The sequence below is a fragment of the Trachurus trachurus genome, assembly GCF_905171665.1.
Source record: "Trachurus trachurus genome assembly, chromosome: 5".
Taxonomy (NCBI): domain Eukaryota; kingdom Metazoa; phylum Chordata; class Actinopteri; order Carangiformes; family Carangidae; genus Trachurus; species Trachurus trachurus.
The window spans coordinates 19,204,970-19,446,862 of record NC_139896.1 but is presented as its reverse complement, the minus strand read 5'-3'; the positions used below and the strand labels follow the sequence as shown (position 1 = coordinate 19,446,862).

Below are 241,893 nucleotides of genomic sequence, written 5' to 3'. Positions count from 1 at the left end.
CAAACCTGTCTCATGCACTGCCTGTCTGTATCCTGCTGCTGAGAGCCTCTCTGCATCTTGCTGCTCTGTGTGGACATCTCCATGTTTCTGCACCTCTTCCTGTATCAACAAGTCGTCCTTTCTAAGAATCAAAAAACCTTCACCTTCAATAACAGGAATAACAGGAAAATGTTAATATGAAAAGCATATTGAATTTACAAGAGGCTTCATTATTATTATTCAATCATGTCAATATTGATTCTATTAGTGAGGTATTGGCTGATCTGCGACACCCTCAGTCACCAGGTTAGGCCAGATTGGCAAATGCGCAGCTATTACCCTGATAGCAAATTTCCTTTGGCTTGGATGTGGCCCAAATGAACAGCAAAGATGTGGCTCATATCTGGCCCAAGTATATGAAAGCTATGCTTGAACCATAATATAGCCAGACCTCTACCAGAACTGTACCAACTACAAACTATTCATATGGCAGCATGCCTGTATGGCTGAGTTCTGGTGAAGTCTGATGGCTCCTGTGTGGTCCCCATAGATAGATAGATAGATAGATAGATAGATAGATAGATAGATAGATAGATAGATAGATAGATAGATATAGATAGATAGATAGATAGATAGATAGATAGATAGATAGATAGATAGATAGATAGATAGATAGATAGATAGATAGATGAGTTTATTTGTCCTTCCCAAGGAAAATTGTTTTCACCATTTCGTACAGAGCGGCCTCAAGAAGTGCAACTTACACAGACACATTACATACATTAACATACATTCCCACATTTCATACACCTCAATTACATAGAGATATAAGAACATAAAAACATGAGACATAAGACCCCGCACCCCACATGCGGCTGACAGACCAAAATCCAGACTTTACTAAGAACCTAAACCTTTGACCTGGCTCACTTTTGTAACTGGATGATGGATCACATCTGGCCCTATTATATTAGCCTTAACTGAACCATAACAAAACCAGACTTTACAATGAGTGAACTAAATACAAATTATTATATGGCTCATACTGGGCCAAATACGGGGTACATGTGTGGCTCAGCTCTGTTGAATCATTATGGCACTTTTGTGGTCACATAGTGTTGACAGAATGAAACTGGTACTTCACTCAAAGTATTACCTAATCTATACCACACCTTTCATCTGGCCCAGAAGTAAATGACAGGGCAAATCTCATGTGTTTTGCCAAATCACATTTGCCAGTATTACACAAAAGTATATTATCTGGGCCTATGGCAAAGCGTATTGGCCCGCATACATTTAGCCATGCCACAGCTAAATGCCACACATGGCCCAAAAGTCAATGTTAAACTCACTGTGCACAATGAACATGAAAAATAAGATTTTTGCTTCTGGGCTGTAGACGTGTGTCTGATGTGTGTGTGTGTGTGTGTGTGTGTGTGTGTGTGTGTGTGTGTGTGTGTGTGTGTGTGTGTGTGTGTGTGTGTGTGTGTGTGTGTGTGTGTGTGTGTGTGTGTGTGTGTGTGGGGAGGGGTGATTTGAATACTGGGCCAGACGCTGATGCAGGCTCAGCGTATGATGAGGAAGAGGACGAGCAACGACACAGGCTTGTTTACATATCTCATACTAAATTCAAATGACAGGGAAAGCACATAAAGTTATTACCCAACTGGTCACATGACTACTGTGCTGCAGCCTGAAGGCGCTCGACCTTTGTTCTCTCTGTGTTCATTTTTTAAACTGGAATAAATCTATGTGACATTTCCTGTGAGTGTAATGCTAATTTGCTCAGCTCTACCTCCCTCCTATCGGATTCCATCAGATCTCTGCTGATCCACCGTCGGCAGCTTTCACAAGCTTTTCATTGAGGCCTTTATGGATCATAAATGGGCGTAGATGTTAATGGTTTATGACTTTGAGGGTAACGTGTCACCAGCATTGATCTCTGTCCCACTAACTTACTTCATTTCAGCGTCTTATTTCCACCCTGGACTGGAGTGACTGCCACCTCCACTTGTGTGTCCATGTGGTGTCTGAGTGTAATCTTCTAGTGGATGTTGTGATTGTGAGACACAAAGGTGAGGAAATGCGGGTAATGACTGATAGACTGAGAAATCAGAAAGAAAATGAGTATAAAATCATCACCAGTGGAATTACAGTAAAAAGACAAGATCAATCATTAATAGTTAAAGTTAACAGTCATTAAATCAGAGTCTAATTCTTTAAAATGCAGGATTAAGAATCTCAAAAGAATGACCCAAATTTTGAGAACATTTTTCCAGGTACATTGGGTAGGGTTATACACAAACACACACACATAAACACATGCACCCAAAATGGAGGTTTATCTATTTAAGACAAATGGGAAGTACCCATGTGCTGCTGAAGTTAACTGAGAAGCTGGCACGAAGTCCTTCACTACTCAAAGCAGCCACGTGAAGATAAGGACACTTTTCTTGGCTTTGAGAAGACGTTTCGTTAGTTAGAGAGAGACCAGAGACACGAAACAAATGTTCAGCCTGATTAAAATGTTCTTTTTTGGAGTCAAGTGTGGTTTCGTTGAAATCACGTGACCAATCCTGAGCCTGCAGCAGGGGGTGGGGTCAGTGATGAACCCATTGACCTCTCTCAGTCTATCAACACGTTCGCACATTTATAGACATAACGCTGTACTAACATTGTGCGATTTTATATTGGTGTAAATGTCTTTATGGTTAAAAACATTAAATGACACAACAATCGGACTGACTGGTCTGAGAGTCAGCATTTTATTGTATTAAAGAGTCCGAATTAAAGGGATAGTTCAGCTTTTTTTTAGGTGGGGTTGTCTGAGGTACAAATGCCACTAAGTATAATATGCAGTATCACTCTTCCACACACACTGCTGTTTCAAACAGCTGATAGATGGAGTGATACCCCACGTCGCAGAGCCCGCCTGCATGGAGGAGTACTGAGTGAGTTGGTTAGTTCCAGATAAACAAACTTTCTTCCAACCAGCTGATGCATTGTGCATTTTTACTTTATATGGTACTCTTGAACTTGTGTATTATTTTGTAATAGTTTCTTGTAGGCGGTGAAAATATGCTTATTAATTTCCCTCTATTCACAACAGTGTACTGCCTGTGGAGGGAGCAGAGACCTTTCTACTGCAGATATTATGGCCATTTGTACCTCATACAACCCCACTTCAAAAAAAGCTGAACTATTCCTTTAAGTCAAAGTCAGAGTAGGAGGCTCACACTCGGAGAGTCTCTGTCAGTCATAGTCATGAACCACAGACACATGTTGGGATGTGTGGTACAGAGTAGAATATTGTATGTGTGTGTACACACATTCTTGATAGTATTGCTGATCAGTCTAAATGGGAATTTTGCTCCATGATTTTCATACTAACCACCTCTGCATAAACTAGAGTTTTTACAACAGTGAGTGTTGTATAATACCACATAGCAGTAACATCAAACTAAAAAAAAAAAAAAAAAAATTATATGAAATATTATCATTACAAATTTTTATTGATTATGTCCCGTGACTCACCTGTCCCTCTCCCACAATCCTCCCACAGCTTTTCAGGTGTTTGACATTTGACCTGGACTGTTCAACAAAGACTGGTTCGATTTTCCTCTGGCAGTCTGCCAGACGGAGTTGACCCACAAGATCTTGTGTTTTTCTTTTTCAAAAACTGATCATGTTTTAGTTAAAACTTTATTCTTGAAAAAAACTTCAAAGAATCAAACACGAATTAAGCTGAGGAGTAGTTGACTAATAATTATCTACTACATTTAGATGACTAATGTTTCACATTAATGCCAAATCAGCAGAGTAGAAGGAAAAGGGAAATATTCAAGTGCAGCAGAAGTAAGCCACGCACACACACACACGCACGCACGCACGCACGCACGCACACACACACACACACACACACACACACACACACACACACACACACACACACACACTTAGTTCTGTTCTCAAATTGTGGAAACACATTTAAATAAGTTTGATTCCTGAGTATGTGTATGTGTTGCTGTCACTAAGAACTGGAGACTTACACTTTTCTGAGCTGCCTCAGCTGAAACGAGAGTGTGACAGGTGAGTGAGGCCATTTAATTAAAAGGTAGAGAGGAGTTTCTCTGCATCTATCTCATACATATCTGCTCTGGGCTCTGTTTTAATAAATGACAGCTGCAACCACGGTTACCACACTTGTCAGTTGATGTAAATGGATCACTGCCATTTTTGAGTTCACACACACACACATGCAACACATAGACACACATAGTGACAAGCAGATGCATCGCCGCTGTTTCTCTGCCTGTTATATAATCAAACACAAACTGAGTGAAAAAAAAAAACTTTTCTCAAAAACCAACAACAGACACACACGCGCACACACATGCACACACACTGGTTCCTTGAGGCCACTTTGCATCATCTAAATGAGTCAGAATGAAGAGGGAGGAACCATGCACACTGGTGTGGATCACTGGGTAACAGTCTGCAGGTCCTCGTGTCCTCGTGTTGTGTCCTCATGTCCACTAGAGACATTATCAGTCACAACTCTGTAACCAGTTGTTTTCCACAGCTCTCTAACAACACACATATGCAGCTTGTTGTTGTTTGTGTGTGTGTATGTGCACTTTGCAGAGCACACGTGTGCACACTCAACAGGTAAAACCGACCTGGGTCAGGGGGGCAGACTCAGGTGAGTTCAGCACCTTTTACTGAATCAACCCTGTTAGTTTAATCTGTAACTGTTGTTAAAAGTGTTGTTAGTGGAAATCTCCACTAATGCACCTCTCTCTCTTTCTCAACACTGACTTACAGGAAGCTGTGAAGTCTGTGATCATCCATCATTAGTCACAATACAGTAAAGACACAGTTACTCAATAGATTGATCGAAATGCAGCTCATACGCAACCATGTTCCCGTCTGTCAGGGTTAGTGACAATGCTGAGCAGGTTGTAACTTGATCTTTGATCCTTAATTTTATTGTGGCACTGCAGAAAAGCCACTTCACTGTCGGCCAGGTGTGCAGCTTCTGGGGTCAGTGCGGACGCAGCCTAACCTCCGGCAAAACATGCAAATGATGGCTGATGATTGTTAGGCATTTAGTTTGATGCAAATGAAAGTGCTGCACCTTGTTTATTCTCTGCTCACATGCAAATCACATACAGTGAATTTCAGGCAACTTGAAAACCCCACAGGACCAAAAGGCACCATCACTCCTGATCCTGGGTCCAGTCCTAGTCCTGACTTGATCCTAATCCTGGTTCTGATCTTGGTCATGTCCCCAGTCTTAGTTTCAATCTCTGACTGACTCAGTCTCAGACTAACACGACAGCCGCTGTCAGTGTCGATGATCGAAAGAGAAGTCACGTGACAGGAAACGAGACAAACATCTCAATGGTCGACTTCCTGAAAAGAGGCAGAGAGAAAGAGGATAATTGCTCATATGTGTTTGATCTAGTCTGAGTCTGTTTCCTGTCGTTTTCATGCTGTTCTCCTTCTGAGCTGCATCTGATCACCTCTCAGCTACTGTGAGTACGAAACACGTGTCTCCACATGCTGGTGCTGTCTTTGTTGTATTGACAATAAAATCAGAGGAAATGAAAAGAGACAGAGAGAGCGAGAGAGAGATGATAGCAGACTGTTGACACAGGAAGGGGACGACACTTCATCTTGTGAAGCTGAAGCGTCTCGCTTCCTTGATGTCAAGTATTTCCTGTGAGAATGAGACACAGTGAAGAAAGGGGTTGTGGGTAAGAACCAATGAGATGGTTTGGTTGACAGGAGGATGTTTCAGTGTCTAGTGTCTGCTCACACTGTGACGGAGGACAAACAACAGTAACAGCAGCTTCCACTGACACATCCCCACAGTGTCCACAGGCTTCTCAAGCTCAGACTGAGCTGCTCCACAGCTGCCATCTTGGCGGTGACTGTCTCCACCCCTAACTCAGATTTGTCCTCCTACTTTTACGTTCTGTTGCTAGGCGACATCTAGTGGTCGTAGTGATTATGACAGGAGCAAAGCAACATTGTATAAAGAGACCATGTATAATACAATAAAATGCTAACCTAACCTCACTGCTCCTGTGAAATAGCGTCACCTCAGTGATGAAATGATGCCATGAAGGTTCCCAATGTTGTTGTTTTTTCAGTTTCTGCTGCTAAACAACAAACACATGACCTCAGACTGAAATGATCAAAGAAAGCATCACTGTTCAGATTATGATTGTTGCCATGCAACTTTGAAAACTGTTGCCATGGAGATAATCACTGCTGCTGAGCATGAGGCATAGAGTCGATGCGTTACCATGGCTAGGGGCTGTGTTTTGCAGAGCATTCTGGGAAAGGGTTGCCCCTGAGCCTGTCCATGCAAGAAACACCCTTACAGGTACTCTCTCTCTCTCTCTCTCTCTCTCTCTCTGTGTGTGTGTGTGTGTGGGGGGGGGGGGGGATGCAGGATATCTTAATTATCTTCATTACAGTGGCACACACCATAACAAATGTGCTGAGTGGGTATTGATCTGGTTTCTCCTGAGGACAAAAACAACCTTAAGTTAAGATTCTCCTTAAAGTCTCTCTCTTTTAGGTAATGGCAAAACTTTAAGTGTCAAACTGTGGGGCGTGCCTCCCCTGGGGGGCGCCAGAGATTTTAAGGTGGGGCGGGACGTGAGAAAAAAAACTGTAAAGTGAAGTGTCACTGAATGATTTACATTTTCAATTATATTGCAATCTGATCAAACGCGATGGTTGTAGCCTAGTTATGTGTCATGCAAACAAAGGCTGTCGGTGAAAAGAGAAGGCAACAATGCCACACTGTTGCACACGTGTTGTATGTTGGTCTCAGGCTCGGCTGAATGTAGCACTACGTTGTGGAACAATCCCGGTTTTAAAAAAAAGAGGAGTGTTAGGTATGCCGAATCGCATCAGGCACACAGCAGGACCAGTAGTACAGCGTCCCCTCGCATAAATTTTAGCCCCGTCACTAGACCAGTTTGTTTTTTTTAATGACTAGAGCACAAGCCTAGTTTTCTTCTACTTCAGCTGAATAGCTGACATGTGGTCAAGACGTACAGCGGAGACCGAGCAGGCTAGCACAGTCTCATCGGCGCATCAACTGTTTTTGTTTAGGGGGCTCACTCTCTCACACTTTGAAAACCCCTGGTTTAGGGGGTGCTCATGGTCGAGTGGTTAAGAGCACGTTGGAAATGCTCAATGCAGTGATCTCCAGATCAATTCCCAACTAAGATGATCTATTCTGCGTGTCATTCCCCCAGTCACTATACTGACAATTAAAGCCCCAGTACGGAGCTTTTAACTGGATACGCAAAAGTCTCTGGTTTCTGCTGATGTGTCTCTGTTACCTACAACAGCAAATGAGCCCATCAGTGTGAAGATACGCTATTTCTACGTAGTCTAATTCTATACCTCTGGAAGGCATGGTCGGGTCGGACCACTGACGAAACGATACAAATAGATACATTACGCTGCTAAAAAAAAAGAAGAAGCAAGTCCCGTCTTCTTTCCGATGTTTCCAAAACAAATCTACACGCGCCGGCCAGACAAACGTCTCTATGACAGTGGGAAATCCAGTCTTCATTCTGGCAAAACACCACCGCTTTCGTCTACAGGGGCCGCCAAAATCAACACTAAATGAAAAGTTAGTAAAGGGGCTTTAAAGGCAAAAATGCCCCCAAAATAGGGGCATTTCCACTGCAAGGGTTCCTGGTAAAGGGAGGGGCTAGGAACTTTTACAGGAACTGCCCTCTTACTCGGCCCTTGTCTCCACCCGCCAGGCTCTTGCAGCTTATTTCAGGGCTTTCTCTTGGTGTCACATCCCACTTTGAGTATGACCAGCTCAGAGTAAACCTCACACCCCACCTGGGAGTTTTTCAGGGCTGATCTGAGTACCTACCCCGAGGCAAGGACTCCTTTCGGCCCCAAAAGTTCATAGAAATGGCCCTTCGGTTCCTGCAGTGGAGACACGCACCAACGGTCCCGGCCCCATTAAATTACCCTGAAGTTCCTGCAGTGGAAAGTAGTATCTTTAAAAGAGACTGATTGGCTCGAGACCTTTTTTCATGACACTGTTGTTGACTCAGTTCAATTCAGTTTATTCCAAGTGTTAACAAAGTTATAGGTCAGAAGTCAGAGAGACATTGGAGGTAATAGGGGAAATACACGTGCATCTCAAACAAAATTGCAAACTCAAACCCTATTGAAAGTAACAGGGAATAGGTTTCTGTTCAGAAGCTTTTTTCACTTTATGTTTTCACTATGATAAATGAAGTAATTTATCATAGATTCGAGAGTTTAGTCACTTCTTTTCTCCTACAGATTTCAGTTCATGTGACCATAGTTGTAAATCATGTGGAGGTTTGACCCAAGGCTCCTACTAGGTATAACCTCTCACCACCAACGCTTGTGGCCTGGCTTCTTGTTGGTCTGCTGCTCACTGATGAACTTCTCCAATTCACCTGCAGGTGGTTTTACCTGGCATTTCATCACTGTGACGACAGACTCTTTATAATGGAAACATGTACATGTGCATTCAAAATAAACCTCTGCTTGGTCAATAAAGTATATAACATTTTCTTTTAAAATTTGGGATGTGTCATTTAGGCATGAATAAACCACACCTTCACAGACCACACCTTTAAAGACCGTACACCGACACCCTCTGAGGGTCATGAGGCTGAATCTCTCTGTTCCATGATGTGAACACGTTAAACCAGAAAGGTTTTTCTGTCTCTCAGCCAATTAGCTCCATGAAACTAATCAACACGCTGGATGTCCTCATGAAAACAGTGAACACTAGGTGTCATGTCTCAGATGTGTCCACTCGATCCCTCACTTGTTACTGAACAAGCGGCCTCATTACTTCCATGTGGCTTGTGGGGATTTATCCCACAGACCAATCAGCGTCTCCTTAACGAAGCTTTATCCGCTTGGCTGAGCTGTTGCACGATAAACGCTGCAGTCGCTGATTTCTGTCTCCGTGGAAACAGACACCACATCTCTCCATGCTGTGTTAGGGAAAAATACAGCCCCCCCCCCATAAAGACCCTCAGGAATTTGTTGATCCCTGTTTGTGGCTCCACTTCACCTCCTGGTTGTTGTTCTTTTTGCTTCACTGCCCCCACACACACGTACACGTACACCCCCTGTTTCATCTTCATCTTCAACTCTTAAAATGCCTGATAGAGTAAAATGATCATGTGATCACATTTCATATTCAAACCACTCAAGGGTCAACTTCACTGTGTTCATTACGTTCTAAGTCATAATTCAGTGCTATCACTGGATTGGTTGGTGGAGGAACATAACCCCGAGGTGATGTTTGGTCTCATGCACCCCCACCCACTCCAAACTCTCTGCTGTCCACTGTCTCCTCTCATCTATCATCTCTCACACATTACTCCCTCCATCCATGTTCACCCTTTCTCCCTCTTGTTCCTTTTTCTTTCTTCTAGTTTGGGCCCATGCTGTGAGTGTGCCACACGCTAGTGGAAAACAGACAAGTTAAGGCTGAACTCTTAATTAATCTTAGCAGCTAAAGCCTCTGAATCCTGGTCATGAGTTTCCGTTTGGTTGGAGCAGGTTTGTCATGAGAGTAACCAGCACTGTGTTATCTACAGTGCTAACATGCTGCAGAGCAATCTGTCCTCTGCTTTTCAGTAGGTGGATTTGAAGGTTTGAGTCTTACCAGTTAACCCTAACCTTGAACCAGTTAGCCCTAACCTTTAACCAGTTAACGCTAACCAATTAACCCTAACCTTTAAGCAGTTAACCCTGATAGACACTCATTCATTTAATTCACAGTTGTGCATAAACCTTATAGCCAGTGACCCCATTTTGTGAGGAACGTAATCAAAGAATTGGTTCTCTCACCCTCCAGCTCTGATCCTACACCTGAAACCCTTCTGGCTGATTTACCTGGTTTCTTGTGAGTTATATCTGGTCCAATGTCCTCCTTAACCATGGAGGATTATCAGTGTCTCTCTGCCTTCTGTCATAATTTTGCAGAACTGAAAGTCAGAAACAAAGAATTGGTGAAGGTATTGTGGCAAGGTGAAGAGGGCCCGGGCGGGGATTGAACCCACACCTCCCGGGTAATAGTCATGCGCGCTTGCCAGTCACCCAAAGGGACATCCCTTTGGCCAAGTAGCCAGGGCGCATGATCAATTGGAGGCATAGTGACAGGACCACCACTGTCACATCTCTCCCCCTCTTTTCACAAGCACGTCCTCGTGCTTCCACGCAGGCTGCCACACATTAGGAATCCATGGACCCACCCCTAGTGCTACATGGATCCTGCCAACAACGCCAGAATGTGGCAAGGTGAAGAGGGCCCGGGCGGGGATTGAACCCACACCTCCCGGGTAATAGTCATGCGCGCTTGCCAGTCACCCAAAGGGACATCCCTTTGGCCAAGTAGCCAGGGCGCATGATCAATTGGAGGCATAGTGACAGGACCACCACTGTCACAGTATCATGAAAATTTCCATAGGTGGGTCTATTGCTTGACAAGGATAACACTACTACTAAGCTATGCAGATTAGTGTGCTGTGCACAGTTGTGCTCAGTTGGTGGCTTTCTAAGTGGAGGGAAACCTCTAACTCTAACCTCTGACCTCTCAATGCCGATGAGTCAGCACCAATGTTTGTTAAAGGGATAGTTCACCCTAGAATGATATTTCGCTCATTATCTACTCACCCTCATGTTGACTAAGGGCTGGAAGAATTTTCAGAGTCCACCGTCCCTTCTCTGAGTTACAGGGGGTCTTGGCGTAGCAGTGCATTTCAATGCAACGGTTGCAAAGGGAGTCTTCTTCTGGGAAGACTGGAAACTATACTGAGTTGCTAAAGGAGAGTAATGTGACAAGGCCATGGCTGGATGTATAGCGTGCTAACTGTAGGAGAAAATATCGTAGAACCAAGAGTGAACACTGATGTTTGTCTCCATCTCTGCAGACAGATGTTGGAGTGACGTTGCTGAACTCAAAAAACTTCTTCAACCCCCTGCAAATGCTAACATTAGCTATGCAGCAATAGTAGCTACCACAAAAAAAGCATAAATCCAGTTTCCAGTGGTAGCATAAGCATAGTTAGTAGTTAGTATAGCTGCTGAACACAGAGGAGCAGCAGCCGGTAAGGTGGCCAAGACCAATAAGCTTATCACAATACAGCTTTAAAGCTGCTACTTATATTGGAGATTAAATGTGTGTAGGTGCAGCTGACTGTATTTGGGCTGTTCTGAACAGCTATGTGAATTTATTTCAATTTTTTGTAAAACAAATAAGTTCATAAAGAAATACTGCATGTTGTGATGTCAATGCAGGTTTAGAAAATGTTGCTTTGTGTCAAACAGAACCACAGTGACGCAGTTCTTTGCACTCGTCCTTGGCCTGCGTCCAGCATCAGCATGTTAATATATTATGACTCAAGGCTTAGGAGGAGATTAAAACAGTCTGAACATGAAAAGTTCATTGTAGGCCTACTGTGTTTGTAAAGTAAAGTAAAGAGCCTTCATTGTCATTGGAACATTCCTGTCACAATACACTTCTAGTGTAATCACTCAGTGGTGCAACATACAAAAAACTGCATTAAACAAAACAAGATAAAAGATGACAAAAATATGAAAAATTATAAAAGTATTCAACGTATTGAGATCTATTGCACAGCCCCATAGTATTGCATGGGTCTCATATTGCAGTCTATTTGAGTTTGTTCAGCTCCTTGATGGCACAAGGGTAGACGCTGTTTAGAGGAAGTGTGGGCCCTCAAGCATCTGTATTGCCTTCCAGAGGGCAACAGGGTGAAGAGCTGATTTCCTGGATGGGATGAGTCTTTTATTATGTTGTTAGCAGGTCGTAAGCATCGGGACCTGTAGATATCTTCAAGGGAGGTGTGTGTTCTTAATGTCCTGTGTTGTGTTGATGAATTGCTTAGTGCTCTCCTCCCAGCCTTGGTGCAGCTAACAAAATGTCGTACTCTCTACAGACTGTCTCTAAACAAATCCAATCCCAGTTGCTGTTTCTCATCTGTACTACTCTTTCTTAATCATGTAAATGCACCCAGGTGGCAGCAAATTAGGTAGGCTACACTTAGTTCAAACCAGGCTTAAATTTAGCTTTAGCCTTAAAGGAATAATGTGTAGAAATTCCCCCCATCTAGCGGTGCGGTTGCATATCGGAACGTATTCTTGATGTTGCATTCACGTGAAATCGGGCAGACGTCAGACAGACAACAGACGCTGCATGTAACAGGATAAACAAGTGGTCCGCTAGCACGAGGCAAAACAATACAGGCATGACAATATGTTGATATGGTGATGTCGTATTGTTTACCTGACCCACGTTTTACCGTCTTTCTCTCGTTGAGTAAAATGACATCCGGTTGTTTGCCGACGGTATCATTTAGGTACCTGACTGCACCTGAATGCAACATCAGTCCCTCTGTCCTTTACACAGTGGTGACATTTTTAACAGGCGCTACCTCGAAAACTTTCTATAGCTATAGCTACCTGATAGTACACCCTTTTATTTTCAGTGTTAACTTGTCATTTCATTACTAATATACTAGATAGAGAGAAACATGAGATCGGCCCCACAGTGAGAATACATTATGCTGTGATGATGTTGATGGGCAGAAGGAGTGTGAGATGGATTTACGGTGAGTGAGTTACAGTGAGAGCAACTCCCTCCTGCTGTTTGCAGACGTGAGACAGATATTGCGCCCAGACTGGTATTGATGGACAGTTAACTGGTAATGTCTGAGTTCCTGGAAGCTCTTCCTTACTCCCTCCTTACAGGAGCATTCACATCAGTCTGAATGCTTTTATCCAGGCAGCAAAAAACACACCATGACTGCACCGACTTCATTAATGTGCTATTTTAACTCTGAACCCCGTTGATGATCTACTCATGGACCCGATGGATGAATCAACAACTAATAGATTTAATGAGAGCTCAGACATCAGCATGCCCTTTGTATCATACATTAGCATGTTGCCAGGTCAACATGTTTACTAGTGTTAATTCTTTGTCTAAATTCAGGCTCTTCTCCTTCAGAGGCTGAACCCTTCTGCATACGCTGCACCTTTTGTTTTAATGGCTTCAATGAGAGGCTCTCTACAGTATATCCCAAGATTCACTGTGTCCAACTCAAAAATTAGTTAAGGAGGCAGAAACAGAAGCTTTTTGAATGTTTTTTTATATGACACCACAGGTCAAGTCATGTTAATAGCTGCTGTTGATGTTTATTACATGGAAAAGATACTGATACCAATGCTGACGGGGGGCAACCGCCATTCCGACATCCCACCAGTCAGACATAGGCCTCTAATTGTCTAAATGGCAACACTTAATTTTCTATCAAATGTCCCATCTTTCTGACAATTTTTGCCTTCTATGGTCGGAATGACGGTATTTTTTTTCTTGTTTTTTAAACATCCTGCCTTTCCGACAATTCCTTTGAGCGTATTTTTTTCCCCAAAAGGTTTTTCACACGGTTAGGCTTAGGCAATGAAGAAAGGAGTTGGTTAAGTTAAGTTTAGTAAAAAGACCAGGTAGTGGCTAGACAGACAGACTAGTCCCTGTCTGCACTCTGCTGCGTAATCACGCACAACCATGTGGGTATTCCTCTATCAGCATGTCTTAAAGAAGGGAATCACCTGTTGACTAACGCACATTTCCTTATATTGAATGCCTTGTCGGAATGGTGGGACGTTTGCATGTCGGAATAGCGGTATGTCGGAATGGTGGTATCTCTTAATGGTGGGATGTTGGAGTGGTGGGATGTTCAAATGACAGTATGTAACCCAATGCATCAGTTTCTTCTGCATCTCTGGGCTGTTGAAATCTAATTGAAGATTTTCCAGATGCTTCCTGAACCGATTGTGTTGGTTGTCTGGGACAGACGTCAGGTTAAACTACTCTCTTTAATTCGAAGACATAGCCTACTCTTCTTACATTAGCTCAATGTGCAGTAACTGCAGTAGTTCAACATGAAAATCAATAAATAATGAGTGCAGCTCAAGTTTAATCACTTTATAATGTCTCAATAGGAAACATCTCTGCATTAAGGTTCTGGTAAAGGAAGCTCTCCTTTTAACACCACAGAGGTACTAAAGTTGTCGAACATCAAGCTTCCTTAGCATCATCCGCATCATCCTTAGTAGGAGATCTTTGTTGTCATGGTTACAATATTACTAAACACCTAGTGATGGTAGAACTGTGGTTAGTTGCTGGGGCTAAAACTAAGAGACCTTAAAAAGAACATGCTAGTTTCGTTTTTGGAAATGGTGGGACCCGTTTTTTTGTTATGTAATCACCTTTTCTAGGAAACAGTGAAGGACAGAGGAGGCCTGGGACATAGGAGGACGAGGACAAAGGACATAAGTGGACAAGGACAGAGAGGAGGTCACTTATGGACAGAAGGACACAAGGAGCAGATGAGGAGGGAGGAGACAGGAAGGAAAGGAAATGAGAGAGGGAAATACTTGTTTTCTTGAACATTGGGATTTTAGGGTGTGGTTGGATGAACATGGTGAAAGGAGGGAGTGTGTGCCATTGTAAAGGGGAGGTAGAGTTGGGGCCATCATGATGAGACTTGTATGAAGAAAACAATTCGAAGCTGGAGATGTGTTCAAACTCGTGTCAAGGTCACGGAACAGTTGTGTTATTCAGGAAAGTTACAGGATGAGAATGAAGTGGCAAAAGACCAACTCAAACAAAACAACAACAAAAAACCCACCAGGTTTTATTAAAATAACAGTGCAGTGTTTAGATAGTTCAGCTATTTTCATATATCATGTTCAACTCTTCAGTCACTGTCTAACAGGACTCGACCTGTTCTTATGTAATGATGCTTACAGTTTTCAGCCGACAAGCAGGGGGGTATACAATAAAGCAAGATTAAAGAAAAGCCTGATTTATTATGATAAGTCTGGCTTATCTAAGTTGGAGATCTGTTCCATCAATGTGATAATAAATGAATCCTCACTGAGTTATTACCATGGTAACTTATGCTGGTGAACAAGTCTGATCTGACTGAATTGACCACCTTAACTATCAAGCTTAATTTACCTGTTGTTTTGAAAGGACATATAATGTGTAGAAACAGACCCTGAAAAGACCTTTCCAACAGGCTAATTTCTGTGCTAACATCAATCATGTTAAGTTAATAATAATTTAAAAAGCCCATGAAACTCATGTGTCAACACTTGAAATGTCTCCAAAACTAATAAAACATTAAAGCAGAAGTAAGCGATCCGGTCGTTTTGGCTAATGCTGCGTTCCAGGTAGGCTTTTGAAACCGTAAATTACAGCTTCAAGTCACAACTTACGACTTTGTAGCGTTCCAGGCAACCCACTCGTGTTTTTCCGACCTGTTTTACCTGTGAAAGTCACTATAACGGCCACTCGTAACTTCCGACCCGTGAACTCGTACCAGATCGAACTGGTACGACTTCACAGGTCGGAAAAACACGAGTTACGAGTTTCCTTGAACGCATCATAACAGTCCTCGTCCCGACGTCACCACATTCACGGCGTCCCTTGGCTGCACACACAGCCCTGCATGCCGTTCTCTCTCCTCATTGGATAAAAACTGTAGGATACGAGAAATGTTTTCTCCTCAGCTCAGAGCATAGCAGAGGGACTGGGAGACCCGTGTTTCAGACCAAACACTCTAGGTAAGTGATTGCTGTCGGAAGATATAACTATTTAAGACTTATATTAACACAAATATATCACTTACTTCTGCTTTAACCATATTACAAAAGAACTGTTGTTAAACTGTATAGTCAGCATCATCTTCTCAGACTTACAAGAAGCAAATGGGCAAGCAACAAATAGCCTATATTCCACTCAAAATATAAAATAAGAATCAGACATTAAGACACCAAAGATACAGTAGACACAGTACAGGGCAAACAATAAATCAAAGCAACAAGCAGTAATAAATGGGGCCTCATGCTTCTTTAGAGGGGCTCATAGCTCGCCAAATGAAGCATGCACATATCATAGCTGATAGCAAACGGCAAACTCTTTCTTCCAAGCTGACAGCACACCGCTGGGTCATCAAGATATTTGGGCAGCAGCTGAGAGTCCCTGCTGGAGAAACTGATAGGACAGCGCTCACATCTTTGAAAACACCCAAGCTAATTTCATAGAACTTGAATGAAATATGTTGCCAGTTGTGGATAAACTAGCGACACATTTGGAGTCTCAGTGGTTACTTTCTTGTTTGAAAAACCATCAAAACTATATGAAATGAGAGAGTTTTGCTGGAAAAATTGTGAGCCTGTGAAAAAACAAACTGGTTCTTAAAACGTTTTTAATACAGCTCCATCAGAATCGTTTGTCCAGCCACTGAAAATAACACTCTTACTTTTCCCTTTCTGTGACTCACTTGATTTTTTTTGGCATTCATCCATTTGTTTAGGCTTCTCATAATGCACAAAGCAAGACTATGCAAGTCTGTCTGAGTCCGCCTGGATTAGATAAATCAGAACTGCGTAGTGCCAGTGGTGGTGCTAGTTTAAACCTGGCTTTTTCAGGTGAGCATGGCTTTTGTTCTTTGAGTTTTTGGTTTCTCCGTCATCACACATGATCCTGTCCACGTGAGGCTGCTGCCAGCTTCCTATCCTCTCAGGTTTCCCTCTCACTCTTTTCCACGCTGTTCTTCTACCTGAAGGGATCGTTCACGTGGTGTCTGTTCTCCTTTCGTACCTGCTTGCTAGCCTGCTAGCCTCTTTGCCTTGTTTACTTGGTCAAACAACCTCCACTAGTCCTCCACTGCCTGAAGATGCACATTCATCAGTCTTCACCCCAAGTCACCCCAACTACAATGTCAGGGTCAGGTTTGGGGTCTGAAAGAACATTTATTACAGTATCGTATTTTGTTGTCACTGCATCAGAGAAGAAAACAGTTGAAATATATGAGTTTGATTTGGACACATTACAATAATAAAACTAGCCTACATATGATGTGACAGACCTTACCTGTAAGGTGCCCCTGACCAAAGGCACTGGCTCATAATCTGGAGTTGGTCCCCGGGCGCTGCACCGTGGCTGCCCACTGCTCCTCAGGGATGGGTTAAATGCAGAGAAAGAATTTCACTGTACTAGCTGTATATGTGACAAATAAAGTACCTTTACCTTTACCTTTACCTTTAACCCTGATTCGTCTCAAAGTGAAGTTTGGTTGGCTTACACCTACATGCCCTGACCATAACCCTCTACACACTAAAATCAAGCTATATAGTATTATAATTAGTGAATAGTATAGTAGAGTCAAAAGTTTAAGATACATTTTAGTTTATAAATTAATTCCAGGATTTATTTTTTCAACTTCAATTGTTAATTTCTTCTATGCCCTCATTTCATTCAGAGGACGATGAGACATCAAGCTGCATCATTTTCAATAAAAGACTGGGACAATTGGGGTGTTCTAAAACTTTTGACGGATAGTGTAGTTTTACAAACTGAGGGGTTAGCTAACTAAACCACGCATCCATTTTCTAAACTGAATCCATACATAGTGGGAGCCAATCCCAGCTGACACAGGGCGAATACACCTAAGAGCCAGTCTATCACGGGGCTGAGACAACCCACGCAGACACAGGGAGAACATGCAAACTCCTTCTAGAAAGGCCCCAGGCCTGGGAATCGAACCGTTAACAGGACTTTAGTAAATCACACAGACATGTCACCTAGGCCTGGGGGTGGGGGGTGGGGGTCCCATGCAGATCTAGCCTGGGTGCAGCTCCAGCTATTTTCATCCAGTCATTGCTCTGAGTAACGCCACAAGCACCACCCACACAGACACAGAGACACATACACACCGCCACGACCCCCCCACCTCCTATGCACTGCTGCTGCCATGTTTGCGTGCACTGAGAAAGGACAGGTGTCAGTGGGTAACTGTGATAATGACATCATCATGGAACATGTCTGGTCAGTTGAGCTGTGAGTCTGCATCATCTGACACATGTGTTGACCTGTCCTCATGTTCTCTCAGCACAACCGAAAAACGAACACACATTCAAATGGGGCGGGGCACAACTAGCTTCACTGACTAATGCATCTTGGCACACTCATTGGGCACGTTCACTGGACACGGGTACGCCCCTCAGGCATGCCCTACACTGCACCGATGCAACATTACATCTCTGTGTGCATTTACTGTGTTACATAACATGAAAAGACACACAACAGTTGAGCTTTTAGAGACTGCGTGATATATAGTCGGACCATACACAGTCTTGCTGATTGGCTGCTGTATAACCTGAGTGGCGCCATCGTGAGTGGACGTGGTCATTGACAGTTACAGATCACAATACTGATGCATTTCTCCGTTAAAACAAAGTAGCTTCTCTGGAAGTGTTTGATTTGTTTTACGACCAATGTAGACCACACACACACACACACACACACACACACACACACACACACACACACACACACACACACACACACACACACACACACACACACACACACACACACACACACACACACACTCTCTCTCTCTCTCTGTGCAGACTTGTCCTGTGGTGTGAACATGTTTCAGTTGTATGTTGTTTTAATAGAATAATAATAATAGAATAGAATAGAATTGTATTGCCTGTTGCACAAGTATGTCATGCTACAGGCACCATTCTTGTGCATGCGTCTCAGAGCTGTAAGAAACGTTTTAAAAAAGTAATACAATACAATAGAATTAAAAAAAACAAACACACATTTAAAACAAGTAAAAATAAATCAAAATAAAACTTTTTTTTTTTAAACACACAACTTATATGGTACTTTTATTGCACATGTTGTATGGGTGTCTGTGTGTATGTAGGTAGGATCTCCAACCCTACCTTTAAGGTAAAAATCTTGCATAGTTCCTCTTTAAACCCAGGGCATCACTGACAGACTGAGCCCGTCCCTCTTCTTTTCAGAGAGTAGGTGAAATGGACAGATTCAATTCTGCCTATGACTGAGTGAGGGGTATTATTGGACCAGACCACCAGAACTGAGCCCTGTCTCTTTCAACATTATCACATAATACCACACTTGTATGTTGTCTGTATGTATGTATGTTTTAAATCCCATAATAAACCTGATCACATATGAGCAGTATAGCCTACACTGTAGCCAACAGAGCGAATAGCTTTGTTTGACCTTCTGTAAGATCATTCTGCTGTGTGGTGAGTTTAAGGTCACTGCGTGATAAAACACTGATATTGTCATTTACTGTGGAATGTGACTGTATGTGCTGATGTGTGATTATGTTTTATGTGCTGCTTCTGTATGTTTTCATTATGTGTTGTCTTTGCATGATTGTACTGATGTTTCACTGTTCTCTCCTACCTTCATTGATTTATCTTGTCTCCTAGCTGTTCTAACGCTCTCTTTTAATCAATGTGCTGTAATATGTTGTTTTTGTTTTTTGTTTTGCTTTTTAGAATGCCTATTGTCATCTGGCCGGGGACTACAGCAGGATATTAGCCATGTTGGCTAAAGCTGCCCTTTTTACTGTTATTGATACAGTTGATTAATTGGTATTGTCTTCGACATAATAAACTAATAAACTAAAACAAAAAACAAAAAACTACTCCCATTGTGCTGCTTCTCTCAGGCTGTGCACACAGTCTGGTGAAAGAGTTACTACTGTATGGTTTAGCTGTGTGTCAGCCGCTCTGCAACTTTCTCATAAATTCAAGATAAGGTTTTGACATTAGAGTGCTTGAAGGTGGTTGAAACTTATTCGGTCGAAAAATCTGCCGCCCCTCTAATTTGGTTATGCAGCTAGGATCTTCTCCTCCCACAGCTACAGGTGTTGAGAGTCATGAGATGAGTGAGATGCAGTACGTCTTGCAGGCCGATCATACACATGGTGCCGTCTGTCATCGCCACGTTCCTCGGGAGATTTACAGTACCAGGATCAGCTGACCTGACCCACACGCCTCAGCTCTGAAGCAGCAGCAGCAGCGACGCCTGCCTACAATGCCCATTATTAACGGTGGAGTCGAATGTCTGTGACCCGGAGAGACTAATAATATTGGGCATGCCGCCCCCCCCCCAGCAACCTCCCTCCTTCAGACATGCTGTTTAGGGTGGAGTTTATCGTCAAAGTCCAAGAGGCTAAGTCTCTGTCCCCTTAGTCAGAGGTCAGAGGTCAGAGGAGACTGACACAGACGGGATCAGATCCAGTGACCCCCTGACCTCAGTGTCAGTCTGGTGTGTGACTTAGATTATAGTCTGAACTTTTCACAATGAGAAGAATTCACACATTTTATAATGAGGAGCTGTTTTGAAACTTTGATCTGCATTGTTTCACACAGCCACTGGATACTGATCTGGGAACAGCAGAACATTTGAGTGGAGGCTGTTGATGATGATGGTCAAACTCATTCACAGCAAAGGTTCTGTATGAGCTGATTCTTGGATAATTAAGCAATATCACACTCGAGGTCGTGCTGTTGTACTGTATATCAGCACGGCTGTGATTCGGTCGTAGGCACGAGGCCGCAGGCCGAGTGCCGCAGATAATCACACCGTGCTGATATACAGTACAACAGCACGACCTCGAGTGTGATATTGCTTTTATACAACAGTGCTACGAGCACATTTTTAGAACAGTAATAAACTACAAGAGATTATGATTTGTTTGTTTATTTAATCATTTATTTGGCTCCGCCAACAGAAATAGTTCCGCAACTGGAAGGGAGACAAGGCTGTTGCCAGGCAACACATAAACATTTCATAGCTTGCTACTAGCTACAAGCTTTTCCACCGAGCTGCTTCCAGTGCTGGTTCTGGTTCTGAGCCCGTGTCTGGTTAGCACCGCAGCAACAGGACCAGCGTGAAGACACAGAGACGTTATCGATACCGTATTTTACATTTGTTTATCATCTATGTAATCAATATAAACACAGTTGAAGCTAAGTAGCTGAGCTACGTGGCTAACAACAGCTAATGCTAATATCAAAACACATCACCGTCAAAACGGCGATTTTTTTTCCAGCCGGGTTTAGTACAGATTTATCTCCAATTAGACGGACCAGGTCAGGTCCAGGTTTTAATGTTCAGGTCCGTTTATAACTGCAGCAGCAGCAGCAGCAGCAGCAGCAGCAGAGATGGGGCAGCTCCTGTATGGGGAGCGTAGCTCTGACTTAGCTCCTGTCCAGAGCGATAGATATCTATCTGCTCCTGTCCAGCTGAACAGCGGAGTGATTATGTCTGTGAAAAGTCCCAGTGCTGTTATACTGTATATCAGCACTATGGAACGTCTCGTTGTCCAATCAAATTGCTCGGTTGGGACCGGTCGGAACTAACTGTTGTGCGCCGAGGTCCGCAAGCATCACCGAAGTGCTCAAATTACGTTTAAGCACACCCTCGAGGGTAATATTGCGATTATACAACAATTACCAACAAAATAAAGCGTTTAATTAAATAAATTTTCATGTTGATGGACGTTTTGCTCTCAAAATTTAAAGTTTTTTGCGAGTGTGCTTCCCGTTTCCATGGAAATAAATGGGGTCTGACTAATAACTGAAACAAAATCAGTCATGTCAGTAGACTCCTATGTGTAATGGAACCTAGTTCACCTCTACAGCAAATAGTCCGAACCTTAGTAACGACCTAGCAACAGAAATGATTTTCTAGTCCCAGATGAGTGAACTCTGAGCTGACGTTCATGTTTTAACCATAGACTGTAAAAAGAATGGACGTAGCGTCCGTGACGTCACCCATTGGTTTGGGGGAGTCTGTTTTGTGCCGCTACTACGGGGGTTTGAACCGCGCCATGTTGGATTCTACTTGCCATATTTGGAGCGGTGCGGCCGTTGGCCGGGCGAGAGCCCGCCCACTGGCCTCGTAGCAGCGGTCGCCGGACCTGTCACTCAACGGTTCTGCGCCCTGATTGGCCAGAACTTTAACCCTAATAATAGTAAAACGGTAGAGTTTTAAAAAAATTCACCCCCCTCAGAGTGTGTGCGGGGGTAGAAACTATCGATTGAGACCAAAAAAATAAAATGTACCAGGCTGTAAATATGTTTTTTTAAGCTGTAAAATCGGCTATTTTAACATGGGGCTCGATTGGAGTTGCTCCCTTCTGGAGCCAGCCCCCAGCGACAGCCGAGGGGATTGCAGCTTTTTGAATGCGGAAGTGAGCTTCACTTCTCAGACCGACAACTGCCCCCTTGGTTTTAACGCGGTCGCGGACTTTCCCGAACTAAATCAACACTGCACAAACTCGCCCAAGTTATAACAAAGATGCCGTTTTTTTCCTTTCACAGATGTAGCTTCTACAACCGCAAACTCTGCATGTAAATGAAGTTATAGCGCCGTGTCGCCGACACTGCTGATAGAGAAAGCCAAACGATTACTCCAGATTATTTAAAAGCCCAAAAGGCGCAAGCGAGAGAGAGAGGGAGAGAGAGAAACATACAGGTAATCACCTCCGTTTTATCCAATGAAATATTCAGCTCCAGGCCATATTTTTAAAAAACATATTCACCGCGATCACAACTCGTGTCTCTCCGACTTTGTAACGTTACACACATGGGAGGGAGACAACCTCTCGGCTGTAACGGGGAGGTTTACAATATATTAACAAAAAATAAAATAACATAATTGTTCTATAAATATGACTTTGGCAGCTGTCAGGAACAACCTACAGGAGGTCAGTGTAGTTTGTTATTTTCACGAGTAATAAACGTTTTTTAAAATAAAAGGGGGAAAAATCCATGTTGCCATGGAGATGTGTAAACAACATGACATGGCGAAGTAATATTTTCAGTGATGAGTCAGCCGTGCTGTAATGCTGATTTGAGCACGTTCTAAATGTCTTATTGACCAATCAGATTGCTTGGTCGGAACTACTTGTTGTATAATATGAGTTGAACACACACACGTAGGAGAGATATATCGGACTGGTCCGATGCGACCAGTCCCAGCCTGGTCAGATGCGTATGAACTGATGAAGCCTCTTGGATGAGAGGTGAAACGTCTTCCTGGACAAATAACCAAGTCCAGTTGCGTTTGATTTAAATTTCTTTGGGGATAGACCTGTCACTTTTGACGTAAGGGATATTATATATCTCTCTCACGTATGCATGCACACGTACAAACGCACGCGCACACAAACACACACACACAAATTCCATCTCTGTTGGACACTGTCTCTACCCCCAGCTGTGACCAGTGCAGATCAGTTACGCTAATATACGTGTGTGTGAGTGTGTGTGTGTGTGTGTGTGTGTGTGTGTGTGTGTTTGACTGTCTTCCTCATGGGGAAAAAGAATGGATCCCAATCTAGTACAAACACTGTAAAACATATTTTTAAATCCTAAACATAAATTAACCTTTTGCTAACCCTGCTGCGTCTGTGTGTATTTACAAGCACAGGTCTCTGTTGATTAACATGAATTTTTTTTCACATTTTTCTTGAGAGAGTGTGAGGGTCAGATCTCAATAAGATGACGTCCTGCTCTTTCTTTAACTGTTTCTTCCCCTTATTTCTCATATATTTGTATGTTACCATTTTTTATGGTTCCATCTCATTTTACATTAACATCTGTGTTTTACATCATCATACATTACATGGATTTGATTTGTTTTCATATGACACCGTTAATCCAGGACTTTATAATAATGATTTTATGTGTCTAATTCAACCTGTTACTATCAACATATTTTGCCATTGTGCCTGTGATTATTAATTGCATAATGACGGAAACAGAATACCTATCCCAGGGAAATAAAATAATGGATTATTGAATTTGAGAATAAAATGGAGCCTCAGTTCCTCAGCAGTATGACTGGTTTCACTGTGGATGCTTTATGTCTCCCTGAGGTTGTGAAACGAAGCTTTGATGAATAGCAAGATGCCACTAATACATGTGGGAAAGAGTGTGTGGACTCATGCTTCAGGGCTTTTACTGCTCCCTCTTAATGGAAGAAGAATCAAGTGCAACATCTTCTATAAACAGCTGAGCATCTGCAGAGTTTCACTGCAACATGAAACCACGAGGAGAGAGGGTGTGTGAACATGATCGTAAGTCAAGAGGATGAACAAAAACAGACAACTGGTCATGCAAATTCACAACTGCTGCACTTTGCCAACTTATGTCACAATTCTTCAGTATCACTTATGCAAGGTCACAGTTTAATGAGTAAACACCACTGAGTCTGGAGCTTCAGGTGCGGCTCAGGTCTCACATTACACCTTTACACCAACACCATCTCTGTGAACAGACACTCAACCCCAAAACCAGACAACACAACGACGTGACCTCAAAGATGAATTCACAGAGGAATTCAAACACTTGAAATGAATTCCACCATGCAGGTTTTGACCTTAACCCACAGGGCTGTCCCTGACCAAAATGGGGCCCTAAGTGAAAAAATTTCGTCGGGCCCTCCTATAATCGATTATAATGCAAACTACAACCACTAATACTGGCAGTTTAGCAGTTCTATACTTATACTAATATTAATAAAAAAACTATTGCTATTGCTATCTATTATTACTATTATTGTCATTATTATCATCATTATTATTAGTATATAGGCTACAACTACAATCCTAATAAAACATACTAATTCAGTACCGAAGAGACTGATATTTCAAAATGTAGCTAGTTCCTTGTGTCAACCAAAGTATCAAATACACTAATTTCTATCATCTCTAATATCTCCTCCAAAGCTGCCTGTCATAGATTAAATTCACCAACAGATCCTTGTGTCGAGATAAAATAGATTATAAAGTTTAGCCGAAAATACGACCAACAACTGATAAATTTACCACTGCCTTTCAACAGAGGTGAATGCATATGCAGACAAAGGTGTTAACAAGACATTTAATAAATGGTAAGGGCCGCTGGAAAATGACTTTCATCTCCAGACCACAGTCCACATCTACTGGAGGCTAGCAACTCTCCTCCTACATGCAGCAGCAGCAGCCGTGCTGAGCATGGAGGTTTAGTGCTTGCTTATGCCACAAAGTTTTACATTTTTACTAGTGCTGGCGTTAACACCATTAGCAGCGTTAACGGACATTAACGGCGGTAACAGCACCGTTAATACGGCCCAGCAGCACTAACTTCAACAAATGCCCACCTTCGAGAGAAGCACGAGTTTACTCTTTGTTTTGCTTTTTTCCCCCTCTTGCTTGCGCCTGAGTCGTAGGTTCTTTTCGAAGCCACGATCACGTCTTCACCTGCAGCTGCTTGACAAGTGCCTGCAGCGCATGCATCTGACCAGTGATTGGTCAGATCGACGCGTGACGGCGCGTGCGGTGTCAGATTACAAAAAAAGGGTCTCTTCTCCCTCTTCTCCTGCCTCGCGCTGACAGCTGATCTAGTAGCGCGCACCACGGCTGTGCATATGCGCATCCTTTGTGCAAAACGGGGCCCCTATTGGATCGCGGGGCCCTACTACGCACTGTGCGTGATCTGTGTGTAGGCAGGGGCGGCCCTAGAGACTCCAGTGTGCTACAGTGTTGTCTCTCTGTCAGTCACCTGTTGTCCTTCACCATGACTGGACGAGGTGGGACAGCGACAGAGGGGACCGCGCAGGGGAAAGTGATCCACCGCCACAGTGTAACTACATGAATAAGAGAATAACTGCCTCAGTCAGTGAAGTGTAAGGTTATATCTGCAGGGCCGGCCCACTGACAGGTGACAGGTGAAGGACCTGTACGACACAGACACTGACACCAGCGCCAACTGTGAGACATTCAATCTCCTGCAGAGAAAGAACTGTCTGGCGCAATTTGATTGAGTAGCTACTTGAGTAGTGACTTCACAGAGGTGGAAATGTTTAGTTTTTTTTTTGTCTATGAGATTCACTCCAACACAGAGGAGGAAAACAATTTAATTTAAAGCCTTAAAGAACATTTAACAATAGTGACCCTGGATGATCCACACCATGAGCACCACTGTAGAAAGGAGCTGTGACACTGGACATCATCTTGTGAAATAACCACCTTGGCCACAAGGAGCATCAGCATGTTTTACCCTGTAACATCTCAGCAGGTTTTAGTACTTAACTCATTGAGTGCCATTGACATATACGTAAATCCGACACTTGAGTGCCATTAGCTGGGTTTCCATCCAAGTCGTATCGAATTTAAAAGCGGATTTTGTGAAAATGCGCAAAAAGCAAAGCAAATTTAGGCCCATTTCCATTCGTTATTGTTTTGCGAATATTGGGAGAGGAGTGCGCCGTGAGATTACGTCATAAGAGAGCGTGAATGTATCATGACAACAGTTGACACTCAGCTGACACTCAACATCATGGACAATTTACGTACTTTCCGGACTATAGACGCACCTGTATAAGCCGCACCAGCTAAATTTTAAAAGAAAATACTGTACATAATAGGCCGCACTTGAATATAAGCCTCAAGTTTTCATGTTGTAACATGAGATATTTACACAGAAAGACAGTCGGGAACTGTGCAAGTCTGCTCGCTTTTCCGCTGTTTTGGTTATGCTCCTCTCGCCCATGTGCATCTGTTGACAACAAAGCCGGCGAAAAATCAATAAATGGAGCGGTGGATAACGTTACATAACGATGTTACGGCGTGTGATTGTGTAGTCTTAACCGTCATAAACAAAAGATTATGGGTTACGGAGCGCGTTTGTGTTGCGGTGTGCAGAGACGAGAGCTGGGAGACCGGGGCGTCGTTCTCCATTTGTTTGAACGTCGCTGGGTGAAGTTCAGCAGCACTTCACCCACAAACTCTGGCTCAATTCGCATAATCTGTTTCCATAACAAAAAGTCGCATCTTCATTTAATCGATACGCTGACAAATCCACCCCCCCAAAGCGTAAAAACTTTTATGCGCATTTACTGCCTTTTTTGGAATTTCTGGCGTTTCCATTCAAGTATTTATTCGCAATTTTTGAAAATGCGAATAAAAAAAGGTGGATGGAAACGCAACTATTGACGTATATATACGTCAAACGCAGTTTTTTGCCGTGAGTAATTTTGGGGCTTCTGGGATGCGTAGAACATAGAAGAATGTAGATCAAAGCAAGAAGTGAAGAAGAAGAAGACTCTCAACTGCAGCAGGAGAAGTAGGAGAGCGGGCATCACTCTGCAGAGTGGACTCCTACTTGTTGTATTTTAGTTTTTTTTTTTTTTTGTACAATGAAAAAACACGTGAAATGAACTTTTCAGATGTCTTACATGTTTTTGAAGCCAAAATTAAAAAGGAATAAATCACTGTTTTTCTTGAGAGAATCTCTTTCACAAAAATGCATTTTTCTCAGCTTTCTAGAAGAAAAGAGGTCTTTTTGGTGCAACCAGGCTCTATTCAACTTACGATAAATCAAGAATGGAACAAGGTACAAACAAATGTTTTTTTCCCCTAGTTAAATAGAGAGTCTCCTCTTTCCTTTGAGCCATTTGGTGTTTTCAGAGTCATAGTACAAAATATTCTGTGGCCTGGGTCTTGAAATATTACTCAAAATGCCCCGAAACGCTGGCACAAGGCACTGACCATTTTATAAAAGGGCTGGCAGTCAATGAGTTAAAAGGTATGGAGAACACAGCCCTCAAAACCGTATGTGGTAGTTCCTGCACCAGTTCAACCACATTCTCCCATGATCATAATAATAACCATCATAATAATGGACATAATGATACTATGACTGTACAGCACTTTTCGATTCCAGTGTATAACATCTAGCCTCGTAAACCAGCCGCTCCAAATTCATTTCATTTCTGAGGGAGAGTCTGGCCTCATCCCCGTTCTGAGCATTTGGCCTGAAACCCTCAGAAGGCCGAGCCAATCAGCGTTGCCGTTGTGATTGACACAGCACGTTGGCCAATCAGGGACAGACTGGTGCAAATCCCCGTCACTACACCAACTTGCTGATTAGGGATGTGAATCTTTGGGTGGCTCACGATTCGATTCAAAATCGATTTTCGATTCAACCGATTCGATTCAAAAATCGATTCGATTCAACCGATTCTTGATTTTATTTTTGCGATTTTTAGTTTGCTTTATTAACACCAGACCATGTGAAAAAGTTGAATGATGATGATGTCTACAGACTATTATATCAGAAGCCATATTTCCCCCCAAAAAATGCAAATCACATGTTTCAGATTTATTTAGCAGCAATATATTTGAACCATTTTAAAGTAAACTGATACATGAAGCTGATTTTATAGGCTACTCTCTTTTCAAAAGCCTGGACTGAAGGGATGTGAATATTTGGGTGTCTCTATTCGATTCAAGATCAGTTGGGTTGGTGGAAATCTGAAGCATGCAAGTACCCACACCTTGCCAAGCTGGCCCAGAGGTACCTGTGTGTGCCAGGGACTAGTGTGCCATCAGAAAGAATCTTTTCTACTGCTGGTGACATCATCTCTGCTCAGAGGTGTGCTCTTACTTCTGAGCATGCTGATCAGTTAGTGTTCCTCAAGAAGAATATGCCTTGATGTGTCCAGGTTAACATGAAGCGCTTTAATGTTCCCAGGTACTGGTGCACATAATTGGTTGCATACTGTCTGAAATGTGCTCAGGATTTCATAAAATTTTTATTTTCTTATGTTGTGTTAAGAAATAAGTGAAATGGGCCCAAGTTTACATACACTTTAATGTGTCCAACTTTATTTTATTTCCCTTTTTTAATGTCCAGGTTGACCCAAAGCACTTTTATCTTGTTTAGCTAATTTGTTAAACTAAAACGGGCCAGTTTTCTGTACCATAAAGCACTGTCCTGGTTTACATAACACATGTTCATGCACTTTACTGTCAAGCTGTACAGTGTTTATTTTGTACAGTGTTTATTTTGCATTGGAATAAATGCATAAGACGTTTTCCTTTTTGTGGGTATTTTTTCATGGGTATTTTTTCTTTTTCAGTCACATATCGTGATATATCATTGATGAAATTTCTTGCAATATATCGAATATCGCAGATATCGTGTATCGTGATATTATCATTATCGTGGGCCAAATATCGCCACAGTATCGAATCGTGAGTTACCCGTATCGTCCCACCCCTAGTTCTCATGCACATGCACCTGTAACAAAGACGCTGCTAAAAAAAAAAAAAAAAAGACGGCACTCCGCTCTCACGCCAGCTCACCTGCAGCCTGTCTGCAGCGCCACAGAGGAGCTGCTGCTGCTGGTCCTCTCTCTTCAGCCTGGTGTTTGGCTGCACTTTGTATGAGTTTAAAGAAGTGAAGGTCTAACGTCACCTGAGCATCGATCAGCTGATCCAGAGCGCAGTGGATGTGGCTGCTCAGCTGAAGCGTGCGTGTGTTTAACGGCAAAAAAAAACAAAAAAACAGTGATCGTCCTCTCTCCTCAATAGAGGGTCGGTTGCTGATGTACACAAGCCTAGTCACAGACATTCAATAGAGCATTTAAATCAGATCAGTTAACGTTTGTAGGCGGTTAACGAGCTGCAGCGCTGTGAGGGCGCGTATTGAGACCGAGGAAAATGAATTGATTGATTGATGATTTTTGAAGATTATGAATCGATTCAGAATCTTAGAGAATAAGAATCTCGATTCTTACATGAATCGATTTTCCCCCCCACCCCTATTACCCCTCTGTCTGTCAACGCTACTACTCCCGCCCAGCCCAAACGCTTACAGGGGGAATGAGGCCAGACTCTCCCGAGAAATGACATGAAATGTATTTCCGCGAGAGGCTGGTTTACGAGGCTATATAACATCAGTCATCAATTAAAAATTAAAAACATCAAAACAAATGAAATGAAAGGAGCGATATTGCACAATGAAAGCTTTTATGAATAGAAAAAGTGGAGGAGATGGAACTGGCCAAAAACGTGACCCAACAACTGTCTTCACCTTAGGTTCAAAAACAAAACTGTCTTACAGGTGAGACAACTTTTACCCCATTGTCTCAGCTGGTTGACGCCCTCCACGATCTGGTCACAGAGAGTCAGACTGAGCCTTGGATCATCATGCTGCATGCACAAACCAGTTAAGTTGTTTCTGTCTGCAGTTCCCGTCAGCACTGCACTGTTTTACAGCCCCAACTTTACTGTTACTGTGGATACCAAACCACAGCTAAAAGTAGAGCTGACACTGGACCTGTCAGGAGGAACAAGTGACTGACCGACAACAGTCTGCTAATACGCAACAAACTGACAAAACTAAAATACACAATTTAAAACTGGATTAAAGAAAAAGAAGCTAAATCTCCCCCCAGGATGCATAATAATCTTCACGTACTGTGTGTTTTATTCCTGAACTTCTCTGTCTCTCTGGACACCCTCACTACCCTTCCTGTTGAGAGCCAGATATCAAATGATTTGTTTAAACATCACACACAACAGGATGAAGAGGTCAGATCCACAAAGAGCTCTGCAGGGAAGGCCTGTCTTTATTCTGTGTGTGTGAGTGTCAGAGTGAATGTGAAAGAAAATCTTATCTCTTCAGTGACTGTAAATCTGTGCAGGTTTTTCTCAGCATATACGAGTTAATGGAGCCGTAAAGGTAACAAATAACATATATGTTATTTATTTAATGTCTATAAAGGGTTACTGAAATGTTTTTACACACAATAAACACACGTTGAGAATGATGATTTTGGTGAAGGTCGAGGGTCGTGCTAGTCCCGAAGTGATAGGGTGCAGTCTCAGGAGACTCGACAACGGCAGGTGGACGAGCAGAGACGACGACATGACTCAGTCACACAAGCTTCACAAAGCTAACACAGGCAGGTGATGGTGGGGGGACAGCAAACATAACACGTAGGCGTTGTGGAGGTGTCGCAGACAAACACCCTGCCCCGCCCTGTCCTCTGACTCAGATACTGATTTTAACCTGTTTCGTGCTTAGGGCTGAACCGAAACATATGGTGTTGTTGGAGCTATTTGTTAATTTTGTAATATCTAATCACTAATTATTTTGTTATTTTTTGTTATTTAGTTTTGAGTAATACATCTTTAGTTTGTACCGTATTTAGTATTGTTTGGGTTAATTTGGGTATTTATTAATGGTTTTATTTTGAAAGTACTGGGTAGCTAGGGCTGATGGTTTTTTACCAGGGCAAGAGAGGCGGCAAAGGCCATTATTCTGAAATTTCATTTTTTGCCTGGACAATGGACTCTGTTTTCCTGCGTAAATTGATTCCCTAGGTGTCTCAGTGGCCTTTGTTTGATTTTAGTTTTTTGATATTTTTTGAGTTCTTGATCAATGAACTGTTACAGGTGTCATTAACAAAGATATTTAAATTGCGCAATCACTGCAACGCATTGTTAGCATCCTTGCAATTTACATGAGAAAAGATGTGACAAACTTCCTGTAAGCCGGTTAGAAATTCGTGAGAAATGAGTTTGCATGTCACAACAAAGACTGCAAGGTGCGTCACTGCTGTTGTTATCGTCAAATCATCAAACACATCAGATAGTGGACACGCCAGTCAGTAAACACATCACAACTGAGTCAACACATCCTCAGGTCGTAAACAAATCAACCAATGAAAAACTGTCAGTAAAAACAACAGGCAATCAACAACACATTATCAGTCAGTAAACACATCATCAGTAAGAAAACACACCAGTCAGTAGACAGATCACGTTGTGTTGGAACAACAACAGGTTTGAACATTATGGTTGTCCAGTCATAACAATATCTTCAACTGAACTTTTTTGCAAATGGTGATAGTTGGTTTGGTGTTTTATGAACTTTAAGGACCACCCTCACAAAGCAGTGGAAAGTTGAGATGTCAGTGGTTTTAAGTCGGAATAGCATAAGGTCTTCAAGCTAAAACTGAATTTTCAAAACCCTTTATACAATTTTTTATTCATTTATTACAAAATAATATGTTTTACAGGGAAAATGTGTAATTTCTAGGAACACATCCTGCTGCAGCAAAAATCAGCTGCTGCAGCAAGAACCAGCTCAATCATTTAGTAGTTCAATCAGATGACGACGATGATGATGATGATGATTGGTGACTCACCCCAGATGACCCCAGGGCCATATATGACAGACTGTTAGTTGAATATAACATCATGTGACATTAACTGCTCGCTGTGTGCTTGGTTTAGAGGTGTAATTTAGTTGAAACATTACTTACGTGGTGGTGGTAAAATGGGGATATTAGTGTTTTTCATCCAGCTGTGAAAGTGCTTTTGGATGTGTGTGTTTCACTCCATGTTTACAGATGGAGATTTTAAAAACAGGCCACACCCAACTGAGGCCTCAGACAAACCAGGGAGTTTGATGTTGATCACGAACATCTCTTTCTTCTTATCTTCATCTTCGTCACCTCCTGCCTTCATCGCAACCTTGTCTTCCTTCCATCACTCTCCTCTCTCTTAGGATGACACTAAAACACAGTTTGAGGTAAACAGCCGAGAGATTGTTTACATCTGGTCTGTGGTGGACCACATCGTTAACTGCGGTCTGAGCTCAGTGACTCAGACCAAAGCCTCAAACCCTCTCAGTCAAAACAACTCCATCAACTTCATGTTCAGAAAATAGGATCAGGGTTAGAGGTTAGAAGATATGAATAAGAATATGAATATGAATACGTTACTACTGATAATGTCAGCTCATACCATTTGCAGAAGAATGAAAAAGTCTGATGGCAGTGGATATAAAAGATCTTCTGTATCACTGTCCTGCAACGAAGAAAGAGGAGCTGTCCACCACCGTTAGCCTACTTCTTTGGTCCATCAAGGTGTTATGAAGTGGATGATCCGTGTTGTTCAGGATAGCCTCCACCATCCTCATTGTGTATCTCTCCACCACTTCCCCCAGAGAGTCCATCCTTACTCTTACCACAGAGCCAGCCTTCTTGACAAGCTTATCCAGCCTCCTTGCCTGCTTTTTCTCCCAAACCTCCTCCCCAGCAGACAGCAGCATAAAATAAAACACTTGCCACCACAGACGGATAAAACATTGGCAGCATCTTACTACAGATGTTTAGGGATCTGAGTTTCCTTAGTAGAGTGCATCTTGTTATCCAGGTGTACACCTAGATATTTATAGGTTGTCACTCCACAAGGGTTCACTGGCTGAAGAGGGGGCTTGGACTTACGGAAATCCATGATCATTTCCTTTGTGGTGTTCAGGATGAGGAAGTTTTGTGATTTTGAGTCACTGAAGGCTTTTATCAAATCCCTGTATTCAGATTGCTGTCCATTCCTGATACATGCCACAATAGCAGTGTCATCCGAGTATTTCTCGATGTGGCAAGACTTATATTTAAAGTCCGCTCTATACAATATGAACAGGAATGGAGCCAGGACAGTCCCCTGTGGAGCCCCCGTGCTGCTCATTAAAGGACAATTCCGGGCAAATTCAACTCGGGGCTGTATTTTCCTAACATTTTCAGGTCTAAAAGAAGGAATCTGAAGATTTTCAGTTTAATTGCTCCTGTTTTGCGGTAGTTGTGTCTGTCCCCGCATCGCCACGGCAGCGATGAATGGGAGCGGATGCAAGTTCCGCTGCTTAGGCTGTTTACATCCCTCAAAGCCGCAATTTTTTTCCACAGACAGCGTCAGATGGCTACTCAAACATGCGCCGAGAAGTTTGTTTACTTAAAAAAAAAAAAAAAAGAATAGAATATGAATATAGAATGAATGCTTTTCTTTTACAGTGGCTGGTCACTGTGATGAGTTAAAGAAAGATGAAGGAAAGCTTTAAGTTGGACCACATCCTGCACTTGTTTCCTGTCTCGCTCTGAGGGTGGAGGTTGGAGGCCAAGCAAAACTCCACATCTGCACACAACCAGCTGCTGTCCAAAAAGCTCTGAGTCTGAATGTACATATTAAAATCATACAAAGAAATATAATGGCATAACAAATAAACATTCATAATTATAAATGATTCATGTTATTATAAATTATTTGGTTTGTTACAAACTGCAACTCTATCAGCCAGTGTGTGGGCACTTCAAATTGACTCATGTTTACTATGTTCAAAAGTAAAGTTCAAATAAATGCTCCAACTTTGAGAAGTGAGATTTGACTTGAAATGCAAATGAATGCAGCTTGTTGGAGTAGGGATTTGCTGAAGTTTTTGTTGTATATATAAAGAAATTATTGTCAAAACATTTGACAGTGAAAATATTTGTTAGCTAGCTGTAGCACCCCTTGTCGAAGGCAAAGCTACGGTCAGGCCAGACCAGGTCATGTGACATAGGAATTTTTCAGGAAGTCATGAACTGTGGACTCGTTGGTCAGAACACGTCTTAATCCCTAACCCTCACCCAGACACAGACCCACTTCTTCATTTGTTTTATTCTGTCTTATTGGCTGAGTATTACTGACTGTTTAACCCTGACTCCAACCCAGTGTCCATGTTGACTACCTCCTTTACTTCATACTAACAAATCCCCTGTGGGACATTAAAGTTTATTCTATTCTATTCTATTCTAATGAGACAGAACCACAGAGTTGTCGACCTCACATACAGTGACCTCCAATGACCTCTAGTGACCTCTGAGTGTTTTTTAGACCGTGTGATATGGTTGCAATACTTCAACCAGAGCTATCCTGATGATGTTTTTACACTCTGACAGTTAGAAAATGTCCACAGTCATTTGGGCGGAGTCAGCGGGACCACTGCTGAAAACACATTTCCTGATAATCTCAGCAGACGTGAATTGATCCTGCTCACTGTCCTGTGACAGAGACAAAAGCTCAGCAGCATCTAACGATCTCCTGCAGACCCACTGTTGTTCCTGTGACCTGTGTCCGTTAAACCTCCCACCGCACGCTGCCGTGGCGGCGTCAGACAGAGGCTGAAAACCCTGTAACAACATGTTGATGTGTAAGATTGATTCAAAGGGTGTGCTGCCTCCAAGCTATAAACAGGGAGCTACAAGGTTTTCAACTCACAAGTATGAGCAGAAAGGGTCAAGAGGACATTATTTTCTTCTCCTCAGTGTTTTGGGACGTCAGACTGAGGGAGAAACTACATTTTAGCTGCTGAGGAACAAACGTGGAGCGTGTTAGGGTCAGTGATGAAGACAAGAGCTGAGTCCATCAGCTCTCAGGATCCGCCTCGGTTATATATCATTTTAAGTAGTTTACTATTTACTATTTACTGTTTACATTAATCTAACCCACTGAAGGGCCCATCAGTCAGCAGGCTCCATCTCATGCCATGTGCCTTTATTTTAGAGTGTAGTGTGTGAGTGTGTTTACAGTTTACACAGATTGTTTACTTATTACATTAACCGTAACCCAGAGCAGAGCTGAACCACATCACAATAACAAATGTTTTACTTTCCATTTAAGTGTCTTCGATTGTTTGCGTAGACACATTGCGTAGTTCACTAATAGACTGTGTTGTTTGTGTTGAAGCGGCGTGATCTGCTTTTTCCTGCTCTTTTAAACCATGCTACGCTGCTTCTTAAACATCATTTAGTCAAACATCATTTGTAAGCGAGTTCAGCTCAGTATTAAACAAAATGTTGACCTGTGAAAATATTCATCTGTTTCTTGATCGTCTGTGTGTGTTTGGTTAATTTGCACATCACATGTTTCCTTTTCCTGACACGTGACCTTCTGTCTCTGAGGGCCGATGCTCCTCCTGTTGCTGTGACCTCAACACACACACACACACACACACACACACACACACGGGTCCATGTGTGATCTACAGAGAGAGATATTGTAGGCTATGAACTAGTTTTAAAATAATAAATTCAGTCTTTTTCTTTTAAGCTGTTTCTTAAAGGTGTTTTTGAGCCCACTGTGGGTCTTAACATTAGTGTAATAACTCATCTATCAGACGATATAGCCCAAACTTTGAAAAATTCAATTTTCGAGTAAATCCGGGATGAAATCAAATTAGTTTCCTTTACTCAGGTAAACTCGTACGGCAACTCGTGGAAACTCGTAGAAGGAGGCGCGACAAACAGGACATTTCTGAACACCTTTAATAAAACACTGATTTTAGAATTAATCCGCTTTGAACTTCACCACCTCCATCTCCTGCTGACATGGACTTTGTCTCGACGTTTTGCTCCTGTCATAATCATTACAACCACTAGATGTCGCCTAGCAACAGAATCTAAGGATGGGTCAACCTGCGAACTTGATTGTACAGAACCAATTAAAAATGTGAAACATGTTGTCAGTATTTCTTTTTAAAACATTTTTTCAATCTGAGCCATGAAGCCATGAAATCACAAGAGAGTTTTTCTTTAAGTCATTATTGGCTCATAGTGCAATGACATCATAGGAAAGCAGAGGTTAAAACAGTGATAACAATAGTAGACGCAGACAAAAATGTTTAAAGGATAATTACCGTTTTTTACAATCTGGACCTTATTTCTAGCATAAAATACGATAATTTACTCACCCAGATAACTTTGGTGTCATTACAAGTCGTTCCGCCGAAATTAGATCCAGCCGAGAACCGCGTAGCTATATCCGTATAATGCGAGAACACAGGGCACGCAATGCAGCCTCTAAATAACACATTATCCGCTGCGAAACTTGTTCATTTCACCAATATTTTGTTGTGATACACTAGTGCTATTCCCCTCCAAGCCCGTGGTGGCATATTATCAACATCCGGGGTCTGTAGGTTGACCTACTAACCTATGACCTGGATGATATCATCTCTGACCGCTACATTTTGGGGCTTCAATACAAGACGGACATTACATACGAGCACTATGGAGGTATTTGGATGTTTTTTGGTGTGTGTTTGGTGTGTTATGAAGAAAAGTGGTACCCATTTGCAACCGTTATATGGACATGCACTGCTACGCCGAGACCCCCTGTAACTCAGAGAAGCCACGGATAACTCTGAAACTTCTCCCAGCCCTTAGTCGACATGAGGGTGAGTAGATAATGAGTGCAATTTGAATTTTGGGTGAACTATTCTTTTAAGTGAAGTAGAAACTTAAATCGTTGAGCTCCGCCCTCCATTAGCTCCGCCCCTCTGCTCCTGTGTGTTTCTGCTGTGGAGAAACAAGCAATATGTTTATTCCTCATGTCATGTGATTATATAACAACTGTAACTCAAACTGCTGTGGCTGCTTCTGGTCCTGGTTCAGCTCAGTGCTGGTAGCGTGAGACCAGGAACCAGCAAAGAAACACTTACAGACACACACAGACACACACACACACACACACACACTCAGAAAGAGAGAGAGAGGGAGAGAGTTGGCATCATAAAACGATTGTGGCCTCGTGGTATTTTCTGCTGCTTGTGTAACAGATTCCTCTGGGCTGTTGTTGTTCTCAGCTTCTACAATGGGTCACTTGTTGGAGACACACACACACACAAATGATGTGTGTGTGTGTTTTTTTTTTGCATAGTAATTTTCTTGGGTTTCTTGGTTTTGTATGTTGGCATTATGCACGGTCCTGGGTGCTTGTGCATGCGCACTCTGTGTATGTTTACTGAGCTGCAGCAGGTTATAACCACATAAACACTGTGTTGGTGTCCAGCACATAAAACACTAAGACAACAGCCACAAAAATATTCTGTTTGTCCTCTGAAGCTGAAGGTCAGAGGTCACAGGATTTATTAGATTTGTTATAGCTCTAAATAGGTAAAAGGTAGATGTTTATATCAGGTAATGGTAGATGTTTATCTTTAAAGCAGAAGTAAGCGATCCGGTCGTTCTTGTCAGCCGATGGAGTTAGCAGCCCCCGCCCTCGTCATGGAGCTATTGGTCCTCGTCCCTACGTCACCACATTCACGCGCATCCCTTGGCTGCACACACAGCCCTTCATGCCGTTCTCTCTCCTCATTGGATAAAGGTTGTAGGATACAAGGAAGTATACAAGAGGTTTTCTCCTCGGCTTGCAGCGGAGCAGAGTGACTGACAGATCCGTGTTTCGGACCAAACACTCTATGTAAGTGATTGCTGTCGGAAGATATAACTATTTAAGACTTATATTAACACAAATATTCCGCTTACTTCTGCTTTAAAGCAGAAGTGAGTGATCCGGTCGTTTTCGCTAATGCTGCGTTCCAGGCAGGCTTTTGAAATCGTAAATTACAGCTTCAAGTCACAACTTACGACTTTGTAGCGTTCCAGGCAACCCACTCGTGTTTTTCCGACCTGTTTTACCGGTGAAAGTCACTATAACGGCCACTCGTAACTTCCGACCCGTGAACTCGTACCAGATCGAACTGGTACCACTTCACGGTCGGAAAAATACGAGTTTCCTTGAACGCACCATAACAGTCCTCGTCGCTACGTCACCACATTCACGGCGTTCCTTGGCTGCACACACAGCCCTGCATGCCGTTCTCTCTCCTCATTGGATAAAAACTGTAGGATACGATAAATGTTTTCTCTTCGGCTCAGAGCAGAGCAGAGGGACTGAGAGACCCGTGTTTCAGTCCAAACACTCTATGTAAGTGATTGCTGTCGGAAGATATAACTATTTAAGACTTATATTAACACAAATATATCACTCACTTCTGCTTTAAGCCCCATACAATGTTAAGGTAGATGTTTATATTGCAATTCCATAGAATATAAAGGTAGATGTTTAAAACACTGGCACAAATAGTGTTGTCATAGTAGTAAATTGTCATGCTTTGCTGAAGGACAAGCTACACATTTTATTTTGAAGTAACTTTCCTTGTGTGTCTCTTTTTCTTTCTTTTAACTTTTATTCTCTTTTGAGTTTCCTCATTATCTCGTGCTACTGTTAAATTCTTGTTGTTGTTCTCGGTATGGGAGTTTTTGTTTACTGTTTGTCAGTTTTGACATAGTCTAAATGTGAGTCTGTTTTTTTGTTGTTGTCAGAGTTTGGGTAAGGGTGTTGTTGTCTGGATTTGATCCAGAAATCCTAGAATGACTTAAGTTTGGAGGCGTGATGACAAACCAGCCCATCACTATCGGTCTTTCTTTCATTCATTCATTCATTCATTCATTCATTCATTCATTCATTCATTCATTCATTCATTCATTCCTATTTCACTTCTGTGAGCCAGTGAGAGATCACTCCTTAAGACACAAACCAATATCGACACAAACAACTTGACTGACTTGGTACTTCTAATAAAAGACACATTTAAGTATCACACGCACACGCACATGCACACTTCCTGTTACTGTTACTGAAAACAAGCAGTTGGAGCCAACGCTGCATTTAAGGACACTAGGAATTTAGGAAGAATTTAGTTTTTAGTCCAAACACACAGATGAATACATGAGTCAAATGTGACTACTGCAGGAACAGTGAAGTCCAGCATGAAATGGTTTTTCTCCACTGCCCAGTGTCAGATACAAAAATACAGAGACGGTGAAGTCAGTGGTGGTTCTGACACCTGCACGAGAGGAGTGTGTGTGTGTGTGTGTGTGTGTGTGTGTGTGTGTGTGTGTGTGTGTGTGTGTGTGTGTGTGTGTGTGTGTGTGTGTGTGTGTGTGTGTGTGTGTGCAAGTAGCCTAGCTGAGGTAACATTTGAAGGTGCCCATCCATCCAGTTGTCAGGCTGCTGCTAGAGCTAAACGTTACAAACTGGTGAAACCTGACACACTGACAGTGTTTTATTTACTGTCTCATCACCTCCAATCCCCTCAGACTGGACAAGAAGTGTCTGTTAACTGTCACCTTCCTGTCATCTCTCCACAGGTAGACCATGGGGGGCTGAGATTGGACCGCTTCAGGGACAGAGACCTGAGTGCTGAAGCTTCAGGTCTTTCACAAGCTGGTATAGGTCAAACAGGTCTCTTGGCTCTGGATCAGATTTTCTTCAGGAACCTCTTTGTGTTTGTTTTATTCTTCCTTTCTGAGATCTGACCAGTCCTCCTGCCCCTGCGGCTTATACTATTAGCCTATTATCATGCCTATTAGCATGATAAGTTAGCATTAGGAACCTCATTGAGTTCAGTGGTGATTTAGAGCAACATAACATCTGCTTTAATCAGATCTGATGCTACATTATTATTATTTTATCACAAAATCATAAACTACAATTATATGTATAAGACACGTTTTGGTGTGGTAAAGGTAGCATCATGTCACAGAGTGCCCTATCCTTCCCCTTTACACCATTTGGAGCCTTTGCAGTCGTTCACACTCAGTCACTGACCAGGTGAAAGGTAATTCACTCTGTGAGGAAGCGAGGAGGCTAATGTTCAGCAGCAGGTGTTATGTTGTCATCTTGTTTAAGTGTGTTAGCATGTGAATTTTGCTAATTAGAGGGGAATATGTTTATTATTGAACCTGATCAAAACCGAAAATTGAGAAATTTTGAGGGACGCTTCATTAAACATCACAAGATCATCTAAGATTTATCCATGGAGCAACAGACAGACATTTCCATTCTTCTTCACCATTCGCATTAAATTCCACTAAACCTAAACAGTTTTTTTCATAAGAGATAACATAAGCATAACAAGCAATCTAAATTATGTCTATCAACTCTGAAGACTCTGTACAAATTCTCATAAGGTATAAAAAATGTCAATAAATGTCGTACTTCAGTACTTTATTATTGACTTCTCGTATGCAGATTAATGTACTTCAGCTGCAAATAATACATCAGCAGCATATTATTCTTATGAAGACGGGCAGTCTATTCAGACTCAGTTCTGATCATCTATCACCTCCTCCGTTAAACAATTGGATGCTATATAGATAGTTTATTAATGGTACACTGACATCTAGTGTTAAAAACAGAGCACTACAAGAGGTTAAAACATTTCCTTTTTTTTTTTACACGAGTATAGTGTTGAGGTATTTATATCTTTACGTGACAAATTTACTGTCATGCTTCTACAGAAAACACACAGTGTGAATATTGTACAGTTGTACAGTATGATGTTACAAGACTGAAATCATTCTGGACCAGGTTTTCTCTGCCTGTCACCTGGAATCTGTGTTCTGTTTGGTCGGTGTCTCAGCAGTGCAACCTTAAACGAGTTTGCCAGAAGATGTTGTATTTTGGGCTCATCTGGTTTCAATAGCATGATAATGATTAAGAAATTACAAAAATAACCCTGAGGCTGCCGTTGATTTGATTCAGTTTTGTCTTGGTTTAGTAATAAAAAGATTGTGCATGTACACAGACATGGCCTCAACAGCATGATGGCAATAAAACTGCAGCCAAAAGTGCGGCTCAGGGCCTTGGCTATAGAGCCGTGGTTAAGGATCACTAATAGGCATTGCTAACCGCATGGGGCTGAGAGCTCAGCATAGAGAGAATTCAGTGAAGTATTCGAAAATTAAGAGTAAGCTAAGCTGAGCAAACTATGTTTCAGTGGTGATACCCTCTTCTCCTTTCCTATTCCTTTTGAAGAATTAGCCTAATTATCCATTTTGAACAAGTGACACGCTTTTGCAGGTTATAGGCCTACAGGTTCTAGGTTTTGCAGTTTGTACTAATTGTTTAGAGAAATGCACTAACTGTTGTGCAAATGTTAATAGTGATGTGAGAAATGCACCAAAGTGACTGAGAAAAACTGTATCCTTACCCATCCTCAAACTTTCACAGGCAAAGTTTCAGCCACTGTGAGAATAGGAAGTGCTTCATTTCGAAACAGACTGTTGATGAATGAATTTAAGACAAACTTCTCCAAAATGGAACATTAGATTAAAGAGTTCCTGTGGAGGATGTTGACTATCTAAAACACTTCTAGGTCAGTGAAATGGTTAAGCTTTAGAAGCTGTAGACATGGATTTAGATAGATAGATAGATAGATAGATAGATAGATAGATAGATAGATAGATAGATAGATAGATAGATAGATAGATAGATAGATAGATAGATAGATAGATAGATAATGTTGGAAGTACTTCTCATTATCTCAAAGAGTTTTAAACTTTAAAGCCTCCACAGGCTGCATCCATCATAACTAGAGTCTTTAAGGCCATCTAGTGGTGACTGCAGTGATACAGAGAAGCAGCGGTTCATTTGATTCCACTGTGAATCGATGAGTCTTTGATCAATGTTTGCTGTGTATTAAAGATCAGGTTACTTCGCCACACTGATGGTGTTCACCAACAACCAGGTGTTGTGAATCAGTTACTAAAACAAATCATGACACTAAATTAAGAGGCATAACAGACAAGACACAGGACAAATGCTCCTGCAGAAACACCAGCTGCCAGGTTCGAGGCCTCTGACTATCTTGATTTGTTCGAAAAAGTCTTTCAGAAGTCATGTGAACTAGTTCCAGCACTAGGAGCTTTGTTGCTTGATCCCGGATGTGGATTCATGCCTTGAATCCTCAGGTGCAGTCATTTAACAAGGTTTTTCTTCTTCTGATATTTTTGGAGGTGTTTGGGGGGCACAGCTTTTTAGCATCCAACCTTCTGGTTTTAGAGCACTTAACCTCAAGTTCAAGTTTCTTGGATATGGATACATTCAGTTTATTAAAACTTTCATTCACAACACTGGTGAAACAGCCTGTGAGTGTCAAACCCTGCACGGTCAAATATTCACCTGAAGTAACACATCATGTTTGTAATTCTTTTGTGTCTCATAGTAGCTACGATCAAATCAAAATTCACCAAGTGAGACTGACTCCAAAATTGGTGTAGGTTGGAGAACACTGGGGGACTTGAAGACACAGCAACAATCACAGAGCCACCACTACACTAATATGAAAGAATATAGTCATCATATTATATGTCAAATTAAACAGCAGAAGCTGGCCCACAACGTGTAAAAACCATGTTTAGCTATATGACCCAAACACAGCCCAAACACTACTCAATAAACAACTAAACATCAAACGTCATGAAGCACCTCTGTGTGGACCCAGTCGCCACATTTCTGGCTCTTATACTACTGTACATTTATGCAAAACACATCAGCTACCACATGAAAGAGCTGGCTACAAAGACTGGAACGATACACGTTAGCAGCTGCAGCTACACAGAAGCACGGCAGAGAGAGAAGCCAAAAACCAGCAATAGTCCAGCAAACACAGACACTGCTTGACCAAAACATGGTTGTAAATTTCCTCTTACCTTTGCTGTTTTGCCGTGAAAAGTTTGTTTTATGGGTAAATCCCATAGACTGTAGGCCTATATAAAAGATAAATCCAGTTTGAACTTTGACCGGTGTTACATTTAAATCGGTCCGGACGGGATTTAGGAGCGGCGGAACCTTTGTGAGCGCCGCACACATCAGCCTGCGCGATTCTGATTGGCTGCCAGTCAATCTCGTCAACGTGCCTCATTCTATTGGCTCTAACGGTTCGAATGAGCTGTCAATCACTCAAATCAACCAATCAGCTGCAGAGATAGAGCCATGCTAACTGCACCCAATAAGCAGGTCCAGGTTAGAGTGCCTATAGTCCAGAGGCCTGTACTGCGAAGGAGGCTCAACATACCTAGGCTTTGTGCTCAAGATGCAGCTCAACAAACCCTCAAGTCCGCAATCAGAGCTAAACGGTACTGTGACGGTGGTTATCAACTTAATTAGTCAAGTCCGGTTCTCAGCTTTGTGCTCTGCGCGCGTTCACATAAAAGGGGGCGTTTGACGTCATATTATTCTACTTCCGCACGAAATTGATCCACAACGGGCTGATTTCAGCCAAGACAAGTGCAATTGTTTTATGAGCGATATTTAAAAAAAGCACGATCACAGCCTGAAGCAACAGTGTTGCTGCAAATATGACGAGAGGAGGCTGCTTTTAATTTTTCTGACAGCTCTTGCGCTACTTTTAAATATGAAGCTTTATCCATATAAACTAGAGCAACATCAACTGTCATTTTAAATTGTGTTTTATATTGTTATATATTTCACTGATCGCAATTATAACGCGAGTGTGTGTTTTATTGGAAGCGAGGCTGGATAGGTTACAGTGAGGTTTTTTTTTAGGTGCTGTAGCTACAAGCAATCTCATAAACAAATACCTTTTTAAATGTGAAAACAGCGGAGACTTATTCAAGATTTGCGTTTGGGCAACACTGAAATAGCCTATAACAGGCGACACATCGGAATTAATTTATTCACGGCCACATTAAGTGAAATTATTAACTTTACCGATTATCCATCTGATTATCTGTCCTGCTGCGAGCGAACAACTTCTATCAGTGGTGACTGACTGTATATAAAAGTAAAATATAGGCTATAGTCTAATATATAATGAGCTCCTGACGCTCAGCTCAACGGGTGAGGAGGCGGAGACTCAGCGGAGACGCTCAGAGAAAGTCAACAGCAGCGATCAGCTGATCTCTCCCTCCGTACAAACGCTCCGTTCTGATCCAGCTCCACTGGACTTTCAAAGTAAAGGTGCCGCCAGCTGTAAATGAGTTAAAATAGTGAAACAGCGGTGCTTTTATAGCCGGTTTTATGATTAAACTCTAAACATAACCTGGTCGGGACCAGGTTATGAGCTAAGCATAAGTTACCATGGTGATCTAGCCTCGTTAAAAGACAGCCACCGTCGCAGTACAGGAGAGGCTGGCTTTACACTCAACATACCTCGCTAACCCACTAAACTGGCTTCGCAGTACAGGCCTCAGGTCAGGGCAGCTTTACGCAGAGGGACACAGAGCTGGGCCTAGAAAGTAGTTGTTATTTAGTCCCGGTTAATTCTTTTTCAGTTAATTTATGCAAATTGTGTGAAAATTAGATTAAACAATGGTTTGGTGGCAGCTGTTTCCAAGCTGTGCCAAAAATTGACATTTTGGAAAGCTTGCCTGAATTTGTAGTAAAATCTCAATAATTTTGTAGGCTACTGCTTCACGTTATCAGAATCAACCACTGCAGAGATAATGTTCATACATTGTACAATCATTTGATAGAAGTTTTGAGCTTTATTAACATCATTCTGAAGGACACTCATCTAAAATATGATTTTTTTTTTTTTTTTTTTGAGGGGGGGGTTTGGATATGCAATTTTCGAGAAAAGGCCTAGAAAATAGGCTTGGTGTGGTTCACATGCTATCAACACTTTATCAGGTTGTTAATGAAACATCAAACATTTTACTGTCATTAAGCTGTGGCACAGAATTTTTTTTCAGTTGAACAAACGGTAGGCTATCTCTTCCCAAACAATCTGTTTATTTCTCAGTTGTGTGTGAATGTGTCTTTGCACAAACACGTCACTGATCACTGTCGCTGAGTATTACACTGACACATGAGTCAAGTCATTAATTCATTCATTGGAGGTACTGGGCCTTCACTGACCCAGGAGATAAATTGCTTTGCCGTCATCTTTTTGGAGTTGCAGTTTGTCTCTTTGTAGTTATACTGGGTATCTTTTTTTTTGTCATTTTATTGTCTTTGTATGCCTGTTTATACACTGCTACGGCATTGTTTCGATAAGCTTCTGCAATGTCAGAACATTTCCATCCAGAGTTGCATTAATTTTTCAAGGTTCTCAATGGGGTTATGGTCTGGACTCTGTGGTCACATTAGACACATCCTTGAAGATGATGGTTCACCACTATCCGGTTTCTAACCCAGTTTTAGTAGTTTGAGTGATCTCCTTAGATGTTTTATTTGCTTGATGCATGCCAATAATTTGACCCTTCTGAAACAGATTAAACATGTTTTCCACGACCACAGGATGTGTCTACTGACATGGTTGTTTAAGAAATGAGACTGCATCAGTTAAGGTAAAATACGTTGTTGTCAGCTGAAACAAACATAATCATCCATGCAGTAATTATCCAATGGGAGGCTCTCTTACCTATTAGCTTTGTTAAATCCAGGAGCTGACTTTTTTTCCCCGGATGGGCAGTGTAGCTTCAATGTGTCTATTTGTAGTTGTCTTGTATCTGTTTGGTGACTTTCCAATGGGAAGAATTGACACTATTCAGGGTGAATGGGACACTTTTTGTAAATTCATTTTCTGAGCCAGTTTTTGTCATCAAGATGAATAAATAACCCAACAAATGAGATATGTCTGGATTCCTCTAGGTGTCTACATTCTTTATGTGAAACAATTATTTACTCATTTTCTTTTTGTGAGAGCATAGCACTCAATTTTAAAGGTTTTTTTTTTTTTTTTTTTTTTGCAAATTTGGTACATTGGGACAGTAGGTTTGGTAATTTGGGACACAGGCCTGTGAATGTAGGATATTGCATGGAGCTGCAATTACATTAAAAAAAAGACATTAATAGATTGCTTAATATAATGTAGGGGGCCTATAGCCTATTATGTTTATGTTATGTATCATATAATCTCGTGATTTGGTTACAATGTGAGCAGACTATTGACCTCATGTGAAGCAATGTTTTGTTTTGTTTTCAAAATATTTTTTTTTAAATATAAATATAAAATAAAGATAACTCATAACATAAATGGGGGTGCCAGAATCTGACCGATTTTTTAACTTCACTTCACATATTCTGACTGTTAGCAACATTACCCGCTGAGTTGATATTCTGAAATGTACAAAGTTTACCTGTTTTATGTGTGCAAATTCCTCACTTTTAAGCATGTAATATATGACTACATTGAAATATTTCAATATAAACCCAGAAACATTGTCCCAAATAACCTGAACATGCAAGAAAATGTCCAAATTAAGAAAATGTTAACATCATCACAAAACAATGTTTGTTTATTTTTGTAGGCTACACCATTGCATCACAAATCTTAATATAACTTACATACCGATAGTAAATTAGTCATACAAATTGAATGGCCTTATATTAAATTCCAACAAAAGCACATGCCGTTTTCCTATACCTCCAGATATTTGGGGTCAGCTTCCTGTTTGATGCTGACCACACACCCCTCTGTGATGTCACCCAAAATATGTCATCTGACTTTTAATGTAGCTAGACATCCAAAGAAATGTATCAGCACCTTTTACTTTGTCATAGCCCATTCAAGGCAAGTGGAAGCAGTGTTTTTCCTTATCTGTCCCAAATTACCTGATGTCCCAATATAGCCTACCTGAATTCACCCTGGGAGGGCACATAGCCCATACTGCAGTTACACACCTGTAGCCTATAACCACATCAAATAACAGCAAGCAATCATTTCACACTATGGGACAATTTAAAAATAAAATCAGCAAAAGGAAATTTCCTTTTGCTGATTTATTTGTCAGCAAAATCATTGCTGATGATTAATTGGCTGACTTGATTAGGCCTAGGCCTATTGATTTTGTGGGTGCTTGATCATGGTAGCTACTGACCCGCAATCATGGATGAATTAATATTTCATTTTACAAGTCTCTATTTTGTTGCTTGATTAATTTCATGACCAGCCAAAAGTTCACAGACATAAGGTCTGATTAATCTGATGAATAAATGAATGATTGTAGGCTATCTAAAAGTAGTTTTATTGGTTGACCGACACTTATTTAATGTCTCATGACTCCACAGCATTTCTATGAAGTAGGCTACCTGCTACTTTGAAGCATATGTTTTAGTCAGAGTAATTCATTTTCTTTTAATTTGAAAATTTGGTCACACACTGTCACATGGCTATGCGAAAAACCTCAGTTAGCTCCTTCATTGTCAGTCACATTTGAAGTTCAGTGTCGCTACATTAATTAAAGATGAGGCAGAAAATCTTCAAGCAGTTCCTTTACTATTAAATGTTCATTTAAGAATTTGTCACTATTTGCCATCCAACTTCAGCACATTGTGGTAGGCTAAGATTCAAGTAGCCTAATTGAAATGTGAACTTTGTCCAGATTACCAGGGCAACAGTCCCAAACACAGAGACCATTTAAACACTATAGGCTATCTAAACAAATATAAAATGATAAATGGTCACTAGCCTATGTCACTTTGACAAATTTAAGAGGGATTTTTTGCTCTAAATTTGAAACATTTCCAAAAACTTGTGGGCTGACTTTATTTGCAATTTGCTGTAGGCTAATTGTTTAACCTACTTTTTTGTTTAACTTCATGAGTGCTATCCTATAGAGAATGTGAAGTTACGTCACGCCGTGGGACGTTGGGCGCCATCTTTGGAGGATCGCGGATGTAAACACTTGCTCGTCTCCCTAAAAAAAGTTCCCCAAAGTCGCTTAAAAGTAATCATGGTGGGACAGTACTGCTGCGTAAAAAAATGCCACAGTAGTATGCACTAATACCAAAAACGAGATAGTTCACGATGTCTGGATAAGTCAGTGGAGGGAGTAAATCTGGGTCTTGAATCCAGTCCCCACTCTCTGTTTACGTTCCTCCAAAGATGGCGCCGACGTCCCACAACGCGAAGCGGCGTGACGTCAGCTTCACATTCTCTATTATGCATATTTACAGCAGTCTTGTAGGCTAAGTGTAAATAACATGTAGCTTAGCTTAGAGTAGGCTATGAATTCTATGAATAGCGCATGATTTGAAAAGGACGATATGTTTAAAAAAAAACGTTAAAACATTTAATTCATAGCCTAGGCTAATTGTTTACGCAATGCTACACTTAGCCTATTTTGGACATCCGCATCAATCACACTTCATAACCAGAGATGTTCCCTAGGCTTGTAGAGGACTAGAAGGGCTTTGTCATAATCTATCCGAGTGTCGACTGATATTGAGTGTTTATTATTAGGGAAATACTGAATAGAAAATGAAGAAGAGCACACCTCGGACACAGTGTCTGTCTGTTAGTGTCTTTTTATTGATAAAATTGGTTGCCTATAAAATATGTTCTGAGATAAGATGATGATTGCTGGAGGACTAGATTTTTACTGTCGGTGGTGGCTGTGTAGGTGTTATCAGACCTGTTTGTTATAAAGTATGAACGCTTGTAAAGAAAAAAGAAAAAAAAGAAAAGGGAAAGAAAAATCTGTGTAACCCCACATAAAGCTCTGTTAGCTGACATGATGGTAAACTCAGAAACGACGGCAGCGGCCTCATGGAGACAGTTGCCTCGGAGACCGACGTACGTCATCCTGTAGCGGTTGCCATGGTCCGCCTTGACGTCAAAGCCCCTCGCTTGATGCTTAGGAAACCCCCTGGCGCGGTCGTCATGGATACTGGCGGGGGGAGGGGTGGGGTTTAGAGGAAGCGGAAGTGTCAGAGCAGGCGGAAGTGGTACTGCCCTGAATACCCTGAGCAGCGAGCGGAGGACGGCTTGATAAACTCCCATCGTTCAGAGAATAAAATCGGGATTCCAAGTACACTCAAAATGTGAGTTCACTTGCATATCAGTCGATTATTGTCATGAATACGGGATAAAGGGAGTCTTTCGGGGGGAATAGTTACCCCTGCGGTGGCCCCATTCGCTGCATCTGCGGCGGAAGGTGCCTATTGTGGTTTGGGGCTGGGTGCGAGGATTTAGGCCGAGACTTGTGGCCAAATCGCGAGAAATAACCCTAAAATTGGCCCACATACGCGCGTATCTACCCTTTGTGTTGTCGAATATGCTACATATAATTGGTTTTCGTTTGATGTCCAGGCTCCGCTCCGTGCCATGCGTGGTGCGCGGTGCCCGTGAAGGGAGGGAGAAGAAGTATTCAAGTTTGGCCATTTTGACAGCTTAGCAGCAGCGGCGGCAGCCGTGCCCCGGCCGTCGTGAGAACAACCGAAGCATTTTAGCCGCAAGTGCTAATTACATTGCATATAATGTAAAGCAAGCACCGAGCCTAGCACGTATTAACACAAACAACCGACCTATCTGACCTCATTATTCGCACTAAAGCGAAATTGTCGATGTCTTAAGCCGAGGTCCGTCATGGCGTAGTGTAACGATATGGAAGCTAACACACCCTCCCTCCCCGTTACCCGGGAGTTTGCCCATTACAACGCGATTCCATTCTTATAAACGTTGCTTTTCGACATCTAACGACCGGGGGGGCAAACATGCGAAACGGAACATACGGTGCATTTTTTACCACTGTAGCCACCCGAGCTAATGGCTCGGTGTCGGCACGTATATCGTGTCGCCAATCAGACTGAACTGGGTCAGATCCTGTTAGCAGCTAAGCTAACCGTTAAAGTCATCGGCCGTGCCGTGACGTTCGGCTAGCATGCTAGCTAGCAGGCGGTAATCTATCTCTCCATCTTAAAATTCCGCAGGGGAATGCGACAAGGAGGGCGTAGCTGTTAGCAGGCCGACCGAACGCTACAACGGGGGCGTTAATAATTGTTGGCGTTCATTTAAATCGTTTATCGTTTAGATGTTTTAACGTCATTTAACGTTTATCGGTCTTCTATTTAAAGATTATATTTCCCCCTTTTGTCGTCGGTGCGCAATAGCCATTTAACCTTAATGGTGTGTTAAGAGGTTGGATAACAGCGTTGCTAATAATGTTGAGAGATGAGGAGGTGCGGTGCCGTGCCAGATGAGTGGAGGCGACCGAGGAGGCCAAGCTGGAGCAGTATTTACCGATGTGCGGATCACTGCTGCGGTTAACTAACGCTTCATTAATGCGCTTGTAACAGCGGCAGGCGACATTTCACCCGCTGCTAAATGCTAACTCAAGGATGCTAAAAGTTGCCTAGCGGACATGGACACGCTTACATACAACAGCCCGATGATTCACTTTCTGTTTAGCCATTGTTAAAGCCTTACGTTTCCCTGGTATTAAAACTGTACTCGGCTTGCTCGGAGACTGGGAGATTGTAACACTGCAAAGAGATGTGAGTGGAGAGAGCACCGCCCACGCCGAAACACGTCAATATAATGTATTTTTTGCATAGAAATGTAATTACATTCATTAACTTAATTTATCTATCTATCTATCTTTAATGTTTATCTATCTACATACACACACTCAAAATAAGATCATAGTATGGTCTCAATATTCTGAGTACTATAATCCATAACATTACTGTTACCCCTTTGCCATTAAATCATTATCTTTACTCCCAACCAGCACTAATGCATGCGTATGTCTCCCTTTAAAGAAATGAATGCACCAGTTGTAGTACACAAATCAATCAACCCCTGAAATATGGCAAGGCTCCAATTATTAGATATTTTCTTGGTCAAATTATACATTTTGTAGCATAAAATGACAATCAGTTCTGATTGTATAAGAATTTGATGTATTCCGATTGTTTTACCCAGGCCGAACCCAGGCAGGATATTTTATATACCACCATTATTCTGATGGTAATGATGATGGTGGTTGTAAGCACAATAATTTTGTTTATGCCGCCCATTTCAAAACGCAATTATAAATTAAGGCTTTACAGTCCAAAACAAAGCTTGAAAGCAATGAAATTAATCATAAACAAGCTAAATGAAGCATGGAAAATAATCAAGGCAATTGAGCATGGCAAATGATCAAGGTCATGCATTTTTTTTGGAAGTGACCTCAATTATTAACATTGTGTTCAATCAATTACTCCACATTTTTAAGTTTAAAATGTACATCATTTGGATGTTTAAAGTAATATTTAGCTCATTTTAATTGTTTATTTTAGGGTTGTAAAGTCTATGAATTAAATTTAGGTGAACTTCATGACCTGAGTTTGACAGAATAACTTCAATATCTCTCCATCTTCAGTAGTTTTTAATAATAGATTGAAATCTACTTGTATCCAGCAACATGAAGATACAGATGCATCTTGCATAAATTTGAGACGAGATAACTGAGCAGAAGCGCAGGTAGAGGACAGAGTATCAGGGCTGCAATAATAAATCCATCAACAGTAAATTGATGTGCAACCAAGTTTAGACAATGACATGATAATTTAAATAGTAAACATTTGATGAACTAAACATCTCAAATGTGAGAATCTCAGTCTTAGCACATGTCAGTGTGAAAAATGATATATTTGAGAACATCACAGTGGGATTCAGGAAATTCTTTTGGACATTTGGAGATCAAACTCTGAAGCCTGGTGCTGGCAGGTCACGCTGTGATGATGCTGCCTTTGAGCAGAGAGAGAGAGAGAGCCATCAATGCAATAAAACAGAATTCCTTGACTAAAACTTGGATTTAGGAGATTTATTTTTCAACAAGAAAACGACTCAAACGAAAATACAAAGCCACACAGGTATGGCTTAAAAACCAGTATTGATGTCCTGGGTTAGTTACGTCTACCTGACTCAAATCATCGGTCAGTGACACTGTTCAAATCAATACACTCAACCAATATCCTACATGAAATATGTTTAAGGTAAGATTGATTGTGAAAGTGAAGACAACTAAGTGTGAAGAATGATGTAAAAAAGAAGATGGATTCAAATCACACCTTCAAGTTAGGATTTAAGAATCTGAGAGCAGAAACAGAATATTGGATTGTGATTAAGATTGTGGATTCTAATCAGTATGATCTTTTGGCCAATTGCCCACCTCCTAAGAGCAATAATAATACTACTATCCTGATAATACTGTCCTGATTTAAAATGCTGATAAAAATGTATTCAGGAGACAAATGGCCAAAGGTACTTTTAACCTGAGGGGATCAAATACTTAAACAATCAGCTGTTTTGTCTCAAATTATATTTGGTTTGAATAAAACCAATATAGTCTATTTTTGACTAATGCAATGAGACAACACAGTTTTAAGATCCAGGATGTTGAAAGCAGTTTATAGGCTCTGCATTTATATTGTTTTTAATAAATGTCATGATATAGCCTATCTTTCGTCTCTCACCAATTGATGGTATGAAAAAAAAAGCTGGGTGGCTGTTTTATTTTCCTGACATGGTGTGATCATTGATTTTCTCTTGACCAAGTAATACTTAAAGGGATACTTCACCCAAAATTGATAATTCACCAATTTTCTACTCAATGTCATGCCAAGTCATCAAAACACTTTTGGACTTCCAAGGGGGGGGTCCGGCTGGCAATGGATTTTCATATAATGGCGGCAGATAGTGCTCAATTTTGAATCGTCCAAAACACACACTATGAAACATCCAAATACCTCCATACTGCTTGTCCGTACTGACCCAAGTGTCCTGAAGCCGCGACATGAAAAAGTTGTTTGGGAAAGATTAATTTGATCTCTGTTTTTAGCCTTGTCGTAGTACTAGCTCCCAGTGACTCTGTTGATGTTTGTGCTAATGCACAAGATTTGCTGTGAGATGTTCTCGCGTGTTTACATCATGCATCCAATGGTTCACAACAACGAATGAACATCTTTGGGCGTAGTTGGGCGAAAAGGACTCTGCGGACGTACACGTTGTGTCCGCCACAAGTACGCGCGGACGTCCGCCGGACACGTCTGCGCAAAGCTCAGTTTTTTATGACCATGCGGACTCCGCGTACTTGTTGTCACACATAGACTGCTCGACGGGAAGTCTTCACATGGACCTGTTTTAAATGTGACACCGTACATTCGACTATGAAACCTTAAACGTCCGCGGACAGTGCGCGCGGAGTCCGCACCACTCACAGTACACCCGACTCTATGGGGCCTTTAATGTATTTGCCCAGAACTTGGTATCTTCAGCGTTAAGCAACCATAGTCGTGTTCAGTGAAATACTTTGGTATCTAATGGCGCATTTCCACTAGCACGGCTCGGCTCGGCACGGCTCGGCTCGGTTTGGTTGTGTTTCCATTACAACTGAGTATCACTAATGCCGCCGTGACGTCATTTACACGGCGCCGAGCAACGCTCTAAACTCTGTAAATATATAGCTTTAGCAACATTTGAATCATTTTCAGGCGAGAAAGTAGTCGTTTAGATCCCCAACATGTTGAAAATCTGACAAAATACCAGCTGTTTACAATTTTGTTTCAATGAAGTCGGCGTTACTAAAGCTAGCCGTAGTGAGCAACGCACTTCCGGTTATTTTCACAAAATAAAATACCCGTTGCCTTTTATCATAAGGAAAGCCATTACGATAGAATTGGTGCTTTTACTTTGTAAACAGGAAGTGAACCTACCCTCGCTGTAGCTAGCTTTAAACCGCCGTTTTGACTGCTCTCGTCCCGTTAACGGCATTTAACCGTTCAATATGCCTTACCGGAGAGTCTTGCCAGCTCTGAGATCGACCTGGTTCATTGTAAAACATTTATTTATTGATGTAAATGTGGTGTTTTCTGTGCGTTCAGACCCCAAGGCAGTGCTGCTCTTCTTTCTAACCACAAACAAACTGCTGATTTCATCAATGAGACCAACATTTAAGAGTTTAACCAGCCGGTGGTAAACCTCTAAAAGCCATCGGGTAAGTTAATTAGCGGTCGTTTTCTCCTCGGGGTGACGGTGGTAGGCTGGCCGGCGGAGCACGTCAGGAGCCGGGCTGCTGCCTCTGTGATGTCGCGGTCGCTGCTCGGACCTGGAGCTTCACTTCTCCGAAAAACATCGGTGCAAACTTCTAAACAGCCGTCGTTTGGATAAACTAACCGCACATGGGGATCTAAACAGTTACTTTCTCGCATGAAAAAATATTAAACCTTAATAAAGTCACGTAATAACAGAGCCAGTCTCAATATTAGAAATTATCTGGTAATAACAGGCTTCAGCAGGAACATTTCTGTTGTCGGTCGTCGCTTCCAGTGACGACACTCATCGGCCAATCAGTGGAAGGCAGTCGGCTGACGTCACGTTTTAGTAACGCTTCGGCTCGCTTGGAACCAGGGCTGAGGTGATACCAAAAATGTACCCGGTTGCAGGTACTGCGTGCTAGTGGAAACACGCAATAGCGCGCCGAGCCGTGCCGTACTGAGCCGAACCGTGCTGGTGGAAATGCGCCATAAATCCCCTGGGGGAAAAAAATTAATTTGGTTTAAAATCTACATTTAATTGATGAAGATGCAAACCGATCGAGAAATTATAATATTGATTTGTTACAACTTCTTATGCCCATTTTATGCAATGCTCTTCCTCTTCACTCTGCTTCCACGGGGAGGTCAAGGGTCAGGAAATCTCCAAGGGGACATGAAACACAATGTAATGGTGTTTGAGTTTCCTTCAGGTGGATGGGTGACTACCATGTAAAGCACCCGGAACTGAAACATACAAAACCTGTTAAGTGAGAAGATATGAACAGTTTTCTATAGTGAATTTATTATCAAGGTATTGGTTGCCTGATTACATGTTTGTTAACTGTTCAGTTAAAAAAAAAGGGTATTTACAAGTCATTAAGATTGATTGGATATGCAGATGTCAGTGCCTGAAGCTGGTCACAGCCAACTGTGGAGGGTTTACAGAGTGATATGTGGATATGTACTATGTGAGGATAAAGGAGCTGAGATGAGGCTGTGGCCTACTTAGACCTACAGATTCATCTGGAGAGAAGAAAGCCCTGGGGATGAAATAACTGGGAGCAGCCATTTCACTGGAACTGAAAGGGTTTTTAACATTTTATGAAGTGCTGTTATGTCTCTGCCAGTGTGTTTGATGTGGTACTTTTTTGCATGGACAGCAACAGCAGGATTGGCCATATACTGCACAAAATGCATAACACAGTTGTCCATGATTGACTGACGGAGTGATAGATTTGAGTCATCGCGTTGCATAATTAGTCAGCGGAAAGTCATGTGACTAAGTCCTAAAAGTTGCACCAATGCTTGGATGAGCATTGTGTCTACTATTGGCTGTTGCTCTTTCAAATTCACCATACAGTTTGGTGGTATTGTAGTATGAAGATTTATTTTGCAACTTCCTGGGATAATTTCAAATTAAAAGACATCAAACATTTCAGTGGGTAGAGACTTGGAGACCATTTTTTGCAGTACTACAGGAAGTGTATTGGTTTCCTTTCCATTTTATTCTGTTGTTGCTTGCTCTTCAGATTGACTAGCACCTTTAGCTTAGCAGTTAATTAGCTTGTTTGGTGTGCCTTGTGTTTACTTATCCCTCTGCTTCCCTCAGTAGTGCCTATAATGTGAATTTAAAGAGTGACTGAGTGAGTGCCAATAACAATAGGCGTAGGTCTGATGCTGAAGTTCACATGGTCCAGTCATATATATGGTTTGTAATGATATTAGGAACCATTCCGTTTATCAATTAGCTTTACCATGTTTCAGCTTTTAAGCAATTAAACCCTTTTCGCATAGGACGTGGTGAGCGCAGGCTGCACACAGCTTACCACTCAATGTGTATGTTGCGCGGCGCAGACACGCACCACTCTTGCACAGAGGTTGAGCGCAGCGTTCTGTGACGACACCTCCATGCGTCCAATAGGACGGACTTCCTCAGTTTCCTGGTAGAAACCGATCATCGTTGGGGCGGCGTTTAGCTGTGAAAAGGGCTTATGACTCAATTTGACTCATGTAAGGCTGCACAATTAATTGCAGTGTAACACGACTCACATTATGGCCTAATTCAATTTCAAACTTGCAGAAACTGCAGTTTTGTTTAATCAAGGTAATATGTTTCACAACATTGTTAAGCATGGTTAGGATTGTAAATGTTGCATTGCTACAGAGGCACCCTGGCCAACAACTCATATTTTCACACATTGTGAAGGGTCATGTCATTTGGTACAAGATTCAACCAAAATCACATAAATTTTACATTATGAAAGGAAGAAACAACCTTTCTAACTTAAATTTCTTTTTTTTTTCAATTGCAGTATCTGACCATTAAGCACAATATGATGGTATTTATATATTGTTCTGCCCTAATGGATCCCTGACTCTTATTTCCCCCCTTCACATTTGCTTTATGGGGACCCACAGATCTTACACACATACTTTTCACACTTGTTCTTCAGTTTTTGTCATTGCCTCTTCGCTTTCCAGCATTGTCCTATTTTTTTTTTGCCTTTCCCAGCTGGTGGATGAAATGTCCAAATGCTGATTTCTGTCTCCCATTCTTCTCCTGTAGCTGAAAAGATGGATAAGAACGACCTCGTGCAGAAAGCCAAGCTGGCAGAGCAGGCCGAGCGCTATGACGACATGGCGGCTGCCATGAAGGCTGTGACGGAGCAGGGCCTGGAGCTCAGCAATGAGGAGCGCAACCTGCTCTCTGTCGCCTACAAGAACGTGGTAGGTATCGCCACAAATACCAACTGCGACAGGAATCATGATCGTTACAATGTAAATCGTTCAGTTCCAAATTGGTATTTTTAGAATCTTTTGCTGGCATGTCATGTTGGCAAACTCTGAGGGAACAAATAAATTTGTCTTTTTTGCAGTTTTGCCCCTGTACAAATATCAGCAATGGCTGGTTAGAGGACTAATGGTGACCGGTCGGAATTAACAATAACACATAGCTCCAATATCAGACAAACTAAGTGCATGAAAAAGGAAATGATGCAAACGATCACAGATAGTGTGGTCAAGACGACTCTACATCCATATATAATTGAATGTTTCAGCTTCAGTAACATTCTCTCTCTTACAAATATCCTTCGAGGGAATTGACCATCAACTTCACATGACAAAAAATGGACAGAAAATGTTTCCAAGGCAAAGTTCTTGCTGTTAAGTGTTAGTGGTGTCACAGGATGCACAGATTTAACAGCTACAGTGTTCACTTATGCACTTTGGACATAGGAACTCCCTATGCTGCAATTATTTTTGTTTTTTCCATGAAGACTTTATAGTTCTACTTTGAAGCACAAATTTTGTAAAAGCAGCCTCAGGTTTTCCAGCTCTGCTGCTCTATTTATCGTTGAGGTTTTACTTCATGTTTTTTTTTAGCTTGCCAGCATCAAGTACCAGTCAGTCCTTTTTTGTTGCATGTTTCAGTACTCACTGTAACCCAACCAGGAGAACAGTGAGTCACTGCTGTGGTATGTTTAGATGGGACATACAGTGGGAAAGAGCATAAGCTGTCTATGACTTGCACAATTGTGTCACATGATCTGGAAGCATTATGTGTTCTAAAGTTAGGATAGTTTGTATTTTGTTTATTCAGTTAATCTAATTCAGACTTAATCCTGAATTACTGTATATGCTTAGTGACAATCATGAATTATAATTTTCCTAAAATTCATAAAAATTTAAGATAAGATCTCTCTCTTTTACAACAGTAGAGAAAAACTGGATTTCCAACTTCTCCATCCGTCGTGGTTTGTTGTACTGTAGCACATCATGCTAACATTAAGCGAAAAGTGAGCAGTTATGAATAAATTGAAAGGAAAACTTAATGTCTTGCCTGCAGCTTAATTTAAAAACCTATTATTACAGCCGCAGCCTCCGGCACCTACAGCTCAGATGATCCCTGGGGACCTTTGTTTACTTCACTCAGCAAAACTCTATATGCATACCTCAGTATTTCTTTATCCCAAGTCACAATATTTCCCCTACAATTATTTATTTTTTGTCCTGGTGGCAGTCCCCTTTCAGTGGGCCAGGTCATTTGGCTCAGTTCACCAAGAACAGCCAGCTCTTTCGGCTCCCGAACGACTCTTAGTTTTACAACTTTTCGCCCTTTTTATAATTCATCCAAGTTTAGTGCTGTTTGTCTGGCATCACATGATTGGTTGCATGGCACACATGTCATTAACACAACATCCTGCCTTGGTTGGCATGAAAAACTCTCGGACAGGAGATGGTCAGAAGATGATCACTTTTTTAATTTGTGACCGAGACAGCACAAGTAGGCAGGAGGAGACTTTTGAATAGTTGATTGTTGAATTTGGAAAAAAATCAAGCTGTTTTTGCAACTATTATGTGGATTTAAAGATTGTAATTTTGCAATTTTTTTTAAGGTAGATGGTGTTTTGTTACAATGTTTTGTTATAATGAATAAAGGAACTGACACATTTCCCTGAAGTGTGTAAGTAAATAACACTGTCAAGAATCCATTTATCCATCAACTTGATCATATGTTGTGTATTTGTTGCCTTCAGGTGGGAGCCCGTCGTTCATCCTGGCGCGTCATCTCCAGTATTGAGCAGAAGACGGAGGGGAATGAGAAGAAACAGCAGATGGCCCGCGATTACCGTGTGAAGATTGAGTCTGAACTCCAAGAAATCTGCCACGACGTGCTGGTAAGGGGAGGGACTGGTAGAGGCAGGCATGGAGCAAGGCAGTGTGAAAATGGTGAGGCATGGGCAGGAGTAAATGGGAGGAGTAGGACAGAAGCTATAAAGAGGGAGCGATGAAGGAAGTCGGAGGAAAGAGCTGATCCCTCTTGGCTGAGGGAGGAAAAACAGTCACATGGCGTTTCTCATGGAGCCACTAATAATGTTGCTTGCAGCAGCACTGGCAGCTGTTGAAAGAGTTGTCAAACAAAGCTTTAATTTTCTTCTCAGTTTTTTGCATTGCTGCCCAACACAGGCATCTGGCTTCATGCTTCATTTTTTTTTTTTTATTTACCCGGTACAGAATCAAGAGATTCTTTGACTAAAGCGGCAACACAAGGAGTCATGAGAAAACACCTACAGTTGGTGTGAGCACAGATGAGGTGGTGGGAGGGATGGGTACCTTCCACATTTAAACCAATACCGGGTTCCTGGAAACTGGTCCCCGTATGCCTACGCTACCTGGCCTGACCTGACCTGACCTGGGCCCAAACCGCGGTTGTTGAAGCCTGGATCAGTGAGGTTTGACTCACTAGCATTAATTCTCAACCTGAAGCCGTGATGAACCTGGCCAAAAACAAAGATGAAGGCCAAGGCCAGGTCCAACCAGACCTGAGTCATTTGTATATTGTATATATTGTATACACATTTTGTGTCCCTGTCAGCCGACACTCCTCCAGTTCACAAGGGTGCGTTCAGGTACCGAAATGTGGTACCATTTGATTTTAAGTGAATCAATACGTGGGATTACTGTGGGAATTCTGCCAGTACCGAATTCAGTACTCATCCCGAGGTGGTGTGTATGTAGATGTGATAAGGTGTGTGGAGACATTTTATAACTAAACAACTTTATATTTGACCACAACAACCCTGACTGTGACAGAGAATTTCTGGTCAGTTTCTCTAGTTAAGAACATCACTTAACATGAGTTAAGTTGCCGATTTAATCAGCGTCAAGAGACTAAAGTCTCGTGAAATGTCGCTGAGACAAACATCTCTAGCTGTTCAGTTTAGGCCTCATAAACAACCCCCTGCTCTCTCAGGTCCCGAATAGGTTAGAACATAAATTTAATCAAGGTCAGAGCAGACTCAAGATTTTTCAACCCTGAGCAGACATCTAATAATATCTTCAAGGTCAAACTGGAAGCCTCTGCAGTGATGTGATGCGGTAGGAATGAAGGGAGGGAAGGACAGCTGTCTTCAGGCAGTGGGAAACTGGGAAGGGGAAAATATGTCAGACCTTGCATGTGTGTATATGTAAAATATTATATGTGTGTGTTTATGGTTGAATTTGTTCACATGCCACTGCCATATATTATTATAATAGTCAGCAGATCGAAACAGGCCTCTGTGTGGTTGAAAGATCTGAATGTAACCACCAGAGAGACAAAGCTGGTCTCAGTGAGGAGATGCTCTGTGGTAACATTGGTCCTTATCAGATGATCTGGGTAAAAGCCACTTAGCTATCAGATGAGGATAGGAGAGGACAAAGTGACACATGCTGTAAGTTAGTGATGCCCCATCACCCAGCAATTGTTATAAATTCATATAAATGAGCTGAATAATGCTTGTGTGTCATGTCTCAAAGTGACATTTATCTGTAGAACTGGATATGCAGGTAACAATGACACATGTGTTGTTAACGGCCTCACTAGGGGAGATGTTTTTTAGGAATAACCACTTTGCTCTACCAGCAGTTGGAGAAGCAAGCTACACATTTTCCTGGTCTTAAGACGTTGCAGCATTGCTAACCTTTTCTTTAAGGAATGCATGCATGATATGAATAATTTCAACCTATTCTGATAACCGATAATTAACTGCTTCTTATGGTTGATACGGGCCACAGTGGAAACACCCATAGAGAGGAGAAGCAGTGCAGGCAGAGGTCAGGCTAGGCTAACAGGCTAGGTAGCTGAGCTAGCTTTCATCTCCTGCTCCTCTCTGGAAGCAGCACAAGCTTTAGTGTAACAGACTGACTCTTGTCATGTTTCTGTGGAAAAACATCACAGACACAGAGACAAGAAGAATGGCAGGATGTTTTTTTTTTTTTTGTATTTTCATCATTACTATAACTGTCTGCAGCTCAGACTCAGGCTACCGGCAGCTGTGGTTTTCCTGCCTGTTTCACAATGCATGATTGATATTTGGAAATGAATCAATATGCATTCAATCTCAATGTCAACTTTGACCATTTGATCTATTTTTATAAGCTCTACATGACATGCAGTTTAGTGATCAGGTTGTAAACTGATTTCAACTGGATGTGATGAACCACAGATATTCTGATTCATCAGTTTCAAGGAGGGAAACTGACGTAGTGGCTACACTGACGTCCATATGACAAGATGTCAGATGGATCTTGGGATTAATAAAGTGATATTACCTTATTAAAATGAGTAACAAGATGGGGCAGGGTTTAGCTCACTTGGTAGAGCTGCTGCCCCATGTTGAGGCACTATTTCCTGTCTCTCTCTCTCCATTGTGCTATCAATTAAAGGCAATAAAAAGCCCCAAAAATATAGGCTAAAAAAAAAAGAGGAACAAGAATCATTTTAATCTCCCCGCACTCTTTGTCTGAGTGATTGTAAAGCCTTTCGGTGGTCTTCTCTGTTTCAGAATCTGCTCGACAAATTCCTCATTCCCAATGCATCTCAGGCGGAGAGCAAGGTGTTCTACCTCAAAATGAAAGGAGACTACTTCAGATACCTGTCAGAGGTGGCCTCTGGGGACTCAAAGAAGGGTAAGTATCTGGGATTCAGTCGTGAAATACAACTCTATTTTCTCATTGATCTTTCATTCTGTGACTTTTTCTACTTGATCCCGATTTAAGAACATGCTGATCTTATCAGTGTTAATCATAATTTAGTATGAGCCCTGGAGCTTAATGGGATTCAATCTGATGTTTGATTCAGGGCCTTGATCACAGTCAACAAGATGATTCTTTGCATACCGGTAGTTACTTGAGTCCGACTACAGATCCTCTGGTCAAAGAGAAAACTGTTTGTTTAGTACTGTCTAGTCTTTTATTTTGAAAAATTATATAAGATAAGTATCCTACCGCCATGAGCAGTTTCAAAGGTTTATCTGGAGTTTAATAAACATGCTCTCAAGTTGGATGGCAGATATTAGTGGGCTGTGATGAAGTTTGGTTTTACCAAACCCAGCAAACAGCAAACAAAAGGAACCTCTTTTAACCCTAATAACAGACCTCAGATCAGATCACGATCTCTGGTAAAGAATAATCTGCCTCATCTTTATCTGACGTAGCATCATTAGGACACTGAGAAGGTTCAATTATGACTGACAGTGGAAGGCTGTGATTGTGTTCTCTCATTTATATTCATTCGTTTGACTTTGATCATCGTAAATATCGTCCCCTGGCATAAACCAAGTAATGTTATCTGATCTGCCTCTTGGCTCTGAGGAAATCAGGAGAATAGATTTCTAATTTGTTCCAAAACTGGCACGACATGTGGTTGATGACAGGACTGACCAGGGTCATTGAGACTGATGTCGAGGATCAGAGTGCAGCAGAGTAAGTGACTGGTGATTGATTGTGTCGTGCAGATACAGTGGAGAACTCTCAGCAGGCCTACCAGAACGCTTTCGACATCAGCAAGAAGGACATGCAGCCAACACACCCCATCCGGCTGGGCCTGGCACTCAACTTCTCTGTCTTCTACTATGAAATCCTCAACTCCCCTGAGCAGGCCTGCTCCCTGGCCAAGCAGGTGGGTACATCACACTGTTCATGGATCTGGTACAGACAGAACAGACGCAATAACACGAAAACACCCCAAGTTTCTATTTAAGTGCGGTATGCTGCAGCAGTATTAGGCTGTCTCTACACTGCATGGTTCAAGTGGCCCAATTCCCATTTTTTCCTCTCAAGTGGCACAGATCGGATCTGTAACGTGAACACAGGGACAAATACACATGGAATCGGATGGCCCCCGTTATATGTGGAAATAAATCAGATACAAATATTGGATATCTGCCAATACGTCTGCAGTCTAAACAGACAGATCTGATCTTTCCTGGCAATGTGCGTTGTACGTCATTAATGACAATATTAATTCCCGTGCCCACACTTTTCGCTGAACCTCTGTAGACCGTGATTGACACGCAGGACTGACCTGGACTACCATGGCCAGCTGTGGCCAGCTGTCACGCGCCTGTTTTTTTCCTCACTAGTTCTTGTTTTCATATAACATTCATTTATATGTGGACCAAGGGCAAGCGAGGTAGTGTGAAAGAGAGCATGCGCAAGAGAAACACCAGATTTCATGTTTGCCTACCGGCAAAAACTGAAACGAGCCGATTAGAAATCAAGAGAGGAAAAACAATGTACACAGATGTGTCCAAGAGGCTTTGTCCCGTCCTCACTGAGCGATGGAGGATCGGATGGTGACACAACTGTCACCGTCACTGTCAGCTGCTCATCTCACAACAGGTCCACTCCACGCAGACACTTAACTAAAGACTAGGTGTTGACTTTGTAAACAGTGACGAGTGGGATATAAACTCTGAGCACCAGACTCGCCTTTGTTTATGACTATTATGGAATCATAACGTGACCTAATCAATCTCCCGTCTTTAAAAAAAATCACTACCGTATTTCCTATTCAGTGAGTTTGTTTCATGCAACCACAGCAGGTGTAAATACAGATATTAGATATGGGTCACTTCTGATAGAACATGTAAATGGACAGTAAGAGAAATCGGATATAGGCAAGAAGTCAGAATTGGGCATCAAGCCTGTAGTGTGGTTGAGCTACGTTTTGAATAAAGGCATTTTGCCCACAGTGGAGGGGGCAACCTCATAGCTGAATAGCAGGGGAGGTGGATTTTTAAGTAATAAGTGATGTGGGTCAATGAGGATCGCCTGCTGCTGTTTCATGTGACCTCCTTCTCTCCCGCAGGCTTTCGACGAGGCGATCGCTGAGCTCGACACCTTAAACGAAGACTCGTACAAAGACAGCACGCTGATCATGCAGCTACTAAGGGACAACCTCACTGTGAGTAAACCCTCAGTCACTCACTCATACACGAGTCGTGGGTTCACATTTGGGTAACTTGATCGGTTAATGATCTGCGGATAGAAACCACAGTGAACGCAGCAGGAGTTCATCAGTTTGGTTTGTTCTTTTCCTCTGCACAGATCAGATCTGATCAATCACTGAAACACATTTGGGTTTTAATGATCATATCACTACAATGAACATCTATGAACAAGCATGAAGGTTCTCACGCTTGGCTGCCAACAAATTTGCAAGTCATCCCATAAAAACCAATGCAAAAATGACATGACAATCAGGTCTCTAGATGATGATCTGAGAACAAGGCCTTTCCTGCTTTTGGTTTTCTCATTTCTAGATGAAAATGTTGTTAGTAGTAGGCCTACCCTGTAAGTTCTCGTGTCAACAGAACCCGGCGGTTTCACACTCAAGAGTCGCACAATCCTCAGTCAGTTGATTTACTACCACCACAACCACTTCTTTATTCTACTCAACTGGAAGAATCACAAGTCCTTTGTAGGGATAGATATCAAGATTTTAACTTGCTACTATTTTTTATCAATATTGATAAAGCACTTTAACAGTTCTATAATTGGTGCATTTTGTTAAATGCAAGAGAAAATAAACAAATAAACACAATTTAGATGGCTTTTTTTTTTCTTACATCCATTCAATTAATGTTCTTCAGTGGAAAAGGAGTCAATCTTAGGTTAACCCATGTTTAAAAAACAAAACAAAAGACACACCTGGTAATTTCAGTGGAAAAGAGGTTGATGATTCAGTGCAAGACTTTGTATTTCTACCTGGCAGCTGTTGCTTTTTAGAGATTGAATCACATCCATATCTATATTGGTATCATTTGGAGCTGATTACGTATCATTATCAGTGTTGTGCATAAAACAAACTGTATTTAAGGGGGTGGAAGAGTGAAAAGATCTGTGTTACTAATGGGTATCAGCTGTAGGTTGAGCCACATTGAGAAAAACGTTATGCAACAATAGTGGAGGAGTCCTCTCATCGTGATGAAGAGCATTTAGTAAGAAACTAGTTTGTCAGTCAACAGCTCAATTTCAGTACTTTGTTGTGTCACTCAAGTCTACCTGTTGTTTGTGTTCAATGTGTAGATCTAAACGTTCTACAAAGTCAAATGTGACAAACTAAATTATTTACATAAAAAATAAATAATAATAATTTAGTGTTGCCAGGTGTGTAAGAGTTTCCTAGCAGCAGAGGTCAGTGCCTCTGAGCAGAGCCTGTTGGCCCTGATTAAGGGAAAATACTGGATGTAACAATTTAGATTTCTTATTTACATTTATTGATCTTACTTTATAACTTTGTAACCTTCCTACCCGTTGTGTGACTCTGAGCTCCAGGAGGAGATGAACATAAATAAGAGAGAAAGAAACAGGACAGTGTGTGTGTAGATGGTGACAATGCAAGTGTCGGTCAAGGCATCAGTTAATAATTGAATCGGAGGCAGCGTTATTGTGTTTAAATGATCCGTAACAAAGCGTCATCTCCTCCATGACTGACAGCTCTCTCTTCTCTCTACCTCTAGCTTTGGACATCAGAAAACCAGGGAGACGAGGGTGAGACCGGCGATGGAGAGAACTAGAGCGCACTTCACTGTTGACCCATCCCCACTCTCTTCCTCTTCCTTTTATCTCTCTTCCTCTTTCTTCTCTTCTTCCTCTCTTCGTACATAAACAGCCCATTCATTCCCTCGAGCCACTTGTTCCAGCCTCGGACTTCCCTTCTGTATAACCAACAGCATGAATAGCACCTGACCCTCACAATGAATATTAAAACAGGAGGAGGGGGGGAGGCGGGGGGGGCACAGCAGAAAATACTCCATCATCCCTCCTCCCTCGATCATGGCACTCCACGGCTGAGACCAGCGGTCTCGCAGCAGCAGGGTGGATTTTATTCAGACCACCAGATGAATCCATGTTTTTAGATGCAAATCCCCCTGTTTTTATCCTCCTCCTCCTCTAATCTCTCCTCCGTTTCCCTCCTTCCTGACATCTCAGTGCATCCTCTCCTCCTTCTCCTCCTCCTCCTCCTCCTTCTTCTCCTCCTCCTCCTCCTCCTCCTCCTCCTCTCTAGTGAATTAATGCATTTCTATAGTTGTCCATCCATCCCTTCTCTTTTGGCTTTTCTTAGTGTAACCGGCTTCACGGCTGGTTTTATTCCACTTTAAACAAAACAAGAAAAGGTGATTAAACTGTCCATTTATTTTCAACAAACACTGTGATGCTTAGTTTTTCCTCCATCGGCTGGTAGGGGGCGTGTCTGAGCAGCAGTGCCTTTCTGCTGAGGCTTATACAGAAGGGTCCAACAAGGCTGCATATTATTAATTATTGTGACACTGACGAACCTAAAAACAAAGTGTTTCACCTGCTGCTGTTCAGTTTCTGAAAGGAGCCCACGTTTTATTCACAACGAACAAACGACAAACATTCCACCTTCGTGTTTGAGAGCCAAGACTCAGACAGGACCTGGATCCACCTCAGACCATCAGAGCTGAACTTAACCCCTTCACCTCTGTGTACATTCATCCGCCATTTGCTGTTCCTCTTCTCTTTTTTTTTAAACGTGTGTAAAAGAATTAAAACTCCTCCTTTCCATATTTTTTGAAAACTGTAAAATTGTAAAACATTTTTAGAGCTTAACTGTAAATCCATCTTTAGGAAAATGAAAACGGTTTGTCGATGTTGTTCGGCTCCTGGCGTATGCTTCGGCTTTTTAGTACTCTTCCTCGCCTCCCCGTCACCCCCCTCTGCCCGTTCACTGCTTGTACCGACGCGTCGAGAGAAGTCCTGAGTTTGCACTCGCTGCTGAACGCACGCCAGCATTTATCACCAAGTGAATCTACCACAGGCTTCATGTGGGGAGCTGCACTCTGTTGAGCATGAACAGACTCAGTGGATCTGGATCTGAGGTGAAACAGGATCAGACTCAGAACAGTGGTGACATGGTCTCAGACATCTGGAGTTTGAGTTGAGAAAGCATAAAGGGTTAGATTGAAGAAATAATTAGTGATTAGTGATTTTGAGTGTGTTGAAGGAGCCAAAAATCCCAGCAGCCGATCAGCCAATCATCTGTTTGTGGAAGTGAGATCACGGTTTCTGTTTTCAGGCCGGAGAGGAAACAGTCAGCAGCTCTTGGTACATTTAGCTCACCGTTTTTTCCCAGACGACAAAATCCTGAACCTGATCCCAGACCCATCTCCAGTCCTAAACTCTGAGAAGCGTTTTAATTACGAGTCAGCCAACGGTCGAAGCTCTTCTCAGTGTCACAATAACCTTGTCATGAACCATCTCGACATTCCACTCTGTAGGTGTAGAGAAGTCATGTCTCTGTTTTTTTTCTTTTGCCGGGGACAAATGTTTTCATGCACTGACGTTACAAAGGTTAAAAAAGAGAAAAAAAAAACAAAAAAAAAGCAAAGTTTCCTCCCTGCCACTCTTTTCTCGTTAGCTGAACAGACGAAAGTTTATCAGTTATCTCTGCTCTCTAAGGAAAAAAATGATCCCATGCAGTAGTGAATGTGGCACCGAGCCTGTCTGTATATCTGGTATCTCAAATCATTTTGTTTTTACTGACCAGTATTCTGCTTAAAATAAAAAAGGAAAAAAAAAACTACCCAAAAAAAACCAACAAAAAAAAAAAAGTTTTGCTTCTGTGACGGTTTTATTGCTTAGCGCATGTGGTTGTGAAAACTTTAGACTTTAGCTTCGGGACCCCGATAAAAAAGAGAAAATGACAAAAAAAGAAAAAAAAAAACCCTCGTCACCTCCCTCCCCCCACCACACATTGACGTAATACTAGATTTGTGTATGTCTTTAAAAAAAATTCCAACTCTAGTTTCACTTTACATGTCATAAACAGGACAAAATGTAAAAGACAATTTAAAATGAAATAAAGGTTTTATCAGTTCTGAACCAGCCCTGTTCTGTTTCTGTTTCACACTGAGCTCTGTGGGTGAACGTGGACGCTGAAGAGGACCGACAGGAGAACACACAACACGACAGGTGTTGGGAGATGGGTTGAACTTCCCATAGTTCATGGGCAAGTTTAGTTCTACAGTTAAGACAAATGCAAATGTTCATCAGGTGAGAGGAAAGATTAGCATCCCTCTGCATTTGCATACGGAGTTATCCACAGTTATCCAGCTGTGCGAAGGAGGAGGACTCCAGACCAGCTGAGTCCTGCGTCTGGACCTGGGTCAGTGTCACAAAGACAGACTTGAACTATTGCTTTGAAAGAAGAGTCAGATTCAGGCCGTCTAAATCTATCCGTTGGCACCAAGTGCTTCAGCTGTTGACTATCTTATACTAGACGAGGTACAATGAATTCTGGGTAAATCGATAAAAAGAAAAGCTTTGTTTATTTCACCAGCAAATGGTCTACTACTCTAATTCAGTAGTGACAAACAAATGTCACTTAAAGCTGAATTTTAAAGAAAAAATCTGGTTTGGTCAAGACCACACTTATCGTTATTGCCTAAACCTCAATGAACCACAGGCAAACTGACCCCCCAAAAAAGAAGAAACTGTAAATCAGTGGTGATTTAGCATTGCTGGTGCAAACATGGTCTGCAGTACTACAACAATCAACAATATTAACTTCTTATCAGAGTCATCAGCTCCTAAACACCTTCTAGTTAATGGAGAGATCACTCTAACACCAGTGTACGCAGCACTGACATCGTTCAGTCTCAATGTCGATCAGTTTTTACATCAGTAATTTCCACTGTGCTCCTGACACATGAGGTAATCACAGGAAGACAGGACACTGAACTTCAAAATAAAACAGGAACTGCACAGGGGAGGAGAGACAGATGATGACAACCTAAGTCACTTGATGTGAATTTTTTTGCATGCATTATAAAGTTAACTTTGACAGCCCTAATACATATACAGAGGTCATGACCTCTGTGTCCTTAATGGTAGTTGCAGTCATGCAATCAGTCATGTTTCCTGTAATTCTATAATAACATAATTGTAATGTGAGTGAAATTTTACACAATAATTTTCACAAATGTGAAAGAAGGGCCACATTAAGGCGGTGGGCTGCCTTCTTAAGCTTTACTCCCAAGAAATGCAATATGCAGTGTAATATTCCCCAATTTTACTTTTATTTTTGTATTGTAAGGATTGTTATTTTTATATATTAGCAACTAAGACGTATCATCTTTACATATTGACATAGATATTTCTTACAAATGCTGCTAAATGGATGGATTGTTGCCAAATCTAAATTTTGTTGTCTTGCTACGTTGTAGTGCAAAGACAAGTGAGTGTCTCAAATCTTGAAATGAAGAGGGGAAAAGTGACATTAACTCATTCAGTCGTACTGTCTTCTAGACAATGGAAAATATTTAAATGTTAATTCAAATTTTTTATGGTCTGACAATAAAATACTATACATGAAGCAGCTTCATTTACATTTACATCACCTTGCTACTTGCCAACATGAAAATGAAAATGCAAACTGCCAGTCCTCTTTTCTTCATTAGTATTGATTGATCATGGCCAGACCTCTCCTCAAGGTAAGTCACCTTGTCGCCTGTTTGTCCCCCCAAAAAAACAAAAACACAAATCCTTCTATTTATTATGGTTTATTTTAAGTGAAAACAGAAGCAGGTTGACACAAATAAAACAAGAAAAATGTGAGAAGCTGAGTCTTCAGCTGTGGTCGGTCACTCTGCAACTTCATGATGGCTCTAACTTTGCAAACATGAACACATGTTCCCTACATGATGATCCCAGAGATTTCAAAACATGAACAGGTGATTTGACACGCAGAACAAATTAATGTGAGCAGGCACTTAGAGCAGGTGGAGACAGAGCAGAGCTGCAGTCATGGTTTCACAGTCACAAAGAAATAAAGAAAAGGACAACATAATCAATGAAGGGAAAAAAAAGAAAGAAAAAGTTTTGACCCAAAAGGTTTTAAAACGCTTTTTAACTTGTCAGCAGAAACAACAACAAACATAAAACAAGGTGAGAGCGCATCCTGTTGTAGCCAACAGACTCCAGGTCGGATGCTGCATACAGGTCACGTCGGAGTTTCTGAGTTGTAAATCACGGGGGGAAACATTTCTACTCTCTGATGTGTCCTCACTTTTTCTTCTGCACTTCCTGCAGCAGTTTCAGGGCGGCTGTGTTCTTTGGTTCCACTTTGAGGAGGCGGTTCAGGTCGTCCACGCAGGTTGTGAAGTCCTGTGGTACAAAGCCAGAACACGAGAACAGTCAAGACCTGAACCTAGAAACTGAATGGCCACACATGGAGTCATGGAAGAGCTAATTGAAAAATAAATCAAAATGACCCATTTGTGATTATTTTGGTTTTAAAGCTGACACCTCCAGCGAGTGATGGGATATGAACAAAACCAGAGCTAAACTCCAAACTAAGATGATGAAGTTCTGGTCAAATCAAACAGCAAACACTGTTATAATAGCACTGACGCTCAGTTGGCAGTGTGTGTTTGGATAGAGGATGAGGATGGGGGACACATTGTGAAGTCATAACAAATGTGAATTATGAATTTACGTTGCTTTCCTGCACAAATTGATCGGACAGCAACCTGTAAGGATGGCTCCAATATCATTTAGTCACTGTTCAGACTGTCAAAGAGGGAAAATCAGAGCTACAACAACATGCATAATGTGTCCCAAGTCTGACTCCTGATTTTTCATTAAATATCAATCACATTCAATTATCAGTGGTTAATCAGAATGTATCGTATGAACAATATTTATCATACATTTGGTATAACCCAAACAGGGGATCACATCATGTTTAGGGGCTGAACAATTTATCAAAGTATTATTTTTCAACCCAAGTCAAAGGGAAGGCAAATACAATGGTCTGAAACCCTAATGCTAAAAAGAAAGAAAAGAGCAGCACACCACCTGACACAGTGCTGAGGGCAGGTAAAGCTTCACAATAAACCCGTAATCCTGGATACAATCCCATTTCATCAGTGTAATTATGACAAGAAACTGATATGGATGCTTCTGGCAGCAGGTTTGACAGCTTACATAAGGACATGGATAAAACCAGCACTGCCCACCACTGGTGAATGGATAGGAATACCGTAATACACTAAATCTATATTATGGATTATGGCTGTTATTTTCCCTCAGGGTCTAAACGAAATGTGCAGCATAAGAATAAGCACCTGATATTTGCTCACAACTCTACTGAACTCATTAAACTGGATTTCCCCAAGCAAATATGAGATGTTAAAGATCGAATGCTGATATATGATTAAACAACTTTGTTGACTCTGGAGATCTTCTTTGAGTTTCTTTTCTTCCTGGTTTTCAGTTGGAGAAAGGTGTCTCTAAACCACAGTTTAGCATGCGTGTGCATGGCATACTAATGAGGAGAGGCTGCCAGGGGAAACAACAGCAATTATTTTGAAGACAGGAAATGCTTGAATTCTGTCATCCGCCCTGAAAGCCTGCAGACAGATAGACTGAAGCTGGTGTGTAACGTGTGATTGCTCTGTGTGGGGAAACGGTGATGAGGATTCACCTTGAGTTCCTTCTGAGCCTGAGCCCTCCTGTAGAGAGCCTTGATGTTGCTGCTGTCAATCATCAGAGCCGCATCACAGTCTCTGATGGCATCTGTGTACTGCTTCACTGACAGGTAACACAGCGCTCTGCACACACACGCACATATGCATACACAAACACACAGACGCACACACAGAGAGAGATCAAATTCAAACATCAGGAACCTCACTCGGACTGGACTGAAAAAATTGGTTCTCCAATCTTCATTTATATAACATAATATCTTCTCATAAAGCCAAGGGTGATGTATTTAATTTGTCTGTGTGAATCTGACACAGTAAGATCTGGTTGGGTCGGTGTAGGTGTGGAGCTGCTGGAGAACAAAGCTCTAATCATAGAGTGATTAAATAAAATATATACGGTTCACAGAATCCAGTTGAAATGTGTAAACATTTTTAAACTCCCGAAGATCTGGTAATATAGAGATAATTAACACCAACAAAATGTATACAAACATACATCCACTGATGGAAACAATAGTCTGCAGCTGGAGCATTAATTCAGTTTCAGTCCTATTTTCAGATCTACAAAACACTAATAACTGAATCACTAATCAATGGCTCCATCTATTCTCTTTGAAAATGCCATTTTCATTTTCCATTTATCTGAATTGAATTCATTCATATAAAAGTTAGTTACTCCAGCTAACCAAATCTGGAGGAGGACTCTGATTGGCTGATGCCTCTTAAAACAGCTGTAGGTGCAATAGGGTTAGGCCCACCTGTTGGTGTAGGTCGTGACCTCAGAGGGGTTGTATTTCAGGCTCTGGCTGTACTTCTCTATAGCCTCCTTATATTGTCCTTTCTTCACCAGGGCATTGCCTTCTTCTTTCAGGGCCTGGCCTTTTTTTATGTCTTTATCACTGGGAGCTGGCAAGAGGAGAGGACGATGGGAAAGACAAGTCAGATGGTAAAATTAGTTCAGAGGGGCACAGAGGACGTAATGCAACGTAACGTAATGTTGATACTCAGCAACTTAATTAAATCTGCTGAAACAAACAAGTTGGTTTTAGTAAAATAAAATTCACCCATCCAGCTCTCTGAGCAGGAACCACGAGTCTTCTCACCTGGTTTGTTTGTTTGCGTGGTGCCGTTGTGTTGCGGCACTGGGTTTTGTTGAGCAGTGTTTGCTGTGGTTCGCTGGTTGAGTTTCTCTCTGACAGACAAAGGAACTGTGGGGATGGGAGGAAGCTTCTCTCTCCACGAGGGACCCTCTGCCTCTGTGAGCGCCTTTGTCATCCTGAGAAACAGGTGTTACAGATGTTTTCTCTGTGCTCCCATCACCACAGATGTGAATCTGCTGCTGGAGTCACTTTTTAACATACAGGAGCTTTTGTTTTCTCTCAGAAAGTACTGTTGAGATAATAAACGTTTGTCTAGATTAAACTTTTATGACAATATAAATCCAGCTGCAGATTCCCACTTGAGTTGGCCAATATCGTCTTCAAGTAATAAATCGCAATATCTTTAGGATTAACCGTACAGAAGAGGATTACGGCTATATGTGATAAATGTGTGTTATAAACAAGAACTAAGGATTCTGGTTTTGGTTTCATGGTTCTTGTCTAAAAATCGATGTTGTTTTCTTTTTGTCTGGTACCTGTACATGAATTGTTTGACCTCTACCTGTTGGTGCCGTCCTGAGCAGATGTGATGCTGCAGTCAATCTGCAGAGCGGTCTTGTAGTCCACGTAGGCCAGTCTGTACCGCTCCAGAGCTTCATAGGCAGCAGCACGGCGCAGCAGAGACTTCACATTGAACGGATACAACTCCAAAGACCTGGCAAATGAAAGGTCAAAGATCAGACTGGTTCTGTGCTGCAGCTAACGCTCCCACAGTCTCTGAAAATCATTTAAAAAGGGGACTCTTAAACCTCAAAAACTTTAATTAACACAAACACATAGCTGAGAACCATGAACTAAATAATAAAACACTTACATGTTGCAGTCTTTGACGCATTCCCCACAGTTTCCATCCTTCAAGTAGCTAGCTGCTCTGTTTGAGTACAAGATTCCCAGATCCTCTGGACTCTTTTTACCTTCACAGGAAACATACGCGTTTGTTCAGACACGTAGAGGACAGAACAGACCGACAGAAGAGAGAGACACTCAAAGGGACAGAAAACAGTCTACAGGGTTAACGACAGACTAGCTGTGTCTCTGGTCAGGGGCCTACAGAGGAGAGACTGCTGTGTTTCCAGGCCTACTGGAGCGCGGCTCCCGTTCCCTAGCAACCTTAACAGCTGCCACTCATTCAGCTGATTACTCACTGGGAATTTTCCCCAGACTAAAGCGTTGCATTTATAAACAACTTAAAGGTGATAGCTACAAGTTTAATTCCTCCTGGCCAGTAGGTGTAGAGCTCACACTGCCTGCTCTCGCTCCAACCTTCCGTTTTACTGGTTGCCAGTTACAGCAGTAGTGTAAAGCTGCAGTACCGGAGTAACCGTAGCTCTAGGACCGCAGGTCTAGGACCGCAGGTCTAGGACCCGTTCGATTTACGTCACAGCGCCCCGACACCCCCAACGTTCGGAAGTTGCTGCGTTACTATGGAAACGGTCACCGCTTTGACCGTTATATTATTCCGCTTTGAATTTTATATTACAAGTTCACATTTTGAGTTTGAGTGGTTAGGCAACGAAGAAAGGAGTTGGTTAAGTTTAGTAAAAAGATCAGGTAGGCTAGAGTGTAGACAGGCCAGATCAGTTTGAGTGAGAAGTGTAATTATTGTGCCATATTAGGTTTAGGCAATGAATAAAGGAGCTGATTAAACAACAGAAAAATAATTCCAGCAGTCGATTTCCAGACCGTTGCTAGGGAAGCCGCTCTGATCAGAGGACAGCAGAGGAGGAGAACTATGGATATTTACCTTATGTTTCATATTTACCGTCATTTAACAGCATAATAAATGACTTGTAGCTTGTTACAGGGACAGTGGAGGCTATCTGCCATCTTCCACACCGCTGCTGAAAACCAAACCTGCTCAGAGCCTCCCCTGTCACTGCTTGTCTCGTTGAAAAAAAAAAAAAGGAGCTTGGTGGAAGTCTGCGACAGTAAACGTGTTTATGACAGATAAGACTACACAAATATACCCATCCTAACATATATGATAATATATATAATATTATTTTTGAAAATATATAGCTTTTAATAAATATTCTACATTATTCAAGCTTTAATTTTAGTAAAAAGACCAGTAGAGTGTAGAATAGAGAGAGTCCAATGTCCAGAAAGTAGTTAGGAGCACGTTTGAGGTGATTTGTAGTCGATAAATCTGACAGCAGTAACTTCAGACGAGATTAAAAATTATCAGCAGGTAACGGCAGTCTCCACTTGGTAGGAAGCGCTGTGACGTAAATCGAACGGGTCCTAGAGCTGCGGTCCTAGAGCTGCGGTCCTAGAGCTGCGGTCGGTCCTAGAGCTACGGTTACTCCGGTACTGCAGCTTCACCCTACTCAGTTACAGCATTAGACACATGACATCAACGTTCTAATGCTGTTGCCACAGAGATCATTTCATGCCGACGTTGCCAAAGTAACCAGATGTAAATATTTATATATTTTCGGACCCGCCAAAATTTATTAAACAATTATTTATACTATTTTTTTAAAAATTCTGTAAAATTAATACTTTTATTCTGCACCCCTCTAGACATTCTGTGGATGCATTATTTTTTTTAAATTAATCCTTTTGATGAAAAAGTTGTAGCTATAACCTTTAAATTAATACATCTACACCGCTGCCATCTCCAGGCTGCATCTGTAGGGGCCCTCAAAGTGGGACAGCCTTGGTTGCTGCTATTAAAAAACATTTTTTAAATTTCAGTGAATCTACTTCTGATCTGTCCTCTGAGTCTTTTCGTCAGCTGTTATTTCAACATCGTCTTCTACACAACGCTGAGGCTGCAACTGTCAAACTGAAAAATACATGTAGATTTAACAAGGTGTTGTAAACTGTGTATTCAGGTGCAGACTAAACCCTGCAACACGAACCAACATAGCTTGTCTCGCCACTGTCAGTCGTCAGGATGATGCAGGTGATACTCACTGGACTTCTCCAGCTCTTTGATGGCCTGGCTGTACATGTTGGTGGCCTCTCCGTACTGACCCTTCTTGAAACATTCATTTCCAGCCTGTTTCAAATCAGCCCAGGACTGAGAATGAGACTGAGATTTCTTTTTCTGAGGCATTTTTAAGCTTCTTTGTTGATTATCTGAAAAGAGGAAATACTGAATTAGCAGATGTTCATTAAGACAACATGGATGCAGATTTTCACCCAATATAGTAGGACAGTGACTGGATGAGGTGCCATGTATCATAACAAAAATTGTAGTAAGGCTGATTAATTTGTCGATTGTTTTGTTTTTCTTTCTAATTTTGATTATGATTTTGAATCCCAGTGATAAGGAGAAAAAGCTGATTTCAAATTTCATCCCCCCTACAACTTCCTGGGTTATGTTTTCGGATATGTTAGTGTCATACATAGGCACGGTTTTCTTCTTTTTGTGCAGTTTTCCAGTTGAGAGACAATCACTATGTTTTAGTGGATCCAGTGGATTTAATTTTCTTGAATTGAGTAAGTGAGCAAACTATGACATGTTTATGAAAATATGTTGGATATATTATAAGTGTTGACTGTGTTCAGTAGCACTTCAACTATCTGATTTATTTTGGTCCAGTTTATTAATGATTAAGTCATAGTAATAACACCAGTCCACACTGAAATAACTTAAGAGAGAAATACTTCACTGATACAGTTTTGCTGAGTGAAGAAATAAAAAAAAACACTGTAGATCCTGACAAGTCATCTCCATCCTCTACTCTGTGCTGCAGGAAACACTGTGAGGTGGGTGGAGGTGAGGGGGCTGCTGTCTCCGGATGGAGCTGTCATCCTACCAATGTTTATGGCAAATGAAGCTGCAGTCTACACACTGACAGTTTTTCCTTTTATCTTATTTATAACAGTTCAAATACAATAGATACACACTGCTTTGCATGCCTGGTCCCCAGCCCTGAGCTTGGACCCCTAAATATGGTTATGCTACGTTCAGGATCTACTCAGTGGTTGGTGTATTGCCTCTGTGATATTTTTAGCGCCTGTTATTTGAACTGTATTAGATGTGTCTAGAATATTTATTAAACACTCTATAATCTAATATTACAATAAACACAACATTTAACAACAAAAAAACGACCTTCACAACATCCCTAATCAAAAGCAGGATGGTTTCAGGGCTGTCATTAGGTGTTTTCGTCATTAAGTCGTAGGTGTCAAGAGGACAAATTACGTATCATGTTTATAAATGTGTTCATTCACATAATTTACCGGTGTCTCGTTACATATCATCACACCTGCTCATCCACAGTATGTGAACGCTAGCTTACCTACTCCTCTAGCCGGGTGACCCAGCAGCTAACAGTTTTTCCCCCAGCCGGCTCTTTTATCATTAACAGAAACTATAACCTGTTAACTTTTAAAAGGCGAGAGAAAACAACAGCAGTACATTTCCACCATGTCTTGTTTCGTTAAAATTATAATTCACTGTTAATTCCACCTCTGCTGCTTTTATCTTTTGCTAGCGGAGTTAGCTCGCTGGCTAAAATTGTGCTAATCCGACTGGTGTTTCAACCTGAGCTACGTTAGCAGGAGGCTAAACTAAGCTAGCAGCAGCTGAAGTTATGAGGCTGCACTTCTCGTCGCCGGTGTGAAGGAGCCACACGGCGGAAGATGTGCTCCTCTTTACGGCACTCACTGACTGACGGTGGTGTGGAAACGCCTGTGGACAACTACCGGCTACGGAACTCGTCTGTGACTACTGTGTCCCGTCGTTAACACTGGCATTTCTCTGTGGGAGAGTTCACGCTGTCCCCTCTCGGACCCACGACACTCTCCACTCTCCTCTCCTCTCTTCTGCCTGCGGAGGAACAGCTAAGGGACTTACCGACCGGTCGGCTCCAGTAACTTCTGCGAGGGCTCCACCAGAGACGAAGGAGAGTATTTTGAGCTCTACTATATCGGTTTCGCTTCGTTTGTACGCTGCGTTCAAGGACTGAGTAAAAGTGCAGGATTTTTTTTTTTTTTTTTTAATAAATTAGCACATTACGCTTTCTGGCAGCTAAAAGTGTGTAGTACGAGGCAGAGATAGACTCAGACGTGGAAATTATGATCCATATCCTTTATCTAAGTTAAAAAAAAAAAAAAAAAAAAAAAAAAAAAGCCACAGCATTGGAAGTATTGAGTGCAAAATGCTATAAAAGCCAAGGCAAAAGTGTTTCTTTAATGCTTCCTTTTTCTATTTTCTGAGAAGGAAGCATATAATTTAGGACAGATTGTTGCATTTGGTAATGAGAGATATAATAGGGAACAGTGTCATTAGTTGATACACTTGAGTTAACACCAAAAACTGACAACTCATGTGTAACAACTTAAGTAACCATTTAATACAGTTACTTTCCTTCTGCTATTTTTTCTTTACATTTGAATATTTTGATTTTTTCTATTTAAAAAAAATTAAGTAGGCCTATTTGATAGGCCTACTTGTTTTCATAATTTGTTCTTGTACTGAAAGACTGACTGACTTAGATGACAATGGAAGAGGGATCACCTCTGAAGTTTCTGTATTTCATTTTATTTTATTGTTTTGAGTGACTCTGTCACAGAGCAGCAAGTAGAAGTAAATCTTTTTAGATTTACCACCTAAAACCTGCCGATAAAAGGGAATATTCCTCTTTAAATTTGTGAGCAAGAATGTGTTTTCTACCAAGTTTTCTACAGTCTTGAAGGCATCATCAATCAGAAAGCAGCAATTGTTCGGTTTCTATTTTGGGGAATCTGTAACAAACAGGTGGTCAAACTAGGTTTTGTTTGGAAGAAAATCTTGTGTTGTTTTGGGTTTTCTCAATTGTTTGATCTGCAGCTGTTTCTTGGATTCAGTTACTGAGGTGAATAAATAACTACTAACTAGCCTAACTATCACATAACTATGTAGTAGGCCTAATAATAATGATAATGATAATAGGAACAAAACTGAGAGAATTCAAAGACAAATAAATAGATAAGTATTGTATGATATTGTATGTGTATTGTATTATTTGAACTAAGATGAAGTGTGATGATTATGATTTAATTGACATGCCCGAAATAAATAAAGTAGGCCCCAGTACATTATAAATAAATTATTTGTCATATATGTCATTAGCCTACTCACATTGGAAATGAAAGGTTTCCTGCTTTTCTGGTTTGTGACCCCATGAAATAAATCTTCATGTGGACATGAGAGGTGAAAGACTCATTTCTCGTCCTTGAACAGTCAAAGGTTTATTGATGCACTTTCCGGGTAAAGGTGTGGTGTCTCATATTTTACAAAACATGCATAAAAAATGAAAAAGTCCCTTTGACATATTATCCCTTTAATATTCCACCATAGACATGGCCTTTTCTTGAGATTAATCACATCATTACCAATAGAGACAGAGATAAAACAGGATTTTCAATAAATATTTCATCAATACCTCAACAAGAGATTAATTAAAAGCAGAAATCAATGTAGCCTACACTACAGGACACATCATGTAGTCCTTTTTTTTTTAACCATGTGGAGGCACCATAACACCAGCTAACTTAATCTTTCAACAGGAAACTACTTGTACCACTCCACTGTGGAGCTACATACATAACTGGAAACCTGCCAGCTGAGTCTGTTACTCTAGAGATTTGACAGATGTTTTTGTTTTGAGTGTCACAAAGAGTTCACATTAAAACACCTGAGGAAATTTAGGGAAGAGTCTGGTGCTACAGGCAGATTACAGTGGTAACACTATGTCACAGTGTAATGGATGTAGGATGCAACAACAGCACAGCCACTTCCTATGATTCAGGTTAATTTCTTATCCCATTAGGATGAGACCTTTCTCGAGTACAACAACAGTAATAGCAACGTGTTGCTCAGCTAATAGTGTCTTAACATTGCAAAACATAGATTGATAACAAAAAAAATAATGGTCTCTCTAAATTAAGTCAAAGTAAAGTCATAATTTGCAGTTTAAGTGGGTTTTTTTTCTTTTTTAACATACATAAACAAAAGATAAATTATATTTTTTGCCTCTGAGTAAAGCTGATGACTCTTGTTCAGTGGTCCTGAAGACTCAGGGCAGGACAAGGACGGGGCAGCTGGCTTTGATGTTGCTGAAGGCGGAGCAGTCGAAGTCCACCACCATAGTCCTCACTCCGGTCTTGTAGGGAACAAAGCTGAACTTAACACGTAATTGTTGGTTTTTGCGCAGATTTGGAAGCCTGTGGACGGCACAGACACAGAGGGTTATCAGAGACTCCACATTTGCAACATCGACTTTCAAAGTCAAATGCCACAGTTATCATCATGGTCTTATAATTGTCTGAACAGCTTTAGGATGGGTGTGATGAACCCTCTGGGAGAGGGACATCAAATTATAAATCAAGTCCAAATATTGTTTCACTGATGCTGTACGGCAAACAGAGACATCACTGCTGGTAACCTTTGTTTTGATTGTCACATGAAACAGGTTCACTTTACAAATCGGATTCACTAAGTAAAAACTTCATACCTTGGTACTTTGATACAACCTGATAACCTCTAACCCTAACCTGTACATATGTGAATTCATTCAGATTTTTTTTACTATTTCTGCTTTCTGTTTTTATTTTCTGTTTTCATTCACATAGTGTATTATGAATTGTACTGTCTTTCTATTGTCTTTTTTCATCGTCCTTTTATTTGTTATTTGGTAAAGCACAGCTACATCCCTTTAGTGAAAATTGCTCTATAAATTAAGCCACTATGCCATTGCTATTATTGTGTGCATAACAGAAACCAGACAGAAATTTATATTTAACACATTTTAATTTAATTTGATTTGATTCTTTTATCAAGATTTTTTCTGCTGGTGGCAGCAGTACAGATTTTAAACTGTTGAGGCCTCAATAAAAAAAAAACTGCCTAGGGGTTTCTCAATCTCTGTTTATCACTATTATGTAATAAAAAGTCCAACAGCATTGCTAATGTAAGAATTCCAAACATTTTTTAAAATTTCAAATGTTCACTAGAAATAAAAAGAACTAAAAAACAAAACAAAATAAATGAGAAATAATCTCAATCTTTGCACACAGTTGTAAATGATCCATATTTTCCCCTTTATCTTTAGCCTACCAAGCAGTTACCCATATGCAGATGTATCATGAATGGAATTTCAATATATGAAATTTCTGTAGGCCAATACACACACACACACCTGAATTGAGGGTCCTCTCTTATCAGTCCACTTCCAGTCAGAGTCGCTGTGCAGCCCGTCAGTGTCTCATCAACCGGGTTCCTGAAAACCACTTCTGCGACTGCCTCCTGGTTCACTCTGATCTGACTGGCCATCTGGAACAGTAACACACACAGTTTAACACAATCAACCTGCAGAAAACTACATTACCCATCAATGCAACAATGTTCTCTCTCGTCCCATGACTGTCAACACAAAGACTTCATGTGTAACCAACAGATACATCACCTTTAAAATATACAGTTTCAAACATACAATAGAAATATTAATGCACATCAGGTGACAGGTGAGTATCTAACAACTGATTATTTCTACTGACGGTGAGGGAAATGGGAGGGTCCAGCAGCACGACGTCGTCCTCTGCAAGGTATGTGTTGTCCGGGTTGTTTTTGTCTGTGACCATAGCTGAGATCTTCATGCTGTCACGCAGCAGCATGTGCCTGTGGTAGACCGAGTATGGGACCAGGACTGGGATGACCAGAGCTGTAGGAGGAGGAGGAGGAGGAGGAGGAGGAGGAGGAGAAGGAATGAGAGAAGAGGTTTAAAAAAGGGTTCACCCTGTTTTGATGATAACAGGGTTTAAAAACTTGTGGCATTTGTTCAGCCTGAGGCAGACTCACGTTTCCCAGGCAGGAGCGTCTCTTCTTTCACCTCTTTCAGGATATTGACGGCTGGTCTGCCGTTGTACTTCATGGCCTGGACACTGATGTTGATGGACAGTGGCCTGGCGTCAAGGCTCTTACTGGTCAGCACCAGTTTCATGCTCACGTCCTTACCGTTCACCGGCGTGGACACCTGCAACATCACAGAAGACATGGTTGGAGGGGTGACCTATGATATCTTACATACAATGATATGAGCTGGTTCAATTCAGTTCAATTCAATTTTTATCTACAGTATATAGCTAACACCAAATCATCATAGGCTATACAAACATGTTTTCTCGCATTACATGCGAGAAAACATTCCACCATAAAATTGTCTGGTAGTTTTTGGTAGGTCCTACTGCACAGTGATTTGCATGGTTAATTAGTAAAGGTAAAGGGACAGAAAACATCCCTTCATTCATCCTTCTCTCTCCTGACAGTCTGTATCTGTGATGCGTTGGTTTACACAGAAACAGTCAGTTCAACACTTTAACCTGTGCTGCTTCACCAGAGCTGCTGGACAAAAAAGCTAGCTTATGTTTTCATAGCCCAGCCTGTTAGCTAAGCTCTTGACCTCTTCCTCTGCTGCTTCTCCTCTGTATGTTTTTTTTTATATTATTATTAGCTGTGGCTTCATTTGCTCAACATTAGTCACTGAATGAAATTGTTCAAAAATACACACTTCATTCATTCATTCAATTACAACCTGCTACATCCATGGTTTTGGCTAATATTACTGAGCTGGATGTTTGTCTGATGCTGTGTCATGTTCTTAGGCTAACCGTAGTAAAAGTTCAATGATCTGCAGCTCTCTAAACCAAAAGATGTGAGACTCATTTTCTCAATGTGGCAATTAAGTTAACAAGTAGCACCTGATGTATGTTTTGTAGCACAAGTTGCTGCCCCCAAATGATTTAATAATAAAAGCAATGAAACGCATGATCCATTGTTGTAAAGGGAAGCTCTGGGGACATACCTCCTCAAACCTCATGATCACTGGCGGCACTGGGAGGATTTCTTCATCAGTGGATTCCCCACTCTCATCCACACCGTTGCTTCCATTGTGAAGATTATCCACAGCGTTGCCAAAGACGGTCCTCTCCTTCTTTGTACCTGTAAATGACGTGAACTTGTTTTAAGTCAACCAGAAGAGGCACTAGAGGAGTTTACTACCATCTGGATTTTCACATGTGGTATTTGCTGCCTCCTGTGTACCCCAACTGGTACATTGTGTTTTCAGGTGTTAGAGTCTGGATGGGGATTTTTTAAATTTGAAAACATTTTGATATAAAAACATCATCATGCGGGTGTAGCTTCAGGGCCGATCAGCTAGGGCGTGTGTAAGTGATGGACCTACCCTCTTTGTGCTTGTAGAGGTGGGTGATGTCCTGCCTCTTGTTGGAGTTCAAAGCCTTGGTGGAGGTATTCTGGCCCACTCTCTTTGTGTCAGAGTAGATTTTCACCTTTGAGCCATTAGCTCTAATCTGGAGACCACAGGAGACAACGTGATGAGACAAAACAGGGAACACAATGATGTTTAACCAGCTGTAGCATACAGCTGACTTTTTACTGTGGCTGTCCCACTGTGTGATGGTTTTATGTGCTCACTGACCAGCCAGTCCACACAGTCAGCATTGACCTCAGCGAAAACGAACGGGATGTCATATTTGAGGTCGGTGTCTCCTTTCAGGATGGCATCGACGGGGGCTGGACCGCAGCAGTAAACACCTGCACAGGGTCAAACACCACATGTTAGCTATGCAACAGAACAACATCGGTTTACACAGAGTGTTGCAGAAACCTGCTGCACTGATACACTTTTCTTTTGTATTCTTGTAATGAGGAAACCTGTGACCTAATTTCTTTTCTTTTTTTCTCTTTTGTTCTTCCTTTTTTTTTTTTTACTGTGGTTTTGTTGAAGATTCAACATTTCCATAATAACAAGATACTCATGTTCCTAGAGGATGAACCCTTCTGCCAGTTGTACCATGAGGTTGATATCGGAACATGTCTATATTGTCAGGGAAGTTCAGTAAGCCTATTGCTCCCCAGAGGATGAACTTTCCTGTTGAGTTTTCACCAAATTTGACATGTTTAAAACCAGGGGTGCAGATCCGATGCCAGGATTGGGGGGGACACAAAAGTGTTTTTTTTGTTGTTTTTTTTGCCCATATGCAGCTCATACCATGCCGCCATAAATCACAACTCTGCAGAGTCTCGGCATATCATTCAAAACGTACTGCACAGTCCTAAACAGCCAACAGCACATATCACTGCTGTTATATTAGTAAATTATAATTTTAAGGGTCTCGGACATGTAATGTCTACTCACGTTCTTATCTTTCGCCTCCCACCGACCCTCCCAGATCCCCAATTCTTCTCACCATCTTCATTTTCTCCCAGTGTATGGAACTTTATACATGATTCATTGATATGGATGAAAATCAAATATTAAGCCCTAAGATTGAGGGGGTCGTTTTTTTAAAGCCTGCTGATGTCATCAGCGTCTGTGTAAGAAACTGTTCATTTGCATCGTAGTGGAGGAGACCAGAGATGGGATGTGGAGTCAGAAATATTTTTGTCAAACATTATTTGTTCCACCATTTTAATCATTTCTTTTTAGATGTGAAGAATGTGAAGTCTGAAAATACATTTGTTAAATTTTGAATAGTTTGGGGTATTGTTATTGGGGGGGACAATTCATGTTTTTCAAAAATTGGGGGGGACATGTCCCCCCCGTCCCCCCCGGGATCTGCACCCATGTTTAAAACCACTCCAAACCAAAACTAAATCTCTCATCTGATAAACATTTTTTGGCATCGCTGTCTACAATAAGTTCATGTTCAGTAGATGGTTCATTCTCAGACTCCACAGTACAAATGCATTTTAAATAATCTGAAACTCAAATTCCCTCCTCATAGTGACATGCCTCCTCCATAATAACATATAGTGTTGAAATCATGACCATGATTTGTGAAGTCATGACCATGACCTTGCCCTTTGAATACCAAACTCTACCATACCATCTCGTCCCTGAGTCCGAGTGAACATTTGTGCAAAATCTTCAAATGTTACTGAGATATTGTGTATGTTTGAGGCTTATGTACAGAAAACCAGAAAACAATATGGCTCCTGTTCTGACTGTCCCTGTCACAGAGGAATAAAAAGGAGTTGAAGATCAGAAGCTGTTTAGAGCAGAGATAGAGATATTTTCCAAAATCCCTGCTGGTCTGACACTGAAATTGCTGATCAGAGGTCAGTGTGTGATAATCATGCTCCTCAGGTGAGACCCTCAATCCTTACCGTCGCTCGTCTCCTGAGGGGTCGGATCCAGAACTTGCCACCCATCGTATTTCCCTTCAGCTGACAGGTCTGGACGTCTCATCCATCCCTCCACCCACACATGGTAGTTCCTACAACACAGAACAACATTCACAGTCTGAGTTAAACACTACAGAACCGATTCTGAAGAACGCCAATATCTTTAAATAGAGCACAGATGCAGACACAACTAAAATGATAAAGGACAATAATACAATAATTTTGTTTGTTTGTTGAGATGCCTCCTACAAAATGGATCACTTTTACAGCGTGTCAGTCCTTTAGCCTCGAGATTCATTGTTTCTCTGTCTGTGCCTTGTAAAACTCTGAACACACCAGTGCAATAAAACCAGCTGTGACAGTAATGATAGGGTAAAATGTACCTGTTAAAAACTAACAAAAACTGTTAACAGAATAAAACGAAATTACTTTATTTTGATGTTATTTTTTATGAATAATTATGAAAACCTGCCGGTGCACCTGTCTACGAATTTGTGAAATGTCTGTGCACAACTTTAATTTGAAAGCAAACATATGCAGTGCTATATGCAGTGTATTTAATATACAGTAATAACACATGGCTCTGGTGTATTTGGTACATTCTTAAAAAGCAGCAATACACTGACAAGTTCACCAACACTAAATGGTCAGGAAGTCCTCAGAAGAAATCTAGTCGATGAATGGAGATTTCTTTCTCTGGTGGAGAAAAACCTGTTCATGATGATGGCTGCAGGCTTCTGTCGTTCAGGAACACTTGACATTGTAGCAGAAATTATCTAAAGCATCTGGAGACTGCGCTGCACCCAAGCTATGCTGAAGGTGATGAACTAAAACGCTGGAGGCATGCTGACATGATTTATGACCTTGACTGTCATCACACCACACCTTTGATCTGACATATCAATGTGTGTTTTAATGCCAGGAAAATAATTATTTACTTGTTTTAAGTGTGAAGACAGTAACACTTGGCACTGACTGATAATAAGCAGAATCAGATATTCAATATGTTTAAATGAGATGTTTCACAAGGGAAAATGGTGTGTGCGTGTGTGTAGTGTCTTACCAGATACTGTCCCTGGAAGGCTTCTCTGTGACTCCATAGTCAGCATGGTATACGTCGATAAGCAGGTTCTCGTTGTTGTCGTGGGCCGATTGGAAGTTGCTGATAACACGGCAGGGGATACCCAGCAGACGCATCACTGCACCCAGACACACAGATTGAAGAGTATTTAGAGTGGTGAGTTCTTACTGTTTTTAAGGCAAGTCTCACAACATATATTATGTGATGTTCATCTTAAATGTAGGGACTACAGGCGGAAATTAGCAATTGTTGCTATAACCTGGCTCAAAGCATCTCTTCTTGTTTTACAAGATTAATGTTTTTTGTGCATTGTCCCTGTTTTAAATAAATAAATTCATTCATTCAAATTGAAATGTTTTGTATCTATTAGGAGAAGATCTCCTGGTCGAAATGTCAGTTCATTTTCTCTACTTTATATTAAATATTGTTTTTTGTACATTTTGTTCTTTTCACTATTTTTGTTCCTGCTGTCAGCACCTCTCCAACGCTGGTTGTGCGCTCCCACTCAGTATCTTTTGTTTCTATTGGTAACCATGTTTCACCACCCACCCTGGTACATAGGGTTTCTCAGGGATCCATACTTGGACCCATTATTTTTTCTTTATGCTATTAAGTTGTTTGCATGGCCTCTGCTATTATTCATATGATTACAGAATACAATGTTTGTCGAAGTCATCCTGAAAACCCAACCAGTTTGTCCAACTCAAAATAATGCCTCACTGCCAATAAATGGATGATCAGTCAACACATTTCTGAATGAACCGTCAATAAACGATGTCTCAGAACAAACATGCCATTTAATGAGCTGTAACTCTGTCAGGCTGTTTTTAATAGACTTGTATTACATGACATGTATTATAATTGTCATGCTATAATCAAGCAAACCGCAGGGTTCACAAAAATCACTTTATAAACAAGTGCAAAGCATTTTACTGGAGCTGCAATACCAGATAATGTGTGTAATATTATCTTTTCAATACCTTTGTGATGTGATTACTAATTACTGTCCCTCCAAATGGGCTTTATTTTAATGATCCAGAGTGCACATGCAGTCTGAAGTGACACAATGACACAAGTGCACTGGGGTCATGGTCAACAGAAAAATAGATAGATAGATAGATAGATTTACTTTATTAATCCCGAAGGAAATTCAGGTGTGGTCAACTGCTCACAGAGAATCAGTCACACACACATACGATAAAACAGGTTATAAATATCTAAAAATAAATAATAATAACAATAATCAGTATAAACATAAAACACAACAATAAACAGTCACTGTGACAGGTTCATGTTTCAAAACGGTTAAACTTAATCACTTAAGGGAGTGTTTTGGGTGTAACTTTCAATAAATCAACCACAGCACCCATTTCCTTTAAAGCCAGGTGTGATACACCCTTGGCATATTGCTATCGTAATGCTGTGATGTGTATGAGCCACCTCATTTTAAGACACCTTATTTAAAATTGTAACTGTTCCGGTCTGAAATTGGCAGATATGCATTAGTCATGCTTTTCGCAGGGTGTTAAAAAAAGGGCACTCATTCACTAGTCATCCATCCATTGTCTATAGGTCTTATCCATACAGGTTCATGGGAAGGCTGGAGCCAATCCCAGATGATGTAGGCTGAGGGTGGGGTAGCTACACCCTGGCAGACTGCAGCACAGTAGAAGAGAAGGTGGCGCTTCAGCGAGTCATAACTACTGCTCAAAAAATCATTGGCTGCACTCTCCCACTTTGGATGAACTCTATCTATCTATCTATCTATCTATCTATCTATCTATCTATCTATCTATCTATCTATCTATCTATCTATCTATCTATCTATCTATCTATCTATCTATCTATCTATCTATCTATCTATCTATCTATCTATCTATCTATCTATCTATCTATCTATCTATCTATCTATCTATCTATCAGAGAGGCGACAGTGCTACTGTGACACTGCACCATCTGCCAGAAAACAAGAATAAATCAAACAATTCACTCTTACCTGAACACATCACTCCAGCGAACACCCAGCATTGCCCATACTTGACCGGGCGGCAGTAAGTGTTATACCACCGTTGGAGGATGGCGTGGCTTCCGTTCCAGTGAGAGGGTGCAAAACCGCCTTCAAACGAGCTCCCCCAGTTCCCCGTCACGACACCTGAGTCGTCTTGACTGTTGATCTGAAAGAAAACAAGGACAAATCAATTTACCCACATCACCCTGAGAGCGATGTTGCTAGTGTGGATAAAAAAAACATCCAGTGTTTTCACTAACTCCCAATGTATTTGACCTGTGACTGAACAGTGAAATTTGTTGATGACTCTTAGGACAGTTCTAAATTGTGAGACATCAGTGCTGGATTTTGGTACACAACCATCAAAAAGTTACCAAAGACTGTTAAAGACCATGAGGTCCTGTCCTACCATGGCGCTGATCACACGACCAACGTAGATGGGGTTACAGCGAGCGGACACGTCGTCAGCTGGGTCCAGCAGGTGCTTGCGATTGACGTCCAGTAACTTCAAACAAATCTTCACCATGTCGGGCTCAAACTGGATGAGGAAAAACCAGAGCTACTTATTAATGGCAGCACGGTGACACTGAACCACTGACAGTTAGGCGGTTGAAATTTAATGTCCTGTATGCAGGCAGGCTGCTGCACAGTTCTTGGTCCTATTCAACAGGTTTGCTTTCCTGTGAACCCTCAAGAACCCTCAGGTCTCCTGACATGGCCTTTTAGTAACTAAACCCAGGTCTCTTTTTTATTCCTGTGGTGCATGTCTGTGAGTAGGCTAGCCCCTTTGAAGACCCGAGGATAGTAAACTCAAGACATTCCCGTTCAGTCTGGTTTTTGACCATGATTGTCTGAATTGCTTACATGAAAGTAGCCTAATGGAATAACAACAGTTGGGCAAACAACATAAAAACTGGGTGATTAACAACTAAATATTGAATAATTAAGATAAATATCTTAAAGGCCTTTTTGAAAGCAAACTCATGTGATTAGCTGTAGTAGCCTAATTGGTGGAAAAGAAGATGGACAGATGCCACTTATCCACAGTATGTGTGTGTGTGGTTGCGGGCCCGCGCACCTGTGCATAGTCCCAGGCCAAAGGAGTGATGTAATTTCCACTTCCTCTGAAGATGATTCCCTGTTCGTTCATCACATACTCTGCTCGTTCCGTCTCATCAGGCAGAAACACCCAGTCATCTGCATGCAGGAGAGATTCAGGGGGAGACAATAAAGTTCACCAGTAATTAAGATGAATGCATGAGGCATCAAACTAACAGAAAGACTGTTCCAATTATACACATACCAGGACACCAGGGGTTGAAGAGCACCGTCATCTTCACCAACAACTCCTCCTGCCTGTGTTTCAAAGACAGCTTGTACTCTCCTATGGGGGCGTCAGCAGGGGGTGTGATGGTCAGAACCATGGCTGTCTGTGAGAAGCTCCTTTGAAGCTCCGCCTTCCACACGGCCTTCGCTGATGGGGGACGCCGCACAAAGTCTGGGATACCGAAGCGGGACATTGTCCCCCGCTCCTCAGATGGAAATTCACCTTTAGAGAGGGACAGCAGCCTTTATCCATCTGTTAAAGTATTCCATTTCATTTTACTTTATGATCAAATCTTCCTATATATCTTGATATATCATGATGATTGTGAATATTGTGAATATACTGTAGCCCTTGTAGGCATAAACCTCATTGTAGTGAAAAATATTCAAACAGAAAGATTTAAATTGACTGACCAGTCTCTACAGTGATTGTTATGTGGTGCAGGTCAGGATTGAAAGCCTCGGTCAGGTGAAGGGTCACGGTGAAGGGCTGGCCTCGTCTCACGATCAGCTCATCCACTGAGATTTCACTGGTGCGATGCTCAGTGTTGTTGGTTTTACTCTGGAGGTCCAGGATCTTCAGGACTGAAGTGGGGAAGGGAAAAACAAACAAACACAATTACATCAATGACTGCGATGAACTGAATTAAAACAGGTTATATGTTCAGTTTTGTCCACCATCTGATCTACACAAGTATGTAAACATGGGTGAGATGTTTGCAATGTGAACTCAAGTCTCTAAAGGTCACATTTGATGTCTCTTTAACAGATAATTGCATGAATGAAAGTCTGACACTGCCCTGGTGCTGGGCCAGGCCTGGGAAGCTGAGCTGAGGGTGTCAACCATAGTAAAAACTAATGGAGACTAAGGTGTGTAAAATGAAAATGTGACTGTGTCATCTAGTAATGCTGGCAGAAACTCAGGAGGGTGCGGCAAAGAAAATAAATGCAGACATGAATGTGACTGATGTGGAGAATAAATCTGTGTCAATGGGGCAATGACAGAACATGTATCAACACTTCACGTTCTGTGGATCAGATCAGTCCTCCACTCAGAAACACAATCACAGAGCTAATGAAACCAGTTTGGGCTGCAATTAAATATATGGGATATATTACTCTTTAATCTGACACAAAATGTATCCGTCACTGGTCTGAAGCAGGGCTAGTTAAATTCACCATGTGAGGATACGCCCAAAAATACATTCAAATTCATTCCTCATTCATGCCAGCCCTTTTAACTGATATAGGAAAAACAGACACCACCGATAGTGCAGTTTTGTAAAACAACTGTCAACTCAATGGTTCCTAACTTGTGGGAACCACTAGTCCTGCAATCAAGTATTGCATTTGGGATGCTGACAAATCATTTGAAAAGCAGAACAACAATTTGGTGAAAAAGATTTGAATTATATTCAAAAAGTATTAAAATCTTTAAATTGAAATGATCTTCATCCAGTACTTTCAGTTTTGGATTATGGAGATTTTATATATGGATGGGCAGCCAGTACAACTCTAAAAACACTCGATGCATTATATCACTCTGCCTTCAAATCCATTACAAGTACAAGACACACACACATTGTATACTCGTAAAAATATGAAGCCAGCAAACCAGGTTCTTTTTGTTTTTTTTTAAGAGTACCAAGGCTTCTTCTCCTTATCTCTAAGCCTTACTTTCTTGGATACAATACACCCACTCATGGCTCACCTGTCAAATCTGTGACACATGAGTGATCTTCACAACTATGGCAACTATTCATTCACATTTTTGAAATTCATCTAAAATGTTTTTTAGTTAACCTCTGTAGTTCCCTTCACACAGTTTTACGGTTGTATTGCAGAGCTAATTGACTGAAATTGTCACCATTTCAAATTTTTTGTTGTTCTTCTGGTATTGCGTATTTATTGCTTTCGCTCTGCACCTTTTTCTTTTCAAATTATTGTATTTTATAAATGTATTTTTTCTTTCTTTTTAACTGTATGATTTCTGTATGATGATGTTTGTATTATTGTGAATAAGGGTTCCCTATCAGGGGTTTCTCAGAAGATTAAATAAATGATGATGATCTTTAAAACAATCAAGCTTTTACTATTTTGTTATTTCATGTTAAAGCTGATCACTATGGGGAGACAATGATATGAGCTCTCATGTTATCACAGTTTAGACTATCTTGTTGACTTTGTTGCTGTCTTAGTCTGATTAAAAGATTAAAGACTAACTCCATGATTAACACTGCAGAATTAAAATGGATTACAGATGAACAACAGGAAGAAATAAGAGGAGGGAGACTCAAGACTTGTCAATCAGAAAAGAAAAAATACAGGATGAAAAGGTTCAGTCCTGGATGTATAGCCTACTCATTATCATGAAAAATTGAAGGGCTCAGAAGACGTGTAATTTGGCCAACATATCGTTACAGTGTCAATATTTATGAGATCATCTCATCTGCAGCAGCTCCACAGATGAGTGATGCAGAAACATGCTCACTGAATGGCTATAAATGGTGTTGGAGATCAGGTTGACATTAGTCATGCTGAATCAGAGGAGAAAACAACCTCACTTCTCTGAGGTCACTGGTGAAAAACTGAACAGAGACTTTCTCATCAAAACATGATTCAGTGGCTGAGAGTCAATACGTCTGCATGTAAGGCCGTCAATGAGCAGGGTGAAGTACTATTAATTAATGAATCAAGGCTTTCTTTCAAACATGTGAGTACTATATAACACATAGCACTTTGGTCAACACAACAACATCATTAACATAATCACATTTATGTTCACCTGTATTGATCATTGAAATCAAACATAACAAACTTGCTTTCCTTTCTTTCTATTTTGTCTTGATTGCTTGGCAACATCTTAATAAACCTGGTTCTGATTCTTTATTTTTGAGTTGTATGCAAACATTATTAGCCTATATATTAAACCAATATATCATTATTATCCTACAAACAGCTGGACAAGACAATGAAGATAACACAACAGTTTAAGAGGGTACTCACCAGATAGGGCCATCTCTGCAGTTGTAGATATAGAAACAGTAGAATACTATCTGGTAGCTTCTCAGCTTCACACTGACAGGTTACACATCACTGATGCCTTTTAAAGCCTCAGCAGCTCCACACCCCCGTCCAGATTCAGGTGGAACTTGTCTGACTTGTGTTCACTGTTATTTCAAGATTTTTTTCAACATAAACTCTTATATACAGTAAATACACGGTTGCCCATACATTTTAAATAAAACATTTTTTTAACCTCTTCTAATAAATGATTGTGACAATGTGATTTATTCTTGATAGATAAAGTGTATATATTTAAAACTTTATTGATCAATCTCTTCGAGAGAGTTTGGTGCCAAATCACATAAGTGGATCAACAGTTTGGAGGTGTGTTCTTCACCTGCGATTAGTTTTTATTCTTTGAACTTGTTGATGAAACATTGTGGTCATAACACACTTTGATATACTGTTCTCATTGAATGTGTCACTCTCACATATTACGATGGGACACAGCAGAATGATAATATCCAAGCCATATGACATTTATTCATTAGGTCTAGAAAAGACCGTAGACCTCCAACTGGTGCATCTAAGGTAACGTGAACAAGTGGGAATAGGGAAATGTATCAACTGAGATAAAAACTTGTTTGTTGTTAGTTATGATCAGTCTCAGTTAACCCCACTGATGACAACCAGTGACAAATATGACTCAGCTACTTAATTTCCTTCTGCAGGGTTAGGGTTAGGGTTAGGTAGAGAGCCGTTTTTCTTACAGAAATAATGATTATGCAACAATCCAGGGACCTTCTCTGCTCATAGGCAAATGCTCATTAAGCAATTTGTGTCTAATAGTTGGGTGGATTGTACGTCGATGTGTACGTCACGAGGCAAACACGCACGCACGCACGCACACACACACGGGTATTTTGATGTTGCAGTCACCTGTCAGACATTGTTGCAATTATTATGCAAAGTAGTCATTATGTGATCCATATGTCAATTTTTTTTTTCTTTTCCTTATAGGAAACATTCTTTTGTGTTTATGTAACTGCTGGTTGTTAAGCACTGAGCAGGGAGTGTGCAGAGGGATTAGTTTCCTGATACATAATTAACACGTTGAACTATTACAGCTGCACTTTTAAAAATATGATCATTCATTGCAATGACTCGTGCACAACTATCAAAGGCCAACAAAAACATGAGTTCTCTTCAAGGCACTGGCTTCTATAGTTATGATCATGCAGCTCAATCAGGATCAGCTATTATCTTTCTTGACAAAACTGGATGTTTTTTTGCGATATAAGTCACAGAATCGGTTGACATGCTTTCACCTAGAGACTTGATTTAAACTTTAAAATGTAGACCAAAGTCTAGTCTATTGATATGGTTTTCCATGCTCTGATTGATTCTATAGTTTCTATTGTTAATTATTGTGTTACTGTTCAATTAATCATGATCATTGTTGGAGAAATTATGAGATTTTAATGGGTGTGTAATGAAAGCTTTCACCTGTATTTACTCCAGAAACACCAAAAACATATCAGCTTGCTCGGCAGGGCTGCTCTGGCCACTCATGGTCTTCTTCTTTTTCTGTACGTTTTTTGTTTTTAGATTTTGGTGGCCTTTATTGTGACAGCACAGTATTAGAGACAGGAAACCAGAGGAGAGAGGACGACATGCAGTAAGGGGCCACAAGCCAGACCCGATCCCAGGCCACTGTGGCTAGGACTTTTACATGTCCTCTCACAGGTCTGGAGCTCTGGCAAGCACAGCTTCTTTATCCATCAGAGGACAGGCTTGGTTTCCTTCTGTTCTTTATTTTTCCTCAGAGGCACATTTCCTTGATATGTTGTACCTTGTTAGCTCACCTTCTGAATGGAAGCTGAGGATAAGAATAGGATAAGAGATGGGCTGGATGGGCAGTGTTTTCTTCTGTGCGACATCTCATAAATGAGGAAGTGCTGTTCCATTTGTCTGTTGTTTCTAAAAATGGACTGCATGCATTTCTCATTCAAAGACCAGTTTGATGCATGGGGCAGCATTTATGTGTAGCTAGTAGGCTATTTAACTTTAGCCTCAAGTGATAGGCACCTATAACTGTCACCAGCTATTACGTCACAGAAAATCACCATGTTTGCATCACGATTGTGAGGGTGTACAGGTGTGTGCGTGTGAGCAGTTCAGGTGTTCTCGTTAATTGTGACTCAACATAAGGAAATAAGTGTTTAACATTTTGGATTCTTATTCTGAGACACCAAGGTGTCATGCCTTGTTGAACGTCAGCGACACAATGATGCTACTAGACAGTTCACACCCTAATGACACAGCTAATCAGTTGTTTGGTGATGGAGGTAAGCCTGCCTCCACAATCACGTATGGACTCTTAATCTCTGCTGGGGCAAACATAGCTCACCTAGGTTTAACTTAACTCTGGCCACTTTTGCCATAAGTGGGTACTTTTATTTTTTACTGTCGCCCTATTCATGTCCATGTTCAATTTGTATTTTTCTTCCCATTAATCTGTGCTCACCCTCTCTCTTTGTCCTTATTCTGCAGGTCTCTCTGTTTTGGAGCAAAATTATCTATATCTGCAAGTACAGCCATTACTATTATTATTATTATTATTTTTAAATCATTATTTGTTATTATTACTTATTATTTCTACTATTCATCTACTAGTTTTGCTGTAAAACAGTAAATAAACCATTATTAATTTTTACACATAATCAGTAACATGTGGTCAAAAGCAGACTGTTGTGTAGATGGTTTATTGATAGACTGAAAAGTTGACGTCAAGACGACACCACTTGGTTTTTGTTGCAGTCAGTCACACACTCTCTTTCTCTCTCGCACGCACGCACGCACGCACGCACGCACGCACGCACGCACGCACGCACACACCAATTATTAAAATGTACAACAACCACAGCAGAAACACTAGCTGTCCTGCTGGATCAAGTCTCTGGCTTTCTGCAGGTTGTGATCGATGGCTCCATCTAAAAACTGAACCCAGGTCACTTCTGACTCCCCACACACATGACTGGACCTGTGGAGATGAGGAAAAGGAGGCACGGTGTAAAAAAAACAGAGAAAGAAACTGAGATTTACTGAATGATTTCAAAGATACAGATCAGATTTACAGATAATCCCACCCCGATGTGTCATAAACCTGAAGATACTTGATATTTGACATTTCTCAAAGCCGATCCCTGAAACTAAACTGATCTCTTATCCAGGTCAGCTCATCACCCACCACCGTAGAAACTGTCCCTGCGGTTCTGTATGTTTTATGTCTTCTTATACAAACTCAATAATAAATTCTCAGCTCCTCTCACCTGATGATCTCCAGAACTTTCTTCAATAGCGCTGCCAGTTTAGAAACCTGTAGAGAAATGCACCTTTATTTACATGATTACTTACTTTTATCCTTATTTCGCATGCATGGTTAAAGGCCACCTTCAGCGATCTTAGCTTATCAACTAATACATAATATTCATCAAGTGATAGAACTTTATTAGTACAGTTCTTCTAGTTTTTTTTCTTAGGTTTTTAAGATTGGCTTTTCAGTCCATTGTAAAACATTTTTGCTAAATGTTCATACTTTTCACTGGCTTTTCATCACTGAAAATCACATTCAGTGATTTTATTGAAGATATTTGCCAAAAGTTGACTTCAGGGTTTGTGTTGCAATCTGTTGCGTACGGGATGACATCATCTTGGTGTGTCTGTTATCACCTCTGCTTTGTTACTGGCATCATGTTGCAATTGCAGAATTTCCCTCTTTAATCATCAAAAGAAATTAACTGGTCTACCCTGATCCACCGGTTTGCACAGGTTAAGTGGAACAGGAGTTTATTTCACCTAACCCTAATTACAAATTGGAACTTAATACAACAATGATCATAATCATTTAATTATTAAAGGAACATGGGGCAGGATTTGTGAAAGAATACACGTGCATGTTAAGTTTTTTAATGCTAATGGGTGATGAAGCGTTCAAAACCAAAAAGAATGAGCCCACCCACGTATCTCTTCATTGCCTTGAACAGGCTGTGTGCTGCATAATGCGCTGCAATTCTGGGTCCGAATTTCCAGCACAGTCCTGTGGATGCAATGTCAGATGACACTGCATGCGTGTCCTGGAAGGCTTTGACTTGGATACGGAAGAAGACAACCCAACTAGTGTCTGGGTCAAAGAAATATACTAAAGTTACACTAAAACAAACATTTACTTAGTCGCATGACATGATGCTGTTTGCAGCTGTAGTTTACCAACTTTACTGCAGACCTCCGCGCATGCCTCTGCGGTATAAACAGTGAACGGCCGTTTTTTGAGGTTTACTGCCGGCGGGTTAAATTATTTTTAGGAGATAAATGTCTAATTGATGAAATGTAACAACTGTGGCAGTTACATTTGTTTGAATGAAAGTGAAACGTATCATGTGTGGACAGAAGAGCAGCGCTGCCTCAGGGCTCTGTATGTACAGAAATCACCACATTACATCAATAAAGTAATATTTTACAATGAACCGATCACGAAGCGCGCTCCAGTGCTCTGGCTGCAGTGAGGCCTCAACGGCCGTCGTGTCACTATTAAGTCTTATTTCTTTATCTTGCCCCAAGTTCCTTTAAGCAATTTGATAATGAGATAATGGAGCTGCTCTACTAGAAAACAACCAGCACCAGGTTTAAACATGACTCGAAAAAAAGAAGAGTTGTATACATTGATAACACCATTAAAAGTAGTTGCTGGTGACGCCATTAGGATGCTGCTCAGTTGGATGTACACCAGTAAAATATTTGTGTGTCTTACGTTGCTCTCTACTCCGCTGTAGTCCATGGGAGGGTACAGACAGAGAGCCAGATCATCAACCCTGCGGAGATAAGACACATACAATTTCATGTCTGAAAGAAGCTGTCTAAGCCATCCATCCATCCATCCATCGAGCTGGATGTCTCAGCTGTTACAATCACAAGTTCAAGTTCACATTTTCAATTTGAATCAACAGGCTCCAATAAAACCCCACCAGACTGATCACAGAAACTAAAAGCTGCAGTTGATGTTTATCGTTCATCGTCTTTAGGCTGAAAACCAGTTTCTATCAGAACAACCAGCATCACACTTTCATCAACTAGCAACAGTTCTTTTCACACAGGAGACAAAACAACTTACTGACCCTTTTACTATAAATGAAGGACACAGATATTGGAAAGATTAAACTAATTGTTTTTTGGTTTCCGTGTGCGCACTTACCCAGGGCTGATCTCCTTGGTGATGTCAGCCAGGTCATCGAGTTGGAACAGGTTCTGGGGTGTGGTGATGTCGCCATTGGCCTTGACGGCTGATGTCAGCTTTCTTAGGCATGCAGCCGACGCCTTCATCATCCCCTGGCATGGACCAATCACCAACCGGTCCTTGTCTGACCAGTATGTGTCCTGGTTTCCTCGAGGTTCGTCTCCTTCCTCATCATCCAAGATGTCGCTGAATGGGTCATGGTCCTCAGATAAGGCCTTGAAATGAATACATCATTTATTCCATGTCTGTTTATTCTATAAATTGCCAGAGTGGTGCTTTATTTATGAAAATACATTTTTGCAATTTTTCCAGACATGGCTTGGGCTGTATTCAAAAGTCTTTAGTCAAAATTAGACAATGTTATTGTAACAAAACCCAGTGAATGTCTGGGACCTTAGCTGCTGACTTTATTATAAAGGCCTGGTTTATTCTATCTCTACGTGACCCTACAAATATGAAAAGGTTGTAAATCAGAATCAGATGACTGGATTAACAAAAAAGCTGGTTCTGTGATCAAAGGTCATTACAAGAAAAAACTGAAATGTCAGCACTCACGATAGAAACTTGAAACATTTATTAAATGCACAGCAGTGTCAGATGGATGCGTTTCAGCCCTTGGCTTTCCTCAGTTTCCAACGCTGAGGAAAGCCAAGGGCTGAAGCCAGTCCGTCTGACACTGCTGTGCGTTTAATAAATGTTTCAAGAGTCGAGCATGCCATTTCTTTTGTTATCAAAGGTCATTACTCAGTCAGTTGAGTTTGGTAATGGGTATTTGAAGGTGTAGGTGTGACTTAATTGCAAATAACACTCTTCTGATTAGTCAACCTTCTGGACCTCTACTGTTGGACTGCGAACTGTTGCTGCAGTGAATGTTCAATAGAGTAGAGAAAAGCGTAAGTCACTTTTTAGGCGGCATTACATTAGACCTACTGTAAAAGGTCAAGATGAAGACATTTCTGAACTTGTTTTGTTTTGATCTACGGTAGAGATTCTGTTCTTCATTCATTTACCAATATCTTCCTATAATGCCCTCATTTAATAAAAAAAAATCATGATTTCATCTTTGTTAAACATCCACCCATCCATTGTCTATACGACATATCCATGTAGGGTTGTGGGGGGGTGGAGCTAATCCCTGCTGACATAGGTCGAGGGTGGGGTACACATTGGATAGGTCGCCAGTCTATCACAGGACCGACACATTAGGACAAGCAACTCACACTCACATTTGCACACTATGGGCAATATGGACTCTCCAATCAACCTAGTGTGCATGTTTTTGGACTTTGGGAGGAATCTGGAGAGCCTGGACATAACTCAAAAACACACAGGGGAGAATTTGCAAACTCCACCCAGAAGTTTCTTGTTGAGAAGCACCAGCTAACCACCAAAACATTGGAATCACACCACCAAAATCTATTTAGTTTATCCTTGAGCCCAAGCAAACATTTGTGCCAAGTCAATGAATACACTACTCACAAAAAGTTTGGTATATTTGACAAGAATATTCCTATAAAAAGTTCATGCTACAGTGATATTCTATCATGAGGCCTTTTAAGGTGAAGGATGCAATGGTAATTTCTTTATCTCAAACAAAAGCTAACAACAGTGGTGGCTATAGCACAGCAAAAATCTCAATGTCTATCTATGGTATGACTCGATAAAGTTACCAAAACATGTTTATGAGTATGTTTCAAAGAGAGGCTTGGAGATAAATACAAGGCGCAGGCTTAATATGAGAATTCTGTGTGTGTGTGTGTGTTTACCTGTTCAATTTCCTCTATGGCGTCTTTCACCACTCCAGTCTGAGCAGACAGACCCAGCAGCACTGCAGCTTTGTTATCTGTGAAACAGACATTGATCAACAAAGATTTGCCAATAAAAAAAGGAATAGACCTTTCCAGAAAAAGACACCACATTCATCACACATTATTACAAGTGACTGCTCATCCTGTCAGAAACAACAAGACAAGTAGTGATGCTGGAGCTCACAGTCCCCTCAAAGGACCAGGTGGACCAGATGGAGGACTTACTGACCGCCCACAAAAGGCAGGTCATCAGACACAGCATCGAGGCAGCAGAGAACGCCTGAATGATGGCCGTGGTGAAGGAGGAGCGTACTGTGGAGGAGAGGTTCTCAGACACAAGTCAGGGTCTCATCAGCCCCGACTGGGTAGAAGTTTCGAAAAGTCAGAGAGTGAAGCTGGCTGATAAACCGAGAGTTCACTTCGGACACAGGTACCGAACAACGACTTAGCACTGTGAGCTCACAAAACTGAGGAGATTGTTCCCAAAAGTGACAGCGTCTCCTCTGGAAGTGTTTGTCAGGTTTTAACATTTGCCAAAACTCTGTGGTGTCTAGAAGCAGCAGGTTGACATATTTACTCAAGCGTCTCAAACAGTGACAGCGGGTCATGGTCATTCTTTTTTTCATTTCATTTCATTTGTCCTTTATTTATTCAGGGAAGGTCAATTGAGAATAAACAGGAATAAATCTTCTGTGGCCTGATAGCAGGTTTTAAGGCTTAATGGTATCACAACACAGAAGGCACCAAGTCCTACGCCACTATCGACACTGTTGTTACTAGACCACTGGGGAGTAGATTGACAGTAGATACTGAGTTGGCTTTTGGTTTTTGAATACACAAATAGTAGGCTATATCTTGACACTATCTGACACTAGAGCAGAGGGTGTCTCAGTGGTTCACCTGGTAGAGCGTGCATCAATAAGGCTGCATGTAGGGTTGTAGAGGGGTGGAAAATTTCCAGTAAATTTCTGGTAAATTTCCAGAAACTTTCCATGGGAAGTTAAGCTGGGGAATTTTGGAAATATTCAAAATTAGAAACTTTCCATGGGAATTATGAGAATTTATGGGAAATATTGGGAATTTATGGGAATTAACTGGAAATTGGGGGTAATTTAAACAAACTGTATCCAAACATAAATGTAAATATTTAGTTTTGTCATAAGAAGACATCCATGCAAAATAATACAATTAAAAAACATGACATTTCAACTAGGGCTGATCCCAAAAAATCGACGCTTCGAAGCTTTGTACGTTGCCATGGTAATCAATCATGAAGTCCGAGATTGTTTTTTTTGTTTCTTTTTTTCCCCTTTTCGACACCGGTTCTCATTATTGAAATGAGTAGGCTACTTGGCATCCTGGAAACCTGCCTGATAAGTTTTGGAGACATGCAGTGTTTGTTTGCCATACGTTCCCTGTTAAGGGCCAACCTTCAATTTTGTAAATTTCAGATTTATTCCTGTTTATTCCCATATATTCCCGTTAATTCCCCCAAAGTTTCCAACTTTGAAAATTCCCGGAATTTTGCAACCCCAGCTGCATGTTAACCCCTCTCATTCACGCTGCCCAAGCCCAAAACGTAAAAAAAAAAGAAAAGTGAAATAATAGGGGGACGTAATTCTAATGAAAATTGATGACGCAGCACAGCTACGGTAAGTGTAACAGACATGTCATGACTGGTTATGTTTCTAAAAGCATTGAGAATTAACAAATTACACAAGCAGATACTGGACTTCATTTTAGAGATAATTCATACCGCCTTCAAAGCAGTGTATGTGCAAGAATATGATGTTGCGTGTGAAAACAAGCATGAATGATCTCTCAAACGGCCTATAATTGTGAAATGTTACCTTGCATGTTACTCAAGAAATGATTGACATTTGGAATCGAATCGATGCACCTTAATTTCAATGTTTACCCGACCATGCCTTCCAGAGGCATAGAATTAGACTACTTAGAAATAGCGTATCTTCACACACTGATGGGCTCATTTGCTGTTGTTGTAGGTAACAGAGACACATCAGCAGAAACCAGAGACTTTTGCGTATCCAGTTAAAAGCTCCGTACAGGGGCTTTAAATCCCCACTGTGTAACTTCTCTTGTTGTCCACAAAAATCGATTATTTCATTCTAAAGTATGTGTTTTATTAATTAGTAATTTCCCCCATCAACAAACTGAAGTGTTCTAGTAGGCTTTGAATCTTCCATGCATATTATGTACATAGAGCTGGTAAGCTCAGTGCTGGCTGCCATCTTTTATGTTCAGTGGCAGCGTGACTGTAGGTAACCACAGAAACTCACCAGAGAGACCGGAGCGGTTGGCATTGGGAGAAACGATCGAGGTGGTGTCTGTTTGAAAACCATCACCACGTTGTAGTGCAACAAAGGATGGAGGGTCACACTCATGCTGCATTCATGTGGAGTCAGGCAGATGGCAGTCGGCAAACAAACCAGATGTCATTTTAGTCGGTGAGAGAGGGCCGGTAAAACTTGAGTGAGGTAAACGATACGACATCGCCATAACAACATATTGTCACGTGGGTATCGTTTTGCCTTGTGCCGATGGACCACTTGTTTATCCCGTTACGTGCAGTGGCTGTCGTCAGTCTGCCGTTTGCCTGATGCCATGTGAATGCAGCATAAAGAATACAATTGAGTTGGTTGCGATATACAACCTCACCGCTAGATGGGAGTAATTCCTACACAATGTCCTTGTAAGTCAGGAAAAACATAAACCAAAAAAAGATAAAACATACATTTGGACTTTTTAGATTATATGATATTTTGTAATTCATGAATTGGAATTTATGAATTGATTTTTGCAGCAAAAACAGAACTGCAAATCTGATTTGAAATAACCTTTTTTTTTGTTTTGCCAACCCTAGAAAATATGGATGTTTATCATGTTCTCAGCTTTATATTCTTAGATTAAAGTCCTTAAACATTGTTAAAGGGATAGTTCACCCAAAATTCAAATTTCACTCATTATCTATTCACCCTCATGTCGTGCAGCACTGCATGTCCATATGACGGTTGCGAACGGACACCACTTGTCAGTAATCGCACTGACGCCGGCGCAAATCGCGCAAGATTTGGACGGACCAGGAAGAGGAGCTTCTGCTACAAACAAGCTTGAAATATAGATTTATTTAATTTTTTTCGGAACAATTTCTCATGTTGGGGCTTCAATACAAGGCGGACATTACAGACGAGCTGTGTGGAGGTATTTGGATGGTTTCTGGTGTGTCTTTTTGGATGAAGAAAAGTGGTGTCCGTTCGCAACCGTCATATGGACATGCACTGCTGCACGGAGCCTCGCTGTAACTCAGAGAAGGCACGGAGGACTCTGAAACTGAACTATCCCTTTAATCTGGCTTCTGGATTTATATTTTATCATGTTATTATGTTATTTGTATATTGATTGTCATGTTGTTATCTATTTGTGTGTATGGATTTGCCCCTATTCTGTTTAGTTACAATATCTTTAGATACATGAAATCTAATAAAGGAAAAAAAAAGACTCCCTGTCTTACAGCTCTACAACATGTTGACTTGGACTTGGTGTATGAGTAAAGATCGAATGTCCTCATTTACTCTCAGATACGTTAATGCATGCCGACAGCCTAAACTAACAAGATGTCACAAACAGAAGTACTTGGTCTGACTCTCGGTACAACAGCACCACTTGCGAGCCGGGGCCAGGGTGACAGCTGATACCTGCAGTTGTACCAAAGAGATGACGCTGACCGGGATTTCACTGAATCTGTCTCCAGCCACAACTTTGAATTTATTCTCCTTTTTGATGCAGTGAAGTCAACTGACCGTGAGGCAACTGGGCGAACTGGTCGCAGGCTGACCACACACTTCCTGTCGACGTCAACTGTTCCTGGGTCAGACTGGAGAAGGGCGGTAAGAGAGGATTCATTAGAAGGTCGGACGAAAAGGAAAAACCAGGAAAAGAGAGGGAGCAGTCCTCACAATATGATATACTGAAAGTGATCATGTCAGTGTAATGTCAACATGAAGTCAGATATCTAAAACTGTTAGCCTAAAAGTTTTGTGTTCAGGTTATAATGACAACAGAACACAAACTCTATAACTCTATAGATAATATACATATAATAATCTGTAACTTAAGATATTTTATATTAACTATGTATAAATGATTATGACCGTATCTCTGTGTGATTGTATGATTGTGTGTGTACCTCTGCTGCGGTGAATTCAGTATCACCTCCACCAGCTGAGCGACTCCCTCCAGTACCTCGATTGTGCCGTCTCTAATATGTCGCCGCAGACTGATGCCTGAGACAAGACAACAGAAACACAAGCTGACCTTAAGACGCTGACTCAGACCTGAGCTGACAAACCTGCGCTTATGAAACTATAGATGTAAATGAGTCCTTTGGCAATGTTTTATAACCAAGAAATCTGGAAAATTTAAGTTGACAGGGTGGATGGATCGTGGCTGCTCTGAACTATTACCGGTATTTTTTATCTGATGCAGCTGAATCATTAGTAAATAGAATCAAAATTAATCTTTGAAAATATTATCAGAGCTGATCAATTCTTGAGGTGAGGTTGTTGTTTTTTTTTTTTACCTTGGCTCTTAGGGAACCAGTAATAGACTGTGGAAAGGGTGAGGACACTCTTCAGAAGGGAATCTGACAGCTTTTCAACATCCTGCAGAGAATGGAGGAGAGAAACAAAGATGTCATAATTATACAAGTAGTGGGTCAACCAGCAGCTTTCTTAACACTTTCCAGTCTTCCAACTATATAAACATTAGGCACACTGTTAGATCTGAATAGGAAGTGATAGTCCGATAAAAAAGGCAAGTTTGAATGTTCTCATGCTTATTAGCTGAGGCCTCCACACAGAGCAGAATCACATTTTCAAAAGGGACAGAGGAATCAGAGGCAGACAAATTGTGTATCCAGTGTGTGTAGATTAGCTGTTTGCTTCTATGTGGTAAATATTTACAATAACCTGACCTGTCCTGATGGCAGCGGAGGTTTGGAGAAGGCCAAACTGTATTTCGTGGCTTCCTGAGACACAGCCTTCACTGCCTGGTCTGAGGACATAAGAGACACGTACATCATGTTCACATGGAGATTTCAATTCATGGAGAATTTATGTGTTTATGTGGAACAAGATATTGCATCATGACAAACCAAACTCAACTCAGAGTGTCCCAGAAGTTGGAGAGGTTGAATGCACCGGCTGACTCATTGGATTCTCCTTCTGTGGGAAATGAAAAATTGCTTTAGAAAAGTGCCTTATATTTAATATTCAGAAACTAAACTTTGATCTCATTAAAAGAAAAACTTTAATAGCATTGTGGTTAAGCTTGCTGCAACTAATGTTATAATATTATTCTTTTGATTAATTACTTTGTGTGCGTAGTAGAGGTGGTGAAAAAATCTATGATTGATTAATCACGATTGTTGTATTGTATACACACAATACAATATGCAGTATACTGTATAGTCAAATTTTACTGTTACTTCTTAGTGACATTTTTCTATCTTTACTTTGCTTGATATTTCTTCATATTTTTCTTCTTACCGTATTTAATGTTAAAAACTGAAACACCAAAACAACTTCCTCATTTGTGAACAGACCTGATAAGAGTTGTTGCTATTGAGCTACTGGCGCCATCATGCTGTTCATCTAGTGTGTTGTTGTTCTCCACCCAGTTTGGTGATGTTAAGAGTATAATCTATAAGACAGTGTAAAGTTTAATAATACCATAGCTACCCCTTATTAAAACTGAGTATATTAGATAAGGTCTGCTTGGGCAATATCATGATTTTTGAACCAATTACTGTATTTTATTGGTTTGTCTTGTATTTGCCTCATTACACAATAACAGACATTTACTCTTGATTACTTGGTCTGGTACAGTCATATATTTATTTTGTTGATATAATATTCTGACAAAGGGTCATATACATAGCGCTTGAAATGTACAGTTTATAAACAGTTTGTGTCATTAAGTTATTTCAGAGGAGTGGATTCAGCTGAGTGTCAGTCTGAGTTGAACTCAACTAGCCTATGTTTTGAAATGTTGTTGTGCGCGGGACCGATGTTTTATCCTCGCCAGCGCCCACAAAGACGATATGATTAAACCCACACGTCTCAGAAACAATGTCCACAAACCCTGAGCATTAACTAAATGGAAGAGTTTTTGATAGAAGTAGGTCAGACTAGCTCGATCAGCTGCATGCATGCAGACAGACACCTGTCCGAGAGGCCTCACAGGTGAGTTTGACGGCTGTGTTACTAGCAGTTTAGCTCACAACATGAAAATCATCTACGGAGAGAAACGATTATGGTATTAAAGACCGAAAAAGCCGAGTCTAAGTGACATTAAAACAAAAAGTGGCTTCAGTTCATGCTAACATGACAAGCTAGCATGCGTGTAGCTGCGTCATATACCTGCGTTGCGTCACACGTCTACTCGTCATATTTACCTCTGACGCGGTCTCTGACGCACTGGACGGAGTTCAGCAGGTTCCGTAGAGACACCGACACGTTTCCACCGCTGTTTTCAACATCCATGACTTCGGAGTGGAGTTGACACACACACACCACGCGATTCACGCGTGTTGTGGAACCATAGGAAGGACAGGATGTAGAGAGGGGGACAATATTTAAGGAGCACCGCCAGTGCTGTCGGACAAGATAAAGTGCGACACATTCAACTACTTTGGCGACACCTCGTGGTTTAATATGAATACTGCAAGTAAAAAAGAAAGTTCAGGGTAAAGACACCTCGTTTTTTTTTTTTTTTTTCAAATGCAGTAAAAAAAAACAAAAAAAAAACACCATGACAATCTGTTATGTTTTGTTGTTGTTGTTGTTTTCCTCTTAGATTGTGTCAGTGACAGCAGTGTTGGTTTGCATTTGAAAGTGTTTGTGCAGTGGGATCCAAAGACCAGTAGGGGGCAGTATTTACCTGCAACCACCTGAGGGTGATGACACAGTCGGAGTCATCAGTATCACAGTATCACTTGGATACATTTGATGATGTGGGCAAGTTGAGTCAACAGAAAAAAATGTGTTGGGGGGAAATGGGAAAAGAGAAGGACAGAAGACATAAAGAGTGAAAATGCTGCTCTGTAGACGCTGCACTTCACGTTGTTTCCTCAGTTTTTTAAAAAACTTTTATGCATTGTCATAGTTGTTGTGTCTGTCAATAAGATACCAGCAGTTTAGAAACTCATTCAAACTGATTATGAAACATTGTTTTATAAAACTATACTTTAAATGTTCTAAAATCAGTTTTCATAATCATATAGGCGGTAGGCATATTTCATGTTGTGCTTTAGGGAGAGGATAGACCAAATTTTAGGACCTACCGTGAGAGTGGAGACGAGTCTCTCATGAGCATCACACACTTTCCTGCACCGTTTGTTTTTGCTACTGCTGCATACTAGGCCTACTGTAGCTGACATTAGCATCAGCATACTGGGAGAAGAAATGCAGTGGGTTCAGCATAAAATTTCATACGCACGGCCCCGGCCAAAAGAGAGTGCAGAGTTGAAAAAAAAAAAACAAACAAACAAAAAAAGAACAATGTTTTCTCTTGTCTTTGTCTGCAAACTATCAGATCGGAGGCTATGGCTGTGTTTTAATCTGCCTAAAGAACAATTTGAAATTGCAAAACTCAAACTGAGTAATGGAAACATTTTGTGAATCCATTCAGATATGTCAAAAAATATATACTCACATGAGGTGTTTTTTCAGGTTAACTGACACTTATCTACTTAACTTTCATTCAACCAGATTGATAAATGGTCAGATAATGTTGAAGGTGAGCGCAGCCCACACTCTTTCAACAAAACAGTTGACTGGTTTGTGCAAACATTAACCATCAACTAATGTCATACAGTTTCATGACCAACTTGTAGGCTATCAGTGACAGTAGGCTAAAATAACAGTGGAGCAAGTGCATCACTGCTATGAGGGAAAAGGCTTGATAGGGACAACCACCAGAGAGGCTACTGGTGAGTAGTATAAGCCGGATCCTTAACATCATAACCTTTCTTCTACCCCCACACTCACACACACGCACACAATCAGCCAGTCTAGACTGTGCTGAACAAAAATAATGAATATATTTGATTTTGTCAAGCTGCAGTCTCTCTATGGGCTGTGTGTGTGTGTGTGAGTGTGAGTGTGTGTGTGTTGGTGTGGGTGGGTGGGTGTGTGTGTGGGCGTGCATGCGGGTGCATGTGTGTAAACAGGAAAACAAAGGCAAACCGTTTTATCACTTCACTTCTTCTTTTCTGTCTCATTTCCTACTGTCTCTTTTTCCCCTGCTCCCTCCATTGCGCTCTCTCAGGTGTGATCTGTGTGGGGAGTCGCTGTCTAGACAACTGATTATACCGAATAATGAGGGAGGGGAGAGGGATAAAGCATCAAAAGGGTAAAAGAGGAAGGGGGTGTGAAGGAAAGAGAGGTGTAGCATCAGACAGAGAGAGGGAGAGGGAGGGGAAGAGAGGGGAGGAGAAGAAGGGGAAAAAGCAGAAGGGGGAAAGCGATGAGCTGGGGATTAAAGATGAGGGAGGAAAAAGTGACAGAAGGGGGTGGGAAAAACAGGAGAGAAAAAACAAGAAGGAATAAATATGAGAAATATGAAGCAGCGTGAAAACATGGAGAAGAAAGAAAGAAAGAAAGACTTTTTCCTCTACTGTTCAGGATAAAAGAAAATTCTCTATCTGCCAAAACAATATTGATTTTTAAGGAAAGCTTTTTGAACAGATATTTTGTTTGTATTCAAATATGAAACCAGGAGTAGAGAGATTAGCTGCTGGTCAAAAAGATGATGACAGACACAGAGAGGAAGAGAAAGAGAGGGAGACAGACAGAGGAACAGAGTGTGGGCAAGAAAAATGCCCAGGCATTGTTATATCAACCTCAGAGGCTGAAAAATGAAGCCAACGCTAATATAGAGTGCCGAAGCGGAAGCAGCCCCATGGGTCCTCAATTCGAAAAAAGGCTCCATACAAATGAACGGGAGTCCAAGATTTATTTCGTGATCCGTTTGAATTGTGCCATGACAAAAAAATATGGCCTCTACCTGTTGGTTTAAAACATCACGTTTCATGCCGAGAAATCAGCAGTTTGTTGTAAACCTATTGTAAAATAAAATTCCGAAGAGTCCGTAACCAGAAAGACTACAGGTCGCGTAGGTGACGTCACACACCAAATGCCGCCCTTTCCCGTGTCAGTTGGTGACGTATTTTTTGTGGGACACCCATAGACTGTAAAAAGAATGGACGTAGCACCCGTGACGTCACCCATTGGTTTGGGGGAGTCTGTTTTGTGCCTCTACTACGGGGGTTTGAACCGCGCCATGTTGGATTCTACTTGCCATATTTGGAGAGGTGTGGCCGTTAGCCGGCCGAGAGCCCGCCCACTGGCCTCGTAGCAGCGGACCTGTCACTCAACGATTCTGCGCCCTAATTGGCCAGAACTTTAAACCTAATAATAGTAAAACGGTAGAGAAAAATTCACCCCCCTCAGAGTGTGTGCGGGGGTAGAAACTATCGGTTGAGACCAAAAAAATAAAATGTACCAGGCTGTAAATATGTTTTTTTAAGCTGTAAAATCGGCTATTTTAACATGGGGCTCAATTGGAGTTGCTCCCTTCTGGAGCCAGCCCCCAGCGACAGCCGAGGGGATTGCAGTTTTTTGAACGCGGAAGTGAGATTCACTTCTCAGACCGACAACTGCCCCCTTGGGGACACCGAATTTGTAGTTCGCAGAGCGTCTTCACACTAAATACATTCTTCTGTTGCCGTTTTACGATAAACTGCTGATTTCTCGGCATGAAACGTGATGTTTTAAACAGGTAGAGGACATATTTTTTTGTCATGGCACAATTCAAACGGATCACAAAATAAATCTTGGAGTCCCGTTCATTTGTATGGAGACTTTTTTCGAATTGAGGACCCATGGGGCTGCTTCCGCTTCGGCACTCTATAGCCGAAGCTGCAGTTCCTCTACTGACCACTAGAGTGTGTCTCCTACAGTGAGTCAGTCCCCATAGACTCCCACATTAAAATGTCAAAATTTACATCCAAAATAAACATGTTTACAGCCTGGTACAAACACAGTCATGGTCCCCACAGTTAATTTCCTCCTTTATGAGAACTCATCTGTTCACACAGCCTCTTTAAATGAGCAACATAGCAATCTGTAAGTTGAGTGTGAGATGGCGGTCAGTCACCATTAATGACTGCCATCTTGGTTATATAGCAAAAGGGCAGGAGCCATGTTAATTTTGACGACAAATGAGCAGAGCAGCCGTCAGGTGGGTGACCTGTCACCTGTTTTGCTTTCCATAGGGCTGTAACTGTTTCAACCAAGAACCTTAGAACATCAAGTTTTTGTTGCCGCCAGGTTGCTAGATGACAGGAGCTGGACACCCAACAGTAACAGCAGGCAAAACTGGTGACACAGAATAAATTGTCCATAAATTCTCCTCTACTACCAATAAACAAAACAAAACAAAATTTAAATGTAATAAAGAAATAAAAAGGAAGTAAGCTCTCATAGAGAAATTGCCATTAAAATAACAACTTGTTCTGATCAGGAAAATATATGTATTGGGACATTTATTATGGGTGCTTCTGACATTCTAGATTTGTCAGTGCTTTACACAATGGTGGGGATCGAGTGAAACACATTGATGTTTAGTTTATAATACTTTGTTGTGTTGATGTTACGTTAAGTAGCTTATAAAATCTAATTCTGCTTGTTCTTACTGCTCACTGGACAGATTTAAAAGGGAAGAAATCAGTATTCATGGATTCGGGCCTCAGTCAATCAGATGAGGATTTCTATCACTTCACTCAGCGAGTCCGCTGCTGTGTGGAGGTCAGACGCTTTGAATTTCATTTTTCACCTCCAACTGTAACTACTGTCGCTGTGTGAGTATCTGTCTGGAGACTGTCTGAAGTTGATATCCTCTTATTTAAATATGATGACAGGCTCTTCACCCCTGCTGTAAACTGTTGTACCTCAGTGTGGTTGAACCAAAGATGAGAGGCAGTAAGACAGGATCCAGACAAAGCAGCAAATCTGTCACACTCTGTAATCAGTTTAGTCTGATTATACAATGACATCATTAAATCCAACACACACACACACACACACACACACACACACACACACACACACACACACACACACACACACACACACACACACACACACACACACATACACACACACACACACACACACACACACAGATAAAGTCTCTTCAGCTGGTCGGTATGACCGTCTTTCCTACAAAAAATCGTAAGACATTTTAGCTTCAGCCTTTTAAAGGTTCTTCCTGTAAGTTTGCTCTGCTGAACATGGTTTATCTTTATAATACAGCTTTTGAGCTGCATCTTCAGGACAGATGGGACGCTCTTCTTGGATAATTAGCCAATGATTCAACATTTTTGAGAAAGTTAATCAAACGTTTGTGGATCTGGTCTTCACCCACTTACACGTGATGTCTCAATCTTGAAACTGCTGAGACTTGGACCTCGATTGGACTTAAGTGGTCTTGAGCTTGTCTGAGGGAACCATCTCTGAATGAAGCAGATGCACATTCTCCATCATGTAGCTCACAGCAGTCTAGAGTGAACACTGTGACCTTGCAGTGTTTGGGTTCAGTAGGTGAATGAAAATTTTGTCCTGATTCAGTTTGACTCTTTCCTTCTCTTTGTTCTTCTCTGTATCCCCTCTCTCTCTCTGTCTCTCTCTCTCGCATCCTTCTTTGTTTACAACACAAACTCCACAATTCTCTTGACAGAGGACATTTCTGATCTAACCTCAACCACAAGTGGGGGACTCAGGGGTGGGGTTAGGGGAGCAAGGAAAAGATGAGCGCAGAGTGGGGGGGGGGGGGGGGGGGTGGCAGACAGAAAGAGACTGGGTGAGATAATGTGATGTGAGAGAGAAGAGAGGAGAGAGAGAGGGGGGAGAGAGAGAAAGAGGGAGAGTTGGATTTGTTATTGTTGCAGGGTGTTGCACAGACACAGACAGACATTACCTCACACAGCTGCGCAGAAAGAGGAGAGGGGGACAGTTTATGTGTATGTCTGTGTGTGTGTGTGTGTGTGTGTGTGTGTGTGTGTGTGTGTGTGTGTGTGTGTGTGTGTGTGTGTGTGTGTGTGTTAACTCTGAAACTTAACATACAATGTCATAAATAATTCTGTCAAATGTCACTGGGAAGGTGTATTGAATATCATCATTTTACTGTTTGTCTCTCTTCAAAATAGGGTTGAATTAACCAGTATCTGTTTATGTTCCTGATTTAATAAATACATGTAGAACTTTCTCCTGCACCCCGGTTCTTTTCTTTGTTACCTCTCCCACTCCCCTAGACAAAAGGGGGTCGTAACAGACCTGGTGGATGAAAACCAGTCGAGCAATGTCAGCACCTCAGCCTACCTGTGTTGAATGGATGAGGATGGACACCTGTCATTCAAAATGGATATACTCATAGAGGAGTGGTTTCCATGGTGCAAGGTCGGGTGGGGGTAAAGATCTCACAACCTAAGAAAAAAAATCCTGGTTGGCGAAACTCAACTATGCATCAAAAATGCACAACTCAAGAGTTTCAGGCCGACACTGTTGTCATTTTCCCCTCCAGTGCCCATGTTGGACTAGCAGATACACTCACACTGTGATTGAAAAGGGCAGTGGTACACTACGCAGATTGCAGATTATCAAGAGAGTAAGTAATATGTGCCAAAGACCAAAACTGATTTTGTACCGGTTGTACTGTAGGAGACACACTCTAGTGGTCAGTAGAGGAACTGCAGCTTCAGCTACATCAGTGTTGGCTTCATGGCTCCACCCACTGAGGTAGATACTTGGTCTACACCCACAGTTATCATTGGTGTGTTTCTTGCAACATGCTTTCATGCACATTTTAAATGTTCACATGAAAAATTCATACCACATTTAGATTTTTTTTTTAAAAATATTTTCAAACACATCTGTAAACTCCTTTTTTTTGAATTGCAGCCTTTCCCGCTACTGGTTTCAGCTCAGTGCACATTGAACCTCTCTTAGAAACTTTGCGTGCAACATTTAATCACTATAAACAATCAGTTAGTTCTCTTTTCAGAAACTTTTCTTTGTGTTTGAGGAATGCCTGCCATCATCCAAGAGACAGCTGGGGATGTTAAGCATTTTAGCCATAATGGTAAACCCATCTGAGCCCTAATCCTACCTGTGGTCTTAACACTAAACCCCAATGCTAAACTAAACCCTTGTAGATGTCAAGACCCGCGACACAGTCATTTTTCTTCCCTCACCTTTCTGCTCTTTTGAGGACATTTGGTTCCCATAAAGGTAGAAGTACAAGAAACATACACACACTGCACACACATAGGCCTACTGTACACAAACTGCAGTCATGGAAGAGTGGGATTGCTCAAGCCTATCGTTTTTCTGCACAGGGCTAAAGTCAGATTAGTGCTAGTCTGTCTGTCTGCTTTCACAGAGAAACATGCTTAATCCCTGTTTAATCCCACCTGCAACGGGATTGGCCACCACCTAAGACTCGGACGGCTATTACCCCGAATGCAGGAATTAGCGACTACCACACACCTTGGCCAAGAAACAAAGACAGACATAAGGAGAGAGAGAGATTGTTTTGGCAAATCAGCATCTGTCTCGCTCACTAATAATGCATGTCGAAATGGACTGAATTGAAAAACGGGGAAACAGGCAGCAGGATAAGCGGAGGAAAAAATTACAAAGCAAGGGACTCGACGAGGATGGAGAAAAAGTGAGAGTGAAAATGGAAAAGATGAGAGAAACCAAGAGAGAGAAGATGAGACAGAGAGAGACAGAGTGGCACCAACTGACTGAAAAGCAGAAACCTTGGAGAGGTTAAAGCAGAAGTGAGTGATCCGGTCGTTTTCGCTAATGCTGCGTTCCAGGCAGGCTTTTGAAATCGTAAATTACAGCTTCAAGTCACAACTTACGACTTTGTAGCGTTCCAGGCAACCCACTCGTGTTTTTCCGACCTGTTTTACCGGTGAAAGTCACTATAACGGCCACTCGTAACTTCCGACCGGTGAACTCGTACCAGATCGAACTGGTACCACTTCACGGTCGGAAAAATACGAGTTTCCTTGAACGCACCATAACAGTCCTCGTCGCTACGTCACCACATTCACGGCGTTCCTTGGCTGCACACACAGCCCTGCATGCCGTTCTCTCTCCTCATTGGATAAAAACTGTAGGATACGAGAAAAGTTTTCTCTTCGGCTCAGAGCAGAGCAGAGGGACTGAGAGACCCGTGTTTCAGTCCAAACACTCTATGTAAGTGATTGCTGTCGGAAGATATAACTATTTAAGACTTATATTAACACAAATATATCACTCACTTCTGCTTTAATGAACATGTGCATGAAAAGACTGGAACAACAAAAAAATAGATGACAAAAAATGAGAATAATAGAAAGAAAGAGACAGTCATGGAAGAAAAACTGAGACATCACCTCAAGATGTGAACGATAACACAGAGCTCCAAATGCACTTACATGTTGATGTGTCACAGGAAGAAAGTTCAGATCTGAATGATACAGTGAGTGATTAGTGAACTGCAGTTTCACATTCAGGATCCTGTGACCGTGCATCATTGTAATGGTCCAGTGGGTGCTTTGGAATGTGCAAAGAAACACTTCCCCATGAGGACCTAATATTCATCACACAATGTCCATGATTTGAGCCCTGTTACATGTCCCTCTCACATTCCTTAAAATCAAAGACTGTCAAATTAAAGCCATAAAACCATCTTACATCAATAATACATCAGATCACCAATGCGTTCCAGTTTCTTCTAGAGGATCCCAAAGCCAGATGTGTAATTAGCTCTTATGAGCTCTGAGTAGCCCAAGCGGGTCTCATCCCAGTTGGCTGAGACTGGAGAGAACATCCAAAGGAAGGCACTCATGAGGCATAATGAGCTCGTGAACAGAGGCTCAATCACCTGGTAAATCAAGAGTTTTGTCTTACGGCTCTCTTTTCACCCTGATAGTCCAGTACAAGGTCTGCATTATGGCAGATGCTGCTCCTGTCAATCTCCTGCTCCAACTTACCCTCACTTGTGAACAAGACCCTGAGATGCTTAAACTTTGGTGCAACAGCTCCTTTAAACCCAGAGGCATCAGTCCACCGCTTACTGCTGAGAACCGTGGCCTCAGACTTAAAGGTGCTGACTCTCATCTTGGCTTCTTCACAGACTGCCCCTATGAAAACTGGAGGTTACGCTCTGATGAAGCCAACAAAACCAAACAACCAAGCAAAAAACAGAAACACACCCCTGATATTGGCTGCACTACTGTGTGGTTATGGATAAGGGATTTGCTGAAGGTTGGACTAAGGTTGTGGTCAACTATAGAAAAATAACAAGATATATCGACAGAGACATAAAAAAAACTCAGGATAATAGGAGTGCCACTGGAAAAGAGGACTAAAAAAGACAAAATGAACAAGACTGAGGACCTGTTCAGACTTGGTTTCAACCTCTGCTCAATGCTGCTTGTAGCTTTATTATACTTCTGTTTCAGCAGGACAAGGCTGAGTGAGAGTGGAGAAGGACAGTGCTCTGGTTTGGTATAAAACATAAGAATTTCAATTAGACTGGAGTGTCGAATAGTCTGACTCAGTTCAAGGAAGGTCTCAAGTAGGTGGCCTAACTTTGCAGTTTCTCAATTTTTTCATTTCCAATTTTTTCAATTTCACATACAATTCATGTTTAACAACCCTAAAAACTAAGCAAAAAGACAAAAACGACTTAACACAATTGAACACAGCCTCATCTTTCCTCAGACTGCTTATATCAACATCCACAAAATCCATTCGGCCTGAACCACAACACAGTAGGTTCTCCCACACAGCAATATCAACAGAAAGAAATCAGCCAACATATTTGAACTCCTCCTTTTGCACCTTTACGAAATCACTAAATGACTTTTCCCATGGTAAATAACCCAAACACAAATCTAAAGGATGCAAAGTCCAACAAAATAAACTGAGGTGGAGCAGGTCGTCCATTAATAAAAAGGGAGTTCAATACCCAGCTTCCACAGGCCATGTGTCAAATGTTTATAGGCAAGAAACGTTACCCCACGCTGCCCCTGATGGCTGTTCCATTATCAGTGTACATATTGGTGTTTACATGTGTGAGCAAATGGGTGAATGTGTGAGACACTGTGAGACAGTGATGCTATCATGACATCACCAAGATTAAATTGACCAGGAAATGCTTGGTGGCATCTGCTTTCAAACACTAGTCCTGCATGGTGGGCCAGGCCGGCACAAAGAAACAATGTTAAAACTTCATACGCAATGAACTGAAACTAACATAACACTATCACAGATGGATCTGGAATAGGAAGTGATGCAATGGTAAATCAGAGACAAGTTTAGGAGGCAGCGCACATCCTCCTGGTAGATAACTCTGTAACAGGAACACCTCAGTTCTTATCTCATGATCATCAAGGTGGAGGATTAGATAATTGTTGCTGTGATGACTTCACAGATAAACTGCCATGCAGAGTTTTGGTCTGATAAGTCTGATAACGGATCTATTACTCACACCAGTCTTCCTGGACTGTATAATCATCTCACCAGTTCCTGAAACAACAGCCCCCGCGAAGCCCCCTCCTGCCCCCCTCAGTCTGAACACCACAACAGACGCACTCACTGTGAGGGTGTCAGACGGACAGAGAGCGAGCAGGCCCTCAGCCCACTGGTGATTCACCCTTTGCATTCTTCTGAGGAAGGGTGTGATGAACACAGGGAGACAGAAACAGACAGAGACAAAGACACGGAGTGACCACACCTGGGCGTCCATGCCGGTGACTCAGCCCCTTCAGACTGAACTGACTCACAGCCGGATCGCCTCTCACTGTCTCAGCCTGCAGGAGCTCTGCCTGCTGCTTCTACTACACCACTGACTGCATGATCAAGTGTACAGTGACACACGCTGATCGTTTTACACTACACACACCGTGTGTACAGTAGGCTACAGTTGAGATTTTTGGGGCATCACAGATCAACCACTAAAAGGGGGACCTGTTTTATTTTGAAAACTCTGGGGTTGCGTTTTACTTTGAAACTCTAGGGGCATTGTATTGTAATCTGGACGGACAGAACCTGAGACCTCTGGTAACCATGACACTCCACGATCCTGATCGGGTCTCATCAGGGCCGTTGTATAGGGGAGAAAGGTGATGATAACTCTAGGGGCCCAGTGCCCAGTAAGGCCCACAAAAAAACCCAGTAGTCTAATGAGTGATGAGCCCCTGGGTGTCATCACTTTCACTACCACTGGTCTCTTACAAGATGATGATGAATCAGACGTGTTACTGACTGACTGTTCAGTTACTTTATGTACTTCAGTGCTACAAGAGATTCTGCTGTTTGTTGTTCAGAAAGTAACCTTCCTGTTTCCATGGACTCATACATGGTCAGTGCGTGCAGGAATAACCATGTTCGTGTTTTCAGGTGTGCCATCATTGTTGTTGCCATGGGTGTATGGTTTCCTATGGAAAAACTGCATAATTTGCAGTCTTTGTGTTTACTGATCAATTCTCACCCACCATCTTTATGTGATGTCTAACCATGTTACCGAACTGGGCATTCATCGGATGTGGGTGCTGTCTCAGCCAAAACGAGTGCCTGGGCTGTTGGCTGCTATATAGTCAAGCTAAATGGGAGCAGCACTGTTTTATTCTAAGCTCAGAGTGAGAGGAATTTGGTCAGAGTAAACTGTAGTGACAGAAAAAACTCACAAGGATGAGACCGGTCCGATGTTTCGTGCAGCAGAGAGTTTGGAGCTGATGTTGGAGCAGTCCTGACTAGGACCAGCAGGGTTGGTGGTGCCATCAGTGTCAGTGCTGCTGGAGCCCAGCAGGGGTCAGGAGAGGCCCTATAGGTTCTTGTATGAGTCTCATACTCTATGGTCTCATGCCGTGCCACAGTGTCTTTGAACCAGGTTCCTCGCTGCCTCCTTGATCTGTGTTGTAATCACTTGTTTTTCCTGCTGATGAAACATGTTGTATCGACTTAGAGATTGAGGGATGAACGTGAGTGGCATTATTTTCCCTCCATCTACATGATTAGGGCTTTGCTGAGTCCAGCTGGGCCATAAAACCACTTTAACATGCAGCCATAAAGTCCAGCAGACCTAATTAGAAAGTTGACTCAGATGAGACATGCTGTTACAGTCTCGCCCCATTGGTCCCTGGGGCCTGTCAATCATGGAAGTGACGCAATGCTGTCTGGCTCTGCTGATCCACTGCAGACATACTCTCTTGCTCTCTCTGTCTCTCTCACTCTCTCTCAGAGACACTAACGTTCAGCTTTCAGCTGTTACATAGTGCAGTGTTCCCACTACTGTAAAGTTTTGTATTTAGCTCTTAATGGGCTTTGGCCATTAACTGAACTTTTACTTTACTGTAACTGAACTGTTTGTATTTTTGAGTAATCGGCTACATCGGCTATGTTTGATCTTCAACACTGGATGTCACGATGGAGAAGTGGTTGGCACTGTTGGCTCCCAGCATGCAGGCTCTGGGTTTGATTCCCAGATTTCCAGGTTCCTTTGATTGGTGACTTCAGCAGTGTGTGTCTCTATATGTCAGTCCTGTGATAATTGGCGATCTGTTCAGGTGTAGCAATCATGAGAACACAAGATGTACAGAAAATTTGTAGACGAGAAGCACATAACTGAGTTTGAACTTGGAGCTCAGACACCAAGGAGCTGCTAATCATGAGAGGATCAAAGACAGGACAAGAAAAAAGTGACATTTATTATGGTCTGTGTCTCGATGCTTAAATACAACGTGATGCTGTCAGCCATGGTTGGTGTTGTTACAACGGATGGCACAGTCATTACCAATTCAAAACTTTTCTGGAGCAATCAAAGGGTGAATTTGATGACACACTGTATTTGGTGCCCTGCTTGAGCTTTTGTTATTTGAGAGAATACATTTTTTGCAGTTCTTGCAGTCAAAAGGACCAGATCTACCACAGTTAAGTGACGGTCTGTGGCTGTGTGACCTGGTGCTGCTTCTTTTTGACCTGAATCATGTTTTCAGTGATCTCAACTTGACGCTGCAGGGCCATGGCAAACTCATTACTGCAATGTTTGATGGCGTTAAAGAAAAGTTCAACTGCTGCAGGGACAGCTCAAAGATGGATGTAAGGTTGAATATGACATTTGACATCATCTGCATTCAGACAAGAACCAGAAACTCCTTACTTCAGGGACCACGAGAAGCTATTTTACCTTTTCCAACAGCAGAACTGCAAGACTCTCATTGACTTCTACAGAGGACTTTCCTCATCAACATCCCCTACACCAAGCCAACATGCCCACTGAATGATCTCTTTGTTCAAAAGCACATAAATCTGTGTGAAAACGTTCTCTACTGTGGCCACCAACAAAGCAACAAAGCTGCAGATCCAGGCTGACAAACAACCATTTACATGTTTGTCTTCTATATAGCAATGATGGAGATGGGACCAGATATCAGAGAAATTGTGGTAAACTGCAGACAGCACAAGGAATCCAATCTTAAATGTTTTTACTTTACTTGTCATGAATCAAATGTGCTGAAATGACTGCAGGATATGACAGGGCAGAAGATCAAATTGAAATTTGCATTTATTTGTTTATATAGCCTATAGTTAGTATAGGGACACAGAAATACTACTGAACAAAAGATAAAATGTGGAAATACAGAAATAAGTAAAAGCTATAAATAAAAGAATGAATACATAATAAATTGCCTAAATAACCTAAGTAATATATTTTTCCTTACTAAAATGATTTTATTTTGTACTTATTTATACGTTTCATGATTTATTTCCATTTATTCCGTCACACTTGTGCCACTATTTTTCCTGCATAGAAAAAGGACCTTTATCTGCCATTTCCCCTGAGACAGAGGGAGAGAGAGAGAGAGAGAGAGACAGAGGGAGAGAGAGAGAGAAAAGGAGAAAGACAGAGACAGAGGGAGAGAGAGAGAGAAAAGGAGAAAGACAGAGAGAGAGGGAGAGAGAGAGAGAAAGAGAGAGAGAGAGATCACCAGGCAAACGGCAGCAGCGGTTTAGTCGCCGGTCACTCGGCGGAAAACACGGAACAATTGAAGCGGATCTGCAATGGACGGAACCGAGAATTTAAAGTAGCCGAACTACGTCCCATTAAACGACTGAACTACATTTAACAGAGTTGATAGATAGATAGATAGATAGATAGATAGATAGATAGATAGATAGATAGATAGATAGATAGATAGATAGATAGATTTTGGAGGAAGGGGAAGAGAAACCAGAAAGAAGAGGAAGAGGTGGAGAAAACCGAGGCAGTAGGAGGACGGACGGAGCGGAGGGGAAGGAGAGGAGGCTGGAGAGAAAAAGAGAAGGGAGGATTTTTTGGCTGGAGTTTGTAGTGGCTTTTTGGTCTCCTCTCCTTCCTCCGGTCGCCATCTCCTACTCCCTCTCTCCCTCTCCGTCTCTCTCTCTCTGTCTGTCTGCCTGCCGCTGCCTCTGCCGGAGTGTTTATGTCTGGCTTCAGGAGGACTGTAGTCAATGTTGAACTTGATGGGTTTTTTAAACGCCACCGCCGCCGCCAATGTCTCCTGTACTTGTAACTGCAAGCGCTACACCTCCCTCCAGAGCATGGAAATCAGTGAGTGACTTACTTCCACTTCTCCACTTTCTGTCCTAATTCAATGACTTTGTCTCGGTGTCTGTCACTGTGTGTGTGTGTGTGTGTGTCTGTGTGTTTGTCCTCGGGGCTACAGCAGTTCTTGTTACAGCGGCTCCGGTCGTGTCTCCTCGGCGGCAGGAGGAGGAGGAGGAGGAGGAGGAGGAGGACGGAGCAAACCGCTACTAACTAACTAAAACTGTTTACTTTTAGGCCTACTAATATCAGCCATTGTGATGTTGTGCGTGTGTGTGTGTGCGTGTGTGTCGGTGACATGAACCTGTCTTACCTTGTTGAGTCTTTGTTGTGTTGCCTTTGAACGGGCTTGTTGTTACTAGTTTCAGTCATTGTGATTTAGCCTAAATGTAGCCTAGGCTATGACACTGTAGCAACATTGGTCTGTGTTCCCGGTTAATAAACCCTTCATTTGCCGATAGGCTAAAGCTTGATTTTGAACTTGACCCCCAAACCGCTGACTTCTGATCCCCCCCCAGTCTAACTCAACAACCCCTCTATTGACTTGTCATTAATATGGGATTGAGCTACAGTCTAGTTTTGGTCGTTTAGTAGCCTACTTCTCCCAGAGAGTCTGATAAATAGCCTGTTTTTTTTTTTTGTTTTTTTTTTTTGGGGGGGGGGATACCCGTTTTGGTTGAGCTAGAAATCCTCCTTTTTCCGTTGCTTTAAGATATTTAAACTCTGGTAAAGCTGTAGGGGAAGTTACCGGGAGGACACCGGAGGAAACGGTTGGTTAGGGCGATGGAAAAGGAGGGGAGCGGGAAGTTTAGTCGTCATGTAGAGCAGAGCAGAGCCAGACGTCTGTCTAGCCGTCTGCTCTCTCTCTCTCTCTCTCTCTCTCTCTCTCTCTCTCTCTCTCTCTCTCTCTCTCTCTCTGTGTGTGTGTGGTCCTATCCAGGAAATCCCGGCGTATGTATGTTCATACGAGTCTAGTTTTATGTGTCTTTTAGTGTCCTTCTTGAAGCAGGAAGACACTGATCGGTCGCGGGTTAAATTCCCAGTAGCATATAAACTGTGTGTGTGTGTGTGCGCGCGTGCGTGAGTGCGTGTGTGTGTGTGTGGTTCATGTCTAGTAGACAGTGACTCAGAAAACTTGGAAACACAATAAACATAGGCTATTACAAGTCAATCACTTATTATTTATTGCCATTAATCTCACAATCATATATCCGCTCCCCCATTTCTTATTGTCCTGACTGAATTTCAAAATCTATCAGTTGATCTTAAATTATTAGGCTGGTTGATTTACTCATCATTGCATGAAATAATCCTAAAGTAGCTACTTTGATCACTGGTGATAAACTGCACTATAGGGCTGCGATTATTGACTAATGTCATTTTAATGTAATGTGTCTATAATTTCCCATCTTGGGATCAATAACGTATAGGTTTATTTAGAAAGGGGGATATATTTAAAGCAGAGCCATTAACATGTTATGTATGTAGTGCTGCATTACATGGCCAAAAGTACATGTGAACATGTTCCAAAACCACAGGCGTTAATCTGCTGCTAAAACTGCCTCCACCCTAATGGGAGGGTTCTCCACTGAGGCACAGACGAAACCTGGCTGCAGACACAGTTGATCCCAGTTGCACCATTGGATGATAAGGGCACAGTCAAGAGTGACCAGTATAGGACGCAAAGAGAGTTCACAAACTGAAACGCAATACAAACAATGACTGTCATCAATGACTGTTTCAGGCAGACTGGATGATGTCTGCTGGAGTTTTAAGAACTTTTTGTTCCATAGCAAATCATTGAAATCTGCCACACTGTCTAGGGCAGGAGGTTCAACAAAAACCTGAAGGTTTGCAATGAAGATCTTAATTAGGGTGAATGCTGAAAGCATTCACACTATTGTTATTCAAATCTTTATTAGGGTGAATGCTGAAAGCATTCACACTATTGTTATTCAAATCTTTATTATTATGTAACCCACATGGTTACTAAACCCATTTTTGTAGTTTAGATGTAGTACCCCGTTTCCCCACTTGGTGGCGCAGCACCCCTGCGAGTAATCGCCGACGCATTGAACGTGCCCCCGAACGTGACCTGTGCATGATCACAGTGTGCACCGTCCGCCATCTTAGATCAAGCTGAGACACCGAGCAGAGCGGTCGCACATGAACCGAGCTGAAGTAACGGGGTATGTAAAGTGAACAAAACCACGCTAAAACATCAGTAACTCTCGAGCAAAACCTTCATAAGTCTTCTGTTTATCAGGCAGAGTCGTTACGAGCGTGTGTGAAGGAGCGGGAGGCTGAGTTTACCGTGTTAAGTGTCCCTGAGAACTCCGGTAAGAAAATGCTAAGTTGCTGAGCAAGCCTCAGGCTAGTTGTTGCTATTAGCATGATAAGATAAAGTTCCTGTGACTGAAATATGTTCATAAAAACCAGTCGGAGTCCATGCTAAGTTCATGCTATGTTTCGTTAAGGGTTTAAACCTACTCTGGTACCTGCTGTATCATTGTGTATATTGAAAACGAGCTGTAAAAAGATCGCTAACAACCTAGCGCGAAGCTAATGCTAGTCGCCGCTATGCTAATTCTGGGTGTTACCTGCTAAAGGTGATATGAATGCTAATTGTGAAGCTATCTAAGCTAATGTGTGCTAGCTGGTTAAGCTAATGAGCCTTTACTGTGACTTGAGATGAGAAATGGAGACAGCTATGGTACAGAAATGTGGTTAAATGATACCGGGTCATGCTAATTATTTTTCCGGTCATTGAGATGAATGTATTCAGTGTTTTTGCACTAGTGATGGTTTAATATTTATTCTGTTAAAAAGAATTTATCCTGTTTAGAGTTCATACTGTAACTTTATGGTTAAAAACAGATAAAAAGCTATGGTTAAAAGATAAATATTGTGTTAAAAATGTAAATTCTGATTTATTGAGCTGTTTATAAATATAAATAGAGCTTTATTGAAATAAATAAGGTGATTTATGTTGAATTATAAGTTCATGGTAAATAATAGTCATGGTAAAAGTACTTATACTGTACTGTAAAAAATATGCAGTCTCATTTAAAGCATTTAAATGCAGAGTATCCTTTATTTGGGTATTTATGTGAAAGAATTAGAGTGAAAAGTGAAAGTAGAAAGATGTCAATTGAATAGAAAGTAATGATTATTTGTTCTACACTCTCTGTGTAGACTGGTTTTTTGTTCGACGGATTAAGACTTTGGATCCAGAATTCCGAGCCAAGGGTTCGGTGGCGAGCCAATCCAGCGAGAGAAAGATTCAGACGGAGCGGGTCCCAGCCTGGCCAGCTGTGAACCCAATCCGAGGAGCCCCGACATCGATTCACTTCACACAGATAAGAACCCATACACAAATCTACCCGGGTAGTAATTGAACATTGGACTGAACATTACACAGAACATAAACGCAATTGAACCCTGAACTCTGACCTTCGAAAAAGAGAAGGATGGACAATTTTCTTTGAACTTTTTTATTTTTTTATTTTGACAAATTAAAGAGCTCTATTTTTCTGTATTTTATTTTATTTTATTATTTTCATTCATTGCAATTCAATAATTGTGACAATAAATTGTTCACTATTACCAGCTCTTACGAACCTAGAGAATGTAGTGTTATTGTTATTAGCCAGAAAGACTACAGGCGCTACATAAAACTTGGCGAGCCAGCCAGGAGTTGGTGGTTGAACGGTTGACATTTTCTTTTGCTTTCATTGAAAAAAAAAACGAACTTAAAAAGAAAAAAAAAAAAAAAACTTGTGTTGATCTAAGTGACAATATGGATGTTATTAAGGCTGAAAATGTGAAGGTACCAAACTCAGTCTTAGTTGACGGTTTAACTGGTGAAGAGATAGACAACGAAGTCTTTGATTACTTAGGGCAGTGCGGTCCTATTGAGAGGTTAATCAAAGTGAGCAGTTCAGAAGCTATCGTAGAGTTCAAGTCAGGTGAACCCATTCACTTTCTGCAGAGCAGCTTGCCCTGCAAGAGACCCACAAGGAACCCAAACGTCGTTAACAGCATTCAGTCTCTCTCTGACTTTTATGCAGCTGACAGAAGTTCAACCCTGACACACACTTATTTAGCTGAACTGAAAGATGTTGCTAAGCTAAGTGGTGCTGACTTTGAGAAAGTTTTGCTTGATGAGTTGACCAGAATCCGTGAGTCTACGAAACCCCAGACAGCTGAACCAGGTACGTCTGAAACCGATCACGGATCTCCGTTGACCAGTGACTCGACCTCAACACAGCTAGTGACAAACCCGACCCAAACTCCTGTTAAAAGGGTTACTGACGAAACTCACTCACATGAACATGACTCTTTTTCACTGCTTGTAGGTGCAGAGGCTCTCCCCTCACCTAAGAAACCAGGTTTGTACTTACCCTCTGAGCATCTCAGTACCCCTGAAGTCCAAAAGGTAGTTGTAGAACATGTCATTAGGAGTGGTGATGTGGCTTCCCAATACCATGGTCATACCAGGCTAAGGTCCCTTTCTGGGAAGACTCCCTGTCCCAGCTTAGAGTCTGACTATGATGCATGGCGCAGTACTGTTGACTTCTTTCTTGCTGATCCTTCCATGTCTGACAAACTCACTGTCAGAAGAATAGTAGAAAGCCTTCTTCCACCCGCAGCTAATGTCGTCCAGCATCTTGGACCGAGCTCCAGTCCACATGACTATCTCAGTCTTCTTGATTCAGCATACGGCATCGTGGATGATGGAGACGAGCTTTTTGCTAAATTTCTGAACACAAACCAGAACTCAGGTGAGAAACCTTCCAGCTACCTGCAACGGCTGCAGGCAGCTTTGAGCAAAGTGGTTAAGCGAGGTGGTATTGCCACTGTTGACTCAGAGCGCCAGCTCCTTAAGCAATTTTGCAGGGGTTGTTGGAACAACAGTCTCATCACAAGTTTACAGTTGGAGCAGAGGAAGACCAACCCCCCCTCATTCTCCGAGTTGCTCCTTCTTTTACGCACAGATGAAGACCGCCAAGCTGCAAAGTCAAACAGAATGAAACAGCACTTAGGGTTTTCTAAAGCCAAAGTCCAGTCGAACCCTCTCTCTGTCAACGACTGTACCCTTGATGGTTCTGACATGGCAGCTGCAGCATCTGTGACTTCTTCTCTTGAGACCAGTAAACTCGAACAGCAAATTGCTAAACTACAAGCACAGGTAGCTTCACTCAAAACATCTTTGAGCAGCAACTCAGCTCAGTCTTTTCCTAAGTCGAACAAGAAAACAAAACCAAAGACCCCAACTGAACCAAAACCCTCACTTCCAAGTGAGTGTACTTCTGAAAAAAGACCCAGACCAGGCTACTGCTTCAAGTGCGGGCAGGACGGCCATATCGCGCCCTCTTGCAGCAACGAGCCTGACCCTGAACTAGTTGAACTAAAACGAAAAGAGTTCCGGCAGAAACAACAAGCATGGGAACAACAGAACAAACATCATTTAAACTAACCTCAGTTCCTGTTGAGGGACTCACAGGAACTGAAACGAAGCGTGCATGTCCCAAAACTGATCCATCCAATCAAGCATCGGTTCACTCTCAAAACCTTGAGCATCACATCAAGCTTCCAAGAGGACTTGTAGGGAACAAATGTACTGCTAACATCAAAGTGGCAGGAGTTGAGTGTAGTTGTCTTCTTGACACTGGTTCTCAGGTAACCACGGTGTCCACTTCTTTCTACAACAGCCATCTGACAGAACATCCCATTCAACCACTCAATGGTCTTGATGTTGAAGGTGCCAGTGGTGCCATAGTTCCTTACTTGGGTTATATCCCTCTTGTCCTAAAGTTTCCAAAGGACTTTGTCGAATCTGAACCTGAAGTCGCTACTTTGGCGTTGGTCGTTCCAGATATACGCACCAACTGCGAGCTTCCTGTACTAATAGGTACAAACGCTCTTGATGTCATGTATGACGAGCATTGTCATGAAAAAAATCCAAATGACCTTTCACCTGTTTATGGCTTTCGACAAATCCTTCACACCCTGAAGCTCAGGAAAGAGGTAAGTTCCACCGGGAAAATCGGCTTGATGACCCTGAAAGGCAGAGAACAGAGAGTGATACCTGCACAAGGGAGAGTGCTTCTCGAGGGATTTGCTAAGATAAACACCTCAGATGAATGTGTCATCATTGAACAGCCTAGCATGTCCACATTACCTGGTGGTATCTTTGTAGAGTGTTGTCTTGTGAGCATGCCCAAGGAACATCCTTTCAAGTTACCTGTATGGGTAAGAAACGAGAGTGAACATGACGTAACACTTCCTTGTAGTTGTGTTATCGCTGAACTTCATGCTCCTGCATCAGTTCATGACAACTTACCTGCTTCTCATGAGGACACCAACACTGTTCGGTGTTGTTCAGTTTCTCCTCAGTCATCTTCTGAATCCACTGAGTCAGGTCTTGTCTTTGACTTCAAGGAATCCCCCCTTCCGGAAGAGTGGAAGGAGAGGATAACGCAGAGCTTGAGCTCTTATGCTGATGTTTTCGCTCAGCATGATCTAGATTTCGGACACACTTCCAAGGTCGAACATCACATTCACTTGAGAGACGAAACACCTTTCAAACAGAAGTCTAGACCTATCCACCCTAACGATTATGAAGCTGTAAGGAAACATCTACAAACGCTTCTGGCGGCAGGAGTGATTCGCGAATCAGAATCACCCTACTCTTCGCCAATCGTTGTGGTTCGGAAAAAAAACGGCGATGTCCGGCTTTGCATCGACTATCGAAAGTTAAACTCTTTCACCATCCGAGATGCTTATGCACTTCCACATCTTGAAGAGTCTTTCTCAGCGCTTGCCGGTTCCAAATGGTTCTCGGTAATGGACTTGAAATCTGGGTATTACCAGATAGCAATGAAAGAATGTGACAAACCTAAAACTGCTTTTGTGTGCCCCCTGGGTTTTTACGAGTTTAATCGTATGCCCCAGGGCATCACTAATGCTCCCAGCACCTTTCAGCGCTTAATGGAGCGTTGCATGGGTAGCCTTAACCTGAAAGAAGTGCTGGTTTTCTTGGATGATGTCATTGTGTTTTCAGACACCAAAGAGGAACATGAAAGACGTCTTTTACATGTTCTCCAGCAATTGCGGGAATATGGCTTGAAGTTGTCGCCGTCGAAGTGTCGTTTCTTCCAGAGCTCTGTGCGCTACTTGGGGCACATTGTCTCGAACAAGGGTGTTGAGACCGACCCTGAGAAGGTGAGTGCCCTTCGCACATGGCCACAGCCAAACACACTTACCGAGCTCAAGTCATTTCTTGGTTTTGCGGGATATTACCGCCGGTTTGTCAAGGACTACTCCCGGATAGTAAAACCCTTGAACGACCTTACTGGTGGTTACCCACCATGCAGGAAGGGTAAAAGGGCAACCCCTTCCTCCGCTGGGTACTTGAGCGTCAAAGAGCCCTTCGCCGACCGCTGGACGCCAGCTTGTCAAGAAGCTTTTCAAACCATCATAGAAAAGCTTACTTCTGCACCAGTCCTCGGTTTTGCAAATCCAAAACTTCCTTATTTCCTTCACACCGACGCGAGTACATCTGGGCTTGGTGCCGCTCTTTACCAAGAGCAAGATGGTGAACTACGCGTTATCGCTTACGCTAGTAGAGGGCTCTCTTCCAGCGAGAAACGCTACCCAGCTCACAAATTAGAGTTCTTGGCTTTAAAGTGGTCTGTGGTAGAAAAATTACACGACTATCTTTATGGAAATGTGTTCACGGTTGTAACAGACAACAACCCGTTGACATATATCTTGAAGTCTGCCAAGCTTGACGCCGCTAGCTATCGTTGGCTGGCCGCTCTTTCCACTTTTGACTTTCACATCAAGTATAGAGCTGGCAAGAGCAACCAAGATGCAGACGGTCTTTCCAGACGTCCTCATGACGATCTGCCAGATGATGACGTGTCCCTGGAGGAAAGAGAACGAATCAGACAGTTCGCTTCGCATCACCTTTCTTCTTCTCCTGACCATCTTGACTTACCGCCTGACACAGTTACCGCCTTGTGCAGTCGTCATCTTGTTGAGGCCGATGGTAACTTACCTTCTGTCGCCTTTGTGGAGTCCTTGGCTTTGCATGCTGATGCAGTGCCAGATGCGTACGGAGAGGTTGAAGCATTAGGTTGTTCCATCATACCTACATTCAGCGAAGCAGATCTCCAACATCACCAGAGGTCCGATCCAGTCCTTGGGAAGGTCATCAACATGCTGGAATCTGGAAATGGGACAAATCCCAAATCCATTCCTGATTCATTGGAACTTAAGCTAATGCTTAAAGAGTGGAAGCGGTTTGAGTTCAAGAGTAACCTCCTTTACCGAGTCCGACAATCAGATGGTGACATCATTTACCAGTTTGTGGTTCCTACGTCTCTTCGGTCCCCCATTCTTTCTTGGCTCCATGAAGATATGGGACATCTTGGCTTTGATCGAACTCTTGACCTCATTCGCTCAAGGTTTTATTGGCCAAAGATGGCTAAGGACGTAGAGAACAAGATCAAATCTTGTGGACGTTGTGTAAGGAGGAAAACACCACCTGAGAAATCCGCACCTCTTGTAAACATTCAAACAACACGTCCCATGGAACTAGTCTGCATAGACTATTTGTCCTTGGAACCCGACAGCAAAAACACCAAAGACGTCTTAGTTATAACTGATCACTTCACGAAATACGCTGTTGCGCTTCCAACGAAGGATCAGAAAGCAACAACCGTGGCTAAGAGTCTTTGGGAGCAGTTTCTGATACATTACGGGTTTCCAGAGCGAATCTTAAGTGACCAGGGCAGAGACTTTGAGTCACAGCTGATCCACGAACTTTGTGCTCTCGCGGGTATCAAGAAAGTACGCACCAGTCCGTACCATCCCCGCGCAAATCCAGTTGAAAGGTTCAACAGAACTCTCTTGAGTATGTTGGGAACGCTGAGAGAAAAAGAGAAGAATCACTGGCGTGATTACGTGAAACCGTTGACTCATGCGTACAACTGTACGAAAAACGATGTGACGGGTTTTAGCCCGTATGAGTTGATGTTTGGGCGCCGGCCCAGGTTACCGGTAGACATTGCATTTGGTTTACCTGTCCAGAGTGGAGCTCCCAAAAGTCATTCTCAATACGTGAAGAATCTGAAAGCGCGTCTTGAAGAAAGCTACCAGATTGTTGTCAAAAATTCTGCAAAGGTCGCAGAAAGGAACAAAAAAAGGTTTGACAGGGTAGTAAGGGAATCAACACTCCAGGAAGGTGATCATGTGCTTGTACGGAACCTGCGGTTAAGGAACAAACACAAACTTGCAGATAAGTGGGAGTCAACTGTGTACAAAGTCTTGCACAGAAAGGGAGACTTACCAGTTTATACAGTGCAGTCCATAGATGAAGACGGTCCCAAGCGAACGCTGCATCGGGATCACTTGCTTCCTTGTAGTAATCTGGTAGACGACGAGGAGCCTGAGCAGGTCGCTCCAAAGGTACACCGTCCCAGAACGAGGAGCCAACAGTCTCAGTTTCACTCCCAAGAGAATCATTCAGAGTCTGAAGATGACTCATGCGATTGTCCACTTTCCTTGTCTGTCATTCCTGAGAAAAGGTTCGTTCAGGTCCTTGAGCTTCCTACGGGGCAGCATCCCCCTGTGAATCCAGCTCCAGAGGCTGATCATTCGTCAGCTCATTCCACACATTCCGAACCTCCAGATGTACTTGCTGCCAGCAACTTACCTTTCTCACCTGCTGAGACAGGTGAAGTGCTTCCCAACTTGGTTTTGGTGGAACCAGAGGTTGCGGTTGAGCAAGCCATTGAACCAGACCTGAACAGAGAAAGCATAGCTATGAGCGAAAGTCAATCAAAACCAACCGGAGATGTAGTTGACAGAGACGTAGCTGACACAGATGTAGTTGACGGAGATGTTGACACAGATGTATTTGACGGAGATGTTGACACAGATGTAGTTGACACAGACGTTGTTGAGACAAACATTGTTGACCAAGACCAGAATGACAAAGATGGACAACAGACCGACACAGATATCACTGACCAAGACGAACATGGACAGTTGACTGACATAGACACTGACGACCCAGACTTGACCACACGGAGGTCTGAAAGGTTCAGACGACCCCCCAAACGCTTTCATTATGATGAGCTAGGGAAACCTTTAATCTCCTTTGCCAAAAGTCTCTTGGAGAGTTTCAACAGAGCCCTTGATACTATAGGAGATGATAGTTACCATGCAGTCCAGGGAACTGAGCATGAAGGGACTCATACAGATTCAAGAGGGGAGGGTGTAACCCACATGGTTACTAAACCCATTTTTGTAGTTTAGATGTAGTACCCCGTTTCCCCACTTGGTGGCGCAGCACCCCTGCGAGTAATCGCCGACGCATTGAACGTGCCCCCGAACGTGACCTGTGCATGATCACAGTGTGCACCGTCCGCCATCTTAGATCAAGCTGAGACACCGAGCAGAGCGGTCGCACATGAACCGAGCTGAAGTAACGGGGTATGTAAAGTGAACAAAACCACGCTAAAACATCAGTAACTCTCGAGCAAAACCTTCATAAGTCTTCTGTTTATCAGGCAGAGTCGTTACGAGCGTGTGTGAAGGAGCGGGAGGCTGAGTTTACCGTGTTAAGTGTCCCTGAGAACTCCGGTAAGAAAATGCTAAGTTGCTGAGCAAGCCTCAGGCTAGTTGTTGCTATTAGCATGATAAGATAAAGTTCCTGTGACTGAAATATGTTCATAAAAACCAGTCGGAGTCCATGCTAAGTTCATGCTATGTTTCGTTAAGGGTTTAAACCTACTCTGGTACCTGCTGTATCATTGTGTATATTGAAAACGAGCTGTAAAAAGATCGCTAACAACCTAGCGCGAAGCTAATGCTAGTCGCCGCTATGCTAATTCTGGGTGTTACCTGCTAAAGGTGATATGAATGCTAATTGTGAAGCTATCTAAGCTAATGTGTGCTAGCTGGTTAAGCTAATGAGCCTTTACTGTGACTTGAGATGAGAAATGGAGACAGCTATGGTACAGAAATGTGGTTAAATGATACCGGGTCATGCTAATTATTTTTCCGGTCATTGAGATGAATGTATTCAGTGTTTTTGCACTAGTGATGGTTTAATATTTATTCTGTTAAAAAGAATTTATCCTGTTTAGAGTTCATACTGTAACTTTATGGTTAAAAACAGATAAAAAGCTATGGTTAAAAGATAAATATTGTGTTAAAAATGTAAATTCTGATTTATTGAGCTGTTTATAAATATAAATAGAGCTTTATTGAAATAAATAAGGTGATTTATGTTGAATTATAAGTTCATGGTAAATAATAGTCATGGTAAAAGTACTTATACTGTACTGTAAAAAATATGCAGTCTCATTTAAAGCATTTAAATGCAGAGTATCCTTTATTTGGGTATTTATGTGAAAGAATTAGAGTGAAAAGTGAAAGTAGAAAGATGTCAATTGAATAGAAAGTAATGATTATTTGTTCTACACTCTCTGTGTAGACTGGTTTTTTGTTCGACGGATTAAGACTTTGGATCCAGAATTCCGAGCCAAGGGTTCGGTGGCGAGCCAATCCAGCGAGAGAAAGATTCAGACGGAGCGGGTCCCAGCCTGGCCAGCTGTGAACCCAATCCGAGGAGCCCCGACATCGATTCACTTCACACAGATAAGAACCCATACACAAATCTACCCGGGTAGTAATTGAACATTGGACTGAACATTACACAGAACATAAACGCAATTGAACCCTGAACTCTGACCTTCGAAAAAGAGAAGGATGGACAATTTTCTTTGAACTTTTTTATTTTTTTATTTTGACAAATTAAAGAGCTCTATTTTTCTGTATTTTATTTTATTTTATTATTTTCATTCATTGCAATTCAATAATTGTGACAATAAATTGTTCACTATTACCAGCTCTTACGAACCTAGAGAATGTAGTGTTATTGTTATTAGCCAGAAAGACTACAGGCGCTACAATTATTAGTGTGACTGCTGAAGCAGTCACACTATTGTTCTTCTGTTTGGCCATTTTCTTCCGCCTTTTTACGGTCTTCTTCTAGTCCTTCATACTTTGTGCTATTTCAACAATTCATATATCAAAACGTGCAGCTTTTTTTGAACTTTATTGGCATTACTTTTCTCTTTTTAACTATTTATACTTTTTCAAATATTTAACTTTTTAGATGTTGACAGTGTGCAGATCATTAACAGACAACAATCTTCTTGACAACTCCACTGTAGTGTAGGGGTTAGGGTGGCCGCTTCCCAACCCTAAGGTCACTGGTTCGAATCCAAGGGAAGAACTCTTGTTATGTTATGTTGAATTCTGCTCTCCTCCACCGCCTTCAATTGGTCACAGGTGTTTGTTATCTCCTTGATTACTCATACCAGTTTGCAGCACATCATCACATTACAATGAATGACAACAGTCTTGAAAGCAGTGTGCTCTCTGTAGCCGAGTGGCAGAGTAAAGGTTTAGTGATCATATGGTCATGGGTTCGATTCCTGCCTTAGTCATTTCACATCATTGCTTGACTTTTGATTCCAATTATTCAGCTGTCATTGGACAGTCTTTGATTCCTCATAGTATAAAGCTCATTGTATCAAAGGTTTTCTTTACCCCTCACATACTGTCTCTGTCTGTAGCCTAGTGGTTAGCTTGCTGGTCTGGAGACCTGAAGGTTGCTGGTTCAAATCTTGCCTCAACAACAATTATAGTGCATTATTTTCCCAGTTGTCCTCTGTTGACTTCTGATAACTTGCTTCATGTTGAAACTGCTGCTCTCAGCCTGAAATTCACAGAAATTTTCATTCTAAGTCATTCAAGCTTGACTCTCAAGCTTTCTTGATGTTGACAGTGTGCAGATCATTAACAGACAACAGTCTCTGCAACTGTGTGTGCACTGTGGCCTAGAGGCAGAGTGGAAGTCTAATGACAATGAGGTTGTGGGTTCGATTCCGACCTTGGTCAAACATTTGTATGGTGATCACTGCTTGCACTATTTGCTAATTCTGCAACAGCGTTCAGTTGCTATCAGCAGTCACACCATTTCCATTCTTGGAAATGCTTTTTCTAGTTATTATTATTATTCTGTACACTTCTTCCGTTTTTCGGTCTTTAACTACTTCTTCATACTTTCTACTATTCAAACAATTCATATATCAAAACGTGCAGCTTCTTCAGGAGATCATTGGATCCATTCAACTTTTTCATATCATTCATACTTTTCAAAATATTCAAACTTTATTGAAATTTTTTCCCCATAGGAATACATTGAAACTGTCTTCAAACTCTTAAAATCTTCTCCTTCTTTGAACTTCAACTGCTTCAACATACTTTCACCTACAGACCTCATTCAACTTTTAAAATATTCACAAAACTTTCAAGTATTCATGTTGCATTCAACTTTTTCATATCTTCTACCATTATTGATCAGTACACTTCAACTGTTCATGATCATTTTTTGACAAAATTCAAATTTAACATGGGAGTCAATGGCACGGAATGTTCAGAGCTAGAGTGGGGATGACATCAGCTAGAGTGACAGAGGGTCTAAAAATCCTCTGACACTTTGCTCTCTATCCTGTCACCACGGCCACAAATTTCACTCTGGACACATAATTTCCCCCACTTTGGTAGACAAACTTGTGCTGTGTCTCACAGTGTGCTCCAAAACGCAGAGAGACTAACAGAATTTAAACTCGGAGCCTCTAAGTGCAGCCAGTTCCCTCTCTTCCTCTCATTGACTCCCATTGAAAAGTAGGAGCAGATTTTCTGAGAAAAGCAGAAATGACCTCCTTATATTTCTTGCGACTGTGAGAAAAGTTTTTGCCCTACAAACATTTAATGCACATTGGCTCGCTCAGGAAGGTCTCCTTGCCCCGATAGTCATGACCACATTCTGATAAGAGGTACGGTTCTCTTTTCAGAGGCTGTTGTTCGGGAGCTGCACAGAGCTCAAATCTCACTGCTTTGCTCTGTGTGGTGCAGACACAGAGAGACAGACACACAAGACACACACACACAGACAGACAGACAGACAGACAGACAGACAGACACACACACACACACACACACACACACACACACACACACACACACACACACACACACACACACACACACACACACACACACACACACACACACACACACACACACACACACACACACAGGCTTACAGCTCATAATCAGCCTCCAAATTAGTTCATATCTTTGATGGGAATTTTTAAACATCTCTAATAATTTATTTCTCTTACATACATTTCAGTTTATTCTTGTGAGGGAGATTTCAGGATTTGGAGCTTCTTCATGTCCTGACTTTCGGCTTTTCCACCTCTTTAACCCTTTACTTTAAGGACTTGAACTTTTTCTCATTAATTCTAACAATTCAGACCATTTCTCAATCATTTAAGGACTTTCACATTTTCATTCATAAATGTATATCTTCACACTCTTTTTTTTTTTTTTTTTTTTTTACAATTATCTTAAAACAATTCTGGCATTTGCATCCATTCCATATCATTCAGCCCGCTTACAAGTTATAGACTTGAGGTATTGCTTCATCTTTATACATATTTGTTCATGCTTTCAAGCTGTTAATAATCTATTTATTTATTTGAGAAGACTTAAATGTTATTTTTTTCATACTAATCTTCAAAAATTCAAGCAATTTTCCAAACATTTCATACAAATTCGACATCCTTCTTATAAGTTTTTCTTTTTAATATTTTCTCACCTATTTCAGATTTCAACCATTCAACTGTTAAACTATAAATATGCAGGATTTCTACATTTTCCTCAAACTTTTTATTAACATGTTTTACTTTTACCCTTCAGATGTTGTAGTTATTTTTTAGTTATTCTGCCCTACTTCTATATTATTCTACTTTTACACTTCAGATATTGTTTCATCTATATTAGTAATGGTTCAAAAAATGTTTTCAAACTGTTTTAAATAAATCTGAGTGCACTTTAACCTTTCAATTCATTCATACTATTCTTCACTAATTCAAGTAATTACCACCCATTTCATACATCCTCCATCTTTCATCTTCTACTTTTACTTTTCAGACTTTCAATTTCTTCATACTGATCGTCAACAATTGAAGTAATTTCAAACCATTTCATACTCTTCATATATTGTTTCATCTCTTCAAGATTTCTTCAGCAGTTTCTTAACTTAATTCAGCATAGTTTCATCAATTTATTCAGCTCATTCAGCTTCCATCTTTCAGCATTCACCCGTATTTCCTTCAGGAAATGCATTCTCTAGTTATTATTATTCTGTACACTTCTTCCGTTTTTCGGTCTTTAACTACTTCTTCATACTTTCTACTATTCAAACAATTCATATATCAAAACGTGCGTCTTCTTCAGGAGATTATGGGGTACATTCAACTTTTTCATATCATTCATACTTTTCAAAATATTCAAACTTTATTGAAAAATTTTTCCCATAGGAATACATTGAAACGGTCTTCAATCTCTTCAAATCTTCTCCTTCTTTGAACTTCAACTGCTTCAACATACTTTCACCTACAGACTTCATTCCACTTTTAAAACGTTCACAAAACTTTCAAGTATTCACGGTATATTCAACTTTTTCATATCTTCTACCGTTATTGATCAGTACACTTCAACTGTTCATGATCATTTTTTGACAAAATTCAAATTTAACATGCAAGTCAATGGCACGGAATGTTCAGAGCTAGAGTGGTGATGACATCAGCTAGAGTGACAGAGGGTCTAAAAATCCTCTGACACTTTGCTCTCTATCCTGTCGCCACGGCCACAAATTTCACTCTGGACACATAATTTCCCCCACTTTGGTAGACAAACTTGTGCTGTGTCTCACAGTGTGCTCGAAAACGCAGAGAGACTAACAGAATTTAAACTCGGAGCCTCTAAGTGCAGCCAGTTCCCTCTCTTCCTCTCATTGACTCCCATTGAAAAGTAGGAGCAGATTTTCTGAGAAAAGCAGAAATGACCTCCTTATATTTCTTGCGACTGTGAGAAAAGTTTTTGCCCTACAAACATTTAATGCACATTGGCTCGCTCAGGAAGGTCTCCTTGCCCCGATAGTCATGACCACATTCTGATAAGAGGTACGGTTCTCTTTTCAGAGGCTGTTGTTCGGGAGCTGCACGGAGCTCAAATCTCACTGCTCTGCTCTGTGTGGTGCAGACACAGAGAGAGAGACACACAAGACACACACACACACACACACACACACACACACACACACAGACAGACAGACAGACAGAAGGACACACACACACACACACACACACACACACACAGGCTTACAGCTCATAATCAGCCTCCAAATTAGTTCATATCTTTGATGGGAATTTTTAAACATCTCTAATAATTTATTTCTCTTACATACATGTCAGTTTATTCTTGTGAGGGAGATTTCAGGATTTGGAGCTTCTTCATGTCCTGACTTTCGGCTTTTCCACCTCTTTAACCCTTTACTTTGAAGGACTTGAACTTTTTCTCATTAATTCCAACAATTCAGACCATTTCTCAATCATTTAAGGACTTTCACATTTTCATTCATAAATGTATATCTTCACACTCTTTTTTTTTTTTTTTTTTTACAATTATCTTAAAACAATTCTGGCATTTGCATCCATTCCATATCATTCAGCCCGCTTACAAGTTATAGACTTGAGGTATTGCTTCATCTTTATACATATTTGTTCATGCTTTCAAGCTGTTAATAATCTATTTATTTATTTGAGAAGACTTAAATGTTATTTTTTTCATACTAATCTTCAAAAATTCAAGCAATTTTCCAAACATTTCATACAAATTCAACATCCTTCTTATAAGTTTTTCTTTTTAATATTTTCTCACCTATTTCAGATTTCAACCATTCAACTGTTAAACTATAAATATGCAGGATTTCTACATTTTCCTCAAACTTTTTATTAACATGTTTTACTTTTACCCTTCAGATGTTGTAGTTATTTTTTAGTTATTCTGCCCTACTTCTATATTATTCTACTTTTACACTTCAGATATTGTTTCATCTATATTAGTAATGGTTCAAAAAATGTTTTCAAACTGTTTTAAATAAATCTGAGTGCACTTTAACCTTTCAATTCATTCATACTATTCTTCACTAATTCAAGTAATTACCACCCATTTCATACATCCTCCATCTTTCATCTTCTACTTTTACTTTTCAGATGTTGTTTAATCTACATTAGTAATGGTTCAAAAATGTTTTCAAACTGTCAGTTTTAAGTAAATCGGAGTATACTCCAGACTTTCAATTTCTTCATACTGATCGTCAACAATTGAAGTAATTTCAAACCATTTCATACTCTTCATATATTGTTTAATCTCTTCAAGATTTCTTCAGCAGTTTCTTAACTTAATTCAGCATAGTTTCAACAATTTATTCAGCTCATTCAGCTTCCAGCTTTCAGCATTCACCCGTATTTCCTTCAGGAAATGCATTTTCTAGTTATCACTTAGGTCTCATGCATTTTCTGAGCAAGGAAGTGACCAACTGTCTAAGGGATTTGTGCTGCTATGGGCATTCATTGAAAAGTAACACTTGTCATTATAAAGCACCTTCAAGGTCATTATCCAAATCTTATGAACATCCCAACACCTCAGTGCGTATACCAGGCACTACGTTTGGGGTCCCTTTGAAGCCTACTGGTCATGGCCCAAGCACTATTGAACTTTATTACTATTGAATCAATTTTAAAAGGACTTGAGGTTTGTTTCAATTTCCGTGTTTATTTTTTTTCTCTGTTAAGGCCCTCAAAAATAAAACATTACAGCAGAATAACACCAACATTAATGATAGTAATTATAATCCTCCAACAACAACTCAAAAGCTTTGCAATAGCATTGCACAGCACTTGAGATTTGACTGACCAAATGTTGATCTGATGAATTCTCTAGGAAGTATCACATCCTTAAATCTCAAAAAGTGTGCCAGACTGTGGAGGAAACTTAAAATAGCTTCCCATCGGTGGTAGGCGGTGGGTGCAGGATAATTTTTCTTGTGTCTTTCTGCATTTTTGTACTGAATAAAATTCATACACACAGATGAATTCCCAGGGAGAGGAAAAAGGAAGCAAAGTTCCTATGTTTTTAATCACGATTGAAAACACGATTGGGTTTCAGTGCTCAGGCCCAGTTCCACAAACCAGTTATGATGTCTATCATTGTGTAGACTACATATACCATGACATCGTCCTATAGACAGGAATAAAAAGCAGCCCATTAGTGATGTAGGAATTAAGGCCATGAATAGCCTCCGGTTGGAGGAGCCAGGCTGTCCTCGTTCTGATGCTTTCAGTCTTTAGAAAAGAGGAGGAAGTTAAACACATGCTTAACGGCTGAGAGGAGTAATGAAGGATCTACTGTCACTTTGTCTATAATCTAATGGTGTCAATGTCTGTTTAGATCTCACCACATGACTCTGGATGCCCCGTGAACCTTTCTGTCCAGATGTAGCTTCTGATTCCACACAGCTGAGGATGCTCTTGATCCCAGAGCTATGAAACTGTCATCAGATTTTCCTGTGGCAGAATCAAGTCCTCGTGGTTATCTGCCTCTACCACCCGGACTAGTTTCAGGATGTAACCTGTTTATCCAGAATCATATTACCCCACCCAATTACCCAACTCAGCCGAAGCTGTTCCTCCCCCCGTCATCAAGCTCTGCTCTCTCTGCATGGGAACTGTTGGGTTTCCCTAGAAATTAAAAGTTCCTTGACATAATGGACATTTTGACCTGGCAACATACAACTAAAACTAAATCAAATTGAACTAAATATAAAACAAGAATAATTTTTGTGAAATTTTGTAGTGATTGATGAGTTAGGTCTTGAGAAATAGCTAAAAAGTGTTTTGTGGGGTCACACTGACCCTTTGACCTTCACCCTAATAACTGAGACATAATGTCCGTGGTTCAGGTAAAGGACTCAGTCAGGAAGCTGCCCAGACCAGACTGGGGAAACCATGAGCAACGCTAAACTGAGTATGGAATCTTGTTACCACAAAGTCAAAACATCATTACATGTTGTTGTATTAAGAATTTAATAAAATAGATAGAGGGATCTCATATAAAAAGTACAAGTATGTGCAACGACTGTGTCTCTCACACACACACACACACACACACACACACACACACACACACACACACACACACACACACACACACACACACACACACACACACACACACACACACACACACACACACACACACACACACACACACACACACACAGACTGTTCTGTCTGAAAACAGACATGATGTTTAGTCTAGCAGACAGATGGAGGGAAAGAGATAAACCTGAGTAGAGAAAGAGACATAGATGGTGAAACTCTTGAAAAGAGGAGTACGTTGTCAGAGAATGACAGAGAGAAAGAGACAGAGAGAGAGAGAAAGAGATATATTATGCCTGCACCAAAGCACTTTTTGGGTTTTCGAAAGCTCACATCCACAAGGCTAAAACCGGATTTTGTGAGGTCACATTGACCTTGACCTTTGACCTTTGAATCTATTCAGCTGCGGAGACGTGTCGGAATAAAAACACAGAGCTACAGCTGAGACGTTTGAGTGGCACTGGAGTGTGACGGGAAAGATGAAAGAGACAGAGGAGAAAGTTCAAGAGGATAATCCAGGTTATGCACATGAGGTGAAGTGATCAAAGGAGACCTGACAGAAAAAAACAGCAATCTTTGATTTGTATTCTGGTGACAGAGCTTCTATTTTATAACGGATTCCAGTATTTCTGTTGCCATAGTTCAACTACTTAAAAACACAACAACACAATCTCTCAATTCCCTTTAACTTTGAACGCACCCAAGGCCTTATGAGAGTGTGTAGAGGGCATCCTCTACACACTGTGCGATTTTAGCAGTCTTATAAGACTGTTGCATGACACACTATGCGACGTGGAATTTACAATCTTTGCTACGACGTCAAGTTTGACGTGTGCAGACTGTACGATGATCGTTCTACTGAATCGCAGGTCGCCCGCTCCCCCTCCTCCCCCCCTCTTCACACACAGACACAAGTCACCGGCACCAGTGGAGCAGTACCGCCAGTTGTCCGTTATTTAAAATTGAAATCACGGCCTGTATTGGTAGGCTACTAGAGAACATCACAGCAGTACCGTCACGTAATGAGAGCACATCTAAATGAGGACGAAGTCACCTCTCCCGGCGTAAACACGTCAATATTCTCCGGTAGGCGACCGCTTCTCATCATAGTCCGCACATGGGTTTTTTTTTTTTTTTTTTTTTTTGGACAGAGTTTCACCATGAGTTTCACACACAACTTTTCTGATGGCTGTATGAGTCTGTCCATGTTCCTCCTCTTTCTGCGACAGTAAAAAGGAATATACACCTCTCCAGACATGGCAAGATAAACTAGCCTATTCGTTTTTTAATTTAATGACTAGGCTATTTACTCGAAAATCAGTGCTCGTCCCTGTCACCTGCGCCACTGATAGACGTCCATCAGCTGATTAGTAGACGTAGGTCGTAGCAGTTTTCTGACACTGTCAGAATTTAATCGCAGGTCGTCTTTGGTCGCAAGACGCTGACAACGGCCGTCGTAGAGCCTGTCTCACTGTGCGACGTAAGACGGCCGATTTAGAGCTACGACCAAAGATTTCGCCACGATTCTCCTACTATCCGCCGTCTTTCGTCTGCGACGGCCAAAATCGCACAGTGTGTACAGGGCATAAAGGACACATCCGAGGTCCAGTCACAGACCACGTTCAGAGATGGTCTGGACCACATGTGTCCACATTCCTTCAGCTTTCCTGTTTACTCTGTTGACGATTAGTTCCAACACAGTTTCATCACTGAAAATAAATCACTAATTCAAATAGATTAATTTTACCGTAAAAGCTGTAAGCGGTGCATTAATTCACTCAAAGGTCAAAGAAATCTTTATTATCCCCTGGGGGCAATTTGTTTTGCAGCAAGCAGCAAACCAACAAACAAACAAACAAAAAAAGAAAACAGCTCAACAGACCATAAAAACCATAAAACAGCAACAAACAAGACAACAACAACGGATAAAAGTGCAGGAAGGTACAACAATCTTGTTACCACAAAGTCAAAACATCATTACATGTTGTTGTATTAAGAATTTAATAAAATAGATAGAGGGACTCAACCCTTCCCCCTGCTCTCTCTCTCTCACACACACTCTCCCTCATCGAAGACGCATGTTGATGCCGGGTCTGAACAGAGCCACGATTCCTCAACGATATATATACTGAGATCACGATCTGAATCTAGCCTTAGAGCAACAGTGCAACCAAACTATCAAAGCTAGCAAACCTGCTCTGTACTAACAGCCACATCATCATCAGAGCATCTTTTTCCTAGGAAACATTGCATCAAAGCAAAGGCCAAGCCTCAGTTCTGAGCATGTTTCTGAGCATGTTCACGAGCGTTGGGCGATCAACTGGTGCCATAGTCATCACCAGCTACACATTTCGCCACAACATGGATTATGCAATGCCATGAACACTGTGAGAATTCAATAGCCTGATCATACGACTGCCTGTGCTCATGAAAATGAGAGCTTTAATTTTAGCCTCAACATGTCGTATACTTACGTGATATTTTAGAAAATAAAATAGATTTGCTCAGCAGAAATAGCCACACCCAAAAAACCACCCCAAACCACACAGGTGTCACTACATTGTTTACCATTGTAGAGCACACGGAGGGACTTGTAAGAGATGGAAAGATAACACGAAAGCAATCACGCTATTCATATCTCAGGACATGATGCCTGCTCAAACAGTAGAGAAAGATCTGTGGTGTGCACTCCGAACGCAGCGTACAAGCTTCCTGGTCAGACGTTTATTAGCCAGAGGCGTCTGCAGATCCATGGCATCCTCCCAAACTACAGGATCCCCCCCAAAAACTGCCAGCCTCTAATACCCAATGGCCACAGCTTAGCAGTGAACTGTCTGGGGGTTGGTCGATAGCTGCTACCCTCGAGCTAACGTAGTCTTCCTCACATGTGTGGTTGTGTGTTATTATGCGTGTACTGTGTGTGTACTGAGGGTCTACGCACCTGTGAAGTAAAGTCTTTCAAATTTATTTAACTCAATTTCCCACAGTTCCTGAGTCACTTTAAACCCTCCTGCACATCCTCCTTCATCTGGATCTGGCTGGGACGTTGTAATTGCAGGGTCGCATTTACCTGTTACACCCACTCACACACACAGACACACACACACACACACACCCACATCTGTTCTGAGTGGCAGACATCAGTAGTCAAAGCATATGACATCAGCATTACTCACTGGCCAGCCATGTGTGTGTGTGGTGAAGTCATTGCTACATAGTATCAGCCCACAAGAATAGTTTTCTACCAGTTTCTACCAAGTTTCTCCACGTCTGTTCATCTTAACATCAAACCCCAGCAGTCTGACTCTGTAGCCAGCATAAATGTTATCTACAGTGTTTGTCTTAATGTGTGCGTGTGTGTGTGTGTGTGCGTGTGAGAGAGTTTGAGTTCAGCTGGAGGGTAGTGACATTTATTTTGGTTTCTGAATTTGAGGAAGCGAGTCAGAGTGTTCCTGAGAGGACAGGAAGTGAATGCAGCCTTGGCAACAGGAAGGACATGCTGTGAGAGGTCATCACTAGGAATCTGTTTTGATTATCAAATGACCCTTAGAAGATAAAAGAAAAAAGACTGCTAACTTTGGCTTGTTGCCTATAAACAGGGCTGAAGATATTATTATTTGGTCTTATACAAAACAATCATGTTCCTTTAAGTGTGGGGAATATGATTTGAAGGACCATCTTTGTACAAGCATCTAAACAGTCATTTAAATGGTGCACAACAATGTGACACAATTTTTTAATAAAAAAGCATGAGCTCGAAATATAATAATAATACCAAATACCGTATGTTATTTTTATCTGTGAAAGTACAGCCATATAGTAACACCACCAAAATGGAACTAGCTGCAGCAAAACACCCCTGTAAGAAATATAAAATGATTTTTATCTGTATTCACGCCATGGCAAAAAGTCATTGTCACATCTGAAATTCGTGTCTGATGTAGTAATGTGTCGTTATCATGTGTCGGTACAAAAAGACGTCTCTCTCCAGTTGTGTCTGATCTGCTTCTTCATGTGACAGTGGTGATGTTTATGAATCATTGTGAGCAGCAGGAAAAAGGAGCGTCACGTTCTCCCGTGTCCTCTTTTGACAGCGTCTGTCCTGAGGCTACAGAGATGCAGCTTTGTGTTTTGTCTGAAGCGGTAACAGCTCCTCCGCTGCTGAACTAAGATCACTGTCATCACTGTTATGTTACCGTGGTCCTACGGGAACAGAGAGAAAAGACAGTAGTCTGTGATTATTGATAGATTATTAGTTTTCCACAGTAATCAGATATGATAAGCTCTTTGGTTTAAAGGAGAGAACTGAGCCATCTGTCTCTCTGTGTGTCTTCGCCCTTCTCTCTTTCTCTGTCTGTCTCTCTGCCAGTCTCTTTTTCTGTCTTTCTCACTCAGTGAGTCGTGGAAATTAAATGATTGAGTCTATTCTGGCTGCCCTCCTAGAGTTATTATGTAAACCTCTCTGTCTGGCTGCTCTGTGCGTGTGTGCGTGTGTCTGTGTATCTGTGTGTGTCAGATGAAGCAGGATTTGTAAATGCATTTGCATAAAGACCAGAGTTTGTTTGTTATGACTGTCTGTCTGAATGTCTGTCTTTGATTGACAGCTGGCATTGCTAACAGAATCTCTTCAATAATTTCACAACAAGGAGGAAGTAGTTTCATACTCTGAGAGCTGACTCAGCTGTTTAGTCATTGTGTGTTTCCCATTTCCATGTAAGCCACCACACTGGGATGTGCACACACAGACAGTACAGTCACAAGGTCAGTGTGGCAGTGTTGAGTTCCCAGTTAAAGGGAAAGTCATCGGCGTATGATGTTTTAACTAATGACACAATATCCTATTATGATCTTGTGACAGTGTTGTATTAGTCTGAGAGAAACTCAAAATGGACTTGTATCTGGTTTTAAAGTGATACGGCAACATTTTTTTTCGTATCTTGCCTCACTCCCAAATCCATGACAAGCAGATAGCCACCATCCTTCCAACTGTGCGTACAACAAGTGGATAGAAGTGCATAGGTAGTGTTAGCCTGCCTCCTACCCAAGCCGAAATCAGCAGTCAAAAGCTGATTTCATTTTAGCTCTAAACTCTATATCACTTTATCAACATTTCAAACATTTTTAGGCGAGAAAGTAGCCGTTTAGATCAGCAGTGTGTCGTTAATTTGTCTAAATACCAGCTGTTTACAATTTTGTTCGGACGAATTAGGCGCTAGCCTACTCAAGCTAGCCGTTGTGACCAACGCACTTCCGGTTACTTCCGGTTACTTTCACAAAATAAAACACCCGTTGCCCTTTACATACAGAAGTGCTTTAGGAACCTAACCTTCCCTCGATGTAGCTAGCTTGAACCAAAATAAACTGTCTTTGCTTGAACCCTCCGTTTTGACCGATCTCGTCCCGTTACCGGCATTTGACCGCTCAAGATGCCTCACTGGAGAGTTTTGTCAGCTCTGAGACGAAGATCGGCCCACCGGTTTCCGTTTAGAGTTGCTGAAGAGTGTCTCTGATGACTTTAGGTGGAGGCAGGCTAACACTATACATCACACTATACACTTCCAGCATTTGAGCTATGCTAATTACGGGCGATATGGGCTCTCCCTCGTTACTGCACGCACAGTCGAAAGGATGGTGTCTATCTGCTTGTCATGGACTCGGGAGTGAGGCAAGACACACATTTTTTTTTTTGGCGTATCCCTTTAAGCCACATACACTTTTGACACCTCTGTGGTTTTCATCTATATTTAACCAGGATTTCCTACGGTGCAGTCTGACACACGCACCTCTGTTAATGGGGACCCAATCACTGCTCCCTCTCCTCCTCCTCCCTGCCCTCATTCAGGCAACTTGTCATCCCACGTGGAAGGGCAGAACCAAATATCTTTTCTACGCCGACATGAAGGATAGTTACGATCATCTATTGTTTTACCCCCTCTGGGCTGTTCTGACAACGTGATCTGATGAGGCATGCAAGGAACTGAGGAGCCGTGCTGACTGGACTGATTGGGCTGCTTTATGACAATAATGTGCATTGTTGTGCACACACCATTGCTGACGGTGTCTCTGAGTGAATACATATCTGCGTTGATATGATTATCCCGTGGAAAACCAATAAATATTTACCTGATAAGAAACCTTGGGCTCCCCGAGAGATTAAGACTGCTATTTATAACAAGAAATTAGCTCTCAAAAATGTTGACAAGGATGTGATCAAACCATCACATTAGGAATAAAAGTGTGTAATTAGACGGGGGAGGAGGAACTACATGGATACTGATGAGTACAGATTACAGTAGAGTGAGAATAGAGGGTTGTGGGATGGCATGAAGCTTATCACAGGCTATGGCCCTACATCTCAGATACGTGACGGGGCCTGCAGATGAGGATGATTTCTTTTTTTGCCAGTTTTGTCAAACATGATTCCTCTGCACAACTTCAATTGGCCCAATGTGGGATTTTTTATATGATTTGCTTTCCTACAAAAAAACTAAAAGTACATAATAATCAATGTTATTGTGAATCTGTTTATATCCCAGACTCTACTACCACAAATAGCCTACAAGAAAACCCAGTGGCACTGAGAATATACCATTGTCATTTTATGGTTGATTACCAACTAGGGCATCCAGGAAGCCTTTTGCATGTGTGGTACTGATGTTTTCGATGATGATTCCTCTGCTGATGTTCTTCATCAGCGGTTACCACCTTCATTCATTTGCTGTTGTGCTGTCCACTTAACTTCTACATGTTTCTTACTGTTGTCTGTCTCACACTGTTGACATTCAGTTCCCTCCCTGGGAGAGTGATAAAATATTGATGATAAAGTATTCAGAGTAAATGTAACAGCTCCCACCATTTGACGTCCTATGTCTGAAGAGCTTTAAGGAATCCCATTTTTGGAAGTGAGACTGTTTTGCTCTGCATTTCTACTGGTTTCAATTCCCTGGTCTGTTCGTTATAAAGAGAAGGACGCCGCTCTGGATAATTCAGCTGCTGGTAAAAAAAAACGCCAAACATCTGGTTCTCTTAGAGGCTGTCACAACTAAAGTTAGCGGCAAACTTTGCTTCCTCACTCATTCAGCGCCGTCTTTTTTTTTTTTTTTTGATTGAGAGACCCCTAGAGGTAGAGATATCACAATGAGAGACTGATCCCCTAACCCTAAACCTATGTGGTGTTTGACTCGTACTGTCTTTGTTCCCCCTTCCTGTCATTATGTGAAGTAGAAAGACCCATGTTGGGAAGAAACACACACACACACACACACACACTGTTCTGCTTCATTCAATAAGCAAAACTCTTTATGACCCCAGCGTTAATCACGTGTGTTATTTTACATAATGTGAAACTTTGAAAGTCTTTCCAGAAAGGCAGAAAGAAAGAAAGTTTTTTTGTTTTTTTTCTCAAGTGATTTATAAATCTTGAAATGTTTGCATGATCGCTGGTATTTTGGGCCCCATGCACTGCATGATCAAATATTTTTCAGGGCCCATCAGTCACAGGCCCTGAGAATGATCCTAAGTTAGGATCATTCTCAGGGCCTGTGACTGATGGGCCATATGGCGCCTCTGAGTAGATGTTATGTAATATTTTTAGACAAACTTCTCTGACTTTGTGATCAAACCGGAGCAAACCACTTATTTTCCCAGTGATGTATAAAAATGTTCTCTGATACAATAATTGGTGCATTTACATAGTCAACAGCAGTATCTTATAGTATCCACATGGGTCTAAATTAGTTGATTTTATTAAACCCCCCCACCCCCCTCCCCTCGTCTTATTTATGCTTTTCATTCATCCTCTCAGCTGTTCATTGTTTCCTGGTCTAGACACCAATAACGCACAAAACAGAAACCAGAGAGTCATCAGCAGGTCTCATCATGCATATATGTAGATGCATGCAGAGTGTATGTCTGGAGGTCGAGGTCGTGGTCACTTTGGGGCTGGGGGGCTGTGTGTGTGTGTCTTTGTCTGTGTGTTTCTGCATATGATCTGCATATAAGTGTTGCGCTGAGGCCCGGGAGTCTGTCAGACATATATTGCCCCATTAATTAGCCTGAAGTCAGAGCCGGCGTGCCTATATGTGCGTCTGCGCTGTGAGTAAACTGTCTGAGTGCCAAGAGGCGGCTGTATAAATAAAAGAGAGTGACTGTCTGCTGTCGGCAGCCCTGGGTGGAGATCTTCTTGTTTTTCATTAATTAGTCTGAGACGAAGAAAACCTGTGTGGTTCTCTGCTCCTCTAAATACTTGATGATGCTGTTCTTCTGCGATGCTTGAAGATGTCCAATGTTTATAGTGTTCTCATTAACTAATGTGTAAATGTGAAAAATGTGCATTTTGTTTATCAGTCTGAGATTGTTCAGTCCTTTTAGTACGGATTTATTCTTCTGCTTTGTGTCACTGAATTTAACCTTTATTTTACATACTCATTATAGTTTTATAAGGAGAAAGCCCATATTGTTTTTTTTTCATATATAGTGAGAGAAAGGGAGGGAGATTGTGCCGTTATTATGAGACAAATCTGTGTTTTCTTGATTATTGATTATATTAAGCTACATATCAGTTCAGTTCAGTTCAGTTCTGCTTCTTTGTGTGAATATTGCTTTTAAGTGAAAGTGCAGAGTCACAGTCACTGACACACTGATGTAGTTTTCCCACAGTGAACTCCTGAAGCTAAAGATAAGGCTAACAGTCAGTCTCAGTCTGGTCCAGACCTGATCTAGACAACAGACATCTCAGTCTGTAACACACATGCACACACACTCTCAACCCCCATCCATGGCACAGACGTCCATGACCTTGGGACACACACACACACACACACACACACACACACACACACACACACACACACACACACACACACACACACACACACACACACACACACACACACACACACACACACACTTGTAGAGAAGCGTGCGTCTGCCTCACTTTGCCCTCTGGCCCATAGGTAACAGCTGGGACCATATAATTTGCATCCAAACCCACCACACACACACACACACACACACACACACATAGACACACACACAGACACACACACACACACACACACAGACATACAGCGTGCTCTAGACAAAGCAGCTGGGAAAAAATAAATAATAAGTAATAATAAGAAACTGAAGAAGTAAAAAAAAATACATGTGTTATGACACTTGTGCTGTGGGTTAAAACAGTTGAAATGAATGAATCCACACCACAGCTCTGATTGGACCGAATTACAACAGTACCACTATGATGTAACTCATCCAGACAGGGTTTTAAAGATTGAAAGATCTTCAAGGTTTTTGATGTGTGACACGAAACCACCAGAATACGTCTGGGGACTCTTTTTCTTCTTCAGCATGTGTGTGTGTGTGTGTGATGACTTAAAGTTACAGCCGACAGTGATTACCACTGTTTACCATGAGTGGAGCTGGAGTTGCTGATGACGGCCTAATGGAGGGATGGATGGCAAACAAGCTGGGAAACTGGCTCTGTGCCTTCAAAGCTCAAAACAATATGGGCCTTGTGTGTGTGTGTGTGTGTGTGTGTGTGTGTGTGTGTGTGTGTGTGTGTGTGTGTGTGTGTGTGTGTGTGTGTGCCAGCTGGCAGGGCTCTCCTCACTGACCAAGGTGTGGGAGGTTGTTAGACACAACATGAGCATCAATTGTTTTTTTTCTGACCATGCCAGGAATTTGTCGGCTCAGGTGTGGTGGGAGTTTTTTGAGAGAAAGATGTGTCGCTCTCACTTTACTTCCTGTAACTAGACTCTCTAGTTTTTGAGAAAAACTAACTGAAAACTGAGAATGAGACCCATTTTTGTTTGAAAACTCCAGGTTGTAGTGTGTGTGTCTGTTGCTGTCTGGACAGGCGATCTTTAGTCACATACATTTTGATAATTACTCTTTCTCTTATCCATGACTGTCCTATCCTTATTAACCACATGTTTGTTTTTGAAACCATGACAGCGAACTCTGACCTCCAGCAAGTTCTGGATATTATCTTAATTTTAGCTGAAGTCATCCCTCTCTCACACACATACAGTGTTAAAAAAAAGGAAACTAGTCTCGAGGTGTGTTCTGGGTTTTTCATGTTGATTTGAGGAATTCGACAGAAATTCAGTTTTTGAAAAATCAAACAGGAACTACTGTGACAGCTCAGTGTTATCATGTGTTTCGTTTGAACAGCTTTGTCTCAGTGATCCTGTTTGGGCTAAGGAGAGGCTTGTTTTGTCTGCGGTACAGGATATCTCTCTCTTACATGCACACACACACACTCACATGACGACACAAAGGCGAGTTGATTCCTGTTTAGGATAGAGTGCAGATCTGGGCTGATCTGAGACCAGTCTTTGAGGGGGAAAAAAAACCTTTTCAAAAGCAGGTGCTTTTACTTTTTCCACTGACGGTCACTGAGCTGTTCAGGTGAGACGAGTGAGACACAAAAGCCGTCACATGCTCCTGGTATGTGTCTGAGGGCAGCAGCAAGGGATAGACAGATTCATATCAGATATTATTTGATATATAATATTGAATTATTATTATTCTAAACACTAAACATTATAATGTTGTAAAATTACTTCTATGTTGGTTGTTTAAAAGAGTTTTAATAGGGGGAATTTACAGTCATATACAAGAAAAGATAAAACTGTAAGTGAATTGATGATGACAACACATGAATAGATTATGAAGACTGCAGGCCTGAGATCAGCAGGTGTGACCAGGTACTTAGTTACAGGCCTGAAGTCATTGATTAAACAAACAGCTCATAAATGAAACAATTCTGAGTTTAGTTTTAATAATTCAAGTTGCTGCATCTGAACTGTGTGAGGAGCTTCAATATGACTGAGCATGTGGCCAGAACTGAAAACATCGCAGTAACTCTGTTTCAGGGTTGGTGCCTCCTCTAGAGACAGAACAGACAGAGTTTACTACCTGTGTAGTAAAATAAGGTGGTGCTGGTGATGAAAGAGAGTCAAGCATCAGTTGTCAGAGGCTCTGCTGCTTGTTCAGACCAGTGTCTAAGTCAATGACATTGTCTCTACATTATGTGGAGCGGAGGGTCAGTGATCCCTGGCTCCTCCAGTCCACATGGAGAAGTGTTAGGAAAAAAAGTGCAATATTTTGGTGAAAGCTTCGTGTGAATGTGGCTAGAAAAGTGTTATATGCAGTCCATTCAAATAGAGACGGATGTAGCGTCTGTGATGTCAGGTCCCACAGGTTGCTGATGTCACTCAAAGTGACCTGAAGTCTTACTGAAACACAATAAAACAGGTGATGGTCGAAATGAACAGAGGCTTTTTTCCAGTTGGACGTTGAAGTCAGCTATCATCACAATCTCATCCTCTAAAAGTGTAAATCCTGGTTGACTGTAGATCAGTGTCTTCTAATGTAGTTAGAAGAGAGTGACCAGGCCAAAAGATCTTGTTAGAGGCCCTATACCCTGGGACTTAAATTGAAGGTCCTGCTGCTGCTGCTACTCTGACTGCTGCCTATACTGCATACTGTATACTCAATGAAAATGAGATCACACTTAGTTTAGTTTAGTTTATTTGTTTGCACCAAAAAAAAAAATAGATAGATTAAAATACACTGGCAGAGAGACAGGAGACCCAAAGGGCCTATACAGGGCCTCAGCTCAGGAAATTCACAGTTAAACGTACATAACAAGGAATAAAAAAAACAAAAAAAACACCAACAACAAAATGATGGGGAGGGGAGTTGTGACAGCAACTTGCATTTGAGCTACATTCATACTGTTACCGATGCTGATAACCAATAACATTTTTATACACCAGAGGTTAAGAAAGGCTAAGATGTAGTGAGTAAAGATGAATTGAACATTTATAGCTCGGCCAATAATATATTCAACATCCATACTGCAATCACAACGAAAACAACAACAGTTACTCCATGACTCTTCAAAAATCAACATTTATTATTGTTTCAAGGAGGAAAACAGACCGAAAATGAACAAAGTCAAGGCAATGTTGGCTTATTATAATGGGCTCTTTGCACAACTCCAATACTTCCTGAACTTAGTGCTGCTCCTTCATTTCCTGTCTTATATTATTGGACAACCTGATTAATCCAGGTGTGTCTGACCATTGTGGCTACTCAGACACACCTGGATTAATCAGGTTGTCCAATAATGTAAGACAGGAAATGAAGGAGCAGCACTAAGTTCAGGAAGTATTGGAGTTGTGCAAAGAGCCCATTGGCTCTAGAAATGTCATTATCTGACTTATCTGTGTATTTGCCGATAATTATTGGCTGATAATTATCTGTACGATAGTTATTGTGCACCCCTAATTTTGGCGTCACACTTAATAGCACACTAATAGGCCGGGTCCAGATACACATCCTTAGTGATGATAAGGACGAGAAAAGACACAACATAAACACAACCTACGTCTCAGAGCAGGACACAAGTTTTCAGAGTGTCAGGAACGAAGAGGTGAAACAGGACGAGGAGCAAATTGAGACTTTTCCGCGTTTACATATCCACCGACAAGGTTGCAGAGATACTGACTCAGCAGACACGTGTACACGCACCCACGCACACACACACACACACACACACACACACACACACACACACACACACACACACACACACACACACACACACACACACACACACACACACACACACACACACACACACACACACTGTTTACCCATGTGCTTTCTATTCATCAATGTGGAATTAATCCCCACATAAGCACACCACACCTGGTTAGACAACAATGTCTGAATGTCTGTCTGGCAGCGCTGCAGGAAACTTCATGGCACATTTATCAAGATGAATATAAGAATCATGATAGATTATGTATAGATTATTGATCTGTACATGTAACCTGATGCAGTGGGAGTGCAGACTGTTAATGACTAGTATTATGTCTGGTATCAGACGCACACAAACAGACACACTCACACACACACACACACACACACACACACACACACACACAGCCCACTGCATGTGACCTGCCCTGTATGACTCTGTCTGACTTTCCTCTTTCACATTCAAATGAAGAGTGTGTGTTGTGTGCACAAAGCTGATTGTGTGCGCAGGGTGCAGGGGTGTGAGACGACAGAGTAGTCTAGCTCCTTCCAGCTAGAATTATAATGAGACACACAGACACACACACACACACACACACACACACACACACACACACACACACACACACACACACACACACACACACACACACACACACACACACACACACACACACACACACACACACACACACACACACACACACACACACACACAGAGAGGGAGGGAGAGAGGGAGAGGGAGAGGGAGAGAGAAAGCCAGACAAGCAGCTGATAATGAGGTTTGATTTTCATATGTTTCAGACAGAAAGCTCTGCAGGTCAGCTACTACACAGAGGAACAGTGTGTGTTTGTGTGTGTGTGTGTGTGTGTGTGTGTGTGTGTCACTGTGAGTGTGAGTGATCCTTGCTCTTATTTGTAGGACTTCACATCCTCTCACTTTTTCCATTGTTAACATTAATGACTGTGCTGAGTGTGTCTGTTCTCTCAACCAGACTCATATTTAATTTCTGTTCATTGTATTTATTGTGTTAAAACACAGTCTGTCTGCTGTCTATGTGGTCACAGTAAAAAACAGAAATAACACAAACAGTAGAAAATCAGACTGTCCTCTTGTGTTTATGTGTCACTGTGCTCTGACTGCTGCTCACTTACTTTTGTATTCTCCTCATAAATATTATTTCCTTTTCTTTTTTTAAACTGCCATTTTATCTCAGTTTTCAGTACATGAATGTTTTCACTGCCAGTTTTTTATTTTTATTTCTGCACTGCAATAATTAAGCGTTGCACTAACCAACATTATGTTAAAAGTCAAAGCCCATGGTTGAACAGGCTCTATCATTTCTCTTATCCTCTTCTTTATTTATTGGCGGCCGACAACCATTTGTCTGACCTCAGAACACTTTGGTCATGTGCAGTAGTAATTGTGAGTGTATGGCCAGAGTATGCACAAGTGTCACTATCTGGAGGCTGACAGCCAGATAGGCCAACGAGACTTTTACAGCCGTGCCACTGTCACGGAGGCCAAATCTTTGTTCTTTTTATTGCCAGCGTGTTTAAATTATTCATTGCTATCAAGGTGTTGGGAGAATGTAAAGAAATAAAACAAAACTAATAGATTACCTATTCCATTTTTTTTTTAAACTCAGGGATTAAAGTGCTTTGTGCAACAGTGTTACAGTCTAGACTGACAGGTTCAGCCTTGGGTGCAGCAGAGTTCAGAGCGAGAGTGATCACCTACACTGGTCATGTGTGAGCCAGTGTAAACAGGGAGCAGATTGTCTTCTCTGCAGTTGGTTACTTACAGTAAATCCTGGCAGCAAAGAGCAGCAAAGACAGTTGTAGCATTAAAATACAGAGTCATAACCGAACAACAGCTGCAGCAAAGACAACAAGGTCAGTAACATGCATCTGTGTTTATTTTATATTCACCATGGGGGTTTGCATGATCTCCCTGTCCCTGTGTCTTCCCGCTGTCTAAAGACGGTTGACGGGCGACTCTAAATCGCCCATAGGTGTGAATGTGAGTGAGTGAGCTCTATATGTAAGCCTTATGAGGCTGATTGACAAGGCGTCGGCTGTGATTGGCTCCAATAATCAGTAACTTCCAACGAGCAATTCTGACTCGATGGGTTGTTTGCAAACCTGCTGGACGTCGGAGGTCAGAGGTCGCAGAAGTCCTGACTCTGTTGTCGAGAGTCAATTCAGCGGTGAGAATATGCAGTCTCTCAGCATGAGCGTAGCTAGCACTCCAGATGGGACTCACAGTTTAACGTGGGAGTTCCCTGGATTAGCACGTTAAATTTAGACTAATGCTTCTCCTCTCTGATCGACTCTGTTCAGACAGATACTGACAGAGAGAGAGACAGGGGACCAGAGTCCTTGAGTTGGTTTATTCCTCTCATCACCACATGAAACTGAGCTTCAACAAATGAGAGTTACATATTACAGTAACCTACAATGTGTATATGAGCTGTTTAACCAGAAGACAACATCGCTGTATTGTCAATAACTCTGTGGTCCAGTGGGGCAAATGTTTAACTTCCTCGTGGTCGTATCCCTCCGCTACTCAGACTAGTGTCAGGTTACATCCTGTCCATGAATCCAAGCGAATGTTTACGCCAAATTTGAAAAAGTTGCTGAGATGTTGCATGAGAAAACAAGACAGACCGATGAATGGACGCGGACAACCTGAAAACAAAATGGCTACAGCTCTGACTGTTGTTGGCAGTGAGTGGGGCACAACACAACCACCATGACAGTTACTCTTCAATGGGACTGAAATAACCCATGTTGATAGGTCCATATCGTGGCTGACGCACTGACCCAGTTCACAAACAAGGGCCGTGAATGGACAATACACAGCATCAGACTGGAGAAATCATACCCTCAACTTTATGACAATGCAGACTTTGTATATGAGTTTGGTGTCAGTGTCAGGCTGAGCTGTTCTCTGAACTAGACTGAAATTCACATTCAAAATCGTATAGTTATCCAGGTGAAGTGAAAAGTGTAGTGGAAAATTATGTTTCATTTTTCAGAGACTAAGAAAGATAAACAGATAATGGACACCCTCAAGCACACACAGACACACACACACGCACACACACACACAAACAAACACAAACACAAACACTTCCCTCTCCATTTTCCCACTGTTGAAAAAAGCAATGGGAGTTTTGTGTACCAAAGCTCCCACACTTATTGGCTGCACCATGACATCCAAAGTCAATCGAGTGTGGACTGTGTAGTGTGTGTTTGTATATGTGTGTGTGTGTGTGTGCGTGTGTGTGTGTGTACCTGACCCCCCTTCCCTGTAGCCTTTCTCATGGAAATTGGGAGGCAAATTGTGTGCACCTATGACCTACAACTCTCTCTCACACACTGACAGGCAGCCAGCCAGACACACACACACACACACACGCATACACAAACACGCACGCACACACGCGCACACGCACACACACACACACACACACACACACACACACACACACACACACACACACACACACACACACACACACACAGCTGTCTGTGCTATTTCTGACTACCCAGACTGTCCAGTCATCCGAGGACTGAGAGAGGAGGGGGAGGGGGAATTAGCTTTTCTCTTCCTGTCCTTACTCTCTCTCTCTCTCTCTCTCTCCTCTTTTCATCATTGATTTTTTCTTCTTCTTCTTTCCTTTCCACCTCTTCCCTCGCTTACTTTCCACTTTTTTAATATCTATATGAACCTCTGAATCATCTCCTTCCCTTCTTTTCCTTAATCAACCTCTTCCTTCCTTCCTCTCCCACCTTCTCCTCCCCCTTCCCCTTTCTGTCTGTGTGCTCCCTCTGAGCCATCTGACTCGGCAGTGACCGGCTGTGACCTTTAGCTGAATGCAGGAGGAGGAGGGGGAGGAGGAGGAGGAGGAGGAGGCAGATAGACGGAGAGCAGGCAAGGGATGACAAATGAGCTAATTGCTTTAGATGAACCATGGAGTGTCTCGGGCTCCCAGGCTCCTCCTGTCTAGACGAGCTGCAGGAGGAGGGAGCAGAGCTGCAGTTACACCGCCGACCACTGCAACCGAAGGAACGCATGCAAACACATGAACACACTGCAAGTTCGGGAAACATTCTCATGAAATTAACAGAAATACTCACAGCATGTGCACATAAACAATATGCACTATACACATTCAGTTCCAGTAATGAACCTGCCGGGATCAACTGGTCGTTCAAAGCCCAAAGTGCCCGGGTTCATCTCTTGTTGTCCAGGAAACACTACTTATATTGTCTGGATTGTCACATTGATGAAGGTCTTTTCTGAATTTGCAGCGTGTTTGTGTGTTTACATGCGTCTTCTCGAGCTGCAGTGGGTCGAGCTCCCAGGATGAGTCAGAGAAGCAGGACCGTGTGAATTAAAGGGACAGTGCAGAGGTGAAGTCTTGTACTATTAATGTTAAAAACAAAGTCAGTGCAGCAGAACTAGAGCCACTATAACCCACTTCAATATCATGTGTTGATGATGATGATACAGAAATCACATGTATAAACAGGCAGCAGAGATCCAGGGGTTTTGTGAATTGTTTTCATTTTGTCTGGAGAATCAGTTTCTGTGAGTCTTTGGTGAAGCCTGCTTTGGTCTGAGGAATTTGTTCACTGAAAACTGAGAGGAAAAGGAGGAAGGAAAGATGCAGGTGCATTTTCTAACATGAATTTTAAAGCATAGTATGTGTGAAAATATGTATCGCTCATATACGCTAGCTGTACTGACTCCATGTGGAACTTGACATGTCATCAACTGAGTTGATCGAAATGTGGACACATTTGGAGATATGAAATCTTTAAAAGCATCAAAAATAACAAAGGAAGCCATAAATAATAATAATTAGAAAGTCAGAAGCACTCCCCACCAAATGAAACACACTTTTCAAAAAGTCATAATCTATTCGATTTTCAAACTAATAAATGAAAAATAACAGCTGACATAGCCTCTAATGTTTGTGTACATTCAAATGTCGCACAAGGCTGGGAAGTTGTTTGCATAGTTATTTCTGTGCAGCCGCCTTTAGCTCGCTACCTCTGGCAGTCGATATAACGTGACCCACCACATCACAGTTTGTTCTTACACTTGATTGGACATTATCAGATGCTTCAAGCAAGGTGCATTCTGGCTGAAAGCTGACCTTTCACTGGGAATGAACGACTATCATTAACATAACTTGATTCAGGCGAAGGGGAAATTTATTGATCCATGGCACTTTTAACATACTTGAAATCTCAAGTATTTTCAAGTCATATTTGTTATCACCAGAGAATGAGCTCCTCGTCTCTACCTCCTCCAAGGTGCTACTGTGTTTCCAGGATAAACAAACCAAACACTGGCTCTGGAGAGGAACTTTAGTGTTTGTACCTTCTCCACCTGTATCTGCAATATAACACCTCACCACTAGATGCCACTGAATCCTTCACACTGGTCCTTAAAACTGAAGTGAACAATGATGGTAATACATTACATAGCAACACATACAACATACACATGTATATATAAATTGTCTTATTGCTGCATTATTGTGTATCATAAACCATTTATTACCGGACCTATAATAATAATAACATGCTTAGCAGGAGAAGGGAAAAGAAAGGGGAAGTTCTGGAGGATGGATGAATATAACACAGCAGAGCAGTGTTCGATTCCCACATGAATCAAGTAGTTTATTTTGTTTCTATTCTCCATGTCTGTTCATTATTGTTATCACTGTAACCATGACATCAGAGGTCATCTCAAGTGGAAGGAGTACAGTACTTATTTTAATCCGAACCACCACCTTTTCCTGAACCTAACCAAGTCATGACCATTATTATTATATCCTTGGTTTTTATTGTGTTTATTATTGTCACCATGACAACAAAGGTCTGGTAGCTATACACTTGCCTTTGTGGGGCTGCTATTTTAGGAGACACTGCCGTCGGCGGTATCAGAAAGTTGATGGATTGAATTATTTAAAAAAGAAATCGTGTTCCCTGTAAAGTCATAAAACCTGAGATTCACATGTTCAGAGATAATACAGGTGATGATCAGCTGGAGGAATACTGTCATGATCCGTGTGGCAACTGAGCAGATACTGAAGTTTTGTTTCAAACTCCTCATTTTTCCCACAGCGTCAGACCTCACCCCCGTCCCCCTTTCTCTCTCTCTCTCTCTCTCTCTCTCTCTCTCTCTCTCTCTCTCTCTCTCTCTCTCTCTCTCTCTCTCTCTCTCTCTCTCTCTCATCATTATTCTGGCCGGCCCTCTGACCCATCTGTCTCTCCCAGACGCTCCCACCACTCCCCTTCTCCTTTCTCCCCCTGGCTCTCCGTCTCTTTCTCTCCCTTCCCCTCCTCTCTCGTATTGACCCCTTTTGTTCACAGCCATTGGGTGGAGGGAGGGAGGGGGTGGGTGGGTGTCGGTGGTGGGGTCTGGTCAGCTGTTTCCCTAATATGTGAGTGTGTGCGTGGACAGTGTGGGAATGTGTGTGAGAAAAAGTTGCAGACAAAGCTGAGAGGCAGCTCAGAGTGTGGGTGTCAGCCGGAGTGGGAGCATCACAGGACATGTAACCTGGAGTCTGGACTTTTACTTTTAGTTTCTTACTTTGACTTTACTTTGACTTTTTAGTTTAAAACTTCTTCATGTTACAATCACTGGAGTAAAATCACAGAGACGGCATCATGCAGCCTCACAACCATGACAACTGTGTCCGGACACAACTGTGTGGTGAGTTCCTCCTCTGATCAGTGATCATCAGTGATAAGTCGACACATTAACGTTTGATGGAGTTGTTGTTTTTAAACTGAATGGTTGTTTCTGAGCTCAGGGAATTTGACTTTATGGGCAATGAGAAGGTAAGATAATATAAAATAAGATAAGATAAGATGGTTAGATAATCTATGTTGTCTAGAAGATGCACATCAACCTGAGAAACTGTTGGGTTTCCTGATGATGTTCTTCTGTTAATAGATGCTCATTAGTTTCTATATTGTATAATTGTTAGTGATGATGTTTTTACAATGAAATGTTTCACAGTTAGATGGGTGTTGAGGCAGATTCTCCTCAGGAGATCAGATGATGGAGATCTTGTCTTGCATCCTGCTGGAGGATAAACACAAACAAGCTAATGGCTTTATTGATGGCTAATAAATCTGTTATAGATGGTTACTCAAAATGTCCCTGATTAGAAATGTAATATCTGATTCCATAATGTGTCTGTGCTACTGGTCCAACAGTAGGCCTATGTGAATCAGGACATGGTCTGTGATTCTCCAGTTGGACCCATGTAAGATTGTATATTTCTGCTCTGCAGGTGCTCTATGCTTGTGCTGTTGAAATGATGAAGTCATCTAATGTGTGGTGACCTGTTGTTTGCCAGTATGGCACTAAAACTGTGCCATCGTACATACAAGCAAATTTTAGCTGTGCTCCCACTCTCTTGTGGTGGAAGTGTCAGACAACTGGGAGAACTGGTGAGAGCTTTGTGTGTGTGTGTGTGTGTGTGTGTGTTCCTCTGTCTGTCTTGGCCCTGACCTCTGTCTGCTCCCTGTGAAAAAAGGGTGAGAAAAAAAGCTCTGGTTGGTCGTTTGTGTGTGTGGGTAGAGGGGGTGGGGGTGGGGGTGGGGTACGAGCAGACTGTTTCTAAACAAAGCTTCCTCTGTCTGTCTTTCTGGTCTAGTCTGGCACTGTGTGTGTGTCTGTGTGTGTGTGTGACCTCTCCATAAGGCACAGAGATCTGTCTGAAAACCTACAATCCTGATTGTTACTCAGTTTAAGTGTTTCAAATGTTACAGTGAATGGTTATAACACTATTATTATTTTCATGCATTAATCTAGAGGATTGTCTGTTGCTCTTGGTTTCACTTTTTTTGAATTTTTTTTTTTTGAATATTTTAAAATAAAACCACAACTCACTACACACAGAGAAGAGTGTGCTATATTAAAATACACTGATTGAGAGACAACACAACAAACAAAACAACTGACACAAAAAATATGCCGATGTTCAGTTTGAAGAGGCAACAATATCCCAAGTGCTTGGATTGCTGTTGTTGGGTTCCGGATGATTATATCTCTATGATTATCAGTATCAGGTTGTGCAAATTCACTAATAACACACTGGAGCAGTTTTCATGGTTAGTGTCAGGTTTTTATTTAGGTTTATATAAATAATGCATGAACCTCCATCTGCTCACACACATGCAACATTGTTGTTATAGCTGAAGAAAAAACTATCAACAAACATCAAGTTACAATATATACAATTATGTAAGATATGTAGTGTTTGTGTTCACAGGTTAGAACATGATTTGACTTGAAAAAATGTTGTTCTTTTTTGTTCACTAATGAAGCAAATTAGAAATGTTCATGTGAGTACATAAATCGTCGGTTAAACAAAAGGTTCATGGTTGTATAAAGCTGCTTTATAATTATCAGAGGACACACTCGTATAAATTCATATATACACTGTTGCCCATAAAGTTGGAATAAAATATGACAATGTGATAGATAAAGAGACTGTGTATTTCCTCTCAAAACTCCATTGATCAATCTCTTCCAAACATATCACTGTGAAAATTAAACCACAATTAACCTTTATAATACTAATAAAAAGAGGAATGTGTCTGAAAACAAAATTATTCCAACTTTATGGGCATATATGTACATGGCAACCGTGTACATACACATTAAGGGCGAGTCCTCTGTTTTCACAGACTGGTTATTGCAAATGTGGTGACGATCTCCATCTCCTTTCCTGTGCAGCCCAGCTGGAGTTTGTTCAGATCCTGGTGATCGTGGTGGTGATGATGGTGATGGTGGTGGTCATCACCTGTCTGCTGAACCACTACCGCCTGTCGGCTCGCTCCCTCCTCTCCAGACACGCTCCCACGCGCAGGAGACATTTGCCACTGGCCAACGTGAGTCCATCCTTTTGAAACCTTTTGAGTCATTCATTCATTAATAAACAGAATTTAAAGGATTGTGGCTTATCTGTGTGCAGCTATGATGAATTTAGCCACTGGATCTTCTTCAAACTCATCGAGACAGACTCACTGACTGTTTGAATCTGGTTGTACAGACTCAATCTGCTTATCAGAGTGACATGTGATCACAGTGATTAGACTGCTGCAGGCTAATGCTAAAGCTAACACACTGACTCAATTCTTCATAAGGGGCCAGAGCTGTTCATGACCACACACACACACACACACACACCCACACACACACACACACACACACACACACACACTCAGTCAGTAGCAGGTGATTCACGAAGCACAAGTGGCGTCATATGTTTGGAGAAGCCTCAGGTGTAGTGTGTGTGCGTGTGTGGCTCCAGTCTACAAATTAGATGTGAGTCAAGGATGAGGCATAAGTGTGCAGTGTCCCAGTTGCTTTGGAGTATCGGACAGACACACACACACACACACACACACACACACACACACACACACACACACACACACACACACACACACACACACACACACACACACACACACACACACAGAGTCAGTAGCAGGTTTTATCTTGTTGTTGACTGATATGAGTCTCTTCCACTATCAGTTCATCACTGTCTCCTGTCACTCACAGTCATGAAGTCAGATTAATTCATAACCTTACAAAGACAGAAGCCAAACAGGGTAGTTGAATAGATGCAATATAATTACACTGTAATCTAAGATTTAACAATGATGATGATTTAAGATACTAGAGTTACCTAGTTTCAGGTCACATCGCGGTTTATTCATGAGTCATTTAGAAAATGAACCATTTGTGTGAAATTTTGTCCTTTGACCTTTGACCTTTTGATCACCAAAGTATAATCAGTTTTTTTTTTTTTTTTTACCAAAGTGAAGTAATTACTTAAATGTATTACAGACATATTGCATTTACAAGGCTTTTTTGGGGTCACCACCAAAAATCTAGGGAAGGAGACCTGAAACCAAAGTGGCTCCTTTGGCTGCTGCTGACACCTCGGCATAAAAACAGATGTGTTGGGTCTGAGAATGAAGATGTTGCAGTAGGAGCAGGACTCCAGTGAACATCTTAAAGAAAAGCACTAGTGGAGACAGAGTGTAGCGCAGCAGCTTCTTCACCAGCTGCAGGAATCATTTTAAAGTTTAGTTATTAGTATTTCAACTTACTAAATTAATTGTGGAATAAAACATCTAAAATTAATATGTGTAGTCTAGAGCATACAGTTTGGATTAAGGCCTTAAATATGAAACACATACTCACAGTACATTTGATTTAAATCAGCTTGATGTTATTATTGTGAGAGTGTGTGAGTGAGAGTGACAGGGAGGTTTTTTGTGTCAAAGATTTGATGGAGTGATGACGTTTATTTGACAATACATCAAATATTATTGTATTCTTACAGCTCAATGATTTGAGAGAAAGTGTGTAAATAAAGTTGTGTTAAAAGTCAAAATCTCTCTCTGTCTCTCTGTCTCTGTCTCTCTCTCAGGAGGGAGGTCTGTGGTCCTCTGAGAGCACTGGGACAAGCAGTGGCCTGAGTGAGGTGAGTAACTGGCAGTTTAATAGGTTTAAAATATGATCAATAATCATAGTTTGTATCAGCAATTCAGCATTAGACTCATGATGACATCAGCATTGACGTGATGTCATCCCTCACACAGCACCAGGTGTATAACCCGCGGCCCCCGGACCGAGGGGCGCACTCGTCCTACCTTCAGCGGGAGCCTCAGCCCCAGCCTCCTCTCCAGTCCCAGCGCTTCCAGCACAGCTACACCCCGAACCGCTTCCAGCCCACCTACCCCTACCTGCCCCAGAGCCTCATCGAACTGCCCCCCACCATCTCCCTCTCGGACGGCGAGGAGCCTCCGCCCTACCAGGGCCCCTGCACCCTGCAGCTCCGGGATCCCGAGCAGCAGATGGAACTGAACCGCGAGTCGGTCAGAGCCCCGCCCAACCGGACAGTGTTCGATTCCCACCCCCTTGACCCATCCAACTCCAGTCTGCAGGCCAGGTAAACACACACTCATCCACACCGTCGACACAACCAGCTCTCCGATTTTTCCCTGTTAAAAGGGTTTTCCATGGAGGTTTTCCTCAGTCGATGTGAGGGTCTAAGGGCAGAGGATGTTGTTATGATGCTATGTGAAGCCCTTTGAGACAAACTGTTTGTAAAAACGGGCTATACAAATAAAATTGCCTTGCCTTGCCTTGCCTTCTTATTGGACTTCAGTCAGCCTGCTATCTCCTATTTCCGTCCTATTGACCTTGTGGTTTCCTCCCAGTCTGCAGGCCCCTCCCCCCAGCGTCCACTCAGGCATCAGTGTGCTCGAGGCCCAGGAGGCCATGTCCCGGCAGCAGAAGGGCGGCTCTCGAGTGGAAGGAGCTCCCCCGGCCTACAGCGAGGTGATCGGGCACTATTACCACCCGACGTCCCTGAACTCCAGCCACAACCATCGGACTGTATCCTCCTCGCAGGCGCCCCCGTCCTCGCTCATACACGGTCTGTTTCGACCTCCGACGGCTCAGCAGCCAGGAAGTGTGGACAACAGGAACGCAAGGAACGCAAAGGAGAAATCCTCCCAGAAGCCCCAGCAGGTGTGATGTCACTGCCTCCCCTCTGTCCTGGCCCACAGGAACAACCGCGGCGACTGTGTCCGGTCACAACAGGAACAACCTGGTTGGTTTAACGGCTGTCCAGCTGTAGTTGTAGCCGACAGTGTGTCCCACTTCCTCCTGGACTGGGCCGGGGCAGGAGGGCAGCAGCACGTCAGGTAAGACCACCTGGGAACCACATCGCTCCTGCAGGAGAAACATCTGGTACTTCCTGTTCCGCAGCTTCCTACTTCCTGTCTGAGGAGCGCTTCAGATGTCAGAGAAGAGAGGGAGGAGGTGGATTCAGATGCCTCTGCCACCGACCTCCCACATCAGGCTGAGCAGACTTCACTCATTATAAATATTTACGTGTTCTGTTTGTTTTGTATACAACTTTATGTTTGTTTGTTCGTTTGCCTTCTATCAGACAGATGCGGCAGTCTTCTCTGGTTCTTCCAGGTTTTAGGACTTGATTTGTGTTCTAGTGATAATCCACTGCCGGCAGCGGTGACTCCCGCGCCGGGGTTCAGCCTCGTCGTTAGCACGTTAGCCCAGACACAGTGAGTTTAGATGTAGTTAGCGTTATCTGAGACGAGTTGTAGCACAGAGCTAACAGTCCTCCAGCTAAACGTTTCTGCCTTATGTCGGCCGACCGGTACCGGGGTCGTTGCCGAAATCCTCGTTTGTAATTTTTATGTTTTCTGAATAAGGTTTGCACAAAGTTTGAGACTGTCCACCCCAGAGGAGGAAGATAAATCTGCAATATGATGGATAAAGAGTACGTAGAGATGGTAGAAGGTATTTTTCTAAACTAGATGGATTCTCGTCAGTAAAGACTTTTTTTTTGTCGTTTTTTTTTATGTTGTCTAGTTTTAGAAGAAAAACATCTGAAATCTGTTGGGGTGCCAATGTCCATGTGGAACATTTTGCTGCGTACATGTTGGCCTGTATATACGTTACAAATATAGTATATATAAGCACATGTATGCAAACTGAAAGCAAACTTAACGCATGAATTTAGAGTTATTTATATAATTGCTGAAAAGAATTGCACTATTTTTTAGTATGCGCAGATGGAATGTGTGAGAGAGACTTTTATTGTGAAGGAGCTCTGTCTGTTGAGGCTTGAACACGCTGAGAGAGACCTGAAGTCAGGGGATCCAGACCAGACCAGTGCACAGCAGCTGCTGCCATCAGGACATATCATGAGCAGGTTCTGACTCTGGTCCAGGACTCAGACCAACTGATACTGTACCATAGATAAAAACAAAACCTAGTTTATGCAAACGTCTGAGTCCTGCGAGCCAACCACGAGTCAGCAAACCGACCTGTGAAGCCCAATCAGAAAGCTCTGCTCTCTCCCTCTCTCTCACCCTCTTTTACTCTCTCATATTATTGGCGGAATCGTTAGCCAATCCCAAAGCAGGCTGTCACTACCTCGACCAAACAAGTCAAGCACATACAAGTTTGCTTACATTAATCAGACTTTGTGACATCAAACAATATCTGAACCAATCATGACGAAGTGAAATGTAAAAGCAGGAAGTAGCAGAGTTGGGTCCTGTAGAGTGTTGTTTTATTTGAATGTGAAGAGAGAGAGAGAGTGAGAGACAGAGATATGACATGAAAACACAAAAATATGCAGGACCAGTGTCACTGAACGTTCCCTTAGTTGTGCATTACATTATACTGACTGTGCACTGCTGTGGACACACACTCATACACACACACACACACACCCTTTTCCCACCAACATAAGCAGGTGGAAACGTGGATAAACCTGTTAACAAAAATCCAATTGACTCCTTTTCCATCGCCAGTAGAGTTGTGTCGTCACAGACACACACACAGACACAGTAGGGGAAGAGTGAGCTGCTAGCTGTTGTCGTGCAAACTGAACTAGTGAAACTGATGTGTCATGTCTGGCTTAGTGCTCCCGAAAAAAAAAAAAAAAGAAAGAAAAGAAACCTTACCTCCGGGCCGCAGCTCACTCCTTCACCCAGTGTAGCAGCGGTGTTTCTGGTTTAACAGCACCGATGATCAGTTCAATAATAGCTAGTTGCTAATCTCTTTGCAAATGTCACATATTACAGTTGATATTTCTATTCTTTTTAAAATGCCTAATGATCTGATAATCACTAAAGCATATGTCATGTAGAGTTTTAAAAAAGAGAATAACATGGTTAAAATTGTCATATGGAAAATTAAAGTGAACTGATTGATTTTCTGAATGTTCAGTTAAGTCGTATAAGACCTCACCTGTGTCTGTGTTCTGTTACTAGACTATACCGATCAGAGCCAATAAACACCTGTGTTGTCTGTGGGGTCATGTGACCCTGCTCTAGATACCAGGTGGATCCTTTTTCATTGATGACAAAAGTCTGATGTGAGCAAGTCTTAACAGGTTTATGACCAGTGGAAGGGCTACACACACACACACACACACACACACACACACACACACACACACACACACACACATATACACAGTCCCCTGTAATGGTCTCTCTCTCTTGCAGGCGTCTCTGAGCACTTTACTGCAGCAGGTCTGAGATAACAATCCTCTTGTCAGTCAGCGCAGCCGAAAAACACGACTTTACAACATGAAAATATGAAACCCTTCAACCTTTACAGACACACGCTGACAAGCTGCAGAGACTTGTGCTCCAAAACTTTCCAAATTCTTTCAGACTTTAGTTTAGCGGACTGGACTTCCCGAGAGGTCGAGGAACAACATTGTTTCACATCAGTTCACGTTGTGTTTGTTTTAGTTTTGGAGCAGAACTCTGTGTGGTGAACGCAGCACGAGACAAGTTGTCGTAAACTGGACACGTTGAAGTGTTGAAAAGTGACACGAGTGTTGATCGTAGCTCGTCTCGTGTTGTCGCTCAGAGTGTGTGGATGGAAGGAGGAAGGATTGATGCTTTTTGATTTGTTTGATGTGACCAACTCCCCTTTGACCCTAAGCTCTGGTTTACACTGAGAGCCCAGTCTTTATGCAACAGCGCCCTCCACAGGGACCGAACCAGACTGCAGCCAAAACCCCCGAAGCTGAGGGGGAGGACAGAGTTACAGGCCAAAAAGATGATTTATACTGTGAGGAATTTTAATGAATGTGTCTTCATTCATTTGTCAGAGGCTCCTCACACACACACACACACATAGATACACATCATCATCAGTGTCTGTGTCTGTTTAAATCTTCAGTGACCTCAGACACTTATTTGTCAACACTTTTTTATGCAGGAACATAACTTTTATTTTATGAATCTATAGGAACTATGTCAGGCCTTTGAACCCTGTGTAGCCACAAAGTTAAGAGAAGCGATCAGTCAGTTGTCTCTGTGTGGCTCCTCCTCTGTCTCAGATGTTCTCGTAACGAGCACTTAAAAAAAAAAAAAATCAAAATCAAATCATGTAGAAATTAATCTCTTGACCCAAAGCAGTGATGATGGGACCAATCAAAGCATTATTAATCACGTTCACCTCGTTATTGAGATTATGAGCCTGGTCCCAAAGTGACTTTAATTTATTTGCCTTCCTCCCCCCCCCCACCCCACCCCCACTCTGACCCATGAAGTGGTCTGGTTCCTGTCGTTGAGGGTTTGCAGCGGGTATGAAAAGACTGGATGGGTTCTCACAATAACTGATAATAATGGATAACTGAAACCGGCTTCGCTGGCTGACGAAATAAAAACAGGTGGGGGGGTAAAGGAGGGAGACACTCACACGCACGCACACGCACACACACACACACACACACACACACACACACACACACACACACACACACACACACACACACACACACACACACACACACACACACACACACACACGTTGGTGTCTTAACATGCATACATATTTTTAACATAGGTCAGAGGACGACATCTTCCAGAGCAAATAAAGCGCTAATGTTCACATAGTAACCTGGGAAGGACCTCCAGCTGTCTAGACAAAAGCTAAACACACACACACACACACACACACACACACACACACACACACACACAAGCATGCACGCACGCACGCACGTACACACACAAGACTAAATAAACTAGCCTGAGAACCAGACCTTCCACACACACAGGTGCACTTCTATTCATCCACGCACTTTTTTTCTCTCATCGTGGACCACACAAGATGAAACAGACACACACACACACATACACACACACATACACATACACACATACACACACACACACACACCCTCCTCCCTCTTCCTGTCTGAGCAAGCTCTACCTGTTCCCTAGAGACACCTGCTGCCCAATGACAGAGCTCCTCTCAGGCCGGCCCCCACCGCTGCCATTGGCCGGCTCTCTTTTTGTCTCCGTGGAAACATTCATCATTTGTTGTTGTTGCTATGTTGTGTGCCTGCCTGTGCTGTGACGGGCAAAATAAAATAATGTGAGTGAGTGGCTGGCTCGGGCTGTCAATCATCCCAGGCCACGGCTCCTTACCGTCTCACATTATTATGATGATGATGATGCTGAGGATGATGATGAAGATGATGATTGGATGATTATGAGATTGAGGATGATGATGATGATAATGTTTTTTGATAGTGATGCCGCAGAGAGCGTTGCAATACACCTACTATTTGCCTTTTTGATAATATTAGTCATATTTTAACGTAGTGAGCTAAATGTTGTTGTTTTTATTGTTATTCTTGTGGTTTATTCATTTGTGAACACAATGGTCATTTAATTATCAATCTATCGACACAAAGTTTATTTTCTTCATTTGTGAAACCGACTGTGAGAGTGAAACTACCTAACAGACACAGATCTGGGGGACGACTGTAAATCCAAGAACATGAACTTCTCTGCTTCTTAAGTGCCCTTTCCAGTTCAAAGTGTGCATGTTGTTCACTCACTTACAAGTTCAAGTACCGACGACGTCTCTGTTCATAAAAACATGGCGTTCTGGCCCTATCCCGTTCTGCAGCGCCCTCTAATCATCCCGTCTGTGGACCCGGCCCCAGTGTCTACACGTGTGCCTTCTGGAGTCCGGGCTCCATGGAAGACCCATCACAGTGCAATGAACTACTCTCCGTAAATACTCTGTTACTGCTAAACATTAGATAAAATATAAAAGCAACATTTTTTTTTACAACATGGCAATGTATGGAACATGAAGTATGGAGGCCCATTCATGCCAGGAAAAGACAGACAAATGCCACAAATAAAAGTAGTCACTCAAAAGTTGAATTTGACTTCCTGTTGTCTGTTTTTTTGTGTAGCCTGGTCATACAGTTTGAACTGCTGAGCAACAATTATGACATTACATTGATTAAAACTATTTCATATTTACACTTTTATCATCGTACTAACTTTTCCTCACTTTATTTCAGTTTTCTCAGCATGAGTGGACTTCCATATATATGAACCAATTTGCTGAATTTAAAATCTACCCCAGCATGTTCTCATGTTTCAAAGATGTCGGAAAGTCAGATATTTTGTTAATGACCACTGAAGTACTGTTTTTAGAACGAGACCTTAAAAGCACCATGTTACTGCAGTGCTACAAGTTAAAGGGGTAGGGTTTCCTCTGTTAGCTCTTAGCTGTGTAGCGATAGTTACAAGTTACAAGCAGCTCCTTTAAATGAAAAAAAGGAATCAACAGCAATGAGAGGCCTCTTGGATCCATCATGGCTGCCACCAAAGTAAACAAAATAAGTTTTCCATTTTTGGTGTGTCTGGCCTCTCGTTGAAGAATCTCCTCCTCTAAACAGGCTCGCAGGTTTCCACAGGACCATATAAGACATTTCCAAAGAAGGAATCATCCTGAAGACTCAGACTCAGACAGGAGCTTTTCTGTGGATGAATGTTTTGTTTCCGTCGCCTTTCTCCAGTTCCCATATCAATATTTTACAAATACACAGATACTTTAAATACAGTCATACAGACCAGAACAAGCTATAACATGAACACTTTAGAGCTGGAGAAAAGTTTAAAAAAAGCAAACGGTTCTCCCCTCCTGTCCAGTCCCTTTACTCTGCTCTTTGAATCAGCGCTGAATCAGGTGCCTCCTCTGACAATGTTGAAGAAAGTATACGAGAAGAACGCTCTCCGTTGGTTGCAGTATGTGTGTCTGTGTGTGCGTATTTAAACAAGCCTCTGTATCTCACTGGACACGACGCTGTGTCCCACACCACAGTGACTATTGTAGAAGTCTTCCACCATGTTGTTCAGTTTTATCTTGCAAGCATGTAAACTGTAAAATGTTGGACTTGTACAATCGATCAGTTTGTTCGGGTCAGGATTCCCACATGGTGTGAGTGAGGGTCATCAGCCTCGGAGCGATTTGACCTGAGGACCAGAGGTGACCTGTAGGAACCCTGATCTGATTTGCTCTCATAGAAAAATGGTGGATTTCTCTGAATTTCTATTCAGCACCGGGCTCTTTAACTCCTCCGCTGAAGAACCCGGTGCTGAAAGGTTCAGGTTAAAATCCCATCTGTTTCCTGTCACAGCATGGCTCACAGTTATATAGAGGCCTACTTATTCTCAATGATAATGACTGCTTATTAGTGTATTAAAACTGTTTATTTTTAATTTATATTGGATGGTCTACCTGTTGCTGGGTTTGTTATTATGTTGTTATTTTCTTCATTGTTCCAAACAGAAGACAATGGTTTACTGTTGTTGTCACAGAACTTGGTTTGAATCGACACATTTCAGTTAGCCTTCAATTTAAAACCAATAAAAACTTTTCTAAATAGGTTTGTGTCTCTGCTTTTTTTGATTCATGACTGGACAATTTTATACATCTCAAATGTATTGGAAGAAATTATCCACAGATAACTTTATTTATTTATTTATTTTAGCAATTAAAGATTTGTGTGCGCATATTTAATAGTTTCTACAATATTTTAACCTAAACAGTAACAGCAGAAGTTGATTTAAGAATTAAGTATTATAAATCCCAGTGATAGGTGCCCACTAACTGGGTAATGTGTAAATTAAATGCACATATTTTCTTCATGCATTTATGCATTTATACATGACATATACATACACCTTACCTAGAGAGGCATTAACTCAAAGCTTACTGTAAAACATGATAACAGTTTGATCATCTGGTTGAACAAAGAGAACATAAAAAATGTAATGTCCATCAGCCTCCACCAGGTGAAGCTCTTCACTAAAGTCTGTAGAGAGACAAGGCAGGCTCCCACCCTCTGCCTCTCTGTGTGTGTTTGCTATTAGCCAAATGTTATGCTCATTCTGATAAAATTACTTAATTACTACAAGTAAAATTAAGAATCTTATTGTAGATTTTGCTTACTTCAATAAATAAATTCAATACACAACTGAAAAAATTAAACATAAACATATAGAACCGCAGTCTTGATAAACTTGCAAATCAACATATCATCAACATACATGGTTGCATAATAAATACATATGTCATACAGCACATTTGTGGGTTCTGGTGTCAAGTGTCACCTCCATCTTTAAAGCAGATATCAGTGGAATGTTTTTGTTAATATAAGTCCTAAATAGTCCTATTTTCCGTCAGCAATCACTTACATGAAGTATTTCAGCCTAAACACGAGTCTCTCCGTCACTCTGCTCTGCTGTAACCCGAGGAGAAAATTTTCCTTGTGGGATACAAGTGTTATCCAATGAGGAGAGAGAACGGCATGAAGGGCTGTGTGTGCAGCCAAGGGATGCGCGTGAATGTGGTGACGTAGCACGAGGACCAATTGATGCCTGACAAGGGCGGGGGCTGCTAACTCATGGTGCGTTCAAAGAAACTCGTACTTTGTGTTTTTCCTTCCTGTGAAGTCATACCAGTTCGATCTGGTACGAGTTCACTGGTCGGAAGTTACGAGTGGCCGTTATAGGGAACTTTCACAGACAACAGGATGGTAAAAACACGAGCTACGGGTTACCTGGAACGCTACCAAGTCGTAGTTGTGACTTGAAGCTGTAACTTACGGTTTCAAAAGCCTGCCTTGAACGCAGCATTAGCCGAAACGGCCGTGAAGCTGATATCTGCTTTAAGGTCGTACAGCAGAGATGAGAATGACACCATCTGCCCTCTGATTGGACACTGCTTTGTGATTCATTGGGTGAGTTGTATGGTTTAACACAGGTTTCTGTCTTAAGCTTCTGTTCTTTCAGTATCTTTGTTTGGGACTAGACAAACAAACCAATTAATATATTGTGGCCCAGGGCTTGTGAACCTGTCGAGCATCATTTAAACAAGTGAAAACTACTTACATGAAGTTTTCTGCTTTGCCGAAGTCCAGGTTTGTTTGGAGACCAATGTAATGATGAGGAGGTGCTTAGGGTATTTTTCTGACTAACTGTGGATTGGTTCACTGCAACCACCATGTTTATTTTGTCATCCATGAAGTAAAATTACTGGCTTCCTCTGTGATCACTGTCTAATTGCTCCATGTTCAATCTGTTAACACAGGTATCTGACTTTTAAAACTGTCCCACGTGTGCACACAAAGCTACATGAGCACTTGAATCCACAGTTGAACAGGTGCAACTATGACTGAATTCCTCACATTGGATTTTCACCTGCTGCTGCTCCGTCACACGTGATATTTTTAACAGTCATAATTCATGTTAAACCCGTATCATCCTGATGTGACAATGCTAAGACAGAGACAGAGTGAAACACTTTGTGTGTGTGACTCTTCTTCAGTCTCTCTCATGGTTCATTGAAATGATGATGTCTAAACATGTAACCTACCTCCTCAACAGCAAAATTATCAATGTTTTTGTTTTATCTACATTTATAAACATCTGCTTCTTCATTTAATTTCAAACCTTTCATACCAAATGTTTATTTTATTTAAACAGGGCAGGTCTTTAAAAACTCACAGCTTCACAGATTTGAAAGGAAAATGTTAAAACTGTGAATTAGTGGTTTTTATTTAGAGACAAGTATGGGCTCAGTGTCTTGCCCAAGGACACTTCCACATGCAGACTGGAGGAGCCAGGAATCAAACCACCAACGTTCAGTTAGTGAACCACCTGCTCTACCTCACTGAGCCACATTAACGCCTTGATGCTTGGACTTGATCCAGGAGTTGTACTCGTCTGGAATTCCTTGGAACTCAAGCCGCACCTTGGATCTGATACGGGAGTGAACGGACAGACTTGAGACTTGACTCAACAACTTATGGAGTGTAAAATGCATTTGAGGAATAATTGAGTTATAAATTGGACTTGTCTGGAATGACTTGAAGCTTGGACACATGAGATTTGACCTGGACCCACTCTTGAGGAAAGGATTTGAATTAAATCTTACTTGATATTTGATGTGACAGACATGACTTTTACTGATGTGGAAGGACTTGGGATTTAACTTGGACTTGTTAATGATACAATTTGGGACTTGGATATGAATTAGAACCAAACTAACCAGACTGCTACATATCTGTTCAAAGATTGTTGGTCAAACTTTGGAGTTACATTTTCAAGCAGCATACACTAAAAGAATGTTGTCTCTTGCAAGTAATATCTCATCTGACCCCTCTCACGTGTTATTCGAGGAATATCAGCTTCTGCCATCAAATAGAAGGTTTAGAGATCCACAAGCTCGACTGAACAGGCTGAGGAACTCTTTTGTCCCTCAGTCTGTCAAACTGTTAAATCAGAGTTTGGTCTCTAAGTAGACTAGGGTTCATGTACAGACTGAGCACTGGGTGTTGCACCAAGACACATTGTAATGTTGGATTTATGTTGTGAATGGAGTTAGGAGGTAGTTTGTGTTTCTCTTTAAATGTGACCTTTGAGGGTAACATTTATGCTTTTTGTAAATGTGTGTTTTTGTATTTTGTTATTATTTGTGTGAAACTTGGACGTCATGGGACGCAAGACAAATTTCAGAGTGATCTGACAATAAAGTATTATCTTATCTTATCTTATCTTATCTTATCTTATCTTAGATGAACCTGAGGTGTAACTTGCAAGGTAATTGCCAACAATATCATGATTGGAACCTGGAGGTGTGACTACAGGTCAGTCAGTGTATGTCACTTGGCAGTAGCCTGATCGCAGCATGATGAGTTCCTGGACAGATCTCAGTCAGGTATCGATCAGATGCCACTGACTCAACTTCAAACTGCATCACACTCGTTTCTGCTGGTGCCAGGTTTCTACGTCAGCGTCCACCTCAGAGTGCGGTCATATAAGGCTTATCTCACTGTGCTGCCTGCCTGTCTCTCTCTCCGCTATCTGACTGTCTCTCTGTCTTCCTACACAGCTGGCAGGCGGCCCACGGGACAGGGTGTTTTACGGCTCACTTGGCAGGGGATGAGAAGGCTGCACGAGTTACTGACATGAAGTAAAGTGGAAAAAGCTGAGGGGGTGAAAAGATGTGGGTCGATCACTAAAACAAATTCTGGAGATCATTCAAGAAAAGAGTGATTTTACCACCTCCTATTCCCTTATCACAGTGTCACAATTTAAGAAAGACACATCTCTGCCAGGTGTCACAAACTTTTGTTAAAGGATACACTTGAATTACTAGAGACTTGGAGACTTGATCTGAGAGAGCTGTGACTCAACTTCTATGGGACTTAGAATAACTTGAGTCTTGAGCTTCACTGATGTCCAAAACTCTCTCTGACACCAGAGAGCTGTGTTTTAATATTATATTATTTAAAGTGATAGTTCACCCAAAACTCAAATTTCTCATTATCTACTCACCCTCATGTCAACTAAGAGCTGTGAGGTCCACGCAGCAGTATTTGTCCATATAATGGTTGTCAATGGATACCAACTTTCTTCGTCCAAAAAGACACACCAAAAAACATCCAAATACCTCCATACTGCTCGTCTGTAATGTCCCTCTTGTATTGAAGCCCCAACATGAGAAATTGTTCAGAAAAAAATTAAATAAGTCTATATCTTAAGCTTGTTTGTAGCGGAAGCTCCCAGTGTCTCGGTTCACTGCTCTTCCTGTGGCGACTGTGACAATTTCTCATGTCGGGGCTTCAATACCAGAGGGACATTACATACGAGCAGTATGGAGGTATTTGGATGTTTTTTGGTGTGTCTTTTTGGACGAAAAAAGTTGGTATCCATTGACAACCATTATATGGACAAATACTGCTGCGCGGACCCCCCCGTAACTCAGAGAAGGCACAGATAACTCTGAAAATTCTCACAGCTCAGTAGTAGATAAAAAGTGAATTTTGGGTGAACTATCCCTTTAAGATACCATGGTCAGATTTGCAATGACACATTTTCGCCTGTGTCCCTCATCGTGCTGCTTACATTTGTTTGGCAATTACATTTTGTACAGACTTTCATATTGCATGAGTTGTGGCATTTTAACATTCCTGATTGTTGCTGGATCATCCAGCATAGATGCTAGTTTATCTTCTCTCAAGGAGTTAATTACAGAAAAGACATCTTAAACCTTGCTTATATTACCTGACAAACAATAAAGCCCTTCCACATTTTGGAATCATCCAATCATCATCATTTTTTTTACCTTAATTTACCCAGGCAAGCAATGAAGAACAAATTCTTTTTTTGCGATTAAATCCACTAAGAACAAATTCTTAGAGGGGGGTGCACATGATGATTGGACAAAGTTGTCTAATCACCAAATATTCTCACATATCCCACTTTTCCTCTCTTGTTTTGCACATGGCAACTGACATTCATTCACATTCATATTTATTTATTTAAGTATATTTTGGGCCTTTTTATGCCTTTATTGGATAGTACAGTTGAGAGAGACAGGAAATGGGAAGGCAGAGAAAGGGGGAATGACATGCTGGAAAGGGCCGCCCATTGCGGAATTCAAACCGGGGACACCTGCAGCGAGGACTGTAGCCTCTACACACGGGGCGCCTGCTCAACCTACTGCGTCACTCGGTGCCCCTGCTGCTTATTAAACTTGTTGTGATTGGTGACATTCAAATAAGAACAGATACTGAGCCTCCATGAAGCAGCACGATTCACAAATTCATTAGACCCAATCAGATGCCAATCACTGCTGCTCAGATACACTGCTGCTGACGTCCATACGTAGTGGGTCAGTGTCCAACAGACCCTTTGTGATGTCACTGAGACTGACGCACACACAGGTGCGCATACATTGCTGATAAACTCTGACCTCTGCTCATTCTTACACAATATCTATCCATGCTTGTTTTTCATCTGACAGTGTTTTCATTGGTGAAATGTAAGGAAGGATGCAGAGAAAAAAGAAATGAAGGATAGTGCAGAAAGAGTCAAATCTGAAGAGAAGCAAAAAGCAAATTAAAGCAACTCCTTCGTCTCCTCTCTGCAATCGCAATAAACCTTTGACCTCTATTTAAAACTCTGCTATATATTTCTTTAATGCTTAATTGACAGCGACTAGTACAGAACATTATAGCCTACTGACACCTGCAATCTGATATCAGCTGCGATAGATTATCAACCAGCTGATAACAAGAGACCTGCAGAGTCAGCCCTGCCACACATATCACAACCTGTTTCATTCATGTTCACTGAGACAAAACAGCCTCCTCAGAATCTGATGGTCTGACAGGAAAGCAAATGTAACATTAATCTGTTGTCTCTTTTCTCATCACTTTAGCCAAAATATTGATGTTTGACACAAACACAAAAAAACCTCCACTGTTTCACTAATTTCATTTTCACATTGTTCACATTGTAGTTGACCATGTGACCATTTACCATAGTGAATGTACAGTAGTATACAGGCCACTTAACACAGAGGAGGTGTGCAGTGGATTAGCACCAGTGAACTACTCTGGACCACAATTCATTCAGACTGACGGACAAGTACCAAAATACAAAATTTAATACAGTCCAACTAAATCAATACAGGATGTATTTTTCGAATAAAATCAGAGAAGGGACTCCGGGTAACCTGATATTTGTATGGGCTGGGCATACTGTATATGTTACTATATGAAATAATTCATTCATCAGTATGTACATAAACAATTTATATATGGGAAGGGAAGGAAGGAAGCCTGTGGAGTTTACCACAGGTGAGTCATCAGGGTGGTCCAACTTGGTGTAATCATCAGAGTCATTAGTTTGAAGATGTTTGTGTCCATCTGAAGACAGACTCTAAAATGAACGCTTCATTAAAACCTGGAAAAACAAAAAGTTGAGTTTTGAGTGAGGTTCAGTGTTGAAATGTCTTTATAGATGAACAAGCAACCTACAGGCAGATTAAGACACACAGTAAAAGTCTGGCTTTACTGAGGTTATTTATTCCCTATTATAGAGCAGGAACATTCAGACGCTGCGTGGTTGTAAGAACACCAGGGGTAAATCATTGTCTCTGAGACGACAAGACTCCGAGAACACAATCTGACAAACAACAGAAACCAACATGAAACTTCTTCTTGGTACTGTCACATTAACACAGAGATTAACACACATTGTCCAAGGTCAGCACAACACAACATGTTGAGCACGGAATGAGCACATACACACTCTATGTACAGTATGTACACTGTATAACAAATTGTGAGACTGATGGACCCTTGTATAACAAACAGACAAGCATTTTTGGCACGTCAGAGAGATGTGAATCAGTTGGGGCGTTTTTGACTCTGTGTATGCTGATATTTGATTGTTACTTACAAAGGAGAACGCCAAAAGAACTATGGTTATCACTAAGGAGTGAATCCTGAACTCCCTGTCCCACACATGAATGAACACCCACCTCCCAGATTTCATGTTCTAATAAAATACAACATAGCATATAGGTTTCAATATCTTTCGTGCAACCGTAGTGTCAATATCCTTAACTCAAAGTAACACAGTGACACACATTACATGACATACATAATGTTGGTATTAGTGTCAGTGAAATCATCCACATTTGCATTATTATTATTTTTTGCATTACAGATAAGGCAAGGCAAGGCATCTTTATTTATATAGCGCATTTCATACCAAGGCAACTCAATGTGCTTTACATAAAGACAAAACAATTAAAAAGAACAGCATAAAAACAAAAAACACATAGTTAATAGCATGAGCAAAGAAGAATAAAAAAGTAGAATAAAAAAAATAGAGAAAGTTTAAAGTTCTTATAAAGAGCTCAGCTATAAGCACATGCAAAGAGAATTGTTTTTAACATGTAAGATGTTGAAGGAAGAAAAAAGCAGTCGCTCAACTCAATGATTGAGGTTGAGTTGAACGACTGCTTTTTTCTTCCTTCACTGTTTTTGTTCCGGCTGTCAGCTCCTCTTCAATTCTGGTGTGTAGGCTACCATGTTTTTTTTTAACATGTAAGATAACACCAATGAAACATGCACACGCCGGGCCCCAGTGGATAAAACTGGTGACCATGTCACACTAAACTCTAAGCAATGCTCTAAATCATTTCCTCTCTCTCTCTTTTTAATTTTTTTTTCAATTTTTTTTTTTTTTGCCATTTCTTTCTTTGCCACGTGGTCCGAGTAACTTTTTATTCATCTGAATGCACTTTTTATAATTTTTATAAGCAAAGTGGAAACCAACTGAACCACACATCAGAGATGCCTTTTTGTAACTATCATCACATTTTCCTTTTTGAAATTTTCAAACATTTTTATTGTTGTCTGTGAAGTCTACTCCAGTCTTTGTGGGTACCCTCCAGGTACTCCAGCTTCCTCCCACAGACCAAACTCATCAAATCTCAATGATCATCTTCCTCCATGGAGGAGTCTGAAGGGGAAGTCTCCCTTGGTTTGTCGGCTCTCAGTTATCCAAATCTTTGTAGTTTGTAAGGGCTGAAGCAAAGGAAACTGATTTTTGGTTGGTTGAAGACTTTCTTCGTTTTTTTTTAGAAACTTTCTCTTCAAGAAACCAATAGGCTTTATGCACAACTCCACTACTTCCTGAAACTTTAGCCAGCTCCTTTATTTCCTGTCTTACATTATTGGACAAACTGATTAATACAGGTGTGTCTGGCCTCACAACAATGGTCAGACACACCTGGATTAATCAGTTTGTCCAATAATGTAAGACAGGAAATAAAGGAGTTGGCTAAAGTTCAGGAAGTAGTGAAGCTGTGCATAAAGCCAATTGAAGTGTACCTTAGTTTGCACAGGTAGTTCAAGAAGCTCATTTGCATCAAAGCACCTGGTGAAGAAGAGATACTGTACATCCTGAGATGCTGTCTCTCTCTCTGCTTTGGTGGCAAGACATTGGTGGGTGGAAAATTATGTTCTTTTGAGACAAGAACATAAAACAGCTGCTAAATACAGGACGTCTTGGTGAATCAGCTGTAGATCTATGGTGATGTGCTTCACTATTGTTACATGACACTTGTATGAAACAACTGTTGAAGACTGTGAACTGAAAATTAATCAAGCAGATTCAGTGATCAGTTTAAATGTCTTTATTATTCTTGCCTCCCTCATTGGGGGCCAACGATTACAAGAAAACAGAGCCAACAGAGACAAATGGTATAAAAATAAATTCAAGCACAAAATACAACACGGACATAAAATATCTATTTCCCTCTTGTCAGAGGTCAAACATCACTGGAGCTGAGCTGGACTCACTTGTTCTCCATGAGGACAGTGTGATGTGCGTTCACAATAACTTATTAAATAGTGGTTTAAACAGTGGACAGAAAGGACAAATTCCTATTCAGATCGTCAGTGAAGAGTTCATGAGAGTCACCTTAATATTATTAGGGCAATTGAACAGAAGAATAATGTCTAAGAGAGAGAAAGAGTTCTACATAAGAGTCTAATTTAAAAAAAGAAAACTATCTGAGGGACATGTCAGTCTTCCATCTCAGAGACAGAAATCCTTCAAAAACATTATTCCCTTACAAAAAGAGCCACTCAGTAAAATAATGATAATAATAATATAATAACAATATTCTGCTGTTTCAGAATTATAACATTTTTCTTTTCCAGTTTGTGATGTTATTCCATAGATGGGTTGTTCTAGGGTTCACCATGTTCCCTCTTTACATCTGCTGCACTCTCTGATACAGGAGGTCCAGCTGCCGGGCCATCTCATTGGGCAGGTCGTCGTTCACCTCTGTGGTGAAGTAGGCCCTCACCTCCTCGACCTCCTTCTGCCAGAACTCTTTGTCCAGGGAGAACAGCTCATCCAGGTCCACGTTGTCCCGCAGACCCTGGAGGTTGAGGGAGTTGCTGCAGGGCAGGTAGCCCACTGTGGAGGGCATGGCACCAGCCTCACCGTTCACCCGCCTGAACATCCAGTCCAGAACGCGGATGTTGTCGCCGAAGCCGGGCCAGAGGAAGCCGGCAGTGGGGCTCTTGCGGAACCAGTTGACATGGAAGATCTTGGGGAGCTTGGCCCCTTGGTGGTTAGCCATGCTCAGCCAGTGAGACAGGTACTGTCCGAAGTTGTAGCCGAAGAAAGGGCGCATGGCAAACGGGTCGTGCATGATCATCTTTCCTGGAGACAAGGATGATGAGAAAGGAAGGGTGAGGAACTAGGAGGTTTATGGTTTTGAAAACGTGTTGTTGTTTTCTTGTCAGACGTTTACCTTTGTGTTCAGCTGCAGCAGTGGCCTCTGATCTCATGGCTGCTCCAACAAACACTCCATGCTGCCAGCTGAAGGCCTCATACACCAGAGGGACACCTGACAAGATGAAGAGTCATTAGTCAGATCAGTTTTACAGTTTTACTGCTCTCCTCTCTTATCTGATCCAGTCTAACTCATCTTCTCCTAATGCTCTGGTTTCATCCTCACCTTCTGGTCTACGGCCTCCAAAGATGATGGCTTCAATGGGGACTCCCTCTGGGGATTCCCACAGTGGGTCGATGATGGGGCACTGACCGGCTGGAGTGCAGAAACGAGAGTTGGGATGAGCACTTGGTTCACCTGGGGAGAAAACAAGACAAGAGGGTAAGTTTGTGATGTTCTTCATTATCATTGTGAATATACTGTACTGTGTTATTATTCAGTAAAAGAGCTCCATGATTAAGAACAAAAAACAAAAACTCTTACCATCTTCTGAGCTCCAGGGTTTGTTCTTCCAGGATGTGACGGTGACATCCTCTGGCAGTGACTGATCCATTCCCTCCCAATACACGCCTCCGTCACTGGTCTCCGCAACGTTGGTGAAAAGAGTATTCTTGACGATGGTTGCCATGGCGTTGGGGTTAGTTTTGGCCGAGGTGCCGGGTGCAACGCCAAAGAAGCCGTTCTCTGGGTTGATGGCACGAAGGTTTCCTAATGAAGGGGAAGAGTCCTGTCAGTTTGTGTTGTTGGTATTACAGTTTTGTGTGTTTTGATCTTGGATCCTTTAAGGTCCTTCTCCACTTACCTTGGTCATCAAACTTCATCCAGGCGATGTCATCGCCCACGCATTCAACTTTCCAGCCCGGCAGTGTGGGGGAGAGCATGGCCAGGTTTGTTTTGCCACAGGCGCTGGGGAATGCTGCCGCCATGTACTTCTTCTGTCCTGCAGGGTTGGTGATGCCCAGGATCTGAACATGAGAAACAAATGATTTAGTAAGAACATACTGGTCGTTGTGGGAGGTGCCAGGTCAGATATTGGATGGACGGGTGCCTTACCAGCATGTGCTCAGCCAACCAGCCCTCCTCCTTTGCGATACGTGAGGCGATGCGTAGGGCAAAGCACTTCTTTCCCAGCAAAGAGTTTCCTCCATAACCACTGCCAAACGAGACGATCTGTCTGCGGTCTGGGATGTGGCCGACTAACGTCTGCTCAGGGTTACAGGGCCAGTTGTTCACCAGTGGCTCTGAGAGAACAATCAGGAAATGGGACCAATTAATTCAATGGATATATTGTGTCTTGAGGATATAGAAGTAGCACTGGAGGTAACATCACAGGAGTAGTAGAAGTATGGCGTTGCAGACGTACTTTTGAGAGGCAGAGGACAGCCAACTGAGTGCAGACAACGGACAAAATCTCCATTTCCCAGAGCGGACAACACAGCCTTTCCCATCCGTGTCATCACCCTCATGCTGGCCACCACGTAGGGGGAGTCTGTCAGCTCCACTCCGATTTTAGAGAGGGGGGATCCCACTGGGCCCATGCTAAAGGGAATCACATACATGGTACGACCTGCGGACAAAGTTGATAATTTTAAGTTAACTCGACATTCAGAGCTCTTTCTAAGGGAAAATTCATATTCAAATCAATATGCAGTGCAGGACTTAAGCTAAAATATCTCTTTCTGATACCTTTCATGCAGCCAGGGAATCGCTGATTTACAGCTTTGTCAAACTCCTCTGGGGACATCCAGCGGCCCAGCTGGCTGACTCCTCCTCCCACTGGTATGGGCACCGTTTCCTTCTGGTCCGGGGTAACAATCACAGTCTTACTCTCCACACGGGCCACGTCTCTCGGGTCAGTCCTGGCCAACCAGCTGCAGACGGAGGAGGGAGGCAGAAAGAAGAACGATTATTAGATTAGATTCATATTTTTAATTTTCACTTATTTTTTTGTTTTTGTTTCAAGATGGAAAAATAAGTTCAACATGTTGTAACTTTGCAATTTGAATATACTAATCTGTAAATGTATGACAAAAACCGTAAAGCATATTAGATTAATTTCCTCTTGCAGCTATGAGAGCACATGTTTGTGATGACATAAGTCTGACTGACTCAGCTGGTCTGACTGGTTTGTGAGAATGTCGACCTTTAAGTGGTTCAGTGTTTGAACAGCCACTGAGTGACAACAACAATAAGACATGTAATATAGCCTACTGTTGTCCCCAGCTGAGACAGCTGATCAACTATCAACAGGAAATTCTTAATATCTTAGAGGCCTTCACTTGCATCAGAAAAAAAACCCTTCAAATGTAAAAAAAAAAAAAAAAACTACCACTACATTTCTGAGCCCCTGGAATAAAATCAAAACCCACCAGTTCTCATATTTGTGCAGCTTCTTGATCATCCCCTGCTCCTCCAGCTGGGTCAGAATGGCCCGGTTCTCCTCTTCAGAGCCATCACAGATGTGCAGGGCGTCGGGCTGGCACAGGTTCACATTGGCCTCCACGTATTCCCTGATGGCCGGGCTGAGGGCGCTGATGTCGCCCTGAATGATCTTGGGTCCACTCTGGTTCTGGGACTGCAGCTGAGGAGGCATGGTGGAGGTGTCTGGGTGGAGAGCGAGCCGAGAGAAAAAGAGAAAGAAGAAGCAGAAGATAGAAGGTCTAGGAAGAGGATGGGAAAAAAAGAAAGTAAGAAAAGGAGACAGAGAATAGAAAATTGTTAATATTTGAAATACATTCTTCAATTAACGCATCTAAACTTTCCTGCATGAGCAGCTGCTGCAGCCAAGACTCGGGATGATGCAACAGCATCCCTCTGCAGACCCCCCTTCCCCCGCATCTCTAAATATCCTTTCCCCATTAAACAGAGGTTCCCCTGAACAGTGAGAGCTGAGGTTACCTTCAGTAGTTAGCCTGGAGCAGAGAGCTTGGCCTCATGAGCTGATCACTCTCTTTTTGTTGTTTCCAGTTGAGTTCAGGACAGTTTCTCTGTCTTGGTGAGTTGTATCAGCTGCTGAAAGTTTGTTCCCTTTTATACCCAGGGATGTCCCACAAGAGAGGGAGGAGAGGAGGAGGGGGTGGAGGAGGAGGAGGAGGAGGAGGGGCCGGAGGGTGGGGGTGGGGGGGGTCGTCCTCTGGGTCATTTTCATGAACCTGTTGTACTGCGCAGATATGAAAAACAGAGTGTTACAGACCGGAGGTGAATCATTAATCAGAGAATCAGAGAACGTAACGTCACTTTGATGTAACAGGTTCCCTCTCTCCCTGGCAGACTGACAGCAGCGGACAGACAGACAGGGGGACACCATGTACAAGTCCAAGTGTCACAACCAGTTTCAGGGGGATTCACTTGTTTGTGATGCTTTTTACTTTTCACTGCTTTTCAGATTTTCATACAACTTTTGGATAAAATAAAAACTTTCATATCACCAACATAATGTGACCAGAACTTTTTACACTTGTTCCTCTGAAATTACAACACATGTTTTTTTTTGCATTAATTGTTCATTGTCTCTGAGCTCAGACAACAGAAGCTGTCTTCCTCTCCTTGCTCCAGGTGTTTCGCAGGTGCCTTTCCGTACCCTGCAGCAGCTGCAGATGAACTTTGACCTACTTGGCTGGATGATGTAAGTTCAGGATTGGAAAGCGTCAGGCTGATCTATGACGTGGGCAGCGCCTCTGCTCCCCTCCTCTTCATTGGCTGACTGACAGGGGCTCGCCCTGGTGTGTCGGGGTAGAGGTCAACCAGGGGAACGTCTGTGTGTGTGTGTGTGTGTGTGTGTGTGTGTGTGTGTGTGCGTGCGTGCGTGCGTGCGTGCGTGTGCATGTGGCAGCTGAAAGGAATGTGTGAACAAAGACAGACATGCAGTCTTAAAGCTTTTTGAGGCTCTTTCTTTTTCTTTTAATTTCAATATTAGCATACACATATATTTGTATGGACTTGACATATTAATGTATGAAACTGTTCCAATTTATGGTAGGTTTTATAACTTGTATACTTTATTTTATATGAATATGTCAAACATATTATGCATCACAGGGACATTTAGGAGTCTCTTTGGACTGTGGAAGGAAGATAGATAACCTGAAGAGATCCCACACAGGGAGAACATGTAAACTCCACCCAGGAAATCCCTGGTCCTGGGAATCAAACACAAAACCATCTTGCTGAGAGGCATGAGTGCCACAGTACCACCATGCTGCACTATGCGTGTAAATCTCTCTTCAAAATAAGTGACATTAACTAAAAAGTGTGAATAGTGATGATACAGTTGCATCAGTTTTGTTCTCTAGTTCTCCATAAAGACAAATATATTTGTACGTCACATTATCCAACATACACACAGAGTTCATGCAATGAGCTTAAGAGAACGAAAAGACTCTTAGAAAATAGATAAAAAACTTAAATCCTAATTCTTCTGAATGACGCTCTTCCACTTAGATATCAGGTATCTCGTTAAATGCAAAACAGAGTTGTTTTGAGCTTCTTTCTGAACCTACTTAGAGTAAAGTGCTTGTCTCTGTCAATCAGTGTCAGAAACTCCATTAAGAGTTTGAAGTAAAAAGATGGTTTGAACATTAAGATATTATATACATACTAAAGCAAACTGATGTCTGTGTTCCACTGCATCTTCTTTCCCTAAAAGCCAAAGATATTACACATTACTGAGAACTTATCTACTGTTTGTGGCTGCAGTTTATACAAAACTGAGAAAAGGGACAGATTGTGTGGGCTGTCATATTTCACAGAAGTGGAAACCATTATCTAATTTTCATTTGTTTTATACCTTTTGTGATAATTTAAAGCAGAAGTAAGCGATCCAGTCATTTTGGCTAACTTCTTGTCAGCCGATGGAGTTAGCAGTCCCCGCCCAAACATTCAAGTGTGCACAGACACTGAAAAGTGCAATTGATTTATTTTGTTGCACACGTGAGAGTCTGAAAATCTCATACTTTCTTTTTTGTTTTTGTTAACTTATTGCATTGTGGACTTGATTTAGTCCTGCAGAAGAAAGAAAGGCAGACAGGAAGGAAACATGCACGATCATGACACTTGCACGGTTGCACAATGAACTCTGCTCAAGTGTTTTATAAACAGCCAGTCAGCAGTCATAAACACTTTAACCTGCCGCTAAACTTTAATCAGACTTTATCACCTTTTCTGTCCCAGCAGGCCAGATCTGGTCCAACCGAATGCTATGATTGCTCCACCAGATCATCCAGCTTTTTTATTTTTTGTAAATTATTTGTAATCAACTTCTAGACCTAGTTTGTAACCCATGCAGAAATGTGATATGTGACATATATGTCCCTATATCAAGATGTTGAAATATGTGTCACTTATACGAAGATCCATTCATCGTCTAAATGTCCCTATCCCTGATCCATGAGATCACTATTGCATTTCAATGCATTTTGACAAAACAGTTTTTATATTTGGCAAGAAAAATTCACATAAGAAGAATAAACTATTATTTAACAGTTTAAAAAGAAAATATCTGCCAACCTTCTGTAAATTAAAGGATTTCAGGCAACATTTGGGGACATGTCCCAGAGGACTGAAACACTACCAGAGGTCTGTATACATGAGTTTCACTTCCAATCAGAGAGGTGTCTTTCTGTGTGCCGTGTGTCTGTGATATGAAGTAGGAAGCTGCAGCTATCACAGAGCAGGCTATCAGGTAGAGTTACGTACAGTGCATCTTACTCTGGTTGCTATGAGAGCTTTGTCTCTTTATTTTTACTCAGTTGTTCTTGATACAAACATAAAGCAGGACAAACTTGTCCAAAAATCTGTTCTACAGAACGCACACTCTGCACTGAGTCCCAGTTTATTAGGTACAGTCTGGTGCACTTATTATAATGGAGAAACATCTGTCAAAATCCTATTTGTACCCTTAGATATCAGCCTTACTCTAATCTTAATTAACCTTTCTCCAAAACAGTGACACTAAAAACCCAATGACACATAATAAACACATACGTAAGAGATTGCCAACATTTTTCTGCCATTATTTATGTCAGTGCTGGTACATGGTTTCCAAAACAACTTTTAAATGCCAACTTTGAAATTTTACTTTACAGTTCAGTACAGTGCAACAAAGTTAAAAAAAGAAAGAAAAAAATCACTGATAATACAACAGTATCCACAACACTATCAGCCTGTCACAACAATAGCAGGTAAACTACTTTTTGGTCAATAGTTATTGGCCACTTTGGTGAAAATAGGAAGCAACACAACATGATTGTATTCAGAACATTTCTGAAAGTAAAATGTGTACATGTTAAAAGATGGTTTATTTCATGATCTATTTTTGTATTTCCTCATGTCTCAGTCTGTCACCACAGACTGATTCACTGCAGGCCTGTGAACGTCCCTCCTGTTCAGGGTTGAACAGAAAATGACAAACAAGCACCGATATGATGAAAGAAGACCTTAAATGAAAGTGGTGTTTGTTTCTCAAAATGACTACTGGTGGACTCTTTATCAGCATAATCCAACAGTCCACTGTTTAAGGTAGGAATGTGCGTATGTGTGTCTGTGTGTGCATGTGTGTCAGTTCATTTACAAGCTTTCTGGGACAAAAACACTGATAGGACAGCGCTGACTGAACAGCTTTCATCAATACAACTTACCCAACAACAACTGATTACGTTGTTTTGTGAGATGTGTGTGTGTGTGTGTGTGTGTGTGTGTTAGAGAGAGAGAAAGCTTGTAAACTGGAAACTTCCACTGCATTACAGTGTCAAACATAAGCCAGAGTCTGGTGGTAACCTGGTACAGGGAGATCTGCAGTCCTTCCTGTTGACTGCAGCTGGTAAAATTATTCAACACATCTATTATGTTCAGACATCCATTAACTCTTCAGAATCATTAAAGCTTGAGCAGCTCAAACCTGACTTCCCTGGGACAAAAAAACAAACAAACTTAGCAGCAGAAACTTGAGTCAGAGTCGACAAACAGCTCCTGAGGCTCTGCAGATTGCAGGGTCTGTGTAGGCTAATGGGATCTGATAAAAACTATTGTATGCTTTTGTGTTGTACTCATTAAATCTCATCTGAACAGATTTCTGTCATTCAAACAACCCAGAATAGGTCAGAACTTTATTAACAACAACAAAAAATCGGTTTGGGCCCACAAATATACAGTTAATGGGTCAGGCTGGCAACATACTGGCTGTGTCATGTCTTTTCTTTCAATGCTAAGCATGCTTATTTAAAAAGAGCCACCACTTTATCATTATAGCTTCATTTAAACGAAATGCTAATAATAGCAAATCCAATATATCACAAAGTAGCCTAATCTACACAGGGTTTAGGGGTTGTTATAATTTTACATTACAATATATACAGTATAAAACAGAACATGTTGGTGTTTCATAGATTTAGAGACTGAAAAATCTGCCATGTTTATCACACATAATGTTGTTAGTGAGAGACTGTTGATTGGTGCAGGACCAACCGTGAGTCATATCAACCACAGTCATTAACCACAAGAGTCAACCAGGGTTGCAGTGATAATATGAATATAGTGTGATACAGCTTGCTAACTGTTTGATCCTGGTGCTCAGTCATAAGCAGTGAGATAACAGGAAAAGGATTAGTTGTTGTATAGGTATATTTTCACACTCATTATTTAATCGTAGTAATCTGCTGCTACATGAGCATTATGGGATTTTAACATACTGATTTCATCCAAAATGGTTCATGCTACAGAACAATTTCCAACTGCAGTGACTCTAACTGTGTATATACTGTATATGTATTTTTTTCCAACCTTAACCAAAGTTCGTTTAGTGCCTTAGACATGTATGAGCATAACTGAAGATACGACTGCCCTGTTATTGGCGGTGGAAGAGAGAGTTTGACCAGCTCTATCTGTGATAACACAGATAAAACAGGGTGTGTATGTATGTGAAGTACAGACAATTAAGGTAAAACATCCACCACTGGAAGTTTATAAAACCTTTTGAAGTGGTGAAACACATCGAGGGACAGAGGAAGAACAATCAGACATTTATCACAGGAGCTGCTCTTGACAGTGTTTTGTACCTGCGTTCCCACTTTTCTCTCCTGTTTCATCACAACCTGTTTGAATTCTGTTTTTGAGACCCAAAAGTCCCTGGTTACACAAAACACCCTATACGTTTCTGCTGAAGTGTTTCTACTGAAGATCAACTCTCTGCTGAACTGAGAGAGTTGCTTAAGAATCTCTTTTTTTCAACTGGCCTCAGTTTCCAAGATCATCCATGTCTCTATAACCCTGATGTGTGCAGTTGTCACCTGCATGACTAAACTGTTCTCTAGCTGCCATTATAATGAATGACCCGAGGCTGAGATTTTTTAATGGCTAATTAGACTAATAATATAAAAAAAAGAGAGAGATCATTATCACTAAAACAGAAAGGGCTGTCACCAACAATTTTCATTTTTTTCTGTAATCTAACTAAGTTTAGTCATTTAGCTATGTTGCAGAACTGGATGTGGGCCTACTGTACAACACATCTACATTTAAAGCAGAAGTGAGTGATATATTTGTGTTAATATAAGTCTTAAATAGTTATATCTTCCGACAGCAATCACTTACATAGAGTGTTTGGACTGAAACACGGGTCTCTCAGTCCCTCTGCTCTGCTCTGAGCCGAAGAGAAAACATTTATCGTATCCTACAGTTTTTATCCAATGAGGAGAGAGAACGGCATGCAGGGCTGTGTGTGCAGCCAAGGAACGCCGTGAATGTGGTGACGTAGCGACGAGGACTGTTATGGTGCGTTCAAGGAAACTCGTATTTTTCCGACCGTGAAGTGGTACCAGTTCGATCTGGTACGAGTTCACCGGTCGGAAGTTACGAGTGGCCGTTATAGTGACTTTCACCGGTAAAACAGGTCGGAAAAACACGAGTGGGTTGCCTGGAACGCTACAAAGTCGTAAGTTGTGACTTGAAGCTGTAATTTACGATTTCAAAAGCCTGCCTGGAACGCAGCATTAGCGAAAACGACCGGATCACTCACTTCTGCTTTAAGTAAAGATTATTACATTTGAAATGAATGCAATTTGCTGTTTTTTAAGTGTGTGAATAATCTGACCAATTACTTAAAATATTACTTATTTTAAAAAATGATTTATTTTATTCTAATTCAATGCAGAAATTCAGTCATGATCTCGGGACAGAATTATCTTCATCTTAATAAATGATGGACAATAATTAAATGTTCCTGTTGTCCTACAGTATAATATAATTTAGTCAGATAATGAACAATTATTCTAATGTTTAGTTTAGTTTTCAATTCCAGATGTAGGCTACGTGAATAAATGTTTTGGCTGCAGTTGAACACTGAGCTCCACTGAGGACAGGGCAGGGCAGCAGTAGATTACATTTGGACCCAATTAATAAAATGACCTTGATGAGAGCGCCACCTTGTGTCTGTGTACTATAATGCAGTCCGGGGTTTAGGGTCTCTATGTGTGAACATGAGTTAAATTTGCTGTAAAAATTCCAAACAATGTAAGATTTTAGGTTTTAGTTTTTAATAAGTCAGACATTTGGAGAAGTTTCTATGTTCGGGTTTTCTTTGTCATTTTTAGTATCCTACTACTGCAGTTAAACTAAATATAGAAAAATGAATGTTTATTTTTTTTTTACTTATTGGTGATCTATCCATCCATTGTCAATATCCTTGTAGGGTTGCAGGGGCAGGATCCAGTCTCACCTGACACAGGATGAGAGTGGGGTCCAACCCCAATAGGTAAGTTAACATGGCCAGTCAACCTATAGGCTACTATGCATGTCTTTGACAGGGACAGGGCGCGCAAGGGCCTGGGAATCGAACCCAAAGGAGATGAAAAAGTTGAATCGTGCTATTTTGACATCACTCATATCGACATGACACGATTCAACACAACACAACACAACACAACACAACACAACACAACACAACACAACACAACACAACACAACACAACAACACCACATCATGTTCAAGAAGGCTAAGGTACAGATGTTTTCATCATGGACAGTATCCGTGGACGTCAGAGTGGTCATTGGTCACCATCTAACTTCAGCTCTGTAGGCGACCATGCTGACAGTTGATAACAAGTGTTTTTACCAGATCTACCACCACAGCTCTCTGAGCTCCCAGTGACCCTCCAGTGGTTACTACCAACGTCACCATGGTTACACACATAGACACACACAGGACAGAGAGAGAAGGGATATGTGTGTCAGGGAACTCTGTGTCCATGGCGACAGCATACAGGTCTGTCAGTGTGACTTACACACAGGTGAAACATTAGCCGGAGGGAGAAAAAGGAGCCACTCACACACATACACACTCACACACACAAACATACACACACACATACACACCCAGTCGGGACAGATGGAGGATTCAAAGCAAGACGAACCCATCAACTTTGTGCATCAGGATCAAATCTGGTAAATCTACTGACTTACACTTTCTCCTGTTTGTGTGTCAGTAACTCTTCATCACTATTGATTTTGATACGATCATTATCCACATCAATTTATCATCACACTGACTCGATGTTTAAAATAACATATCAAATTCAAAATACCTTCTGATTTATTGCTTGTTTCAATATATGTGAGTCTTTCTGTACAATAGTTGATTAAATATTAGGCTACTATTAATGTGACTGTTGTTACCACCATCATCATGATTGTTATTTTCCTTTCGTTTTCCTGGTCTTCAACTTTTTTCCTTGATTTTCATGTAAATGTATATTGTATTCATCAGTGACATATTTTTTATTAGGGTGAACTGAAATCTCATTCTCAAAAGGGGCCTATTTACTGTAATGTAATGTTCCGAAAAAAACATGGGCTAGCCTAATAAAAACAATTCATAAACTGACTGTTCAAAAAATATAATAAATAAAATATAATTTAAATAACAAATGTGACATATTTATTAAACCTTCTATCAGTTTTATGTTATGAGTTACTGTAAAATGACCATTGTTCTGTTTTGGGAAGATATCAAATCTTATGCATAACCGATAAACCAAACTAGGCTACATTTGCTCTTCAGCCTCCTACATGTCTGCCCAAGAGAGGCATAATGACAATTTCACAATGAGGGCTTTTTAGATCAGTACCAGTGCATATAACATCTTCACCTGATAGTGAAGACCAACCAACCTCCTTGTTGTAGTAGGCTACGATAAAACACTGCTTTTAGTAACAACCTGCTGTACAACAACTAACAAACTGATCCCATCACATCAAGAGGAGTGTTTTACTTTAATGAGATCCAGTGTGTCACATTGAGAAGCGTCACTGGTTACTCCTCAGTGGTCGTCTGCCTCCTCCATGACTCTGTTCAAGTCATTGAATTTGTCATTTGATTTTGTCCTAATTTCTGTTTGATATCTTGAGTAATGACTATAAAGTGTTCTCTGAAGTCATCATGACCTTGCCCTTTGACCTTTAGCCTCCATAATCGTATCTCTCTGTCTGTAGGAAGGCACATGTAAAAATTGAGAAGAATTCAACTGAAGTCTGGCCAAACAAGTGGGGCTTCCTGGCTGATGTCTACAAGGAGGTATGAGTTTATTTTGAGATGTATGAGGTGTTTTGTTGGTTCTGAGTGAGTTCTGGATGTGAGACGAACTGTTGGATGCCTTATTTGGATGAGTTATTGAAAGATTTGCTTTAGTATTGGCCAGTGTTGGTTAGCCATTTAAAAAATGTATCAATGTGTCTTATAATTATAACAGTGAAAATGGAGGAAACAATCAAAAAATTATGAGATAAAATACACAGTTGAAGGATATGGATAATACATACAAATAAAATAGGTAAATAAAAGCAAAAAAGACATTAAATGAAAATAAAATATGATGCTTCTGACGAAGACGAGCAACAGCCAGGGGCGGAGTGGCCATCGGGAGGACCGGGAGATTTCCCGGTCGGCCGGCGGCCAATAAACTCAAGTGAGCCGGCCCGTAAGCTGCCCTGCGTGGCCGTGTGGTGCTCACGAGTTAAAAGTAACTTTTACTGCAAGCCCACATGATAAACTCCAAGCTCTACCTTTACTTTTACATAAAAGTCCACCCATTATTTGTACCCCTTCATGTCTCTCTACCTCTCACTCATGGTTGCGATAGTGAATCAGACTCTCATCAATCCAGCCTACTAAATGATTTTTGTTTAGCCTCCTATCTTTATCTAATTATTTTTCTTCAATGTTACAGAACTTTCATGACCACAAAATGTAAAATAACCAGCAATTTAATTTGTTTGTCTGTTCTTAAACTAATGTAGAATGGTGCAAAGCCTCATGGGAAATGGGAAATCCTATCACTGTGAAAGTTATCATTAAACTAGCGGCTACGGCTAAAAACAGATCGACTCACGGAAGCCAACCAGCAAACCTGATCAGTCCTGCCCGTGTGTTACGTTATCTACAAGTTATATTAATTTAACAAGACAACACAGTCCGTGCTTTACTGTAAGTGGGCCAGTGCGCGTCGGTACGCGGACCGCGGTACCGTTACGAGCCGGAACCTCTCACATCACAGCAGCAGCTGCTCTGTCTTCTCCATGGGCACCGAAACATGTTGGTGAGTAGGACAAGACCCGAAACGAAACCGTGGCGTTTGCAGCGCGTTGTTAGTAAAATCAATTTGCAGAGTAGAGTAGTTGAGAGGGGGAAATAAAGGAGTAAACATGACTGGATGTAATGTTATGGTCAGCAGTGTTAAGTAGGCTAAATCTGCTTGGGAGGCACTAATTGCAGCTCTTTCACATTCTGTATTTCTGTAATTTCTTTCTTTCTTTTTTTTTAGCTAGATAAAAGTAACAATGTGTTAAAATGCACCAGAATATGGGAAATGGTGTAGCCATTATAAAAAAAGTTCTGGGGGAGGACCCCCAGACCCCCAATTAAGTTGTTTAACCCACATTTTTCTTTTTTTTGCTTGTGGCACTCATATATTTTGCCATACGGAATGACACATAGCTCTGTTTGAGCGGTGAGCGGTACAGAAATATGTAAATGGTGTGTGTGTGTGTGTGTGTGTGTGTGGGGGGGGGGGGGTTTGGGCCGGGCCGATGGTGGGCCGGTGCGGTCAGAATTTTCCCGGTAGATTTTGGTGCCCCACTCCGCCCCTGGCAACAGCTGTCCAAACATGTAAAGGTAAAAAGAAAAACCGTACTTTTTCTGTGACAAACGAACAAGAACATTTGATAATCCCGAAGAAATAATGAACGTTTTCAGAAAATATTTGAGGTTTTACACATTTTTGACTGTTTTATTGTTCTTCAGTCATTGTAAATAGTGAATTTCATTATTATTCTATGTTTCTTTTTTTATCCATTTGTGTAACACTATTGGCTGCAATGTAAGAAGACTTGGCTGTTGTGTGTTTCAGTATGAGAGAGAGACTGTGAAGTTGAAGAGAGCAGTCACAGCGGAGTGTCCTCATCGCCTGGCCCCAGCTGCAACTACAGCACAACAACACATTCATGTAAGATCTATTCCTCTATCTCTCATATCCACATTTTTCTCTGTCTGTCTAACTGTCTGTCTCTGTGTTTCTTTACTCAAGGTTGGCCCCTCCCCTCCAGTTCCCAAGACGACTCAGGCTCTGATTGGCTGGCGCTCAGCTCAGCCGCAGCTTCAGCTGGAAAAGTATGGCATAGTGCATTATGGGAGGCGTAGTTTGCTAAAGGAACTGGGCTGGCCTCTTGGTAGCTGTAACTGAATTAATCTTTCCAGACCGTGTTACAGTAACCACTACCTCACTGTCACTGTGGATTAAAATGCTGCTTCAACAAACACTCTGTGTCTCTGCTGTGATGTCATACACCTAGGAAACACATTAAGTTACACATAGGCTTTCATAAAGACAACAAATATGTCACAGATTGGGTCAGTAACCTTTTCTATGACAGGTCAAACGTTAGGATGATTCAAATGGCATGTGGCTGATAGGGGGCCTGAAAAATATTTTAAATAGGCTAATAGACATTATATGGATATTACCGTAGTTGTTTCATCATTGCATTATTAACCCACCACAATTATTACTCCAAAGTATTTTGACATTTCAGTCACTAACCATCAGGGCTTTTTAGTTTATTAAACTGTGTTTTGTCTCCACACCAATTTGTGGGCTACCATTGGCCACTTCAGCCCAGTAGGCGGCGGTAATGCGCCTCCACGCTGGTTGGCCAACCTCCAATATGAAGGAGAAGGAGGAGGAGGAGAAGACGCGAGGACTGGGAAAAGCGGAAGAAGAGACAAAACAACAACACCAGAGGCAGCGGCGGATCTCCGGGTTGGGCGACGGTAGTTTTTTCGAAAAGATCACGTTAACAACTATCTGCTCGGTATCGCGAAGTACCGGCGGGTTGTGTGAGGTCAATTTAGCCGGTGTCGCTGACGTTTGTTTTGCTAAAAGAAAAATGTCGGTGTTTGGTAAGTTGTTCGGCGGCGGTGGCAAGGGTGGGAAAGCGCCGACACCCCAGGAGGCTATCCAGCGACTCCGAGAGACCGAGGAGATGTTGGCCAAAAAGCAGGAGTTTCTAGAAAAGAAGATCGACACGGAGCTGATGACGGCGAAGAAAAACGGCACGAAAAACAAACGAGGTGAGTGAGGACACGGGGTCCTGTCCGGGCTCATGTGTAGTAGGGGCGAAAAACCAAAAACCAAAAGCCCCGTCCAGGTTGAAGTGAGTTGAGTGTGATAGTTAGCCCACAGGCTGTCACCGCGGCAGGAACAGGGAAGTTTTCACATGTCAGACACTTGGCCACCAGTCCGACGACATTTTTAAATAACATGTTGAGAGAGGAGCTGTGCCTCCACGACTCAGAAAGACAGTGTATCAGTCAGGGAAGTAGGTGAAACGACTAAGAGAGTTGTAAACATCTCAGATAAGACTCGGTTTCTTCTTAGAGGCCTATTAAAGTAATTAAAAAGTATTTGGTTTTATGTACAGATGTTGTTTCCTGGTGTGTTTCGACAGCTACCGTCGTTACAACAGGTTTATTTCTCGTGTTTTTAGGTAAAACTCCCTAGGAAAAGTAGGCCCTAGGTTAGTTTTAATAAAGTTGGTTTTCTGTTGATCCGTTATCATTACGTAACCACACATATCATAGAACATTTAAAGTAAGTTTTCAATAGGCTACATATTTTTATATTATAGTAAGTTTAACACATTAACTCCACTAAGTAGGTCAATAATAAAACGGTGGCCTCGGACTTGTTTAAGTTGTTTAAAGGCACCTAATGACTCAGCTGGATCACATGACGGTTATGTCACTGAGTGCTCCCTCTATATGGCTCAGTCATCGCTTAAAAGTTATTGAAAGTGAAAACATCTTCAGACCAACAGTCCTAAAACTAAAGATATTCAGTTGACTAACACATGGAAAAGACAAGCATTCAGTCCACATATCAGAAATATTTTTAATGTGTAGGTTATAGCTACAGTACAGACCATTGCTTTCTCTTTTGACAACTATTTCCTCATAGAGCTGTTGTCAAAGCTGCCTCACAGTTTCCAGGAAGCCACGGTGATGTCTTCATAATACCTGTTTTGACAAACTGTGACATCATGCCATAGGTGTAAAACCTCTGAAGGCCGGGGCCAAACTCCTCTGAGAGACAGAGATAGGCTAATTGGTGACACACAGATACAAAGGTGGTGATTTGAAGCTAGAGTGTAGAGATTAAATGAGAGCCCTCACATATTCAATTAACATGCACAATTTTAGATTCCACATCGTTTTTGTGTCCAAAACTGCTGCTTCTCACACAACTGTGCTGTAGGCTACACACACTCTCTCTGGAGGTACTACCTCTTTAATAAATTGTCTTCACCTGCCAAACTTTCTATTTTTAAAGTTACCCCAGGGTGTGGGAGGGGCCACCGCTGATTATTGCAGTCAGATTGGTCAGGAGTGAATCAACCAGTCTGATCACTGTTAACATACGTCTGTAAGATAAAAAAAATACACTTCACACATGTTGTGCAGTGATGGATAAGCTGGTGCTGCTCGACGACTCTGTGAACAGAATAATTGGAAGAGGATGAGTGTTCAGGGACCACAGTGATCCTGTGGCCCATGACAATGACTATAGCTAATAGGCTAATTGGCTAATCATGGCGGCCCGTTACTGCACATCTGCTGAAACCAGTGACACACTGCCTCTGTCTTCTACATGCGTTCAACACTGTGTGGATCGTGTTTGGCATTTAGATTTTCATAAACAGTTTTCATAGCATCTGTTGTAATCCATGTTGACCTGTTTAACAACAGGCGACGTAGCTCTGCTGAAGCTATTTCCAGATCATGATAAACATCTGGAGAAAACATCTTTTGTCCCCCACAGGACAAAATGAAAGATTTAAAAGTTTTTCCGAAGAAGTCTCACTATTCCAGTGCAAACAAAGATGTCTGCCAGTTACCTGTCTGTTTCCCGGATATTATGATGAGATGTAAATAATAATGTGCTACTGTCACGTTCTATTTTATTGTTCATTATTATGAAGTAGTACACCATAATGTGCCTTTTTTATCTTGCAGTGAAGTGACTTGTCATTTCTGCAGCTAATAACATTAGCATGTCACCTACCATACACCATAAAGCCCCTACAATGACACAACCAGTCAACATAAAGCAGATAACAAAGTCAGGCATACGCACCTTCACTTGCCAATCCTTATATCGTTTCCAAATCACCTTGTAAGCGTCCAGTTTATTTTTCAGACACCAGATGAGTTTATCTTCCATCTAACAAATAAATACGGAGAGAAGCAGGTTTGTGTGACTGATCACAGGTTAAGCAGATTAAGATCTGGTTCGCAGTGTTTTCTTTGAAGGCTGCGACACTGACCTGATACTGTTTAGGCTGCGTCCACATCCCTCTGCTTTCCTTTTAAAGCAACGTCAAATGGAAACAATCTGTAGTCCAGACTGGCACACCTGAAAACACACACATACATGAGCAAGCATCTACACTGAGCATTTGTGAAGCAGATTGTCTACTGACTCTACAGATGATTGGCTGAGAATCCTTTTAAATGAGGAACAGCAAAGACAGACGGAGCTTTGAAATACACACTCATAATTCATTATCGTGTTTGACAATCACAAGGTGCTTATTATTTATTGAATTATTTGCTCTGTTGGTGTTATCTTTGTACATGTCTTTATATATATTAGAAATGAGATAGAGACCAGTGATAATATATTAGAATAAATCCAGCTAAATTAACTTATAAATTAATTTATTGTATAGATTATAATGACAAGGAAGCCTGATAGTTAATTTATGAATAGGGGGTGAGAGTAAATAAATTGAACTTATTCCTACTCCTTTTTGGATATGAAAAATCCGATTACGGTATTTTCATTTTTCATGTGTTGTCTTTGTAAAGTATTTATTTGTTATGTCTGTCCATTACTGTGTGATTTCTTTTAACATACCCAAAATAAACTGAAACTAACTAACTACGGTAACTAAATTTCACTACTGGTAGTCGTGGCTGTTGACACAGAGTCAACAGTGATCATGTCAGATCTATGTCACTGACTCCAAAGGCCTCATAACTGTTAAAGACTGAAACACTGTCTGGCAGGTGAATGGCTTTATCCTTCTGTATCATTGTACAGTGGCCAGTAAAGAGAAATCTTAGTCAGTGTAATCTGAAGTTACGGATGAATTGAAGCGTAACAATAGCTTAGTTTTTTTTACTCAAGTTAAAGGTAGGTCTGGTCAATTCATTTTATTTTCCATTACAATTTTAGGTCATAAAGACTCTCATAGTGAAATAATCAAGATGAAAGGATTAATGTGTAGCACTCTGTTTCAAATTTGACACAGCTTTCCACACAGAGACAGCTGACTGCTGGGCGGCGACACCTCTGACGTTGTGAAGTGTTGGCTCGATGAGAGCAGGGCAGCATTACACTCGGTTCACTACGGTGTATATATATTGTAAGAATGAAAGGATGGGATTGCAGAGGGCAGGGGTCTGAATGCAGCTCTGCAATCCAAATAATGTGATAATGATTTGTGTGATGTTGGGTAACGATGTTATCAGTCTAGGAATAGAGCCAGGCCGGTTGTAATCAGATGAAACTGGAACTGTCAGCTGCTGTCTGGCTCCTGGTGGACCAGACCACCCACTGATTGATAAAGGTGTGTGTGTGTGTGAGAGAGAGAGAGAAGGTCGTTTTAGAGACCAATCGGTGACCACAACCTTGTCCAAAGGAGGTAAAACGTCATCAGGGGGTTCAAGTCTGAACTGAGGTTAGTTTACAGTGATACTCTGGATTATCTGACGTCAGGTTGTTACTATCTGTTGTAAAGTTTATCTGAAGTTTGGTCATGGTAAAAAGTAGGACAACAAGTAAAATCTTTTTTTCTTTTAACCCTCAAACATTGAGTCAAGAAAAGGTTGTGGTGCCTTTGATGAAGAATTATCTGTTGTGTCCTCCTTAGGACACTGACAGGTTCAGACATGACTGATTTATTTCAACTGACTCATTTCTTTTATTTCAAAATAAGGGAAATTAACTCCACTAAAGAGTACCCTTAAAGAATTGTATTAGAGCAAAAGTCAGTAGTTTCCACACAAAAAAGTGAACTACAGGTTCTTGAAAACACAGTTGGATGGCATGGCACAAACTGAATAGCCTATATTCAAACAAGAAATGCTGTGGGTGTCAGAAAGTGAACAATTTCTTCTTACATTTTCTGATTTACATGTCTGAATTCAGTCACTGATTACTGTGGCTCAGAAATCCTGTTACCAGCTGCTGCAGCAGAGGGCGACAGTGAGCAAGAAGTGACATAGAAGAAGCAGATCCTCTTCATTCTGATCCTAAGGAGACTGAGCCTCATCCAGCTTTGTCGTCCTGTAACTTTGACTTTGACTGGAACTAGGGCTGCACCAAGCATGCATTTTGACACGCAACCCTAACCCCACCCGTCATCTATAGGTGTGACTGCTCAAGGATAATTACAGCTGCACTGTCATATGTTATATCAGTCTCACACACTTTATAAAAGTATGAACCACAGGTAATTGATTCTCAGACAAGCGAGGGTCTGTTCTTGTGCCAATTTAAATTAATGACATTTTGGCACATAAGCTAAAGACACATTACACATTTTCAACCTCTCTGCCGATCACAGCGCTTGTCTTCATTTGCAAATATCTCACTAGTCTCAGCTCACCAGGACCAGATCAATGTGAGCCTTGCATGGAAAATAAGAGATGAACACCAAAGTGGCAGCCTGAATCGTGTTTAGTCTGCGGACAGATTTGGCTCAGACAGGATTTTATCAGATTAAGTCCACTGAGGAAGGCTTCATTTTCTGGTCTCTGAGGCCCAGTATCACTGTCAGGCCATCTCCATACTGCATTCTTGATTTAAAACTTAAATCTTTTGCTGCAATTCCTCACATATCTGGAGTATAAAAACCTGAGACCTTAGGAACTGGTGCTTGGCCCTTTCAGTATAAAACTCCTGGGCTACTTTGTAGTGCCAACGGGCGAGAAGGGAGACTTCCTGCTCTCAGTTCACCAGTACCAGTGGTGGAAGCAACATAATAATGAACGGCCATCTTAAAGAATTTTTTTTTGTTTTGATGGTTCGCTGAAAAAACCCCATTATTGCACAATTTAGTAGCTCTAGATGCTCTGAAGCCTTATTACAGATGGCAGGAGTGATGGGGGAGGCGGGGTCATTCCATACACAGCTGATGCTTAGTGACAACTAAAGATCGATGTGACCTGTGTGATAACAACCACAGGTTTGCAAAGAGCAGTTTTGAAGCTCAGAGTGAGCTGCTTCACTGTTGACACCCTGGCGCTACCTGAATCCTGGATAATCCAGAAATAAAGGTAGAGAGAGTGTGTGAAGCTGGAACTTTGATGCATGTTGATTTGTGGCAAACTCGTCACCCAAAGAGGCCAGTCCCTTATAACTTAAAGTCGTAACAAAATGTAAACAGGCGAGTTCTGTTAACAGTCATGAATGAGGAAATTAGCTGTAGAGACCAAAACAGTTGAGTCTTATGTTTGGGGTAGTAAAACTCACAGTGTCACTGGATGGATGTTGATCTGGGTGAGACTAGTCTCCGTTTTCAGGCCTCTGGCAGCTTCCTCCTGAACTAACGTTGTCTTGTCCTTTCTCCCTCCATCCAGCGGCTCTACAAGCCCTGAAGAGGAAAAAGCGCTACGAGAAGCAGCTGGCTCAGATCGACGGGACGTTGTCCACCATCGAGTTCCAGAGAGATGCGCTGGAGAACGCTAACACCAACACCGAAGTGCTCAAGAATATGGGCTTCGCCGCCAAGGCCATGAAGGCTGCACATGAACACATGTAAGACACGCTTAGAGACAATGTGCCAGTTAGGGTCTCTTTGTTGGTGCTGAGGTTATTATGAGTGATGTGATTGTAAGCAGTATGATATGATGAAGAAAAATACAATTTAAAAAAATGTTTACATTAATTCCATTTTTAGGTCAGAATCATTTACCACTTCACCTTTCTAGTTGTCCCTTGTTTTCTTGATGTCAGAGGCCAAAAGATATGACATACATGGTGACATGTTTGTATTGTTAATCTGTTCTCTCTGTTTCACAGGGACATAGACAAAGTAGACGATTTGATGGCAGACATCAACGAACAGCAGGAGTTGGCTCAGGAAATCTCAGATGTCATTTCCAGACCAGTGGGCTTTGGAGAAGACTATGATGAGGTGAGAGGCCTGATAGCAAAGAAGATCCAGATCTGAAGATAGAAGAGAATTTATATATTTTCTAAATTAATTTCAGATGGAAGTTTGGCAATTTTCCTTTCACTTCAGTCTTTCCTCTTGTTTTATTCAGTGCTTAGTGACAATTGCACCCACTATTCAGGGAACTTCTTCAAATATGGCGCAAGCGTTTGTATGGACTGTATAGAATCGGCTGGTCAAAGGTCACTGTTTACAAAACATGTTTTTGGCCGTAACTCAAAAGCAATTGACTAATTATAACACAATTGAATATTGAGTTGATGTCATATCTCCTGGGATAAAATGAAGTGTTGACATTTTATATTCTGAAGGTAAAAAAAAGGTCATCTTCATTGTGACAGAATAACATTATGTAGAAGTGGTGGCAGCAGTGGTGTAGGGGTCAGTCTGGAGCCCAAAGTCACTATTGAAGACCTCCTCTTTATATTGATCCCCAGAACCTTTGTCAAAGTCATATACTAATCACACCAGAATATCTGGACTCTGTGACAAATGAGAAACATATGACTCACATCACATGAGGAAGTATTGTTTGATATGTGTCGGATGGCTCTACAACATTTGACTAGATTTTGCATAATCAAGAGTTAGAAAGTTGCCATATTTTAGATTTTAGCACAAGGTGTACTTGAATGTATGATATTCTCAGCCTCATCCCATCTCTGATCTGACAACAACCAACAGATCAAATGTAAAGTTGTATATACATGTTAAAGTGATTTCTGACGTGTTTTGGAGTCAAAAGTCATCTCATGGCTGCTTAGTATGGACGTAGGGGAAGAATGGGAAATAAGAAAAGGCTCAATATGTAACGTGAAAGTAACGAAACAAGTGTGATACAGACCAAACTGGATGTGATTAACAAGCTAAATTTCTGTCTTTGTAGAGGTTCCTAAAAAGGGGTCTCAGATGCCACTTACGTAATTTATAGTGTGTGTTAAAAGCAGATTTGTCACACTGATGTGTGTGTGTGTGTGTGTATTCAGGATGAGCTGATGGCTGAGCTGGAGGAACTCGAACAGGAAGAACTGGACAAGAATCTTCTGGAGATCGAAGGAACAGAAGACGTCCCACTGCCCAGCGTACCGTCGACATCACTACCATCCAGACCAGGTACCACAGCTCAAACACACTGCACTTCAGTTCAGCTCATTTCACACATGAAATATATCACTGGGCTCCATAAGAGGAATCACATTTTTTTTAAATGATTTATCTCTGTTTATTTTTTAGCCAAGAAGAAGGAGGAGGAGGACGAAGACGACATGGCTGACCTCGAGGCCTGGGCAGCTAACTAAGCTGGCTTGCCCCTGCTAGCAAGCGCCCTCCTCCCGTCTGTCTCTCTGCTCCCAGACTGGTCCCTCAAAACTGGAGGAGAGACAGAGACTCTGGGCTGCTGAGCTGGCTGAATAATGTCCCAACATCCAACCACAGCCCCGGCCCTAAAGTATGCACCTGTGCCCATGTCTGCGACCCAGGCTTTTCTCCTCCAATCAATGTTACAGTGAGAATCTCTTTTGCCCCAGCTGCACCACCCCTGTCTTTCTAAAGGGCATCGATGACTGAGGGCAAACGCCAGGCCCTCACCAACCTGAGATTCTGTTTATCAAAGTAAAGGGCGCATGGCCAAGCACTTAGGGCAGGTGTGTGCACGACGTGCATACTTTTTAAAGGGATAGTTCAGGTTATTTGACGCGAGGTTGTGTGAGGTAGTCGTGCACAGTTGGTGTGTTGTCTGCAGTAAGTTCACGTCGGTGCGTTGCCAGTTTAGAGAAGCAGCAGGAGCAGAGTGATGTACTGCACAGGGCCAGCAGAAAAAGAGACGCCCACTGAAACAGTCCAGTATCCATTCAACTGTATGTTTCATGCACAATATTTGCATTTATTTATCTTCCCCTCAAAACAAAATGAAGTTTAGCTCTTTCTCTTTAATCAGCTGAACTGTAGCATAAGCCTGGGAGCACCGCGGATGCATGGCATGAACGTAGTGGCGGATGTCGAGGAGCTGCTGCTGTGCGTGTGTTTTTTAGGTTATTGGAATTTTGAATTCCTCAACGTCATAAATTCATTTCTCATTAAACGTAGCAGCCGCTACAATGGTCAAATTTCTGTTTTCAGTGTATGTATCGTGCTTCGATAAGGCACTTATGTGTAATGTAGTAGTCAACTGGAGCACTTGTGTGTAGGAATGTGTTAGTTTAGTGTTTTAGCTTAAAATATTTTGTATGAAGTGTACATTTATTGGATATTGGATTGTTCCAGTGTGTCTTATTCTTGTCTGCACATCAGCAGCACATCACTCTGGTGGTGCACCGTGTCCCCTGCTGCTTCTTTGAACTCGCAGTGCACTGATCTGAATCTGCAGCAGGTGACACACTGACTACACACGGCTACCTCACCTTACTTTGCCTCCAATAACCTGAAGTATCTCTGTAAGGGAGGGGTGTGTGTGTGTGTGTGTGTGTGTGTATGTGGGGGGAACAGGACGAGGCTTGTTTCTGGGAAGAATGTTGAGAATGAACAGATGTGTGGGAAAGAAAAGCAAAAAAAAACAAAAAAAACGGCAAGACAATAACGAGTCTCATGCCCTCTCTCTGCTTCCTGCATTGTCATAATATCTCTGCTGCTGTCAAGTTGGTGACGACAGGTGACTGCTCAACATCAGCCGCAGCAGGAGTTTCTCATTGAAATGTCACTATCAGATCACGGTACGTGTCATGGTACAGCAGCGGAGGAACGGGGGGTGGGGGTGGGGGTCATCTGAGTTTGAACAGCTCAATTCGAATATATGAGGAGCAAATAATATTTTCCAGAGAGGAGCTTTAGCTTGGTTTCCACCGATGATTTCCGTCAGTTATGTCATATTCTGACTCAACAACAGCCTCCGAGACAGTCGAGGCTCTGGTCCCTTTGATTTGCTCAACAAAACACAATCTATCCAGTGACTGATATACAGTACTATAAGTGTCAGGAACTCAGGTAACTGACCTTCATTTTTTTTGTCTCGTGAACCTTTAAAAAAGGTGATGTCGTCTCAACACTGGCGGATAAAAGAGGGAAAACTTTAATAATTCAGGCTAAAAACAATAGTTTAATTAAATAATAAAGATGTTTACGGGACACATTTTTGAAAACAGTCCATCTTTTTATCTCTTAGAAAGGTGTCTTGTTTACCTTCGGACCCTGTGAAGTCAGGAGCTCCTGCCTTAGTTAGAGCCCTAATCACTTTCTTTGTATGTGATATAATAGAGGATTGTTGTCTGGATTTTGTTTTGTTTTTTTAAGAGTTGAACTTAGACCAGACAGAGCTGTAACAACAAGCTCAAACCTGCTAAACTGCAGGATGAATCAAAGAAAACTAAGCCAATAGAGTCCTCTCTATTCACGGTTCGTTGCATTGTAGAACTGTGACTATTTTCCTGTCGAAACCAAAGGTACTCTGTAATATTGCTGTCGGGGATGAGGGAAATCCAATATGGCCGCCAGAGGGCACATTACAATCCTCTGTTACTGGATTAAATATTTTGCGGTGCCCGACTCCTCCAGCGCCGTGAGTCTTTGAGTTAACAGTGACACTCCTGAGAAAATCCTGCAACGGTTGAATTTAAAGATGAAGTGTGCGAGTGTGTGTGATGTTTATTTCGCCTTTTGACACAGTGACCTCTGACCTCTGAATATTTAGTCAAACTTTGACGCTGAGCTGCATTTTTCCTCTTCTGCACTCCACTTGCCTGTCGGAAAAAAAAAATATATATTTAAACAAATGAAAGGACCCAGAATTGAACACCTGCTTCGGACTGTAATGTAAAATGACACACGTCTTCAAATAAATGAATAAAATCAATAAGTTGAACCCAGTCCCATGTTTAAAGATAGAAAAAATGTGCTTTTCTTTTTCCTGTTTGACCTAAAACAGTGCGACTAGCAGCCAGTTCTGCTCAGAACTGTTATAAGGCTTGGACAGTGAAAGATTTCCTGTATGACAGCCATTTTGCTCTGACTGTTGTTGTTGGTGTGAGCTTGTAAAGAGTTTTAATAAAGTTGGGATTCAATGCAAATATCAGTTCTTTTTTATCTGTGAATGCATCAAATACATTCAGCAATTGATTGATTGACTTGAGCCCCCCAAAAAAGTAAAGTTGAAGATGCAATCTAAATCAGACCTCCAACCTGGATCATTCTTCAACATGCTGTGACAGACCACCTGAACGTGTCTCATGAAGGCATATGCACTCCGTTTGTGGCTTTTTGTTTTTATAAAAACCAAAAGGCTGCTGATGCACCATGGAGGATGTGGTGCAGGCAAACAAATAAACTGTCCTGTTATTTTTTTATTATCATTTGTCTGTTTTTTTTTTTACTCACTCATCCCAACAACCACCAAAGCATGTTTTCTACTGAAATACAATAGGTCCAACCAGGTGCATCTGGTCCCATGTCTTTCGACCCAAATAAAGTGTCTACTATGTAGTGTCAACAAAATAAACAAAACAGAAAAAAAGAAGTGTCTGGTCACACTGACATGTTAGCTTACTAACACACTAATGATGTAGGCTACAGTAGCGTAAACATGTAAAAATCTACATGTACCCTCAGTAACACAAAACCAGTCTGTATACACCTTTATTCAGACATTAATCTTGTAAAGGAGCATCTGATAATCTGATTGTTACTTGGAATATTCCTGAGTTTCAGGCCCCGCCCATCTGCACTGATGAGGAGTCACAACCTTTCACACCAAAACCCCTTCCACACATGTTCACTACATACACCTGAGTCCACCTCCCTCCAGCCTGAAATAGACTTTAGACTGACTGGCATGGCCTACTGTGGACTCCATAAAACATCCTCTTAAATTAGCTGTAGTGTAGTATTTCTACCAGTTGGCTGAGTTTAGCCTCCTCAGCACAAGGCTGCATTTCACTCACTGTGTTTTCTACACTTATGGTATAGGCTAGTCATTGCCACACACCATACACCATCATCAATTTTGGCTGCTCAGAGAACTGTGAATATGAGCCTGGCCTAAAAGCAAGGCAAATCTATTTGTATAGTAGGCTACAGAGACACCACACACAGATAAAACAATACAAAATAAACAAACATAAAAAGCAGAATATGAAAACATCTACCTGTCTTAGTTGTGATCTGTTTTTCTTATCTATCAACCTCCTTTTGTAGTCGAATGAGCAATCATGTCGTTACTTTTACCTGACCTTGTACGGATACTTTTATCTCATCATGTTTTGGTACTGGTGTGGTGTCAGATGCTCGTTAGTTGTTTATTGTAATAAGATAAGGATATTAGTTACTTCCCGATCGTTTGTGAGATCTTGTGTAATGCGGATCGACTCAAAGCAGTCGTAGAGTGGCTCAGTTATTTATTTGCCAAATGAGAAAACACCATCCGAGTCCAGACAAAACTTGTTCCAAACACTGACCCCATTGGCCGGTCCACACCAACGCTCAGCCAATCACAAGTGTCCTGCGCGGGGCGGGATCTCCCTCGACCAATCAGAATCCGGAGTGGGTCCAGGTACGTCGTGTAAACTCGTCTCTGACGATAAAAACCGAGCCGTCATGAATCAGTCCCTCCCTCTCTGCGACTCTCCGTCTGCCAGGCTGCTGCAGCACTTCAACTGCCCGGAACACAACAACACAACACAAGAAAACAACCATGTCTGACAAACTCACCTTCAAAGTTGGTCAGTGTCGTTGTTTATCTCTTTTATCTCTGCTCATGAGTCAAGCTCCGGCAGCGGTTTGTTAGCTAGCATGCCGTTAAGTTGTATTTTTTTTTTTTTTTGCTACTGTGTGTAAGTGTGCGGAAACGGCTCGACCTAGCAGCGAGGTTTAGCCTGAAAACGTCACTGTGCATGACGCTTAAATTCTCAGATACTTAATACAAACTTGTTATTATTTACTCCGTTTATATCTTTAGCCCTCCCCCCGGTTTGGTTGTTGCTAACGTGCTAGCATGTGGTTAATTGTTAGCTGTTGGAGCTGTAGCGGCGTGGTGAGCGATACGGTTCGTCACAAATGTCATTTTACCCACTAACCGACAAAGTCCCGTCCTTCGTACTTTGTTTGGCGCAAACTTTAATTCAAATGTTTCAATGAACCGACATGTAACAGTCGCGCTTGAGCCAAGCATGGGCTACACTCTGTGCAGCGCTGAAACCCAAACTCTTCTGGTTTTTGTAGTTTATTAGCGGAGTTGGCGGCCTCACATCTTTATGGCCGGGTCTGTGCTTGCGAACTACAGTTCCCGTGATGCCTTGCGCCGCACCGCCAGTTTCTGCATGAGTGACAGGAGCAGGCAGGTTATTGAACTGCTGCCTATATAACTTACACGCAGTAGTAGCAGCACTGAATGCACGTGGTGTGCAGCGGGGTTTTAGAGCTGAATGCATTTGATTAAAAGTAATGAAAATTCAAAAAGATGACATTTTGAATTCCTCCAGTTTCTTTTGTTGTAAACATACTATACTTGAAACAGCTGCTGTAACGTGTTTGCATTGAAATGATTAAAAAAAAAAAAAAGCTGCAAAATTTATAGCACCCGGTTGAGTGTGTCGAAAGATGTGCAGAATAGTTAATTCAGGTATCATTCACAAGCATAACCACAGTTGTAACCATTTGCCACTAAATGTGACAGTTGTTTGCAGCTGTCACTGCTGCTGTGGACATGCTCAGCAGCTGGTTCAGAGGCACAAATTGCACAACTGCCAACAGATAGCTTTCGGGCAAAGTTTGCCTCAACTGGATATATGCAGTCAAGTATTTAGAGTTCATCACAGTGACTGTGTCTGTCAAGTACTGACATGTTACCTTATGCCGTACAACTAGTTCAATACAAGCAGAAAGTGTGTCCGACAATTTTGATCCTCTCAGCTTTAATGATCAAACTTTATATTAAAAAGCATTTCACTAGTGCCAAGAGTTTATCTTGGTCATAAGTGCACACGTGCCAGTCCATATTGGTGGATAACTGCGTTTCAGAAATTAATAACTTGTGGGTTTAAGGTGGCTTTAAATTGGCTTTTACCCCCACTTCCTGCCACTTGTTGGCCTGCTCACGTACTTACAGGAGGCCTACACATATGTTTTACTCTTCGAGTCTCATCTAAAGAAATAGGGAGTTGCAGTTTAGTTTCTACTCTGAACTCAGTGAGAAATAAATCCTCTTTCTGGCTGGTCAGTCGGCCCAGTGCTGGTTCAGACCAGCTGAGGTGTGTTTGAACAGAGCGCAGCCACTGGTGGTAGTGGTGGAGAGAGAAGGGGGTGGGAAGGTGAGGGGTGTACTTTGTGACCTTATCCTGCATCCTGAGGTTTATCATCAGTTCACTTCTGTCAAATCACAATGTTTCTTCTTTCACAGCCAGATTTGTGGTTTGAAATGGCTCGAAGATATGTTCAACATGTATAATGATATTAGTTCTTATCTGTTGGTCTCCCCTGGGGAAGCTGGTTGGCAGTTAGATGCTTGGGTACAGTGTTGTGTGATCTGATTGAAAAGCCTGACTGTGCTCCAGCTCCGACACATGGAGGATTCAGATAAAGGACTGTGATTTAGAGCAGCAGATGCAGAGCTGTGGCTCTTTGCTCTTCCTGTTGGGTTAAATGTGGCTCCAACTGGAGATTATGATCCCGGTGTTCACCCTACAGCGCTGCCTGTGCTCCTCTGCCTCTGCTGTCTCTGTTCACCCTCCCCCACCTGACTGTGACTGACAGGCTTTTTGTGGTCACTGTAATAACTCAGGTTTGGTGCTGTATGATGCAATTCGAAGGGAGAACCAGGGTGATTTCTTTTTCCTTTGCTCTTTGGAGCAATTTGTCGCTTTTACTTTCAGAAGGAAGTGATCAGCAGCTTGTTTTTGGAGAACACTTTGCACAAAGCTTTAGAGAAGATCAACTGACCTGAAGCCAAGGAATCGCAGTACATACATTGTCCTGTAGCTTTGCACATATTTAAATCACTAAGTCACGCTTTGATGCATCTTAATAAGCTACTCACTTTAGAGATGAAAGGAAGAGAAGAACATACAGTGAAAATAACTCCACTGTGTGTAATAGGCCACTCAGTCACGTTAGACAATAAGTGTTTTACATGTATTCATTTATTTGACATGCATTGGGAAAACATTTGCAATCCTTACAGGATTTCTATAGTTACACAATTGCCTTTCTCCAAAAACAAATCACTGTTCACTGCAAAAAAGTTTCCTGCAGCAGATATTGTTGTTACATGGTTTTGATATTGCAGCATGCATTAAACATGCTGTGATTCTGAAGTATAGTGTGAAATAAAATGCATGTCATTGTTTAATTGACTTCATTGCTGAACATCATTGGAGCCCACTGCAAGAATTCAGTCATTTTGCATGAGAAAAACATTTTAAACATTGATCCACCTGCCTTCTTAGTAGTAATGCATGCACCAAGTTGCAATCCTGTGAGCTCATACAGCCACTGTTGTTATATGTAGGTTCAATAAAGTCCATAAACCTTAATATTCACATGTTTGAACAATGTTCTCAACGTCCTGTTTCTCTCTCCCAGCTGACATCTCCCTGGCCGAATGGGGACGTAAGGCCATCGATATCGCAGAGAATGAGATGCCCGGTCTGATGAAGATGAGGGAGATGTACGGTCAGTCCAAGCCTCTGAAGGGCGCCCGCATCGCTGGCTGCCTCCACATGACCCTGCAGACGGCCGTGCTCATCGAGACCCTCATTGCCCTCGGTGCCGAGGTAACACTCGCAAGTTGCTGTTGGACCTTTTTCACCCAGACAAAATCAACCAATTGTAAAAGTTTGCTGCTGTGACAGGAAGTATGGTAGCTGTGACTGCAGGAGGATGCTTGCAACGTGTAACTAACAGACTTTTTAAATAGACTTTATTTTTATCACTCTTTTCTCCCGTCCATGAAGTAACTAGTTTGAGTAGAGTGTGTCTTATACAGTAGTGGAACAGGACTTTGTTTGGACTGGGATGTAGTTAACGTCTCGTGGTTGTTCATTGTTGAGTTCAGTCAAATTTTTCTAGGAGATGCAGGCCTGTGGTTTGTTTTAGTTAATCTTTGTCCTCATTTGACTTCTTTTTGAATAGTGGTGTTTTTGTGAATAATAGATCAGGAGATTGATTAAAATATGTTAAATCAAACTAGATGTGGAGGCCCATGTGAACAGTTTTGAATCCTCTTTGAACACAGCTAGTAAGTATTAACAGTATCTTGCAGGAAAAACTGAGGGTGGCCTTTGAATTCATAGTTTTTGGACCTTGTTGGCTCCTCTTAAATCAGTTCTTACAGAAGCAGCAGCTCCAAATTCCCCAAATCTCCTCCACCGCCAGACACAGCAGCCCATTCACGATTCCTTTAAGCCTTCAGCTGTGACTCTGAGCGTCTTTGTTACTGACATTCGGTTTAGCTTCTGGAGGCATCTCAGCTGGATGTCCACTTCAGGGAGAGTAGCCTGTGCACTAAGCTATCTCCATTTGTTGACGGTCAGTGTGACGGCGCTAAAACTGAACTTTGTGGTGTCTTGTGTCTCTCTCTAACCCACACCCTTTAATCTGGTTTAACTGACTAACTCCACGACTAGTATCTCCTGAATGCAGTTGGCTCCAGAGGTCCTCACTGTTACATCTGCACTGTTACATCTGTACTATCAATGTTTTAACACAAATCATTGTGTTGTGATTGTTCAAAGAGACTGTTGGTTCATTACAGTAACTAGGGCTGTGCAGTTACTCAGATTAAGATTTTAGTTTCCAGTGATTAAATGCAAGATCAAATGATAATTTAGCTCCACTCTGTGTCACATGTTTCATCCCCCAACAGCAACTGGGCATTACTGGTTCTCCTTGTGGCAATGACGAAATCTGGAAAATTGATCTCTTGGAGAGATGTTCTTGTGCACATTAATTTACTCTACTAAAAAAAGTTTTATGTAAGGAGTGGACAGATCCAGATCCAGTGAAAAGCCTGTCATGTACAGATGGAGAAACTAATAGGTTTCGACTGACTGGCTCTTGTTGCACTAGGTGTGTTTTATTTGCTGTAGCCTGGAGCAACACTGAGCAAACTACATTATACAACATTATCCAATGTGAGTTGCAAAGTAATTATCTGCTTTTTCTGGGAATTTTCTTTAATCCAATCGGAATTGGACGTATGAGGGGGAAAAAAAAAAAGTTGTAGTAAAATCTTGACAATACCAATGCCTCTACACACAAGAATCATCGTCATCTTGAGCAGTTGACCAGTCTATATAAAGTCAGCAGAGACCACGTCCTGCTTGGCTGTGATCTCATGGTCAGATATCTGAAACTTTTATTGCAACTGGAAAAACTACATAAAAACACAATTATCTTTGTTTTAAGTTTGTTTGTTTTTTTTAAAGAAAGAAAATAATTGCAAAGGTTCACCAGTTTTTTTTTTAATTGATGAATATGACTTTTTTTTAGATAGAGCCTGTCTGTAGTTCACCATTCTGAGCAAAATGAAGTAGGACAAGTTATTGATCTACTTTACTCTCTCCCTCTGTCCCTCTGTCTCAAGGCTGTTGTGTCTATCATGTTGGTTTTGTCTATCTGGCATGAACTGGTCTGGTCCTGTAGCCTGAGAACCAACAAGCTGCTCTGACGGCCTGGGCTGACTTCTCTTTGTGGAGGAGAAACTTTTAAAATCAACCTTTAGCTGCCTAAATTTCAGATTGTGGAACTTGACTTAAAAAAATAACTAAATACAGCAAAAGTGCAACAATATGCACAACACTTACAATGAAGGAGGTTGTTTTGTCTTGTGAGGAATCTTGTTCATGCAGTTGAAGCTAGTAGCTACAGTAGAGTTTGTTTGACGGATGGGAGCACTGTGTATTGAGACGTGATCCAGTTTATTACATCTGAAGTCGGAGCTGTTCTCTGGTTTTACAGGAGATCTTCACTCTTGGTGTTGTGATATACCCTGTTATTTTTTATTTTTTTTAAATAGTGTCCCCCAGGGGAAGTTTCTGAGCTGACAATTTCCTAAGTTGGAACGTGTATCTCTCGATAAGAGATGGTGACCTCATGCCCCTTGAGGCGTTGCAGCTCAACTGTTGAGTGTTGCAGCTGTGTCATAAGGTGGCAGAGAGAGAGACCGGTGGTGGTCTGCACTGAGACTTTACAACACATAAAGTGATTATCACCACCCACAGCTCAGTACATGTAGCTGTGAGGGTGTAATTAGTAAAACACATGTGATGGCCACACCCTTCAAACTAAACTATGGTGATGATGAAAACCAACCTTTGATCATCTTTCATACTGACTTTCATTTTGGGGGGGTTTTGGATTCAAAATAAAAGAACGGCCCTTTAACTCTGAGATGATCTAATGTTGAGTCAATAATTCATGGTCATTTTCAGCTGTGTGCATCTTCCTCTTCCATCTGACACCCTTGTCCTCCTCCTCAGGTCCAGTGGTCCAGCTGTAACATCTTCTCCACTCAAGATCACGCTGCTTCTGCCATCGCCAAGGCTGGCATCCCAGGTAACCAAGTGTATGATTGATTGATTCAATTTATTGTCATTATACATGTTAAGAACAACAAGGCAATGAAATGCAAATTAATCTAACCAGAGTGCATACACAGTATAATAACTAGCATACATACAATAAGTGCAAGAGATGATATATACATTCGGGCTGTCAATCGATTAAAAAAAATTAACAAATTAATCACACAATTTTCTGTAATTAATCGCAATTAATTTATCAACAAATAAACTGCATTTGTCCTCTTACGACTTGTGCTTGTAACAAAAATGTATTCATGTATAATCATCAAATTAGTGTAGAATAAACACAAAGTATATTCAAATTCAAAGACTATTTTAATGGCTTTCTTTAAACTTTAAACACAGTTTCTCTCCTGTGAAGTAGGCATTTGGCACATAAAAGGCACCTTGACTAACGTGTTAACTTTGACAGCACTAATGTACATATAATATAAATGTCTTTTTCTGGTATGATGGCTTCATACCTGTTTGAACCCTCCACACAGCAGAACAGGAGGCAACTGCTTGGCTGAAAGACTTTGCATTTGCTAAATAAATAAATAAACCTGTTGTGTGTCTGTCATGCAGTGTATGCATGGAAAGGTGAGACAGATGAGGAGTACGTGTGGTGCATCGAACAGACTATCTACTTCAAAGATGGTCAGCCACTCAACATGATCCTTGACGATGGAGGAGATCTGACCAACCTGGTCCACCAGAAATACCCCAAACTGCTGTCAGGTGTGTGTGTGACTTTTTTTTTAGATGTCGGACCCCTCGAGCCCCGCGTGGGAGCAAAATATGCTGGTGCTTTTAGTCAAGCCACCTCACGTCTGTGTGTAACTGTCTTGGCTACATTAACATTTTAAGTTAGGAGAAAGTTGGAGTAGCATTTACTGCTTCTCTGCTGTATTCCCGTTTCTGTCTTTGTTTTTATGATCAATTCTTCTCTGCATTTCTTTTGCCAGTGACCCTATATTCAACATCTTATTGGCTCATTCTTTTTAAATATTAATTAAAAAAAAAAAGATCATTCACTTCCAGTTTAATTATACACTATTTTTTATTTATTTAATGTGCAGTCATATTGGTAACATCCTGCCCCTTGAGGCGTTGCAGCTCAACTGTGAGTGTTGTAGCTGTGTCAAAAGGTGGCAGAGAGACACTGGTGGTGGTCTGCACTGAGACTCTATTACACCCAGAGCACTTGGAGTGATTATCACCACCCACAGCTCAATACAACATGTAGCTTTATTTACCAGCATGAAACGCAGCATGTAACTATGTATGAAACTTGTTTCTCTCTGATGTGTTTTCAGGTATCCGTGGAGTCTCAGAGGAGACCACGACAGGTGTCCACAACCTGTACAAGATGATGAAGAAGGGCGACCTGAAGATCCCCGCCATCAATGTCAATGACTCCGTCACCAAGGTAACCATCTTCTTCATCTGCACTCCCCTTCATCAGCCTAGCAAAATATCAGGAGCGTCGCTGCAGTAAAACACTATCAATGCAAATTAGGACCGGTCTTTCTCCCTGTTGTGTTTCTGCCTCACATAATCATAATCATCAAAATAATCATTTCTCCCGTCTCCCTCCTGCAGAGTAAATTTGACAACTTGTACGGCTGCAGGGAGAGTCTGATCGACGGCATCAAGCGCGCCACCGACGTCATGATCGCTGGGAAAGTTGCTGTGGTGGCCGGTTACGGTGATGTGGGCAAGGGCTGTGTCCAGGCTCTGCGTGGGTTCGGAGCTCGTGTCATTGTCACTGAGATCGACCCCATCAACGCCCTGCAGGCCGCCATGGAGGGTGAGTGACGACAACAACAGACAAACCAAGTCAGAGTCTCAGACCCCACCACTGTTTTCACATGTTGTTGTGTTGCAGCCTCAAGATAAAAGTATTTCATACACTTGTTGCAGCTGTGTGTTTGGGCCTTTTTCCCTATTCACGTGTCCAAACATTTGCCTGCCACTGTTAGTATTCAGTATGCTGGCCAACAGAGCAAATGCACTGCAGCAACCCCAAAACACTGCCATTAGGAGAAACAAGCTGCAAATTCAGAGAAGGTGTGGGTCTGTTGGGGTGCTTCCTTTTTAATGTAATTTAGATGGAGGTAGAAATCTGCAGCGTGAGCAAGGACAAAATAAGTAAAGTATAGTTTTTAGATAAAAACACAGGATTCACTCTTCAAAATATCAGTTACTGTATTCTAAATTATAAGGTACATTATGTTGCAAGAATTGATATGTTATGACAAAGAATGGAGAGAAGTTAGATTATGAAGATTAAACAAAAGTCCTTAACTATGATTACAAAAAACAGAAATGTGTAAGGATAGGTGCTACTGCTACTACTATGATGGTAATTTACAGTATAAAAATACACAAAGTACAATATATTGTGCAAATGCACAGTTTTTAAAAGGTGTAGTGACTACTCGATGAGTCATGGTGCTCTGTATTTAACTCGGCCATCTCTGTGGCTCTGCAGGTTATGAGGTCACCACCATGGATGAGGCCTCCAAGGAAGGAAACATCTTTGTCACCACCACCGGCTGTGAGGACATCATCCTTGGACAGTAAGTTCAGCCCAGTTTCCTGTATTTCTGATGGATATAATGGATAATATATCCATTATATAATATAATGGATGGAGTTATTCTTGTTCAGTGTTTTATCGATCTATGTGTATACAGTATACTATAGAGTGTGTGTGTGTTATCCTCCAGTCATTTTGAGAACATGAAGGATGACGCCATCGTCTGTAACATTGGACACTTTGACTGTGAGATCGACATGAGCTGGCTCACTAAAAATGCTGCAGAGAAGATCAACATCAAGCCTCAGGTATGAAAAATAAATTAGTTTGATTATTTTATTTTACTTCACAGTACAGTCACCTTGCAAAAAGTTCAAATGCCTTTTAGGAAATAACTTAAAATTTGGTGAAAATAAATAGACGTGGTCTCTGTAATGCTCTTCCTCAGGTTGATCGCTACCGTATGAAGAGCGGCCGTCACATCATTATCCTGGCTGAGGGCAGGCTGGTGAACCTGGGCTGTGCCATGGGACATCCATCATTTGTCATGAGCAACTCCTTCACCAATCAGGTATGTTGACCCAGAGGAGGGGAAACATGGCTGTGTTCATGCAGCAAACAGATGATCTCTTGCTTCATCGTGTCTTTCAATGTGAACAATGTGGTGGTTTTGGATCATGGGCTACAAAACATTCAGATCCCAGACCAGTTCGGCCAGCCTCAGTTAACAGTTTCTGTCTTGCAGGTGCTGGCTCAGATCGAGTTGTGGACAAACACCTCCAAATACCCTCTGGGAGTCTACTTCCTGCCCAAGAAGGTCAGAATCCACCACGAAAAAACACACTTTTTGTTCTTACGACAAAAACCTGTGCTGGACAGGAATACAAAAACAACTGTCAGAAAATGTTAACTCACACAACTTCCTTTATTTGAGTTTGAAGACATTGCATACTGCAGACATTTGCAGAGTCCATTAGTTTAGACTTAAATAACTTTTAAGTCTGATTTCATTACTATAAACCTGTGAGAAAGCTGCATTGAAAGTTCTAAATGAGACTGAATGTAGATGTGTAGTGTGATTATAAAGCAGGTCTAGGTTCTATATTAAAGTTGTGGAAGTATCAAAGCCTCAGTCTTCAGAGAAATGCAGACATCATATATTCAGAAACTGAACCGTAAAATGAAGATTCAAACTTTGTCTTGTTCAACTGCCTCCACCCACCCGAACCCACAATCCAACATTTGCGGGATTTGGCTTTGGTTTCTCTGGTTATTTCTTATTTTATTGGATCACTCGGAGAAGACGGCCAATTAGAAGAGAGGCTCAAAACCTCCTATCCTGCGATTGGCTTAGTGACCTGTTACTAGAGCTTCAGGGAGAAGCCTGCGAAATTAGATGTTTAATTACACTGGTTTGGTTTCTGGCTCTTAAACCCACAAATATACAGTATATTCTTGTGGATCAGCATTTCAAATAACACAGAAAAAGAAGATAATAATATAGGGCATATATAGAAAAATAACTTTTAACAATGTTAATGGAAAGTGTTTTAAACAGTTTATTGGACAAAACAACATCGAGAAATAAAATCAATAAAAGTGAGATGAAGAGAAAAGCGTCGGTGCCAATATTGGTATTAAAAAAAAAAATCCAACTTTAATGTAACTGTCTTGTTTTGTGTTCTCAGCTGGACGAGCAGGTGGCTGCTGCCCACTTGGACAAACTGGGAGTGAAGCTGACCAAGTTGTCAGACAAGCAGGCCAAGTACCTGGGCCTGCCTACAGAGGGGCCCTTCAAACCGGACCACTACCGCTACTAAGCCCCCGAGCCCAGCTGGGGTAAAGGTGTAGAAGACAGAGGAGGACGAGGTGTGGTTGGAACGGTGTCGGCTTTATTGGATTAGGAGGCTTCTCCAGGTTTCAGTCCTGGTGCCAGTTTGGTTTTGGCCAAATATCAACATTTCAGGGACAGAGACAGTTTGAGTTTTCCTCTTGAATGACCTTCATTGCAAATGCTAAAAAAGTGTTTCATCAATAGGCTTGAACCTGCGTTGTGTTCAGATTTTACTGATCCTCCAATCAGCTGTTGAATCGCTCATCAGGTAGAAATGGGAGTAGACGTTAAACAGCATCAAAGCTTCGATCAGTAGTTTGATGTGTGAAAACATGGTTTCCTTCTCTGTTCAGACATCATCAATTCAAAGCAGCAGTCAACTGAAACTGTAGTCTGTCTCATCACCTGATTTACCTCTGACACCTTCAGCTCTCGTCCGTCTCTCCTCTTCCTCATCCACACTCTCCTTAAACATAATATGTTAGTCTGGCAAAGAGACTTCCTCTTGTTCATGTCATTCCCTCCATTAATGGAATTAAAACCTTTTTCTATCTGACCTCTTCTCTTCGTCTTGTAGCGTGTCCAGTAGAGATGGTTTCTCTTGTGCACCCAGATATGTCGAGGCAGGCGGTTTAGTGTACAGTGGCCTTATTCCATTAACACTGCCCTTTGCTAGCACTTACTACAAACTGTACTTGAACTGAGTCTGGAAGACGCCGCTGCCAAAGGAACCACCAAAGCTCATCATGTTTCTGCCTGATTCATAACTAGTCTTACTCTGTTGCCTCATTTTCTTCCTTTTTTTATTGTAATTTTTATTTGATTTGACTTCAAGGGCCAAAACATGTGCAACAGCCCCTGCACCCCACCCCACCCCACCCCTCTTATCATTTCTCACTGTAGTCAATCAGGTTCTTCTGACGCTGGTGTAAACAGACCTGAGGTGGAGTCACAGTGATGGTCGTGGTGACAGCCTAAAGTTTAGAGTTCAACTTGCCTGTAAACGAAGAAGTGATGTTAAAACACATTTTAAGTGATGACAAATAAAAAATGTTGACTCTGGTTTGTGTCTTGTGTGGTGATATGCACGTGATGAAAACATACTGACTCGGTTGTCCAGAGGTTTGCTAGTTTGAGCCCAGCCTCCACATTAGTCTGAGGAAGCAGACAACCTACAATATTGTGATATATGGACTTTCCTCTTTTCTCCAGAGAGCAGGATGAGGATTTGAGTGTTGCCCTTTCACTGATAAATGCACACAACCCCCGCCCTGACAGTCTTTTTTTGGTTACATCATAAACTTAAAAGTTTTAACCTGTGGACTCGCCTGCAACATGTAGTTTTGCTGCTACACATGTATATTAAAAAAAAAAAAACGGAACAAAAAAACCCAGTAGAAATGTTAATACCAGACAAGATGCTGATTCCAATGTTCACTTCATCTTTGTTGCATCTCACTGAGAGTGTGAAATTAAGTTTTTGTGTGAACATTCACATCACATTACAGTAGCCTACAGGACGTGAAACCCCTCGACTCTGAGATGGTCTTCTGGAGAGGAAGCTATTGTGTTTGGCCTCTCATACCAGACCAGTGGTCAGCAGTATTGTCTGATAAGATCGTCTACCATGCTAGCCCTGAAGGCATCAATCAGAGCTTCAATTTTACTGTAAAAAAATCAAGTGAGCTAACAAAACCAAGACCAGATGTCGGAGCAGCAGATCTGATACAGGTAGAAGCACAGTAAACCATCTTAGGTCCTCTCAGCTCATTGGATTAAAGCTCAGATCAGAGGGAAGATTAAAAACAGTTTCCAGACAGTGAAAGAGGCTCAATCCACATGATCCAGTAAGACCAATAGTGCCTCATTTTACTGGGAGAGCACATGGGCACAAATCTTTTAACTAGCGAACACAAAAGAAACTGAATTTACAAAGCTGTGTGCCTGCAATGTTCCCCTCATAAATCACAATCAAGTCTTTCAACCATAAATGGTCAATACAAAGCACCTAATGAGTGCTGATGCATAGAAATGACCGAGTTGATCAATGGTTCTCTGCAATGAACCGTGCCAACAAGTGATATGAAATCAAAGAAGAGGAACTTCTCTGACACATCGATCAAGGTGAAGGTCAAGAGAGATATTTTAACAGTGGAGTCACCCAACAAGAGAAGATAGGACAAGTGACAGGCTGTTGCTACTTCTGTCCTTGCGGTGAGTGCAATGGAAATACAGAGGACAATGCCTAAATGAGAAAATGGTCTGAGAACACCACTCAAGGATCACTGGATACTTTTACCTTGTTTTACACTTTTCACTTTAATGATTCCACTACCAATTGAGCTTTCTTTAATAACTGAATTCAGATAATAGTAATGTGTGTGAACTGCAAACGGGCCTGAAGTTAACTTTTTTGGCCACCAGCCAGGTTTTTTTTACCAGCCAAAATGTTTGGTGCCTAAAATAAAGGTGAACGACTCGGAAAATGCATAAGAATGGTTCTTGAACTTGTACAGAATACACATACGTATAAACCGTCTTTGCTTTTATCCTTCAAGTAGTTCAACAAGAGAACTGTTGTTCTCATTCACTTCCAGGCTGTTTCCACCCAGTCTATGGTTTCCACACATACCGGTGTTATTTCTTGCGTCAAAACACACACACACACACACACAAAAACAAACAAACATGAAAAACCAAAATTGAAATAGGTTGAAAAGAAATAGGGGTTTGGTGATCTTATTAACAATTTTAAAACACATCAGTCCTGCTGCCGACCAGACCATGTCCTTGCGGATGAATGGCAATGCCAGATGTTGTGAAGACATGGCTTCCCTAGGAGAGAATGCATCCTTGCAACTACTCTTGGAGTCTACGTGGAGGCTGTCTTCCTCTCCCACATCCAAACACACTAGTGAGACACACACACTGTCCTACTGCTGGAATCAGTAACCAAACCAAATGTAGGCTACGTTAATCCACCACAACAAATGTAGTATTTCCTCCTGTGTGAGTGACTAAGACATACACAGTATCCAGATGTTTCAGATTGGTATATGACAATAAAATGAGTGAGGGATGTTTTCACAGATTTACTTGACAGGGAGAAGTCAGATCATCTGAGGGGTACTGAGGAAAACTGACACCTCACAGATATCTGAACTTTCAGACTAGAAAGACAGAACATCTGACCAATAGGCATTGTTATTTATTGGTTTGAGACTTCAGTAGCTATTGGTGATCAGTGGTGAAACAGTTAGCCTACACTCCTCTAGACCAGTGGTTCTCAACTGGTGGGTCGGGACCCAAAAGTGGGTCGCGGACCCGTTCTGGATGGGTCGCGGACCCGTTCTGGATGGGTCGCGGACAGCTGGTCAAAAAAGTAAATAATATTTAATGCACATCTGATGTTGGACATGTCTTTTATTTAAAAAAAATAACTTATATTGAAAGGCACGGGTCACGTGAACACATGCAGTTGTAATGGTCCTCCTCAGTTTCTTATTAATTGCTCTGAATGCAAAGATATTAGTTTCTTATTAATGTGGCCTGAATGCAGTGAAAATACCTTGTTTTGTGGGTCTTTATTTTGTGCAATTTGATATTCATTCACTTTTGTGAATATGCTCTGAATGCAGAGATGCATTAGAAGTCAAATATATCATTTTGTTGGTCTCCATTTTGTGCAGTTTGATATTTTTTTATTCACTTCCGTACATGCAGTTGTCATGGTCCTCCTCAGTTTTATTCATGTGCTCTGAAATGCACTTTGCTCAATAAAGAGCAAAATTAGTTTTTAAAGGCTTTAAAAAAAAAAAATCTTGGTTTGAATTCTATAAAAGTGGGTCACGACTTATATGACCATGGGAAAATGAGGGTCCCAGAGTGAGACTAGTTGAGAACCGCTGCTCTAGACTAAGTGAATATATTTAACTCTCTGCTGTTGTTTCCCCATTTTGACCAGTAGATGGCAGTGTGCTCTCTCCTTTTCTTCTGTGGAGGGGGACTGTCATGTCAAGTCCACCAGCTCATGTTCTTACTGAAGACACAGGTGAAGTTTCCTTAGTTTTAATGAGGTGTTAGGAGACTTCTTCTTCGGTGAACACCCAGGGGAACTGTCCAGATTTGTTTTGTGAAGATCATTAAGGTTAAGATGTGATTTTAGTTCTCCACACCTTTGATTTGGGTTGCTGTCCTTAGGGGTGTTGACTGGCCGCTGACAGCTGGCCTTCATGACTAGATAAACTGGTTCTCATGTTCTTATGTTCTTCATGATGACCATAAGCTACAACCTGCACTATTATCTAAAAATGAAGTCACAGAATCTAAAACTACATGTTCATAATTTTTTTGATTGTAGAGTAATTGCTGCCACCACTGTATCCGTTTTTATACGGCCAGACCAAAAAATCCAATATAAAAAAAAACCCTGATGATTTTGAATGCAGCATGGTTATAATACTTTATCATCTGGGACAGAACAAAATAAAATTGGCAGAATTTTGTGATGAAGTTTCTAATCTTAGACCTGAGGTAAATTTGAGTTAAAAAATAAATGAGATGCAGGTAAACTGAGAATCAGTGTTACAAGGTTATATGAGAGGAACTATTGTTCAGCGATCTCAGTTAAATTTACTCACAATGACATGCCATGTTGAAGAGAAAAGTAGACATCCGTGACTTGGACACTATAACAGTCTTGGTTTAAAACTCCACACAGTCTGAATAGTGTACTGTGAAAATATCAAAGCCCCAGTCCACAGAGAAATGCACACAGCCTGTATTCAGAAACTGAGCCTTGAAACCAGCCGCTAGGACTTCTGTAACTTTATGATGTCAAAGAGATGCTCAATTCTTCTCTTCTGGTTGGCTTGTTATTGTAACAGCTATTGTAGCTTTAACCAGAGAGTGTCAACTCTAACATTAATACTTTTCAAGACTGACCATTTTTCTGTTACCAAAATAATCCACACGTTTGGACTTAAAGCAGAAGTAAGTGGAATGTTTGTGTTAATATAAGTCTTAAATAGTTATATCTTCCGACAGCAAACACTTATATAGAGTGTTTGGTCCGAAACACGGGTCTGTCAGTCACTCTGCTCTGCTGTAAGCCGAGGAGAAAACTTTCCTTGTATCCTACAACCTTTATCCAATGAGGAGAGAGGATGGCATAAAGGGGCGGCCCTCTCTGTGTGTGCAGCCAAGGGATGCGTGTGAATGTGGTGACGTAGGTACGAGGGCGGGGACTGCTAACTCCATCTGCTGACAAGAAGTTAGCCAAAACGACCGGATTGCTTACTTCTGCTTTAAGTGCCATCCTGCGTGACTTGTGCTCAAAGGTGGGTAAACTGATGCTGCTCCCCTACGCCAAGCATTAACCTCCATTGCATAAAAATGAGGTCCACAGTGAAAAACCAAAACCTACAGTTCCTCTAGTGACCTCTAGAGTCTGGTAGAAAAACCACCATGACAAGAATATAGAGGGAAAATGTATAACTCAGCTGTTTATGTTTTATGATGGCTTAATGCTGTGTATAATTGCAGGTGCAGCCTCTTTGAGGGACAGGTGGGTGGCACAAACTGTCAAGAACCGAAGTCTCTTTGATTGTATCTGGATTAACTGGAAGTCAGGGCGTGGAGTCAGACACTGCCAAGGTGCAGCAGTTCCAACGCAGTTCATCCTCACAAACCTGTGGGTGTATATCATTTTCATATTCTATGTTGCTTTTATGAGACAAAAACAACAGCCTTAACTTTAACAATTCCCACAAGTACAGACCCAAGTGCGTGTTCTGGGCAGCCAACACATTTCCATTTTGAAATGATAAAACCACCACCACCACCAATTACAATTTAGAATAGGCTACATTGAAAGAACATTTCTTGATGTGACTATAAATGCAAATCAGCAAAGAAAACACCTCTGTGAAAATTATATTTCAAAATTTTGCATCGATTACTTTCGTGTTAGGAAAACTGAAGGATTTAGCTGATCCTTCAGTCATTTATCATCTTGACTTTACTGTTTAAGTCCATCCAGTTCTTCAATGAGACAATGAGATCAGACGATCCAGAGGCTGCTGGGCCATCCCAGTGTGTCATAAACCTGCGAGTCTGGTTCTCTTTTATCTACATGTTTATCATCATGGCTTTAGGACAGAGCTGCAGCGAGGGGCCGGAATACATATTTCCTCTGAAAGATCATGAGGCAAAGGAACAAGAAAGACACGAGTTGGTCAAATTTTCTGTGCCAGAACCAACAACTGGATGATCTGTTTATATTCACACTGGCTTTCATAAAATCAGCGCCTTTCATCTCCAGGGATGCTGAGGCACAATAGCACAACACAGAGCACAACAGACAGAAGAGGAGTGTTGGTGGGAAAACAGATCAATGAGGAAAAACAATTTCAACCTGATTCATTTCATATTTTTGATATTAAAGTTGAACCAAATGTCCTGAGAAAGACGTCTTCTCCTCAGCAACCTCACAGAGCCAGTTTAAGTTCATGGCCTATTTGCTGCACAGTTTAATTTTACAGCATATATCTCCCTTTCTCTCTCTTAAACATCACAGCATAATATCACTATTAACAACAGATATAAGAACAGTGGAATGAACACAACTCAATGCCACCCTCAATCAGGGTTAATAAAGGAGCTTTACCTCTGTAACGTCAACATGACAACAAAGACTTGTAGGCTAGTGTATGGTTTGATCTACTAAGTTAAGATCAGGGGGCAAAGACACTGATGCTGGAGCTTGTGCAACCTCGGAGAGCTGATGACACTGATGCTGAGTTCACACCTCTGGCCTCATGTTGATGTCTGGTTGAGATTGTTTTCTACAGCTGACAGTGATAAAGAAGAAGAAGAAGAGAATAGTGTTGAAGTGACAGCGGAACAATCTGTACAGATGTTTCACACCTGCCTCTGTGTTTGGTCATCTCCTGCAATTTGAGTTTTTATTGCTGAACATTTACAAGATTTTTAAATGAAGCATTTCCCATGAAGACGAGTCTTAGGTTCACAGGCTGTGAAGTCATTTTCCTTCGCACACTCACAAACATAACAACTCCTCATGCAGTTTAACGTGTCAAAACAGGGAACAAGGAAGAATCATTCATCTTATTTCAAACAAATCACCATCCAATCATTCTTCAACTATTTTTATTAGATATTAGATAACAGACAACAACAGTAGAAATAAAAATAGCAAACAATGGAGAACAGACTCATGCACTGGTAAGATACTCATCCATCCATCCATCCATTGTCTATAGCCCACTGCTTATCAGTACAGCATCGTGGGTGGGCTGGAGCTGACATAGGGAAAGCATTAATTAGGAGTAACACGACACACAAGCCAGTGGGTTTTAATTTAACAGATCATGGTCTGCTTATTTAACAGGGATAGACTGCCACAGTTAAGATTTAGGGATAGATACATGAATATCAGCTGTCCTGTTGCACTCAAATATGAGAGCCATAGTTTTCTGATTACAGCGATAACTCTGTGGATAAGCTGCTTATAGGAAATCATCTTATCTGCTCATCTCTCAATTCATTAAAACTGATAACTTTTTATATTCAATGCCTTAGGCCAATGGGAGTATATGTGCTTCCAAATATAACGTTATTGAGTCATAGCTCTGTGACCATCAGGGATATATATATATATATATATATATATATATATATATATATATATATATATATATATGTGGCAAGGTGAAGAGGGCCTGGGCGGGCTTCCAACCCCAGACTCCCGGTAAGAGTCATGCGCGCTAACCACTTGGCCAAAGGGACATCCCCTTGGCCAAGTAGCCAGGGCGCATGATCAATTGGTGGCATAGTGACAGTAACCTCAACTGTCACATATATATTTATTTATTTTTATTAAATTAGACAATCAGCAGTTTCTATCAAGCCTTTAGTCATCCATGCGAGTCGCTGACTTTAATCCATCCATTGAGTCATGTCACTCTATTTAATTCCTATTGGAACCAATAAGGGGCTGTGACAGCCCATTAGAGGGTTTGATTAATAGGCTTCGCTGTCAGTTGTTGTATAGCCAAACTAAGTGGGAGCAGAACTGTTTTATTCTGAGCACAAAGTGAGGGGATGTTGGTAAGTTGGCTATTGATTGACATATAACTAACAGAGGTTTTGCTAATTTGGAACATGTGGGAAACTTTAGAAAAATAACAACTTTATTTGGAAAAACACAAACTTAGGAAACAATGAAAAAGTCTTACTGTGGGGGGTCACAGAGGATCACAACTCTGCTTCCCATTATCAAGGCTAGTTTCACCCAGGAACACACTTTGGAGGGCACATTAACTTCTATGGGCAAAATACCTAATTGTTGTTGCCTATTTTGCCTATTTTTCTCTAACTAACCTTCTTGTCTGACCTTCCATTAGAAACAGGTGATGTTAAGAACAGAACAAACACTTCAGGTTTAGTGTTATATCCTGGTTTTATGTGCGTTCTTTTGTGCCTCTGACTCAGCTGTTAATTATGACTCAGGGTAGAACAATGTATCCATGATTTCAGCAAAACCCCGGCCCTGCTGAACAGAGTCACATCACCGTCTATGGAACCTGAGCAGCTTCATGTCATCTCTGTAGTGCTGAGCAGCTTGAACTCTGAGCTGGACCAAAGTGGACTTAGTTCACTGGTGTTTATCATGTTTATCAAGGGTTATCATGTTGTTGTCTCTTTGTGGAGAAAATGAACAGATAGTAACTGAAGATTGTGGGTAAACATTATTATGAGACTCTTTATGCCTCTGCTGTTTTGTATTGGGAACATTTTCTTTTAGCAGCAGTGACACTCTGTCTGGCAGTGGTCCCTGGAGTTATCTCGACAGTTAATGGTTTTTGAATGTGTTTCTCTCATTTTCCAGAAAACCTTCAATTTCTATTTGTTTCAGCTCAGTGTAAACCAGAATTGGCAGATTAAAAAGCTCTCTGAGGTCTGTGAAGTATGTTGTGATTGTGATGTTAAACTACATGGTGGACCAGTCGTAGACCCAACAGGTCAGGACAGACGGCCGCCCACCGTGAGTCCTGTTCTGCTGGAGACCAGCACTCTCTGTGGGGTCTGGTGGGTTTTCAGTTTCTAAACATAGCATTTCTCTCTGAAATGAGGCTTTGATTCCTTCACAGTATTAAAGCAGAAGTTAGTGATATATTTGTGTTAATATAAGTCTTAAATAGTTATATCTTCCGACAGCAATCACTTACATAGAGTGTTTGGTCTGAAACACGGGTCTCTCAGTCACTCTGCTCTGCTCTGAGCCGAGGAGAAAACATTTATCGTATCCTACAGTTTTTATCCAATGAGGAGAGAGAACGGCATGCAGGGCTGTGTGTGCAGCCAAGGAACGCCGTGAATGTGGCGACGTAGGGACGAGGACTGTTATGGTGCGTTCAAGGAAACTCGTATTTTTCCGACCGTGAAGTCGTACCAGTTCGATCTGGTACGAGTTCACCGGTCGGAAGTTACGAGTGGCCGTTATAGTGACTTTCACCGGTAAAACAGGTCGGAAAAAAACACGAGTGGGTTGCCTGGAACGCTACAAAGTCGTAAGTTGTGACTTGAAGCTGTAATTTACGATTTCAAAAGCCTGCCTGGAACGCAGCATTAGCGAAAACGACCGGGCCACTCACTTCTGCTTTAATATAGAACCTAGACTGACTTTATAATCACTATGTCCATCTACTTTTATACTGTATGGATAGAAACATCTCCCTTGATGGGAAGTGGCATATGAAGACAACAGGCTCCCTTTAATTTGTCCTTAAGGGGAACAAATGCAAATTCCAAATATTGTTTTGCTGAAAAGTCTGAAAAACCTCCTCATATGAGCATTTTCACAATCCACTTTTCCATTATTATTATTTATTTTTATTATTATTATTTGCACTGAGTGAGTTCAGACAGAGATATGATCTCACAGTGTCTGTTACGTCCTCTGTGCTTTATGTTTCAGTGCAGTTTCAACTTTGTAATATATGTTATGAAGAAGATACTATTCTTTTATTTCAGTATTTTATTTAAATCTGTATCATTTGTGGAGACACTGAGAAGACAGGCACCTAAAAACTGTGAGGAGAACTGGAGCTGGTAAGGCTAAGGTAGCCACTAATAGTAACACGTCTATGTAGACTGTGTAACATAAACAGTCAAACAGTGCTTTTAGATGCTGAACAAACAATAGGCCGTAAAGCCTCAGTTGTCCTGTAAACTCCACAGACTGCCTCAATAAAAATCACAGCCCAATAAACGTCCCAATTGAATGCCTCAAACAGTCATTTTAATTTGTGAGAACAGAGACCTGAATAACCCACAATTAAACTAGTTAAAAGCCGCAATCATACATCAAAACAAGCCAAAAGTCAAGAGCAACTTTCAGGGTTGATCTTTTTAAATTTTACATTGTTTGCTACCTTAAAAAAAAGAGTTATGAGGCTCTTAGACACAGATGCGAGGGGTTGTGCTTTCTGGTAAACTGTAAAATTGCCAAAATGATCTCAGACTCCACAGGAATGTTGGGATTTATTTTAGGAGTAAAACATCTCATGGTTATAGTGCAAGTCTGCAAATTACTTCTGGTAGAAAAGTCAGATCACGCATATATCAGAACCAGGTTCAGATATCCAGAATTGTGGTTTAATCTTATCTGAGATGGCTGGCCTCTTAGAAACAGGGTCAAGAAGAGGGAACTTGGTGCAGTACTGGCTGACTTGTGTGTGAGTGCGTGTCAGGAGTGTGTTTTGAAAACCCTCCACATTTATTTCCTGGGTCAGACTCATGGAGAGAACTCACCCTGGGGTCCTGACTATTTAATTTATGGCCTTGTGTTTTTTTTCCCCTTCTGCTTTATCTGCAGGGGGAGAGTTTGAAAAACTAGCTGGAGTTTATTTTGAAATGCCAGAAATCTGACAGACTGAAGAGACGGCAAAGTGCAGACAGGCCTGAAGTCGGACACCTACAAGTTCATCTGGGATTTATCCTGAGAAATCAAGCACACCCATCCCATTATCACACACGCACATATGCACACACACCCACACTAAACGGGACAAAAAGTGGCAGTAGCTTACTAAGGCAGATATATAATGTACCTTAATGACTAAAATCAAATTGGAAATGTTCTTTTACAGAGGAACCCAACTTATGCATAGTAAGAAATTAGGATGGGCATTTATAAAACAGTATAGAGGACAGCAATTACTTTTGTCAATCATACATTTAGAACAATTTATATAATATCGTCTGTTATAGAGAAAAGGTTGTTCCCTACTTGTTCTGTTTCTTTGCTATTGTCAGTTTATTTACTATATGTAAAATCTAAAAATCTATCTAAAAATTAAACTCTTTGACAAACACACAAAGACATTCATCATTCTAAAATCTGGAACATTTACTGAAATGTCTTCTTGATGCTGAATGTTAATGAAACATAATTTAACTATCATTATTTCATCATAAAAATATAAATCAAAACTTGTAAATCAAATTTTAAATACTCCTACAACACTGAACACCTCAGATGTAATATCTTGTTGGTCAGGCTGTGTGAAGAGCGGGTGTTGCTGCTGGAGCAGCAATCTCCGCTTCATTATCATTCTTTGTTGTCAGAACAGCTTCAAATATTTATACGTATAATTCTACATATGATAGCTCTGTAAATGACCCATAACTGGTTTGATTGTACATCTGGACTCTGGTGTTTTGGATCAAACCTACCAACATCTGTCAGACAGGTGTGTATGGCGGCAGTATGTGCTGCACTGAAATCATTAGTTATCGGCGCCACAGCCACAGACACAGACACTCAGGTCTTACTGATCACACCTCCTGAGCATGTGTGTTTATTTTTTGTGTGAGCAGATTTTTCACCGATACTGATATGACTGCCTGTGTTCAGTGTGCTGCTCGCACACACAGTTACACAGCGGGTCCTCGGTGTGTCTGCAGCTGCTGCTCCATAGAGGGAGTGTTGCACAGTAATTGTTAGAGGATAACCACACAATTCAATGCACATTTTCTGCACAGAGAAACTTTTTGACTTGTGGGTTTTGTCCTCCCCATCACTTACACATGAAATGCACAAGGACGGTGTACAAGTAGAAAACGTTTGAGAAGTCATCTGAGTGTGAGTGCTGTTTTAAAGCAGAGCTGGGAGACGTAAACCTCCTCTCAAGGTCTTTCTCAGGTCAAGTTCCAGGTGCAGAGCTGGTGAACTCTGGTCACAATGCTGCTCAGGCAGCATGGAAACAAATCAGAGATGTGTGTATCAGTCAGCCTGCACAGCTCTGCATCTGTCACAGCACAGAAACATACACATGCATAACCCCTGAGCAATATAAAACCTCTAATGTAAACTATAATCAGCTCATTGTCCTCGTCTACCACCTCCACTCAGACTAGTTTCAGGTTTCAGGTTACATCCCTGTTCATCCAGAGTCATTGGTGTGAAATTCTGTCCTAATTTAGTGGCTGAGTGTTTTGTGAGGTCAAACTGACATTGACCTTTGACCTAATCACAGTTCACGTGAACATTTGTGGGGTTGAGCAGTTCTGGTGATGCGTTCACACCATGGATTATATATTATAAAACCAGGATGCCATATCTAAAAATGACTATTCGGTTCTACAGGACTTGGCATGTCACTCTGGGCTATGCGAAAGTACATAGAAATCCATCACGCCAATAGCTGTAAAATTACCACAAATTTAAAACAACTGAGGCACTGGTCTGAGCTGAGGTCAGCCTCTTCACACTATCTTCAGATATCAACAGGAGTTTGATGCTTTTTTTTCTTTACTTCTTGGATGAAGCACTGCACAGGCAGAAATAAAGAACCATTAAGGTTTATACCTTACATTCTTACATGTGTGTTTTAGTGCAGTTTACATTCTCATTGGAAGTAAAGCCAATAGCAAGAAAGACTTTATTGACCATTTATTGTCCTTTGACTTCTACTAATAAACAAAAACATGTTTTTTTTTTTTTTTTTTTACAAATACAGTGCCAACCCACTGTTGTTCCTCTGCACAACATGATCTCCTTTTATAATTTTTTTTTCTATAGAGCTCCTGGCTTTACGTGGCTGTGTAGTTCTTTAAATAATCATTATGTTTTATAGGCTAAAAACCATGTTACAGGGAATCTGTAGCCACAAGATGGCGCTGGAGAGGGTGTCGAACTCAAATTCAAATTCAAGACAAGACTTCCTCAGGGAGCAATACAGTAACGTAAAAGCACACATGCCACAGCATCAATATCAAGGTGTACAAATTACAAAATTCTGAAAAACAATGCAAAAATATATATAAACTAGATGATGATCATTACGATCAGAGGTATGTTGTACAGTGCAAAATAAATGTATGTTATGCACAAAAAATACAAATGGAACATTTTAATAAAAAACAGAGGTTATGATACATGAATGAAAGCGTATATTGATGAAGTGCAAACAGCAGAGTAAGTGTGTATGAGGAGGGGGGAAGGGGAAGGGGGAAGTGTGAAGTGTGGAAGATTTGTGTGAATGCTGTGTATGTATTAGAATGTGTGTGTGTGTGTGTCTCTATGTGTCTGTGTGTGTGTAAGTGAGAGAGATGGGGAGTTAAGAGTTGAAAAGTCCGACAGCCTGGGGAACAAAGGTTGCTTTCCTCCTCTAAGTTCTGTAGCTGGGGCAGCAGAGCCACTCAATGTTTTTTTTTTTTATTTAGCCTCAGCTTCTGTCTCCACCCAATACTACACTCTCGTTCTCCCACTGTCCCACAAATGTAGGAGTATAAGAAAAATGTTGTTATTCAAGTCTAGTCAAGTCTACAAAATAACGCTTGATGTCTTTATTTGATTTATGGTGGATACTGTGACTGTAGATTATGAGAACTCCTCCTCAATGGGTTTACAGAAGTTACTGTGATGGGTGACGTGATGAAGTTGTTTCTGAAAAGTCTCTGCGTTCAGGTGTGAGAGAGATTTGTGACATTGCAGCAACCACCGATATTTGAGGATCTTCAATCCTTGTCTGCCCCCATGCACTGTTGCCGCCCTTGGAGACCAGTAAAAAAGGACACAACTAGTCTTCAAACTATGATTACTCACTTGTTTTGAGTCATGAACCCAACCAGCCAATCCTAGCCTTGCACTGATGCATAGTGCGTGGAATTTATAATAATATGCACAATAACCGCACTTGTTGCGATCTGTGGTTGCTGACTCTTATTGCGACACCGGGGGAAGTACACTAAGAGAGGCCTAGAGAGACCAGACGCCAGGTCCTATTTGAAAGTAAAATCCAAAATCACAAAGAATTCAGAGGCAGCTGGTGGGACTGTGCTGGATTAGTCAATTTCCCAGAAAACCTCCAGTGAAGATAGTCAGGGCACAAGCTGTGGACCAGTTCTACGAAATCCTGATCGATAGGTCGGAGAGGTAGGTTCATATTCAGGGGACACTTTTAGAGTTAACTCATGAAGTCTGACTGGTACACAATGTCAACTATAAAAATAAGCTTGGGTGTTTGTTGTTCCTACAACACTTAGGCCTACGTGTCGCTCATGTTCCTCATTCATATTTGTCTTAAATTAATCCGCAACTCAGTTTGCCAAAAAAACCTGATGGCAAAATTGTAAAAATTGGTTTAACAAGTTAACATATATCCAAAAGCACTATTAGTTATGGTCTCAGTCCAGTTTTGGGAAGTAGGGCTGGGTGGGTCCGACCTGAAGAACGTGTGGTCCAAGGCTATATCCCCCAGAGGATTCAGCTCCTGTATTGAGACAAAGTGTGCAAGTGGAAAAGGGCTGTAATGTGTCACGCGATGTAAGAGCTGCCCTCAGATGGAGCTTTAACGAGCCCTTCAGGTCTGGACTGTGTTCACAGACAGCTCATTATTCTCCCCTCCATTTCTGGCCTCCATACAGATCTACATCTTAGGCCAAATTGGCCCTCGTCCTCAGGTTTTGGCTGTCCCACGTCCCTCTCTGCCCAAGTGCAACTCTTAGCGAGTGAAGCCCGTGTGTCATATGTAGTTATCAGCACAAAAAAACAAAAACAAAACAATCTTTGTAAATGAAAATTGAAGGCAGACCTTGGAAGCAGCTCAGGCGCATGGCTGTGATTGTACAGGCGGAAATCCAGTGAACTGTGTTTAAAAAGTGCAACTCATTTTCAGTTTTATAATCTTGCGCAGAGAATCTAGAGATGTTGCTACAGTGTATCTTTCAGCATCTAAATAAATTTCCCCCTGTTTAGCCCATTCCCTACATGACAGAATGAAAACAGAATTTTTAAAAACTTTTCCAAATGTGTTGCCCCTCTGACCACCACCATGATTATTCATACACATTCACACGAGGCAAGGTGGGTAAGGTGTCTTGCCCAAGGACACTACAACAGAGACTGGGAGAGAGCGGGATTCGAACCGCCAACCTTCTGATTATTGGATGACCCACTCTACTGCCTGAGCCACTGTCACAATACGCACACCTGTCTGCAGATGTTTTCCAATCCAGGATCCAAATCCTTCAAAGGCAATTTCCAAAGCCTCTTCAAATGTGATCACAAAATGTGTCCTAATTTTCCTGGACAATACAAGATCCTTTCCCTCAGATCTGTCATGGTTTAACCAATCCCAGGATTCATTGTGTGCCAGTAATGACAGTAATATATCAAACAACATCAACAGAGTTTGAGGAATACACTATCATATGAAAATATTTAGTTTCAAGTCCATTTAACGGCTGTTATAACCTAGGACCTTAAATCTTTATGTGTTTATGGAAAAAAAGTTATGTGTTGTCATTGTTGCTAGGTACCAGGAGTCAAGCTTTGTGATGCAACAGAAAGATGGGGACCACTGGTGACGCACAACAAAGATTCTCTGGGTAACACTTTACAATAAGGTACACAAAATTAGAGTAGTTAATGAGGAACTAATGAAGAACTAATGAGTAGTTAGTGAGGAATCAGGGTACACAAAATTACAGTAGTTACTGAGGAACTACTGATTAATTAACTATTAGTTAATGGTCAGTTCTTCAGGAACCCCTGATCAAATTTCAGAGGAGTAGTTACTGAGGAACTAATTAAGGAGTTACTGAAGAACTGGCCATTAACTAATATTGAGTTCCTCATTCATTCCAAATTTGTTTCATAGTAAATAACTACTCTAAATTTTGTGCACCTCAAACAACTTTACTGTGAACCACGGTGTGATCAGTATACAGTACTTTACACACAGCCCCATGATACATTCATTTAGCCTACCAAACATGTGACAAACTATCATATTTCGAAGGCAACATGGATGGTCATATTGATGTGTATGTGGTCTGAAATTAATGAATAAAATCTTCTCAAGAATCCTGCTGTCTGTGATTTTTTTTTAAGGAACTACTAATGTAAAGATGAAGATGAAGAAATGAAAAACCACTCATTATGTGTCACTTTAGGTCATAAAGGTTAACTACTGGACATGTTATTGAGTAATGATTCTGTACTGATGAAGTAACTAGTTCACTAATCATCAAGTTGTGATTAACTTTCTATGAAATTTGATCATGAGTTAATGAAGAACTGACCATTAACTAATAGTTAATTAATCAGTAGTTCCTCAGTAACTACTCTAATTGTGTGTACCTCAATTCCTCACTAACTACTCATTAGTTCCTCATTAGTTCTTCATTAGTTCCTCATTAACTACTCTAATTTTGTGTGCCTTATTGTAAAGTGTTACCGTGTTGGTCACATTTTCTGAATGATGTTGCCCCTGAATTGGGACATAACTTAAATATGGCCTCTCAGTTCAGAGCAGAAACCATTAGGGGGAAGGAGCTGCTGCAGAGCTCAGAGACAGAAAAACATTTCTGCTGCACTGATGGCTCCCAAGAAGAATAATGGTCTCCATCACTTTGACGTGAAAAAGTCTATAGAAGAACTGTTTCCTCTGACAATTTGTATGAAAAAAAAAAAGATCTAACGGTATCTGTGACTGAGAGAAACCAGATTCTCTGGTCTGATGAGAGCAGGACTGAACTGTTTTGTCTTAGTTCTAAGTGTAAGGTCTGGAAGAAACCAGACACTGTTCAACCCCTGGTCAACACCACCCTGACAGCGAAGTGTGGTGGCTTTGATTAATGTGATTAAGACATCCATAATTAAAACCTCAGGGGCTCAGACTCAGACTGTCCACACAGCCAGGACAACTGAAGTGGCTGAGGGGAAACCTTGTGAATGTGAATGGCCCGACCAGTTTACTGACTTGAAACCAATCCAGCCAGAGCCTTTCGGATGAGAGAGAAAAAAATATGCCTTCAACAACTGAAAAGAAGTCAAGTTGCCTTCACTTTTAGCACTTAATGACTACCATAACCTGGATGACTCAGACTCTACACAGGCGACCCAGTCCAACATTTCTGGACCTGAGCATGCTTGTCCAAACTGACAAAGCCTGACTGAGATTTGATGTGTGATAGATTGTGATTTTGGACCCAAGATGACTGGATGCTGTATTCAAGGACAAAGGAGCTGCAACTGAATCCTGAATCCTGGGAACAAGTCATCATTTCGGTGAAACAGAAAGTACAGAATCAGTTCAGTTGATTCAACAGCAGTCTTTGCTGGGCTGTGGTTAACATGTGGTTGTAGTCTACTACTCGGTCAAAGTATCAATAAAAACAGAGAACAATAAGCCTTAGCTATGCAGCATTGCCCTCAGAACAGATTTATCTGACAAACAATGGCCAAGTTACAGTGTAATTTCAGCAGTTAGAGCTGGTACCTAGTCTAGATACCAGTAAACATGTTGTATTCATTCCCTAGACTATAATGTGTTTTGACATTGGCTTTTCACATTCAACCCCATCTTCTCTGAATCCTACTTGTATGCTGCTGTTTTGCTTTTCTTTTTGTTTTTTTTTCTCCCAGTGAGTAAGAGAACACGCTGTCCTGTTTTGAAGCTTGAAATGACTTGTAATCACTAACAATTTGTGTGACTGATTTCAAATGTAACTTCTTCTTCTTCTTTTTTTTCTTTTTTTTTTTTTTAATTTTCTCTCTTTTTCTCTTTCTCTTTTATACAGTAAGTAGGTATTTTGAGGAGCAAACTGTTGACTTTTTTTTATCTCCCCAATAAAAAAATACAATAGGGATTCATGTAAACATACAAATACTTTCTCCAGCTACATTACTGGTAAAAAGTATGACATCAGACAGTTTTCTACATGCAGTTCCAGTAATGTTATATACCTTATTTCATGTCCTTGTGGACCTCAACATGTACAGTAGGTAAAACAACTAGACAAATAAGAACAAGGATTATTGAACACAAAAGTGCAATTAGGAGGCTAGATGAGAAGTCCCCTATTGCTCGTCACTTTAAAGATGCTAACCATCCTATCTCCTCTCTCACTTTCTGTGTTATCCAGCAGATTAAAACACCACGCAGAGGGGGTGACATGGAACGTCTGTTGTTACAGGCAGAGTGTAAATGGATATTTCATCTCCAAACTCTGCACCCAAAAGGTTTAAATGAAGAAATTATACTTAATTGCTTTATCTAGAGCCCCTGGACGTGTGTATGTGGCCTGCCATGACCAGGGATGTGAAGGATAGGGGAGAGTGGGGTAAGTTGAGCCACTTTTTGTATTCAGGATCACTACATCAAGACAATTATAGTTTTGTTCCTAACTAACACATCTGCATATATTTCAGGATGTTTTGCATCCCTACAAATTAACAGAATGAGTGTAAATATAACTGTTTTTAAAATATAGCATGTTCAAAAAAAGTGGTCTTGTGACTCAATTTACCCCATGAATGGGGTAAGTTGACCATAGGAGTGGGGTAAATTGATCAACCCCCCCTTCTTTCCTTCCATCCATCTCCTACCTCCCCCTTTACTTAATATTTCACCCGTCCAGGTTACAGAACACAAACTGCAGGGACTTCCTGAGCCACCAACTCACTGAGATTTGGGGAGTTTTGCAATTACGTCGCATCTTGGGAAGAATCCCAGATATTTTTCTTTGAAAGTAAAGTTTGGCACACTATAAACAACTTTTCCTGTTTTTAGGAACATACTTACCGTATTCACAAACATACAGAATCTTGATTTAATCTAATATTAATATATATATATATATATTAATAAAGTGTATAGGATAGGTGGCTCAACTTAACCCTGGCCAAATGGATCAACTTACCCCACAGCTACCTTGGCTTGGGTTTATTACTCCCACAGCTAAAATTGTGCACTTTCATGCTAAGTTTACTACCTCATGTTGTAGCTCATAGATACCACAACCCATGTATAAAACACATTTACAATAATCTCTTTTAGTCTAAACACAGTTCTCATAAAACTTATGATCGACAAAATTCACTTGCAGGAGTGAAAAATGATTTTTGGGTCATAAATATTAAACCAATTTACTCACATGGTTCTAACCTTCACAGACACCATGAAATGATGCCTGCCTCCCTAATATTTGGTCACATGCTAATTCTTTCCTATAGTTTCCTAGAAACAAGGGGTGGGTCAACTTACCCACTGGCTCATCTTACCCCACTCTCTCCTATTGTATGTCTTGAAATGTCTCTCTGTATAATCCTATATGTTTTCTCTTGTGTATTTCTTGTACTTGATCTTTAATGTTTTGCATATCTAGTCGCTAAAAGTAACTAAATCAGGGTGTACCAGGTTTTATTATGCTTTAATTGTTTCAATAGTCTCAGGTTTCACCCTGTGGTACAAGATGTGGCCCTGGAACATGTATGGATCCACCCACTGTTTGACTCTGTCTCAATCTACAAATAGAGCACAGGTGTGTGATTTGCCCCTTAAGACAGACTGAAGATGGCTGTGTAGGCCGAAATGTTTTTGTCTTACTTATTTTTGTTTCTTTATTTTATTTTATCACCATGGTTGCACTTTATTATTGTTTGATGGACCATTAAATCTTTTTTGCATCCGTTAATCTCTAGTGGACATTGCCATTTCTGATTTTCCTCCTGTTACTCCCCAAAACAGTTCATACAAACTTTCTGAAGCCTGAAGTTGAGATAAAAAAAATAGATAAGAATAATTCATGAAATTAAATGTATAAATACAGAAACATCAGAAGTAAAAAAAAAAAAAAAAAAAGGTTGCAAGACCAGGAAAAATCAGTTCAAAGTGCTATTTTAAAATGCATCAGTTTGACTGAACCACCCTAAGCACATGTGAACACCTGCTGTGTGGGGTGAGGGTCTTTAATCCAAAAATCAAAGATATTTGGATATATCAAAACACGTCTGGTAAACAAACGTCTTTGTGTGAAGTCAGCCTGTTTTTCTAAAATGGTTCTGGTTTGACTTTGACAAAGACCAGCACACAGCACAGGTCACGCACGCACGCATACACGCACGCACGCATGCACGCACACACATGAACCTTTTAATGCACATAAGAAATGAAAAAAAAGCTGGAACATGTCTCTTCAGGTGTTTGAAGTCTGTGAAGGTATTTTATCTTCAAGGAACTGGACTCCTGACAGGAAGTTGGATGAACCACTTGACTCTGTGCATCTGCGTTTTCTCTACATATAGACATGTCACTTATATCTTTGCAGAACCATAGTCCTTGTGCTCACCCTTTCACTGGGAACACGTTGCCTGAGTTGCAAGTATACAGCTGGGTCGGACCCAGCTGCATCACTGCAGGTTACTGAAATGTCTGATTTGTTCACAATGTGAATTTATTTCTGAGTAATGTTTTGACTAGAAACACATGCAGGTGCTGTAACTGTGTCATTTTCAGATTGAAACTAGAGGACAGAGTCAGTTTTATATGATGTTTGCTGAAAGATGCATCACACAAAACCAGACTAGATGGTAAGTCTCTAGATCTCGAGATGCAGCTGCCTGCATCCTGGCTGAAACATCACAGTCAGTTAACGAGTTTTACTGCAAAAATGAAAGCCTCTTACGATGTTAATACGCTTCATCATTGTCAACATCATCGTCAGAGCTCGTCTTATTGTTGTTTTCGCTGCACTTCAACAGATAAATAACATCTGTTCTGGTCTCTTTCAAAGCATTCTCACTTTATTGTTGCACAGTTGTGAGTGATGACCATGCGATCTCACCCCCCTTTACTTTCATTGGCTATTATTAGACAGGGCTCTCTTCAAAATCTGAACAGGAGGACTGATTTCAGTAAAACTGATTCAGTGTGGACACCTGACTGTTTTAGTACTGACTCAATGTGATCCAATGCTGTAAGGACAATACTAAAACCATTAACGCTGGGCATGAATGCTATATGACATCATTATGAGTCGCTCTCATTGACTCTAAGCCAGAAACACAGAAAACAGCCCTAAAACATTCAGACAGTTTAGGCCTCCTCGAATCATTTATCATCAGCACCACACTGAACCACACAATGAAGAGCAGATCTGATGTTCACCATGATGGATGGCCAAAACCTTCCAGGGCTTCATGATTAATTTTGATGTTATGATGATATGGATGAAATCCAACAGCTGCCTGGAGGGAAAGGAAGAAACAGAAAGTTTAAAACAATATTAGCAGCAAAATGAGGTGCATGTGGTTTGAATGGGCCTTAATGTGGCTGTATATTGGCAGTAGGCTGAGATAGTTGGAGTGGGTGGGGAGTGGGCTGCCGTTCATTCCTGTTGACCCCACACTAATGTCACAACTGTGAGCTCAAGTGGGGCTGAAGAGAGGCTCATGAAAACACACTTCGGGCCTGCTGAGTGCAGGTAAACAGACCCATATGTCTCCTCTCTTGCACACTTTCCTCCATCTTCATGTGATGTATGTTAATGGTCGTAGTGTTGATCCACATTTACCTTCCAGCTGTGTCTTCACAGTTGGGCACCACCACACTTCTCCATGGGGTCACGGCGCTGCTGGGTCCTTTAAGGTAAGAGAGCGTCTCAGTGTTTTTCTGACACACTCAGTTACTGAAATTGAGTTTTTCCATTGCGCTTATCTATTAACTGATTTTTGCCAAGGGACAAGTTTTGTGCAAAATAGAAATGAAAATATAATTTCTTTGAGAGAGGTAGAAAAAATAGAAATGCACAATTTTCTATTTCCATTGAGTTTTGGTATATCAATGAAGCTGGGTTTTATGCTCTTATGATATTGTTTCAATTGAACGGGACAACAGATCCACAGCGGAAAAACAAAACAAAAACACAACCTGTGCATATTCTGTTTTAAATGATGTTTTGCTGTTTTTACAAAATCCATTTTGCCATTACTCTTTAAGGTTTGCCAGGTCCCTCCTCCATGACACTTTTCTCCTTTATTGTGCCACACCAGACCAGCAGTGCCTTGATCATGTAAAAGCATCTGGCAAACATCCAGTTCAGGCAATCATCAGACCAAGAACAAACTGCCTTTGCTGCATGAGTCACTGACCTACTGCTAATTCCTTTCCTTAAGGGTGTATTCACACCAGGAAATTCCCAAGTCCCACAGTCGCTTAATCATCGGGATCTTCAACAGAAAGTACACAATGGAGGTTATGAATGCATTTCTTGCTGCCCTTTTAATTTGGTAGTATTTCCAGTTGCACCTGTCCTGTGCTTATTCGTCACTTGGAGGCTATGTGCCCGTTATGCAGCCGTCCCCATGAAGGAGGGTCAGACAACAAACACACAAACGTCTGCATGTGCGTCTGAAGGATGGAACGCTAAAAAAAAAAAGAGGACGGTACAGCTTTAGCAGCATGCCTGTAGGGCCTATTATAACAGCAAAAAAAACAAAAGAACATCGTTAATCATTCTCTCAGAATGGATGATCGCGTTGCCGATCAGCATAAGCCTACATTTATTTCCTACGGTATCGGTTAACGGTTATTAAACAAGCTTCTGTTATCAGTTAAAAAAAATATTAAGAATGCACATCCATATGGGTGCGTCCTCTCCAGCATCTGATAAATGTTTTCCTCTGACCAAATATCAAGGAGGCAGCGTGTCCATCTGTGCTCCATGTTGACCCACGGCTCATTGTTGTTAAGCAGCAGAGCAGAGCAACAAGCCAGCCAGCAGAAACCAAACACCGCACCAGCTTTGAATGCGGAGTAAAATGTCGGATTCACAGTCACAACTTCCACAATAAAACCAAAGATTACCTGTTCAACATAAACTCCGCTGTATCAGCAGCCTGAGCGGGGTCGCTCTGCACACAGTGGCTCCGCGCTGTGCTCCAGCCCCCATGTCTTCCTGCTTCTCTCCCCGACACACAGCGCCCTGTGCTGGGCCGCACAACGCAAGCAGCCTCCCTCCAGCTCTGGAGCCTTCCTCTGCGCCACTAATGGCGGCGGCGCCAGTACCTGTGGCCACGTTGCCGCCGCTGTGCACCAGCTGCCGGTAATGATGGTGGTGCCAGTTGCTGTAATTACCGGTAGCCTAACTGGTGGCGGTCGAGTCGGGACGAGGAGGAGCAGGGGAGACGAGGGGATTGGATTGGATGGAGGGTACGAGCCAAAGGGAGCCTTCCGTGATGAATGGATAGTATTGGTCAATTTCTATGCAGGCCTACGGCTGATAGACTGAATGGATTCTTTTGGTTCTTTTTTCTATTCATATTGTGTAGATCGGACTACAGACCATAATCGCCATATAAATGATGTAAATAATAATTACTAATCTTCCAAATGGTAGACCATAGCTTAATGAAGCTAACCATGCCATTACTAAAGTAACCATGACAACAAAGATCATACATTTGATGTCTTTATTTATTCCTTTTTATTCCCACTGTGGTTGTTTTACAGTGCTTTATGAATAAAATTGGTATGATATGGTATCAAATATTGAGGAAGCACTTAAACAAGCTTGTATCGGAGGGTTGATGGATTGATACAGCAGATCAACAGATACAGCAACATAGGGATATGACAAACAAAAACATTGCATTTATAGAGAATGTATCTTAAAGCAGAAGTAAGCGATATTTTTGTGTTAAATAGATAAAGTCTTAAATAGTTATATCTTCCGACAGCAATCACTTACATAGAGTGTTTGGACCGAAACACGGGTCTGTCAGTCATTCTGCTCTGCTCTGAGCCGAGGAGAAAACCTTTCTCGTATCCTACAAGTTTTATCCAATGAGGAGAGAGAACTAGCCTGGTCGCGCCCACACTAGTGACGTCACGCCTCGCAAAAGCGCTGCTGACTTCTAGTCTGGCCAACCGTGCTATTAACTCGATTTCTGTCTCCCGAATTTTCGGGAACTCCACCCTCTTTTTCGAGAGCCAATCAACGTCGAGCCTCTCCAACGGCTCTGGGTAGAGGCGTGTTGCAGTAGAGCAGCGACCGGAACCTCATTGTAAACAGCAGCATGGAGCAGCGGACAAGAGCGGTGTGATTGGTTTAAGCTTCGACACCGCCTATTCTGGCTTCGACCAATAGCAGACTGAGGCATTTGAGGGGGGCGGGTAAACCAGGTTTGAAGGATGCGCTTTGAGAAATGGATTCTCTTAACGTCTTGGCCAGACCCAATGCTGAGTATCAACATTGGAAAGTCGTGCCAACCAGGCTAAGAGAGAACGGCATGAAGGGCTGTGTGTGCAGCCAAGGGATGCGCGTGAATGTGGTGACGTAGGGACGAGGACCAATAGATCTGTGACGAGGGCGGGGGCTGCTAACTCCATCGGCTGAGAAGACGTTATGGTGCGTTCAAGGCAACCCGTAACTCGTGTTTTTCCGACCTGTGTAGTCGTACCAGTTCGATCTGGTACGAGTTCACGGGTCGGAAGTTACGAGTGGCCGTTATAGTGACTTTCACAGGTAAAACAGGTCGGAAAAACACGAGTGGGTTGCCTGGAACGCTACAAAGTCGTAAGTCGTGACTTGAAGCTGTAATTTACGGTTTCAAAAGCCTGCCTGGAACGCAGCATTAGCCAAAACGACTGGATCGCTTACTTCTGCTTTAATTACATAAGTGCTAGTTGATTAGAAAACTGCTGAGGAATCACAGGTAGGCTAGGTGAGCAGTGGCACTGAGACCTGACATTAAAGGCTTTGGAAATATACAGGGAAATATAACCTCATAATAAGAATAAAATTGTCCTCTAAAATCACAGAAGCAACTGGCCACCAGCACTAACTTAGATATTGTAGATTACCTCAACCATCCTGTGGGAAATAAATGACTCCCTCAGACCTTTTATTAACTCTCTCCTGAGTCGCCAGAAGCGTATCTTCTTTCTGTCCCACCCCATTAGGCTCTTTCAGTGGGAAATACCAAAGACCAGATGGGTTCCTTATGAACACAAGAACTTCAGAATCAAAAGACTCTTCTAACATTTACCACCATTTACCAGGATGCAAAGATGTCTTTGTGATTGATGGCTTTGGTACACAGTGCACATGGTATGAGAGTAATAAACAAATGTACTTATTTACAGTGTTTCTACTTAATATAAAGTCGTCTACTTCTTGGGCTAATAACATTGATCAAATCCATATTTCTAAACATTTATGTTTTAGGATGATGGTTTGAGGAAACCTGGTGTTTTTAAGAGTCAAATTTATCAATGGCCAATATCAGGAGGTAGAAATTAGCAGGACATCAATGGTGTAAATATAATGTATGT

The 241,893-nt window shown here is 41.5% G+C and overlaps 9 protein-coding genes across 11 annotated transcripts; 5 read left to right on the top strand and 4 right to left on the bottom strand.

Moving 5' to 3' along the window:
- Positions 1–48,821: 48,821 nt before the first annotated feature.
- On the top strand, positions 48,822–67,622 carry ywhaba (tyrosine 3-monooxygenase/tryptophan 5-monooxygenase activation protein, beta polypeptide a). The gene is made up of 7 exons (XM_083972429.1): positions 48,822–48,968; positions 56,515–56,675; positions 58,487–58,627; positions 61,277–61,400; positions 62,228–62,391; positions 63,583–63,678; positions 65,237–67,622. Exons 2-7 carry the CDS (start codon positions 56,523–56,525, stop codon positions 65,291–65,293), a joined length of 735 nt encoding a protein of 244 aa, XP_083828555.1. The 5' UTR covers positions 48,822–48,968; positions 56,515–56,522; the 3' UTR covers positions 65,294–67,622.
- A 1,668-nt stretch (positions 67,623–69,290) lies between these two features.
- tomm34 (translocase of outer mitochondrial membrane 34) lies at positions 69,291–77,294 on the bottom strand. 3 transcript variants are annotated; one of them, XM_083972728.1, is made up of 8 exons: positions 77,207–77,294; positions 75,313–75,477; positions 73,205–73,304; positions 72,893–73,045; positions 72,334–72,506; positions 71,989–72,136; positions 71,227–71,353; positions 69,291–69,905 (listed from the first exon to the last, which is right to left on the bottom strand). In XM_083972728.1, exons 2-8 carry the CDS (start codon positions 75,452–75,454, stop codon positions 69,804–69,806), a joined length of 945 nt encoding a protein of 314 aa, XP_083828854.1. In that variant the 5' UTR covers positions 75,455–75,477; positions 77,207–77,294; the 3' UTR covers positions 69,291–69,803. The 3 variants fall into 3 exon arrangements, with proteins under 3 accessions (XP_083828854.1, XP_083828856.1, XP_083828855.1); XM_083972730.1 differs by lacking the exon at positions 77,207–77,294 and adding an exon at positions 77,018–77,140; XM_083972729.1 differs by lacking the exon at positions 77,207–77,294 and adding an exon at positions 76,650–76,974.
- A 2,115-nt stretch (positions 77,295–79,409) lies between these two features.
- Positions 79,410–91,972, bottom strand: tgm8 (transglutaminase 8; the record flags this gene model as incomplete). The annotated part of the gene is made up of 15 exons (XM_083971292.1): positions 79,410–79,557; positions 80,532–80,665; positions 80,890–81,053; positions 81,191–81,365; positions 82,194–82,330; positions 82,575–82,701; positions 82,830–82,945; positions 84,521–84,630; positions 85,602–85,737; positions 87,616–87,793; positions 88,037–88,165; positions 88,706–88,824; positions 88,931–89,176; positions 89,368–89,538; positions 91,960–91,972. The coding sequence occupies 15 exons, from the start codon at positions 91,970–91,972 to the stop codon at positions 79,410–79,412; spliced, it is 2,103 nt and encodes a 700-aa protein (XP_083827418.1).
- A 2,736-nt stretch (positions 91,973–94,708) lies between these two features.
- On the bottom strand, positions 94,709–105,696 carry ccndbp1 (cyclin D-type binding-protein 1). The gene is made up of 11 exons (XM_083971110.1): positions 105,536–105,696; positions 104,244–104,303; positions 104,054–104,133; positions 103,661–103,742; positions 103,268–103,364; positions 102,882–102,955; positions 99,019–99,095; positions 97,211–97,467; positions 96,770–96,830; positions 95,292–95,338; positions 94,709–95,002 (listed from the first exon to the last, which is right to left on the bottom strand). The coding sequence occupies exons 1-11, from the start codon at positions 105,621–105,623 to the stop codon at positions 94,894–94,896; spliced, it is 1,032 nt and encodes a 343-aa protein (XP_083827236.1). The 5' UTR covers positions 105,624–105,696; the 3' UTR covers positions 94,709–94,893.
- A 13,866-nt stretch (positions 105,697–119,562) lies between these two features.
- pmepa1 (prostate transmembrane protein, androgen induced 1) lies at positions 119,563–163,266 on the top strand. Its single transcript, XM_083971111.1, has 5 exons — positions 119,563–119,790; positions 160,273–160,427; positions 161,981–162,034; positions 162,153–162,502; positions 162,774–163,266. Exons 1-5 carry the CDS (start codon positions 119,691–119,693, stop codon positions 163,090–163,092), a joined length of 978 nt encoding a protein of 325 aa, XP_083827237.1. The 5' UTR covers positions 119,563–119,690; the 3' UTR covers positions 163,093–163,266.
- Positions 163,267–178,410: 15,144 nt separating this feature from the next.
- pck1 (phosphoenolpyruvate carboxykinase 1 (soluble)) lies at positions 178,411–182,542 on the bottom strand. Its single transcript, XM_083971773.1, has 10 exons — positions 182,437–182,542; positions 181,908–182,198; positions 181,225–181,409; positions 180,902–181,105; positions 180,592–180,779; positions 180,341–180,503; positions 180,022–180,246; positions 179,764–179,895; positions 179,557–179,652; positions 178,411–179,465 (listed from the first exon to the last, which is right to left on the bottom strand). Exons 2-10 carry the CDS (start codon positions 182,129–182,131, stop codon positions 179,008–179,010), a joined length of 1,875 nt encoding a protein of 624 aa, XP_083827899.1. The 5' UTR covers positions 182,132–182,198; positions 182,437–182,542; the 3' UTR covers positions 178,411–179,007.
- Positions 182,543–182,708: 166 nt separating this feature from the next.
- Positions 182,709–193,265, top strand: LOC310985673 (ciliary microtubule inner protein 1-like; the record flags this gene model as incomplete). The annotated part of the gene is given in 6 exon segments (XM_083971291.1): positions 182,709–182,736; positions 183,174–183,208; positions 183,211–183,291; positions 189,908–189,972; positions 191,020–191,101; positions 193,110–193,265. Coding segments are annotated over 6 exon segments (447 nt in total).
- Positions 193,266–193,809: 544 nt separating this feature from the next.
- On the top strand, positions 193,810–203,425 carry chmp4ba (charged multivesicular body protein 4Ba). The gene is made up of 5 exons (XM_083972438.1): positions 193,810–194,152; positions 199,727–199,904; positions 200,169–200,283; positions 201,309–201,435; positions 201,556–203,425. The coding sequence occupies exons 1-5, from the start codon at positions 193,969–193,971 to the stop codon at positions 201,618–201,620; spliced, it is 669 nt and encodes a 222-aa protein (XP_083828564.1). The 5' UTR covers positions 193,810–193,968; the 3' UTR covers positions 201,621–203,425.
- Positions 203,426–205,874: 2,449 nt separating this feature from the next.
- Positions 205,875–217,306, top strand: ahcy (adenosylhomocysteinase). Its single transcript, XM_083972524.1, has 11 exons — positions 205,875–206,027; positions 208,885–209,075; positions 211,782–211,857; positions 212,454–212,606; positions 213,185–213,297; positions 213,471–213,678; positions 214,363–214,450; positions 214,601–214,718; positions 214,859–214,981; positions 215,156–215,227; positions 216,099–217,306. The coding sequence occupies exons 1-11, from the start codon at positions 206,000–206,002 to the stop codon at positions 216,228–216,230; spliced, it is 1,302 nt and encodes a 433-aa protein (XP_083828650.1). The 5' UTR covers positions 205,875–205,999; the 3' UTR covers positions 216,231–217,306.
- Positions 217,307–241,893: the final 24,587 nt, after the last annotated feature.

What these genes read in the sequence shown, in the direction of transcription:
- ywhaba (XM_083972429.1), top strand. Translation starts at nt 56,523, where the DNA reads ATGGATAAGAACGACCTCGTGCAGAAAGCCAAGCTGGCAGAGCAGGCC. An exon ending in CTCTGGGGACTCAAAGAAGG is followed by an intron (nt 61,401 to 62,227) that starts GTAAGTATCTGG and finishes TGTGTCGTGCAG; the next exon opens with ATACAGTGGAGAACTCTCAG. An exon ending in TACTAAGGGACAACCTCACT is followed by an intron (nt 63,679 to 65,236) that starts GTGAGTAAACCC and finishes CTCTACCTCTAG; the next exon opens with CTTTGGACATCAGAAAACCA.
- tomm34 (XM_083972728.1), bottom strand. Translation starts at nt 75,454, where the DNA reads ATGCCTCAGAAAAAGAAATCTCAGTCTCATTCTCAGTCCTGGGCTGAT. An exon ending in CACGCAAACAAACAAACCAG is followed by an intron (nt 72,137 to 72,333) that starts GTGAGAAGACTC and finishes TCCTCTTGCCAG; the next exon opens with CTCCCAGTGATAAAGACATA. An exon ending in AGGCTCAGAAGGAACTCAAG is followed by an intron (nt 69,906 to 71,226) that starts GTGAATCCTCAT and finishes TTTGTACCACAG; the next exon opens with GACTTCACAACCTGCGTGGA.
- ccndbp1 (XM_083971110.1), bottom strand. Translation starts at nt 105,623, where the DNA reads ATGGATGTTGAAAACAGCGGTGGAAACGTGTCGGTGTCTCTACGGAAC. An exon ending in ACAGCGGAGTAGAGAGCAAC is followed by an intron (nt 95,339 to 96,769) that starts GTAAGACACACA and finishes ATTTCTCTACAG; the next exon opens with GTTTCTAAACTGGCAGCGCT. An exon ending in AAAGTTCTGGAGATCATCAG is followed by an intron (nt 95,003 to 95,291) that starts GTGAGAGGAGCT and finishes TCATCTCCACAG; the next exon opens with GTCCAGTCATGTGTGTGGGG.
- pmepa1 (XM_083971111.1), top strand. Translation starts at nt 119,691, where the DNA reads ATGTTGAACTTGATGGGTTTTTTAAACGCCACCGCCGCCGCCAATGTC. An exon ending in CCTCCAGAGCATGGAAATCA is followed by an intron (nt 119,791 to 160,272) that starts GTGAGTGACTTA and finishes TTTCCTGTGCAG; the next exon opens with CCCAGCTGGAGTTTGTTCAG. An exon ending in GACATTTGCCACTGGCCAAC is followed by an intron (nt 160,428 to 161,980) that starts GTGAGTCCATCC and finishes TCTCTCTCTCAG; the next exon opens with GAGGGAGGTCTGTGGTCCTC.
- pck1 (XM_083971773.1), bottom strand. Translation starts at nt 182,131, where the DNA reads ATGCCTCCTCAGCTGCAGTCCCAGAACCAGAGTGGACCCAAGATCATT. An exon ending in TGGAGGCCGTAGACCAGAAG is followed by an intron (nt 179,653 to 179,763) that starts GTGAGGATGAAA and finishes TCATCTTGTCAG; the next exon opens with GTGTCCCTCTGGTGTATGAG. An exon ending in TGCTGCAGCTGAACACAAAG is followed by an intron (nt 179,466 to 179,556) that starts GTAAACGTCTGA and finishes CCTTGTCTCCAG; the next exon opens with GAAAGATGATCATGCACGAC.
- chmp4ba (XM_083972438.1), top strand. Translation starts at nt 193,969, where the DNA reads ATGTCGGTGTTTGGTAAGTTGTTCGGCGGCGGTGGCAAGGGTGGGAAA. An exon ending in CGGCACGAAAAACAAACGAG is followed by an intron (nt 194,153 to 199,726) that starts GTGAGTGAGGAC and finishes CCCTCCATCCAG; the next exon opens with CGGCTCTACAAGCCCTGAAG. An exon ending in TTGGAGAAGACTATGATGAG is followed by an intron (nt 200,284 to 201,308) that starts GTGAGAGGCCTG and finishes GTGTGTATTCAG; the next exon opens with GATGAGCTGATGGCTGAGCT.
- ahcy (XM_083972524.1), top strand. Translation starts at nt 206,000, where the DNA reads ATGTCTGACAAACTCACCTTCAAAGTTG. An exon ending in CCTGCAGGCCGCCATGGAGG is followed by an intron (nt 213,679 to 214,362) that starts GTGAGTGACGAC and finishes GTGGCTCTGCAG; the next exon opens with GTTATGAGGTCACCACCATG. An exon ending in GCAACTCCTTCACCAATCAG is followed by an intron (nt 214,982 to 215,155) that starts GTATGTTGACCC and finishes TCTGTCTTGCAG; the next exon opens with GTGCTGGCTCAGATCGAGTT.